Source organism: Bemisia tabaci, chromosome 3, assembly GCF_918797505.1.
Source record: "Bemisia tabaci chromosome 3, PGI_BMITA_v3".
NCBI lineage: Eukaryota > Metazoa > Arthropoda > Insecta > Hemiptera > Aleyrodidae > Bemisia > Bemisia tabaci.
Window position 1 is genome coordinate 25,899,265 of NC_092795.1, and position 224,016 is coordinate 26,123,280.

At 38.8% G+C, this 224,016-nt stretch overlaps 8 protein-coding genes across 13 annotated transcripts; 3 read left to right on the plus strand and 5 right to left on the minus strand.

The window, feature by feature from the left end:
• Positions 1 to 2,576: 2,576 nt before the first annotated feature.
• LOC109031150 (uncharacterized) lies at positions 2,577 to 8,871 on the minus strand. Its single transcript, XM_019042500.2, has 2 exons — positions 8,421 to 8,871; positions 2,577 to 4,672 (listed from the first exon to the last, which is right to left on the minus strand). Exons 1-2 carry the CDS (start codon positions 8,466 to 8,468, stop codon positions 2,735 to 2,737), a joined length of 1,986 nt encoding a protein of 661 aa, XP_018898045.2. The 5' UTR covers positions 8,469 to 8,871; the 3' UTR covers positions 2,577 to 2,734.
• A 55,596-nt stretch (positions 8,872 to 64,467) lies between these two features.
• Positions 64,468 to 72,844, minus strand: MED17 (mediator complex subunit 17). The gene is made up of 10 exons (XM_019042377.2): positions 72,632 to 72,844; positions 71,914 to 72,099; positions 71,284 to 71,419; positions 70,178 to 70,358; positions 69,385 to 69,582; positions 67,728 to 67,930; positions 66,877 to 67,145; positions 65,938 to 66,247; positions 65,352 to 65,500; positions 64,468 to 64,864 (listed from the first exon to the last, which is right to left on the minus strand). The coding sequence occupies exons 1-10, from the start codon at positions 72,718 to 72,720 to the stop codon at positions 64,651 to 64,653; spliced, it is 1,935 nt and encodes a 644-aa protein (XP_018897922.2). The 5' UTR covers positions 72,721 to 72,844; the 3' UTR covers positions 64,468 to 64,650.
• A 260-nt stretch (positions 72,845 to 73,104) lies between these two features.
• On the plus strand, positions 73,105 to 81,195 carry cni (protein cornichon). The gene is made up of 5 exons (XM_019042380.2): positions 73,105 to 73,330; positions 74,337 to 74,405; positions 75,384 to 75,496; positions 76,721 to 76,864; positions 77,613 to 81,195. Exons 1-5 carry the CDS (start codon positions 73,250 to 73,252, stop codon positions 77,650 to 77,652), a joined length of 447 nt encoding a protein of 148 aa, XP_018897925.1. The 5' UTR covers positions 73,105 to 73,249; the 3' UTR covers positions 77,653 to 81,195.
• Positions 81,196 to 87,094: 5,899 nt separating this feature from the next.
• Positions 87,095 to 95,405, minus strand: LOC109031070 (uncharacterized). Its single transcript, XM_019042378.2, has 9 exons — positions 95,265 to 95,405; positions 94,891 to 95,060; positions 94,537 to 94,762; positions 91,675 to 91,815; positions 91,240 to 91,372; positions 90,320 to 90,470; positions 89,191 to 89,374; positions 88,379 to 88,495; positions 87,095 to 87,383 (listed from the first exon to the last, which is right to left on the minus strand). The coding sequence occupies exons 2-9, from the start codon at positions 95,041 to 95,043 to the stop codon at positions 87,196 to 87,198; spliced, it is 1,293 nt and encodes a 430-aa protein (XP_018897923.2). The 5' UTR covers positions 95,044 to 95,060; positions 95,265 to 95,405; the 3' UTR covers positions 87,095 to 87,195.
• Positions 95,406 to 95,561: 156 nt separating this feature from the next.
• mRpS28 (mitochondrial ribosomal protein S28) lies at positions 95,562 to 98,791 on the plus strand. The gene is made up of 3 exons (XM_019042383.2): positions 95,562 to 96,101; positions 97,608 to 97,729; positions 98,535 to 98,791. Exons 1-3 carry the CDS (start codon positions 95,811 to 95,813, stop codon positions 98,692 to 98,694), a joined length of 573 nt encoding a protein of 190 aa, XP_018897928.2. The 5' UTR covers positions 95,562 to 95,810; the 3' UTR covers positions 98,695 to 98,791.
• Positions 98,792 to 99,240: 449 nt separating this feature from the next.
• Positions 99,241 to 115,935, minus strand: hpo (serine/threonine-protein kinase hippo). 3 transcript variants are annotated; one of them, XM_019042382.2, is made up of 11 exons: positions 115,740 to 115,935; positions 112,022 to 112,283; positions 111,057 to 111,284; positions 110,719 to 110,824; positions 110,195 to 110,407; positions 109,287 to 109,405; positions 108,099 to 108,249; positions 106,375 to 106,463; positions 105,852 to 105,953; positions 105,195 to 105,341; positions 99,241 to 103,959 (listed from the first exon to the last, which is right to left on the minus strand). In XM_019042382.2, the coding sequence occupies exons 1-11, from the start codon at positions 115,784 to 115,786 to the stop codon at positions 103,801 to 103,803; spliced, it is 1,623 nt and encodes a 540-aa protein (XP_018897927.1). In that variant the 5' UTR covers positions 115,787 to 115,935; the 3' UTR covers positions 99,241 to 103,800. The 3 variants fall into 3 exon arrangements, with proteins under 3 accessions (XP_018897927.1, XP_072154175.1, XP_018897926.1); XM_072298074.1 differs by lacking the exon at positions 115,740 to 115,935 and adding an exon at positions 115,058 to 115,427; XM_019042381.2 differs by lacking the exon at positions 115,740 to 115,935 and adding an exon at positions 112,708 to 113,165.
• Positions 115,936 to 116,197: 262 nt separating this feature from the next.
• LOC109031107 (E3 ubiquitin-protein ligase RNF19A) lies at positions 116,198 to 211,096 on the plus strand. Of its 4 annotated transcripts, XM_019042442.2 has the most exons (14): positions 116,198 to 116,549; positions 148,090 to 148,174; positions 176,204 to 176,384; positions 176,753 to 176,867; positions 178,121 to 178,320; positions 181,151 to 181,295; positions 183,090 to 183,226; positions 185,968 to 186,065; positions 200,750 to 200,945; positions 202,259 to 202,376; positions 203,234 to 203,336; positions 203,747 to 203,856; positions 205,001 to 205,147; positions 206,344 to 211,096. In XM_019042442.2, exons 2-13 carry the CDS (start codon positions 148,157 to 148,159, stop codon positions 205,110 to 205,112), a joined length of 1,533 nt encoding a protein of 510 aa, XP_018897987.2. In that variant the 5' UTR covers positions 116,198 to 116,549; positions 148,090 to 148,156; the 3' UTR covers positions 205,113 to 205,147; positions 206,344 to 211,096. The 4 variants fall into 4 exon arrangements, with proteins under 4 accessions (XP_018897987.2, XP_072154178.1, XP_072154176.1 ...); XM_072298077.1 differs by lacking the exons at positions 116,198 to 116,549; positions 148,090 to 148,174 and adding an exon at positions 174,680 to 175,250 and having other exon boundaries at positions 200,750 to 200,882; XM_072298075.1 differs by lacking the exons at positions 116,198 to 116,549; positions 148,090 to 148,174 and adding an exon at positions 174,682 to 175,250.
• LOC109031108 (uncharacterized) lies at positions 187,708 to 199,373 on the minus strand. The gene is made up of 3 exons (XM_019042443.2): positions 199,214 to 199,373; positions 189,449 to 189,817; positions 187,708 to 188,851 (listed from the first exon to the last, which is right to left on the minus strand). The coding sequence occupies exons 2-3, from the start codon at positions 189,806 to 189,808 to the stop codon at positions 187,913 to 187,915; spliced, it is 1,299 nt and encodes a 432-aa protein (XP_018897988.2). The 5' UTR covers positions 189,809 to 189,817; positions 199,214 to 199,373; the 3' UTR covers positions 187,708 to 187,912.
• Positions 211,097 to 224,016: the final 12,920 nt, after the last annotated feature.

Below are 224,016 nucleotides of genomic sequence, written 5' to 3' on the forward strand. Positions count from 1 at the left end.
TGACAATATTCATGCATAATTTCCCTTGAAATTTGCAGGTATTCTAGATTAAATTGCATGCAAAATTGTCTGAAAATTTTGGAAAATGATGATACACCGGAAAAAAAATACATTGGATCTAGAGTCCAGACTTTTAGAAACATCGACAAAAAGAAATATTCTAGATTCAATCAGATTTAAGCTTAAATCAAGAACCAAGCCTCTTAATTTGAGCGTATTTCCTTTTGATTTAAGTTTAAATCTGATTGAATCAAGAGTCCTTTTTCTTGTCAATGTTTTCAAGAGTCTGGACTCTAGATACAATGTGTTTTTTTTTTCAGTGTAGCAATTTTCCCAGTGAATTCGGTTTTTATCGGAGGAGACTTGGCAACGCCCTATGGCTCATACGGCATTCTTCCTTAGCACGGCAGTGCATAAGAGGTATACTGCCGTGGTAAAGAATAACGACGTATGAATATTCGAGAGTTGCCTAATTCCCCCAGTATTCCTTTATTATTTAGGAAAGTTATGCATATTTTTCCTTTAAACTTTCAGATATTTTAGATTAAATTGCGTAAAAAATTGGGTGAAAATTTGCGAAACAAATAATTGCAATTTTCTCAGTAAATTCGGTTTTTACTGGAGGAAATTTGGCAACGTCTTAGCACGGCAGTATAATAAGTCCGTTTGCGCTGGTTAAAAAATTGTATTTTGATGGCTAAAACTTTGAGGAGGAACGAAAACTAATGAGATCAGTCCCTAAGAGAAGTTCAGATCCAGAGAAAACGATTTATAGTAATTTTTGTTTTTGAATTAGCTCGTTTATTCAACTGATACTTCCTTCACAAGAGACGTTGAATAAGACGTGACGTTGCATCGAGTTTTTTTAAAACGCACTAAGTTTGAACCAGATATCATAGGTTTAAATTTATATCCTCCATAAGATTTAATGTTAAAGACCAAATTAAACGATTACTAAACGCCATGCACATGCCACGCTTTATTGCGATCGCCAAGATACCAGCTGCTCGATACGTGTATCGAGTCCCGATGCTTGCTGGGTTCGTTTTTTTGGCGGGAACGTATGAATTTTTGCATCTGATAGATAATTTTTGAGAGCATTTACATGGTTGGTAATTGTTTTTTAATCAATGCCGTCATTGGAGGAACCCATCATGTTTTTTCCTGTGTCGATAAAGGTCTTTAATTTTTACGCATCTATTAGTTAGCTTCGAGCAAATCACCATTTGAAAAGAACCGTCTGTTTACATCTGCAATTCATGAAACCCTGTATGTTTTATATTTGAGATTCTGATTGGTTATAAAGCCAATGTGACGACTGCGCACAACTTTCGTATCGTATGAATCTGCATATGCTCCGTCATCGGTTCGCAACCCATGTTTCGCCATGAGGAAAATTTAGGTTAGGAGGAAGATTTTTGGCTTCAATGGCATTTTCATTGGATTTTTACGGCGATTGCAGATAATAATAGTTTTATTTCAGTTTATTCTCCAGGCGCGCTCTTCCAACACTCGTTATTGGATTTCCCTGCTTATTTTTACATTTAAAACACTTTTCCCGGCTTTGACTCTTTAGCAGGAGAAAATGTATGACTTGATTAATTTAAAAACTATTCGTAACTCGTTGGTTTCCAAAATTCGACTCGGTGCGTTTTTGCTAAACTCTGTCTAATCACGTGATAATAAGCTAAAGCATGGTCTTTTCATCTTCAAAGCCCTGGAATCAGCTTGACTGAACTAGAGAAAATAACATTTGCGTGTTTTCGAGAAAAATATCTTAAAAGTTTAAACAATGAAATTAAACCTTGCTATCGTTGAAAAATGTATAATCTATTGGAGGTTTTATTCCTGACGGCATCATTGATTTTCTTGTTTTGTGGAAAATATTACATGAAAAAAATTCTGTTGAAAACCACCTAAATTTCAATGTTTTTCTTCAAAAACATTTCATTCTCCTTCTCCATGCATCGGAGGCGTCCTTTAAATAAGGAAATAATAAAATTAGTATTTCACACATAATTTATTTCCACAATTTGCAGCTCGATTCGATGTATAAACAAGAGGGAAACAAGTCCAAATCGTCGCTATGCAGGGGGAGGGGTGTTTTGCCATTGCTACGGGGAAAGAGACATACATTCTTCATAAGTCACCTTCAACATCTCGAGTATGCAATCCCGCACTGCGGCCATGCACGAATAGTTATCTCTCGACTCCAAGGCGCTAGCACAAAAATGATTACTCCACAGCTAGTCATTAGATTTTGATCAACAACGTTCGTGCACCTTAATGTCAACTGAGTGATGATATGGCGGGTGCATGGGAGAATCTAATTTCCAATTTAGTGGCAGTAATGGAAGGCTACACGCTAATGGCTGATATAATACTAGAACGGCCCTCATCCGGCTGAGTAAAAAAATGAAGATTTAAGCCCATAGTATCGTAAAGAAAGGCTTAGATAAAAAAAAAAAAAAAAACACGAAAATGTGGCCTGAACTGTAAGGAACAGGATAGTAGAATAGTGCTGGGTCCACACTATTCTGCGAGGAAATCATAAGGCCAAAAGTAAAAGAATGGAATGACGTTAAGTAAGTAAAAAATATAATAAAGTAACAAAAAATAAAATAAAGTATAGAATTAAAAAAGATAAAATGAAGTAAAGTAATAAAATAAAAAAGTAAACAAACAAAAGTGAACAATACTTCCAAATCTAGTACTTATACGGTACCAAATCGTTTTAATTAAACTTTTTTATCGTTTTCAGCGTTTTTCTAATAGGGTCCTTAGATATTTTCACGTGCTTTTCATGTTCTAAACTCGTGTCATCCCAAAAATAATTAAATTTACATTTAATTTCATCGCAGCTGAGAATTGCTGCCACATAAATGATCTCCTTGCAGGTTTTACGTGTGAGTCCTTTAGACTTGAAGGCTTTGAAATCTGCTGGAATTAAAATCTCACCGCCGACCGCAACCTTTTGAGCGGATACAATTTTGATTACAAACGCAATGGTTCGATCTCCCTCCTGAACGGCGAAGACCAAATTTAAATTCGGCTGGTTGGTCTCATCGAAGCTCAAATCCCGGCTTGTTCTCACGTAAGGGACACGGAATTTCGACGGCGGGTTTAACAAATTCACTCTGACAGAGTGTGCCAGTGCGCTTTCGGCAGCGCCACTATTTTGCTCAGCTGACACGAGCAACGTTACCAAAACCCGAGCAAATCTCTCCATGGTCGCTTCCGACCCATTTAAAGCTGTCATGGCATCGAATAATTCCTGTCTGTACCTAGAGTCAGCGTTGAGAGGTATTTGATCCGCAAGAGCCTCGTAGAATATTTTCGACATGTACCCTCTCACCTCCAAATTAGGGATCTTGAACACCGGTACCGATCCGCAAACGAAACCTTTGAAAGTCAGGTAGCCGAGATCGACTAAAAAGGCAATGAAAGTGTCTAGGATGTCGTCAGAACACTGGTTAAAAGCTGACGGTGGACTTCTGAGGTTTTGCAGATGCTTTAAGCGCGCAACATGTTCCAGCGGAAAATCCCCTCTCTCGTGAGCTTTGGAAAGTGGAAATTCTCCCCGCTCAAAAGCCTCGATGAGTACTGGCCCGAAGCAGTCCGGCGAGAATGCAGCTTTGAAAGTCTCCAAGGATCCAAGTTCCAGCCAATAGGGTTTGAGTTCTTTTGACGCGCTGAACAAGAAGCTGAGCACCGAGTACGGGTTGTACGTACTGTTTTCCCCGAAACCTCCGTACCAAGCCGTAATACCGTCCATATGCTCTTCCATATTCCGTATAATCGACAATTTTCTCACCTCGGGCTCCGTAAACCCATTGAAGTAGGCAGGAAACTGATTTTTACTGAAAAGTCGTGGGTTCTTCGTGTCCAGCGGGATGATGCTTGTGAGGAGCGTTTGTCGCTTCCGAAGAGTGTTCCCGGGTTTTTCCGGCTTCGAGCAGACATCGAAAAGGCTATCGAAGAAACCCCCCAGTTTCTCTATCACTTGGTCGTCGTACCTTTTCGGGTCGAAAATAATCTGACGCAATGCTGCGTCCACGTTGTCCGCCAACACGAAGGCGTCACGCTCATAATGCGCGAGTAAAATTTTTTTCAGGAACGAGATGCCCTCGCTGAAAGAGTGTGATCCCAGGTCTGATTTGGAATCAAGGAATTTAGCCACGAGTTCTTTGTCCTCAGAAGATATTTTTGACGAATTGGAGAGGTAAAAGTGGCTTTTAAAAGCTTCCCTCAATGTCCCGTTCATGAGATGTCGTGTATACTTGATTTCCTCGTAAGGCCCAGTATTTTCCGCGGCCAGGTCCAACCATATCACGGGGTGCTCCCCGAAGTTTTTGGTGAAAAATTGGATGGAATTCTTGTATACCAGTGGGTATTCACCCGTACTACGAATAGTATGACCGAAAACTTTGTAATTCCTATGTCGACGCTTGTCGTTGATCATTGTCCCATTAGGCCGAACATCGATTCCCAAGAATCGTCTGATCATGTCTAGATTGGTTGTTTTTCCGAATGATCGTCGCCCGGTCTGTAACGTGTTGGGAGAATAGACATCCTCCAAAAATGCCTCCGTTAGGAGCGACTTGTCGACGAAAAGCTCTGTATTCCGCAACACATCGTAAGTCTCGTAGGTTACTTTTATGGTTTCCAACGCCTTTAGACAGAATAAAAACAATATTTATCAGCAAATGCAAAAATATCAGTATCGCGGAATATGATTTTTTCAATGAAAGATGAAAGTTTGACACTTTGCTGGGAAACGGACTTTTGTCAAGTAAAAAAAATGGGTCTGGTAAGATATAGTTTCAAAATATTGATGTATATGCAATGTTTATTACAGGTTCTAAAGGACAAGCATCAGAAATCCAGTATCCATTTCTTATTTTTATCCTTCGCGGTTTTACTATTACTCCATACATTTTTCCTTTTTCCCATTTTTTATTCCGTATAAACCTCTATTTAGTACCTATAACGAACTTATGCCAGATTTCCAGTCAAATCGTCCTTTTTTGCATGGTGCTAATAATTGAAGGGGTGTGAGTCAGAGAAGCTTAAAAATGTTACAGAATCTCATTCGAAAGCTCTTTTTTTATTCATTGATAGGTGGATGATTTACATGGAAAATTTCAAGAAAATGTCATCAAATCACAAAGAAAATCCATGAAAAATGTATAGAAAAATAATTATGACTGTTCTTAAGTGAAGGAATTAATTGTCAAATAAAACTTCGCAACGTTGCACTGCAAGTGAGGGACCTTTCATGAAATACTTAACATCCTAAGGGGGGGAGGGGAGGGGAGTCGAGAAGAGCGTTACGACATTTTGCTCTAACATGTTAACGATTGGGACCTACGTCACAAAAGCGGCACGATGGGGGAAGGGTAGTTGCAAAATACGAAATCAGACATAGCAAACTCTACAGACAGAGGCAAGCCAGACATAGTCAAACATAGCCAAACATAAAAATAATCACAGTTTGAAAATTTCACGAAATTTTACATCACACATATATGTATGATGGTGGCGAAATTAAAAGACCTCATACATGATAAGAGAGATCGTTGCACCTATGGGGCTGCACACACGTTCAAAGTGAAGCTTCAGAGTGGCGGCTGTATACTGTTTAGCCAAGTGTAGCCATCGATTACCTGCAAAGGAGAGCGGCTCGCTCTATTTTGACGCGTCGATGCGCAACACTTGACTAAACAGCCAACACTTTGAAGCTTCACTTTGAACGTGTGTCCAGCCCTTATGAAATCTGTAACTTTTTTTATTCATAAAGAAATTCATGTGGTGGTGTATTGACCGGCACACTGACTCACAATCAGCTGATTTGCGTGTTTACAGATAAGTGCAACGATCTTTCTTATCATCTATGACGTCTTTCGATATCGCCACATATGTAAATGCGCGATTTAAAATTTCGTAAAAATTTCAAATTGTGATTATGTTTATATGTTCAAGTTTTATAGTAATGCTCTGATAATGGCGTAAGCGGGAAGGTACTTCAATAATTATGGTATTATCCACAACGCCTTTGCTCTATTTATCACATTCTATTCTAGTCAGTTAACTGGCTTTGTCCATTACAATGGACATTACATTTCGGATGTTCAAAACTCGCGCCAATTCAATGCGAGAACTCTAATTTGACGTGTATGCTTCATATGCATCCAGTGGAGGGCCTTGACAAGTGCATTCCTCTGTCAGAGTTTTTTAGAACTTATGTATATGATCCTTAAATGTGGGCGATTTTCAATTCTTTCCTAGCGACGGAAGGGTCGATATATATGTTTATATTGATACATAGAGTATCGCTGAAAAAAATAATATACTGTTTTAGCATCTAGGATGTCAAAAATGTGCCTGGTGAGCCCAAGATGCTACCTTTACTGCCCTCGCAGTTAATTATCATCATCATTAATATAAACTTCGAAGGATTCTGCCTTTTTCTATTTCACTCGAGGGGAAGTGTCCCCTCCCCGCCTCTCTTCCCCACCCGGTGACTGACGCTGCGCTGTGCTGAACGGTTCAGCCTGAACCTTTCCCCTATGTCTGACCGTTCCCCTTTCCTCTGTCAATCGAACCATGCCACCGCTTACGCATTGTCGCTCGCCCACCCAGGTACCAGGGTACATACCTAGCGGCCAGCGGTCAGTTGATGACAAATCTCGCTCATGCTCCCACGCAACGCATAGATTACGCCAGCAAATTATTTTCCGAATGATTAGAATTTCTTCGATAGTAATTTTCTTTATTTATTTGACTGTACTTTTTCTCTGCTTTACTGTGTTTTCCTTGGTTCTCTGCTGTGTTTTTCTTAAACCTCCTCGGTGTTTTTTTATCTTGCTCATGCTCACACGCAGCTGAGCTCAGATTACCCTAGTGGAGTCATTTTCTTTGTTATTTTTCTATATATTTTTCTCTGTTATACTGTGCTTTTCTTGAATTTCTTCTGCGTTTTTCTGTCTTTTCTTTTCCTTTCTGTTCTAATATTTCTTTTCCTATCCTTTGTTCTCTGAGGATATTTTTGATAAAATAAGCATGAATCCAGCTTCAATGATGACGTATTGCAGGACGTGTCGTCTGGCGACACAATAAATTCGCTGTTTAACATTGTGCGTCATAAGACGAACTTTCGACCTGTCAATGTAAATTTAATGGGTTTTGTGGGATTTCTTAGGCCCAGCTCAATTGAATAACGGCAAATCAAATTTTGAGTAGCAGGCCCACCGGGAATATAAATGAAATTTCCCGCTGGGTAACTTTTTATTATTTTAACAACACTGTAAAAAAGGGAAATTTATATTAATACTTATCATTTAAGGAAGCGCAACTAAAATTTCAGTAATATTTTTCAGAAAAGTAAAAAAAAAAGTGGCTAAAGATGGTTCCTCACTTACTCGTGGTGTTGGCTGTTTCTGCTAAGTGGGAACCGTCCATTTCAAGATACAGTCTATCTCTTGCCCCGTCATTGTTATTCTACAAGTTAATTGTGGAGTGAAAATTTAATAATGTTTTTTATGAAATCTTCTTAATAAAGTGATAAAAAATTCGCAACCACTACAAAATCGGCTCGCGAAGCGAGCCGAATGTCACTCGCGTAGCGAGTGACCGGGGGTCCAGGGGGCGCAGCCCCCCGGCTAGACGTGACGGGCGCGCGAAGCGCGCCCAGAACGGCTAGTACATCCTATGAATGCAAATTCAACTGCGTGGACAATCAAGGTAGCATCTTAGGACCACCAGACACATTTTTGACATCCTAGCTGCAGAAACAGCATGCCATTTTTTTCAGTGACATAGAGTCGTAATGTAAATGGGACAGCTGGCGCCATGTTCTGTTCTGCTCGACGAGTTCCGAGCCCGGTGTGCGCCGAGCTTCGGTCACTTTTTCGATACATGTTCGATCCAAAATGACGGTGTGGAATACGTAGTGATTCCTATCTTCTTTGTTTACATCGGTTGGCCGGGTACCCGTGTATCGCCAACAATCGATTATGTATCGAAAAAGTGACCCGGCGTCACACTGGAGTCTCGGAATTCGGGACCTGGAAAATGCTTAAAAGTGGCGCCAGCTCATCCACTTACATTACGACTCTATGTACTCTATGTGTTGATATTGCTAGAATCTAGAGGTTAATAAAATACGAGGCAGATAGTTTGGAGGCGATAAAAACAAAATAGGGACATTTTTTCCTAGTTACGCCCTTCCAGCAGACTTTTCATTCCGTAATAGCGACACGTGGGTGGGAACATTACTTTATCATTGTGCTTCTCACCCATTTTACTCTAGGGAATTCATCTCTTCACATTCTGTATCTCTCGTCGTGACATAGAACCGATTAAAAATGACAGTTTTAAAGGTTTGGCCGAACTTTGAGCATGGGCTATTGACCACTTACCAAACATTTTGTAGCGGCTAGAACGAAGATCACTACACGTGGGAACATTTCAAAACACGTAATCTAAGTAGAACTAACTCAGTCACTTGTGATGTAGAACTGAGGAAATTTAAAAAGTGTTTCCCTGCCTGGGAAAGATGATAAGCGCACCAATCAGCATAAAAAAAAATTTAATTATCCCACCATATTGCGGCGCGTGATAACAAATGTTTAGTTTTAACAAGACAGCCATGAACTTTGGATTCGGATGTTTTATTGAGAAACAAAGTAATATAAAGATTCCGCACTAATTGCCCTTTTTAATTACACCCGTCGTCAACTATAGAGTGCATTACCTACTATGTATATTTTAATCAGATGAAGACAAATAGGGGTCAAAGAATGTGAGCAAGGGCGTAGCGAGAGTAGATATTATTATGCTCAGTCTACTCGTTCTTTTCAATTTAGCGCGATCCTGATGATCCAATTTGACTTTCCACCGACTGACTGCGCAAAAAGAGATGACGTGAATGAAGACGTTTGGTTGACGATGGGGAGGGGGGGGGGGGGGCTGAAGGGTCGTACACAGAAATTCCCTTCAATCGACTTCGATTTATTGTAAAAGGAGAATTTACAGGTGTCTGAAATTTTGTGAATTTCGTGTTTAAAATGAAACTGCTGGCAAAACTGAGTACGAGGATATCCTTGGTTTCTAAATTAAACAATTATTTGAGAAAATGTGACAAAGTAACTTGTTCTATTAAAATACATGTGTTTAAATGGAAAAGTGCAGCCAGATGACGTCACAAGGCCGCATATTTTCTCATTTCTAGATCTATTTTTCTCCAATTTCCCATGTCAGAAAAAAAGTATGAAAAATACTACAAATTCAGCTCATTAGGCTCTCTCAAATGAAGCTATAAAATTTTTGTGTGCAAATTCTCAAATGTAGCAATTATAATATCGATTTGTGCCGTTTGTTTCCCTGTGCCAAAGGGTGATTTTGTAGTTGAGCCAGAAATATGTGGTTCTTGATTACAAATTACAGTCCCCTCTCTCCCTATGAAAGAACTTCAGGTATGCCACGGTTGAAAATAAGCATCCTGAAACAGTAACACAGCACAGTGAATAAATGTAACGTTTTTAATAAACATTTTCGTCCTTATTTTTTCCATCACTTCCTTCTTGCGTTTGTCGCCAACTATTTTAATCGTGGCTCAGTGATGGCAATGTGACGTGACGAATTTGTTCGCTGCGAACTCTTACGTGCGCTTTTATGCGTAAGCAATACTGCCGTGCTAAGGAAAAACGCCGTATGAACATTTGAGAGTTGCCAAATTTCCTCTGGTTAAATGATTATTTTTGAGGAAAGGCATGCATATTTTTCCCTGAAATTTTCAGACACTTAAGGTAAAATTGCGAAGAGCGTTATCTGAAAAATTGGAAGAAAAATATTCATAAAGTCACCAGGAAATTCGAGTTTTTTCAAAGGAAATTTGACAACGCCTGAGGGCTCATTTGACGTTCTTCCTCAGCACGGCAGAATAGAGCCCAGCCTTATCAGTGCATATAAGCAAGAGGAACTCACAGTGGACCTCAAAATCATGAGCATCCTAGAAACTCGCCAAAGTTAAGGAATGTCTGGCAGTTACATTCCCAGGGACTTATTGTTTTTAATTAATGGTTGTCGTCATTACACAATTACTACAGGTCTCCTTGTTCTCCTTTTTCATTCCAACTTTAGTTTCCGCCGCATTCGAACGAGAAACGCAAAATAAAACCAGTTGACTCGACTATTCAGGAGATAAAACTGAGGAATGTCTTGGACTAAATTTCCGAACACACCTTCAAAATATAGAATGGTTAAACTGCAGTTTTTATCCTCTTCGTGCAATTGAGCTCAGTTGTAAGGAGAGTTCTATATCTGTTTTTTGTTTAGGTGAGCCCGTTTTATTTACAATTAGATTAAATCATGAGGACCCGCAAAGCGGCCCTTGGAGAGCGCCAAGCGCCTTTCAAAGATTGGGCCACGTAGCGGCGAGGGGGGGGGGGGGGGGAACCCCCGATTTGGTGTCATTCTTTAGTTCATTCTTAAATCGGAGCTTCATTCATCCAATGAGATAGAAGCTCGTGTTTTAACGCTGTTTCACTCGTAAGTTTTCTCGGGAGCCAAGCGCAATTCAACACTCGTCAAAGGGGTGTATGCTGTGTTGCGGTTTCATGCGACACGTTCCATCCGAACGAATTTAAAAATTCGTATTTTAGTCTCGAAGCGACAACAGTGGACCGGGGGTTGTTGAGAGGAGCGATCGAATCGTTCGATTGGCGCCGCATCAGTGAACAGGAGGGTCCGGAATCTAACTTTTCAAAGCCCCGGAAACGACGCAACATCTGATTATATTTCAGCTAGATGAGGAACAAAATATCGGATGTATTCATGCCACGGGTTTTATGAAGACTGTTGAAGCCGTAGTTCTCAATCATTGGCGTATTCAGGACGATGCGCTGGAGATCCAGGAGGAAACTCTTCTGTTTCCGGCAATTCCTATAGCTGAAATTAGCCGCTAACACACGTACACTCTGAATGTACATTCTGGCCTATTGCGCATGCGCGGGCATCGAGAATGTTCCTCATTTTGTTCTTTTGAACAATTATAAGTTACAGGAATGAGTAAAAGATCGTCGCGGGTATCTTCTTCTTCTCGTCAAACTGTACATTCTTTTCCAAGAGAATGATGAGTGTACATTCGCGATGCACGCGCATGCGCAGTAGGCCAGAATGTACATTCGGAGTGTACGTGTGTTAGCGGCTATTCACTTTCACGAAAAAATTCGATGGCGCCAAGAGCGCCGTTCGGGGAGCGGAGGGGAAAATTCCCCCTTTGAATTTTAAAGTTGATCTCTTTCGAGAGGCAATTCGTCGCTTTCCAGATGAGGGAACTCATTTATTAAGTTGCAGAATCTCCTTTCATAAGTCACTTCACGAAAGTACTAGAGCGATTCCTCTCCGAACTTTCGTTGAATTATGACAGTCATTCGTGGAAAAATTTGAAATTTGAAATAAAAAATTCCCGATTACATGATTAAGGACGCAATAAATAAAGTGTTAAAAAAATCGCATTTTGAAGCAACTGAAAAGGGAGGCTCAAGCTCAGTAGTGCGTGGATATACCTAATCCATGCATTTTCCGCAGAAACGTCTCTGCCGGTGGATCTGCAATCTGCAATACACATTCAGTGAAAGTACTGTTCCGTGTCTCAAACCGGGTAGAAAAATTGTGTAAAATTTACGCTTATTCCCTTTGCTATGCATGAGTACTTCAATCCACATTTTGAACACAAGGTACCTCATTTAAAAATGTTAACTCTTTTAAAAGAATACTCCTGATTTCCTTGTTTAAACTATGAGGAGATTTTTCGGTGCTTTTTTCGAAAAACTAGAGAATTTTAAGTCCTTTAAATTCACCACCCCTATGACTACGTGAATTGGTTAGACAGCTAACTGATGAACATCTCTGTGTGAGGTGCCATTTTTTCATAGCCTGAAACACATTGGTAAGAAAAAAATTCGTGCAGTATTTCGGCGATGTGAATATTAACGGATTAAAGATTATACTCAACCGACGAGCTCCATTTGGTGCTATTTAAAATTCTTCTCCGCATATTTCTCTCAACCCACGGATGGGCGAATTAGGGAGTTCATAAAATGAATGAGATACTTATTCCAAATTTCGCTAATGACCGAATTCTTCAGCTAAGGTTTTTTTCTTGTAATGTCTGATTGCAAGTATTTTTAGCCCAAACTAAGGGGGCCGATAAATCAGTGAGAAACAGTTACCGCAATGTTTTTTGCCGTGATTTCTCCATTGTTAAGAAGTCTACGTTTTTTAGAGGAAGTACTAACGACACTGGAATTTTTCTTGGCTTATTTCGTGTGGCCCAATGAAAATTTTGCACACAAGAGATGCACATAAATTATTGCACTTTTTAAGACGTGCTCTCGAATTTTTCAAACGAATTTAACTTTCCTTGAAAAGGGGGAAAAGAAAAACAAGCTGGTATCTGCGACAGGGCTGGATTAAGGGGATTGCCACATGGGCCGCGGCCCATGGCGGCAAATCTAGGGGGCGGCAAATTTTGCAATTTTTTTAAACGTAGGTATAAGAAAAATCGAATTTAGAAAATAAATGACAACCGAGAAAAGGCAACAAAATCTCTCATTTCCTGAGAGTATTGTAATTTCTAATTTTGTCGTCTTTCAGTGATACAAGAGACAGCACCTTTAATTAGTCGAGTTAAGAGAGAAACCAAACACGCAATTTGGCCTGGAACGGCGCGCCTCAGAGAGAAATGATGACGAGGACTTGAGATGGAAAGGAGAAGTCCTCGGCGCGGCGGTCGGTAAGTAACACATATTAGCGCCTACAAGACTGCACGAATACCTCACGCACTGCATCAAACACAGTGCGGTCATTGCAGTCAGCGTGAAACGGATAGCGCCAACAAGAATGCATGAATACTTCACGCATTGCGCAAAGTTCCGTGAACTTCTGCTAGTAGTGTTGACAGGGCTTTTCCAAAAAATGTGTTCAACACGAGTAAACGCGTCTTCTGCATCCTTCCCCCGCTGGCACGTTCACTTGATGGTTTTTATTGATGTTTCAAAACGAATGAGAAGGGGGCGGCAAAATACAGGCGGCCCATGGGCGGCAAGTAGGTAAATCCTGCCCTGGACGAAACGATTGCCATAAGAAGGTTAGGAGGCGATCATGAATTTGGGGCCTCTTCTGCCGTTTGAAGTTTCTGTAATAGGAAGAGGTCTGGGGGATCTTCCCCAAAAAGGGAGGGGGTTCGAAGGCCCTCCCCCCCCGAAAGTTATAAAAACGAAGCTCCTTCGAAACGCAATTTCAAGCATTTTTGGAGTCGATTTCTTAAATACTTACGCTTCAGAACAAACCTTTTCGAGGAACTTTTCGACGGAAAATTTTTCGAACATTAAGTACCCCCAGAGTTCAATGATTGGTTGTCTTCGTGATAAATAAGTATCTTCTTTTCTTCATTTTACTGGTGAAGTTGCAAGGGGAAGAAATCTCGTTATCATCTTCGGATTATAGTATCCTATATAGAAGGGAGAAGTTTTATTTTCCTTGTCAAACAGTCAAAAAGAGTTACAAAACATAAAGCACAAATGCTATGCTAAATGGTCTCCGTGGCGACCACTTTTTCTCTTCATCTTAACCTAATATATATGAAAAAGGAAGTCCTGCTTGTATGATTCTTCCAGTCATAATTTATCCTTAAAAAGGTATTATTAATAAAAATGTGTTGATTTATCTATAATATTGTTGACCTTTTTTCTGAGCTCAACAAAGTGGTGACCCCGACGTGATTCTTTTCTCAAAATCTAGAAAAGAACTAATTATACTGTTGTGTGAAGTTATGAGTCTATCTCTGGTTATGGCTTTTGCTGATATCAGAGACTCAGTTGTTGGTTATGGCTTTTGCTAATACCACCTTGGATTTTGGTTATGGCTTTTGCTAATACCATGGATTTTGAACGGTTATGGCTTTTGCTGATACCGGATGGATCGTTTTAAAGGTTATGGCTTTTGCTGATACCTCGGATCCTTTGAGGATTTCACAGTGTTGATATCCTCTAGACTGGCCAGTCAAAACTTTTGTTGTATGGCTTTTGCTGACACAACTATTGGCTGCACTGCATGCCTTTTCTTTTGTTGTATGGCTTTTGCTGACACAACTATTGGCTGCACTGCATGCCTTTTCTTCTGTTGTATGGCTTTTGCTGACACAACTATTGGCTGCACTGCATGCCTTTTCTTTTGTTGTATGGCTTTTGCTGACACAACTATTGGCTGCACTGCATGCCTTTTCTGTCGTTGGTATGGCTTTTGCTGATCCAATTACTGGCTGCATTGCATGCCATATATTGCTCGAATGAAGCAGAAACCTCAAAAAAAGAAGCTACAGAGGAGTTGAAAATGCGAAAGGAAAACATGGAATATCAACTGCCCAGAATTGTGAACTCTATGGAAACAACTTCCGAAACAAGCTCACCTGAGATAAGTAAAATAAAAGCCCAGTATACCAGTTGTACCAACTTGATTTTTAAATATTTAAAAGTAACAGGTGCATTTAAAGCACCTAGAGAGAAATTTGTTGAATCCTAAGGAGATAAATTCCTGACTCAACGATAACTCTGCATTGGGTTATAATGTGGCCTGACAAATTTTTGTATCATTTTCAATTTGCTCATGAAAAGAAGAGAGAATGCAGGTACGTGGCTTGGGTTGCGATGTGTCGATTTTTCTGCCATTTGGACCTATGGTACAGGGTCGATTATTAAGGTGTTCGCTGCGAGCACCCTGTTTGTCGATCCTTTTCCATGGGTTTGAGTTTCATAACGATCGATGTATCGCGGGGCACGCCACGCCACTGAGAGAATGAGCATAATGGAGAAATGAAACAAGTTTAACATACATGGATTTGTATGTAACTTATCATTGTCACGGATTAATTATCATGAACTTTGATGTATTAACACACATGGTTAAAATAATGTAAAAAACCAAATTAAAAGATCTTCTAAAGATTAGATCTTCCAAACTTTACTGGGGGATATAAGAGTGGCAGAGCTCCTAGAGAAACAGAGCGCTTCGACAGTATTCAAAATTAAATGAATTTGATACGGTGCATTTTATTATTATATTATTATTGTTATATTGTCTTATGAGTGTTGACCTATGGCTCAGCGAACGGTTTGTGCCTAGAAAACGGTTTTCAGAACCGTGCGCCCAATAACAGTTTCCTTGAACTGTCCCAATAACAGTTTAGATTTTCAGACTGCCAACATAACGTTAGTATAACGTTGAATCGGGTTGGCGACTTGATTTTTAGCTAAGTGAAAGTTATATCATACGTTTTCATTGCATTGTTGCCAAAGTCGCAACACAAAAAGCAAGTTTAACATATATGACTTTAACTTACTGCTGTACAATTTATTACTCTCTTACTAACTTATTACTGTTGTGGGTTAATTATTATTCATTTGATTTATAATTTGGTGCGGAAGGTGATTTATGATTTGGTGAAATGTATGATGTATTGAATAGAGATGAAAGGTTTGGGGAATTCGTTGTGAGAAAAAGCGAAGACATTTAAAGAAATATTTAAAGATTAAATGTAAAGCTGAAAGACTTTGGAAGACTAATAAATACGTCGTTTCAAAAAAAATCGTTTTACGTTGACGATTTTTTGGGGGGAGCGGATACGGTAGAAGAAGCAAGACAAGTTAAGAAAGAAGTTGAGGCAGTCACATCCTCAAATAATTTCCTTTTGAGAAAATGGGCGTCTAATGACTCTGGGCTGGTGAAATGAGGAGATGAAAGAGAAGTGTTGACAAATGAGTCTGAGTTCAGTGGTTTACATAATAAGAATGCAAATCCTTATTGATCGAATGTTGAAAAATGATGAATGTTCGAATTGAGTAAAGTTCAAAAAGTATTAAACATCCCGTATTGGCGATCAGCAGTATTGAAAGCGATTCTTACCCATAGTCTGAATTTCTAGCTGTGGAGATAAGTGACATCTCTGGATGAGAAGGAACGTGAATAAGATTTTACACTCACAAATTAGTGTAGAAGCAAGACGGACTAAGTTATCCGATTTTATCAGACATACCATTATGATCTCAAATTAATATCAATGTGCAAGATAGATAGTTCGTTTTTCTGTTCCTGTTGTTATCTGGTTTCAGGTAACCTACTATCGACTAACAGCAAAAAATAATGGAACTAAACCGAGCCTATCCATATCCTCTGCTGTCCCGTCTGTCATATATTCTCCTGTCCATCTTGTGTTGTCCTGCATATCCTACATCCTATGAATGAAATCCTGTATGAAACCCTGACTGAATGTTCATCGCCTACTCTACGGTATTCTAACCGCCACCACTCTCCGTTGATGTACAAATTAACAGGAATATGAGAGACGACGATGAAAAGAAACGCAAAAGAAGAAAATAATAAAAAAGAAGAAGAAGGCATTCAAGTTTATTTTCCTGTATCTCTAAACCGTCTAGAATAACGAGCAACAACTTTGTTTCGCCGGGAATGATTATTCAAGAAGAATAAATAATCATCACCTGTGATCGCTTAGGTGCCCAAATCAAATGATTAGAGTATAATTCAATTAAATGCTGCTCTCTTTGAGCGATTCTTCCTGCACTCTAGAACACAAACATTTAAAGTCAAAAAAAAAAAAATCATTATGGAAGAAAACAACATCTTGGCTGAGGCACTTGATGACGTCATTCTTCAAAGTACCAACTTGTTCGAAAGAGCCCAAATGGCGGAAGCAGCTCTTGACTGAGTTGGAGATAATATTAACAGCGTACAAGATACATGTCGACCGTAGAAGACATCGTTGGTTCGTTGGTTATAAGGAACAGAAGCAAGCTTTCCTCAACTTCAAACAATCTCTTGCTAAACGTGAGACAGAACAAGATCCGAGAAAGAATAATGAAGCATGAAGTCTAAAAGGAACAACTGATCATGAATCCACCCAAATTCTACAAAGAACTGACAAATCTTAACAATCAAAAACCACGCGAAAACGCGACGGCCTCTGTGTAAAGCTACATTACAGAATGCAACTCACATATACCCAACTAGTTGGTGAGCAATGTAACCAAAGCAATCGAAACAATGAATGACAATCAAGGAAAACTTCGGAGAAGGCGACAACAATCATTCAGTCAATGCTTATCCGAATCGAACAAATCAGAAATCGATCATTCATGCACTGTACTCTTTTTTACCTTGCCTAGGTTTTTATCCAATGGTTTCTCATATGGTTAAGGTTTTTAATGAGGCAATGCTTCCTGATGATAATGAAGTTCATAAAGAGAAAATGATCCCGAAGTCCAATTCAAGGTCTCATTTTACTTGAAGTATTGAGAAGAATACAACAAATAATGCGTTCCAAATTCATTGAATTTAAATGTCAACATGACATCTGGAATTTGTCTACTTTTTAATGGAATTTCAATTTGACCCTAAAGAACTTCATTGCGTAACGGCAGCGCTTCTGACTCCTCTCGAAAGTGCCTGCAAGTTCCTGCAGACAAGAAGAATCACTACGGCGTTTACCCTAGCGTCGTGGCTTCAAGATCACAGCCAAGTGAAAAGTACACATAAGTTCACACATAATTACGAAGAAATAATATATTTGGAACTATGTGTCGTTCCTACTTTTGAGGATACCTCAAAGGGGGGAGTGTGTTGAAGCATATGCTATGCTAAATGGTCTCCGTGGCGACCACTTTTTCTCTTCATCTTAACCTAATATATATGAAAAAGGAAGTCCTGCTTGTATGATTCTTCCAGTCATAATTTATCCTTAAAAAGGTATTATTAATAAAAATGTGTTGATTTATCTATAATATTGTTGACCTTTTTTCTGAGCTCAACAGGTACCAACATCGTCAATAATTGTTGAGAAAAAATAAAATAAAAATGAGAAAAGTTAAGAAAAATTGTCGAAAACTTTGGGGAGTGGCCGCTCCATTCCTCCCCTTACACGCACGCCGCACCGTCACTGTTTATACTATGTTTGAGGCCCTGGCACCCCGGCCACTAAAATTTCTCATTTTGAGACTGTGTATAGGAGTGTAGAGCCCATGCTCCCGGCTTTTTTATGGCTTATTAGGCGCGTAAATAAATTTGATTAATCCAATTTTGATTCTCAAAGCAAGACCCCTTCATTCTTTCTCATGTCCCATTATTTTAAATTCTCATACATTATAATTTGAAGGTATTGGAAGCCCGCCCGATGCTTTGGAGACCCCTAGGTCCCTGTTAACATCACTGGATGTTTTAACTGTGAGTCCTCAGGGACTTAAATGTCAAATCAGCCAGCCCTGCTTTATCAGTGTCAGTGGGGGATGAAGACACTCCTCTCACATTGTTTCTCACTCGTTCAAACTAGTTCGCCTTCAATATCTCGATAGGCAATGTGAGCGGCTTAGGAGCAGTTATAGTTGCTCGCAGCATTTTGACCACGTTCACTTCATTTATTTAGAGGTGCATAGTGTTCACTTCCATTGTTTCTCACTCGCTGAGAGCGCAATGATAGGAAAAAGAAACAGTAGTACATATCCAATTTCATAGTTATTGATAAAAATTATTCAACGTTCCTAAAAATGATGTGACATTGTGTGTTTAAACTTAAAAAAAAACGACCAAAGCGTCTCGGAATGGGTAGCCGCAGGTATTGAGCTGCGTCACCCGTCTCAACACTGCGCGTTGTCATAAAAATGTATGTGTCAGTCGTCGACGGAATTGTTCGTCAGTGTTCGGAGTTGAGGTAATGGAAAATTCTTGTTTTCTTTGTTTTTCCGTGAATAGGTCAGAGGCAGAGGCAAGCTCGGTCAATGTTGGTCTCTTTTCCTTGACTGGGTCAGGAAAGTATGGTTGATTTATGCTACTCGCAAAGGAAAAAATAAACTTAATCGCATTTCTTGGCTTTGCCAGCATATGAGTGCGCCTTAATTTCCGCGTGAACCCTAGTCGACTTGAAACTATAAGCACACGAAGGATCATCTTACAGGACGATTTTGCCTTTCTGCCATTGAAGTGACGAGTAATGGAACGAGGAAAATCGCCTCTCGGAGCCGTAGCTTGCTAACTGCCTTTGAACGCGAGATGAAATTACAACTGATACCAAAGTTCACTTGATTTTATTCCTTTTTTCCGCTAGTTTTGCGAATACTTATAGAGATTCCAGGAGTGAATGAACCTATTTATTTGATTTTTCAGTCAAGATTTTTCTTTTCTCTACTTTTTTTTACGACAAAGCTGTTTTAGGAATTCCTGCGGACGCTTTGAATGTTCTCCGTTTATGCATTTTGACATGATGTCAAATGACCTGCTCTTTTTTCCTCTTTTCAATTTTGTAGCTCTCGAGTTGTGATTCAATGCGTTTTTCATCGCAATAAAGGCTGTCACCTTGTCTCGAGTATTGTAAATTTTATAGGAGCATTTCCTGCTGACATTCTTTGCAGAGAGAGTAGTGTGGAAAAACGTCAGGATTTTAGACCCCTTTTTTACGGAATCCTGCCTTTCCTCGAAGGTCAATGATAGGTAACTAAAGTAAAACATTGTTGGTCAATATAAAGTGATAATTAAGTTGACAAATTTGAGGGCGTAATTTTATACTTATATGAGGCACCTAGGATTAAAACTCAAAAACACTCATTTTAATTGATCATAAAACGAGTAGGTAAGTTATTCTATTTGCTTACGTTCTCAAGAATTTTTTACTTGTTAGCGAGAAAATGAGGCGCGACAGTATTTTACGCACATGGTGTTAATACCCGGGTAAAAATTGGCGATAGGAGCTGCGTTTCAAAATACCATAGGAGTTCTCATAGCCGACTGAAGAAGGCGATAGAAAATCATATAGTTGGCTGTAGAAAGTGGCAAAAATCATAAGGCCGGGCTACACGAAGCGATAAAAAATTATACAGCCGGGCCATAGTTCCTAGCGCCGGGCTTTACACTTTATCGTCTGGCTGTTGCTTTTTCGCCATCATGAGGATAATCCATACAGAGTGTGCAAACATTTCAAAGTCATGAGTTGAAAAACGCTGACTCCTTGTGATTGGAGCCTAACACAAAGCGGAGCGGCGGCGCACTGGCGCCTACAAACCTAACAGGGATACTTCACGCATTGCGTAATGCGTGAAGTATCCCTGTTAGGTTTGTAGGCGCCAATGCGCGTTTCGCGCTGGCTGCCCGCCAGCCGCGCCGCGCCGCAGCGTACCACGGCGCTTGAAGCGACTATTTCACACCAGAGGTATTGCACAGTATCATACGAAACTGAAGGCGCTCCAACATATTAGGAATGGCAGGCATCCCTCAAAAGTACGGAGCTTTCCTCGCAAATTAAATCAAGATACTACGGCCAAAAAAGAGAGCGGTAGTCCAAAAACTCACTAAGTCCTAGCATCCGTAATTAGTAACGTTTAGCATACACTTTATCGCCATGCTGTTGCTCAATCGCCATCGGCCATTAGAGGCTATAAGAAATTGTGTTGCCGGCTATAGAAGCTATTGGAAATCTTACAGCCGGCTATAGGTCTATGGTATTTTGGAACACAGATTCTACTGCCAATTTTTACCAGGGTATTGATAACATTCTTTTAAAAAATGAAAACATCTGCTAGATTTTCACGCCGGAATGGCGATTGCAGTTTTTGCTCATCGTCGCTCGGGGCACAAAGAGAGCCTTGAGTAAAACGGTCAATCTTCTTCAGTTGACAACTAGTAATGTTAGTGGGAGGGCTGGCGCCACTTTTAAGCATTTTCCAGGTCCCGGATTCCGAGACTTCTGTGTGACGCCGGGTCACATTTTCGATACACAATCGATTGTTTGCGATACACGGGTACCGGGCCATACGATGTAAACAAAGATGATAGGAATTACCACGTATTCCACACCGCCCTTTTTGATCGAACATGTATCGAAAAAGTGACCGAAGCTCGGCGCACACCGGGCTCGGAACTCGTCGAGCAGAACATGGCGCCAGCTCTCCCATTTACATTACGACTCTATGCACTATGGTTGACAACGACAGAGCCGACCTTTAGTCCAACGGATCGGAGTTCAAACTATCCGTTCACCAAACTATCCGGTCCATATAAAATTTGCTCCATCCAAGAAGCCAAGAAGTTCCAACAATTTTTGGTTGGTTTTTCCTCTGCTCATCGCTTTATGTTTACCTTACGGTCAGGAACATACAAATATACTCCGCGCTTAGAATCGGACGCAGTACGGCTCAAAGTATATCTTTCTCTGCTGAGCAGACAGATGAAGCCCCCCCCCCCCCCCCCCCCGGGCCAAAACACCCTCCGGATTAGCTGGTGCTGTGTAATATTCTGTTATGCTAAGGAAAAACACCGTGTGAACATTCGATAGCCGCCAAATTTTTCCGGATAGAACATGTATTTTTGAGGGGAGTTATGCCTATTTTCTCTTGAAGTTTTCAGATATGTTAGATTACATTGCGAACAAAATTGTCCGAAAAATTGAAAGAGAAATATTCACAATTTTTCCAGTAAATTTGTTTTGTGTCGGAGTAAATATGGCAACGTCTGAAGGCTCATACGGCGTTCTTCCTTAGCAACGCAGTATTGACGCGATGCACGCGAAACTCCTGGAAAGCTGAACAGTGTTAGATTGAGAATTAGTGCTAATGATGAGTAAGACTTCACTTCAATACAACTGCGTTTTCATGAAATAAGACCGCGCATTTGTGTTGGCTTTGAAAGTGATCAATCGCTCCCTTGTGTGTTCTCTTTCACTGACAGCTGCGTATCATCCGATCGACAGCCAAGTTGAGAGTTCAAAGAATGAAACCTGTCTCCAAGATCCGTTGCTCAAATCACTGCCAAGAGTGGAATACGATTTATTCCACTTGATTTTTAGTCGGATTTACTACGCACATTGTAAGATAATTTGCAGCTGTATGTACACTCTCAAGTAAAAGCCTAGCAAAACTGAACATATTTTGAAAATATTGTAAGGTTGCTGTAGTGATAAAAACTTTTTTTTTAAAAAAAAAAAAAAAAAAAAAATACTGTTGACAAAAGATCAAAATATCTTAGGCAATAATGCAATTGTTATGAAATATTAGAGTAGTTTTTTGAAATATTACTGTATGAGTAGTTTTAAAATATTGCTCGAGAAGTTTGCGTAAACATTTTCAAAATAGTCATTTGTATTTTTAATGTTTTCAAATATTTCAAAATATGGCATTCAATTCTTATACCAATTGTATCGAGTAATGTTTATTATTGACGAAAATGTTAAGCCGAAATAAAACTAATGATTTTCGAAATTATAAAAAAATATATGATTTGCATTTTGAAGAATAGCTATACTTAGTTTATCCTCATATTTAGAATTCGGTATTTGAATCATGCGCTTCATTTATTACAATTTTTATACTTACTCTTAAAATTGCATTTTTATGTTATTACTCATCTACTAATTAAGCTGATGAGAAAATTTTAAAGCAATTTTAGTCACGATACTAGCCGTTTTGGGCGCGCTTTGCGCGTCCGTCACGGCTGGCCATGGGGCTGCGCCCTCTGGACCCCCGGTTACTCGCTATGCGATTTGACTCAATGAACGAAATTTGACAGACGAAATAATTAATAGACTTTTTCCCTCGTTAGGCACTCATACATACCCACTTTGGAAGACCATAAGTTTTTTTTTCTGGAAAACATTGCCGCTTTACGACTAAATGAAAAAATTCCTACCATTTATCTTATAGGCCTCGAAAAAACCAAGCTACAGCTCACCATTTTCCTTTATCCAACCAAACCAAGTGAATTTTTACGGGAAAAAGTTGAAAAGGACTACTCAGGTACTATTTTTTGTGTGAATGTGACAGTTTTTTACGGTTTCATATGATTTGGCGTGTACCTTTTCATATAAGGACTAAGTACATTTTGCAATTGCCTACCACCATTCCCGGCTTATCAAAAGAAAACTAGTGGCGAGCATGGCCGGATTCACCTACCTGCCCTGCCGCCCATGGGCCGCCTGTATTTTTCCGCCCCTTTCTCATTCGTTTTGAAACTCGATAAAAACGATCTAATGAACGTGTCAGCGGGGAGGAGTGCGTAAGACGCATTTACTCGTGTTGAACACATTTTTTGGGAAAGCCCTGTCAACACTACTAGCAAAAGTTCACGGAACTTTGCGCTTAAGTTAAGTTCCGTAAACCTATATCTGTGTGGACAAGGCCTTCCATTCATAAGACACGAACGAAAAAATTATGAAGGAACAAACATAAATGTGGATCAATGATTTTAACTTCCGCCGCCGCGCCGCGCAGACCGCACCGTGTTATTGGCGCAATGCGTGAAGTGTTCACGCAGTTTTGTAGGCGCTATGCATTTCACGCTGACCGCACTGTGTTTGGCGCAATGCTTGAAGTATTCATGCACTCTTGTAGGCGCTATCCGTTTCACGCCGACCGCCATGACCGCACTGTGTTTGATGCAATGCGTGAAGTATTCGTGCAGTCTTGTAGGCACTAATATGTATCACATGCCGATCGCCGTGCCGAGGGCTTCTCCTTTTCATCTCAAGTCCTCGTTATCATTTCTCTCTAAGTCGCGCCGTTCCAGGCCAAATTGCGTGTTTGGTTTCTCCCTTAACTCGACTTATTGAAGGTGCTGTCTCTTGTATCACTAAGAGACGACAAAATTAAAAATTACTTTACTCTCAGGATATGAGAGATTTTGTCACCTTTTCTCGTTTGTAATTTTGTTTTTATAAATTCGATTGTTTTTTTATTCCTACACTTTAAAAAATTTCAAATTTTTGCCGCCCCTTAGATTTGTCGCCATGGGCCGTGGCCAATTTGGCCACCCCCTTAATCCGGCCATGTACGTGAACATACTCGCCACTGGCGAGTATGTTGTCATTATGAGAAGCTAGAAATCGTAGGTTATTTATTGCAAAGACAGTCCATTTGTTCAAAATGCCACGTCATAATCATAATTCTGAGTGGGGTTTTTTTGACGTGGTATATGGATACTTTCATTCTCATATTTTCCACTGGAAAGATTCACACCGATGAAAAACGACTGCGATTGAGAATTCTATGAGAAATACTTATCGTCCGATAAGTTGTTTTTCCCCTCCATTCTTAAAATGTTCTTCGTGTTCTCTCTTACTTAAATCCTCCGCTGCTGTATCTTACATGGGGCATCTTGAAGCAAAAGGAGCCAAGTCCTCTTTGCTGATGAGGCATACAGCGCTAGTATTCTTACGTAATCCGCGGTTCGTCAGTAAAAATTGCTCCCGTCGCCTCCAGATATAATACTTCACATCGACTCTTCAGCTCCAAAGGCGACAGAATCTCCTATTGGCTTAGAGGCACAGCCGAATAGAGTGCTCTCCGAGTGGCTGGCCCGGCGCGGCAACCCTGCCGATGGGAAGCTAACATGGAACATCGAAGAAGGAAACAATACAGAAGGATTAATGGGATCGTTAAAAGTACGGCATATCCTTGAAAACAAATAGCTCGGAATAATACTTATGACTGGATATGATGCAGTAGGCCACCAGGTGTGCCTCGTTCCGACAGACTGCGTGGCTTCGGTCGTCCACAAACACTCACACACACCTTCGCAGACCCCGCGCCCGGCCACGCACACTCTCTCACGACAACAAACGAATACCTTATGAACGTGAACCCTCTAACCCTGCCCTCCCCCCCCCCTTCCGCCCCCCTTCGATCACGACTCCTGAGTCCTGACCACCGCCGAGTCTGTCGGCTCATTATTGAAACTCTCCGCGCTTATAAATAGATTTGTATTACATCAGTGTGTTCAGAGAGAAAAGCTATGTTTGACCTGACGTATTCTCAAGTCTGCACTTTTTGATATCGATAGCGATACTTTGCCGAGCTCAGCAACCGCATCTGTTCATCTAACGGCCCCGACGAGGAAAAAACTGGTAAGAGTTGAGGTGGTTCCATTGCACTGCTGAGCTGAGAGTAGTCGCGCTCAGAAGAAACTTCGGTTACATGTAGACCAGTGGCGTGGCGTGCTTTGCGATATACCGATTCATCGGTCATTTAAACATGTGGAAAAGGATCGATAAACAGAGTGTTCGCAGCGAACGCCTTAATAATCGATTCTTTACCATAGGTTTAAATGTATCGCAATTCACGCCACGCCACTGATATAGACACTGAACTTCGGTTCGCACAAAACTTTGAAGTTTTCGATCCACGGGACTATAAGTTTTGGTCACAAGAATCGACCATAGCCGAAGTTTTCGAGGAAGAATACGAGTCCTGAAAGAAAAGAATACTTCGGTTACTTGAACCGTAGTTCGATTTCTACGACCAAACAGAAGCCCCGGAAACTTCAGTGCTCCGGATGAACTGAAGTTCCTCTAAAAAAGGGTTCTGTGAAGATACTGGTGATCTCATTCTAAATTATCAATTGAACGAACCAGTTTTGCTGAAAATTCACTAATTGTATGCCAGTTGCAGCTTCCAGCAGGGCCGGATTCACGTACTTGCCGCCCGTGGGCTGCCTGTATTTTGCCACCCCCTTCTCATTCGTTTTGAAACATCAATAATAACCACCAAGTGAACGTGCAGCGGGGAGGGGTGCATAAGACACGTTTACTCGTGTTGGACACATTTTTTGCGAAGCCCTGTTAACATTACCAGCAAAAGTTCACGGAACTTTGTGCGAAAGTTAAGTTCCGTGAACCTATTTCTGTGTGATCAAGGCCTTCCATTTTTAAGAAATGAACGAAAAAAATTATGAAAGAACAAACTGACCGCAATGTGTTTGATGCAATGCGTGAAGCATTCTTACAATCAAATAGGCGCTGTGCGTTTCACACCGACCTCTTTTGAACGCACTGTGTTTGACGCAATGCGTGCAGTATTCATGCAGTCTTGTAGGCGCTATGCGTTTCATGCCGACCGCCGCGCCGCTCCGTTCCAGGTTGAATTGCGTGTTTGGTTTCTCTCTTAACTCGGCTAATTTGGTGTTGTCTCTTGTATCACCGAAAGACGACAAAATTAGAAATTACTACACTTTTACCCTCAGGAAATGAGAGATTCTGTCGCCTTTTCTCGTTTGTAATTTATTTTTTGAAGCCGATTTTTTTCTCTCCTTTTTTGATACCAACATTAAAAAAATTGCAAAATTTGCCGCCATGGGCCGCGGCCCATTTGGCCATCCCCTTAATCCAGCCCTGGCTTCCAGAGAAGCGAAAAATGAAAGGATCTGTTTAAACGTAAGTTTTTCTGTTCTCGATGGACAAAGATATGGTATCGTCCTCTGAAAAAAACTAATTACGTCATCCATCAACGTATTGCATCATATGGCTGCTCTCACAGTATAGTCTTAGTAATCAACAGTCAACATCAATGACACATTTAAAGTCAAGTACACGTTCTTTTTGCATGAGGAGCGATATAATTGGCTTGAAAGGGTCGGGAAAGGTTGAGATTTTGCTTTTAATATGTTCTCAGCGTCCTACGTAAAATCAACATGAGTAAAAATGTACATGTTGTTTAACATCTGATCATGTAAGTGATCCATTCGGGGGTCTATGATGGTTTTAAATATAACTATTGACCTTACTAAGCTCTCTCGAATCCTTACCGCCAAAAAATATACGTTGCTATACGAAAAAGAATGGAGAGCGAAGTAGGCATCGGAAGATAAAAATGAGAATTTTAAGCACGGTCATTTGAGTTGTAAGCGGAGATTTGATAATAAACTCTATAATTTTCTCCTTTACAGTACTTTTTTGAACTGTGTCTCGAGTTCAAAGAGTTTGCCTTTAAAAAGTACCCTAAATGCGACTACGATCCGAAGAGATAGAATTTTCAGAACAATTATGAGGGGCGGGGGGCCTCTTCCTATCAAGGGTTGTGCTACACCGCGGGACCCCCCGGTGTTTGGTCATATAGCCCCCTGCTCTTCCCACGAGGAAATCCAGAGTACGCCAGTAAGTCTACCGAAGCAATTGCAAAGGGTTGCGACTGCCTGTCGCGGCGGGGGAACGGAGGGACGAGGTCCGGCCAGGCTGAGGCTGAGGCCCACCCAATAACCTGATGGTCTCGGTAATCTTCCTTCTTGAGGTCCTGGCTCCTTCGCCGCAGGTACCCAACGCCATTCTCACGTGAGCCGTGGGAAACTCGGAGTTTTACGGACAGCAGGGCTCATCTCAGAGTCCCGGTGCGCGGTGAGCGCGATGCGCGATGCCACTGACTGGTGGATGGTGGAAACCCGGCATAGCACACCTGTCTCAGTTTCGTGACCGGGGCATCACGGCATCACTTGACTCGCTTGTTGATTGCTGGACCGCGCCGAGGGGTCGGAGGGGGAGGGGGGCGATCACACGGGTGGCCCAGCAGCGCTCATCCTTAACTTGTTGTGGATAAAATAATCCAACCTCTCGACTGACTTGTCCATAAAGACTAACTAGACCAAACATATTTCTCTCCTCCTCTACCATTCTTTATGTTTCATTGTTGCTTATTTATTCCTCCGTCCTTTTGTTTTTTTTTGTTCGGGTCGCGCACTCATGCCCGTCGTGCAGCTTAAAGAGCGCGCTGGGGGACTGAAAAAAAAGAGGGGGAAGTTATAAAGGGGGACCGGTTACCTCAGAAGCTGCGACCACGTGCAACAACCAACTTGATTATTTTGTCACGTTAAGTGGATCACTCGGTAATTGCGAGACGACTAGTATGAGCGGCGAGACGGCTGACATTCGGCGTTATTGGAAATGTTACCATTAGAAAGGCACCGTGAGCTGATGAAGAGATTACTATAATGCGAAAAGGACAAATGTATAATAATCGAGACCTCTGCAGCGTCAGCAAATGAAATGGCGTCCCGTGAATTCACGATCGGCATGTAAGCGGACAAGAGGAAGAGAGGCTGCTGAAGAAGATGCTTGATTATGGGATCCACCTAGGAGGAAACGTAAGAGACACCCAGTGAAGAAGTGGTGACAGGGGGTTTGAAATAAAATGAGGGAGTGTCATCTACCTGAACAGGGGCAGTCAGGGCAAGGGTGCTAGAATGCTCCGGTACCCTAGAAATTCTGATGATTGGCTGAGGCAGGATTCCCGGCAGGCTTCCCCCAGAGGCCCTCAAAACTTGAAAAACCCACATAAGGGAAGACTTAAGGGTAGTTTGGGGGGCCCTCACCCGAGATGGGACCGCGAAAATATCTGGCCCAGCACCCCAAGGATTTCTAAGCTAGACCGACCCTGTCACCGAAGTGCCGTGAGAGAACAGGGTACAGTGGCGGTTCGGCGTCGTCGCAGAGTGCCAGAGAGCTCTGTGCAAGCTACTTTTATGCATGTAAATAACGGGTCTGAATTTGGACTTATTTCTGCTGAAAGACTGAACTGGAACATATTATTGAGTAAAATACTGTCTAACCTGTGCTTAAGCACCTTAGTTTTGATGATGGACAAAATGCCATTGAATTTGTTTTTTAAGGATCAGATCAATCCATGATCTTGCCATAATTAAAATAAAAATTGAATTCTAATGACAACGTAATTATATCTCACACTAAACTTCAATGGGCAGTTCGTTCAGTATCGTTGGTATCCACTCTGATTCGTCCGCCAAGTTGAGATCATCATTAAGTTCTCATCCATTTAAAAATTTGAAAATGGAAGCTCTGAAACATATCTTTGCCCATTCAAAAAGTTCGCGTGGGAGAACAAGGATATCCGTCTCTATAGCATATGACACTAATTAATTAAGAGCTAGGTTGAATAGTTTACAGTGCATACTTTACAAAAGACAAATGCGTAACCGCAAACTCCGGGAAAACCGGGTTTAAAATTTCGAGAAATACATTGAACCCCATGGCCCATAAAACTTCATTGCTGTGTCAAAAAACTAAAAACGACAGTTCAAAACTACCGCTGTAGATACAAATAAATCCTCGACCTTCTCTGTTCTTAAAATACCGTCCACTCAATTTTTTCAAAAATGTTGCTCGTTATGTTACCCACCAACCGACCCCTTAAGATCTGTCACTGCGGATTGCTGTTAAAAATCTCCGCTCACAAGAATTTTTCTTCTTTTTTATCGCGACCAGCTCCAGGTGTTTCATTGACCTCGCAACAATAATTTGAGAAAAACGACCGTTAAGAGACTTCGTACACTTTATGATGAATTCTATGATAAGAAGTGAATCAAGATTTTTCATTAAATCATCTTCAACAAAATATTGCGTCGTTAAAAAATCTCCAAATTTATCAAATTGAATACATTTTCGGCAGAGTTTCCACATGAAAACTGAAAAAAGTTCCCGTTAACGATAACGAGAGCATACAATTGATTGGATTCTTAAAATAATTCAAATTAACGTGAAGTGTACAAGTAACTGCGCGAAGGTTACAAGAAGAGGGGAAAAAGTTTACTCGAATATCTATTTTAAAAATTCACTAAAATAAACCGAATCCGCATGAATGACATTTTGTTCCGTAGCGTAATTTAAGGGAAAATGCAGATAAGGCAAGAGCAAAATGGTTTAAATGCATCAAAGGTGAAATTTCAAGAACAAGTTACTCAGTTTGCGACGCTACAAATTTCCCAATAATTAGACGTATTTATGTTAAAAGGAGGTATGTTGCACGCAAATTCTACGCACTTAGTTCCTTTTAGCAAAAATACACCCACTTGATCTTCTAAATGGAAAAGTACTAAAGTCAGTTTCTTAAAAAAAATTCTTTATGTGTACAGAATATTCTTTAATTATTTCAAGCAATAGTATTGATGTGTTCTTTGATAAAATAAAATGAGAGTGGAGATTTAAAACTCCGAAATTAAAATACTCGTTTTTGCATTTCCGTCGATATGGATCATTTTTTTTTTTTAGAAATTTTAGCTCCTTGAATGTGCAATAAGACCAAGTTTCTTCCAACTCCATTAGAATTACTATATTCTCGCAGACTACCTTATTCATTTTCTTTAATATCAGTTCATTCTAGCGTTCTGTATGTATGTATGAGCCGCTTTTACGGCGCGCTAGGGCGCTCTGCGACGCCTATTCTCCACAGGAATCTGTCATGGTAGAGATCCTCCGGAAGGTGGCATCTCTCCATCTCTTCATGGATGCCCTCTACCCACCGTTTGGCTGGACGCCCTCTCCGTCGCCTACCTGGGGGGACCCACTCCAACACCTTCTTCGGCAACCTGGTATCAGCCATTCTCTGCACATGCCCATACCATACCAATTGCTTGGTCATGATATCGTGCACAATCGTCCCCTCAACGCCCATTCTAGCGTTCTACTGGGCCAATTTTCATGATTTTTGCGGCTATCGATACGTGATATTCCCGAAATTTGCCCGATCTTTCCGGATCTTGGAAATTTAACTCACGGAGACTCGCGTAGTGGACTTTCGAGGGCTCGAAGAACCCTTTAGAAGTTGAGCTATGTAGGGGCCAGGGGTCGTAGGTACCCTTCAGTTTTTTACTAATCTATTCAGATCGGGGATCTTCCTTACATGGAGGACGCTACAAACAGAGGAGATGAGAATATCACAGGCAGAAGGGAAGTATCACACCCATGATGATTAGGTAATAAAACAGCTGAAACCATTAAATCTCATCAAGACGTCCTGATAATGCATGTCCTGAAGAACATGATGATTGTTGCAGCCACACCTGCAAAACGCGCGAACAAGTAGCCCATAGATTCACATTAATGAGCCAATCAAAGAGATGACAAAAAAATTTACGGGCGTCTATAAGCCATCCAGAACCCATACATGGTGAACTGCAAAATTTCGGCTTTGGCTGGGATTCGAGCCACGAACCTCGGAGAAATCAAGAGTTCCGTAGACTGTCAATTCAGCATGACCGCCGATGAAACTCACTTCCATTTCCTTTTCCTCTTGCAAATGGAGTCATTAGCGAGACAGTTCAGCGACCCTGAAGCCGCCCGAACACTCGGAACACCTTAATATCCCCATTAAACTCGACAACGCAGCTCGCAGCAAAACGGCGGGTTCAACTGCAAAAGGTGGTGAGCGTGGGGGAGAGGGGGTCAGCACGGCAGGTGCGCGGGGAGCAATGCTAACGGAAAACCGCGTAACTCCGAGGATACTCTCGCGCGCATGCGCGGTTTTTGCTCGCCACGGCAGAATGCCAAGCCGCGAGATGAGCGTGCAACTCCGGTGCAGCTCCTCATCGCAAAATAAATAAGAAGCGAGTTAGTTGATAGCAAAAATGTAGTTGAAGAATTCCGGGATAAACTGATATTACTGAAGATGTTTAGCGGACAACCGGAGTCCCCCTCTCCCCCCGGTCGAGCCCCCTCCCCCTCCCCCGCGCCCCTGTCAAGACATGCTCATTAAAGAAATCACAAGATTGTTGTAGCGAGATGGTCAGTTGGCTCTCCGCCAAATGGTCAAAACTATAACCTTGCAAGGAAATTAGTATACACAGAGGATTGTCATATTTCGCGAAAATATCCGAGCGAGACGTCGAAAGCTGTGTATCCAGCGAAAGATTTGACACCGCTGAGGTCAGTTATTTATGTTCTTCCATCTTTTTCTATATTTTCCTTTTTTTGTTTTTTTTTTCAACAAATGATCGACGCTCTCTGTCGGTGCCGCGGAACAAAAGGAAAATGTTACACCCGCAAAAAAAGAACCGAAAATGACTCATTAAGACGCACTGAGTTTCCATGACTCGCGAGGGACGGTCCGTTCCCTTGTTTTTATGCCTCTAACGTTTCCAGGCTTGCAGTGTCCGGGAGCATAGGACTTTTAAATCAAAATGTAAATTTCGTCAAATGTTAAAAATACCTTTCCTTTGGACGCCAATGGAAAACAGAATAATAATTGGAGTTAATTTTGCGATACGGAACGACTATTTCCGGCTCATTAATAAATACATTTATTTATTTAGAAAGACTATATTGCCTCTAAAATTAGCCACAAATATGGGTTACTTATATAGCAAACTTTAATCGACCTAGCAACGATGAAACTAAGAATCCCTGTGTCTCCATTTGGACTGCATTTTGCAATTTGGAACTATACATTCTGGCTCTTCTGGAAAAACAAGTATGTGCATTGGGAAAATAATGGCATACATACGTTGTTTTTAACCGGGCGAAAATTTACAGTTACAAATTGCATAATGTAGTCCATTTAAGATAACGCTTTATTTTCGCGAATGTTCAAAACAAAAAATTAAAACAGTGCGTTTCAATTTGTGAAATGTCTTTTCGTAATCCTTGCCTATTGCAAGTGCTCTGTGAATTCATGCGGCCATCGATATATTGAAGAAAAGAAGCTATTTCTTGTACCAGTGAGATCTGCATATCTATCAGGCCGATCATCACCCCCCCCCCCCCAACAAAAAAAATCGAGTATAAAAGTGCATCATGAGATTCTGCCAAATTCGATCAGATCTTAGATCACAGCAGGTGGACGCCGCTGCTTATTGGACGTCAACGTTGTTATTTTAAACAATCAAATCATCATTCGGAAAACTGACAATGTCGCCATGAAAATCAGTGATAATTACTTCATCCTCACAATGGGCAACGCTTGAATTAAGTCACGGTGCAACAGAAACAATCAAACCGCCCCTACTTAATGTCGAATGCGACGAACACTTTTACTTTAACTCCTGGAGTCCTGGATGCAACTATTCGATCTCCGTGCATGTCCGTGTTGCATACGCACGAATTTTAAGGCGTTTTGACAGTCCAGGCACTCTCCGCTTCACCCGCGGCGCGGCGCGAACGCAACACCGGGCTTGACTGCGAGGATCCGAAATGGCAGAACGCTTCTAACTCCTCGTTTATACGACAAAAATGACTCCTAGGTACGAACAGTTGCCTGCAGGCATAGAATTTGAGTACTTTCTGTGCTTCAGTTTTGATACCGTGATGTGCTGAGCATGATTTGCAGAGAGATTATCATCCCTTAGAGATGTCTTCGAAGTATGCTGCCGTGCTAAGGAAGGACGCCGTAAAAACATTCGAGAGTTGCCAAATTTCCCTTGATAAAACTTGTATCTTTGACGACATTCATGCACCTTTTTCTTTGAAATCTTCAGATGTTTTAGATTAAATTCCATACGCAAGTTGTCTGAAAATCTTGGAAAAAAATATCCACAATTTTCCCTGCAAATTCGGTATTTATCAAAGGAAATTTGGCAACGTCTGATGGCTCATTTCGCGTTCTTACTTAGAACGGTAGTATGAATGGATTGCATTTTGCAAAAAGGAACCAAGAGCATTATCCAATGTTGCTAGGATTGAAAAACTTAAATTCTTTGCAAAAAATTACAGAATTCATGATACAAATTAAATTTACAAACGTGATTTTTGTCTTGAATTCATAATTTATAGAGAGTGAAGATAAAACTTTTTCAAACGATCAGTTTCTATTCGCAAGGTAAAAAAAGTTGCACAATCTTAGCGACACTGGAATGCTTGTGGTTCCTTTGTACAAAATGCAATCCGAATGAAGAATTAAAGGCACTTTAGCATTCTAGATCCTCGCAGTAAAGCCCACCGCACAATGAAACGAATTTTTCAGTGTAGCTGGACATGAAATTTTCAACTGAAACTGCAAATTTTTATGTTCATTTTTCTTAATTTAAGTTTTCTGGGATGCTTCATGAATAAAAATCTTGCGAAAAAATCAATGAAATCGTTCCTATAACCTCTATGCTCCGTATTAAATCGATATTTGCTGTTAATGTTCTCACATCTTGTATGAATCCTTTCATTGCCTCGCTCCACTGTGTACCGCTGGTGAGGCGGTTAGTGTCACAAGTCCGAGCGCCTTCAGATCCGTGCCTATGCAACACAGACATCCATGAAGCCGGTATAGTTGCATCAAAGCGCCGTAATGAAATCCGTTTGGTATCCAACGCATGCGGCACTAACTGAAGCTTTGATTGTTTCTCTTACATCTGAACTTAATTTCAGCTGCAGCGTAACCTACTGTGCCTATTGTGAATCATTACTGATTTGTACCGCGGCGCTGTCAATTTTCTGATAACCGCATTCTCTATTATTTAAACGTACTACAACTAAGCCGGCCCTCGAAATCGCAATAAAAGTTTATTTTTTTGTTTTGTCTGCTTTTGCGTTTGGGAATCCTAATTTTGATTCTTATCGGCGTTTTCAAAGAACAATCGTGATGAACCGCACGGAATTTGGAACAAAAACGATGATCATTCGTCTTTCGAGAAAATGAATTGCGACATAACATTACAAGCCTAAATACACTCATACGTTTTCTTAGGTGCGATATTCAAACTATATAGCGCATAAAATCTGGTACATTTATTGTGAAAATTATATTATGCTCAGCTCTTTCCTGCCTGGAAACAATATTAGTTTAGGTATATCCTCTCGGAGAATTACGGTAAATGGGCAACTGAACAAGATCGATCTAGAGCAAGAGCACGTCACATATTTCCTGTTCAAAATCTTATTACCCAGAAAACGATCTACACAACGGAAAGTTCGGAAGGCAAATCCTGAACAAGCATTTTCAACTCGGATTAAATGGTCGGCAGATCATACAAAAGGCGTGTTTTGTACCTTTGCCATTTAAGCAATGTTTATTGTAAACACCTACGGCTTGTTCATGAGATTTTTTCCCAGACTTCTTGCTGCCTGATTTGTTTTCCCCGTGAAATTTTGAAGAGGCAACATAATACTTGGTGCTATAACTCATACATTGTCTACCTGGCTCATTCTGAAACAAGAAAACAGACGATTTCTGTTTAGTCATTGGTCAATCAGGGCCCGTTAATGCAATTAGGTTATGTATGTCAAGCACGTAGGAGGGAGAAAGAGTAAAAAACAAGACTCTCTGACAAACCTGAAAAGTTTAATTTTTTACTGGAATATGACAATGTAATTTCTTTTTTTTAATTTTTTCTGATTTCCCGGTGTAATTGAAAGGGGTATGGTCGTCGAAATTTTCTGTTCGAAACGCCCAGTGGCGAGGCGTGAATGATCAATTATGGATATCTCCCCTTTTGAAGCTGTGGTATAGAATTGATTTGTGCGTGAGTTAATAATTTTTTTATTTATTCGTGTTTGTTGCGAACACTCTGTTAATCGATCCTTTTCTGTAGGTTCAAATGGTAGATCAATCGATATATTGCAAAACACGCCATACCATCGGAAACGCCCGACGGTTCACGGGGATATTTGCGAGTGAAATGTGCAACTTTGAAGTATGAATATTTTTCCGTCTCGGCAACGACGAACTTTATGTCAAAATTTTAAAAGATATTAACGTAAGAAAATGAAGATGAACCTGGGACCAGTCCATCAGACGAAATTTAATCGGGCTATAATATAAGTCGTTTTTTTTCTGAAAGCCTGTTCCTCATCGACACTATTTCCCTCCTCATCAGAGCTGTGTAGGGACCGAAAAAATTGTTAACACAGAATAAACGTTTCAACTACGTCTACTTTTTGCTTGAATCAAAAGGAAATCCGCCTAAATCAAGAGGCTCGGCTCTTTGATTCAAGGAAAAATCGGATTGAATCAAGAGTATTTTTTCTTGTAATTGTTATTCAGAGTCTGGACTCTAGATACACGCGACTTTTAATTCCAGTGCACGATCAATTGTAAGAGCCAGGATTGGTCTTCTCCGTGATACATCGATATTCGAATGGACAACTGAAGGTGATGAGCTACGGCAGTGCGGCGTGGCGTGAATTGCGATGTATCGATTGCTCAGCCATTTAAACCTATGGTAAAGAATCGATTATTAAGGTGTTCGCTGCGAACACCCTGTCTATCGATCCTTTTCTACAGTTTTGAATGACGTAACGATCGATATATCGCAATTCATGCCACGCCACTGAGCTACGGCTATCTAGTTCCGTTCCCTCGACTTCTGCGAAAGGCACAAGTGACAACCCTGTTTCCTACATTGATAAATCGTCGGGTAGACGTTTCAAGAAACCCGTCCTCGGGAATATGACGTACTTCGCTTAGTTTTATTTTATTTCACTTTCAGGGAAAAAGCAGCGACAAAAATGTGCACTCTCAAGTTCGCGGTACTGCAAGTAAACCACCCGAGGGGCTCATCGCCTCGTTGTCAAATTGAACAGCGATAATTGTACAGGCAAGAACTTGCTCCTCAATGTAACAAACTTGGATTGCATTTTGCAAAAAGGAACCACTAGCATTACAATGTTGCTAAGATTGTGCAACTTCTTTTGTCTTAGAGGAAAAACCCGACTATCCCTTAATAGTTTCTACATAACTCGCTAAAAACTGTAAATTCAAGACAAAAATTACCATCTAAATTTCATAGTTTTTCACTATTTCCGCTATTTTGTTGCAAACGATGAAGTTGCACAATCTTAGCATCATTGCAATTCTAGTGGTTCCTTTTTGCAAAATGCAATCCACTTGTTCTTGACCGGTATTTTTTTATGACATCTGGACCAAAAGTAAAATTAAAGGAACTCGTGACAGGCTGTTTAACCGATCCATGAATTTTTGAAAACTATCCACTGATCTTTTGTTGTATGTGCCACAGGCAATTGGATTGCATTTTGCAAAAAGGAACCAGGAGCATTACAATATTGCTAAGATTGTGCAGCTCCTTTTGTCTTGGAAGATATACCAGATTATCTGTAAACAGTTTCTATTTAACTCGCTAAAAACTGTAAATTTAGGACAAAAATTACCATGCTTTCATATTTTTTCAGGATGTAAATCGTTATATCGCAGTGGGTAAAGTTGCACAATCTTAGCAACATTGCAATGCTCCTGGTTCCTTTTTGCAAAATGCAATCGAATCAGCAATCGCCGACATTATACAGGCTACTGGTGATAAATGGGAAAGTACAAAATTCAGAAATGAAGAAACAAGAAGAGAGAGTGCTAATTATTTGGCCTCGAATTTTTAAAAAAAGTTTTTTTCTTCCGTAAAAACATGGAAGTAACTAACACGCTTGGGTGAATGCGAGGCAAGATCAGTGATCTCAGTTGGGTTAGGGTCGAACAGGCAACTAAACTAACTGCGTGACAAAACGGTGGGTATCACGGCTGAATGAAGGCGCTCTAAGCCGATTGAGCTTTTAACGGCCATCACCATCAAATCTTCATCATGCAACTGCGTATTATTTGCGATTCATCGAAGCAATGCATCAACCCCTTGCACTTAGTCGGCATTGCAAATTGCTTGCGACACATATTGATTTTACGCAAAAAAGGAAGCCACCTCATCTAGTGACAGGTTCAAAGAAGCAGGAGGACGCAATAGGTCAGTTGTGCTGGTCACAGAATTGTGTTTTGATGCATGATTCTTGTAGATTAGCGAAAAAAAAATAAGATCTGTCCAAACCGCAACTTTCAGCGTTTAATATTAACAGAGATATCGCCCTTTGAAAAGTCTGGTTTTAACGTCATCCATCGCAGTAGTGACACCCTTGGTTTCTTCCACCTTGCTTTCATCCGAGTTTAACGTTAAACAACCAGTGCAAAGTTGTGTCACACCGACTGATAAAAGCAAGGTGGAAGAAATCAAGGGTGTCACTACCGCGGTGGATGACGTCAAAATGAAAAAACTCGAATTTACAAAGGGCAATATCTCAGTTGATATTGAACGTTGAAAGTTGCGGTTTAGACAGATATTATTTTTCGCTGATCTACAAGAATCAAGCATCAAAACACGATTTCGTAACCAGCGCAACTGACCCATTCATACTGCTTGTAGATTCTCTTTTAAGGACATCAGAGCTGAGATTTTGAATCACCGCTAACCAGATAGTGAGATTTGCAGTTTTACCTCCGTTAACGTGATGTCGCGGCATTTTGCTAGTCGCGGCCGGCGAAAATTGAACGACATCAGCTCAGCTTGAAGTTTCGGGAAAACACCGGCGTGGCATTGTGCGCCAACAAAATAATGTTCGTTTCAAGCTTAAGGCGGCCGGGCCGTTCCGAGCGACGGCTGCCGCGCTGCATCCCGCATCGTGCCGAGTAGACAGCTTGGCTTCAGCCGGGAGTCTGAAGGTACGCTTACACAGGGAGCGTGCGACGCCAAGTTGTCGCGGCTTCACCGCTTACCAGAGTTCTTGCATGCTACGGGAATCGGTGATTTAAGCACTTAATTTAAAATTGTACACGCAAAATTAAACACATTGGTATTATTGGTTCCCTCTGAAACGCGGAAAAGCGCGGAAAATCTCTCGAGATTGAAGCCGTAATGGAGGAGATCCCCTACGTTCTGAGAAAGTTCGTCTCTAATAATGCCATGCTGAGGAAAAACGCCGTATAAGCTTTTAGGCGTTGCCAAATTTCCTTTGATGAATCACGAATTTATGGGAATATTTATGGACATGTCCTCCCCGATTTTTAGAGAATTTCATTCATAATTTGATCCGTATAGTTTAAAAATTACAAGGAAAAATATTAATAATATTCCTCAAATATGAACATTTTATCGGAGGAAATTTGGCAACTCTCGAATATTCATACGGCGTTTTTTCTTAGCACGGCAGAACCAGTCAAAACATTTTCAGAGCTACTTTTTGTGTGCGGATTCCGAAGCTGTTAGCCGTGTGACCATAGCAGCCCGGCTAGTGTACTGAAGTCGAGAGAGTTAATATAAGTTAAGATTCGGACAGCAGAGTATCTGAATCCATTCCTAATGGGTTGACCTATATATCAAGTTTCTTGTGGCAGTTGGCAGTCTAGGATGAAAAAAAAATATAATATATTTCATACAGGTGATTCAAAATAATAGGAAATATGTTTTCTTTCCCTGCGTCACCGATGAGATTTTGCTGAAGTTGCATAGTTTAACGTAATCCTTCGATTGTAAAGCCGATTTTGTACATTCGTTCGTCCTTGTGTGGATTCACCTCAGAGTCATTCTACCGTGTTAAAGAAAAACGCCTTATGAACTACCAGGTGTTGCCAAATGTCCTTTTTATAAAACAAGAATTTCCTGGTAAACTTACAAATATTTCCTTTCAAATTTAACCAGACAATATTATTCGCAACTTAATCTAAAGTTCCTGAAATACACCCAAAAATGAACATTTTATCGAAAGAAATTTGGCAACTCTCGAATGTTCATACGGCGTTCTTGCACTCGGTGGCGCGCCTTTTATTCGCCGCGCGCGCAGTCGACATCGCGTCGCACGCTCTCTATGCAAACGTGGCTTCATAAGGTGAACGCTACGCCCGTCGAAGGCTGAAACGCGACTCACGATTCCCCTATGGCTGCAACAGCCACATCCTCGTCTTATAGTCCTCCTATCGCAGCCCCAATCGCAAAGGCGTGTTTGCAAAAATTGCGCTTTTGCGAGAGGTTTCAACAAGAGATCGCGATTTTGAACCGTGCCGATTTCAAAGTTCTAACATTTCTACTCCTTTTTCATTTTTAAAAGGCTAACGAACTGACTTTACACCTAAAATATTTCCCAACAAATACACTTAAGTGTTATGAGGATCGGAGCACAAACTAACCCAAAGTTGCTGATGATTTCGGTACAACTAATAATGAAAAACCCGGGAAATCCGTACTGAGTATACGTACAAATTGAATTGTCCTCTAGTGAAGATTTTTCTGACCAATAGTTCACCGAAAAAAAGTTCCGTCTTGCGAACCGAAAATTCGGTGTTCCATATCACTTCATTACTTCGGTTTGTCGGACCGAACTTTCGTTTGTGTAACCTAACTTCGGCGGTAAAGTGTACTCATGAGCGAAGTTCGGTGATGAACCTAACGTTCGGTTACACGAATTGAAAGTTCGGTGCTATTTTCAGGGAAGCTCAACAAGTTAAAACACGATCCTGCGCAGAAAAACAGCTCGTCAACAGAATTTCAGTTTAATTTGCCCGATAAACTTCTCGATTCATGTAACTCGGCTTTTTTGTTACACGAACCGAACTTCGGTTCAGAACGGGGTCTACGAGACACTGAAAGAGATAAACGCGATCCCATGGTTTCAAATGCAATTGCAATTTATTGCAATCTGCGCTACTAGTGGGAAAATTGTAGTAGAGCAAGTAATAACAATCGGCAATGACGAGGAGTAACGTTATTAAACCGCTACAACTATGAATAAACCTAGTGATCGTGACCTAGGTGCAACGAGCAACTATTACTGCTCCGAAGCCGCTCACATTGCCTATCGAGACATTGAAGGCGAACCGGTGGGAATGAATGAAAAACAACGTGAGTGGTGAGTGGAGAGTTAACCTGCCAATGCCACGAATGATGTCTCAAGGCTCGCTAATTTGAAAGGTTGTTGTAACTGGTAGCAGGTGCTGCAAAAAATGTGTGCGACGTCTTGTGAGTCTTTTTGACTGTTTGACAGGGAAAATAGATCTTCTCTCTTTTCTAAGAATAAGCTAATCCGAGAATGATAACGAGATTTTTTACCCTCGGAACCTCAACCGTGGTAGGAGGAAAAGGTGATACTTTATCATGGAAGCAACCAATAATTTAGTTTAAGGGGTACCTAATTTTTGATTACTTTCCGGGGAAGGACCCCGAACCCCCCTCTTCTTCTAGGGGGAAATCTCTTGGACGAGTCGTGAAGGAGCCCCCAAATCCTGATTGCCACCCAACTTTTTCGATGCCAGTCCGCCCCGCATTTTGAGACTCATCAAAGTTTTCGGTGTTTTCGATTTTCTACCGAAAACTTTGGCATTCCAGATCATCCCATGTATCCAGTTTGTCAAACCGAACTTTCATTTTGTGTAATCGAACGCTCCGTTTGTCAAACGAAAATTCTTTCATCAGTTCAATTTCAGCTCGACTGCACAAACTGAAAGTTCGGTTTGACAAACCGAATATTTGGCATTTTGTGAAACACCGAATCCTCAGTTCACAGTTCATACAATCATCTTTTTTTTGGGTCAGTGATGAATCGAGGTAAAGTTGTTCTAACCGAAGTATTTTTCTCCGTGTGTAGCATACGTTTACTTGAGCACATCTCGATGAACTAGTGAGCAAAGTCCTCGTTACCAGGAAAAAACAGGAGAAAAAAAAAGTGCTGGAAACGGGCGTAGGGTACCGATACTCTTTCCATAGGTAGCTACTCAAATGTCTGCGGGTTGCGTCGAATGGGTTGCGGTTTCGGTGGCAAAACTACTGAGCAAAACGTCCGCTCCCCCAGACAGAGTGTCGCTGGCTCCCTTCACTGAAGCGTGCTCGAATTGGTCGGACTTCGAACCTTCATTTCCGTGTTTTGCACCACCGCGCACGGGTCCACTGTTGCCATTTTCGCGTGCATCCCCAGTAAAAAAGATCATGTTGATACCATGTTGAGATTATGTTGTTACCAACTGGGTCCCATGTGTTGGCACCATGTTTATGCATGAAAAATGCATAAACATGGTAATCAATAGCAATAGAGAAGGAGAGGTAGAATAATATATACATAAAGTAATATAGTTATTAATATTTAAGTGCTAACATAAAACAGCACTTAAATATATTAAATCAATAAATAAAGGAAAGATATATATTAATCATTAGCAATAGAGAAGGAAAGGTAGAGGTATTTTAACACCAATATGTTATAAAAATAATATCTTCTTGGTGTCAACTTGGTATCAACATCTACCAATTTGCAGTCTCAATGTAGTTCCATATCGGTGCCATACTGATCATTGTCGGTCACTTCGACCAATTTGGTACCATGTTGATACCATAGTCGGCATCAACAAGGTATCATTTCCCACTCATATGAACGTGATTGCTTCCAGCAGAGTTGGCTAAAACATTTAGAATCACAAGGATTAGCAATGAATAAAAGACCGTTGCCTGAGAGACTCTGTATGATTGCGGGGAACCTAACCTAAGCCAGATGAGGATACATTAGAGATAAAAAAATTGAGAAATTGGAGAGGAAGTAAAGGAAGAAATAGAGGAGGAAACGAGAGAAAAGGAGGAAAATGAAAAGGAAAAAAGCAGAGGTAAAATGAAAGAAAGATGAAGAGAAAGAGAGGGAAGAAGAAGAAATAACAGGATAAAAAGAAATGAAAAGAGGAAAATAATTTGATAATTGAGGGACTTGGAGGACAAGTCGTATAAGTGCAGTTTTTGCTATTTCAAACATGTATTTAAAGTTTCCAATTCACACGGAGCCTCATGCCAGAGAGAAAGTTCAAACTCACTCTTTGATGCTCAAAAATTGGAATTTGAGAATGAATTTTTCACGGAGCACATTTTAAGACTAATTTCAGTCAAATTAATTAATATCTGAATTTTTCAAGAACTGTCTTGTTTTCCTAGCCCCTCAATTAATTTTACCTATTTTCACAAAAGCTGCGATTCGAAAACATGAAGTTGAGATGTCGATAACCATTTTTCCGGACAATTTTACAATTTTTTTATCAAAACACCACTCTGTGAACCTAGCGATGGCCCAGTACCTGATTTTTAAAGGTAGAGCAATATGCAAAAACTGAATTTTATTCACGAGTGGGCAACATTGCACCGGTCGCGGTCGGCACCACGGAGCGTTGCACTCGCAGAGGGGAGGTCACCGAAGAGGTTGCAATAGGCATTTTGCAACACAGGAGATCTGTGGGCTCGGGCGGCAGGAAACCTAAGTCTAGGATACATGATCAAATTTCGAGAAAATTCCCATCAAAACGAGCCGTAGTCATGTGGAAGGAGCAAGACCAAAAATTCTTACCCACTTCAAGATGAGATTGAAGTGCAATTTTCAAGGCATGTTCCCAAAAGTCAATACAAAGTGATACACGTTGACAGGGTTGCACGTACGATGAATTGAAAAATATGAAATATTGAAAATTTCCGTGAAATATTTCATGAAATTTCACAGAATTGTGAAAAATATTAGACATATTTTCAGGGGCTGGGTATGCAACACGCACTAAAAAACACCAAAAAGTCCAAACCAGCCGCCTTTCATTTAATTTTGCATTCAATTTAGAGGAATATTTTGCATACTAGGGAGCCTACCCCCTGGTTGCTGCGCGCCCCCAAAGGCCGCTTCACGGCCGGCAAAATCGTCGAAATCGCCCGTTGGCAGTTAATGAGGAAATAATTTAATTGAATAACAAAACCATGTTTCAAAGAAAAATTTCAACACAACACCAAACCACCAACCAAACACTATTCTCAATGACTTTCTCCTTACTCTGAATTTCGATTCATTTTTTTCAAGTCGACCTTGACAGGGTCACATATGTTTCAGGGCCGGATTCATCTACTCGCCGCCCATGGGCCGCCTATATTTTGCCGCCCCCTCCTCATTCGTTTTGAAACTCGATAAAAACCATCAAATGATCGTGCCAGCGGGGAAGGGGTGCATAAGACGCATTTACTCGTGTTGAACACATTTTTTGGGAAAGCCCTGTCAACACTACTAGCAAAAGTTCACGAAACTTAGTGCGAAAGTTAAGTTCCGTAAACCTATCTCTGTGTGGACAAGGCCTTCCATGCATAAGAAATGAACGAAAAAATTATGAAAGAACAAACATAAATGTGGTCCAATGATTTTAACTTCCGCCGCCGCGCCGCGCAGACCGCATCGTGTTGTACGCAATGTGTGAAGTATTCACGCAGTCTTGTAGGCGCTATGCGTTTCACGCTGACCGCACTGTGTTTGGCGCAATGCGTGAAGTATTCATGCATTCTTGTAGGCACTATCCGTTTTACGCTGACCGCAATGACCGCACTGTGTTTGATGCAATGCGTGAAGTATTCGTGCAGTCTTGTAGGCGTCAATATGTGTTACATGCCGATCGCCGCGCCGAGGGCTTCTCCTTTTCATCTCAAGTCCTCGTTATCATTTCTCTCTAAGTCGCGTCCTGTTCTAGGCCGCGGCCCATGTGGCCACCCCCTTCATCCGGCCCTGATATGTTTCGCTATGCAAATCGTGTTCTACTTGAAATTTTAATTAAACATGGCTCAGAATGCTTCACTTTGTACCTTGTCTAGTGGTCCATTGTTCAATGCATTATACTTACAATTAGAGCGGAGGAATTTTCAGGAGGCCGGAACTGGAAAATTTGGTAACACACAACACACACATGCAACATTTTGGTAACTTCTCTTTCGGGTAACATGGTGGACGGTGGTTGCCAGAGGGTTTGCAAGTGATTTCGCAAAGGCGGCAGTCGGGGTCCGGTCCATGTGCTCAGGTCCCAAGGTCAGACCGGTCCATTGGGAACACTGATCAGTGAACATTGCTGCACAGCAACGGTGCACACCGCGCCAACTTAATTACACGATCTTGATCCTGAGACCATTCGAAGCGTTTATTTTCGAAAGGACTCAAGCGCCCGGAACTTGTGAGCTCCGGGAGCGGCGATCTTCAAGGAAACCCAAGGCCGGAAAGTGCCGGTCCCTCCGGGGCTTTCGGAAGCGAACGGTTCAATTTAAAATGCGCTGGCGGCTGCAGCTCAACTTTCTCTCAATTTAAATCGTCTATATTATTGTAGCTCTAAAAGCATCTTTTATTCCGAACACGGCCTGACGCGATCGGAGGATATTCTGGACACCCGTTAATCCGTTATGGCTCTCAGCTCTCGGATTCTGCATCTCATGAATCGACTCCCCTCGGCGAATATTTTTTTTGTTTCTCATTCCGCGCGCGCACATAATTTTATTGTGTCTCGCCGGTTTGAGCGCTGGAATTCGGTCGACTAACACACAAACGAAGGAATAACAACTTGGTTCGCCGCGGTTGATTTCGATTCATATCTGCCGCGTTTATCCACGCGGATATCCATCAAATCAACTTTGCGACTCGAGGGGAAACTAGTGTACTCTCTGTTGATTCATCTCCTTGTTCAGAGCTAGATTGAATTCGTTTTGAGACAATGTATTCTAGAGATCTCGTACCAACGATCTGCACAATCTATCTGATTAAGTTAGGCGGAAGTTGAATCCGAAGGTCAATACGCAATTTTTCGTCATATGATGATCAATATGCAATTTGTTGAGCATAAAATACAGCGAATCATGATTGGTGACTCTCGGTGTGAGCACTAGAGACAAGAGACCCTCCACTAGTATAGCCCTGGATATAGACGATCAAATTCCCGAACCAATTCCGATCAAAGTAGCATCAAAGTGTCGGGAGTCATCAGTCTTATAGACTCATTAATTTGCTTCATTTTAAAATGAGCACTTGACAGAAATGTTTCCGGCGGCAGGAAATGATGAATGGTGGCACTCCGTTCTGATCTTACTTTGAACGAAAGAGTGCGGCCCGTCAAAATCTGATGGTAGATGGTGACCACCAGTCATCAGCATGTCTACTTTGATCGTCTATCCGGGGCTTATCATGGCAATGATGAGAGCTTTTACTTTCGGGGCTTCACCATTCAATTGTTAACCTACCTATATGATTGATGGTTAAGAACGTGTCGGCAGTTTCGTTTTGCAAATAAGCCGAAGTTTGGGGAACTTGTTTGGCTCATGACATCATCCGAAGCTCATCATCCACCATGTAGGTAGATCAACAGCCGAAATAAGAGTGGTGCCAGTTGCTCCCTCATAATTGTCCATAAGGTTTTGTTGAGTCCCCGAGAGTAAAAGCTTCCACCATCCACCTGTCGCCAAGAGGCCAGTGGAGGGTCACTTGTCTGAGGTGAGCACTGTCTGGGCGATCTTTTTGCTTAGGTTAGTTTTGCTGAGCCAACGATGGCTCAACTCTTTGGTCGTCAATAATCATTATAAAAGGTGCGTTTGAGCGCTGACTTCCAAAAGTAACTTTCGCGCTGTAGAAAAGATAGCAGTGCGGGGTCTAGGGTGTCCCTCATTTTTCAGTTTTGCGATATACAAGTTGTTCAACCCCTAAAAAGTTGCTTTCCCAAGGGAAAACATTTTAAGAACATTTTAATCCGTGCCTCTAAGACACGGGCCAAACTAGGCCAATAAAATTTCAAGTTCAATAGCCGAGCTTCTACAAGCACTAATTTTAAGGACTTTATTTTTCAAAATTCTCAGGGAGGGAAGACTTTCCAAACGACTATCCCTCCAGCCTTCCTACAGATCCTCCACCGCTTGTCCCTCAATCTCAAAAAAATAGCGTGTTGTGCAAGCGGCCGTACATGGTCGGATGCGCCACTGGAAAAATAATTGGAATGGGAATGGTACGAGCGAGATCGAACATGACGATAGCGAGGGAGAAAAAAGCGACTCTCGGGGCCATAAATTAAAAGCGCTCGAACCGGCGGCGCACGTGAAGAAAATCTACGACTTCATTTATTTTCTCCAACATTAATATTCAATTTACAAGTTTTCCGCTGCGTGCTTTACAGATGGGCTCGTGGGAGGTACGGAGGCTCCGCTCGGACACAATAGGAGTTCCGTGAACCGGTTCGCTTTTTTCCGATTTTTTCACGGAAACAATGAGGATTTATCGACGCCGCGCCATCGCGATCGTCGCACGAGTGCCGAGCGTGTCCGCCGCGCATTTCTGCGTAAGTGGACGGCGACGTGCGGCCGGCCGACGCACAGGGGATCGAGTCGATCGAAGAGGTCGGACAAGATTTTTCTCGCTAAAATTGAAAATTTTGATGTTTATTATCTCGAATATTAAATTTTGAAAGGGTGTCTGGATGAGAAAATTTTACGAGGAAATCGATAGAATCCTTTTTAAAACCTCGACGTTTTGTATTGACGGAGTTATAGGCTTTTAAAGTTTCCACATTTTGTCCGACCTCTCCAGTTGACTTGTTCCGTTGTGCGGCGCGGCGCAGGGGGACTTGGGTTTCACTCCTCCCTGGTGATCTCTTCATTTCGACGATCCGCGCTCCCGATTGGAACTGGAGTAGAGTATCATAGGGGAAGAATGGAGCACTTGTATGCCACAGGGATACGCAATTTGAGCACTTTTACCAATGTAAAATTTTACGAGAAACACGATGGTGCGACTGGTTTCTCTAAATTGAAGTACCAGGCTAAAAAAAACTGTCAAACTCTGTACACTTAGAGTCCCTTTATACTGAGAGTCAAGACAATGTGAATCCATTTCTGATTGGTTCCCGTATTTCAGGCCTTCACAGTGTCACAAACGGGAATAAAGATTACATTTTCACCGATTGCAAAGATTATAATCTGGAATCGACCAGGGAATTACGGGTTCGGCATGGAACAAACGGAATGAGAGAGGGAACGGAGAAAGGAATTTGAGAATGGGCCGATCAAAGATCACAAAAAACGTTCAATTTCTGTAATCTTTATTCCCGTTTGTGACTCCATGAGGGGGTGTTGTCTTGACTCTCAGTATAAAGGGACTCTAGAGTAGAGTATCATAGGGGAAAGAATGGAGCACTTGTATGCCACAGGGATTTGCGATTTGAGCACTTTTACCAATGTAAAATTTTACGAGGAACACGATGGTGCGACTGGTTTCTCTAAATTAAACTCCTAGGCTAAAAAAAAGAACTGTCAAACTCTGTACACCAAGAGGGACAGAATACATCATTGTATTTAATGTATAAATCTTTAGGCTTACAATGTAAGTACTCTTTTTTTGTCAACGTCACATTCTAACCTTTCAATGTCATTAGTTTCTTTATGAGAAGAATACGTATTGTTGTGGAAAGGGTAAAATCACTAGTAACACGTTTAAAGAGTACCAGTATTCTGATACCACTATTCAAACTCTTGAGAGCGCATATTGCCTACCCTCCCAAATGAAGGAAAACTGAATGCAGGAAGCTGCACCACAAACAAAATTTCCGGTCCGTTGTTCTAATACGTCACCCATCCTCAGTTCAACTAGGACAGGTATGCGAATCACTAGTGGATCATTATGCCGACTAGAATCGATGATCGATAACTGACGCGACGCGACCTGCTGCTCCGCAACAGTATCCGGATCCAATTTAATGTTATATCCATCTATAATTAATACATCTGGCTCACAGTTGGCGTCCCCAATAGCATGGATAAAGAGAATAAATATTCAATGGCAATAGATAAATAAAATAGATGGATAAATAATTAGAAGATAAATGTTTATTCGCTTGGTTCATGCCTATTGGTCAACAGGTTGAGAGAATCCGCGACACGGTCCAATCAGCGTCCACCAAGAACCGCCACCTGCCACCATTTTACCTGCCACTCTCTTCTGCTCTCCTAATACTCGTGCCATGAATTTCGAAATGCACGCAACTTATCCGCACCGATGCTGTCCAAATAGTTTGCCGAGGCCCTAGGAAAAACCCTTATTACAAGCCCATACCCTATTTCGCGAAAGCTGTGGGCAAACTTCAGATTTCGCCCACAAAATCGAGTGTATGTAACCCGACCCACCGTGGAGTTAAAATAGTTTATGAGAAGAATAAGTTCGATACCTTTATATTTACAGCATGACTGTAGCCATTAAACTTGTGCCTTTTGAGGCATAGGTAAGCTAGTCGAGAGAATTGGGGAGACATTTTAAACAAGTATTTTGGTGATGAATGAAATCCATACTGTGTAGTATTCAAGTTGGATTAAAGATTGCAAAGTATAATTAATTCATTTCCATGAATCATTAATTTTTTTCAGTTTTGAATATTATGGGGCACTAATTGAAGATAAATACCTAGCAACTCTCATTTAATTGTGTATACGCACTTACCAGTAGCGCAGCAGCTGTAAATCAGGCTACAGATTAATGATTCCATCAGATATGATTTTGATACACGCAACGAGTGAAAGTTAGACATTCAAGAATAAATTCTACAGGAATGACAAGGCAAGAGTTATTTAAAAATTACTTATTTTCAGGATTTAATTTTAATCTTGAGGGTAGACTCATTCTTGAGAGAGCCACTCATAGATTTAATGCTGGGAGAGGCGAGGGAAGGGGTGCTGTAGTTTGTATCGGCGTTCGAGGCGTGACAGCGAAGCGGTTGACGCGAAAGTCACACTTTCTTTCCTGTGCATTATTCTTTTTTATAGAAGTGTTAATATTCGAGCCGCGTTAGTCTACAAAAATAAAACGGAGGAGGTGACACCTCAACGTTCATCGGGTTTCGGTGATTTTAACAACTATCGGCTGGAAATAATCTCCAGGCAGTTCAGGTAGGTCGGGTGGGTCTTCTGAATCCGCTTCATTAAATTTTTGAAATTTATGGTCCTCTACGAAGCGGTTTTTTGAGAGTGCAGAGCGTCCTCTGAGGATAATGAGAATTTTGGCGTTGCGGCCATGGGGCGTGCCCCTCGATAATGACCATATCGCAGACAATCGACCGGTAATTTGCAAGCGGTTTGCGAGTTGCCTGGGCAGATCGCAACAGTTAACATCGGAAAAATGAAGGTCTCCGTGATGAAGGACTTCGAAAGCAAGATACTGGCTAAAAACGCCTTCATTTCCCCGTGATACCCAACACTTTATCACGCAGTTAGTTTGGTTGCCGATCCGACTCAAACCCAACTAAGGGCACTGATTACGCTGCATACATGTACGTGACCGTTGAGCGAGAGCTAAGATTTTAAACATATTCGTTGCCCGCTGAGGGTGACGCGGCGATGCGAATCACCTTATCAGTGGCTTCAAGCAGGTCTAAACTCATTGCACACGGTAACGTGGCAAAATTCACGTCACTCGTGACGTAATCCGTGACGCACTGTGGCTCAAAATTTGCAGCCAGTCGACGCGGGAGCAGAGCGAGGTTTTTACCCCGTATCGACTCAAACCTGAGCAACGAACCGCGGTAGTTAACTCCTAAATTGTGTTCTAGGACATTCCTCGCGATTCAACAAATTATGACATGGAACACCGACGAGACTGGTGAGTTGATGAGCGTTGAGCATTCGGAGCCGGAAACGGCGTCCGGCGTTGGCGTGATTCTCATCGCCCCCCTCCCCCCCTTACCCCCCTGCCCCCCTCGCCCGGGCCACATGCTAATTGAAGAACCTTGTCGCCGTGCGGGCTACTCATCCTCGGACAGGACCCCCCCCCCCCTTTCACAAACAGCGAGTCGAAGGAATGGGTCCTCGATCTCTGGAATGTCTTACTGACGTCATTCTCAAACTTTTGTCCGTTTGCCTTCTCGTTCTCGAATGACGATCGCTCACTCCTCGAGATCCGTCCAATCGATAGAATCAGCTTTTGGATCAATTTTTCGTCTCTGTAGCCAGTGTCACACGATCAAATCGAGCCATCAAATTGGCAAGGTCCGAAACTCTCTTAAAATACTAACTTGTCTTAATTCATTGATTAAAGTAGCGTAATCAACTTCTTTATCTACTTTCGTGACCTGCTAGACAACTGAATTGGCGAGTTGACTAGTATTGTTGGGATCCGTTGTTGAACCTGTCACTGCGGCAACAGAGCTCTTGGGATAGAGCTTTGATATCCTCGATTATTAATTACGTCACTCTTATAGGTCTCGAGAATCTCTTCTTGCTCACCTCTTTGATAACCTTACCTTAACCTTTTTAAGTCTGTATAAGCCAAACCTTACGAAACAAAAATTAGCCGTCTTGCAATTTTTTTCTCCGCAATGACCCATGGTGCCAGCAGACTGATTATTGAAAATGATAGACAAAGAAGACAAAAATTATATGAAGGGATCCTATCAGTGGAAACAGGTGGTTGCAGTGGACGAAGGAGGTAGGTAATAGGTTAACTAAAGTCGTCGAATTTTAACTATTTGAACAAATTCTGCGAGTCTTTCTGGGTGATTATTGAAAATGTCACGAAGGACGCAGGTTTCGTACAAGGAATTTTCCTGCTCAGAAACTTCAAAGCTCATTTTTTCAAAACTTAATACTTTTACTCACTGCTCCCTTCGGAAGCACGTCGGTGTGCCCTGTACCTCATCGAATGGTCTGTTGAAGAGCCGCCAACAGAATAGCCACTTCCCAAGTGGCATTTTTCAATGTAAAAGTTGCAACAAGTTGAAACAATGTCGGTATCAGTTGCAACAAAGTTGCAACTTTCGGTCAATTTTTGGTCGATAAGTGCCGATTTTCGGCGATCTGATCGGAAGACAAAGTTGCAACCTGCTGAGATTGAAAATTGCTGAACCAAAGTTGTTTAAAATCTAAAGATAGGCAACCAGCAATACTTTGAAGTTGAAACATGTTTCAACTTAATTGCAACTAGCTCCAACAAAGATAGCTCCTTTCGGGGGAGAGAGTAGGCAATCTGCACATCAATCTATTAGTTGCAAGAATCAATCGATTTTGTTGCAAGTTGTTGCAACCTCTGCTACTTGGGTTGTGATACACTACTAAAGAAAACCGCTGCATTTTTCCCATTCCTCGCTCTCTCAATAGACGCACCCTTGGTCTTTTTAATTTTCGTTTTTCACAATGAATTTCCAGCTACAGCGACGGGTGAATTGGAAAAAATAGATCGGGATTTCACGTTCGCGTCATTGACTCGGGTTCCATTGTGGACTTTAATTGGCGGCAGCCGGCGGCGGTTCCCCTGAATCCCCGCTCGGCGCTGGCGAGTGGGCGAGAGACCAAAGACCTCAAAACGTCGGGAAAAAGAGCTTTCAGCGAAACGGCTGGACACACGCTGGTGAGAACGTCGGGCGGCCACTCCGCCGTGCTCAGGAAAAACGCCGTATGAACAGTCGGGTGTTGTCGGATCCCCTTTGATAAAATACGGGTTTTTCGAACCTCGGTGACTTCACTGAAAAAAAATTCTCGGCATTTTTACCTAGATCTGTTGATACCTTTACCATCTCACTGTTTTACCAATTATTGGTAATTTTACAAAGACAGACTGGTAAACTTACCTATAAAAACCGGTATTTTTACTGTTTTTTTCGAGTAAGAATACCACTTTTATTGGTAATCAAATCCCGGTAACTTTGCCATTTTATCGCGGTAATTCTACCACAGTCTATAAAAAATACTGGCGTTTCTACCGAGGTCTAGTAAAATTACCGAGAAAGTTCAATAATTTTACCGAGATTTCTCCGTAAAATTACCAATTCCATAGATGATAATTTTACCAACAAAAAACTGGGATCAAATAGAACCCTGAATTCTTGGTAATTTTACCCTTTTCTTAGTAAGGACACCAAGCTTTTTTTTTCAGTGTCGTTTTCTCTACAGGGTGTTTCAAACCACCCGTGCGAGGCTCTTTTCTCGGTTATTTTAGGTCGCACGAGGTCAGAGCCCGCGGGATGGATCAGGGAATCAACCCCAAGAATTCCGAATTTTACGGTCCCGAAGCCCCCCCCCCCCCTCAGCTCCCTTTAGAAGGTAAACGGGGGGGGGGGGGAGGCTTAATGTTAAAAGTCGGAGCTTCCTTCTAAATCGCAAATTGATTGCATCCATAAATTCAAGAGTATAACTTTAAACCTTAATTGAGCCTCAAAAGTTCAAATTGACCGTTCCATCGCCCAAAAGTTACCCCCTTTAAAGAGGGTCCGATATGCCTCCTCCAAAGATTGCTCTTCAGTCACAAAATTGTGGTAAACTCACTACTGGGTAGAGGTGGAATCGTTGGTAATAGGCAACAAGGAATTAGAATTTCGTGGACTCCAAGCTCCCCTGACCTCCAATTGGAAGTTGAGGGGGGGGGGGGGGGGAGCTACGCCTGAAATTCGGATTGTCAACATAAATAAATTTCCTTCGGATAAACCTCCTTGAATGCCACCGTTTTCCTAAGAATCTATTTCAATTTTGCGATAAAAGAACAATTTTTGGAGGAGTTGCAGTCCCCCTTATTACTCTTGAGGCGTTGAATGAGCCAATTTAAACTCTTGAGGGGTCGATTAGGGTTTAAATATGTTGTACTCTTCAATTTGGATGCAATCAATTCACGTTTCGGAAGAGAGCCCCGACTTTTTTGTATTGAGCCATGATTACCCCCTGAAGAAGGCTAGGGGAGCTTCAGGACCATAAAATTCGGATTCCTTGGGATAGATTACCTATTTATCCCCGCCATGACAGTCTGACTTCATGGGACCGAAAACAACTGCGAAAAAAGCCCGGAACGGAGCGTATAATGTTGATTCTCATAATGCGCGCGACAAGTGGACTACCCGCTAATTTGAAAATTGGCGCGTCAATTTGTATATTTTGCCGAGCGCGCCACTGAAATTGGCGGGAACCAACGGGAGTGCGAGTTGCAGCTTGTTTACATTGAATTTGCGTAATTTTGATAACAAGTTGTGAACGAACGTTGGTCTACATCTTCTTAAGAGTGTTGTGAACAAGATCTTTTGAATGTTTAAAGTTACTGAAGTAGTAAGTTAAGTTTCTTTTATTGTACAGTGCGAAGTAGTTCATGGATTAACCTATTTAAACCGCACCCCTCCAAAGAATACCTATTCAATTCGATGTTCCCTCGCTCAATCTCTTCTGACGCCTCCATGAGGTGTGTGCTCTCAGAGCATCCGTAAGTTAAGTTCCCACTAATACTTCAAGTTATACTTCTTCCGAGTTAAAAAAAAAAAAAAAAAAAAAAAAAAAAAAAAAAAAAAGACGATAGTGATATTCTCAGTATTCAATGTTAAAATAATGTCTTTCCAGGGGAACTTTGGCAACATTCAAGGGCTCATACGCCGTTTCTTCCTCAACACAACATCATTTCAATGAAACGCGGCACCACAAAGGAACCCCACTAATCCGATCACAAAGATGGCCCAAAACAAGTCGCGAAGAAAACAATTAGGCTCAATTTTTTCAAACACTTCGCCGCGGCTGCTCTTGATTACCTGCGGTCACTCTTGTAATTGAACCGTTTGGTTTCCCACCCGCTCAGTCTCTGCAATCTCATGAGCCGCGGTTGAAATGTTAAAGAAGGCCTTCAGAGCTCATGAAGTCCGGGTTCTTACGAGGGTTGGCGATCGAGCGGTTTAATTGGACTGAGACTCATCCGCGTTTCATGGATTTCCATTCATTCTCGCCGGCCGATCCCATGATTGTATTTTATATTGCCGGCTTACCGCGACAAGCTCGAAAAACTTTCCTGTCCAAAAAATGCACGATGAAAACCGAATCGGAAATATCAAACGATCCAAGTAGCCTTGACTGTTAGGTTTATAATTTTAAAAAAATATTAAAATATACAAGTTAAGAGACTCTTTTCTTTGTTACGTGGACTTTCTTGTGTGATATTTGCATAACGTATAAGGAAAAGTTATAAAAAAGTGGCATCAAAATTTTGTCCTTAACAACATTACAGTGCCAACAAGAGACAACAACATTAAGACTCAGTAGCATGCATTTGAAAGGATTTGAAAGCATTGACTTTTAGGTTCATAATTTTAAAAAAAATATTAAAATATACAAGTTTAGAGACTCTTTTTTTCTTTTTTGCGTCGACTTCTTTGTGTGAAAACGTTTAAGAAAAAGTTAAGAAAAAATGACGTCAAAATTTCGGCACTAACAACATTACAGGAACAACAACAGACAACAACATGAAGTCTCAGTAGCACGCATTTGAACTTGCTACCGCTTTGTAGATGTTGTAGAAGTTCACTATCGTGAACCACAATAAAAACTAGTAAATTGCCGATGCTTCATTTGGAACAATGCTCACATAACTTCACCTGAAACACCACCACCAGAAAAGCACGGGTGGAAATTGCTCAGTAACGGAGCATTAGATTTTGACTGGATCTCTTAAGTAATAATACCAAAAACTCTTGACTTGAAATTTTCGATTAAAACTACAAATAATGTTAACTTTTTCATACATTATAAATTGTATGGGGTGCTTCTTGATGGAAATTTACGAGAAAATCAGTAAAATCACTTTAAAAACCTCTACATTCCTTATTAACATCCATATTAGCTTTGAATGTTTTCATATTTGTATGACACCTCTCATTACTCGCGCCCAGTGAGCGCCGTTGGTGAGGCGATTGGTGTTTGAAGTCAAAACGCCTTCAGTTTCGTGCGTATGCAACAAAGACATCCATGGAGCCCGAATAATTGTATCCAGGCGCTATAAAAGGAAATCGTTCGTATACGTCGCATCAAACACTATCTGAAGCTTTGATTGTTTCTCTTACACCTTACGTCAAATTCAGCGTCTCCTGTTGTGTCGATGAAGTAAACAATTACTTATTTTTATTGCGACATTGTCAGTTTTCCGAGAAAAGCATTATTTGAATGTATTACGACGTCACCGGCCCTCGAATTCGAAATCGCAAAAAATTAGGTGTTTGAGCTTTGATCATGTAGAGTCTCCTTTAACCTGCTTTAATGAGTCATCTTTTGTTATGATTTTGTCCCCCCCCCCCCCTTTGGGATAGCAAATTTTGACTCTTAAGAGCGAAATTTTCAAAGAATAATTTTGATGAAGCGCACGGAATTCGGAACAAGACAGATTCGTCCTAAAAAAAAAGAAAAAAATAAAGGAAGAAAAAAAAATGTAACAGGAAATCTGTAACATCACGGGCCTACACGATTAAGATTTCCTAGGTGCAATGGCGAAACTATATTGTGCGACAAAGTCTGGTAAATATATGAGTGGATATTATGTTATGTTCTGCTCTTTCCCTCCTGAAATATGGACTTCGTATAGTTGTAAGTTATTTTGTGTCCAGAATGTCACTTCTGAAGGAGACACAGGTATCGGTGCGTTTTTAGAGGACATTTTAGATTGCCGAACTTAGCAGACTTTGGAGGCCTCTACCGTCAATATGACCGATGGAAAGTTATAATAAAAACTATTATCAAATCCCCACAATATAGTATACTCGTATAACACATTTCTGGTCCTAAACATTCAGAATTCGAGAGTCACCCTTGTTTGACTTTCTACCCATATCGTCACACCGTGTGGCGTGCGGTACATCGCATCGATCTGTCTCTCGACGGATTTTGACTTTTTTGCCAAAAAAAAAGGACGGTAACTTCTGCGCATGCGCCTACAAAAACATTCTCCGTCAAAAAATTTTACAAAATTCAGAGAAAAGGGACGCAGAATTTTTCTTGAAAAAAAAAAAAAAAGTTGCATCACCGCAGAGATCAATAATAATTATTACTGTATGCGACTTTTTTTTTCAAGAAAGCCTCTGCTTTCATTTTTCTAAATTTTGCCAATGACTTGGTTGAGAATGATTCTACATAAGCCAGTGTTCGAAACTCGCAGGCGCCAACGCTCCAAATGCGCCTAAAAAATCGGCCATGGCGCCTAAAAAATGAAGGCCCTGCGCCAACGTGGCCCCTAAAAATTGCCCCCTAAAAATTTGAATTTTCATATGAGGTGATTATTCGAAATTTTAAACACTACAAGTAAAAAATTTTTCTATTCTTCACGATTTCATCCTTTGTGCTTTTGTCTTCCCTAAGTTACGGTTACTTACTAGTTAGTTCTGTTACGAAAACATCTTGCATCTAACTTTTCACTAAATGCACCGTAATATATAGGCAAAAAGTCAATTTGGCCCCTAAAAAATCTTCAATGGCGCCTAAAAATCGGGCTTGATGCGCCACTTGACTCCTAAAACTCAAAGGTGAGTTTCGAACACTGCTACAGGCTCATGCTCAGGGGCTATTTTCCTTTTTTTGGCTAGGAAGTCAAAATCTGTCGAGATTTTTTACTGAATCAATATCGATGCGATGTATCGCATGCCAGTTTGACCACGCCAAATACCCGGGACGAATCGCGTTTAGTCTCCGCAACCATAGAATGAAGATACGTCTGAGGGGTGATGGATCTTAGCAACTGTAGCAACACCTATTGACGCTCATCAAGTCTTAGATTTCCACTCCCTCGACCTAAAACAAAAGACGCACCAATATCAATGCCCAAGAGGAGTAACAACACTCAATGGAACGGGAGAGAGTAACACGCCGCAGCGCGTCCAACGCCTTGTCCGAGGTGTGTTTTTCACGAGTTTTGATAACGCTTAGGACACGCCCTCCCCTCCCCCGCGGATTTTTCATTCATCCGATCCCGGGGCCCGTTCCAAGGAACCGCCATTCATGCTCGCGAAAATCATCGTTTCATTCACAAGATCTCCGCCGGTGCGTAGGCCTGGCGCCACTCAGCGCCACATATCGCCTCTCGTCAATGATAGTCGCTATTGTTGCCCGAAGAAGTGAATGGGCGAGGACCCCCTCTTCGGAGCCGCGGAAATTCCGGATCACCCAGAACCCTGCCCTCCTCGGCGAGAACCGCGTAAGGCACGCTCGAACCCCTTCACGGATAAGTGGTGTTTGCTCGGCAGCTACCCTTTGTTCGGCGGAATACCTGAGGAGCAAAAAATGACGCCAGTTTCCACGCGAGGCCCCCTCGTCAGATTTGCAGAGCTGATAAGGGACCTTGTCTGGTCCTTTGCGCACAGGGCTCACGAGCAGATCTAATCTCGCGCGGCACTGTGATGTGTGGACTATATGCTGTTATGCTAGGGAAAAACACCGTATGAACATTCAACGTTGCCGAATTTCTCCCGATGAAATGTTTATGGATAAGAAAAGTTACGATGGCCTGGTTACACGCTCAAAATCCCGTCAAATTCCGATCAAAATTATGACCAAGATGGCGGTCGATATTTATCTAAATTGATGAGTAAAATTAATTAAAACAGCGTGTTGATTGAAATAGGCATGAAATGAGCATGGTTGTGTGGAAATCAGATGAAGGATGAACCCCACAGCTCCATCATCTACCATCAAATTTTTGCAGGCCGCAGAAATTTGATGGTAGATGGTGCGCACCAGTCACCATTTGATCGGAAATTGATGGGAATTTGAGCGTGTAACCAGCACACAAGGTGATAAAATGGCGTAAGGTCCTGATTATTTTATGGCGGAAGCGAGGCCAAAAGATTCCAAAAATGTTCGATAAGAGTCAAAAAAAGCTCGGATGAGTATCACGTCATGCTTGATATTCGAATTCGTCTGCCTAAGCTGAATTCTCTCCCCCTCAGTCTTGCGCCGTTACTTATTAGAGCTCGAATTTTCACTCCAATTGAAAATTTTTAGAATTTTTTGGCCTTGCTTCCCGCAAAATAGTGTGGATGTACTCGTTGTGAATTTTACCGTCTTGTTACTCACGGTTCCAGCAGCATTTTTAGTGGTTTTCCGCCTTGTAAAAGCTACAAATATTCTTCCTTTATATGTTTATTTTTACTACTTCAAATAGCCCACAAGGGCTAATCCTGCGCTTTAGTCCCGTCCCCCCTCCGTCCCCCCTCCGCCCCCCCCCTCCGCCCCCGTCCCCCCTCCGTCCTTACCGAACAACTTACCAGTCTATTGCAACCAAGGTTTGAGACCATCAAACTCAGGCCTCCCGGCCTGGCCGGGAATCGAACCCGGGGCCTCCCAATCACAGAGCTAGAGCTACAACCACTACACCACAGGAGGCCGACAATTGTCTGAGACGCTGGATTAAATTGCTAGTCAAATTTTCCGGAAAATTCAAGGAAAAATTCTCACAATTTCGCTAGCAAATTCTTATTTCATCGAGTGATATTTGGCAACGACTAACACGGCAGTATGGGTGCGGAGCATCATCAAGGAACCGTACTACCGTGCTAATAAAGAACACCCTATGAACCTCTGGATATTGTCAAATTTCACACGCTGAAGTAAAAATTTTCCAGAAAACTTGAAAATATTTTCCCCTTAATTTGTCGGAGTATTTTCCTCGCAATTTTGGCTGAAGTATGTGAAAGTTTCGAGGAGAAATATTCATAACTTTCATCGAAAATAAATATTTCATTGGAGACAATCTGGCATCATTCAAATGTTATTGTATGGCGTTCTGCAGAATGAGCCGAGACCGAAAGACACTTCCGCTCTTGCTGGGGTGGGATCCCAGGAGAAAGTGATCGTGGTGTGACAGATCGGGATCGATGCGGCAAATAGGCGCCAACCCACATTCTTTAAAGAAAAATTGAGTTATGGGTGATGGAATTCCGACGAGCATAAGGATGCGTCATTCATCTCAGCAATAGAGGAAACATAGAAATCCTCTCCCTCGCTCTAAAATAAAAAATAAGTAAAAGTCCTCAACCATCTCGTAGGTGCTTGACGCATAACACCGATCAAAGCAACGTGCAAAAAACGATGATACGCAGTTCCACAGGAAGTGACGTCATCAACCCTTTCTCCGAGGTCAATATATCAGTAAAAGTGAATCTAACGTAGCCCAAAATAAATACACTGAAAACACATCCGGGGAAAGAAAGCTTACACATTCAACATTAAAACCGAGACGTTTTAATTAACTGTACTAAGGTAGCATAATAAATTGCTTTATAATTAAAAGCTTGAATGAAGGAAATAATGTGAAACAAAATTTTTAAACTAAAATGGTAAAAATTAGTATTTAAGTGAAAAATCTTAAATTAAATCAAAAGACAAGAAGACCCTTTAGAACTTTACAGGTTAACCTACCTAACCCTATTTGGCTAATTTGTTAAATTGGGGGGATTTTTAAATAAATAAATCTTTAAATATAATAAGATGATCTAACTCAAATTAAATTATCCAAGTATGAAATTAAACAAGTTACCTAAGTTATATATTAATATATATTAGCATATCCAATGCCTTATTAAGCTTAGCCTGTGGTCAATATTTACCGAGGTCAATATGTATCGAGGTCAATATAAATATCGGTCATATTCGACACAAAGACTAAGATTGCTATTTGTTTGTTGCTAATTTTTAAACACCCTCTATCAAGACAGAATTCAGTGGCAGGCGGAACTGATCCATTATATTATACACTTTTTAAAATTTGAAATTAATTATAGTACCTGCGGCTATTGCTATTTTGATAAATTCAGGGATAGAGAACTTAAGGTGAATCTTGTAAATGAAATATCTGTACCTCTGCATGGAAGGGTTTGTAGAACCACGTCTTTCAGACGGAAACCATTATATTTTTGGCTCATAATGCGAAAGCACTAGCGCACATTGAGAAACTACTTACTTGTGTCTATATGCTGTACCTAAAATGAGTGAGTAAGTATGCTCAGTGAAAACTGTGGTGCAGTTCTTGTACTTTTTCTCAACTCTCAAAGTCTTAAGTCTATAAATTACTTAAAGCAGGCTCGGACTGGCCATAAGGCCAATCTAGCTGCCATTGCATTGGCAGATACGCCCCCTTGGCGCGCCGAAAACGCGCCCCTCTGGCAGATAGCAAAATAAGAAGCAAAAAATCACGACCGAGAATATACGCGGAAAATGTCTTAAATGAGCAGAAGAAGAGAGAGTTAGGATTAAAGAAATGTGCTTTTCCGCATGATTGTGGTGAACAGAGGTTCAAGAACTACCTTTTGTAGCGTAAACACTTTTCTGTGAAATTTTCACCTTTTTGTTGACGTACAAGCACTTTATCATACCCCTCCTTCATTCATTAAGTATGTGTAACTTTCCTAGAGGCAATGGTCGGTTCGATTTTTAGACATACGCGCCCTTTATAGACCTCTTGAGAGACCTTTAAATATTCTTCCTTTTCAAAATGACTATTGATTTGGACATATCATAGCATATCTCGGGCAAACTTAACCTTAATTTACCTAGAAATTCAAAAATAAGAGACATCTAAAGTGTAAACGCGATACAACTATTCGCGCAACATGGATGTCCACATTGCATGTGAAAAATGTAAGACGCGATGGCGTGAGTCCTGAAATCACAATGCTCTGCTCTATGCTACTAGTTCGATGCATCATTACAAATAAGACAAACGCAAACAAACACAATATGGAAATAAAGCGAGGGAAAGGATGAGCGTTAACGACGGCGCAGAGATACAACTATTCGTACTTGATGGACGTCCGTGCTGCATCTAAAAAATTGAAGGCGCGATGACGCGAAGCGAGAGCTCTCAATGCTCTGCTACATGCTGTCAATGAGGTGTCGCTCAGATATAGGAGAAAAGTTTAAAAAAGAGGCTCGAATACGTCTTTCCTGTCTTCGGCTGTGTTGATACTCGTTCTTTCTTCTTTTTTTAGGTTCTTTTCCAATTCTTTCTTAGGATGGATTTGCAGACCCACGTCTTAAGCTAGTGTAAACTGCAGCACTGGCTCGGTTCTTTTGGAAATAATGGTGCTTGGATGCGTCTAGTGGTTTTAATTTTTTATAATTTTTTTAATTTCAGAAGTCTGTCGGTTACTTCAATACGTTCAATTTTGCAATTTTTACTCTGTACGAATAATAAACTTTGAACCTGAATATAGCGTGAACATAAGTGCTGCTTTGCCAAAATTCTCTGAGCATCTCTCCACGGACGGGATGCCCTACCAGGAAATATCACATTACGCCCCTTTAACCAGCCGAGGTGCGAGCCAGTCCGTCCCTGACTTAAGGCTCCAAGGGGTAAAGGGGTAGGTGGATCTTCATAATTTTGTGACAGAACGTTACAAGGGGGGGGGGGGGAGGGACAAGCCCAGCGTTACGTGAGTATGGTATAGGTACCGGATGTCAATTTCTTCATTTTTTCTTTGTTTCTCATTTTCATTTTAAGTTTTATAGGTATGCTGGTTTTGTTTGTCTGATTCTTTCTAGTTTCTTGAAAGACAACGCCTGATGAACAGAAACTATTCCTTGCCTCTTTTCTCATTAAGCAAATGAGAAACTTTATCTAAAAATTCCCGGTTAAATAAACCGACTAAACGTTGTTCGAAGAATCTCACTTTAAAATATCTCCAAATACCGCATTTTGAGTTTTATTTTGTCGGGTCAAAAGGTATGATAGAACCCGGCGTGAAATCCACGCCTTGAGCATTTTTTAAATAGCCCCAACAGGTAGGAAATACGGAGAAAAAGCCTGTCAACACTAAGAGCAAAAGTTCACGGAACTTGGCGCGAAAGTTAAGTTCCGTAAACCTATCTCTGCGTGGACAAGGCTTACCATTTACACGAAATGAACGAATTTATAATGAAAGAACAAACATCAATGTAGTTTAATAATCTTAACTTTCGCCGCCGCCGTGCCGCGCTGACCGCACTGACGTTTGACGCAATGCGTGAAGTATTCATGCAGTCTTGTAGGCGCTATGCGTTTCACGCCGACCGCTGCTCACCGCATTGTGCTTGACGCAATGCGTGAAGTATTCATGCAGTCCTGTAGGCGCTATGCGTTTCACGTCGCCCGCTGCTGACCGCAGCGACCGCACTGTCTTTGACGCAATGCATGAAGTATTCATGCAGTCTTGTAGGCGCTAATATGGGTTACATGCCGACCGCCGTGCCGCGCCGAGGGTTTCTCCTTTTCATCTGCGCCGTTCTAGGCCAAATTCCGTGTTCGGTTTCTCTCTTAGTCTTAACTCGACTAATTAAAGGTGCCGTCTACTGTATACCAGAAAGACGACAAAATTAGAGATATACTCTCAGGAGATGAGAGATTTTGTCACCTTTTTCTCGTTAGTAATTTTTTTTTCTAAATCCGATTTTTCTTTATAGCTGCATTTGAAAAAATTGCAAAATTTGCCGTCATGGGCCGCGGCCCATGTGGCCACCCTCTAAATCTGACCCTTAAGCAGGTTACCTTCTTAAATGACAATCCTAATACTTCTAATAACAAAGGTAAATTTCCTTCTCCCAGTGTACGAGTCGCCTTCCAATACAAGCGTATGCTACACCGATTACACCTCTTGTCCTCATTATATCATTCGTTACTTGCTGACATCTCTGCCGTGCTAAGGGAGAACGCCTTATGATCCTTCGTGCGTTGCCAAATTTCTTTCCGTAAAATGCGATTCTTATTAAAAACTAATGAAAATTTTCCGTTCACTTTTCCAGATTATTTCTTTCATAGAAAAATTCGAGTAGGAATATTCATAATTTGTCTCAAAAATTAATATTTTAGAGGGGGAAATTTTGCAACTCTCGGATGTTCATACGATGTTTTCCCTAAGCACGCGGCAGATTTGACGTGCACCGACCTGCTACCTGCTACTTCCTCAAATAGACCTATGGCCTGAGGCTACCTTACTCACCACGACTGTGGCCTTTGGTAGAGCAATTCTGCAGTGCTAAGGAAGAACGCCGTGTGAATATTCGAGAGTTGCCAAAGTGCCTTTCATAAAGTGCTCATTTTTGAGGAAAGTTGTGATATTTTTCCTTGTTGAAATTAACGGGAATTGTGGGTGAAATTGCGAGCAAAACTATCTGAAAAATTGGAAGGAAAATATTCATTAAGTTACCAGGAATGTCTTATTTTACCGAAGGAGATTTGGCAGCGCCTGAAGGTTCATAAGGCGTTTTTCCTTAGCATGGCAGAATCAGTGTGTGCTTTGCATTTACAGATTACTTACGTTTGAAAAAGTTTTCTTAAAGTTGAAAGACTCAGCGCAAAAGCGTCAAAAGCGCATAGGTAACTTCCCAACCACGTGCGTCGATGAGCGCGATTGGCGTGGGTTATGAGGGTGAGAATAGGGAGGGGGGGTGGGGGGAGATGAAAATTTTGTCATATTTTTTTACCTACATTTTTGCTCACAACGTTTTTAGACGAAAACGTATAATATCTTAGAAGAATGAGGGTTTGCTTGTTTCTTTTTAATTGGTCCTACGGAAAAAAAAAATGAAGCGAGCTGTCCATAAACACTCGCTATACAGGTACTCAGTCGCTGTTGAGGCCCATCTGAATTTTTTTTATACCTTCTTCGGGAGGCCTCTGCCCATACCAACTGAGTGTTTTCAATTTGAAACCATGGGACCCCTTTTTACTTTCTCTAGTGTCTCGCAGACCCCGTTGATAAATCTGAATGTGGCAGTTTTGATTCCGTAGGGCTTTCTGTTGCTTTTGAGCTACCAAGGATACAGCTGATACTTTTTCAAATTTTATTTTGCAGTCTTCAGGGGCCCTTTCATCACTTCTGAAACTTTTAAAGTATCCCTGTGTATGGGCCGGGGTGGCTACCACCACCTAGAAATTTGAGATTTAGGGGCTCCTTTGGGTTTCTTAAACACACATTTTTAGAACTTTGGGACCTTAAGGAGACTAAAGAGGAGTTTATACAGATTTTATTTTAAAATTCAGAGAAATATCGGTGGCTACAGTGCAATATCACTTGTCTCCCTTCACGATATTGTAGATTTACGTTCATACTTTATTTTTGTCTTGGATATTTGGTTACGTGTATCTAACCAATACAATATTTTCCCTAACAAATGCCCAGATCACTCTTTCAATAGGAGATCCTAGATTTGACTTCGGGCCAGATGACTTGAATTTCATGGTCTCCTAACAAGGGTTACGAACTAGAAGCGGTGGTGAGGAACATAGACAAGGGGGATTGTAAGCTTGGAATCAGACTACAAGGACTATCTGAGTAAAAAAATAAAGGGGAGAAAGACAAAAGTTCGCCATTTTACAAATTTTTATCTAGGGCTAAAAACATGAGAAAATCAATACAAACGAAATTAAATCATGATGGGGGGGGGGGGGTGTGGATTACTGTATCAGTCAAGCTAAAGTCTCCTTAATTTGATGAGTTTTTAATGGCAAGGGATTTTGGCAAAAATTAAGGTCCGTATACGGTTCCTTTTGCTTTGAGCTTAAAATAACTTTTACAAAGCTTTTACATCAAGACTTAGAGACAGGAAAAGGATACTTCTTAAAGGACACTCAAATTAAAAAGATAAACAATTTGTATTTTTTTTATTATGATACAAAATTACATTGAGAAAGAGCCATTTAATTGCAACCTGAGAACATTTACAAAATATATTATTTACATTTAAATTACACATATGATACAAATGATTTTAGTATAAAATTTGCTAAAGCTTTTTAGTAAGTAGGGAAAAAGTTGATTAGGAGTTGCTAGTTAAACTAGCCATGAGTAGTTCCATTTTGTTCAGGAAATTTTTCCCTTCCATTTTGTCCCAACGAACCTCTTTGAAAGGCCCACCTAAGTTTTCCCATTTCCGCTCTTTGACTAGCTGTCCACTGAAGAAATCTTTTCGCGGCGAGTGAGCGATGAAAACTTGAGGTCCCGCTTGTGGTGCACAACGAATGGCAATAATCCTAGAAAACAACCAAATCAAAAGTAAGAGTCTTATCCATTCATTTTAAAACCCTATTTCTAAGAAGAGAACTGTTGACACTGGTAGATATATTAATGAAATTTCTGCCATTTAACAGTGGAAGAGATGAACGCAATTGACAGTTTGCCATTCACTGCGTAAAATAATATGCAATTGCCCTTCTGTATAGGAAGACCACTTCAATAATTAGCCAACTCAATCACTGACACAGCCAATTTCAGTCTTCAATAAACTGACTTTGTATTAGATAGATACCATTTTTTAGCCCAACATTTCGGAGCAGTGAGGATATTGGTTTTTTCACTTTTAGACAAGGTACCTTGGGGCTGTATTTTGGAGAAAAATCCTTGCAACCGCTACTTGAACCACTTCTTTAATGGCTATATTTAAAAGCGGCTTTTTATTGAGGTCATACACTGCTATATACCTATTCCGTTTTTGCAGATGAAGAGAGAATGATAAATTACCTGTCACCCATTGGAGAGGCTAGGATGCAAGAACTGGCGTTGCCTAGGGGTTCGACAGGTCCAATTCCTAAATGGGGGCTGTTCGCAAGGTGCTGCCATCCCATACACCTCCCAAGAGCTTGTACAGAATTTATTTGGTGTTGATGAATCTGTGGAAGTATAGATGAAGTGAAACACAAATAGAACTAAGTGGAAAAAAAAAGAAAAAACAGGAGGACATACGGAAAGTTCCCAAAGCCAAAATTGTTTAGCCCAGTGTAGCTCAGGAAAAGAATAAGTTGAGCTCATTCGAACAGGGGCAATGACAGCTCTACAATCAAATTAAAGTATTCTCATGAGAAAAAGTAGACTATACCCAACCACTCAAAAAAGGTGTGACATTCTATGCAAGTATATTTGGCAAATGATTTAAATTTTTGTTCCATTATTTCCCCAAAACAATTTCATTCAGAGTTCAAAATTGATTCATTTTTGACATTATTACTCAACAAAAACTAGAAAGCTGACTGTAATTATAAGCAAGTGGATTTATATCAATGGAACAATGTTCATTAGACCATATAAACATCCCAGTTACTAGACATACCTGGCAGAAAATCAGGTCCCGCAACTCTTGTGGCTCGTAGGATAAATGCATCACTTTCCCATCTCTGCAAACACACTTCATGGATTTTTGACCAACGTGAACAATGAGAGAGGATTTGCCAATGACTTCATATCCATGAGTGATGATGGTGATTTTCACACAAGACTGGGTTGGAGAATTTAATGCATTCCAGTGCGAGACAATGAGAGGGTCTTTTACCTCTTTCGCAATTGTATCTAATACATATTCTGCTCGCAGTCTCATGAAGAAATGTTGAGTCTGCTCGATCATTTCTTCAAGCATGGTTTTGCTGTGAACATTTCCAAAAATCATCGAAATCAATTCAATAAATTTCCTTCAGCTATTTTCAAAACATTTCATTGAGACATGAAATGTTTCATCATTAAAACATACGAATGATAATTCTAACAACTACGATCAAGTTAATTTTTTATTTAATTCTTTTTTTATCAGCAGTAAATGAATTGATATTGGATATTTCCTCTGATAGATTAATATACAAAGCACCTGTTGGAAAGAGTTATTTTTAGTCTTTCCAATAAATCCAACCACTCCCCTGTTGAAAAGAAGGGCAGATATCGATTGTGAAACTGGGAAACCTAGGTGCCTCATTATGACAATTCAAAATTTCCACTTCCTTTCCTTTATTAAATAAAAAATGACAAAAACTTATGGATAGTTTTGCACTAAGTGTTTGAAGAGGATACACAGATGAAGAAAACAGAATCATTTAAAATTTCACAAATAACGAGTGGCTTTTAACGGTTCTTTCACTGAAGAAAAATATGAAAGGAAATTTGCACTAAGGCAATCTAAGCTGCATTTTGTTTTGAAAATTTACAATAAATGCATTGATATTATCTTAGCAAGAATCCTTAGGAACCGTAATAAAACAAAACTAAGCTCTCAAGTGCTAACCTTTTAGTCATCTCTAACAGCTGGTACCGGTCCGCAGCAGTTGGTCCTGCCAATGCTCTCCTCTTGCTGGGTCCCAGGGGCCCGCTGGAGGGATGCGGGAACGGATGATGAGTATTTTTGTGGTGCACCTCTCTAAGAAGTTGATGAAGAGAATGTTCCAGCACATGATCATGATCACCTTTCGGCGGAGGAGGGGCGATTCCTCTTTTGGATTCTCCACCGCCTCCACTATGACACAATCCGATGATCAGCTGAATACCCGGAAGGACCTTGGAAACAAAAAGAAGTCTGTCAACAAAGATCCAGAGGACTTGCCACCTAGTATCCTAACTTTGCTGAAGACGATATTGATGGCAAATGCAAAGAACGTGTAACTTGATTGTAACACTTAGGAATCTCCGTTTGATATTCTTCAAGGGAAACTAATCAAAATGTTACTTCGCAATTTTTTGTGATTTTCTTATAGTGAGAGATAAATTTTTCAGCAATTACGATGGAAACTGTTGATTAGTTGTTTTTTAAAGAAAAGAAACATAAGCGGAGACTTACAATGTCCCAGTCTGAAGTAAGGTTTTTGGTCTAGAGATTACTAAGAAGTTAGGTCGAAACCCTATCCACCACCCTGGCTCTATTTTGCTCCTCAAACTAAGTTAAGTTGGAGTTGGTCAGAATCAATTTCCTGGGAATTTTTTTGTCATCAGGTGGGAACTTCAAGGAAAAACTTTGCTACTGCTTGTTTTTTTTCATCCTTTCCCTTGTATGTCAGCACAATGGCTGTGCGTTGTCCTTCAGGTAGTGTGTTCTGGTGATAACTGAAAAGATATTCACAAAACCAAGTTAGGTAAACTTACAGTGGCCATGATTTGATTTCCAACAACCATATGTGGAATGGGACCCTGGAGTTGAACGGCTTCTTTGGCTAATTGATTAAAAAGTTCTTTACAGAACAATACATTCTGAGCTGCTTCAAGTTTTTGCTGCCAATGAACATCTGGATTTGCACTTGGTGCAGACGAGCCCAGAAGATTAGCAGATACACTTAAATCTTCTTGATCTGTAATTTTGAAATTTATCAAGATAATTACAATCAGATTAGGTCTTATGTATGTGGATTAAGTTACGTCATTCTGCTCATAAAGGAAATGCTATTCGTCTAAAGATTCTTATTCCTCCTTCCTTTAGCTTTGAATGATGCTTGACTCATTGACAAAATGCTTTGAGCAAAATATTTTCCTACACATAATAAAATAACAGCTTGATCCGGGGAAAAGCTGCAATAAAATACAAGAGATTTAAAAAACCAGCAATGTTTAGAAATAATTACGATCTCATTTTCAGCTGGAGAAAAAGCGAACAATGGATCACCAATTCATTGTTATTGTGAGACTGAAACTCAAGTCTATGAGTCTGTCAAAAGAGTCTCGGTCTCTAAATAACAGAGAATCGACGACTCATTTTTCGCCTTTTCTCAGGTTGACAATGAGATTGTAATTATTTCGAAACGCCTCAGTTTTTTTGTCTTTCGTTTTTTATTGCAGCCTTTCTTTAGACTAAGTCATTATTTATTATATTTCTTAGCTCATTAATTTGTTCTTTAATTTTCTAAACTTCAAGGCCTTTTGATGCAGACCAATTGAAGAAAAAAAGCATAAGATAAAAGTTTGAACTGAATGTTTTATAGGTTTCAAGGTGCTCCTCCCCTCCAGTGAGAGAGAGAAAAAACCAAACACCTATATATTAGACAACCAAACTGTTGCCATGACTGGGTTTGTGCGCTTCACGTCGTTGAGACATCATCAATTTTTTGGCAAATGTGCGGTAGAGTTCACTTGGAAACTGAAATTCTCATTATGGAGGGAAAAAACTCATGTGAGCAAAAGTTCTGGTGCAACACTAGTTGTCACCAATCAGAAAGGCTGTAGCAGAAGCATTTTGGTTCGACTTAGACAGGCTATCAGTGAAGCATAGCCCACTAATTTTCTGTTTCCAAGCTTGGAGAGGTTGTAAAAACCAGTCCAAGATTCGGGTTTGTGGCCACGACAACAAGCGCACCTACTGCCATCTACTAAGCGAATTATTCAAACAGCGTTAAAAGTTGTAACTACAACTGCAAAAAACAGCGTACCTCTTCGTGGGCAATTAAGCTTGCATGATTTTTTCCTCTCTAAAATGAGAATTTCAGTTTTTCCGCTTGAAATGAATTCTAGCACAATTGGGCCAAAAAACTAACGGTGTCTAACCAAAATATTCTTCCCATGAGATACTCACCCGACAGGAAATATTTTACTAACTTACAAGGAGTGATAATGGCATTAAAGAGAATGATTATGAAAAAACATAATTGTTGGTGGGTCTGGGACACTCAATCAATGATGTATTTATTACAGTGAAGAGTTGTGAAGTTCCTTCATGCTAGGAGAGGAGTGATTTTCTGTGAGGAAGGAGACCTCAAAGCAAGTATATCACTATATAATGTTTGGAGATTAAAACCCATGAAAGTAAGATTACCTTTTCGACATAATACCATAATATATGCCACTCCCTGTAATTCTGATGGAACTGTGACTCTGAGGGCTGAAGGTGGTTTTGGTGGCATTGGTGGCCCAAGTCCAGGTGATGGAGGAGGACTGGAGGCTTGCGATGTTGAGGCATCATCTTCTGCTTTTGTTACTTCAAACATACCCATCTGAGAAAATTTTGATCCCGCTGAAAATGAATACATAGAAATGAAATTATGATTACCTAATTTCATAAATTTTGTTTCGCAAAAACTGCAGTCAAATGATAGGGAGATGGATAGTGTTTTTCTTTTAGATGTTTCCACAGTCCTGGGAAAATATTCTAAATTTTCTAAACCATCAGGTTTGAGAAACTGATTGAATATTGAAGCGATACTTGAACCTTTAAATTTAAGTTGAAAATTTCAGAGAAAAGATTGAGGCCCTCCAAATTTTTTCTACCTTTCTAAATTTTAATTGCAATTAAAGACCCTATGTTCCTATATTTTTTGGGTTTTTGGAAGAGACATGATAATGCTTTGTTCACTGATGAGGAGCTCCACACATATAGTTTTGAGAAGACAAAGGGAAGAGCAAACTGAATGGGAGATACAGAAAATGAGTCTCGTTAGTTCTTGTAAGTTCTCATCATGATGATTCATCTGTTTGATTACGGTCAATTCTTTTGTTAGATCATTGAATTTTGATTGGGTGAAGAATCGGCAATCTGATGTCTAAAAGAAGAACCTAATCGTATAAATCCGCCATGAGAAAGAAAATGAAAAAAAATGATTAGTACTGACCAGTTCTGTAACTAAGATCTCCAATTATAGCATTGGAAACTTTCTTCAATCGCCAATTTTGTCTCAGTCGTAATAACTCTATGTGGAAATCTGGGGTTGTCCTGTTACGAGCCATTTCTGTTTGAGAGGTTCTCAATCTTTCAGCGGCACTGAGTAGGACAGACGCTGCTCCTGATAAAGCCTGGAACCATGACAAATAATCAAAAATTAAAAACCACTGCTTTAGGATTAGATATACTTTTGCTCTGGAGCTTCTGAAACAGTAGCAGAGCTAAGCATCAAAAAAATTATTTCTCGGAAATGAAAAATTTAAATGTTCCAGTTAAGAATTATTAAATTTTCAATGAAATTAAAAAATTAAAGTACTCAAATGACATTAAATAATGTCAAGTCATCTGAGAAAACCAAAGAGTGAAATTGAGTATTTTATTCTTTCAACAGATCATTTTTAAATTTGTCTTGTTGGACGCTCAGACGCCGAAAAACAATACAAAAGACCGGATTTATGAAAAGGGACCTTACCTTTCAGAGGAAAATTTTCCTTTAACTTTTAGTAAACATTTAAACTGTTTTTCAACAACATAAGAAAAGTTTTTGAGGGACTTCAGGATTTTTAGGTGAAAAAGAGACGTATAAATGTTAAATGGATATTGACAGGCCAACTATTAAAATATTGTGTTCGTCAACCGAACAAGACAAAACTTAGGTGGAATAGAGTTATATGATTGTTCGATTCCCTTGTTCGTACTCGTCTACCTACTACACTTTTGTTTACCTACATTGAGATAGAATTGATAAACTACAGGCATCACCTTGGTGACTGACGGACAGTTGATTATTTAGCCCGATAAAGGTACGAAAAATGCCATAGACGAGCCTTGAGGAGTTACTTGACCGATCACAGGATTTTATTCTACCTCAATTTTGTCTTTTCTAGTCGACACAATTACAAAGTTTCAATCATCCACCCGATACCTTTAAATTGACCTAGTTGTGCAAATACCATGAATATTATCGGCAAACGCACAGAAAAAGGGTAAAATTATCAGGATAGGGATACATCTTTTTTCTGTGCCTTTGTTGTCAAAATTAAAATGAAACCTTACTTTTTTCCTTGCATAGATTTGAGCCATTGGTTTCTGTTCTGGAACTTCTTGAGGTACTGGATCCAGGACCATATAGCGTTTTTCTTTGGCGATGGTCAACACATCTTGTAAAACACACAACTCTGTAAGTGAATTCCTGATTCAGGAAAAAAAGAAAAAGAAATTACAGGGAAACTTATAACATCTATACTGAAGTTAAAGACATAAAAAGCCACAGATCCTGCAATCTGTTATTTAATCATAGAGAATTAAAAATTAATTGATGTGAAATGAAAATGTAGCCCCCCCGTATTCTGCACTTTTTGCTGTTAGTTATAATTGTAAAGTACCCATTTTGTACCATTGAAAAAACTGAATAAAAATTGTATCTACATCTATCTTTGATCAGTGGATTGTAGATAAAACCAAATGTATGAATGAGAAGTGATCAGAGAACTTTTTGCACCCCTGCATAGTTGCCAAATTTAGATATTCATACTGATGTAAAATGAGAAAAAGTTGTCTTTCACCAGGAGCTTAGAAGTGGATACAAATAAATTCATTGCTTTACAGCATCTTGACTAAAAATAGACGTTTTCCCTTAGGACCAATGATGGATTAATTCCTGGCTCAGTACAGTGCAAGCCTTACCTTAATTTACTTCTCACAGAGTCCCAGAGACACTGAGGAGCTTGAAAAGCGGCTGAATCTTTAGACTGTGCATCGTCATCAGGTTTGTCTGTTTCCATTGGTTCACTTTTGAAAGTGTCAGGACTAACACGAGCAAAATCAATTTTTTGCGCCATTTTTGCCAGATTCTCTGACATTGAGAGAGGCCTGAAAAGTTAGAATGGAAAGTTGAGTTGGAGGGATACAGATTCGAAGCAATAGGGATGGAATGAAAAGTAAGAACTCCTTCTGATGGAGTGTATACCGAGTAAAGTGGCCATTCAAGATATACAAAGTATCTGGCACCTAGATTTATACACCTAGTTTCATTGAGAAGTTAAAAGAACAGAACATCTGTCACCTAGAGGAAACTTGGCGACTGATGTGACGTAAAATCTGCAGGCAACTAGGAAATGTACATTTCATATTGATGTTGAAAGAAGGCAGAAGCTCTGATTCCTTCCGGTGAAAATATGCAAAACAGATAATGCGAGCAAATCAGGATCACTCCTGTTCTTGGAACTTTCGCAAAAAGTCAATTGATAGGTGTAACACAGGTAGCCCCGGAAATACGTATCAACAGTTGCGTAGTTTAAATTGGCTGTGGGTAGTCATTTCTCATCCAGTAGATTAGAGTCATACGAATGGTAAGAACTGACAAGAGTTCCGATTAATTTAATGATGCCATGTCAGTACTTACGCCTGGTATATTTCTTGTCCATCGTAGGTGATTTCTTGAATTTGGCTTTCGATTGGGGCCTCCACAGAAATATTAACACTGTAGGCCATTTTTATGCTCAAGAATTATTATAAGGGCGGCAAGAAGAATAATTTAACGAACGAAGCCAACCGGCACAAACCGCACAAACATTATTCTATTTTGAAGTTTCAGCCATTATCAATAAATTTTGTTGTTAGCGTTGAATGATGAAAAATAACTTTGAGCTTTACTTTTGCCAAGTTGTGCAAGCTGTGTATTTATTAAAACTTATATCTATAGCTTTTTGCCCTTAAAATGAAAATCGATTTGTATTTTTATCATTTCTCATGTCTGGTATTTCGAGAGATGTTAATCCTTCACGCTTTGTGGGGTTAAATACATTTTTAACTCCATGCGAGTTTTTAATTTGTATTCTTTGAAATCTGTCAACGGCGCTTTGTATCTAAACAAAACGCTTTTCAGGTTAGGTTATTTTCTACTTTTCACTGCTCTTCGTGGTTCTTTCATAGACTTATTTCTCTGCTTAATATGTTATTAGTTTAAAAATTTGTCCTTGTTCGCGTAATTATTCCTTCAGAATTTTTTGTATCTTAAACCATGGCTTTTAGCTTTGCAGCGCTAACATATATTATAGCTTTAATCATAGATGCGTTCCTAATTTTCTTCGCCATATTTCATGTAAGTGTTCATCGGTTTCTGTCTCGCTTGTTTCTTTCCATGTATTTAATGTCCTCTAGATTTAAAGTTTTGAATAATCCGAGCATTTTCTTGCTTCTATTTTCATCCATTTGAAATAGGTTTCTCCTCCTTTACCAACCGATCAAGTTTTTTTAGTGGAGACTGAAAGACCCTAGTCATGTTTATTCAGCAGCCAAACCAGAGCTCTGCCTAGTCATAAATACCTAATGAATCACCTTTCTCGTTGTTAGAAACACATTCTGCAAGAATTCTGGAACAAAGCTACCCACCTAAAAATGTTAATGTCAGTGAGACTTAAAGGCAAAGCAGCCTAGCCAAGAGCGCTGACTGCTAAGCCAGTTGAATTAAGCAGTTTAAGGTGGCTTCAGATGTCAATTCAAACATATCTAAAATGAATTGGGGGTCAAGGCTGGGTGTTATATATTTTTATTGAGTGAATGCAGCCCAATTTTAGCGCCCCTTGAAAGTGACTACATTTTTGTTAACTCATTGCTGCTGAGAAGGCAAGTGCTCTCTAATCTTTTGCTGGTTTCCCTCCAGTCTCTTTTTTGATCCGTGGAACAGTTCTCTTAATTGATGAAGGCAAAATTTGGGATCCCTTAAAATGCTCCAACAACAGTCTGGGTGTCATAGACTCCTGTCTAGTCCAGGGTAGTTCAGGGAGGTAGAGATGCAGTAAATTCATGATCATGAGTCTGTTCAGAGGCGTAAAACTATGGAAATTTTAAGGTCTTAAGTAAAAAATAAAACAAAGAAAACAAAAGAAGAAGGTCCTCTTTTTGAAAGTGGAGGAAACTATTGTAAGTTGAGAAAAATGTGGAAAGCTAGCAGGCAGGCGCATGAAAACATGGAAACCTGCAAGATTCTGCATTCCTGGTAGATATGAAGGTTTAAATTGTTGGTAATGCACATTGGATAGTACTACAATTATATAATTTATCCTTTCACTTGATTTCTGTACTTACCTTTTTGAATTTTTTGTCAGGTCATTGCATTTGATGAGTTGAAGACGGATTACAAACACCCGATCGAACAATGCAACAGTTTAAATCCAGTAAGTATTAAAAATGAAGCTTCCAACTGAATTTCATGTTGTTTCGATGGTAAAACCAAAGAAGCACACAACTCAGCTGAAGAGTTTCAAAATTTCATCCCCTACGTTCTTTGTTTTATGAAAGAGTATTACGGGCCATTTTTATATGAAATCTGTCAGGAAATCTTCTTGTGTGAGCAAAAAAAAAAGTATACAAAATTTTGTGTTGTAATAAAGAGTAAGGAGTCATTCTTTTCAAAAGTACATAAAATGTGGCAAGCAATCTGCAACATAGCAAACTGAGATTTTATGTGATCACATATGTGATTTGGGAGTTGATTGATATGACGGAAAATGATAGTCGGTTTGTTTCTTTTGTGGAAAGATTCTTGACTGAAACATTTAAAAAATACCTTATCCCTCAAGACTTGAATTTTGGACAAGGATAATTAAGACACTGCATTCAGAGGATGGAGAGAGGATTATTTTTAACGCTAAACTAAGCCAAAAAGCTATACAATCAAGGGAGGTATACGACTTGAATATGCAATCTAGGAACTCCACCTTCCAAAAGGAAAGTGTATCAATATTAATCAAATTCAACTCAGGAGCGCCATTTCAGATTATTGCAGGGCCGGGCAAAAAAGTGACTAGGTTTTTTTTTTTTTTTTTTTTTTTTTTTTTTGTTGTTAAAGCTGATAAGTTCTGTTTCACCTAAGATGAAGGAAACAAAATGCATCCATCTAACATGCTATATGCAATGACAACTAATGTGGTTTATGGTGCATCACATTTCTCGTTAATTCTTATTGAAATTGAAACTAAGCAGGCGTTAAAAATGTTATTCTTTCACTGAATTTATCCTCATGGGACACAAAACTACTTTTCAAGAGTCGACTTTAACTGCATATATCTCATTGCCCTAATTTTTCTTGTTGGCAACTGATTTTATTGACAATCTTGTTTAAGAATTGCGTTAATTCTCTGTTTATTTTTCAGTTGGTGCTCCCTGAGTATATTCTTCATTTATTTTTCAACATACTATTTCTGTTTGCGGGGCAATGGTTATCCCTCATGTTCAATCTTCCACTGATTGCTTACCATATCAATAGGTTGGTGAAGTTTTATTCATTTACATTGACTTATTTTTCAACTTAAAAATAAAGTCACAAAGGTGGAATAAACAATCCTACTACTAAGCTGATTATGGACACTATAGACACCATTAGACCTGCATATTTATTGATAATATTAAACTGTGATGCGCTTTTCTCAGCCAGGAATATTTTCAGAAAAACATGGCCAATCCAACATCTGAATGTTACATCTGAATTTTACATAGTGAAAATTTGTCTAAGATATAAACTTACAGGCGTCAAAAGTATAATTTATGAGATATCATGTTCAACAAGTGATGGCATTAGATACTGGTATTATGTGGCATAACTCGCTTGACTGGCGTTTGCTTACACTTTTTGACTCCTGGTTCAAACTTGCTCTTCAAAGATCCCCCGAATTTCTCACCATATATTAGGAAGACAAGGCGCACACTGCACAGTCTCTTGTATTCGATGTATTTGTTTCATACATTTCCCACATCCTCCAAAAAGTGTCAGTACAATGACTCATGCTCCCTTGACATGAGGGCGTAACTACTTCATGAGACAAACTCTGTTGCCCATATGACTGCAAGTTGTCCAGCAGCCCGATTGTTGAAATTTATACTGGCACGACAAGAATTGAAAATCGATATATTACACAGCCCAGATAGGGCTATGTCTTATCTTATCTTGCCGACATAGCCAGTTAAAGTTTCAACAATCAGGCTGCAGGGCTCTCATTGAAATGGAGGTGCACTCTTACTTTAGAGGAGTGACGCACTTTCAGTACTGCCCATCAGTTTGGGATAATTCTTGTCGTGTTGGCACATTGTGAAAACTTCGTAGGAATACATCAATAGATAAGTCCTGCCCTTTGTAAAAGGCTGGGACTAACCTCCTGTCCACCAAAAATAAATTGATAGCGTGTGGTTATTTCAGAAATATTGTCGGCCTCCTGTGGTGCAGTGCTTGTAGTGCTTGCTCTATGATCTGGAGGCCCCGAATTCGATTGCTGGCAGGTGACCTGAGTTTGATGGCCTCACACACCAAGCAAGGTTCTTAAGCAAGGTTGGATACCCCCATGTTGTCTCTCCTCTGAAGAGAACCCTTAATTATGCTAACGCAGACCGATCAAATTCTTCAATTCCAAATATCACTCATGTTTCCAGATATCATACATAATATTGAAAGGTTTTACTTTTGCTCTCGATTTTTCAAATTTCTCTTTCTCCCCAGGTACCGTACGAGACCAGTCATGTCTGGTCCAGGTCTCTATGATCCAACAAGCATTATGAATGCTGACATTCTTGCTCGATGTCAGAGAGAGGGATGGACAAAGTTAGCATTCTATTTGATAACGTTTTTCTACTATCTCTATGGGTAAGTATTGATACTACATATTTTTCACGGGTTAAACTGATAGTTTAACACGTTAACCATAAAGATGGCTTTTGCTTAGGTTCTCTTTTGCACCATGAGTGAATTACTAGTTAATGAGACTGATGTAGAATCTGAATTCTGCTTTTTCAAACCTTCATTGCATCAAACCTGGTGTGCATGGCTAAAATTTTGTTTTACTCAACGCCACCGCAATCAACCAGCCCTGGATGAACACATAGACTTAGAGTTTGGCATCATTACTGTATCATCATGTTTAAAGGCAGCTTTTGTAAAGTCTCAATTTTGAATAAGAAAATTTTTCCCAGCAAAGAAATTGTATGCTTGCTAAACCTATCTCCCTCACCTTTGAAATCATTTAAAGTATTGCATTGTATTTCATTCAACTAATAAACACTACGTGCAGCTTTCTCAATTGAGGCGCCGAGTGCAAGAAGAGTACTTCTTGCCTGCTAAGTTTCAGACCCTCTGTTGCAAATTTATATCTCAGAGAAGAATCTACTGTGTGATTTTTCTGAAATTTTATTCCGTAAAACATTGCAAAATCATTAAGAACATTCAGGAAAAATATAAAAAATGCATGCACTAATTTTTTCCTTATAATGTATGAAATATTAGCGGAAATTCTGAATACCGTAACCGAGAAGCGCTGCTCTCGCATCCAATGCTATAATTAATGAATTCCCCGCTTTTTTCGTATCAAATTTAATTTCTCAATTTTTCTTCACAGGTTGATTTATTCTCTCATCACTGTCTCAGAAAAAGTTTAGACAAAAGAACAGCACAAGTTTTGTCAAGCACAGCGTGTCAAAGGCTGAATCATCTGACTGGGGGAACATATTTTGTTGTGTAAGCAAATTGTAATTGTTTCGTAGTTACTTGCCTCTTTTAACCCTCTATGGCATAAATTAATTTTGGATCTCAGATTCTAGGGGACACTAATCTGTTTTGTAGCTCGCATGAAAAACATAGAGCACCAAATTTTTTTTCAAAATTTTAAATTTTAAGGAATCTGTTATTCAAAAAAAGAAAAAAACGAATGAAAATTTGGAAAATTATGCCACAGAGAGAAGATTCCATCTTTTAAAACCCCAAAAATATGCTGTTACGAATTTGTAACGCTATGCCATAGGGGGTTAACTTAACTGAATCACCAAAGTTTCCACCAAAAATCCTCTCTCAAAGTTTGTTGGTACATTCTGACAATTCGCATTGTCAAATGAGGTCTGTAAAGGTTTTTTCGGGAAATTGAATGAAAGCAGAGCTTTCGGAAGTCAGTCAACTCTTTCAATCAGGGAATTTTAATTAATTTGTTCACTAAGTAGTCGATAGTTGATAAGTATGTTGGCAGCTGGGAAGGTTTAGTCCTACTATTTTAGGAATAGGTAATGAATCATAATTTTTTCCCCATAAAATGGAAGGCTTATGTTCACAATCAAGTTTTTTTATTTAAAGTATTTTTCAGTCAAGGAGTCTTGAGCATAGTCCCTTGGAAAGTTTTGTGTGAGTAGGAACTATGATTTTCTTTAATTGAAATCTTTTTTTATAAGCTCAGAATTCAGGGTACTTTTATGAGAAGATAGATAATTTATCTTATGGCCCAGAGATGTTTTTTGCCATGTGCCGCACTGTAGGTAGTGATATAATTTTTGGTGTTTTTCATTAGAATCAACCATTAGAATTTCAATCACAAACATTCAACAATTTCATCAGAAACATTTCAAAACCCCTGTTAACTTATGGACTGCATTTTGAATAATGCACACGAATTGATGAACATATCATCTTCTCTCAGATGGAGAAATGTATCTCCATTCCATGGTGGCAAAATCTGCTTGCAAAATTCTTTTCCCACACTCAAATGATTGTGCGGTTTCTGTCTAAAATTATGCTGATTTTTCATTAAAAAATCTGTGAAATTTTCATAAAAAAATGTCGAATAGTTTATGAGAATAAATAAAAATTGTGAGATAATATTTGGCAACTTTGAGATGTAGTTCTTGTCCTTCGTTCGGGAAATGACGATGGATCACTGTAGCCCATTTTGCCCTCTTTTTTCCTCCACTGTTCTTGTTGAATTAGTTTCTGCTTTTGACAGTATGCTCTGAGTATGGCACTCTGTATGTATTCTGTCCGTTCAATATTTTCATTTATCATCCTCAAATCCGTACTGTAACACATATGACTGATTTATGCACCTTTGCCTCATTTTTTTTCCTGATTTTGATTCAAAACATTTATTCCTCAACATCAAATAATCAAACTTACTGTTTAACAAGTCACTCTCCAACCAACTTTCTCCTAAACTTCTTGGCTCTCTTGTCAGCGGGCATAGCTTTTTTGAAAAAAACCACTGAAAATCAAGTTCTAAGTATGCACAGGAGTCTAAATTTGCCGTTCCTCTTTTTGTCTTTCTCAAATTAGTTTATTTTGTAGAGTGGCCAATTTCTGTTCTGAACCACCGATGTTTTCTTATTCTATTTTTAAATCTGAAGGAGAGAATGATAGGAATTAGGAAAATAGTTGAATGGACGTATTTATGCTAAAAGAAACGAGGTGAAAATGAATTAAATCAAAAGGAACTATGTGCACAGGGTTTGCATGCTACAGATTTCCTTTTGATTTTATTGATTCTCAATGAGTTGCTCCTAGCATCAATGAGTTCAAATAAAAAAAAAGCTGTTGAATTTCAGTATTTGTCCTGTTTAATTATTATTTTTGAGTCCATTGGTGAGGACTTAAAATGGGTGGTTAATTGTTTTTCAGTTTATCGGGTGCACTTAAAGTCACCTTTTTTTGTGTGTGCAAAAAGCAATGCCCAACTTTTTGGAAGACTCATTCACCAAAACTAAAAGACATTTTACTGGAAAGAGGAGATGCTTTCTCTAACCCCAATATGCTTGTACTTAACTGGAAATCTGTAAAGCCTCACTCAATTTAGCCAATAATTTTAAGGTAACGGTTTCTTCTGTACAGTTAAATCAAGCCTTTTTTTGGTTTTTCATAATTGTATAATTTTTTATAAATAGGGAGTAACGTAACGATCAAATAATAAAACCAAAAGAAATCATGTTAATATTCTTTTGCCTTTTTTAATTTTTGGTATTAATTTGTATTTATTGTTTACAAAGGGAACTTCAATTGCTTATCTAGTTTTTCAGACTCGCTTTTATGAAACATGAGTTTAGTCTTTTGAAGGTTATGTGGATGAAAGTTGTAAATATGTCAGTTGCAAAAAATTAAGACTGATCAGTTTGAACACATAGTATGATAAAGTTTAGCTGCTGAAGAAATTTTTTAACCCACCTGGTAGAGAGGCATCACAATTTGTCTTTCTCCTTCTCAGTATCTTCCTCACTGTTTAAGGGCAGCGCATGAGGTATTATTGTTCCAACATCAAATAATCTTACATTAGCTTCAAAATTAAGTCATTTCAATATTTATAAATGTTGAGGAAAAACTCGAGCAAAAATGTTCCAGCAAGTATGCACTTGAGGCAAAAAAATCGTGTCTGGTGGACAAGGTTTTGTCATTGGTCATTCTCTTGACAGATTCTATTTTGGGCCAGCTCTTATAGAATGTATGCCTTCTCTTCGTCTTTAGACCTGTGATGATCTGCCTAACTCTAGTACTGCTGGCAGTGGTATTGAAAGATCTTGTGTAACAGCGATCAATTATAGTGCGGCACTTACTTAAGATTTAAGATGCGAGGAACATAAATTAGCAGTCTTTTATTTTACCTATTTGTGAGAGTATAATACATTTACTTAAAAAACTATGCATCATGTATAATATGTTTCGATGTTGAACGTACAAATAGATCACATGAGTAAGCAAAGCAAGCTCCCTCAAAATAGCAAATCAAGAACTTGTAATGCTCCTAACAGAGTTCTAACTTCTTTATTTGAATTCAGTGAATGTTTTGACTGCAACACTTTTTAAAGATGGAATATTGTATTGAGGTCTTCTATTTGCTGTAATTTTTGCTGCATTGATATTCTGGTCAATTAGTTAAGTGGATAATTTTGGATTCTTTCTTGCATTGATCGCACGCAGTAAACTGGAATTTTTAGATTTTTGAAGATAATGTTTAAGCTTTATTGCCATGCCCTCCTTTTTTCTCTGTAAGTAGATAACGTAATTTTTGTATATGTTTTTCTATAATTAAACAATGTATTTTGCCATGCTGTCACATGTTAAAAAAAGCTCAAAAGATATGATTTCATAGCTAATGATAGTTAGATTATTTGTTATTGTTTTTCTCTCACTTTTTCTTTTTTGGTATTTTAATAAAACAACTTTTAAATCTTGTATCCTTATTATTGATCATTTTACTATTCATACTTTGTGCAGAAATCATTTTCTAAAATAACAATTCCATGAATTGGGGAAGAATTGGTCATTCTCTAGAATGAGTATGACTGAAATATGAATGAACTAATTTAAACTTGCCACCTTTGAATCAGGGAAAGAAGTTTTAATTTGTGACAAACTTTTGAGGCACGAGATGCCATCAGAGTGATTAATTTAAGTCGAGATACGCATTTTTGCAGTTTCACCTAAGTATATGGCCTAAATTTTACAATTTGGAACTACAAGTTCCAGCTCATCTGTAAAAACACTTATGTCCACAGGGAAACTAATGGTACATGCATTGTTTCATAACTGAGCCAGATATTGTAGTTTCTAATTGCAAAATATAGTCTGTATATATGTTTCATTCATTTGATAAAAGGCTTGAAAAGAATCTGCATAATTGAGTAAGTGTAAAATTTCTTGGATAAGATTTTATTTTGAATTTTGTATGGCTTATACAAAAGTCAATATTTTCATCATGAAAATCAAGCTGACAGATCGATGGTTACAGTCTAAATGTTCGCAAACCAATTTGACTCAAACTATAAATCATTCAATTTAGGAAAACACCGTTACTGTTATCCTAAATGCTACTTTTAAAATAAGTTACAAAAAAATAAAATGATTCAACTCAAAGGGAAGTACCAAACGTATGCACATGATTGTGCACCAATCCATGAAATTTAACAATTTAAATAACGCACTGATGAAAAGAAGATAAAACATGGACATAAACAGTGTGTGCATCATAAAAGTATAAGATTCAAATATCATGCTGATGAAAAATCTGACGATTTAATTGATGCAATCAGTAAGTTCGGTGTGACTACACTACACAATTTTCAATATCATTCAGCGGAGGGAAAATAACATATAAGAATCAAAAAAATCTTATTTTTCCCTTCAGGAAAGATAGAGGAAGGTCATGAAAACATATTCCAATTTTTGATGATTTGAAGAGCACCCTTTTACATTAACAGTTTACATTAAGTGACAAAAAGTCATGAAGAGTCACGATGCTGTTTCGTTGAGACGAATAGACAGGATCTAGTTCACCCCTGATTCTACATTACTTTTAATTAATAAGACAAAGAATCGAGGCGTCAATGAAGAGCACAGCAACTTAGGTGATTATTTGTATAAAGATAACTGAAGATAACAGATACTGAAAACTGGACTGTCTGGAACATTATGAGGTTCCTTCTCTAATTCTGCCAGGCTAAAGAAAAACACCATATGTACCTTCAGGCGTTGCCAGATGTCCTTTGATAAAACACGAATTTCCTGGTAAACCTATGAATATGTATATTCCTCCCAATTTTTCAGATAAGTTTGTTCACCACTTCATCTAAAGCGTCTGAAAATTACAAGGAAAAATATTTATGACTTTCCTCAAAAATAAACATTTTATCGAAGGAAATCTGAAAACTCTAGAGTGTTCTTTCTTAGCACAGCAGAATTTTACTGGTTATTTTTCGAATTTAGGAGAGGGGACTCAACGCAGTTACAGTGTTGCAAAACTCGTGCAACGTTGTTCTATCTCAAAGATTTCTACAAGCCAAAATTTTCTTGGTTTTTCTGCCAAAAAATGGTCAATTTTTAGAGAAAACCATTCTGTAAAAGTCATCAAAAGTACATGCATTCAATTTTTTTTAAAAGCAAAGAAAACGTTGCACGATTTGGGCAACACTATAATGACATTGGCTCCCTTCTGCTAAATTAGATCCAAATAAGGGTTGATAACAGACCTGTTTAGGAAATAAAGCACCAAAAATCACTTGCATACAAATAAAAGGGCGTAAAAAATCAAAGTAGAATTTACAATAATAAGATAGAGCTTCATGTATCCTGTTACACATAGCAAAGACTCATGCTGCACATTGAAAATAATAATTGAAAATCTACGGAGAAAATTAGAGTTCATGGTAGAAGTGGTAGAAACTCAGCTTTTGATTTAAAGGATTTTAATGGGCAAATGTATGCTACCAAGGTTCCACTATGCACATCTTCAGATCTGTGAGCATGTTATTCAGAAGAACTGCCTCGAAACTGTCTTAAAAAGTTTTCAGCCGCAGCGCAGATGAAATCAAGCATCTGATAAATGAATCTCTACAATAAGTTTTAGTACTTCCTCTCAGAGTGTCTGAAAAATTAAAATATAGAGCTGATTTGAAGACTGAGAAGGTTCATTTAAAGAATAAGTCTTTCGAGGATTTATTATAATCATTAGATTTTGAAATATTGTAAGGTTTGTAAATCTTAAAAATAAAAACAATCCAATTCTAAGCATATTATTTGAAATAATGTGTCCAAATAAAAGAAGCTTATTAGAAAAAAAAAATCGATGAATGAAGCTGGTTCGTTTTGTGAAATTTAGGAACACTGAATTTGGCATTGGAAGTAGGTACTGGTATTTTTAAGGGCTAAAATTAAGTTAATTTGGAAACAATTTGCTTACGTTATCGAATTTATGAAAAATAAAAAAACAATCTCTTATGGAGATCAGATTTGAGACTGGTGGATTTGGTATACAGGTCTTTTCAAAACCTAAAGCTACAATAATATGGAAGAAATGTGATCAAATCACTGTAAAATACGTTTCTTTAAAAAAATACAAATATAAAAAACAAATTGTTGCATTTTTTTAGAATAATTTCATGGCATATCAGAACTGTTGCAGGTTCACGATGGTAGCCTTTAAGATTTGATTTGATCATCAAAAACAATTTATACTTTGAATTCCCTTCCATAAGAATGAGATAGAAAAACGCAATAGTGAAGAGGAGTGAGGGTCCTGTCACACCTCAGAATAACATAAAAAAAGGAATAGAAAATCTTGAAAATATACTAGATAAACTCCATTACACATGACTTCTTCTCAACTGTGGATAAATACCTGAATTTAGTCATTATTCTTTAGGAAAAATTGGAGTTACAATCTTACTCACATGGTCTGAGATATAACATTGTAAAACTCTCATGAGTCATCATTCAATAAAGTTGAGAACTCGCTTACTTACAAAAAATTACTCAGTCCTAGTTTACCATGAGAACACTTTGTACATATAAACTTTCTGTTAACATTACCTGAGCAAACAATGAAAAAATAGCTTCAACAAAAATTTAAAAGAATGCTACAAAAATAATGCACAGCAAGGCCTAATAAAGTCATACTTAATGGGCGACAAGACAAGGTCTAAGCCAGAAATATACCTCATGTGTCTATTTGTGTAAAATCTTATGTCAAAAATAATTCACTCAACGGGAAGTTTTGGACTCAACTCCTGAGCAACATATTAACAAGTCCTTTCAACACAGATAAAATGGAAGTTAGATTATACGAATTACATCATTTGTATTTTTCCATTTAACCAATGTTAACTGTGAACATTCATATCTTGTTTAGGAGTTGATTTTCAAGTTTTCTGTTGAGTGATTTGTTTTTTTCCAGCAAGTTTAAAGAGAATATAAGTTTCATAGTGCTCAAATTTAAATTTTGTCTAGGGGCCCTTTCGAGATCTTACATTCAACATAGTTGACTATCACTAACAAATGCTAAAATTTGTCTCATTCTTCTCTCTCTTTTTTTTAAATAGGTAAGGTAATAAATTTGGTTCAAATGTGAAAAAAGTTTTTGAAGAAGCTAAGTGAAATGGTTTTTATTTATCCTACGAAGTGAAACCAGTCAACGAGTGAGAAAGTTTGAGGCCTTAACTGCTCATGAAAGAGGGAAATATCGCAGTCTCTTGTTACCGATCTGATCTTTCTCTCCTTCAACCACAGATTTTCAAAAGTCTATCCAAAGTTTTCAAGATTCCAGTTGAACACTTAAGTTTGATGTTTACTTGACATTCTTGTCCTAAGGAATCTAACAGTCAAAGATAAAATGGTTAAAATGTTGTGGATTTATGAGCATCAAGGCCTTGAGAATTTGAACCTTATACTAACGAGGACAACATCCAAATAGTGCCCAATGAAATACAGGACGATGGGTGAGTATAAATTAGTTACCAGTCTTAATTAAGGCATTAGAACAAAAATTGTTTTATCCCAATTTCTTTCCCTTTCTAATTTTCCATATATATGCCAGGAGAAATATTTAAGTATTAAGTATAAAGTATGAAAAATAAAGATATTATCGTCAGCTTCTGACCAAAGTATCACAAGCGACATTAATGCTTGGACGCTATGTTGCAGGAAATCTCAATAATGTTTTGATTTCTTATTTAACCCAATTTTGCATATGCATACTTTCATGAAAATTTCAAGGATTTAGAAATGACCCAAGAAATATTAGGTAACATTTTTAAGTGATTTTGTCCATTAGTTTTTCCATAAAAAAATTGGCTGAGTTTGATAAGTTTGGCAACATAGTGACTGAGCACAAATGGCACTTGTGGTACCTCGGCTAGAGGTTTTCAAACAAATTATTGCTGGTAACTATTATGCCGTTTTAAACCGATTCAGTTAAGCTCTTTGATAGTGGCAAAGCTATCAGAAACGGGCGGCCTCATCTGAGTTGCAAGTGCTCTTATTTGTTGCAATTGTTGCAAAATTGTGTGCCACGTGTCAGGTTTTTGGATTCCACAGCACGTTAATTAGATGTACATGTGGCAACAGCTTATTTTCGCCACCTCTGAAAACTCAAATCACAGGGATTTTTGAATGCTAAAATACTTCATTGAGCAAAAAGTCTTTTGGATTAGTTGTCTTCGAAAATATACAGTATTCTCGCATTGTAAAAATACAAAAACAAAAAAAATTAATAGAGATCATTACTTTCAAAAAAAGCAAATTGGTGGTAAAACTACCAAATCATCCACTTCAATTAATGATGTTGCGGATTTTCTATTTTCCAGATATACATGAATTTGCTTACTTTCTTGGAGGAAAACTCATCATTAGAACATACAATTTTAAGTGATTCTTTTACTCCTCCAAGAATATACTCTGAAAATTTTGGGCGAAAATATCCAGGAATATTTTGTAAAACGAAAATTAAGAAACAATAGAAATTTTGAAACACTGCAATCAAAATCCGCATTTTTGTAATTTTACCATAGGAATGTGATTCTACCACTTCATTCTCAAACCGGAATGCGAATCACTATAAAGGTCACTGATGACCCGAGTAAAAAGAAAAATGATGTTGCGAAGTCGAGAAGAAATCCTTGTATTGTCTTGATGAACTTGACAACATTTCATTTCATTCAAGACCAACAACTAGTGCTGGGAATGACCACTGTGCACTTTTTGAAGAGTGATGACACTTTCTATAAAAAACACTTCAAATTTACAAAGGAAGGAACCCTCCCACTCTTCTTTGATACAAAATTATGTGTAATCTATGAACAGAAGGAAACAATTTGGCTTCGAAGTATTGTTAGATTCTAGAAATTGTTTAAATTGATTTAGGACGTAAGGTTACAGTGCAACACAATGTAACATAAAAACAATGCAACATAGATAACTAAAAATGAGCAAAGAGATGGACTAAAAAGCTCATAAAAAACGTGCAAAAATACACGATTCAATTTTTACAAGAATAGAAGAATACTTGGAAAGGGTTTCTCACTTTAAATATTTCAAGAATTTGTTTCAAGAGAACTCACCTCCTAGAATTAATGATTTTTTTAATGGGATATTCAATCACTTTACAGTAAGACCTCGAATTATCGGATCGCAATTTAACGGATCGATCCTCCGGTCCCTTCAGCAGGACCCACTAGCACGATTTAGTGGATTCCACGATTTAACGGATTCGGCCTCCGGTCCTGTGAAATCCGATAAATCGAGGTCTTACTGTAATTGCTACAGCATTTGCACCAACAGCAGCTAGGATTAGGGTTTTGAAATGGTTTTCATGCAACATGGTGGCTACTGACAGTGATTTTAAAGATATTTCAAGGCCTTAAATTTTTAAGGCTTAAAAAGAAGCCTGGGAAACATAAAAATACTTAGACGTTGGCTGTGATCCGATAAAGACAAGATCGAGTTGCCACTGCAAGACCAGGAGTACAATTTTTTTGGTAACTACGAATGGCAATAATTGCAGAGTCGTCCACATCAATTCGGTGAATGGGGCTATTAAAGTCAAATTGGAGAAGATCTTCCAGTTTTTGAATTTGATACAGGAATAAATATCCTAGAATAAAAAAATAAAAAGTTTATGATTCAAAATCTAAAACCGAGGAACTTCGGAAAAATTTATTTTTCTGAGGATTTCCGATAACCACATTGTGCAAAACATGCATGACCATGGTCCAAATACCTCACCGCACAAAAAGCTCTAAAACATTGTTTTTAATAAGACACTTATTCAAATTCAACTGAAAGATGCATTTAAGTATGATCTTCAGTACAGAACATGATAAATAATTATAAAAACGCAGAAAGGGGTACTTACAAATAGACTGCATTTTGCAATTTGGAACTATAAGTTCTGGCTCTACTAGAAAAAAACTGATGTGCATAGGGAAACTAATGGCACATACGTTGTTTTTAAACCGGGCTAGAATTTACGGTTCCAAATTGCAAAATGCAGTCCAAATATAACCTGCAGCAGCTAAAAATACTGCAACACTATTCCATCTTTCTTTCCATTCGATTTTTTATTTTCATTCTTTCTCAGAAAAAGTGCTTCAATACCAGAAGAAAAGCTGATTACTTTCAGGTTTTTTTTTTTTTTCGATGAGTTTTCAGTACCTATGATGAGCTGTTGTCATTCTGAAAATGTTAGGTTTTTTTTTTTTTTTTTTTTTAAATTTGAAAAAAGCTATATGAAAACAAAAAAAAATAGATAAATAAAAATATAAACTAGATGAGTAACAAAGTTATTATTTTGGAAAGCAGTATGCTACTACACATATTCAAATGTAAAAATCTTAGTAGGTGAAGATCCATTCTAGTCTGAGAAGACTCAACACCTAGATCTGCTTACATTTGTGAAACATCAAGAAAACCTCGACTATATAGGAGCTGATTGGTCTTACCCTCTTTAAATGCTTCATACAATCAGAAACCGTTATGATCAGAATAGATCCCAAAATTGAGAAGGATTATTGATTATCTTCTAAGGCATTAAGAGACTTAAAGAATGCAACCAACAAAAAAGCGCAAAAAAAGGATGTAAACTCTTACCGACATCTGTTCCCAAAATGAGGAAATTTTGAAATAACTCAATGGATGTAATGACTTTTTCTTTCAAATACACATAGATGCTTGAATTTCTCAAATTCATGTAAAGCCTATTGCACACTAAAAAATGAGAAAAGAAAAAAAAATGTCATACATTAATATACAGACCCATTAATAACAGGAAAGGAGAAACATCATTATCATAGCTTTCCACAGTTACTCTTAGTCCTGAAAAATGACTCCTAAGTTATTATGCCTATACTGAGGACACTAGACTTTGCACTGGATGCTTTGTCCGTCTTATCTTACCAGTCGGCAAGCAACAGGGAAGAGAAACTCTCCTTAATCACTGACATTTCTATTGGATAATTTCTTTAAAATATTGATAATTCACTTTTTAGCTCTGCTTGTCTGGAAATTGACACAAAGGAAGTTCGATTTTACGAGCTCTACTTGTTCAGATCAACCTTTCAAATAATATCAAAAATTTAGCCAGCCCTATTTATCTTAGTTTTCCATGAATTAAGATAAGGGATGAAGCATGTAAAAAGGATGAAAGGCAAAATGCTCTACTCTGAGATGCAATTTTCGATGAGGCTTGTGAATTTAGCCTCTTTCCTCCGATGAAATTTTTTTTTCCCCAGCCAGAGGCTTGTGCCACTGCTAAAGTAAACAGTTTATTTTTGACTGAAATGATGCCCTTAATAATTTTATTAAAAGAGGCCTAAACCTATTTTTTTAAGACCTTTTTACTACGAAGAAACGAACATGAAAATTTGTATCTATGATAATTAACAATAAAAAATTATACGTACTACTGATGGCAAAGAACATTCCGCATTTCCAGGTTTTCAACTTAAATGCCATTGCGCGCAGACAGCCACAAGCACAATCAATTGGCCGTGACTTCATGTCTGCAGAGCAACAAGAGGAGACTCTCTCCAACTTAAAGTTTAATGCTGCCATGACAAGAGGTGAACTCTTAACAAAGTATGAAATCTAAAAGAAAAAATACCATTTTTGTAATTGAAAAAAGAGGGTACCTTCAATGTCTGGAGGACGAGGTTTCAAGAGTTCAAACATAATAAATTCTTTAAAAGCATCTGTCTATCATGAAATTTCACCATATATTTTACGGATGGCAATAAGTGACTCCATTGTCATTCTATTCCTAACCTGCTCATATTTCCAATGAAGACTGTTTTGTAATGCAGATCGCACAATATCCTGTGCTACCTTTTTCATGATCCACAAACTGCAAAACACAGCATAAATACTGCTGACAGAGTAAATTAAGTGAACTACGTACCAAAATAGACTTGTCCTGAGACTATAAGGACAAAAATCTCGATTGCCATAGTCAAAAAATTTCGATTCTATTTCATTTCTAAGAAGGGATTCACTTAGAGTTTTCATACAAACTTTTCAGAGAATGTTCTTAAAAGGGCAAAGAAAATTCACAGAAAATTTTGCGCAATGATGATCATCAGTCATCTCTCAAAAAAGTAAAATGTAAAAGGATACCTACAAAACAGCATTCTGAGTTACACATTGCAGGGTTTCAGCGTTGATAGATCAATGATATATTTTCTGAGGATTTTCGAAGATTTCCGAAGATCTTTGGAAGGATATTTCCGGGAGTCTACAGATTTGACATGAAAAAATTCCCTGACTTTTCAAGATTTTCTCTGGATAAAATAATCAAACTGACTTTCTACATCGAAAATTTGTACACAAAGGACTTGCCAATGTCATGTGAATTGATAGCAAATGAGTTGTTCTCTAAAATTGAATCAAGATTTGCTCTTAAAAATTACAGTACCAGTCTCAGTTATTTTCTGACAGTCTTTGAATGTTCATAGTCTGTATTTAGTGCTGGGCCTAGAGGGAGAATAATCTGCTGAAACAGTCCGCTAATGAAATGAAAAAGAATTCTAGAAGTACCGTGTTATTATATAGACAAATGCCTTTTGAATTGTCGCAATCAGATGGAACTGAGTAAACGTCTTCACCCGACAGCAGTATTAAGTCTCCACTTGGAAAATAGTTATTATATTCGGATTCTTTGAGGTGGAGAGTGGCATTTTTGCAGTACCTGGAATGAGTTAAAACCTTCAATGAATCATTTTATTGGTAGTATAAGTCTGATGAGAAATGTTGCTTCAAAGGACATCACTTTGTACAGAAAAAACAACCTTTATAATAATTAATTGATCAATTGAGGCTTTTGACAGAAAATACTCTCCAATATTGTAAAAAATAAATAGGCATGGTTCGTTTTGAAAAGTTTTGATTTTTCTGAGGACCACCAGCAATTTCTTTTGATAAAATAGTCGGGGAAAATCTCTAGATTGAAAAAGTGAAGACCGCAAAATTGTAAGTGAGGTCGGTTTTTTTTTTTTTTCATTTTCGAGTTTTTCGATTTTTAAGGGTGAAGTATAGGCAGAGGCCAATGCTTGACCACCAAAATCCATCACTCCCTAGTCAAATTGAGTTCAAAGTCTATGGATGTTGGTCCTTGACATGTAAAAGAGCGTCATCAAAGTTTCAAACCCTCCCTTGAAGAATTGCGCCCCCTCACGTGGTGTTACCATAATGATGTAGCTGATGGGGCAATGTAGATTTTGAGTTGCGATTATCTAAAAAATCATGAAAAAACTTGCTATTTTACTCGGTGTGAATCATTTTAAATTTACGTTACTGTAAGCAAGCGAGGTTGCCATATTTTCATTTTTTGAAATTGTGGTTACATTTTTGTGGAGTATTCAATGAAAAATCTCAAAGTTGAGTGACCCCCCTTACAAAAAAACATAAAAAAATAAAATGGAAAAGGAAGATAAAAAAAGGACTTTTAGGTAACTCACTTTGTCAACACCTTCTCCCGCACAGGGTTATAACTGCGAGAGTGATGATATCTCTTTCTTAGGTCAATTACATTATGAAATCGAGGCTTCAAATATAAATCCAATTTGTCATGAAGGCATCCCTTTAATATTTCTAGAGAGACAAAGAAAGAGAACCATGGATTAACTCTATAGGAATGAATAAACTAAACTGAACTGGAGAAATGTCACTGATATATAAATATAAAATTTTATTTGATGTTCATACCAAATCGTTTCTTCATTTCAGCGCTGGGACTTAAGTTTGAAAGAGAAGAAAACATGTTTGCTTGGATGAAAACCTGCTTTTGATTATTTCTTTCTAAACGCCTTGAAAAATATGCAAAACTTCATAAAGAGAGAAAATACTTTACCAACAACAGTGAGATTGAGTGATAGAATATGATCTCAATTTACCATTGTCATGCGTAGGAGCACCAGGTTGTGTGAATAGTTCCATGGAGTCAACAGCAATTCCATGGAAAATGACGGTTGATTCACCTGACGTCAAGTTATAAGATTGAACACCTTGTGCATGACCGACAAAAGCAACATCACCTGAAAGAGACATATATCTTGATAAGTGAGTATTTTTGAAATCGGTGGATGTTCAGAGTTATTTTAATTTTTTTCTCTTTTTTGAATAATAAAATTATCCTTCAGGGAGGGGACGAAGGGGACGAGCAGTGAAAGGGTGGCAACAGGGGGTTTTAGAAGAAATTAGGGAGTGCCAACTCCCTGAAGGGCTTTGAGAGGATAGGGGACTTTGGTGGCTAGGTGTTGCAGAGCGCCAGAGCACGCTATAAGAGCGGCTTTTTTAGATATAAATTATCCTTTAATCTAAGCGCGTACACTCGTATTTTCTTGCCCATCTTGCCAAAGAATGCGATTATGACCAGATAGTTGGGTAGCGTAACTTTGCCAGTGCTGTCCTAAGACAATTAGGCTGCGACAAGTTAAGCCATGCGATCACTATGTGATTGTTATGGTCACATTTTCATTTTCCTGGCTTCTCCATATTTGTACTATGATTACTGTTTTATTGATGTGCAGATTAGTTTTAGGACAGCGCTTATTCATGTTAGAAATTTAGTAAAAAAAAAAAAAAAAAATTATTCTTTCCTTTGCATTCTTTTTGTCAAATTTATTACCTGAGCTCAAAAGTCTTGTGAAACTGTGATTGCATTTTAAAATTCTATGAAAATGAAAGTGATTCGAAATGCAAAGATAATCAATAAAAAGTATTGACAAAGAAACAGTAGGAACACATGTATTGTTTCTGAGGGTTTCAAATAGTTCATCTATTTTATTTCATCAAAAAAGAGCAAACAAACATTGTTGCTTGAAATGTTCATAGATTATTCTTCACATACCTAGATAGGACAAATTGAGGAAGTTTTCAAGAAATAATGTAATGCAGCTCTTTCCATTTAGAAGATAAAGAATAACAGGAAGTTTGCCCTCTGCCACATTGCAAACCAAAATACAAACTCCTGGAGTTTCAGCATCAATGTAGTACATACATTATTAGGAACAATATTCAAATGAATAGGTGTATTACTCACACATGTTTTTGGATGATGATATCAAATTCAGTGCTGTCCACCAAAATCATAATTTTTATTTTTTGTCTGGTAAGCCTTTAATAAACTTGTGGCAGTGTTGAGGAATACAACCCGAAGAGCATCATTTGATGCTTTTTCGGGTCATTCTTTTGGTCAAACGTTGGCCTCTGTTCCGTCAGTTTGACGACTCTGAGGAATATAAAGTCCAGTGGAGTCCCAACTTGTGTTTTGTTCATTTTTTAAAGAATTAAATTCCGGAGATAGGGCCACATAGGTATTTCAACAAATGGAGATGTTGCATGTGTGAGAAATTTGCAATTTAAATAATGAACCTTATGTAAAAGTCCGCAAGAAACAAGATAGTGCCCAGCCAAGTCAAATTTAAAAAAGATAGAAGTCATACAAATGAAAATATTACGAAGCATTTCAAAAGCCAGATGGTATGAGAGGAACGCGGATATTCGCGCCGACCTCAACATTGATTCTGTAGAGGACTACATAACAAAAATGTACAACTCTTACGAAACTAGGCTGCATAGGCATCCCAACCCAGAAGCGCTTGCGCTTCTGGAAAAGGACCAATGCACCCGAAGATTAAAACGTCGCAAACCCCACGAGCTTGGAATTCAGGGGTTCTCAAAATTATCCTTCTTTTAAACTGACGGGCCTCCTTGTGCTCTTCGAACGCAATCAGGGGCTCTTGGGCATTTGACCGGGTTCGGTCACCCGCATTCCATGTCAAAGCAAAAAGACATTTTTACTTTGAAGCAAAATTGTTTTATTTTTCCCTCCTCATTTTTCAGAGGTTGTATTTCTCTCCATATAAATTAAAAAAAATGTGTGTAACCTAGTATAAGTTTATCTTATAAGTTAACTGGTTTTCCTTAAAAACAACTCCCAAGCTCAAAAAAATCTCTCAAAGGTTAGGGCGTAATGGAGGGGATATTCCATGCTATCCTGAGAGTCTACCTCTACATCAAGGCTAACTCTCTATGCAAAGATAGGGAGCAAATACATTGACAGGGCTGCCACTTCGTTTGGGGACTCTAAAACTGAAAACATGGCAACCCTACCACATTATTAGCTCCCTATCTTTGCATGGAGAGTTTGTCTTGATGTAGAGGTGGACTCTCAGGATAGCGTTGGTTATCCCTTCCATTACAGCCTCAACTTTAAGAGCGTTTTTTAAAGCTTGAGAGTTGATTTCAGAGAAAATCCATCGTGTTTCTCGCAAACTTTCACAAAAGAATCAAAAGTCAAATCGCAAATTCCTCAGACATGCAACATCTCCATTCTGTTTAGTTTCCTCCTAACTTATTAACATAATAAATTATTTCTACCTATAGTTTAATTATACTTTCTTTTAACTTTCATCTACGCTCTCAGTTTGCCTTGTTTGTCTTTACATTTTCTTTTTGGAGCCTTAAAATTCAATTCGGATTCTTTCATACAATGCCAATCTGAGTTACTTAGTTCTTTTGGGGGTTACTTTATTCCCCTTTGCTTAAAATCAGTATTTGTCCTTTTTTTTTTCTTTTCTTTTGTTTTGATAAATATGTAACATATTTCACTGAAGGTACCTTTTCGCATATGAAGCAGTTACAGTTTACATCTTTCCACATGTATATTTTTAAAATAAACAAACATCTATCTAACGTATACTTAGTTTAGCAATAAAAAGCTGTTAAAAAAAAGTCACGGATCAATCTCTTACCCGATACTTCAACACAATTGATGCTGTAAGGTGGTTCTTCCATTCTCTGCACTTCACTTGATTTACCCAGGTTAGTGAAAAATTTATTCCACTTTACCCATGTCTCAAATACGGTTGGCCAGTTGACGTTATCTGTGAACCAATATTTTGGATACATTTGAAGAAGCAGTTCCTCACGTAAACACTCTGGAATCTCACTCATACATCTTTGCTGCCAGTTAATTCTCTGAAAAAAAAAATACTTTGATTCAGATATCGACTTCTGATGAAATACAAATTCTACAAGAAGTTATAGAAATTTTGAGGAGAAAAGGAAACTTATAGTTAGTAGCAATATAAAACATGAATGCATACCGTATCAATAATTCTAGCACATATATTGTCCCCTGCCTTAGCTTCCAAGAGAGTCGCTCCATCACATTTTGATAGAATTACTTCAGTAACTTCGGTGGGGAACCTAGGGATATAGCATGAGGAGGTATCACTTCCGACTTCAGAATCTGGCATTTTAGATACCCTGTGAACTGAGATAAGATTGGATTAAATAAAATAACAAATAAATAAGAGTCAGTTGGATCTGATTACTCTGAAATTTTGTTCCTTTGACGCAAATCATACTTTCATTCTCACTTCAAACTTCCCATTATCTGCGCACAAAAAACCGTCTTTCACATCTAGGTACGCAAAAAAATACTTAATGTGTCAATGAAGATAGAAATGATACTTACGATAATTAATAGATAAGTAATTTTCTTGTAAGGACCTCACAAGTCCAATGACTCAAATTTTTTTCCCCATATGATTTGGAATTGGAATTCCTTTGGTAGAAGGTAAACAAATGATAATGAATAAAATGTTATCATGAAAAGGAAGGTAAAGAAAGCATTGGATTCGCATCCTGATACGTCATTAAAATAAACAAATTTCCCCCACCCCCTTAGGCCCTGCCATAAGCTCATTACTTGCTAATATACAAGATGACGTAATGACATGGATCACCGGTCTGAAGTCTCAGTCACCGAGTATAATTTCCGAATTTTCTTCTAACCTCAATCATCCGAGCGTGCAAGTCTCAGCGTAGCGCATCGCCGAGTTTATCTTATCACTCTCTAAATATTTCTACTTTTTACTTTTTTCTTTTCTAAAAGCGTGTTCTCCTTATTCAGTTCTACCATTCTCAAGCCTTGATTCGAACATCATCATATGGATAGTAACATTGCTGTGCAACCTGTATCACTATGATTTGCTCCCGGTAGTAAAGTAATCCAGGCATCATGAGCCAATTTCTTATTACTAGGTACTCTCTCAGCAAGTTTTTTTCACTCGAATCTGCTGTTCACCCCAAATTTTTGCAAAAAACTGAACGCAAACCCGTGCAGCTCCTTAAACACTACTCGAGTGAAAGTGGGAATGAACCTGTAGCAGCCTCCGGTGACTCAGATCAATCTGCAAAGCCGAAAGGTTCCTTTGCCGATGCATTCAAAAGATATACTGCGCCGCCCACAGTAAAGCCTCCTCAAGAAGACGCCTTCGCCACGTTGTTGCGCAACTCCAAATTTATTGATGTAAGTTTCATTCTGTCTTAGCAGGAACCAACTGTTTTACAGCACCTTTCTCTTTATGATGGATCATGGAACTGACATAGAATAATGATGCTTCGCAATCAGAAGCGAAACTCCCGTAAGAACGCACCGAAGCAAACCCTGTACTTGCTTACTATGATGCCGCGCTGTGCGTTCTTGAAATGAGAGGGGCAGGACTTTTAAATTTCAAACAGAACCGGCAACCCTGATGGCCCCGGCACGCAATTGTCAAATGTAAACAGTACTGTACTGAATATTCTTCTTCTTTGCTTTAACTTCCCTATCCCAGTTTTGCTTCTGATTGCAAAGCATCATTATTCTACGGAACTGAGGCCTCTTCTATAACCAATGGAGGGGCTTGGAGGACAAGGCGCAGAAGTGCAGTTTTTACTCATTTGAGAGATGCAAGGTTGAAGTTTCGAAATTACATGGATCCTTGTGGGGGAGAGAAAGTTCAAACTGACTTTTTGATGCTTAAAAATTGGAATTCAGGAGCAAACTTTTCACAGAGGATGTATTCAGACTGGTTTTACTTGAAATCATTACTATCTTAAATTTTTCAACAACTACTGCACTTATGCGCCTTGTCCTTTAAGCCTCTAAATTGCTCTGAACAGGAAGCTTGATCCTGAATCATTAGTAATAAACCAAAAATTGGAGCGGAGGTATAGTAGAAACTTAACTGCGATATCATGGTTATCTCTATATTCATGATATAGTTATTTTATCATGACTTGATTACAATTTGATCGATTGAAAAATCTCTCAAATGTAACTTCTAGGAGTAAATAGGAAGGAATTCTCTTTGTTCTCTATCCAAAATTCAAAATATACTCGTGATCTATTCAGGGTTGCCAACATTCTGGAAAACCGGGAAAGTCAGGGAAGTTAGCTGCGACCAGGAGAAGTCAGGGAATTCACACACAAAAACAGTTGTGTCAGCATTTAGCAGAAGTGATTGTAATTTATAGGAAAAACATTAAAGTGGAAGTTATATTTGATCGCCAGGGTAAGATGGGGAATTCAAAAATAGAAATTTTGGATTCAGAGAAAATAAAAAATTGTCAGGGACTTTGAAGATGAACAATTTATGGCAACCCTGTATGTTAATGTAATTTTTTATGTTTTCAATGACTTTCTCTGCAATGGCGTTTTTCATTTTTCATTTTCAGATAACAAGTAACGAAACTGCTTTGCAAATGGAAATATGCGGATTTGTGATTTTTGTCTCAGATTTACAAATTATTTCACATTTTCCGAACAGTTACTCCAAATTTCTCCATAGAGGCAAGGAAATAAGTGCACATATATTGTGCTAAATTTTAACCATTGTTACCAAGTCCAAGAGGCTAAGATTCTTGGCTAGAAACTAGGTTCTGGTTCTCACTGCCACAAGACAATGCCATTAATGCTCTTAAGTGAAAATGTCCCTGGCTGTTTGCAAAGATGAATTCTGTTCTTAAAAACTGCTTGATTATTTTGTTTCAGTTAGGTGATCCTAAAGGAAAAAAAGTAATCGGAAAAATATTCCACGTTGTCGGAGATGATTTGTACATTGATTTTGGATGGAAATTTCATTGTGTTTGCACCAGGCCAGCAACTAATGGAAGGTAAATGATTCTCTCTCTTGAACTTTTACTTACTACTTGGACTACCCTACTACTACTAACCACCTACTCAAATGGTACTACAGACCCTTGAAGGCGTTGGCCCCTTCAACAACTTCTTGCCACTCAATCCTTTAAAGTAAAGCTCCCAAGTTTATTTTGCAAGAGCAGCAATAACTTATAACAATTTTGTGGTGAAAAAATGCACTTTCTCTCCCCACATTGCAAGATCCTAACCGTGCATTCAGATAATTAATTCAGAACTTTGCTGATTTCCAAACGGTAAAAATCTCTTCAGCCTTAGAAACTGTACAAATAACTTGCTCAGGTAGCATGTAATGTCATCGTATCACAAGTAATTTTACTTTTAAGTGAGGAATAGCAACCTCACATGATGGAAGAATTCCTTTTGCATAATAAAAAAACAGAGAAGCAATTTTTGGGTGCAATGATTAACAACCCATCCTTCCAAACAACGAACTCCTTGGATGACCCAAACGATTACCAAACTACTTTTGGAGTATTTTATTTATGGAAATAAATTTATTATAACCCAGGAAGAATTTACAGAAAATTTCAAGGCATAATGCTGTTTGGTTCTCCATTTAGAAAATTTAACTTGAGAGGAAATCAGGAAGGCTCAATGCAATGACGCTTATTCTGGTTGGATCTGCCCAACTGATCTTTGAAAAAAAAAATGATGTCATCATGATGAGATGAGAATATGGCGTTCTCACTGTCATCTGATAAGTTTGTAATTTTTTAAGTCTTCACAAGTCTGATTATTTATTTTACTTTATATTTTCAGCGCATATGTAAGAGGCACAGAGGTTCTCCTCAGGCTTAAAGACCTAGAGCTGTCCACGAGATTCCTTGGAGCAGATAAAGACTTAACTATCTTGGAAGCAGATGCAATTTTAGTAGGTTTAGTTTCCACTCCAGTCAAAAATGTTACTACTGATGCATAATTGTTTATTTCTCCCAATCATCTTTGTACAGTTTGTTGTTTTCAATTTTTTTCAGATCAAAGTATCTTTTTAAATATACATTATTATATTAATGCTAGTTACCTAAAGTATTTTTATTTCTTAATGGGGCCAAAATCATTATAAACATTTATTAATAGACCCTTGGCGAATAAATTTTTTAATTTGAAACGGGGTGACGAGTTCTTGAAAAGTCACGGATAACCCGGAAGTCAAGGAATTTTGCCCAACCCTGAAAAGCCAGGGAGTGTCGGTGCTTAACCTTGAAATTGTTTCTACACAGCAATGCTTGAATGCCACAATACAAGTAGAATCAAGTTCATAAACGTATTCCTTACGCTTTTTTTCTCCTGTAGAGAACTTCCTTCAAGTTCTCCTATAAACTTTTGCGAAGCTCAGAAAATACAAATTAACAGATTCTGCAGCATGGATCTCTCAAATACTTACTGTTCCTACCAAAGACTTCGGAAATCCTTTTTGATATTGGAATCTATGAACCACCCATGGGGAAAAAACCAGGACAAAAAATGATTAACAAAACATGTTGTTTATTTAGTAACACTGCATCTTGAAGCACTTGATGATCCCAACAAACAACTCTGTAATTACAAATAAATATAGAAAATAAATATAAATTTTATTTGATTTCTATGATGAATTACAAAATGGGGCTGCGGAAAATTAAAAATTTTCGATGTGATAACTAAAATAAGTAAGTATTTGCATTTATTATTAGTAATTATTACTTTAAATCATATTAGAGCACTCAGTCAGGTAAGGGTTTTTTAAGTTTTAAAGTTAAGGACCTAATGCTCTGTAGAATGCTTGCGCTAAAAAATAAGACAAGCACAAACTTTCGTCAAAAGCAGGTGGACTCATTTTTTGGACCAATGCATAATAAACGACCGATTCCTCTGCAGGTGTATCACTGAGAGCAGAGCCAACTGTACACTTTGAGTTCTGATTTAAGATATCAGGAGATTGAAAAATTTTGATTTACACAGTTTTGATTTTCACAGACATTTTGAGCAGCACCTAAAACAACCTTGATAAATTAAGCCCACGTGGGAGATTTAAGCTATCTTGGGACAAGGAGCATCTATGAAAGGATTTTGGTAGGATATACTAAAGTTATGACTATAAACCACGAACTAATTCTACAAAATGGAAGCTCCAATACAAGTAAACAGACTTGACATTAGGGTCAACACTCTGAAAATTGCTGAACTACCGTTAATGATGGCCATGACAATGGCACGTAAGAACTACTGAAGACAGTTGGGAGTAAGTGATACAAAGGAACTTGAAATTTTGTTATCAACCCTTCTCAAAGGGGAGAAAACCCATTGAATCTGTAATTTACTAGCAGAGTCGATGAATAAGTCATTCAGCTAACAAGGTCATCTCCTGATCAGGTCAAACGAAACATTTGACTTTGTCCAAATTCATAGTTCTACTGTTTGATAACACTACTTTTAGGATTTCATATACAATTGATGTATGCTGTAAGATGAGCGACCACTCAATGCCGTGAATTGTCTGATAACACAAGAAATTCTGAATATTACAGCTCTTAAATCAAGTAATAGGCTGACCTGCGTCTTCTAAACTTGTTTGGATTAAACTGTGAAGACACAGCGTACAAAAATTGAATCATATGAAAAATTTCGGTTCAGAAAAATTGTACACAACTTGGAAAAATATCTGGCAAATATTAGTTTAATGCACTGTCAGTTGCGCCCTATCAAGAGAAATATTCATGACACAGATGAAAGTAAATGATAATTTTCTAAGAAACGCAAACAAAGATTAACTATACCTGGATTGAATCATTCCTTATAGAAAAGAACTGAATCGTAGGACAAATATTTTCAGTCTTGAAATGAGTTTCCCTCTGTGATGGTGGATGGGAGGGGGGGGGGGGGGGGCTAAAAAGGAAAAATTATTGATGTGCTACATAACATCGGTTCCTTCTCAGGAATATAAAGACTATCAGATCTGAGGAAGAAATCCATAATTACATAAGAGGGCCACTAGGACAGTGTTTGTTTCTAATTTTCAAAGGAATTTGTTTGCTGACAAGGAAAAATATCATACATCCATCCCGCTTGACATTTTCTCTTGAATTATCCTCCTTAAAAATTCCTAAACAAGGAAATTGACCAAGGAAATCACTTGACATTTTTAGAGTTTTTCTTAGGAAACACCACCGGTGCTTTATCCCAAAATAAATAAAGAGAAAAGGAAAGTTATAATCGCCTTCCATGATCTACTTATACATTTTTAACAGTTGACAGATGAATGGAGATCCAGGAATATTCCCATCTTGACAGCTTGCTACATCAGTCAAAAACTTATTGTTGCTCATAGAACAAAATAATATTCGATTTTTTACTGTAAAAGGATTAATTGGTGCTGGATTAAGGGTATGGGCTCTTAAAATAAGAAAACTCTGAGGAAAAAAAAGGACAGCTGGTAAAGTAAGAAGAAAGTTAGATTACTGAGGCGAAAATAAAAAAAGTAATAGGGGTGCACTGAAACATATCCTTACAGGCCTATCAGGCCCTGAGATTAGTTACAGTTAACAAAATCACTGATAGTAGTATTGGGAATCTATGATGAAAGTACTCAAGAACAACATAAGCTACTGACCTAGGTATTACTAGAATAATGTATGAATAATTCTATGGGTGATGATATTAGGTAAACTTGCGATGCATGGTAAAAATGATGAAATCACACCAGAAAGTTACTTGTTCAACTTCACCATTCATTTTGAGGCAAACAAGAACACATTATATTCTGTCAGATTTGACTAGAGCTAATGGGTCAATTGAGCATCTCACTTAATCATGTTTGAAAGATAGCAGCTTTTAGGTAAGTAGAAAATAATATTTGTAGGATACATTGGAACACTAAGTTCCACATTGATTGGTACGATGCCCTTCAATATAACATGGTTAATATATTCCACGTCCAAAGTGCCTACCATGGTTGTTTCGGCTGTAGATAACGATGGAAATTCCAAACCAATCAGATGTAGGTGCGAGGAGCAACCGTTACAAATGTGTGCATCAGTAATTTATGAGTTGAAGATGGTAGAAACGAAGCAGCAAACTACAAAGGCCGGTACAATCAAGCAACCTTTTTTTTTGAGGGCTGATATTTTTGTTACTATTGGACACAGAAATTTGGCTCTCGAACAGATTTCATTATTTTACACCAGGACTTATATGTGATAACATGATTCAATCACCAAAACACACTCTGTGCCTGGCTTCACCAACCCAAATCTCAAGAATTTCAAATAATAATGATGTTTAAAAGCTCATGAGAATACTTATGTTTGATTTTGTAAAAAAGAATGAAAATGAACAGCTCTTTACTGTGACAAAATCAGGCTAGTATTGTATCATATGCACTAACAATTGACAGCAATGCTATCTGTTGGCAATACTCATATTATCAAGATTTGTTCAAAAGTCTAAGAAAAGGGAGAACTTGGTTAAAAATCAAATTTCACCAGCTTCTTTAGTTATGGCACGATGATGGATACAATCACTGCGCATGAAAAAATAGGGGATTCAAATGGTATAGTGAAAACAAATAGAGATTATGTACAAAAAAGGCAAACAAAACATAAAAAACAAACAGGGAGTTATTTGACAACCACCGATTTTATAACACCTCTTTTATAAAAATTCTGGTTGGGCAGCCTCTTGCGCTGGGCAAAAATCTGAGCTAACTAAGTGATGGCTTAGAAAATAATGTGTGCTGTCCTGAACTTCCCGAAAGTTGAAAGAACTTATTCCTACTCCTGAATGAAAACACTGACTCCGTGCCATTTCCCACAAGACATGCTTCAGAAATTGAGAAAATAATAGTACCAGACCGTAGCGATTAGAAGTTAAACAATGGAATTCGATCATTTTTACAAACAAGATTGAACATTTTTAAACATTTGTTGTTTATTTCTGTCTGACTGTCAAAGAAAAACTATCTTTCCCCAACGTATCTATGTGATTTTGAATTGATGCGTCAATTGCTCATTTCCCAGTGTAGAAGGGCCTTTTGGCATTAAAAATTGAGATGATGGTTCTGCCCAAGGTAATTTATTTTTGCTTAAGTGAATAAACTCCAGGGAAGTTGAAAAGTTTTTTTTCCACACCTCATCACTCAAACTGTTCAGTTTTGGGAAGGGATCCACAAGTTTTTTAGCCGTTGTTTTTTATTCTTGATGACAGGAATTCAGGTTGATATTGTAAGTGATTCAACAATCCAAGATGAGAAAAGTCTAGCACAGGGTTTAGGCCCAAAAAAAGCTTACCAGCCAGGCAACATATTCTCCCTTCCCCATTGAATAATCAAAGGGTTTAGACATTCTTTGGATAAGTAATATTTTGAGAAAAGAAACATAAAGCATCTCTGTTATAAAGAAACCACTACATTTCAATTGAGGTAGGTAACATATAAAATGATAATCTTGAATTATGTCTGAGCAGAGACACGAGCTCATGGGATTGCCACCGCAAGGGATGTAGAGAAGTCCTCGAATGTTTCATGCTCTTTTCAAGAATCAAACATTTCTAGATACTGTTACCATGAGGCAGCACCATTTACATTGATCCTTTTCATTGTTTCGATGGTGCGATTTATAATTGTGATGAATTTTATCCGTCATTTGAGAGTTTCCTGAATATCTAAGAAGAATTTAATAGATTTTATTGGTATTTTTAAACCTTTAGTCTTTTCAATGACAAATGACTTGACCACTCATTTGGGTGACAAACCATACTAGCCTCTTTCCTTTCAGAATGAGTTTTATTATTTTACAGCTTCAAGCCATTGAATTGTATTAAAAAATATCTAAAGTATGCTGAACAAAAGCAGTCTATTCCCTCTGGGATCACATTTCTTTCGAACTGAGAGGAATTTTAAAAGTCCATATCCCAGTCTTAAAATATTTTTGCCACTAGTTTAAGTCATCCATACCTAGAAACCAAAGCAGAGCTCATGGTTTTGTCTCAGGGATTCTAGGATGACCATCTGTACAAGACAAAAATGAATCGTCCAAAACGAATATACCGTTCAGAAGTTTTGCTGGCGTTTTTTCTTTTGATCCATGGCATCCAGAATCGGTTGTCTTTTTGTTTGATAGCGTCTACGCAGTTCATCAATCTCTCGCTCCATTTCTGCATCCAAACTGGACATTCTTTGTTGAAGATCATCATAACTCAGGAATTTTAGCTGTAAAAAAATAATTTAAAATTGATGAGATGAATGCATGTTTTCAAAACTAGAAATCAATATTAAATTTTGATTCACCTGCATGAAAGACTGGACAGAAAACATTTTTACAGAAGGGTGAGATTGCCAGCTAAAAAAAAGATAAATTGAGATGAATGAAAAAAGAAAAAAAAAAAAAAAAAAAAAACATGATTAAATTTTAATTTACCTCTTTTGATCTCACAAAGAGGGTATTTTGATACACTGGACGATCCTGAAGGAATGGACCATTAGATAAGGTACAAATTTAAGCATGATGATCCATGTTTTCTCATAAAACTTCACGTAGAACACGAATTGTGCAAGGAAAATTATTGACAGTAACTTGTAATTCATATATTAAAGTTCCCTGATGCATAAATTCTAACTTCCCACTCATACAAAAAACCATAATCTATTTGCTTTAAATCAGACTCTGAACATCAATTTAACAGTCTCTGCGGTATGAAAATATGAAAATCTCAATCTCAGTGCTATAACTTACTGTTAGCTTACAATGGCTTAGGGGCTTTTAAATGTTTACAAACTTTAAAAACATGCGGCAGAGAAGGAACACTGCTCCGTTGGGAGGCCGGCCAAAGCCACTGTAGTGCAAAATTTGATTCGTGTAGACTCTGGTTCATCTTGTAAGCAGGGAAATCAAATTTTTTGTCATCTATGCGTAATTAAAATGTCAAAATCTTGATTAGAAATTTTTGTTTCACGAATCGTGTTTTACTTGAAATTTTGCAATGGAAACAAATATCACAACGCTGAAATTCTTTCATTGTCTTGTAATCCTTCAGGGTGGCTAGCAAAATTTCATTCTATCATTCCCTGACTTTTCACTGACTTTCAATGAAATTCCCTGACTTTATTACAATAACGTAAGAGCACTTAATTAATGTGGTCAAAACATTGGCAAAACAACGCGATCAGCTGGTCTGCCACTGACCCAATTTTTACATGGAACCTGGCTCACAAAAATTCCGTGACATTTCCCTGATATTTCCTGGTTAAGTAGCATTCCCTGACTTTTTGCAGTTTTCCTGGATAGTAGCAACCCTGTCCATTAAATTTTTGTAGATACACTTGCGAATATATCATTAGTAGATTTAGCTTTGTAGCTGGTAGCATTAGAAAACTACAAAGTGGTTACTAAATCTGAAGAGCCGAGACCTTGATTGAAAGAAGAAAGAGAAATAAAAAATACTTACAAATTCGAAATCACCATCAACGAAAACATTTTGAAATTTTGGTTGGTTTTCAGGAGGAAGTGGAGGGGGAAGATGGTGAGCTGACCTCAACATTTGGCTGCCAGCTGTTTGGCCAGATATTGCTACTAATACTCTTTGTTTTTCTTCCTACAAACAAAAATTTAAAAAAAAAAAATTGTGACTAAAAAAAATACAGAACAACAAAGTAAGAGTTTTTCACATTATATGCTCATGCTATGAATCTATTTCCTGTGTTATATTGGGTTGACAAGCAAGCACTTACACAATCATTTATCACAAGATAACGCAAAATTTCAGTAACCTGATGTGCCTATATAAAACCTTTTTCATCTACATAAAAACAAATGCAAAAACAGGGAAATACAGCTAAAAATTAAAATGTTAAAAACAACCCTGGACGTTTTGGAGCCATTTAGGCCCTTTTCAACTGGCAAAAGAATCTTGAACCAGCACGTTGTTCAACACTGGAAAATGGTTCATTCCTGTAGTCGATACTAAAATATAAGAACCCTAGTATCGATTGTGGAGCTTATCAAATTATTATTAATTTTACATTACATTATTATTGAAATGAAATGATGAAATAGGGAGAATGACTGAATGTAGTGCACTTGGATGAGCACAAAAAGAAGTTACCTGACTTTGCTGATGCGGGGCTACATTTGTATTATTTACATCATTGATTAGTTGTTGCTTCAGACTTATTGGACTCGTTAAGGTATCCATGGCACCATTATCCTGTAAAAAAGAAAAAAAAAACGATAGGACTTATCTGCAATGTTTTGACAAATAATTCAGGATAGTTTTTAAACGAAACTAAAGTCCGTGGATTGGAAAGGTCTGAAACAGCTCTGGGCCTCCGCAATTCTGGAACCATACTCTGGTTTTGTAAAAGAGTGAACCACTTATCAATCTGTCTACCCGCTTTTGCAATGAGAGTGGGACACAAAATAATCGATTCATGGTCACACCAGAGCATGAGACGACCTTCCTTAATTGCAGCTATTCTAAAAAATAGAGCTGAACTTAATCCAATTTTCTTATGCGTACATGAATATGAAAAATTTATTTGAATATTCTAGTGATTTTTTTTTTCTGTGAGAAAGATATAGCAGCGCTAAACCAGTGGAAAAGTATTAAAATTAAAGAAGTTACTTACATTAATTGTCTTAGATTCTTTTTTGTCAAAATGGTCTAAAAACAGAGGTCTATATTTTTTCCCAGATTCGCCAGGTCCCGTGTCATGCCCTGAAAAACAAAGCAGGGAATATTTAGTTGCTGAACGTAGAAGGTGTAAAGCTTTCAATTTCACACTGTTAGGTACGACCACTCTTCAAGGTATGTGTTTAGATGCACTTGACATTGCAAGCTAATTTTAAATCCAACTCTAGAAGAGGCAGAAATGTTTTTTTGAAAGGCATTAAATGTAAAATGTTGTTTCCAAAACAAAGTTTGATTAACATTTTTCCACATTGTTTCGAATCAATGATAATACTTGCTGTTTCAAATAAATGTTTTCAAATGATGTTTCCAATAAGTGTGCCTAAACTTTGTATCCTGAATGTTACAGCCATGACATATGTATTGAAAATATTTTACATTTGGAGACATTCTAATGACAAAACAGGGTGGCGTTGATAAGAGTTCCAAAAGTTTACTCCAATTTGAAAAACCATATCATGTTTTTTTTCGTCTAAAAAAAAATCAAATCCTTTCGCCAGACATTTTAATTTGATTCAGAGCACTGGCACTGACAACTGCAGCCAGAGACTGATTCATGTACTGCTAATGCACTTTCCCTCAAGCTTCATAATATGTGCCATAAATCCTCATTTCAAACGTAAAAACAGATAGCTCTCTTTCTGACTGCAGTTAGACAGTGCAAGTCGGCAATCACATAACTCTTTTGCGGTGTCTGAAAATCTCCGCACCTGTGTTATTTTTATAAAGGAGAGCAAATTGACATCATTCCTTGAAGTTTTGGCAGAAATTTCTTCGCACGGAGAAGAAAAATCATGACAGTTTAAAGAATTGCCATTGAGTAGTTTTCCGGTTAAAAATTAAAGTATGACAAGAATTCTGCGACGTCGCAAACCGAGTTATGTGATTGCCGACCTACACCGCCGAGTTGCTTTTTTCAATTGCTAACTCAATGTACCACTCAGATAATTACTTTTTTTAACATGCATGATGAAAACATGAGACCGTTTTTTTGATGAAAACGTTAGGTAAAGAAAATTTGTAAACGGTCTCTTATTTTGTATTAGGCTGGGACATGCAAAAACGAACTTTGTTTCCATAAAAACACTAATTTGTTTAAAATTTATATTGTATCAGAAAATAGGCTGAGACACTTGCAACTTATTCATTAGGATACTAAACAGTGTTTTTGTTCGTAAATTTGTTATCACAAAAATTTAATTAAGGAAATTCAAATTGTTCAATCCTTCTGGATTAAAATTAATCTCCTAGGAATGAGTCCCTGAACACTACAATCCTTTGTAGACACATATATAAAAATAAGTACACCAGAGCTGAAGGTGCCAGCCTACACTTTTTAAAAAATCAAGCTCTTGGTGTCTCAAGAGTTCTCCAAAAATAGTTCCATAGCTGAGAAAAATTTTCTAGCATCATTCAGCGCCGCTTCTGAGATATGAACTTCAAAAATTGCAATTATACTACAATACACGGTGCTGAATGGTATTCCCTAGAAATCTTGATAACTAAAAGGATATTGGGCACCTTTTTGCTAAAAGGCATTGACATAAATATCAGGAAAGAACTGCAACTCAAAGTTATTTGAAAAAAGAAGGAATACAAAAGACTTTTAAATAAATGATTGTAGGGCTGATTTTGAGTAAAATAGAAATATTGCATACTTACTTTTCATTGTTGATTCATCATCAGTATCGCTATTGATGACCATCGTTCCTAACTCTTCAGCTAGCGTGCTCCCTTTGACTAATGTTCCGCCTTTTTCGTTGATGAGCGTTCCTGAGTCAGGCACTAAAGTTTTACTATCCGTATCATCTTCCTGCATTACAAAGTAATAAAAATAATGTAAATACTCCACAGTGGTAACTGAGAGCTTCTTGCTTGCTGGGCATTGGATTGGATACTTCAAGTTTATTTTTATACATACAGTAAACACCAAAAAAAAGAGAAAAAAAAAGAAGAAAAAATTCTGGCTTTCAAAAATCAAAGAGCATATACGTACATATCTGTAAAAACAAGCATGTGTACTTTTGGTATGGGTTTTGCTATAAAAAAAAAAAAAAAAAAAAAAAAAAAAAAAAAAAAAACACATTAAATGAGATAAAAGCTTCCTTTAGCGAGTTTCTTGAAATTAGAACAACTTCTTGCTTTTCTCAGATTACTTTAATCTGATTTATATTTTCCCAATTTATAAAAAAAATATAAATCAGACAAAATCTCCTTTAGGCAAATTTCCTAAGCTCGGCACACTGGGTCTCCAGACAAGGTATGAATTAAAGCACCGCGCCACATATTTCCTCTTCAAAATTGCGCAGGAAAAACGAATCACACAATATGAAGTCTGGAAATAACTCTTGAGCAAGATATAAGTGTTTACAATTAACATTGGTTAAATGGCAGAAATACAAAAACCTCATTTGTATAACCTAACTTCCATTTGATCTGTGTTAAAAATACTTATTAGTATCTCAATCAGAAGTTGATTTTCTTAACTTCCTGACATGCGAATTGTTTTCTCCATACAATTTTGAGAAGAAAACAAGATACGTTCATTTCTGGTTCATACCATGTCTAGAGGCCAATTTTGATTTTTTTTAGACTATCTTTTTTCATATCACAACTCTCTTATATCCCTAAATTAACTGTAATCCTCCATATCTGCCGACCTATAACTGTAACTTGGAGTTTGAAATGTCTTCCTGAGCCTACTCAACAAAAAAGAAAATTAACAATAATCAGCTAGATACCTAAGTTGAAGAGTTATCCATATTTGTTATTATAGATCATTCAAAAAATTTAGAGGTTACATTTTGAAATCAAGCTAAAACATAGGTATCATTAAGAATCAAAACTTACCTCTACAAGATTGCTTTTACCCTGCATTGCTGCAACATTATTCCTAAGGCTTTGATTCTCCCGAATTTCTCTTGCTTCTTGAATCATTGTACTCAAAATAGTTGATGCTTTGGCATTACCTGCAATAAAATAGGCATAAAAATTTTACTCTTAGACATAATAAAAAAATAAAGCTAACAATACTCACCTTCGAACAGGGTTTTCGTAACATCTTCATTTCCCAATTCCTAGACTTCTCCCTGACCCCAAAATTTATAAAATCCCTGACTTTGCCCAGGCCTTCGAAAAAAACTTTACTAAGCTTTTTCCATTAATTATGCTGACTTAAGTAAAAATTAGAACACAATCTCAACTTTAGATTCAAATTATGGTGAAAGAACGATCAGATGGCACCAGTTGAAGTTGCTGAGCTGACACCCTACTCATAAAATTCCCTGACTTTTTCATGTTGCCACATATTATCTGACTTACAAGGTTTTCCAGATCGCTAAAAACCCTGTGATTGTGAATAAATCATTGATCATTTGCCATGAGTGAAGCTGTCTGGAACAAGAATGAGAGTTTGAAAGATTTGTTGCTACGCAACAATATCATTATAAAGAACGCATTTTCTATGTTCACCCGAGGTGTTTTTACACCTTCAAAAATTTTAATGTATAATGGTACACGGAAAAGGAGAATCATGTGATTGACATAGTTTCGGATAAAATTTTAATTAAAACTAAGGACTAAAAATCATTCATTGAAGACCAGCATATTCATTGCGCTACTCTACGATGGAGGCATTGTCTGCAGGTCCTCCGAGGAATCAATCTTGGAGTACTAGTTACATACATACATAACCAGGCAAGAAGTGATAGAGTCATTGCAGTTAGGGGGATCCATGGTTTTAAGCGTTTATTTCTTACCGATGAATTCATGCTGTAACATTTGACTGGCGGTAGCTCTCTCCTCAGGATTCTTTATTAGGCACTGACTGACAAAATCAATGAATTCTGGGCTCCATTGGTCTGGCTCGCGAAATGATGGGGGAGGTTTTGTAGGTATCATGAAGATAGCCCGCATTGGATGGATGTCACCATATGGTGGCTTGCCTTCTGCCATTTCTAAAGCTGTTATACCTGGAACAAAAAGAGGAAAAAAAAAATTGATGATGTTTGCAACTGCATTGTTTCCACTTGATTGCAATTCATATAAAAGAAAAGATATCCATAGATAAAGAATATACACGGATGGAGATTTGACGCAAAAGATGATTGAATTTAAGATTTATAAAAGATTCTCACTTTTGTAAATTTTACCTCGATTTACATAATTGTACTTAGGATATCTTGGGATGCGCTTTTTTGACAGTCATGGAGGCTGAAAGTGAAATGTATCTTTCATTCAATTTTCTGAGATGTTACTGATAAGTTGGAGGTCTTTCACTCACCTAAACTCCACATATCTGCTACACAGTCATACCCAATTTCTTGAATGACTTCAGGAGCCATCCAAAATGGAGTTCCTATGACAGTATTCCGTTTCGCCATGGTATCCTAAAAAAGGAGAAAAATGAAGAGTAAAGCACTGATATTCATTTTAATGTTTATTAAGTATCAAAGGATAAAAACCTTATCTGTAATATGTATATATAACAACTGCAAGAGTTAATTTGCAGATTCTTAGAGGATAGGTAGTAAAACTAAAGCAGTATAGAATATTTCGTTCATGGTCAAAGGTAACCTAATTTGAATACAGGTTGATAACAAGCAAAAAAATATTTCATACCGTAAGCTGTCCAGCTACACCAAAGTCAGCTAGTTTTGCATGCCCTTCAGAGTTCAGGAGAATGTTGCCAGCTTTGATGTCTCTGTGGATTTTCCGTCGTAAATGCAGGTACTCTAAGCCTTTTAGTGTATCTGATAGAATTGTCGCAATTTCGTCCTCAGACAGCGTTTTTTTACGTAGCCGCATTATGTCTGATACTGAACCAGCACCACAATACTCCATTACAATCTAAAACATGATGAGAACAAGAGAGGCGATCAGTAAAAAATCAAAATAGACTTACTTAAGAGGGTAAATTTTGTACTAGAGAAGTAAAACTCAGCTCTTTGTTTGAGCAATACATTCTTAAAAACTCCATTTCTGCAGAGTCTGAAGAACATCTGAAATTCACACCCATCTATGAGAGCTAAATTCTTTGAAGAACTCTTGTTCTTTGTGACAGTTAATTAGTAAGCTTATTATAAGCAGAGAAAGTAAGGGAATTCAAATAAGATTTTAAACATGAATATTTGTCTTATCTCTTCTTTTGTAAATCTCTCTGAAGTTCAGGTGAATCATCCTTACTTATCAATAGGTCTGTTATTTTTCACAGGGATGTAAAAAATTCCTTACTTCCAAACATTATACGCCATCTGGAATTTTTCCCTTTCTCACTTTTGGAAAGATTTCCTTACTGTCCCAAATTTTCCAGAGAGGTGACTTTCCTCTGTCCTAATTTGTTTGTTGTTTTCCACTTTTAAAAATTTCCTCAAGAAACTAATTTTTCAGGGTAGAAGGATTATTAGTATCAATTCATAAAAATCATTGTGCACAGCTTTCAAAAAGCCAAAAATTTGGATCCTAAGTTCCGCATGGAAACAGTCTTTCCTGAGGTACAGGTTTTCTGTGTTTTGCAAATACAGGAAAGCGAATTGATTTTTGATCTAAATAAACAAATCAAAGAAAAAACTTCAGGAGGCACTCACCCATAGATCAGTGTTTTTAAAATAAGAGCCATAATATTTTACTACATAAGGACTATCACATTGCTGCATTATTGAGATCTCCTTGATTATTTCCTGCAAGTCGGTGTCAACAGGTACTTGCTTGATTGCAAGGACCTGCCCCGATTCTTTGTGAAGAGCTTTGTAGACACTTCCATAGGATCCTTCCCCGAGCTTGCAAATGATATCAAATACCTCTTCTGGCTGTCGAGTCAAGCTCTCTTCCGACAGCTTCTTCAACTCACTGCAAAAGAACAGGGAAAACAAAGTCAATAGATTGAAAAAAAAGTACATCGCAAATCATACAAATTTGAAGATGATGGTTGAGGATGGTTCAGATTTTAATCAAAATCATTGGACGACGGATAAAGCTTTAAATTTTATGTTGTGAGCAGAGTGCTTTGGTTTTTTATTTAATTGCATTTAAAATTGTTTCTATTCGGATGTTTATTTTCTCGACAACGCAAGGGCAAAATCATCATTTATGCACAGGTTTCATGAGACGTGGCCAGCGTAAAAATGACTGATATATTTTTACATGAAAGTAAATTAGAACTACAAAAATTTCGTTTTGTTTCTTCACCTGGAGCTTGTCCTTCAAATCTAAAAAAAAGATGGCTAAAATCATAATAAAAAAAAATAAGAAACTAGCAAAGAAAATTACGTACCCTGGATTATCAATATCATCAGTACTAAGTGGATTTGAAACAACTTTAGCTCGTCGAGCTTTACAAGTTGCACAATCCGGCAGGGGAACTTCAGAGTTGAAAACAAGTCCCTTTTTGAACACCAGTGTGCAACTGCCATCCATCATTTACACTTTGTTACACAAGATTTGGAGAAAATACTAATACATCCTTGTTACACTTTAATTGACTTTGGAAGCAATACTTCTTCAGAAAGAAAAGTCATTTTGAGAAAGAAAAAGAAAGCTTTCAAGAATATTGTATTTTAACACATGGACAGCCTGGACAAATGTCAAAAGATGGGCACCTTTATTTTCACATGAGCTGTGTACCAGATGTAGTACTAAAAAATATACTTTTTTCAATAACTATTAAACTTGAATTTTTAGAAAATCTTAGATTAAGTGTTTGAATGCAGTATTATCATCATGGGCACACTTTGTTTGTTTCATTTATGATTAAACACTAAAAATGGTGTGATAGTTTGGCATTTCGGAATAGGTAAATACTCCGTATAGTAAAAGAAAGACTGATTAGAGACAAAGATGGAAAATATAAAAATAACTCAGGGTTGTCAAATTTAGGGGACATGGACTAGGTCTCAGAGGAACATCTGTTTCTTCACCACTACTTTGACAACACTAAAATAGACGCCACATGAAGATACTACACATTTACTGGCCAGACTCCAAGAAATGAGCTATGAAGATTCTCCTTCTCTCTTCCAGTGACGAAGAGGGCGAGAAGGGGGGGGGGGGAGGGCTGACTAGAGGAGTTTGGCAAATCAAGAAATTTGCCAGTCAAAAGATACAGTAATTTTAAAAATTTTCAAGAAATTAATCTTCTTTTCAATGTGGCTTACGAAAGAAGATCAAGAGGAAGGGGGAAGATTCTGGCAATTCCTCACTTTCCTTGTCCTTAACTATTTTGTGCCTATTTTTTATATTCTTGAAAATTGATTAAATTTCCTGATAGATTCTTTATATAAATTTCGAGAATTATTTTCAGTAAGGATCTCCTAAAGATACCAGTGTGGACCTTGTCTCTTTTCTGCCGTGCCAAGGAAAAACGTTGTATGAGCATTTGGATGTTGCCAAATTTCCTGTTGGGCAATAGTTATTCTTGAAGAAAGTTTTGAATGTGTTTTTTATTGAAATTTTCAGACACTTTAGATCAAATTACAAACAAGATTCTCTGCAAAATCGGAAAAAAAATATTTTTCAGAAGAAATTTGGCACCATTTGAAATCTCATACAGCATTCTTTCTGATGCAGCAATCAGATGCTGAATGTGGGAGCTGAATGTGGCTTGAATGTGGAAGTCATCAGCCCGATGCCTGAATTTAGCGTGTGTCGCGCAAAATTCAGCAACAATTCTCATCGACCATCGGATGATGTCGGATTTGTCTGAACTATTCGAATAGATTTGCTACACATCTGGACGAAAATAACTCGAATCTGCAAAATTTCAGCTGTTGAGCCATAACTGTTGACTTCCATATTCAGCTGCCAAATTCAGCGTGTGATTCTGCCATCGGTAAGGCAGAATTGACTTCAGATTTCTGACAAAAACTCAAGGGCAGACATCTGTAAGCAAAAGCTTCCTGCTTAAATTTCGATTCTCCTTTTACCCATGACATGTCTTTCTGATCTTTAAAAAGGCATATTCATCTTTATAGATCTCTAGATGTGATAGTGATAAAGTTATACGATGAATGACCATTAAATGAATCTGAAATAAGGAACACTTTTTGCCAAATTGAAGAGTTGGATGCAAAAATGACACCTCTCTGTTAAAGTGTTTTGGAATCGCCACCAACATTTCTTTTTTTGTGAACACACAGAGTTACATGACACCGACCTTACAAAATCTGTGGTTCTTCAGTGTACCTATCCATACTTTTTCTGTGAAGTAGGTATTCTGATCTTAGCACTCACAGCGAGACATTTGCTTCGTCTGAACTGACAACCTTAAAACTTTTAGTTTCTATCTGTTCAGGGTACGACTTTTCCTCATATTACATGATTCTCTTTCTATTTTCCACAATCCAGCCCTTTTAGATTTGCTTTGATAAGTCCTGTCTACGAAGAGATAATTTCAATATTTGGCCTGCAGATTCAGGTGAGTCATTTTTATACATTTAAGTACAAGCTGACACAAGCAGCTGAATAATTGACAGTCATATAAAACTGTAGGGCCAACTATTCTGGGGAGGTCATACTATCAAGCAAGTGTTCAAACGAGCACTCACATTTAGTGGTGAATGTGTCCTGGATAAAATATTTAATAACTCGCTTATGCACACATTGAAATTGGATGCATCCTTACTCACAATCACAGTTCGGCAATTCAAAAGACATCCTGGATAAACAGCACCATTATCGTCTCTTTGTGCTTGAGAAGTGGAAGGGCCGAGCGAACACTGGTAGTTAGTTTCAATGACGCATTTCACATTGAAATAATGTACCAATTTGTTATTCTAATTAATTAATCACCACCAAATCCCTAAGCAAAATGTGCGATGGATCCTTGGACAAAATTTAGGAAAAGATATCCATGAACACAAGACTGATAAAATCCGGTGCAACAGAGTATAAGATCTTCAACTGAAGTGCCCCATTCGTATCAGAAGCTTCGGTCCTACAAGTGCTGATAGACGAAGCGAAGGCCCACAACCGGTGATGTTCATTGAAGTCACTGATTGCTTACTGATTTCAAGATAGTATGAAGAGCAAAGCACTAAGTCATTGTAAATAGAATGAAAGCCTCTGTATGTGCGAAGCATCGTGAAAGTAGGCTACTCTCAAGAGGCACTGAGCTCATCTGGCGCTTCGGGTCAGGATTACATACTGCCCAAGTAATAAGGATAAAAGAGGATTAGTTATATTAAAAATGACCAATTGAATATGAGTTTGAAAGAAACATATACTCATTTCAGGAAATGAGCTAAAACTGAGACCTTGGATAAAGCTAAGACTGAGGTTAACAAGATAGTTAATTTCTCGAGGACAAACCTTTTGGAAGACATGGTAGATGAGTCGGCTGCCTCTAAAAATACCATAAATGAGCTGTTAACTACAATTACAGTTGAGAAAACGATAGTTTAAACCAATTGCATTGATTGTAAAACTTAATCATTATCAATGCAGGTAGTCAGCACTATCCGAAAGCGGTTCAGTGTGCACTTTACAAAATAATGACTGCGGTTATCGAAAATCCATCAATCATCCTATCCTTATCACACTCATCCTCCTATGTAGCTGTTGACTGGCGTCGTTCGGCAGGGCTTTTGCGGTAGCGCGTAATCACGGCAAAAAGCAAAATCTTGCATCCAAACAAAGCATAAAGTGATAAGCGCTTTATGGAGGACTTATGGCAAGCTGTGTTTTTGTGCGCTCTCTAGCGGAAAGTAGGAAGAAACTGAACCATGACGTATTGTTTTCGTCATACGCCGTGCACAGATTCTCTTATCAGCTGCGTTTTTCAATCAGTTCGAAATTAAGACGGGCTAGGTTTGGGCCGCTCCGAGAAGTTCGCGGAGCTTTCGGTGAATTTTTCGCAATTTTATCGGGTGCAAGTTTGGGCGCAGTGCTTCCGTCTCTTCTCCTTCTCAAAGTGCATCGTAAATTTTTCGCGTCAGTGCTTATCAGCTGATCGTTTTTGAAGTGCTTGCTCACGGATATCTCTTGTTACACTTTTGAATTGTTCTACTCTAGCTCGAGCTCGAGGAGTGATCAGGAAATTGTTTGGTGTGCAGATTTGCTGTGTTTCAAAGGAAAATTTCACCTGCGCTCACTGGATCTTGAACTTGCGCCTTATTTCAGGTTGGTAGATTCCGGTTATCCAATGTTTCATCTGGGCAGTGGCTACGTATGCGTGCGTGCATGTATGTAAGACTATCTTTGTCAATGACCTTTGATAACAGTATTGTGTGTAAAGTGGATGTAGGTCACTTCTGTATTTAGGTTAGGAAAGTATTATTGTTTATCTGTCTTTCGATTTTCTAACTGCACCTAATGCAGTTTACCTTGGATCAGCTTTTATCGTTGAAAGATTTAATACCTAGGTATTCATCTGAATCATTATTTGCTGCCAGACTGACTTATCAAAGACTGCTAAGTTGTCAAACAGATTAAGCGGCTGTCTAAGTGTTTTTTCTTTTTTCTTCGCAACAACTGTGACTACTCAGGTACTTACCTCTACCAGATTTTTTTCTTCCGGCAGCCAGTGTCAAGCCTGCAGCTTGCTGTGAGGATGATTCATTTTGCTCTCTGTGATATTTTAGCTTCTCATGTCAAACATCGCCATGATAATTCACCTCCTGAATCATAAAGTTTACTTCCTCTCCTCTCAAACACCTCTGTTCCTGTCAATCAGGGTTGGTTCTAAGTAGCTAGGAACAAAGGTAACTAAAATGTGTCCCACTCTCGCCTGTGCAATAATTTATCCAATATCAAGGCTAATACCCAGTAATTTTTACCACTGTTGATGGTAATGATACAATTACCAGCATAATTCCTCATATCTCTGTTTAAAAAAATAAACTGATATTCTATATTCCATTTGTAATGAGATTTCAGTCGCATGAGCATTGCTGAAGGTATTTGGCAAGAAATAAAAAATTTTAAGATTTTTGCGGATAAGTTTGCCCTTCTTGCACTGAATTGCCCCGTACTTACCTACTTTCATCTTTAACAATATCATGACAGTCAACTGCACGTTTGATGATAACACAATGAATCATAGTTTGTGCCCTTACTTAGTCATGGTTTTTATCATTAGGAAGCACCCTGCGTCAAAAGAGATGGCTTGGAACTCATGCTTTTTTTCCAGTGCATGAGGCAGATCTTCAAATAATTACACAAACATGTTTAAGGAGAAATTTTTCTGGAATTGGAATGCAGCAAACAGAAAGAAACCAAGCCACATTAGCTGTTGCCAAATTGAAATGGGCTATTCAAATTTTTATGTGAAAAAGGTTGTGCGGATTTTTGTGCAAATTTCTGTGAAATTTCTCCATAGTACGAAGCAAATTCCTTTAAATTTTTAAAGGAATCCACACAAAAATTCTCTGGTAAAAAATTAAATTCCTTCGTAAAATTTGGCAACAGCTGATGCGGCTTGGTTCCTTTCTGTTAAACGTGGTCCAATTGTACGGTTGCATCATGCGTCCACCCTTTAAGAATAATTTAGGTCGAAAACCTAATTTCTGATTCGTTTATCACCACATCCTTCTTCAAATAATGCGTTCCACCGCAAAACCATAAATTTTCGAAATTTTCATCAAGAAAAAAGAAAAAGAAAAAAACCGTTCATTAATTTTTTATCTCAGACTTTTCACAATTTTTTTCTTTTTGTGCATCCGAAGGAACTACCTACTAGGTCCAGAATTTATTAGCGTCACTATTCAATCACAAACGTCGGGGGTTGCACACTTCTGGCGATTTTAACACACGTGCCAGGGTCACGCACTTAATGTCAACTTGTGGGAAGGGGGGGGGGGGATTTAGTATCTTAACAGTCTTCCTTCGCTCTTACAAGAAGCCACTTGTCACGTGTTTTATCACCGTAGTGCTCTTGTAGCAAAAGGATTCATGTTTCACTTGGCTGCTCAAAAGTCCGACCCTCCACTGGTTGTAATGGTTATGATAATTGGTGCAATTTCATGATTTTTATCTTTATTGCCCTCTACAAGAAAATAATCCACCATTGAACGTGTCCTCCAGAAAACATGATGAGCGCAGCTAAACTAGTATCTGAGCTATATCGGTGCATGTGCACCTTTGTGAGGCGAGTCTACATCGAAAGTTAACTAACACCGAGTCACCGGAAAATTTTTCCCGAAATACCTAAGCACTGATCTGTCTTTTTAAGTTTTATCCCAAGCCAGAGCGATTACTCCTGGAAGCGCTCGTCTCAGTCAAACTCCTCATTAACTCCTCTCGAAAAATCCCGCTCATGTATCCAAAACCAAAGCTGAAAGTGTCCGCACGCGAAGTATTGCATTTGCTTTCATCGTATCGAACGGGTTTTTCGCGTTGAGAAACTTCCAACTTTATTAGGTATAAGATTTCCACAAGAGATTTGCAAGGAACTATCGTCGGCTCATATGTGCTTTCACGTCCGCGCAATCACCCCAATTCTAAGTAAAAACTCATGAAAGAAAGCAGTATGAATTTCTGTAAAATCCTATTCCATTTTCTCAAAAATTGGATTACATTTTGCAATTAGGAGCCACTATTTTTTGCTCATTTCAGAAACAACATACATGCCATTTGTTTCCCTATGCAGAAAAGGTGCTTTTATAGAAAAGCGACAGATAGTGGTACCTTATTGCAAAATGTAATCCTTCGAATCCCTGCTCACCCCAATGAGACGCGGCAGTAACTGCACCAGGGGTTTTAAGCTCGCTCATTCGTGTCGCTCGTCAGTGGTCAGTGGTCGGACCAGACAGCTGCCCGACGAGCTTTTTAGAGCACTTAGCTTTCCCACCTTGCAGCGAGCATGTCAATCGCGAATTTTCGCAGTTCCCGAGGCCGATGTTTCAGTCGGCCGCACAGTGGATCGAGTCAATTAGAGAGGTCGGATTTGAACTTTTTGACTAAAACTGCAGATTTTCATGTTTATTTCGTCACATTTTAAATTTCAGGGGGGCTTCTGGTAGAAAATGTCTCGAGAAAACCAACGTAACCATTTTAGAACCTCAAAGTTTTGTATAAACGGAGTTTAAGTTTTTTCTTCTTCTCTGTTGCTAATGGTTGTAAAATATCTTATTTACATCCATTTATTTAATATATTTACTTAAGTACTGTTTATGAGTACAGCACTTGAATATTATCAACTATATTCTTAATTTCTTAATATATCTTATTCTACCTCTTCTTCTCTATTGGTAATGATTAATATAATATTATTCTGCCTCTTCTTCTCTATTGAACTATATATCCTGGTAAAAATTGGCGATAAGAGCTGCGTTTCAAAATACCATAGGAATTCTTATAGCCGGCTGAAGAAGGCCACAGAAAATTATAGAGCTGGCTGTAGAATGCGGAGAAAATCATACGGCCGGGCTGTACGAAGCGATAAAAAATTGTGCAGCCGGGCTATAGTTCCTATAGCCGGGCTTTACACTATATCGCCTGGCTGTTGCTTTTTCGTCATCGATTAGAAAAGGCTATGAGAAATTGTGTAGAAATTCGTGTGCTTTGGAAATCATTAAGGTTGATACGGAACCACCTTAATATTTACAAAACACACGTTATATTTTCCTTTAATACATATTTTGTTTCATCAATTAAAACAAGAATAATCCATTCAGGATGTGCAAACATTTCAAAATCATGAGTTGAATAACGCTGACTCCGCCAGATTAAATATTAGAGCCTAACACAAAGCGGAGCGGCGACGCACTGGCGCCTACAAACCTAACAGGGATACTTCACGCATTGCGCAACGCGTGAAGTATCCCTGTTAGGTTTGTAGGCGCCAATGCGCGTTTCGCGCTGGCTGCCCGCCTGCCGCACCGCAGCTTGCCACGGCGCTTGAAGCAACTATTTCACACCAGAGGTATTGCACAGTATCATACGAAACTGAAGGCGCTCTAATATATTAGGGATGGCAGGCATCCATCAAAAGTACGGAGCTTTCCTCGCAAAATAAATCAAGATACTACGGCCCAAAAAGAGAGCAGTGGTCCAAAAACTCACTAAGTCCTAGCATCCGTAATTAGTGACCTTTAGCATACTTTTTATCGCCTGGCTGTGAGTTGCTTAATCGCCATCGCCTATAAAAGGCTATAAGAAATTGTGTAGGCTATAGAAGCTATTGGAAATCTTACAGCCGGCCGTAGGTCTATGGTATTTTGGAACACAGATTCTACTGCCAATTTTTACCAGGGTATGTAAGCGTTTGAAGTTTCCAAATTTTGTCAGACTTCTCCTAGTGACTCGACCCATTGTGGGCCGGTGCGGTGGAACCTCGGAACGCATCGTTGCAAGGTCTATCTAATAGAAGACTTTGGCGGTTAGAGCTCAGCGATATCGGGAGCTACGTCGTCAGTCTGTTTCCACGAAAAAACCTAGGCCTAGTTTTGGCACGTTTTCGGCACGGTTAACCGACTGAACCCCTACTCCACAACCCCCCTCCCCCCCTCCCCGCTCGTAAAAGCGTGAATGACGAACGCGAGCCTACAGATAAACTTCCAAGTTCAGCCGGCTTCCTTACGAGATATTTTATGCTTTTATTGCGCCGATAATTGTTCCTTTCCTCTCGCTTCCCTTCAATTGTCAGACAGAGACCTTCAAAACTTGGAGAAGCACGGTGGTGTTTTTCGACGGATCTGTAAGCTTTGATTCAGGATTTCACTAACACGTGCTCACATAGTCAATTTCAACAAATTTAAGACATTTTCACGAAAGCTTTTCTGAAAAAAGTGATTTTTTATGTATTCATCAGACTATTTAAGGCAGAGCAATCCAGCCTCCAGCTTATTTCATTAGCTTCCTTATGAGCACTTAGGTATTGTACTATATATATATCAAGCCGCTACCTTAGCGCACTAGAGAGCTCTGCGACTCCAAATCGCCATCGGAATCGATCCTCCCACAAATCATCGGGCAGATTACACAATCCTGCGGACCCCAGCTGGTAGCCCCTGCCTCAAAGGGGGCTTGGAGTTGGTCACTGGCTCTTAGGCGTAGGAATCACCCAAGAGAAGGGCAGACAGGGCTTTTAGCTGCAATGAAAGCAACCTGTCTAAGAGAGGCAACTACGAAATCACACTCTGGTCCTCCAGGTTGGGGGTTGAGGCATCGGGCTGACTCCTCGATACTCATAAAAAGTACATTGTCAAAAACCCCAAATCGAGCACTTATTGAACTAATGGTCAAAAATCTGCTTTTCTATGGTGATTTTTGGGCGACGTGTAAGAAAAAACCCCTCCAGAATTTTCGAGTCCTTGTTTATCCTTCAACTCCATTGTGTAAACAATGACATTGGAAATTGAGTTGGCAACGTATTAACCATATGACATCACTTTTTTAGTGAAGTTATCCTAGAAACCATCGAACTTTGTGCAGTCAAAAGCTCAGCGTATCCAAGATTGTCTCGCACGTCGGCGCCGGCGCGTGTTCATATTGTTCTGCGGTGGGTTTCCCTGAGAAAATCAAACAACTGTTTCGCTATTTCACCCGCACCTCCGTTTGCCATAGTTTATCTACCTCTGAAATATCGAGAGATATGAATGCTGCTCAATAAAATTGGTTTAGTGATAATGAAATCAATTTTTAGGTGGTATAAAGACTACATTGAAGTTCAAGAAGTCAGTAAGATTAGCATCTTTGAACCCGAAAAATTGGACTATAGTCTATCTCGCTTTTTCTATCGCTTTCTAGCGCTTTTTATAGCAAGCTAAAGAATCCCTATGGTATTTTAGAACGTAGCTCCTAAAGCAAATTTTTACCAGGCAAAATACAGTCGAGTTTTCTCAATGTAGGGCAAAGTTTAGTTTTTTTGAGACAGATTTTGTTACGATTAATTGGTCGAGTCTTGTATTTGCGTCAGTGGTCGAGTTACTGTACTTATATTCGGTCATGAAATGAAGTGAATGGTCAATTCGGTCAAGTCGCGGACTCGGCCCAGTAAGGCCAAGTTCGAGAATTGATACGAGAATTTAGGCAACCTTCAAAAACTTGGAAGTCATTACGGACGATTTCAAGATCAGTTTTCTACGTAATCAAATCAAACAAGTCAAATCAGTTGGGACCGAGAGAAATAATTTTTCAGCTCTATTCCCTTGTACCCAAGACTAATTCAAAGGCCGTATAAAGGATATGTTTAAGCCGTATTTAAGTTTGTAACTCTCCTCAAATTTAGATCTTTATCGGAGAAAATCTACGACCGGTTGAGCTCAGAACTACTCCTAACTCATTTTTTCGTTTCCAGAATGTGGCCTCGATCCATTCATACTATCAAATTCCTGAAAGCAAGAGAAAATCTAGAGCGCTCTCTCCTTGAAAATAAGTGCAGATGAATGTGAGTAAGTATAAGGCTATCCATTAGGAATCGAATTGTTGACTCTCTGAAAGTAACTTTAGCCTCGCGCGTTTACATTGAATCATAGATAACGGATGCGGGGTTCGCTCATGTTTTGTTTCGGTTTTTATTACATTTTTAGGGGCCTTGGTAAGAAACTAATGACTCATTCATGTTTCCTTATCCATGGACGGAATGCTAGAATAGAACTAGGAACTTCGTGTGAGTGGTGGTGGGGGGGGGGGGGGCTAGAAAGGCCCCTCATAAAGGGGAGTCTATCGGGGAACGAGGAGACCCTCATCCAGGAGGGGGATTGGTGGGACCCCTTTCTGTCCCGGAGAAGAGTTGGACGGGTTTTTCCTGGCAAATTTTGAAAAATTCAGCCGTCTCAGGAACATTTTTTGAGCTTTTCTTACCAAAAAATCGATCGAATTGCAACGGGCCAATAGACAAGGTACGAATTTAAACAATCTGATACATGTTTCTTAACTAGAATTTCACGTAAAACACGATTCACACAACGAAAATTACTGAAACTAACTCCTAACAAAGATATTAACGTTTTTATTTCACATATTGGTTACGAGGAATTTGAACTGCCCGCTCACAAGAAACTCAAAGCTCTACGTGAGTCAAATCGCCCACTACAACGGTTTCAGCAAGCTTCTCAACCGAGCAATGTTCATTTCCCGCCATGTATTTTTCAAACTATAAGCAATTTGCTATTGCTGAGCCAAAGTGTCAAGATTGAGGTCGCCAGATTTTTATATCGCAGAGACTGTCATGATAACGTTTAGCGCGCGATGTGAATCACGTAGAGCATTGAGTTTTCATGAGCGGGTGGTTTGAATTCAAGCATCGAGAATCATTAAATATCTTCGTAAAGAGTTAATTTCGGCAATTTTTGCTGTGCGCATCGTGTTCTATGTGAAATTTTAGTTAAGAAACATGTATCTGAATGCTGAAATTCGTACCTTGTCTAGTGGTCCATTGAAACTGAAAGATGGTAGATATGGCTTGCACCAATTTAACGAAATTCATCGCATTTCTTGGAATAGGTTGAGTATATTTCGAAGCAGCGGCAACCCCCCCCCCCCCCCCCCCCCGGTCCCAGTTCCGTCCATGATCCGTGCTAGGTTCCCTATATCGCAGCAACTCGGAAACCAAAGCTGAACTTTGTCTGAATTTCATTCAAAGAAGTCTAAAATTAAAAGCGCAACTAACGATTCTAATGACTCAATCGCCGATGACACTCGATCAATAAAACTTGAGAGAAAGAGCTTAGCGCGAGTGGCGTCTCTACGCTCTCATGCGAAGCAAAATCGCTCGTCTACTCGTGCAGATTTTTCAACGAGAGTCAAGCGGTTCTTTTCTGTTTAGTTGGAGAGCGATCCGGCGAAGTAAATAGCGAGCAACAGACTCGGTACACACCTCACGCCGTTTAATAGCTATGTTTACGAGAAAGACCGCACCGGCCAAAAATTTCAATTACCTCGAGGCTGAATTCGGGAAGAACGTGAAACCGACACCACCAAATTCGCGGAAAAACAAAGCGAGCAATCAATAAAGTAATGATGAAGCTTTTCCAGGGTTTGAGACATCTGCGAGCTAGCCAGATTTTGCATCCAGTACGTGTGCTTATGAAAAAGAACAAAAGAATATGGTGACAAGTTTTTGAAATGTACATGAATACTTGAGAAAGTCAGAGAATTTCGCTGAGGAACCTTGAAGTTCTTGCCTCTGACTGAAAAAATTTATGTTTTTCTACCGCACTTACATGCTTTATCGACAAAAATTAAAATTCCTGACCTTGAACTCCCCAATTTTGAATTTTTTCAATTTCAAGAGACTTCGCGATAAGCTCTTTTTGATGAAAGTATTTCCGTGAGAAGTTTATAGAAAAGTAGGGGGATTTTATGTTAATTAACACTTAATAGTCATGGAAAATCCAGGAAAACTAGCCACCCTGAATGTAGTCGTGTGTCGGGTAGAGACATATTTTAGGTGTTCTGTACGAAAGACCTTTCTTTGGACTACGTCTTGCAATATGAAACTACTAGTTTTGGCTCAATTAGGAAACAGCATACGTGGCATTAGTTCCCTATGTGCAGATAAGTGCTTTTATGCATTAGCAAGAAAATGTGGTCGCTCTTTGCGAAGTATAGTCCAAGTTTGCCTTGGTCCTTAACTCGGAGCTCTGAAAGTATTTCTATTTACCATCGCTACCGAGTGACATTTTCTGATACCGCCGCGGCGGCTAGCTGTGGGAGATCTAAAGACTAAACGTGAGAAAACAATAGAAGATAAGTCACAAGAAGATAAATAGACAAGAAGTCGTCATTCACCGGGGGAGTGAGAAAAGATTGCTGCCGTGCTGAGAAATAACGTCTTATGACCATTAGAATTTCGTCTCTCTCTCATGTTTGAGATAGTTATGAATGTTTCACAGAAAAAAAAAGTGTTAAGGGTTGTTCCCTAAAATTGTGGTACTACCCCAATTTGTCGGATGATATATGAGCATTTCCAATTAATTGGGTTAGCTCCGCAACTCAAGTTGGGATAGTACCGCAACATTTGGGTTAGTAACCTAATTTATCGGGGTACTCTCACAATTAATCGGAAATGCCCAAGTTTAATCTTAATACCCCTACCTCTTTTTTTCCGTCTTAGATGCATTTAAACGGAAGAAGTCTATCTGAATTGGAATTTTTTTTTAAATAAAAACAAGTAAATGTGCGGAATAGTTAAGAACTGCTAAAAAAAATTTAGATACCGAGGAATGCTCACAATCTGAAAATCTCCATCCAAAAAATTCCTTTTCACTGTTACGAATGTTAGGGTCAAATCTGGAATCTGTTCTGTTCCGGAAATGAATCGAGGGATATGATGAGGGGTAGGATTAAAGTCTTCGCCGAGTTAGCTCAGTTCTTACCGTTCTTTTGGGGGCAAGATGAACATCTATTGTTGGGGGCAATCACCATAGGGATTCTTCATTTTATTTAATCGGATCCAAATAATAATAATGACATATCCTCTTTAAGCGATATCAATGAGAATAAATCGATGCCGCTAATATCACTCCCCTCTGACGTGACACCAATAACGTCCACAGGCTCCAAAGTGAAACACATCACGGATTTCTTTCCAACAAAATTAATTTTCGGAAAATTTGGGTTTTATTAAATGACGTTGGGCAACGTTCAAATTCTCATACGGTGTTTCTCCTCATTGATGTAGGCTCAGAATCATCATCTTTCAGCTCGAACCGGTCCGCGGTCAGTCAGTCCGTCTGGCCTGGAGATTACGTCGTCGGCTGCGGATCGCCCAATTTTTCAATGACGAACGACGAACGCCAAACGGGTGAAAAAATAACAAGAGAACGGGCAGACGGGCACCAAGTGTGCGTTAATGTCGCATTTGGCATACGGAATGATTAATTTGCAAACAGACCGACAGGTAGGCCGGACAGGCGGGGAGGAGCGGTATGAGATAACGAGATTTAATCCGGTGAACAATTGCCGAATCGCATCCAACTTTCTCTGCCATCCCGACGACGAGAAAGGATCGGAACATCCTCTCACCGCGGTCGCATGCTTACACAGCTTGGTTGAAAAAAATTACACAGCCAAGGCGGGGAGATGATACTTCAATGATTCGATCGGGCTACTCCGTTGTGATTACTTTTGAGTGGTAAAGGTTGGACCAGATCAGTTGCGTATATCATTGGCGGATCCAGCAAATTGGCAACATTGTTTTTCTCCATTGAACCAATGGGAATGTATCGATTCTTGGAGGGGCCAGCAGGGTATCTTTAAGTCCGGAATTTCCGGAAAGTTCGGAAATAGTACTGATTTTTAGTAACCGAAGTTTTCGATCACAGAAACCGAACGTTGGTTCCTACGATTGACAACTCCGGTTGCTGAAACCGAAAGAACTCAGTGTTTCAATACGAACCAAAATTCAGTATACCTGTTACCAAACTTTTTATCCTTAGAGTCTACCAAAAAAGTTCAGTGTCCAATATGAACCGAAGTTCAACATCGGTTACCCAGGGTGTCTACAAGTCTGGAAATAGTACTGATTTTTTAAGGGCGGTCCGGAAGTACTGAAAAAGTGCGGAAATTCCGCAAAAAGGTCCAGTATTTTTTTTAATTTTTTGTAATTTTTTGCAATTTCAAATTTTTGAAATTTTTCTAATTTCGTCAAATGGAGGTACTGAAAAAGTACGGAATTTTTCTGTTGGAGGAGGTATACTGAATTTCCCGAGAATGTACTGAAAAAATACTGTAAAAGTACTTATTTTTGACCAGCCTGTTTTAGTAGACACCCTGTTACCGAACCTTTTTCCTCGGGTAATCAACAACCTACCAATCGGATCCTTCCATTCGCGATGCTTCACAGAATCAGGCCGCTGGATCTGAAAATGTACGGAATTTCTCTGTCGGAGGAGGTACTGAATTTCCCGAGAATGTACTGAAAAAGTACTGTAAAAGTACTTATTTTTGACCAGCCTGTTTTAGTAAACACCCTGTTATCGAACCTTTTTTCTCGGGTAATCAATAACCCACCAATCGGATCCCTCCATTCGCGATGTTTCACAGAATCAGGCCGCTGGATCGTGCGGACGGCACTTCACGCCCGTGGAACCCGTCAACAAGACCCGGCTCTCAGACGCGTTTCTTCATCGCAAGAAGTTCTCTATAAATAGACGCAATGAAGTAGACGTTATCAAAGTTTATTTACTCCGAGGAGTTTTAGGTAAATAGCTCGATCAAAGAACGGGGGTTCGCGCGAATCCAAGCGACCATTGTCACAGCCGCGGCATCTCGCTCGGCGTTGCGCACTAAAATGTGTGCGTGCTTTTAATGGTTCAAACTTCGCGAAACTGGGTTACGCTAACCTTCCCGGGCGTACGTCACGCAGTGACAAAATCGTAAAAGAGAGTCCCGGCCAGCATTTTACAACCGATAGCGATATTTGCGTCAGGTTTTACGTTCAGGATGACAGTGACGTAACCGGTTACTTTGCGGCCGACGACGGACAATGTCAAATGTTTATTCTCCGACTTCACTGTTAAAAAAACGGAGTGAGACTCAGCACAAGCGCGAGTAAGAACGGGCCCTCACTTCGCCGGACCGAGGAGTCACTCCGACGGAGAATCGGCTGGACGGATTTTGGGTGCCGTACGCATAGAAATCACTCCGACGCCGGACGGATTCCCGGGAGCCGCAAATTTAGGGGTTCGCAGCTAGGGGATGGTGGAAAGGGGTTAATTGTGGAAATAATGTTTGAAACCATGAAAAATAAAAATAATGAAACTATTGGTACGTGATTTAACCGATTTTGAAGGTTAGAAATTTTCTATCTACCTTGGGAATTGAACCCGGGACCTACCTAATACTAACCGACGACCCTACCGATTGAGCTATAGCGAACGATGCATGTAAGTGACGCAAAAACGGTATTTAACGTCGATTTGAACGGGCCGCTAAGATATTTTCAATCTACCTGGATTTGTCCGTGTATTTAGTTTACTTTACTATATTTTTTAACTATATTTTATCGTTTTACTTTGTTTTATTTCCTTGTTGTCTCTATTTTTTCTTCACTCTATTTTATTTTTTCAAGCACTTCATTTTTTTTTCTTTAATTATTTACTTCTCATTCCTTTACTTTGTTTTATATTTACTGTGATTTCTTTTAATACTTCATCATAATTTTTGGACTTCACTTTACTCTTAAAATTCATTCTATTCTTTAACATCATTTAGTTGTTTCCCTTATTTTATTTTTTTCTTCATCTCCTTGCTCCCTCTAATTATTTACTTCAATTTAGTCTTTGACTTCATTTTATCATATATTTGATTTACTTTATTTTATTTCTTTTCTATTGTCTCTGTTATACCATAATTTCGACTATTCTATTATTTCCACTATTCTATTATTTTTTCTATTTTTTTCTCTTTAAATTTTTCATTTTCATTCTGAGAGTGGTAGGCTTAAAGGGGAGAAGAGACAGTATATAGCGCTAGTGCGAGGGAGAGAAGTGGTTTCCGCCCTCTCCAATTTAGCAAGTTCGTCTCGACATGCGAGGAGGAGGGCTGCGGGCTGATTGTTGAAATTGATAGATAAAGCTGTAGACAAAGAAGACAAAAGGGATATGGAGGAGCCCTATTGGTGGAAGCAGGTGGTCGCACACTGGTAAAAAAAACCTCTTGTATGCCGCGGTGCATTGACTTAAGAGTGCAGTTTCTTGGCGCCGGACTTAAGAGTCTTGAACTCTTGTTTCAAGCGGATTTTGCATTGATTCAATTCAAAATCCGCTTGAAACAAGAGTCCAGACTCTTAAATCCGGCGACAAGAAACTGCACTCATGAACCAAGAGGTTTTTTTTTACCAGTGCAATGGAAGAAGAAGGTAGGTAATAGACTAACTCACTGCAATCCACGAGAGACCCTATAATTTGACTGCATTTTGCAATTTGGAACTATAGATTCTGGCTCTTCTGGGAAAACACCTATGTGCATAGAGAAACTAACGGCACATACGTCGTTTTTAAACCGGGCTAGAATTTATAGTTTCAAATTGCAAAATGTAGTCCAATTAGTCCATTATTTTCTCCCTTAGTCTGTAAGAACCAACCATTTCAACCAATAGCTCCATACTCCATATGTCTTCTTTGTCTGTAGTTTTGTCTATCAATTTCAACAATCAGCCCGCTGATACTCGTGAAGTGGTAATACTGTTGATTCTTCGTTTAAATCTGTTGAAAATAATCGATTCTGAGGGAGCTATCATAACTCGACACAGATCGATTGTTCTCCATGTATTAAATCGATGGACATGTCTCAGAATCACCACTGCAAGTTCATCGGATTCTCGAGTGTCGCTGGATACATGGGGGAAGAACGATCAGTGCTCACGCCTGGAGAAGTAGGCCCTATCGCATCATTTAAATTTTGGGTAGACACCGGCGGGCTGATAATTAAACTTGATAGAAATCGATAGCCAAAGGAGACACAGAGAAAATGGAGCGATTCTATTGGTGGAAGTGGGTAGTTGCATCGTACAAAGGAGGCAAATATATTAGACTAACAAATGGCAACCCGAGAGAACTTACAGCCAATCCTTCATTTTCCTCCCTTGTCCCCATTGCATCCACCCGCGCTTCCATACCAATGGGATAGCTTCATTTCCCTTTTTTCCTCTTTGTCTGTAGCTTTGTCAATCAATGTCAATAACTTGCCCGCGCTGAGACCTGTTGAAATTGTGTGTTTGTCTTTTGGACAAGACAAGACTGATAATTGAGGAGCTTTCCGGAAGAAGGGCACATAGCAAAAAATGGCCTTTGAGAAAAATGCATTCGAAGTTTCCTTCATTATATCATGGCCACTGACTGTGACTTACGTTAGAAATCGGGAGTCCAAGCTACGATGTAAGTTATCATTAGTGACCGAAAGTAATGGTGGAAGCTTACGATGCATTTTTCTCATACGCAATTTTTTGCAATGTGCCCTTTTTCCGGAAAGCTTCTCAATTATTATTCGATGAAACGGAGCATTTAGATTGGTTGGCTTTTTCAGTCGTCTTTTTTATCGTACTCCTGTCTGCTCTGACAGGTCGGCATTATAGATAAATCCATTACACCTGAGTATTGTCCAAAAGACAAACATGAAGATTCAATAATCGAACCTACGTGCAAGGCTAAACCTACACAAAATTTAGATGATACCATTGCCTTTTTTGGACCCGGCAGCCCCAAAGTCGTTTTTTTCCGTGCAGTTACGGCTCTTTGTCCAGCTACCCTGGAAAAAAGGGTTGAATGATTTCGACTCTGCCAACTTGAATGAAAGTTGTTTAACTTTAAACTTTATTGGTATTATGCAGCAAACTGGTTGGAGTTGTAAACCAACTTATTGGAGTTTTACTTCAACTAATTGGTGCTGCACTAATTAGTTTGAGTTCAAATCCAATTACTTAGTTGAAACACAATTCCAAGAAGTTTGCTATTCCGTACCAATAAATTTGTGTACATACCTACTAATTTGATGATAGCCTGAATGGGTCGAAAAGCTTAACACAATGTAATTCCAAGTCAGTAGTTATATTATATTTAGTAGTCATATTTATATTATATTTATAACAAATACATCTACCAATGTGTTAAAAAACAATAACACTAATTTGGGTCAACCTAGTCAAAATCACCCAACCTCTTTTTTCAGTATAGAGAACGAGCTTCCAAGTTGTTCTTATGCGAGGGTCTCGAATTTTTTAGACAATGGAGAATTGGAGATCTTGCAAAGTATGAGGATTTGCGATTTACTCATTTCGTCTTGCGTAATATTTTGCGAAAGACCCGGTGGTGTCATTTGTCAAGTGCAAAATCCACTTCCAAGCTCGGGAAAATACGTTCCAAGTTATGGTTGTATCGGCAGCTGAAGAGCAAATACGCGCGTAATCGGATTATTGGGACATCAACGGCGTTTTTTAGTTTATTCTTTTATTCATTCATTTTTTATTTAACGCACATCTAGGCACACTGTCGATCCCTGTAGGGCTTCGAGTTTTTTTTTTTTTTTTTTTTTTTTTTTTTTTTTTTTTTTTTTTTTTGTAAACTCTTATTATCACTTCAATTTTAGATCGTGGACAAGAGGGTCTTTTCAACTAATACTCTTGAGGGATGCATTGATTTGAAAACTGCAAACTGAAGAACCTCTAAGAAAATCCGCACCGGGAATTCACCAAAAATATTCAGTTAAACGTTTAATCTGAGAACATGTAATTTTATTCTTCATTTATTCACTTCATTTGTGATGAACTTTCCTCGGACGAAATAATTTTTTTGGGAAACTAATTTACGATAAAGCCCGGTGCAAATATTTTGGCTTCACTGGAAAAAAAAAACACATTGGATCTGGAGTCTAGACTCTTGAAAACATTGACTAGTAAAAGGACTCTTGATTCAATCAGATTTAAGCTTAAATCAAAAGGAAATCCGCTCAAATTATGAGGCTTGGTTCTTGATTTAAGTTTAAATCTGATTGAATCAAGAGTATTTTTTCTTGTCGATGTTTTCAAGAGTCTGGGCTCTAGATCCAATGTTTTTTTTTCCAGTGTCCCATGTAGCTTAAATTACAAATCTATGGTCATAAAGGTGCATTAATATATGCGTTGGTTTTTTCATCAGTTCTGACCGATACTACTGGTCGGATATTATTTTCCTCGACGGTTTCTCTTCTTTGGCCCCCATCCAGGACTAGCCCTAGCAGGCGCACAGTGGATCCAGTCAATTAAAGGTCGGACATGAAATTTTTGACAAAAAATGCGAATTTTTATGTTTATTTCGTCAAATTTTAAATTTCAAGGGGTGCTCATACAGAAGCAAATTTCTCGAGTAAACCTTATTGGAACCACTTTTAAAGCCTCATAATTTCGTGTAAACGAAGTTATAAGCTTTTAAAGTTTCCAAAGTTTGTCTGACCTCTCCCATTGACTCGATCCACTGTGAGACGCCGCTTTAATTGCGGGGCGGGGCGTTTCTAGATGGATAGGTATACCTCTTCTTACTTCATCATGGAAAATCAATCGTAGCGATTTCGCTTATAGGAGTAATTTCCGCTTAACTTAAACACTAAACTTTCGAAGTTATCACTTTGTCCTAGTCCTAAAACGCTGCTTAATCAGGTTGTTCATTTTCCTTCGAAACATGAATGCAACACAACTTTACGTGAAAGTTCAGGTGTGCGATTTTTCGGTAGAACGATCCTTGTTTCACCGATGACTTCTGGTTTTACCCTTTCCAGTTTCTCGTTTTTTTTTTTTTTTTTTTTTTTTTTTTTTTTATTTTTATTTTTTTGCATTTTAAAGGACAGTAAACGACACTGAAAATATATTGGTCGAAACACTTTTTTAGTGTAAAGAGTTCGACTGCGATATTCGAAGAAGTTTTTCTCAGCTCAAAAAATGTCACTCTGAAGTCAAATGTCTCTTAGAAAAAAAACTTTTGGTTAATTTTTTCTGTCTTGAAAGAATATTAAAGTCATTAATAACAAAACCACACTTCCTTGATAAATAATAATTTTAAAAAAATTCATTTAAATCAAATCGATTTTCTTTCTAAAAACCATTTGCCAGCATTTACTTAATACAAATTTTTCTTTAAAAACAACGAAGTATTCTCTCTGTGGATCAAAGACTTTTTATATTTAAAATGTACTTTTTAGCTATTTTTTTCCGTATCATTGCACCATTTAATCCGCAAAACTCATAGTTCGCCATGATCATTTACCTAATCGATGTGACATATCGAGCGCCGCCAGTTCGACCACAGCCGGATCGTAGGACGCGTATCATCTCAACCGATCCGGTCGGAGTCGAAATCTGTACCCGGTACATTAGTAAAATTCGCTCATCCTCCTGCGCTTAGGCAAAACGCCGAATGGACATTCTGGCGCTGCCAAGTTTCTTATCCTAAAGAATGGACCTTTTTTTTTAAAAAAAAAAAAAAAAAAAAAAAATTACAATTTTTTCTTGGAATTTCTCAGAGCATTTCGTTCAAAATTTCAAGGACTAATGTATTTAACCTTTCCGACGATTGAATTTTACGGGGGAAATACTTTCGAATGTTCATACGACGTTTTTCCGCACAGGACGACAGATTACCACAGGGTGTCTGCAAGTCCGGAAACAGCACTGATTTTTAAGAGCAGTCCGGAAATACTGAAAAAGTGTGGAAATCCCGCCAAAAGGTCCGGAATTTATTTCATTTCTGTGTCAATCTGGTCGCAATTTTAGTAAGAAATTCAAATTTTTGAAAACTTAGGAATTTCGTCGATTGGAGGTACTGTAAAAGTACTGAATTTTTCTGTCGAGGAGGTACTGCATTTCTTGGGAATGTACTGAAAAAATACTGTCAAAGTACTGATTTTTTGCCAGCCGGTTTTAGTAGATCCACTGATCGGATCGCGGCAACATCGGCCAGAATTACGACTCGAGTCGATTAGGCTCCAAGTTTTTGACACTTTCTCCCGTGACAGCCAGACTGGCCCCCGGGGAGGAGGGGGGTCGGTTCCGCCGTCCAGGGCGGGCGGGGGGCCGGGGAGTTGCGGATGCTGCGTGTCCGTAGCGGATCTTGACGGCGCGATGAGTGATGAAGAGGACCGATGAGTGATGCACCGACGCGCCTCTATCAGCGCTCGCTGACTCTGATGGATTTTCTCATGTGATATAATACGTTTATTTTGAACCGAAACCAGGGCCAGAGGGGGATATTGCTGTGACAGTGATCACTGATCATACACCCGCTTCCGTTTGAAAGGTCCCGGCAGTAAGCTTATTTACATGTTTTGATTCGCTTTTTCTTTTCTTTTTTTTTTTTTTTTTTTTTTTTTTTTTTTAAAAAAAGAGTTAGGACTATTCTCTATTTCAAATTCAATTATTTGTACATTTTCTCCTGCCAAAAATTTAAAGATGAGAAGTGTTTTTTTTTAAATTAACAATAATGGCAAAACTGCAACCTTAACACGGAGGTTGGTACGACTTGCATGACGAGGCGTGAATTATCACGATATTTCCCCCATTTGAATCTGTGTGATAGAAGAATCGATTGTCAAGGTGTCCTTTGCGAACACCCTTTTCCAAAGGTCTCGATAGACGATCAAATTCCCAAACCAATTACCATCAAAGTGTCGGGAGTCATCAGTCTTAAACTCATTAATTTGCTTAATTTTAAAATGAAAACTTGGCAGAAAAGTTTCCTGTGGCAGGAAATGATAAATGGTGGCACTCCATTCTGATCTTACTTTGAACAAAATAGTGCGGCCCGTCAAAATTTGATGGTAGATGGTGACCATCAGTCATCGGCATGTCTACTTTGATCGGAATTGGTTCGGAATTTGATCGTCTATCCAGGGCTATAGGTTTAAGTTGTAGATCAATCGATACGTCGCAAGCACGCCAAACCACTGGTGACTTGGTGTGTTACTATTAAAATTGCTATTTTTCGGCGTTTTCCAGACGATAGCACGGAAGAGGCCGTTCATAAAATACGCATAACGCTGAAAATCGGAATTTTTTACCACTGTGACGCGAGGTTTTTGAAGGGTTTAAACCCGTCTCAAAAAAAAATTGTAAAATTTAATTCGATCCATTCCGATTAGCATTTTGTGGCGAATTATAAATGAAAAATGGCCACCCTCTGTTTATTTTTCATCTTAGTTTTTCGAAAAATCGGCGTTTTTTCTTGGCTGTTGTCGCACGGAAACGCACCGATCTGCTAGGCAGAATTTCGCTTTTTCGCAATGATATTGAATCGAAAGGAGATTTTCCTGGTGTCTTCGATGACACTTTCATTGTTAGTCTCGCCACGTACCGAACGGACAAAAAATGTCTCACAGACATGCGGAAATCATCACCATGCGTCCCCTCCTCTCGTCCGTTGCTCTTCTCCTACGTTCGCGTGCTCTCATCTTCTGCCGGAGATGGAAAGAAAAACGCCGTATAAACCCTCAGGTATTGCCAAATTTATTTGAGTAAATCACGAATCTACGGGAACGTTTATAAACATGTTTCTTTCAATTTCTCACACAATTTTGTTCACAATTACACGTAAAGTTCCTGAAAATTTCAAGGAAAATTATTCAGAGCTTTCCTCAAAAATAAACATTTTAGCGAAGGAAATTTGGCAATTCTCGAATGTTCATACGGCGTTTTTCCATAGCACGGCAGTCTTGATACTCGCCTCTGTCCGATGAATTTTAGCCACGATCCATTTTATGCGACTAATTATGTATGTCTTCCACGTACTGTTCATTCCGTCGTCTGTATCTGATCATTCATTTAAAATTATCAAGTAACCGAGTCGGTGAAGTGTAGCATTTGAGATGCCACTGAAAATTACCAAAATTGAACTTTGTTGCACTGTCAGAAATATTTTTGGCTTTCAGTAATTCTTATGTATTTTTTGTCGCCTCTTTAAGTTTTTCGCCATCGCACATGCTTAAAGAATGATGGAAACTTTTTTTTTTCGAAAAAAAGGCCTTAAATTGAAAGGAACAATTTTTGGCTAAATGTTTCAACCCTTAGACACCAAAGTTAAGTCAAATTGACCCATTGGCGGATCCAGCAAATTGGCAACATTGCCTTTTCTTCAATTAAACCAATGGAAATTTATCGATTCTTAGAGGGGATAGGTGCTCCAACAAGAATCGATTATTTAGCATAGGTTTAAATGGAGGAAATCCGGCGTTGCAAATTGCTGGATCCGCCTCTGAATTGACCCTAGGCCTGCTAAAAACACTTGCCCCACTTGTTGTATCGGACCGTTACATACGAGCTTCAGATAAAGGCCTACAAATGCATCCCAAAAAAGATTTAGACGTCAATCTAAAAAAATGAGAAAAACCGAGGGTCAAACTAACCAAAGATGGAAGAAACGTAATCAGGCCCCTTTTTAAACATAACTCCCAAATCTGAAAGACACCGTATCAGCGGCACCTTATTGATCAGAGCGTTGCGAGTTCACGCTTCGCTTCATCGCGCCTTCAATTTTGCAGATGCAACATGGACATCCGTCAAGCACGAATAGTTGTATCTCTGCGCCGTCGTCGACGCGCATCTTTTCCCTCGCTCGATTTCCATGTTGCGTTGATTCCGTTCTTCTTATTTATTGTAGTGGTGCTTCGAGCAGGACTACGCAAGTAACCTTTTTTATTTTATCTTTATAGTATCTAGTGTGTTTTATCTGAAAAAAAAAAATGTTTCTAAACAATTCGCACCTATTTGAGCATGATATCAGGTTCAACTTAACTTCAGTTTCCCTTGTCGTCAGGTCTATATCAGATACCCCTTGGCCCCCTTTTTCTCCTATGACTGCCCCTTAGTAGACAAAGATTGAATTAAAATTCTAACAATTCTCTCCTTAACTTTGGGGAATTAGAGCTTTCCTAGCGTTTGCACATGCAAAAAGAGCCACCGTCTTCTTCCGTAGTTTCGGATTTATCTGTAAAGTCTTTAATTTGACCAAATTCTCTTGTCATATTATCCGTATTCCACTTTGTTCCAATCAGCGCAACGAGGAAAGACCGTAATATTTGTGCTTTTTTCGCTGAGATCACCATCGCGCCGCGGATGAAATTGCCGGCGCTCAGCGGATCGAGTCAATGGGAGAGGCCGGAAAAGATTTAAAAACTTTAAAAGCGTTTATCTTCACTAATATGAAATGTTGATGTTTTCCAAGTAGTTTCATTGGCTTTCTCGTAAAATTTTCTTTAGAAAGCACCCCTCAAAATTAAAATTGTGGCGTGATAAATGTAAAATTTCACCATTTTTGTGAAAAATTTCATGTTCGACTTCTTCCAAAGACTCGTTCCGCTGTGCGGCGTGTCATTTTGCGAGTCGATTTACATGAGTACTGGAACAGTTGGGAAACGAAGACAATAGAGGGGATTACGATTGCGTAACCGTAAAGCTGCGAAGCTTTAGTGCCCGATCAAGGTTGTCCGTCCGATATCGCGCCCATCAAGCAGCTGACGGCAGCGCGCCCGCGCTAAGAAAGAACATCCTATGAGCCTTGAGACGGTGTCGAATTTCTTTTGATATCGGAGGAATTTTTCGGGGAAACCGGTAAATGTTTGATGAGCGGATATTCTCAAAACCTGGTAAGCGCCATCAGGTTTTCCTGAGATCGTGAAAATTTGTCTCGTATTCAACAGGAATTCAATGGCCGGAGCCCCAATAAAAAGTTTCCGAGTGGAGGGCATTCAGTTTATTTTAAAGTGATGAAGACTGACTTGGGGGGGGGGGGGGGTAAGCACAATATTAGCAACACGTGATAACGCTTTACCAGGTTTTTAGTATTTTCCTTCTTCATTTTTATTCCAATTTTTCGGAGAGTTTCGTTCACAATTTAATGGACGGTGAATATATTGTTACGAAAACTGCTCAACTCGGAAAAAATGAAAATTCTGTTCTATTGCAGAAAAGTTGTTCTTAGGGCCAGCATTTTTTACTTTTCTTTAAAAAAAAAAAAAAACTTTCTGTTTCGCATTGAAATGATATTTCCACAGTGAATATTTTCGGCCTATTCCAGTATCGTTTTCTGATTTTTTTCTTTCTTAAAGTTGGACAATTTTCGGAACAAACCATTCAAGCAAACTTTTAGAAATCTTGCATTTCACTCTGTAGACTATATTTTGCCTCTAGAAAAGAAAACTCACATGACATGAAGGACAAGTAAAATACGCTCCTTAAGAGTGGAATTCGCCTCCTAAGAGTGGGATTTACTCCGCAAAAATAATTAACCCCGCCTCATGCTCATATTGCTTGGAGTTTTGGGGGCTAAATAAGCTCTGATTGTGAGTAAATTGCAACCCGGATCCTACTTAAAATCAGTGTGTATTCCTATTAGTGTATCTGAAAGTAACGAGAAAAAATATTTCTAATACTTAGAAATAAACATTTTTTGGGGGGAAGTACGGCAACGTTCGAATGTCCGTATAGCGTTTTTCTTCGGCATGGCAGGGCGCGAGCGCTGTCGCGCTCATTCGACTTATTCGATGACGTCACAATCTCACGAATCGTTGAATTTTTCCAAACAGAGCGATGACCTCAAAACTGCGTCTTTCAAGTTTTTATCTCCCTGCCCAAGGTAAAGGTCTTGATAATCGATGAAAATATGGAAAAAGTAGGGCATTTTGGTGAAAGACTGATTTAAGACTACGCTTCTCTTGCAATGATCGATAAGTCGATTTTTGAAGTTACAACCAAACGAAGATTATGACCCGTTAAAGTATCTACAGTGCTCGAATAAAAGGCTCGGTGGGCCCCTCCAAACAAAGCAATAACTTCGATGAAGGAAGATGCACGCATAGCCAGGAAAAATTCGGGGAGAGTTACAATAATCCTTTGCGACGTTCGCTAGTACGCTGTTGTAATCAGAGACAAAGGGAGACCCTTCATTGGTATCCAGAAAATGGTGGAAACTTTCACTTTTGGACTTATACACCCCGTCAGTGCGTCAAAATGTTTCTTCGACCTTGGTTTCACCAATCAGTGATGCAAACATTATACAGGGTGATCCAAAAGTCCCTTCCACCCCCTCTAACTTTTTACCTAATTGAGATAAAAATTTGAAACTTGGAGGATATTCCTAGGTCAAAGGGAGCTACTTTTTGGCACCCCTAAAATTTTCAGGGGGGCCCCCCTTGGGGGGGCAACGGCCCCCAACTTTGAATTTTCAAATGGGAAGACCCCCTTTGTGATAGCTCGTTCGAAAGAGCATAAAAAAAGAAAACTTTTCGCGCAAACCCGAAGTCAATATCTCAAACCGTTTCAAAATGGCGGCCGGTTAAAGTTCAAAATGGCCGAAATTTCATACCGGTTATTTTTCGATGGATTTGCGCGAAAATCGGTATGGAGGGGTATTTTGACACGAGAAAAACGAATTTGACGTTAGATTTTCAAAAAAACCGAAATTTCCAAAATGGCCGCCGGTTAAAGTTTAAAATGGCCGAAAATTGTCACCTTGGTTTTTTCCTGATGGATTTGCCTAAAACTTGGAATTTGAGAGTAATTTGGCATAAGATAAACACATTTGAACTTAGATTTATGAAAAATAAATTTTTGGTCATTTTGAACTTTAACCGGCGGCCATTTTGAAAATTTTGTTTTTTTTGATAATCTAACGTCAAATTCGTTTTTCTCGTGTCAAAATACCCCTACATACCGATTTTCGCGCAAATCCATCGAAAAATAACCGGTGTGAAATTTCGGCCATTTTGAACTTTAACCGGCCGCCATTTTGAAACGGTTTGAGATATTGACTTCGGGTTTGCGCGAAAAGTTTTCTTTTTTTATGCTCTTTCGAACGAGCTATCACAAAGGGGGTCTTCCCATTTGAAAATTCAAAGTTGGGGGCCGTTGCCCCCCCAAGGGGGGCCCCCCTGAAAATTTTAGGGGGGCCGAAAAGTAGCTCCCTTTGACCTAGGAATATCCCCCAAGTTTCAAATCTTTATCTCAATTAGGTAAAAAGTTAGAGGGGGTGGAAGGGACTTTTGGATCACCCTGTAGACTGATTTGGTGATTACGTCATTCGATGAATCGATACAGTGAATGATTCAATTGTAAACTATAACATGACCTCAATCTCAAATCACTCAACCCCCTGATTGGCTGTTTCAATCTTACCACGCTTTCAAAGCGCGGCAAAACTAATCGAAAGTATTTTATCGCGATTTTTCGAATGAAGTAGCCTCTAAATCAGCCTATTGCCTTGGCTGCTCGACGTGGAAGATGGATGGATGAAACCAAGGTGGAAGAAAACACAGTATATACTACGGGGGATGAAGTTGTGTGTCATGTTTTTCACTGACAAGGGGAACTTACGGACCTGCCGCCTCCGATTGGGCTGAATTTTTTTTTACAGACTCTATGGACCAATTCTAGAGGTCAATTTGAGCCGTTTTCCCGAATGCGCAATAGGAAGGGCGTAAAAAATTCCCAAAAGTTGCGTTTTCGGCGTGTGATTTGGTCGTGCGGCGCGTGGCAACACTGAAGCAGCCTCTAGTACCGCTTTATCGGCCTGAAGGTTTCAGCGGAGTCCGGAGCCCTACTGCACACGTACTGGTTCCATGATAGTGATGTCCCGGGTTCGATCCTCGACTTTTTATTTTCCGCATGATCACGTAACATTTTATTTTTAATTCTTCATCCGCATTTATAAATCAAGCAGTTCCGATCACTATCCCCCCTCCCTCATTTTACGTACATTTTCCCCCGATATTTATTCACATTGGCCACATATAATCGTATGAAACTTCATTGATATAAATTAATGAATTAAAAAGCAAAGGGCTAAAATAATGTGTTTCTTGGTGACCCTTGCATGCACATGGGTTTGGGGTTGCTCTTCGATTTATTTACACATTACATATTTTTCCAGGAAAACATTTGAAGATAATGTAGTAACAAATAAGGTTTTCTTTTGCTTTTTAATTCATTAATTTATATCAATGAAGTTTCATACGATTATATGTGGCCAATGTGAATAAATATCGGGGGAAAATGTACGTAAAATGAGGGGGGGGGGGGGATAGTGATCGGAACTGCTTGATTTATAAATGCGGATGAAGAATTAAAAATAAAATGTTACGTGATCATGCGGAAAATAAAAAGTCGGGATCGAACCCGGGACATCACTATCATGGAACCAGTACGTGTGCAGTAGGGCTCCGGACTCCGCTGAAACCTTCAGGCCGATAAAGCGGTACTAGAGGCTGCTTCAGTGTTGCCACGCGCCGCACGACCAAATCACACGCCGAAAACGCAACTTTTGGGAATTTTTTACGCCCTTCCTATTGCGCATTCGGGAAAACGGCTCAAATTGACCTCTAGAATTCGTCCATAGAGTCTGTAAAAAAAAATTCAGCCCAATCGGAGGCGGCAGGTCCGTAAGTTCCCCTTGTGAGTGATAGGTCAATTAATATTGGATGTTAAAACTAGGCTTTTTGACTTATTTTATGATTTTTTGCTAATTAATAAGCTTGAACCATCAAAATGCGACTCTGCGACGAGCGCAACTGACTCAGTTTGACCATTCTAAACCAATACCGAGAGTCTCCGAGCCGAGTCAAACCAACGATCATATCTCGCAGCATCGTGCGAAGCTTCAACGTCAGCCTGTATTGGAGATTGGAGTTGTCAACAATGGCTTATCATAAAAATCGACACAATTCTGCGATTTCCCCTCCCCCCCCCCCCGTTTTCTCTCCGGCCTTGGGGCAGAAAGGAAAGCTTATCACTTAAAAATTAATTGGACGCTCACGACTCACTTTCCGAGAAAAAACCTCAACCTCGGGGTATCAGCGAACTTCCCAGTGTCCCGTGTCTGCTGCCACAACATTCACGGTCATATTGATTATGACATTTGAAGTTCACGACAATGACGCAGCCTTTGCGAGTGTGGTCGGTAAATATAAATTATTTTGGTCTTACGTCACGCTGGTATCAAATATCCGATAGGTATCGCTTACTTTTCATTGATAGCACTTAAAGAGGTTTTGTTTTGATTCAACTCGTCAGGTCGATTGTATCGGATTGGATTAGAACAAATGCATAGCTTCTTTTAATGATTTCAATGAGGATAAATCGACACCTGTTGAATAGTCGATATCCGTTGTGGCGTAAGACTACTAGCGGCTGTAATTCATAGGTTCCATGGCTGGAAAATAGAGAAAACTAGGTGGAAATGTGGAAAAGATGTAGGGATTAAAGTTGGGGTGAATGTGAAGGGGGGGGGTGAAAATCTAGGGGGAAAATAGAGAAATTTCAAAGGATATTCATCACGCTGGGAATTTTTTCCTGTTCCTGTTCGATGTCTCTCTATCTTTTTTAAATATTTGTCGGAACGAAATTTTCAGAACTCGATGATTTTGCAATTGAAAACTAAGGACTTGATAGAATAGGTAATTTAAACCATGGAAATAAGGAGAGACGGTTTTATTCTCGTTGTTTTATTCTGCAACTTCGCTGATGGACGCGTCGTTTTTTATGACGCTTGGATGCAACTATTTTTACTTGACGGATAGACAAAAAATGAAGGAGCAGTATGTTCCCTCACACGGTGTATTAGTCAGGAGCACAAGGTGTGACTCTTTTGATAACGTCTGACAAGGGGAGGCTACCGATTGTCCACCTCAGATCGGGTTCAAATTTGGCAGAGAGGTAGAATAGGTTAATATAAGAAACCGTGTTTTTTTTTAGGTGCCAATGCCCAGCCGTTTTTGAGTTATGAATTTTTGAAGTTGCCGTTTTTTTCGTGTCAGCGACGCGCTCAAGTCGAGCCTACTGTGCGGGCATCTTTTAATGCGATCCGAGTGTCCAGACGTTCAGGTGAGACAGTTGCCCAAACGGTAGCGCGCTCGCGTACGGTGCTGCAGGTTCGGGGTTCGATGCTACCTCCGTCAATAACAATTTTGCAATTGATTATTTTGTTTTTTAATCGCTTCATCACAACAAATTGTAAGTCACTTTGTAGACGTTATGATTCTAATTAAATTTTATGTATTTTTTATTTTTTTAATGAGTGTGTAACAAAAAAGGAAAAAAATATAATCAGCACCACAACGTCTACAAGGTGACTTACAATTTGCTGTGATGAAGCGATTAAAAAACAAAATAATCAATTGCAAGAATATATTGCACGGCGGTAGTATCGAACCCTGAACCTGCAGCACCGTAGGCGAGCGCGCTACCGCTTCGGCAACTGACTCACTTGACCGTCGGGACACTCGGATCGCATTAAAAGATGCGCGCACAGTAGGCTCGACTTGAGCGCGTCGCTGACACGAAAAAACGGCAACTTCAAAAATTCATAACTCAAAAACGGCTGGGCATTGGCACCTAAAAAAAAATACGGTTTCTTATATTAACCTATTCTACCTCTCTGCCAAATTTGAACCCGATCTGAGGTGGACAATCGGTAGCCTCCCCTTGTGAGAGATGCAACTATGTATCCAGCATGAATGACGCTTTGATGTTTCTCAATCCAATAATTGAGATCTCAATTACGGAATATCTTTATTTACAGTAAATTCGTGCACCAAAATTATTGGACTTATATCGTCGCCCCCACGACGAAGAGGCGTATCAAGATTTTGACTAGAATATTTTTGTTGAGAATCTTTTGACATTTGCCGTCTATACACCCCCAGACAATTTAGATCTTTTCCCAGAAAATCCTGTCAGACCAAAATTATGAGGCGAAAAGCCATCGACATCCATGAATCCCGACTGACAATACGAATCGTGTTTACCGAAACACCCGACAAATTAGGTTTCCTGAGTCCTGACGAATAACAAAAAAGAGCTCTTTAGGCTGTTGCATTAAAACACGCCGACAAATAATAAAAAAATACCGCCAGCTTGATCTAAAATCTGTAGCAGGGATAACAAAATGCAGAAACAATAACTAAGAAACACACCCGATCAATGAGTGACGGGCATATTGTGTCTCGCGAACGGAAAGGGTCTGATTTTCGAGGACGTATCATTGAGTAGAAGTCAGGTAGCGGACACCGCGAAGCGGCGTATTATATGATGCGCCCGTTTGCCGAATTCAGAAAAGGTCTTTCTTATGATACGCCTTTTTGTTTTTCCTTAATAACTCAGTTAATATTGAGAGTTGAGCTCTCAAAGAAGGCTCGATGGAAGAAGGAACTTGAGGTGCAGAAGAATCCATTCATAACTCAAAATGGCCAATTTTGATGATACGCCCCTTCGTCGTGAGGGCGACGAAATGAACAAAAATGAATCGCATTGAGTCATGTATGAGTATTCTCATTTTATTCGAGATTATTGGATTTTGTTCCACCGCGGAGTGTATGGACTTAGCATTATCTAAACATCTATGTCCGTTAAAATTGATCCGTTTAGTTAGGATCGCTTACAGCACTGGAAAAAAACCCAGTCCTCCGCTTTTTGACGTTTCGCTTGCTGATAATGCTTGTTTGCTGTACGGAATAAATTAGAGGTTAGCTGTGAATTGCACTTGCGGTCGACGAAGATAGGTTTTGACGGGGGAAAATTTCCTGACCCATGAGTTTAGATTGATTCAGGCCGACATTGCCGTTTCGACGCAACAGCATTTGCAGTGCATAGCAAAGTCCCTTGAAAGAATACTCGTCTCCGAATCACGAATCCATTTTAGAAGAAATAATGTCAAGAAAGTGTTTTTAAAATCTCTTACATAACGTGTGAATATTTGTTTTTGTCTTTCTTTCTCCTTACATATGTATCAACTTCGTAGGTGCCTGTGCATACTGAAGAAATTTATGTTTCAAATTTTCTGATGAAGATATCACGTTTTATTTTACCTGTTGAAATGTTAAGAGTGATTCGCCCTGCAGGTTCTTTGACATTGGCGAACCGGTGTGCAATATATTGCATAGATTTAGTAAAACATCCCCGCAGCTTTTGACTTTATAGCCAATGAAAGAACGAAAGTCCTTGTGCATAAGCCTAATAATCATTCTCAATAAATTTAAAAAAAAAAAAAAAAAAAAAAAAAAAAAAAAAAAAAAAATGGGGAAAAGAAAACAAGAATTTTCTTGGGGAGAACAACGTTCGTATCGATACGGGGGTCCATAATCGTATCGATTACAACGTTTTTTTCTAAGACAAATCCTGCTTTTATTTCTCAAAATTTTGCACGTATTTTTTTGTTGAAAATGATTATTTAGGTTCATGCGCAGGGGCTATCGTCCTTTTTTGGGCTAAAAAGTCCATACATATCGAAATTTACGACTTATAGTCGATGCAATATGTCGCACACCACTTCGACTTTACCAAGAGATAGGGACGAATCTCCTTATGCACAACTCTATATTCTCAATCCATGAGAGTTTTTGTAGCATCCTTTAAAAATTGTGACCGAACTAATCGTCAGTTCGTTCATATTGTTAAAGTTTATTTAGATTTCGCAACTGTGCAACGAATAATGTGTGCTTGTATGAGACTGACGGCGGGTCAAGAACCGCTCTTGATGGAGTGTCTTGACGTCACGGGCTTTGTCCGACCTATCAGGTGCGTTTAGTGGTGGAGTACGAGTAAGCACCTCAATTAGATTCATTTCAGCAAGAACGTCTCATCTGCTGTAGTTTTCTCTGCGTGGATAGGCCCTTTTTCCCGAAACGCAGCCAATTTAGGCCCTAGCAACCGTATCCGTGTACGAAAAACTCGCAAATATAATAAATCTAGTTGTTAACTTCTAGTCAGTCTAGTTGCAAAACTAATGAATACTAAAACATAAGATGGTAGTCTGAATCCCGATTGCACTCATTCTACTACTCCGTAACCAGAACTAAAATTATGGTGCAAATTACCGACCACTTTCAATTTACCTTCCACGAAACAAACAATCAGAAGTGTACTCAAGTACTTGGAGGAATAAGCTAGGTATTAATGTTTGATCCAACAGATACGAGGTCTGTTAGATTAGAAACCGGATTTTGGTCATAACTAGCCCACAATGCGTCCAAATTACGTTTTCTTGAGCTTTTCTGATAGCTGGAAATATACTTAAGAACGCTACGTTCATAAGTTTGAAAAATCCTAATGAGCTTCGTTGGTATGTGGCTTGAAGTAAGGCAACCTCAAGGGTGTTTTGCGATTTTTATGTTTCACCGAACTTGTCTCTCTTTTTTCGGTCTTGCACTACATTTTTCAACCCACAAGGACGATTGGAGTTTTGTCTCCATATCGTAGCCGTACACTAAAATATTGTCACCGAAAATTATCCTATCCAAAAATGTAGGATCACTGTTAGAACGTTCAAGCAGCTAAAGGGAAATTGACATTTGGTTGGATTTTCGTTCAACGGACAACAATCAAGGGGCAAGTGTACCTGAAACTCGATGCGTGTCTACATATTCTATCAAAATTGTATGTACAGAGCCTTCAGAAATATTACTCTGTTCAACAAGCTCGAAACGACCGTTTTCGAGCACTTTTGCCCGCATTTCTTCCACGTGACAAATGTCAGTTGCCGTTGAGGGTCGATTCCCATGCTCCTCATCTTTGACAAACTCCTGACCAGTTTTGAATCGTTTAACTCATTCAAAACAGTGGGAACATCCCATACAATGATCATGGTAAACTTTACTTAGCGTATACCAAAAGTTTTGGTACAAGGTATACCGAGTTTAAAACAAAATTTAATGTTGAATCTTTGTTCTATCAGTGATCGCATGATGAAAATCGCAAAACGCACCTGACTTACTCGTATTCAAGATGACACAGAATAAACACTGATCAAAATAAACAAAATCTGTGAACGTAGCGTTCTTAAGTATATTTCCAGCTATCAGAAGAGCTCAAGAAAACGTAATTTGGACGCATTGTGGGGTAGTTATGACCAAAATCCGGTTTCTAATCTAACAGACCTCGTAGAAGAGGAAGTCATACGCATCAACATGTATTACGTTTGACTTAAGCGGGAATTTAATGCTTCAAAATGTTTTCTACTGACAGGTTTTCGATCGCATCCATACCAAATAGTAAGTTGAAACGTAGTACGGACATTCAGGGCCGGATTTACTTACTTGCCACCCATGGGCCGCCTTTATTTTGCCGCCCCATTCTCATTCGTTTTGAAACATCATTAAAAACCATCAAGTCAACGTGCCGGAGGGGAAGGGGTGCATAAAACGCGTTCACTCATGTTGGACACATTTTTTTGCGAAAGCCCTGTCAACACTACTCGCCAAAGTTCACGGAGCTTGGCGCGAAAGTTAAGTTCCGTAAACCTATCTCTGTGTGGACAAGGCCTTCCATTTATATGTAATGAACGAAACAATTATGAAAGAACAAACATAAATATGGTTTAATACTTTTAATCTCCGCCGCCGCGCGGCGCTGACCGCACTGTGCTTGGCGCAATGCGTGAAGTATTCCTACAGTCTTATGCGCTATGCGTTTCACGCTGACGGCGACGACCGCTGCTGTACGGACTGTGTTTGACGCAATGCGTGAAGTATTCATGCAGTCTTGTAGGCGCTATGCGTTTCAGGCCGCCCGCTGCTGACCGCAGCGACCGCACTGTCTATGACGCAATGCGTGAAGTATTTATGCAGTCTTGTAGGCGCTAATATGTGTTACATGCCAACCGCCGCGCCGAGGGTTTCTCCTTTTCATCTCAAGTTCTCGTCATTATTGCTCTCTGCGCCGTGCCGCTCCAGGCCAAATTCCGTGTTCGGTTTCTCTCTTATACTCTTAACTCGACTGAATAAAGGTGCTGTCTATTGTATCACAGAAAGACGACAAAATTAGAGATATATTTTCAGAAAATGAGAGATTTTGTCACCTTTTCTCTTTTGTAATTTTTTTTCTGAATTCGAGTTTTCTTTATAGCTACATTTAAAAAAATTGCAAAATTTGCCGCCATGGGCCGCGGCCCATGTGGCCACCCCCTAAATCCGGTCCTGCGGACATTTAAGGAATATAATGATACCAATCCTGTCATTGGTAAGTATGGTCATGGAACATCGGTTAAATCTACAGAAAAATTATTGAAAAAACTGCTGAACATTTCAAACAGATATGTCTCGAAATTTTCCTCGTGAAGTGTTGCCAGTTCGGACAACGCCTTATTGTCGAATTTTTGATTTTTTCTCAGGAAGCCAAAGGAAACCACGTAAAAAAATGTCTACAGACAATGCCGCTACTTTTTTTCCGTCCATCCAATCACAATTCTCAATTTCACATTTTTGTATCCCATCCCTGAAAAATACGAGTAAATTATTTTCACTCTTAATTGGTTTTCTTTTCTGTCCACAGGCGATTAATGGTCAACTGATGATGGGCAAGAGATAGTACATTCCTTATCCTCCGTTGACTCGATCCAATGCCAGCCATGTTGAAAGTAAGTGTAACAAATGATTATTTTCGAAAAAATGATTTTCGAAAAAAAGAAGAAAAAATTGACAGCGTACAGGTCACGGCCAAAGACAAAATTAGCCACATTTTGCAATCGGGAAACACCATCTCCAGCTCATTTTACAAACGATGCATTTGCCATCAATTTTACGTTGCGGGTTGCTGATTTCATGTATGAGCCAGAAATAGTAGTTTCTAGTAAATTGCTAAAAGTTCAAATATCCGATGAAGACCCCGCACAAACAGCTGATCCATGACGTATAAGTTACACTCTCGAAGATCAACTGGATTGCATTTTGCAAAAAGGAACCACTAGCATTGCAATGATGCCAAGATTGTGCAACTTCATCCTTTGCAATAAAATTGCGGAAATTGTGAAAAACTATGAAATTTAGATGGTAATTTTTGTCTTAAATTTACAGTTTTTAGCGAGTAAAATAGAAACTATTAATGGATAATCGGGTTTTTTCCTCCAAGACAAAAGAAGTTGCACAATCTTAGCAACATTGCAATGCTAGTGGTTCCTTTTTGCAAAATGCAATCCAACTCTACTTTCTACTCATTCCAGTGGCGTGGCGTGCTTTGCGATATATCGATAGATCTGTCCTTTAAACCTATGGAAAAGGATCGATAGACAGGGTGTTCGTAGCGAACACCTCAATAATCGATTCTTTACCATAGCTTCAAATGGAGAAATGTCGATAATCGATCATTCACGCCACGCCACTGACTCATTCCCACCTCCACCAAGTCCGAACATTGACTAATCCGCCAGCCACGTTTTGTTAAATCTTTGAGAAACGAGACATAGTTCGCCAAACACGTAGGTACCCGCCCCTATACCTTTCCATGCTCCCGATGACTACTCAGGGTGTCTACAAGTCCGGTGAAATTCCGGAAATAGTACTGATTTTTTAAGAGCGGACCGGAAATACTGAAAAAGTGCGGGAATTTTGCAAATCGTTCCAGAATTTTTACAATTTTTTGTCATTTTTGTCGCAATCCGAGCGGGAAATTCAAATTTTTGAAATTTCGTCTATTGGAGGTACTGAAAACGTACTGAATTTTTCTGCTGGGGAGGTACTGAATTTCTTGGAAATGTACTAACAAAGCACTGTACAAGTACTGATTTTTGGCCAGCATATTTTAGTAGACACCCTGCTACTCCTCTTTTTCCCGCAATTGCTTCATGCGATACTAGGGGGCCGTTCCTAAAATCCATAACGTTCCGATGAGAAGGGAGGTCTGAGCCTCCATCACGGGTGCGTTACAGAAGGGAAGAGAAAGTCTAGGGATGCGTTACGTAACGCTGAAATTGGCACTGTGTGCCATAGTTTCGAAATAGAATGTGAAAAATCGACGCGAGGTGACAATTTTTCATCCAAAATTCATCACAGGGCTCCGCAATTTGAGGGGAGAGAAGGGCGTTACGAACATTTTTACGCGACGCTGCGTTACGGGTACGTCGGATGGGACAGTGAAGAAATCAAATTTTCAGCGTTACGCATTTTTTATAAAAATGACTCCTTATTTAAAAAACATGCCGAGAATTTCGGTCGCCGTCACTTAATTTATGTTCTCGCGGTTTGAGTATCATGATGGACGCTTTAGCAACTTTTTTACTTCCTTCACTGAGAAACCGGCTTAAATTTTAGGCGGGGGACTTAGGAATTCCAATTTTCGAAAGTGGGCGCTTTACTCCGTGACGCAAACAGCGCCGCACAGTGGATCGAGCCAACAGGAGAGGTCGGACAAAATTTGGAAACTTTAATCGTTCATAACTCCATTTACACAGAATTTTGAGGTTTCAAAGATGGTTCCATTGGTTTCCTCTCGAAATTTTCTTTGAAAAGCAATCCTCATTTAAAATTTAACAAAAGAAACATAGAAATTTTCAGTTTTAGTCAAAAATTTTATGTCCGACCTCTCTAATTGACTCGATCCGCTGTTCGCCGTCGCGAAATAATTCCTTGATCTTTAAGTCAGTACGGGGCTAGCTGTATCCATTGGCCCACCTTTTTTCGCGAGGAGACGAAATGTTAAAACCACTTCCATGGCTACGGAATGCCACGATTCAACGGACCATGGGTAAAAATGAACCGATGCACATTATTTTAGAATTGAAACAGAGAGGTTTGAGTTTAAATATTATTTTGTGAGAATATAGTGTCGATCTTCCGCCTTAAAGCGTCGTATCGGCTTCTAGATTCTCTGGGATCATATACAAGTATATTCATATTGCCAAAGGAATCCAGAAAACACTACTTACATCCTCTAAGTATTTTATAAGTATTTTTTTGTTAGCTTCAGTGCCGGAAAGTTTTCACGGGAAAGGGAGGACGATCATTGAAATTATTCTAATTGTAGAGAGGGCGGTTTGGAGGTCAGACGATCCGAAAAATCGCGTAAAATCGATGCTGTGGTAGTATCGGACGTTAATGACTCACGCGTGCAAAAAATTAATAATTGCGGATGGCAAGGGTAATTATATTTGGGAGAACTACAACCCCCCCCCCCCCCCCCCAATTTTTGCGAGAACGATCACGCAAAAGAAAATTGTAATTACTATTGCGCTCCGCGATTTTGCGAGCGGGTTTTTTCGCCAGCGATTCGAGCTTTTTTGCGGATTTTGCGGATAAATTCAGAATATCTCGATCAACCAACTTAAATCCCAAAGAGAAGTGTTTTCTAAACACATTAAAATCGATTTCACAGCTATATCAATGAAAATTACCCTTGACTAAAAGAATATGTTGAAACTTTCCAAATCTTCTGAAAGGCTTGATTTCTCACCTGAAAGAACATTCTATCTCCTCGCACATTTAAAGCTCGTTAAAATATTCGTTAATTTTCAGTCAGCTCGAACTTTGTTTCTCAGCGGTTTGTTATAATGCGCTGAAATATTGGTTAGGCTTTAATCAACGTGTAACATCATTGTACAACGTTCCCGCTGGACTTAGGTGGTTCTAACTTAACGAGGTAGACGATTCGTCCGTTTGCCCGGTAGGTATTTCTGTGGCGTGGCGTGCTTTGCGATTTATCGATAGATCTGCCATTTAAACCTATGGAAAAGGATCGATAAACAGGGTGTTGGCAGCGAACACCTTGATAATCGATTCATTACCGTAGCTTAAAATGGAGAAATATCGATAATCGACCATTCACGCCACGCCCTTGAGGTATTTCTGTTTCAAGTATTCTACAATTGGAACGTGATTCTTAAAGTATTTAAAAATATTCAATCGTCTCCTCGTGTATATAGCGTGTTTGTGAGAGAATAAAAAAATCTTAACGGGAAGTTTCATTTTAAAGTCTAAAAATATCTGTTGTGAATTAGCAAGTAGATATTTTCTACTTTAAAAACGTGTTGTATGCAAAAAGAAGAAGAAAATGAAAAGGAAAAGAAAAATCAAACGAGGAAATGACAGTTGTCACGATTACATAAGACAATCTATAAGTAAAATGCAATCGAAATCATTCATACATCCTAGCAAACGATCATTGGCGGATCCAGCAAATTGGCAACAATGTTTCTTCTCCATTTAAACCTATGGAAGTGTATCGATTCTTGAAGGGGCCAGGTGCTCCGACAAGTATCGATTATTTAACATGGGTTTAAATGGAGGACATCCTGTATTGCCAAATTGCTCGATCCGCCCCTGCAAACGCTACTGATTTTGCTCCTCCATAATGATATTTTATAGTCAGCTTATCAACATATCTCATACATTTTTTTCATGAGTAGACTTTCAATAAAATCTGCGTATTCAAACGTAAATCTAGTAGTTTTATATTCAACAATGCAACATCGACTCATCGTTTGAGCTATTTACCACAGTAGGAAATTTTCCTTTGTACGAGAACCCTATATTTACTACTGCAACTAAATTTCTACTAGTCGTGGCAAAAAATTTTGGTCGCAGCTACAACGGTAGATCTTGTCATGAATGGGATTTTTCCCCATGAGTAACTCTCTTTGACGTTGAAAGTAAGGTGCTCAGTAGAAATCTTCATTGCCGCAATGTTCGATACAGAATGTCTTCGTTGTGTAAAAAAAGTGCCCTTGAGGAGGAACTCTCTTTTTGGTTTTGTTTAGAAACACCAATACCTCTGTATATATAATGTCCCAAACCTAACCAGAAATAAGGATTTCGCTAAAATTACTTAGAAATGTCGAAAATCTGCAAGGACAAGGATGCATGTGGGAACATGGAAATGCATATCAATGCATTTTATTTGCATACACGCAACAGGAATGCATATTGATAGTATCACCTCCCTACATAGTGCCATTCTAAGTAGAATGGCACCCATCGTTGGAAGCTATGCAAATATTGAACATGACGCAGAGGTGGACCGGAAAAGTCAGGGAATGTCGATTTTTGAGTTCAGCCACCACCCAGAATAAATCAACAGAACTCTCATACACCGCAGGATTCTTTTTGACCGTACAGTTTAAAATTTCAAATTTTTCGCAATGATTAAAATCTCGAGCCGGTTCCGCGTCGGCCGAGCTCACGATGCACCGCTGACGGTGATGGACGTTGACGTGTGTAAGTGCAAAAATTCAACTTGATGCCCACGTCCGGACGTGGGGCCACTGGACGCGTCCAGTGGCTCGTTTTGCGATGAATCGATTGATCTGTCATTTAAACCATACACTGAAAAAAAAAATCTCGGTGTATTTATTAAGGAAAGGATAAAATTACCAAGAATTCAAGGTTCTATTTGATCCCAGTTTTTTCTTGGTAAAATTACCATTTATGGAATTGGTAATTTACCGAGAAATCTCGGTAAAATAATTGAACTTTCTCGGTAATTTTACTAGACCTTGGTAAAACTGCCAATATTTTTTATCGACTGTGGTAGAATTACCGAGATAAAATGGTAAAGTTACCGGGAATTGATCACCAATAAAAATGGTATTCTTACCTGAAAAAAAAAAAAAAAAAACAGTAAAAATACCGGTTTTTAGGCAAGCTTGCCAGTCTGTCTTGGTAAAATTACCAATAACCGGTAAAAAAAAGTGAGATGGTAAAGGTACCAACGGACCATGGTAAAAACGCTGAGAATTTTTTTTCAGTGTACATAGAAAAGAATCGACCTTTACTTAGGGTGATCTGATCGAACGCCTTAAGAATCGATATTTTATACCATAGTTTCATATGAGAGAGTATCGATAGTCGATTATTCACGCCTTGCCACTGCGCATGTTACACGGTTTACTTTCGTTACATCGGTGAATTTAAACTTCTTGAAGAGGAGTCGTAACTTCTTGAACTTCGTTTCCGGGTCGAGCGCAGCGCTCATCACGTAACCGGCGAATCGCAAGGTTTTCCCGGGTCACGGGGCTTGCCCGTCGCGGTTCTATCGTTGCACTGGTCTGCACTGCCGGCGTGCTAAGGAAAAACGCCGTATGAACTTTCAGGCGTTGCCAAATTTCCTTTGATAAAACAAGAATTTTCTAGTAAATCTAAAAAGATTTTTCTCCCAATTTTTCAGATAATTTTGTTCCCAATTTTGTCTAAATTTCCTGAAAATTTCAAGGAAACATATTCATAACTTTCCTCAAAATTTTACATTTTATCGAAGAAAATTTGGCAACTCTCGAATGTTCATACGGCGTTTTTCCTTAGCACGGCAGTGCAGGCGCGGGGGCGAAAATAGAATATGTATCTTCGTTTTCAAAACACGTGGGAAACGCAAATTACTTTTTTTTTCCTGTACCTGAAATGGAGTATATTTTTCAAAAAGGGAATTATTTGAACTATTTCTATTTCTAGTTCATTTTAAAAACAACGTATGGTCCATTAGGTACTCACAGATAGGAATCTTTGCGAGAGGGCTATACTGCCGTGCTAAGGAAAAACGCCATATGAACCTTCAGGCGTTGCCAAATTTCCTTTGATAAAACACAAATTTCCTAGTAAACTTATGAATATTTGTCTTCCAATTTTTCAGCTAATTTTGCTCGCAATTTCACCTAAAGCTCCTGAAATTGTCAAAGAAAAATATTCACAACTTTTCTTAAAAATGAACATTTTATCGAAGGAAATTTGGCAACTCTCGGATGTTCATACGGCGTTCTTCCTTAGCACTGCAGCATAGGCGTTATATGCTTTACGCGTTACTCTTATGATTTTATTCGATAGTGTAAGATTTATTTGCTTTTGTCGATAGCTGCTGCATCTGCACCTTCGCAGTGGAGAAACAATTAATGATCTCCAGGAGTTGCAAATTGCGGTCTGTTATCCGGTGAGAACGTCTCTCCAATGTAACTCAATACTGAGATCGTGCTGCCTTTTAATTGCAAAGAACCTACAACCTGCCTACTCGAATTCTCATAGTCAAAATCAGCGAAAATACGAATAGAAGAATATTGAGAGTTTTGAACCGGTAAAATCCCCTTAATTAATGGTTTTCTGGAGCAAAGTGCATTTCACCAACGAACCAAAATGAAAACTCCTACCGAATCCAATCGTATGGGGGTTGTTGCACATTTGTAATTTTTTTTTTTTTTTTTTTTTTTTTTTTTTTTTTTTTTTTTTTTTTTTTTTTTTTTTTTTTTAATTCATATTTTGATAGGACGTATAAAAAAGTAGGATGCCTATAGAAAACAACTATAAAGTCAATCCTTGGATCTTACAACAACCTTATCAATAATCCTAAACCCTGCCAATCCTAAGAATAATGAGAGCTTTGAGCCGGTAAAATCCCTGAAAATGATGTCTGGAAACTGTTCTGCGCTCTTTAAAATGTGCACGCGTTGCCCAAATGAACGAACATTAACCATCATTTTATTTTCATAAATTCCAATCTAATCAACAAGTATGAAAAAATGCCGAGAATTCGATTATTTTGATGCTACTTTTACCTTATTTTGAGTCGATATCATTTGTTCGATCAGATTTGTTTATTCATAAGCCAGGCCGGGAGAAAGTTTATTTCTGTTTATTGATGTGAAAATAAGCACGGGAATGGGGACACGAAAATTGTTTGTCTGATGTTTATTTGGGATGTGCAACTTCCATTATCTCCCTAATTGGCTTCGTCGTGAATTTATTTGAAGTCTATCAGCTCTCGCGGATACAAAGGACACCGACAAATTTGTTTAACCACACAGTTTGAACTGTCTCCCATAATGAACAGTGATATGAGCTTTACCAATTTTTGACGCTTCTCGAAACTCGCATCATCTTGAAGTTGCGTATCCTTGAAAATTCGCAGTGACTCATTTCTCTGATCTCAGAGTTGATCCATCCAGTAGTGATTCATATAGGCCGCGCTAAGCAGAAAGGAGCCAAGCCACATCAGCTATTGTCAAATTTAAGCGGGCAATTTAATTTTTTACGTGAAAACAGTTCAGCGGATTTTTGTGCAAGTTTCAGTGATTTTTCCGAATAGTATGAAGCACTTAAAATTATCAAGGAATTTGCACAAACGTTCTCTTGTAAAAAATTAAATTCCTCGGTTAAATTTGGCAACAGCTGATGTGGCGTGGTTCCTTTCTGCTAAACGTGGTCCATATAAAAGTTGGCAACTCAGAACTTCGTTCATTTACTTAAAAGTGTATTTATTAATCGATGTTCCATCCAGACTCGATATTTACAGGGGGTTTACCTGGAGAAAAAACGATTTTATCAACTTCCTAGAATCGTCTTAGGATCCACCCTTGAACAGTATAAATTCAACCAACCAGAGTTAAAATAATTGTAAATTAATCGCGTAAATCGTTAATAAACTAAATTGTGTCAATGAAACGCCAGGGTGTCTACAAGTCCGGAATTTCCGGTAAGTCCGGAAGTGGTACAGATATTCTAAGGGGGGTCCGGAGGTACTGAAAAAGTGCGGAAATTCCACAAAAGGTCCGGAATTTTTTTCATTTTTTCGTCATTTGAGCGAGAAATTCAAATTTTTGAAATTTTTCGAATTTCGTCAAATGGAGGTACTGAAAAAGTACCGAATCATTCTATTGAGGAGGTACTGAATTCTTTGGGAATGTACTGAAAAAGTACTGTAAAAGTACTGATTTTGGCCGGCCTGTTTTAGTAGACACCCTGGACGCTTAAAAAACATTTTTTATGCAGAAACGTGTTATCGTTGTCCATCGAGCGACGTGTGCAACCCATCGCCCATCGCATTAGCATCACTAATAACTCAACTGACACAAATCTTTTTTCGCTTTGCTTCGAGTTTGCAAACTTCGAAAACTTTCGCTTAGGACTCCCCCTCGCTCTCTCGCACCGCTCATCACCAGACGATTTTTATCGCGGAACGGCATTCAGTTCTGCATGAAGACGAACTATTCCGAGCGGATTTTCCTCGCGAACTTTCCCTATCAGGCACGGGCACGCGTGCGTTGATTTTATCAGTTTTTGCGAACATTCCGATTTCTGTGTAACGGCGACTGGATGTTTTAATTACTTCGGGACGCACCACGACACAAATTAGCCCCGAGTGTGGAGTTCGGAGTTTTCCCGTCGGGTCACGTAACTTTCGTGCCCTTTTGTTGTGATTAGTTGTTGCTTTTGTTAGGAAAATTCTCAATTCGAGTTTGGAGCGCCGCCTCCGCAGGGCGTTGGGTGGCCGATCTGGTCGCCTCTGTATATGAAGTTAGTAATGTCGTCCATTGTCTATTCAGGACGCACGACCAGCCAGTGTGCGAAGGCCACAGTAGGATGATGGCTCTTTGGCTCTTTTTGTGGCGTGATTTTTGAGACCGCAGTCCATTCAATAACCTGAAATTACAATGAGTCATACGCATCCCCGAATTTTTGTTCACTAACCACGTGACGTCATATCCTCTCCCTCGCGACCTTCCGCTCCTAATTCGTCACCCACCTCAATTCCAAACGATTCCAGTTGATGCTCCTATAAAACTTCAGTTAAACCTAGAGTACCTGTATAGCGAGAGTATGGACAGATGTGAAACTCCGAAAATACATCAGGCCTCCACCTGCGAATAAAGTTAGGGCCCAGAAATGCAGCCAACCTATGAATTTCAAGTATCCAGAGCGATTTACTAATACTATTGTTACGAACCGTCGTTTATAAAGCACGTGTTTGACTCAGTTTTTGCATAAATTTACTCAATTTCGCGGAAGAACGCTCTTTTCTGTACATTCTTGGCTATCTTGGTTAGAAGTGGAATCTGCAGACTGGCAGTGAAATTTTGTGCGTTAGAAGTTGGATAGAAGGGTGGCTGCACTTTTGGGCCCTAAGCCCTCCATGAAGCGATCTGTCCATACTCTCGCTATATAGGTACTCTAGTTAAACCCAGTGGTGATTCCTGAAAGCTATGTATTTTAAACAATCGATTGTAAGTAAGGCAGCCTGTCTCATCCAAAACGATTTAACCATTGGATTTAAATGGTGTATAGTAACAGTGTTGCCAACTTCCTGAAATCGCCACTGATAAGAACATCTGCCAACTGTGGCTCATAAAGAAATGTCTTTTATGTTTTGCTCTATTCCTAAACTAGCAGAAAATATTACCTATGCACGTTTATGTTTAGGTTACCTGGTACCTTAGTCCCCTTCATCCCGTACTAAAACAAAACGTTGACTACTTTTGAAGAAAAAAAACTCAAGCTCAACCTTTTACAACAGTTTTTCCCGATCTTTTCTTCGTTTTTCAACCAAATATTTGCATCCGGTAAAATCTCAAGCGACTAATCTGGTGTCGATAATAAGCGTTGTTAATGTTTCATGCTTGCAGAAATTATCCGTCATCGCTGCATTATATTTTTTGACTACTCATTTCCCTGCATGCGGTTCGAATGTCAGGGTCTATCTTCGAATACTCATCACCAGTAAACCCGTGTCATGCCCTAGACGCCCCTCAAATGTTCAGCGTGACTTTTGCCCATGAGTTTACCGCACTTCCGTGAGGTCTGATGAAGCTGGAGCTATGAGGTGACAGACTACTTGCCTCCATATGAATAATTCTTAACCTTATCTTTTCGCTTCCTCAGTGAAAAGTATATGAAAAAAAAATTCCACTTCCACGCAAGGTTTGAAATTGCCGGACTATAATGCAGCTTTACGCTCAATGTTGACGTTACACAATGCACTAAAGCGCTCGCAACTTATTTTTCTCTAGAGTTGTTCACGAAAATTTTACAATAATTTTCGAACCAATTCTTTCGCAAGTAGACAATTTTTTCAAGTTTCCGACTACTTCGACAATTTTTCCTCCGTGGGAAGGTGCCTCAACCCGTTGACGACCACATGTATCGAATTACTTTCATTGGTCCTCCATCAATAGAAGATACATAGTCATTATTGTTCGGATCCGATGTAGTGCAACAGAAAGGACGTTTAGTGATAACGACACGGAAACAATGTCTATATAGCGCACATCGCTGTTAGGGCGAGGAAAGCAAAAACGCCTTCAATATTTTGTACATGCAACACGGACAGTCATCGAGTTCGAATAGTTGCATCACGATAAGGCGTTCATGAACATCGTGCCGCGTCCGTCGCATCGCATATCGCATCTGTCGAAGCTCTGATTTCTAATATAAAGTGTTCTGCATTTTTTTTTTTAATCTTGATGTTTTTTTGTTTGTTTACTAATCGCGTGCAAGTACGTTTTTTTATGATGTTATTTTTCACTGCTCCAATTTTTGAGGATAGTTGCAGTTACGATGAATCGCGTCTGCATCGGAAGTAAATAAACCTCGAGATATCGAATACATTTAAAATGCTGGTCTACTTTGAATGTGTACCTTAAACTGAGGAACATCTTTTTAGAACATCTTTGTGGAATACTTTAAATATCCTTTCGCTTACATCAAAATTATTTCTCTGCGTTTATTATGATGTTCTCAGAGACATTAAATGTCGAAAAGCATGAGACATCTTATCAGTCTTAAGTTGTATGCTTTATATAGAGATTTTAAGTTATCGCATACCTACGTTGCAAACCAAAAAACTCCCATTTAAATTTGGCATTCTGTCTTCTCGGCAAACTTTTACTCGATTTAAAACTCTACTTCTGAGAAAAGTTTCCGTTAAACTGGGTTCGAACTCAGGTGGAACGATGATGTGCCTGTCTTTTGTCAAGGTCGCATTTCGATGATCGATGCAAGTGCTGCACTGTTTAATAAAAAATGCAAAATTCATTCGGGGAATGTGCGTCAAGTTTGACGTAATGTTATAGTCTCGGAGGAGTTTTTATAAGCACGTACGTCTTTTTAAGACCTCATGAATGAACGCAAATATCATCACGATGATCCTTTCTCCCTCCATAGATGAGTGTTGCATGACCTCTAAATCGCTTCACATCACGTACGTCAAGCTCCGCCTCGAATGCCGAAATTTTTGCATTTTTTGACCGCGCAACGTTTCCGCATTCAGAGGCGGATCCAGCAATTTGGCAACACCGGATTCCCTTCATTTAAACCTATGTTAAATAATCGATTCTTGTCGGAGCACCTGGCCCCTCCAAGAATCGATACATTTCCACATGTTTAAATGGAGAAAAACAATGTTGCCAATTTTCTGGATCCGCCAATGGCATTCGTAGCTTTTTAACGTTGGTTGAGTCCTCTCAATTTGTGGAGATAACTTGTACCTTCGGATCCTCGGGTGCTCTGTATATTCCACACTCTCTTTTTATCTGCACCGTATAAGGACGTTCTGATAATATTTTACTCATCAGATGTTAACGTATATTTTTCTCTTTGATAGATTTGTCTAGTTTTTTTAATAACATTCTTGGTATGGAAACTAGATTCTCATTTTGAAAACGAGAACGACAACATTATTAGTATTATCTTAGCCTAAAATTTTGTATTTAAAAATATCGACACGCGTTACGTCGGCTGGGTCACGCGCCGAAAATATTCACTGGAAAAAAAAACATATTGGATCTAGAGTCCAGACTCTTAACAACATCGACAAGAAAAAGTACTCTCGATCAATCAGAATCTAGCTTAAATCAAGAACCAAGCCTTTTAATTTAAGAGGATTTCGTTTTGATTCAAGCAAAACTCCGATTGAATCAAGAGTATTTTTTCTTGTCAATGTTTTCAAGAGTCTGGACTCTAGATCCAATGTGTTTTTTTTTTCCAGTGTTCATCCGGGAAGGGCAGGATTTTCATTTTTTTCTCGTTTTTCTCAAAAGTTTTTTTTTCTCCCGGCTTGGATTTGTTACGTAACGCTCGGCTTAACCCCTCTCCCCCCTTATAACGCACCGTAACGCTGACTCAAACCCCCCTCCCCTCTAAGTGCGTTATGTAATATTTAAACGGCCTTTTACCCATTTTCTTGTAATAGTTTTTCATTGAATAATTTGGGCTGATTTTGCGTATTGATCGTTTCAAAAATTTCGGATCCTCTCTGCTAAACTCGATCCGGTTGAGCATTCCGATCACGGTGTCATCGGTAGACTGGAGAAGTAGATTCAGGTCGATATGTTTGCTAAAAACCCTAGATCCACGCACGATATTGGCTGCCTGAAAAACCATCACAGGAGCCAACCGACGCAGCCCGTCGTGCCTCTTCCGCGTGTTGGCCGCCCGCTACCTCCGCCGCACAATGAAGCGCATCTTCGGGAGAGCTCGGAAATGAAATTTCTCACCAAAGCTGCGAATTTCGGTGTTTATTATGTCACTCTATATACATTTATAGGGTTGCCTCGTGTTAGAAATGTCACAAGAAAACTAATGGAGCCTTTTGTAAATCAGGGTGTCTACAAGTCCGGAATTTCCGGTAAGTCCGCATTGGAAAAAAAAAAAAAAACACATTGGATCTAGAGTCCAGACTCTTAAAAACATCGACAAGAAAAAATACTCTGGATTCAATCAGATTTAAGCTTAAATCAAGAACGAAGCCTCTTAATTTGAGCGGATTTCCTTTTGATTCAAGCTTAAATCTGATTGAATCAAGAGTCCTTTTCCTTGTCAATGTTTTCAAGAGTCTTGACTATAGATCCAATGTGTTTTTTGTTCCAGTGCGGGAAAAGTACTGATTTTTTAAGGGCGGCCCGGAAGTACTAAAAAAGTGCGGGAATTCTTCAAGAGGGTCCGGAATTTTTTCATTTTTTAGACTTTTTTGTCGAAATTTGAGCGAGGAATTCAAATTTTTGAATTTTTTCGAATTTTGCCGAATAGAGGTACTGAAAAAGTACACTGACTTTTCCGTTGAGGAGGCACTGAATTTCTCGGAATTGTACTGAAATACTACCGTAAAAGTACTGGTTTTTGGCCAGCCCGTTTTAGGAGACACCCTGTAAATACTTGTGCGTTTTATATTAATGAAGATATGAGCTTTCAAAGTTTCCTTATCGTGTGTTTCTATTTTCATCGAATCGCTCCACTGTGCGCCATCGTGAAAATAAACGCGGGTTCTCATACCTGGCTGGCGATCGTCCAACCCGCCGGGCGTGGGGAAGTGAAGTGTTGTCCACACCAACAAATCAAGAGTGGAAACTCAAAACTAAAAACAAGTCTACCACCCCCCCCCCCTCCTCCCTCCAGGTATATCCACGGTGAAAAGTTCCGTGCAGCCTAAGCTACTTATTAAATAGGTATTTTGTTCAATTCTCAGGCAAATAGTCAAAGTTCGACGACATACCAAGTCTTCCGTGTTAGCGAAAAAGATGACCAGATTTTTCTACTCCTCCAATTGGAAAATTAATAAAATTACCAAATTACTTAAGTTTGACCATTCAAATTCGTCCCATCAATTTTTCCGTCAAAGTGTTTCATGAAAGCTAGTTTTGACTTGCATGTTCGCCTAGCATTAAAAATTCGATAAAATATCACGAATTGATCGATCAGAGTATCATTTACTTTTATATTTGTACCCTTCCTTGCTCAAAAATCAGGAAAAGTCTCAGTATCACAGCCCTGGTAAAAATTGGCGATAGGAGCTGCGTTTCAAAATACCATAGGAGTTCTCATAGCCGACTAAAGAAGGCTATTGAAAATAATATAGCTGGCTGTAGAACGCGGAGCAAATCATATAGCCGGGCTATACGAAGCTATACGAAAGTATACAGTCGGGCTATAGTTCCTTTCGCCGGGCTTTACACTTCATCGCCATTGGCTATAAAAGGCTATAAGAAATTGTGAAGAAATTCGTGTGCTTTGGAAATCATTAAGTTTGATATGGAACTACCTTAATATTTACAGAACACACATTATATTTTCCTTTAAAACATATTTTTTTTCATCAATTAAAATGAGAATAGTCCATACAGAGTGTGCAAACATTTCAAAATCATGAGTTGAAAAACGCTGACTCCGCGAGATTAAATATTAGAGCCTAACACAAGCGGAGCGGCGACGCACTGGCGCCTACAAACCTAACAGGGATACTTCACGCATTGCGCAAAAGCGCATTGACGCCTACAAACCTAACAGGGATACTTCACGCATTGCGTGAACGCGCATTAATGCCTACAAACCTAACAGGGATACTTCACGCATTGCGCAATGCGTGAGGTATCCCTTTTAGGTTTTTAGGCGCTAATGCGCGATGATATTCATACAATTTTCAGAAAATTCGAATTTTTTGAGAAGAATTTTGGAAATGGTAGGATGTTCTTATGGCGTTTTGATCCAGGACGGCTAAGCTATTGTCATATGTTTGTCAAATGTCGCTAATTTTCCTTCAAGAAGACATTAATATACGAGAATAGTTGCGAATCCTTTTCCTTGAAATTTTCGTGTGTGCTACATCGATTCACGGAGAAAACACTTCCAAGGGATAATATTCATAAAATTTTCAGAAAATTCGAATTTCTTGAGAAGAATTTTGGAAATGGTAGGATGTTCATATGGCGTTTTGCTTTAGGACGGCTTAGCTATTGTCATATGTCTGTCAAATGTCGCTAAATTTCCTTCAAGAAGACATTCATTTCCGAGAATAGTTGCGAATCCTTTTCCTTGAAATTTTCGTGTGTGCTTCATCGATTCACGGAGAAAACACTTCCAAGGGATAATATTCATAAAATTTCCAGAAAATTCGAATTTCTTGAGAAGAAGAATTTTGGAAATGGTAGGATGTCCATATGACGTTTTGATCCAGGACGGCTAAGCTATTGTCATATGTTTGTCAAATGTCGCTAAATTTCCTTCAAGAAGACATCAATATCCGAGAGTAGTTGCGAATCCTTTTCCTTGAAATTTTCATGTATGCTAGATCGATTCACGGAGAAAACACTCCGAAACTTCCAAGGGATAATATTCATAAAATTTCCAGAAAATTCGAATTTCTTGAGAAGAAGAATTTTGGAAATGGTAGGATGTCCATATGACGTTTTGATCCAGGACGGCTAAGCTATTGTCATATGTTTGTCAAATGTCGCTAAATTTCCTTCAAGAAGACATCAATATCCGAGAGTAGTTGCGAATCCTTTTCCTTGAAATTTTCATGTATGCTAGATCGATTCATGGAGAAAACACTCCGAAACTTCCAAGGGATAATATTCATAAAATTTTCAGAAAATTCGAATTTTGTAAGAAGAATTTTGGAAATGGTTGGATGTCCATATGACATTTTGCTTTAGGACGGCTAAGCTATTGTCATACGTTTGACGTTGTCTTTGTAGGTTCGAATGATGTACTCGCAGCGGCGGTGGGATCACACAAGCGGAAGCTGTGCGGTCGGTTGATTGGAGGAAAAGAGAAGAAGAAAAAAACTGTAACGTCACGACGACAATCGATCCGTTTGACGATGGGACCCGAGCCGCGGCTTATTTACCGCAAAAACACCTCAAATTGTCGCCCATCTGACATAAGGACGTAACTACACTGGGCGATGAACCCTGTCGTCCGTTTAATTCAATGCTTTCCCGGGCTCACCTTAAATGAAGTTACGCCCTCACGTCAGCCAAGCAACGAAATGTCCGAGTTTTCCGCCGATAAACTGCGGTTTTTTTCATGCGCTATTGCAAAATCCCTCGGTTTCCGATTTTTATCCGAGGCGCGGCTTGCAGTCGCAGGATTTCCAGTGCCGTGCATTTGTCGGAGATAAATAGTAAAATTGGACTTTTAATCAAACGCCGAGGCTGATCAGGGTGTCAGTTCGATCCGGATCCGGAGTCCGGAATTTCTGGAAAGTACGGAAATAATACTGATATTTTAAGGGCGGTTCTGGAAAGTACTGAGGAAGTGCGGAAATACCCCCGAAAGGTCCGGAATTTTTGTCATTTTGTCGCAATTTGAGCGAGAAATTCAAACTTTTTGAAATCTCTCGAATTTTGTCAAATGGAGGTACTGAAAAAGTACTGACTTTTTCTGTTGAGGAGGTACTGAATTTCTTGGGAGTATACGAAAAAAAAACTGTAAAAGTACTGATTTTTGGTCATTCTGTTTTAGTTGACATCCTGCTGAAAATCTGCTGAAACTTTAGAATTTTTCTAAAGTTGACGAAGTTGTGTAAGTTTTTGAGGAAGTGCCCTCACATTTTCAATCTTTTGAAAACGAAAAGCTCGCCAAGTCTAAGAATTTTCCCTGTATTTTCTCTCCAAACACCGACTCCTTGTTTATCATAATCCTCTAATTTTGAAAGTAAGGAAATTTCGTCGAACCCCAGGATTAGAGAATGTCAGGAAATTCACAGATTCAAGAGTTTTTGTCGCAGCAGATAAAGGAACATTTTTGTGAGGATATGTCAGGGCGTTTGGAGATCCAAATATTGGCCGCTCAGCATAGATGAGAGGATGGAGAGGGTGAGAAAAAGGAGAGAGAGAAAAACAAATTCCCCCTCGCAAATTGCAAATTTACCAAGAGAACCTTGGGCATTACTGACTAAAAATTTCATCGACTTTTCTTCCAATCTCATGAAAAAATTAAGCAAATTTTTAACAAAAATTGCACATGTATATTTTTGTTGAAAATTGATTTGTTTGAAGCAATTTTGCAATCTTGGAATGGAGTTAGGTTCCTTCGTCCGAGAAATGACGAATTATCACTAACACAGGACCCAGGTTCAATATTTTATTGATTTTTCTTCTAATCTCACGAAAAATTCAGACAAATTTTTGACAAAAATTGCACGTGTATATTTTTGTTTAAAATTGAATTGTTCGAGCCAATTTTGCAATCTTGGAATGAAGTTACGTTTTTTCGTCCGGGAAATGACGAATTATCACCAACGCAGGACGCAAGTCTTCACAGACAAGCTGATGTCTCATCATGAGGACCTGGGCTGCGATAGTCTGTATGAGCATGAGACGTGGGATGAGTCTTTCATACATGACTAATTCAGTGAGTGGGTTTTTACGATCGTACGATTTGGTGACTGCGCCCAAGTGCAAACTCGCTGACCTCCGAAACTGACCCGAGTCCACTCGGTCCAGCCACAGGGCATGCCCAATTCTGCCGTGCTAAGGAAAAGCACCTTACGAACATTCGAAAGTTGTCAAATTTCCTCCGATAAAATGTTTTCTTTTTGAGGGAAGCTATGAATATTTTTCCTTGTAATTTTCAGGAACTTTAGTTGAAATTGCGATCAAAATATCTGAAATATTTACAAATTACCCCAAAAGTTCGTGATTTACCGAAAGAAATTTGGCAACGTCTGAAGGTTCATACGGCGTTTTTCCTTAGCACGGCAGAATCCTGCTCAGGAAAAGTACCTTACGAACATTAGACGTTGCCGAAATACCACCGGTAAAATATCTCATTTTTGAAAAAGTTCTGAATATTTATCTCCGAAATTTTCAGATACTTCGGATTGGATTCCGAAAATAATTCTCAGAAAAATTAAACGAAAAATGTTCAAAAATTATTTTGAAAATCATTGCTTATTGTAAGCAATTTTGCAACGTTTGACTGTCTATATGACGTTCTTCCTCAACACGGCGGAATTGGCGAGCTCGTGATTGGGAATAGCTTTTTCAACACTCTAACTCGACAGGCACCAACAACGGTTTCCTCGAGTTCCTGGTTGGGCTCTGCGTTTCGCGCCGTCCAAGTCCTACGCGCGATTTAGCCTTTGTACTCTTGCAATTTGGCAACTCTGTTTTTCCTCTATTTGAATCAATGATGAAGAATCAGTTATTTTCATAAATGAAGTCTAATGTCGCCAACTTTCGTCGCCAACTTCAAAATAGCAGTTGAGCCTTTGCAACGGAGTGCTGATTCTTGATCTTAGGCGGTGATCGGATTTGAAAAACCGCAATTATTCGAAAACCGCGTATAATTCGAAACTGAGAGACAAGGCTTGAAAAATCAAAGAAGTATGAAAATTTGAATTTTGACCGTCTGCCAGAAAAGGGACTTAGAACTGCAGTCTTTCCATAAACAACGCCTTTCCTCAGAGGGGTTCATACAGGTATACATTATGCTGATGCATTTTTACACAAATTCTCAACAGTTTTCCGTGCAATCATCTTATTATCTAACGTTACCCTGTAAATTAATGCAATTCGTTTCGTTTTAGTTTTAAACCATGTATATCGATACAAGGAAATACTTGTAGTTACGTTATATTTAAATAGGTAAAATTCCTTCCAAAAAAAAAGAAGCAGTTTTCCGGGCATGGTCCTTTCAATCCGTCCTGTCAATGTGTATTTCTTTCTTAACCAAAAATCAAATTTTAAAAAATTAAAATTGAAATTTTATTGCTTATAATAAAGTCTGTGAAACTTATTTATCGCCACGTGTGAAGTTTTAGAAAAAACACGATCCAGTCAGTGTTTGAAGCATATTGCTTTAATTTATTCCTTGCCCACTGGTCCATTCAACACATGGAAGGGGGTTTTGCCCGTTACAGGACGCATGCGTGGTGCGGAGGGGGAGAGAGAGAGAGAGAGAGAGAGAGCTTCTCGGAGAAAGTTACATTTCTTGTATCGCGGTTCAAAAAAAAAACGGGTAACTAGCTCTTGGATTCACAGCGATTAAACCGAAGTGACGCGGTTTTCACCCGACCTGTTTTGCACATGCGCCCGGCCTGCGTCCTTTGCGATTGCTGCCGTTACGTCTTGTGACGTGTGACGTCTGCGCAACGTCGCGTTTTCATCTAGGTCTTCACGTTGCAGTAATAACAGGATCAAATGTACGATCTTAGTTTCGCCAATGAAGAAAAAGCACCTATCAGAGTCAATGTAATCTAGCAAATTCCTGCGGAGAACATGGGAGGAATAAGAACACACCGTTAATCCACGGTTACGTGGTCGTAAATTCTGGGTTTTCAGCAACCAAGAAAATAGGGAAACTCGGGAAACATAGGGAATTCAATTTTTAGGGAAAAACTGCGGAAATGCAAGGGATTGCGAGGGAAAAAATCGAACAATCACAGGAAGTGTTGGTACTTTATAGTGTTGACGATAACTTGGCAGGGTTTTTTTTTGAGGGCAATAGTATCTCGAAACTACTTTTAAAATTATTTCGAACGTTCGCCATGCCAATATGTGTGTAAATTGTTTTCGAAATATTCTCACAAACTTTCCAGCAGTATGTTTTAATAATATTTCAAAAATAATTTAATGCAAGTATTTACAAAATTATCGTACAACTTCTTAAAAATTCCATCAGGTATTACAGGTAATTCATTTAAGAGTTACTAAACTGTCAAAAAAAAAAAATCATCGCTCGAAATATTGTCGAATTTAGCATGAAAGCAAACCTCACATTATTTTCTAAATAATTTACATCAATTTTAGAATTTTTGTCGGTTTTTTTTGAGCAAATGAAGTATAGCCATGAAAAATAAGGAAGACGAAATGTCCCGGATTTCTTGTCTTCTTTTTTTCCTGAGAGCGGGGGTTTCTTTAGGGTGACAGTGGGTTGTGTAACACTAAAAGTACAAGGCATCATGTAGAGCAAAATCCAAAAATGTCCCTAATCTGGAAGTCAAACAGGTCCTTAATTTAATCATCTGACCGGCCAAGTAAATACGACTGCATTTGAAAACATTCACATAATAACTTCTTCTTTCGTGATACTTTTTAATGATGATGTTGTGAAATGGAAGTAATAATCCGTTATACGCCATTTTTGTGATGAATTTTGTTGATTCGTCTAATTAAAATGAATTTACCGACGCGGTATGTCCTCACATCAAGTTGCATGATCAAGGGGGGAAAAAGAAAAAAAAAACGCCCAGCTTTATGCTGAAAAATGCCGTCAAAAAATGTTGCAGCAATTTATGGTTCTCCTGGAGCTCATGTATTGTTACTGTTATGCTGAAAAACTCGAGGTAGATTGCGATTGTGCAGTCATTCGAATTTCGTGGCTGCGTCGTTTTTGTCGCGATGCACGCCTGACTGTCGAATTTTTGAAATTTTGAAATTCGTCACGTAAAGGTACTGGAAAATCACTGAATTTTTCAATCGAGGAGGTCCTGAATTTCTTGGAAAAGCACTAAAAAAAGTGCTGTTAAAGTGCTGATTTTTTGCCAGCCAGTTTTAGTAGACACCCTGATGAGTCTGAAGGGTCATTCTCGACCGAAAAAATCACCAAATCCGGAGGTACGAAATTAGATCTCTTCTTGGGAAAAAGTTTCACTCAATACAGTAATCGACCCGCATATCGAATGCTACCTCTTTGCTGAAAAGAATCCCGCCTTCACTTCTCAGAATTTTGCATTCTTTTAAGTCAAGAAGGGTCCTTTAGACCAAGCTCATCCTCCTTTTAACGGCTAAAAAATCAAAATTAGAGTACCCTTATAGGGAGAGTATGGACAACTCGATTTATGGCTCTTGGGGCCCAAAAGGGCGACAACGTGAAAAATGAGTCACTAGAAAAATGCCGCTGCCAACCTTTGCATTTGAAAGATTAATCAATAGGGCCGACAGCGCATTGTAAGCAAGCGTTTTTAAGGATTAAGACCTTGAAACTCAGAAAATGTATGCGAAATCAAAATGTTATTTGTTCTTTTGTAATTTTTGATCAGTCTGCTTGCTCCAGGAGTTTGAATTAGTACCACTAGATAAGTCGAGTTCATAGGTTGGCTGCCTTTTTGGGCCCCAAGAGCTACATGACCTGATCAAACCTAACCTTCAAATTTTCCAGGTGTCCATACTCTCCCTGTAAAGGTACTCTAGTCGAAATCCCTTCAAGAACCCGAGATGAATCACCTAGAATCAAAATCAGGCGTCAAGAGCCCGCGAAAGGCGATATTTCCCAATTGGAAATGTTACCTTGGTACAAGCTTAGTATGACATTTTTTCACATTTGAATTTAGTTGCCAAGCTTATCTTACTAATGTTCCCACAATGTTAGCAGGACATTTATTTTACCTCTGGGACAAGCTTGAGCCCAAAGATTGTGCCAAGGTTAGGTTTGTAAGACTGCTCCAAGCCTATCCTGACAATATTGCCACAATATTGGTGGGACATTATTTTACTTCCGAGACAAACTTGGATATTCAATATTGTGACAACGTTATGTTAATAATATTGCTTCAAGCTTGTTCAGCGGATATTGTGATCATGATGTTGCCGTAGACTTGTTGTAAAAATATTGCCACTGTATTGGCAGGACATTTATTTTACCTCTGAGACAAGCTTGGATTTCCAATCTTACTTCTAAGGCAAGGTAGGCGATGGTACGCCGTATTACCGACCGTCCTAGCGGAAGAAATTTCATAGCGTCGCAATGCCTAATGTAGGCATACGGAACATTGGAGTGCCGAGGAACCTTCCTAAGTCAGATACTCTCTTGGCTGCTTGCACTGGTTGGAGTATTCAACACAGATCCCACTTGAAACGGGCACTGCCCAGGCGAAACGAGAACCAGCCCCATTGACGGGGCGGCCGCGCGCGGACCGTTGCCAAAAAGCTCCATTTGAGCCCTTGGCCTAAGAATATCGGTAAGATGGGTTAGACGCCTATGGATCATGTGCCTATTACGTCAAAAAGCGAAAGGTCGCGGTTTTTGACCTTTAATTTGCCCTAAAGGGACCGCAACGGCAGATCCGCGGCGAGCGCGCCCTGGTGGCGGAAATAGCAAACGCGGTCGAATTGTGCTCGCCGCACACAATATTGTGTTAATCTTATGACAATATTAGAAACAGAAGCCTAAAATGTTTATTTTCTTAATCTTGTGACAATGTTAAAGTGCGAATATTACCACAATGTTGTAAAAATAATGTTAGCATAATATCAATTCAGCAGTTTTAGATATCCAATATTGTGTCAATATTATGACAATATTACGAACAGAAGCCTGTTATGTTTGTTGTTCTAACGTTAATTGAATGTTAACATAATAACAATACCGCAGTATCACAGAGATAACATCGTCTCGATATTATTTTAGCAATTTTGTTTTCCTAATATTGTGTCAATATTGTGTCAATATTATAAGCAGAAGCCCATGTTCAGTATTTTTTTTAATAATGTGCCAATGTTAAAACTAACATATTACTGAAATATTGAAAACATAACTCTACGACAGTATTAGTTTACCAATATTGTATAACCAATATTGTGACAACATTGTGACAATCTTGGAATCACCGAGCACCACCTGACCTTGGATTTCTAATGTTGCTAATATTGGTGCAATATTAAAATACTAAGGTTATATATCCAGTATTGATGGTATATTGTACCAAGATTCTCAGGCCAACCTTACTGTTGAAATATGCTCACCATCTCGCTAAGGTTGCCACAATATTATTCCGATCTGCCCAAGGTCAAATTTCCGATTGGGTTTGTGGAAGTCGCGAGGACCGAATCGATACATCACTCTGACTCCGTCTCCTCGGGGCGGAAGGAACCTCGGGGAGGGGGGCTGTTGTCCGTCACGCCGGGTCTGCGACGCGACGTGTCGCGCGAGTCCGAAATGAAACTAATTAATAAGGTTAAAGAGAAGAAAGAAAGGAACGGCCGCGCGCTGTGGCGGCGGTAAATCTTGATCCGCTAAGTGAGCGGGTACTGGGCCAAGGTGAGGTGGCCGGCGAGCGAGCGGCGACACGACCTGAAACCAAGAGAGGAAGACGCCGAGAGCACGGCCGCCCCGCGCGCCGGATCAATGCAACCCGCACAGCGGTCGTGTATAGAATAGGGTATACGCACACTGACGATGCGGAAGGGTGAGTGCGACCCGGGCGAGGGAAGGTTCTTTTAACGTGGGTCGCCGTGGGCGGAGATGGAAAGCGTCGAGGGAGACGTTCGCGTGAAATGAGCAGGGTGTCTGCAGCACGGAAAACCCATACAAATACTTCGCCCTAAATTATGGAAATCCGCGATTTTTGCGGTAAACCTTTAGAAAGAGCCTTTGAGGAATGCAATTTTTATTCATGAAATTTAGTACCGTTGGCGGATCCAGGAATTTGGCAACGTTGTTTTCCCTCATTTAAACATATGGAAATGTATCGATTCTACGAGGGACCAGGTGCCCCGACAAGAATCGATTATTCAACACATGTTTAGAAGGAAGAAAGACAGTGTTGGCAAATTGCTGAATCCGCCTCTGCTGTACTTACATCACGTACCGGCGAATTCAAAAATAGATTCTGCTTCTTTCAGGTCATTCCTCTAGAAACCCCAAATTCCAGTCTCCATATCCAGTTTGCTCGATTTTTGTGTAACACGACTCTCTCATGAAAGAACGTAACTGTATCTGAATCTTGCCAAATTTCCTACCGCAAATTGCATTTTTACCGGAAAATCCTGGACGTTTTTACCCGATTTGACTAATTTTCCTTTCGGCCTCATGCAAAAATCGGAATGAATTTGGACAACAAATGCACGGTTACGTTTTCGTAAAAGGCCTGGATACACGCTCAACTTTCCATCAATTTCCGATCAAATGGTGACTGGTGCGCACCATCTACCATCAAATTTTTGCGGCCTGCAAAAATTTGACCGCCATTTTTTCATCATTTTGATCAGAAATTGACGGAAATTTGAGCGTGTATCCAGGCCTAAAAACATCGAATTGTTTGAGTCAATCTGCCAACTTTGGAATGGAGTTGCTTCTCTTCGTGCGAAGAACGTTGAATAGTGTAAAAATGGTGTTTCAGAAATTTTTTCTCAAAAAAAAAAAAAAATTGAAATTTTGAAATTTGAAATCTTCTATTTTTTTCTCGATCAGGAACAAACCCCTATTTCCGGATAAAATTGGGCTAGAATCCTGATAATGATACATAGTGCAGTACTTGAGAAGGCATGGAATCTAATTGTAAGGAGAGTCGGTACCGGAGCTGGGTTGGCGCGGCATGGCATAGCAGGATCCCGGTTCTGGGTGAAGAGCGTTGCGCTAACCTTGACTCACTGAGCCACTGCCATGCCATGCCGCCTCGGCCGCCGCCGTCCTAAGTCCAAACTTCTACTCAAGCCCCGATTGTGACACCGTATCTGGGCCAGTTCAGCTCCGCTATCAGTCTCTTCTTACCGAGCTTTCGCTCAAGAGATGGAAAGTGAAATTTCCTCCAGCTCCAATATGAATATCACCAAAAAACTCGGCCTCAACATCGCTGCCCAGTTTTTACGTAGGTACGGCTGATAGTCGTGGCGAGGATGTTGGCTTCCTTATTCTCGAGCACCTGTACCCTGGTAAAAATTGGCGATAGGAGCTGCGTTTCAAAATACCATAGGAGTTCTTAAAGCCGACTAAAGAAGGCCATTGAAAATCATATAGCTGGCTGTAGAGATCGGAGCAAATCATATAGTCGGGCTATACGAAGCTATAAAAAAGTATACAGTCGGGGTAAAGTTCCCATCGCCGGGCTTTACACTTTGTCACCATTGGCTATAAAAGGCTATAAGAAATTGTGTAGAAATTCGTGTGCTTTGGAAATCATTAAGTTTGATACGGAATTAAGTACCTTAATATTTAGAAAACACACATTATATTTTCCTTTTAAACATATTTTTATTCATCAATTAAAATGAAAATAATCCATACAGAGTGTGCAAGCATTTCAAAATCATGAGTTGAAAAACGCTGACTCCGCGAGATTAAATATTAGAGCCTAACACAAAGCGGAGCGGCGACGCACTGGCGCCTACAAACCTAACGGGGATACTTCACGCATTGCGCAATGCTTGAAGTATCCCTGTTAGGTTTGTAGGCGCCAATGCGCGTTTCGCGCTCTCTGCCCGCCCGCCGCCGTGTGCCTTCAGACGCCGTGTGCCAGTTACGTTTTTCTGCAAGTTAGTACACTGTCAAGTGTCAATTGCAGTCTAGGGTAAATTTCATTCTGGAGTTTATTTCGCCCCCCCTCACCCCCGCCAAAAAAACTCGAGGGACAAGAGTTGGGAGCAGAAACTGCTCTTTTTGCGGAGTGAATCCCCTCTCTCTCAGGGCGGAATCAACCATTATTATTTTGGAGTTATGGAGTTACGGAGTGCGGAGTACAGGTCTTTGGGGCGGACTTCGCTTCTTATTTATATCGCTCGGGGTTTTTTTTTTTTTTTTTTTTTTTTTTTTTTTTTTTTTTTTGAATAAAATGTGGGCTACAGGGTGAAATGCACTTCGGATTTCTGAAAGTACAGGCACATGTCTAGCGATTTTTTCGGGATTTCCCCATAAAAACATTTGCGAGAAAATCTGCGAAAATCAATTGTAGGTATGAATCATTCATCGTCCTTCCGGTAGCCCAAACGCGCAGGTAAACAAAACCGTCCGTCAAATTATTCGCGAATTTGGAGCGACAGATAACATGAATAATGGCGTGTGATTTGTAAGGGGAGTCCGAAATAGTTTAAGAGGCGTAGGTCTAGGTCAGCACACGTATGCCAGCTCATCAGCTAATTCATGTTCATTTGTCTTTTTTCTCCTTCCAAAATTATTACCGTTAATGGATATCGATGGCTGCCTGTCAGAAATTCTGGAGTAAGATGCGAGGCCGAATTATACGCATCCGCCTTCGCATTTCAATAACAAAAAACAGTTGTATTAAAATCGCAAATCATTTCGTTTTATTCGCAATGTCGTAAATTGTACCATTCACTTTTTTACCACTTCCAAGGAAAATTGGAAAGGAAATGAATTTCAAAGGAAATTATGTCTTGGACTTTTCACTGATTTTCCTATGTCATGCTCATGTACGTAAGTGCAGAGAATTCTATGAAAATCTCGAACAAAAACTTTAATTTGGTTTTTTTTTTTTTTTTTTTTTTTTTTTTTTTTTTTTTTTTGAGTAAAACAATTTCTGAGATTTTAAGCCAAACAAACCCAGATAGATTCGTGTCATGCGACTTTTACATCGATTTGTCTATTTTTTGTTTTTACGATACCTATTCGTTTTATTTACTTAGATCAGACCATAAATAATCTTGACACGGGATTGATTGCATCTGAAATAGATCTGAAATATCGAATATCGTGCAGCATCTACACTTCAATCTTCTTAATGGACCACTTTGTTGGAATGCGGGTTTCGGAAAACTCAAAAATAGTGAACACGAACAACTAAGTAGTGAATTCTCTTCGGAAAATATACTAAAAATGACCGGGAAAGGGGAGGGCGGAAACCAGGTGGGAATTCGAGACAAAAACGGATGTAAAGGAAACCAAATGAAAACGGAAACGGGCTGACGTTCCGCCTACTCTAGTTCCGCCGTCGGTTGTTGTGACTTGTGAACCGTAACAAAGCAGAGGAACGTGGCAACGGAATCCCCTTCCAAAACAAAAATAATCGACTGTTCGGGAAATTTTGATAAGTTGAATTTAGTTGATAAAGTACAATCCTCTCGTGATTAATTTCCCTCGTGATAGCATTTTACCTGTTTTTAATTATATTCGACCGGCAGTGGAACTCTATTAAACCGCTGATCAGCTTAAACGTGGTTGAAGCCTCTCCCAAGTGCAGTTTACACCCCGTTGTGCACCCTAGTTCCTTGGCTCAGGGTTGGTTGAGAAATGCTGATGATTCACCAATTATTGTGTCACTCCAGTCTCCTCTAGTCGCAATTTTTTCACTCCTATCTATGAAGACTTCCCTAGAGTCATGTCCCTCCTGTTAATTGTCTGTTTTATCGAGGTCTAGTGCCAGCAACTGTGCACAACTGGTAGTGAAAGTTAGGCCCCTGTAAGTTTCCTCATAGTGTTGCGGTTTGATTCATTCAATCAATTTCAATCGTTTCCATGCCATCCAGCAAAGAAAAAAAACTGGGCAAGGTCCTAAAACCTCCTGATTCTGCACATAATGTGAGTTGTCACCTTTTATCATATCACAGATCAATGCAAGGCCAAACAAGACCTTTAAATCGGTACTCTCCAAGTTTGAGCGTACTTTCCAATACCAAAAGCACTCACTTACTCCACTTTGTATTTGATAAACAACACTCAAATTTCTAAAATGTGGAAGTACTGGTCTTAAATCCTTATAGGATGTCTCGTGAACCTTACTCTAGACTGTAAGAATCTTTAAAATTTGAATCAATTCCGTCAACTGCGAAACTGTGAAACTCTCTACACCAGCTCTTGGCATTCACGCCAGTGCCTGGGAAATTTGCTGTAAGAGTGCTTCTTTTGAATGTTGTTGACTTTGACTCTCAATGATAATTTATTGGGCAATAAAATGCACCCGTTAAATAGAGCCTCTGCAGTGTTTGTTAAAGCAACAGTTGTTTTATTATCAGCCATTAAATCTTGATCAGATCAAATTTTATCCTGAGTGTTATTTTAGCTCATTTAATAACTTGTTTAAGGGTGTTGATAGGGATTAATCGGCGAATGACTTTTTTCTAATATTGATGTCTGAGCTCTAGCACTCTTGCAACATCACATCACTTTCACCAGTTTTACTGTCCACCTATTGTTAGTAGCCTTGATTTTCATCCTGAGCTGACACAGCTCCTTTCATTTGGCTTGACATTTGATCAAGTGATGCATCTTATCATGTGCTATAAATGATTTTTTTCTTATCTAACTGTCCCATACTTCAGCTAAGTTTTTGTTTGACTGGGTGCAGTGCCATCTATTTCTTTTGCAATGTTCTGGGAAAATTTCTAGTCTCCTTCGGTAAATTTTGCTGTATCATATTGGCTTTGTTTTTTCATTAGGTGCCTTTTCTAAATTAAGTATTTAATAATTTGAAATTGAAGATACTTGATGGAATACCCATTATTAATAATTATGTATTGTTGTCAATGTTTCAGTCGAACAAAATGCAGTGTCCACTATGTTTGGACGAAATGGCGCCAGAATGTTTCCCCAAATTATCTACCTGTTCTCATTGGTGCTGCCTCGATTGCTTGCAGCACTATCTGCGCATTGAAATCACTGAATCCAGAATCATTATCACATGTCCGGAGTGCTCAGAACCTATGCATCCAAATGGTAAGACAAATTTTTTCCTCGCATCTAAGCCAGCTGAGTTTTGATCTCTCAGATTTTTTGTCAATCTCTTTGAGTACATGTTGATTTAGACCGACTGTAACAAAATTGCACCTAATCATATCAAGTTTGAATTGAAAAAGCAGGTTGAAGTTTTACTTCTACATAAGACTCAATATTGAGGACACAGTTCAACCACTAGTGTCATACAATTTCACTGTCGATATGCTGCCTATCTTATTTATGGCACGATGATATACCATGGTTTAAAGTTCAGCCTATCTGTCTGAATAAGCTCTGTAAAACCTAGTTTATAAGAAGACAGGTTTACTGTTACGTTTTTGACTGTGCAGCTTCTTGAATTTTTTCAGATATTCGAATGATTTTGAACGAGCCAGCGCTATATGAAAAATATGAAGATTTTATGGTGAGAAGAGTTTTGGCTGTCGATCCAGACACAAGATGGTGCCCTGCTCCAGACTGTTGGTAAATAATTTTTGCTTTAATTTGTCATTACCCAGATGAAGGAACGTAACTCAATTTCAAGGTCCTAAAATTGTCTCAAATAATAATTTGATCTTTTACAAGGATACCACTAGGAAATTGTTGTCCCTGATTTTTAGGCGTGGACAGAAGAAAAATTAGTGGAATTTTCATTTAAAATGCCCATTTGTTATCTAGTCAAAAGACAATTTCGCATGAGGAATGACTAATTTTGTCCGAGTTTCCAGTCTCAATGCTTTGTAGGTTATGGAAGTATTTTAAAGATAAAACCGCAAACTATGTTGTAAAACAAGGCCTTCCAAAGTTTGCATAAGTAATGTTTTGATCTCACAACCAGCTCAATGGCTCAATTCTTGCATCTTGGCAAATACATAGATGGCAGGTTTAAATCCGCACATAACCTATTGTTATCAAGGCTAAATTTAATGTTGTATATTATTACCTAAAAAATATCCTACTCCTTAGATTGTATTCTTTGAGAGGAAAATTCGACGAGATTATTATGTAAAATGATCAAAGTTCAACAAATACGCACCAAGTTGCATCAAGTTTGAACCAAGAAAAAGAGTTGTAAAGTTTTATTCTTCCACAAGACTTGATGTCAAAGGCAAGTAGTTAAATAACTATTCCCTAGTTCACAATATATTTCTAGAATTTGAATTTTTCATGGAAGAAAATTTATATCTAAGTAGGTGATTGAATTCAAAACTACTCCCAACTCCTTCTCTCCCAAATTGGGTCTTGGTGTTTCTGAGAAACTAGTTCCAAGTGAGCCACCACCAATTCATGGGGATAAAACTGATGAATTTAAATTCTTTGTTTATTTATTTTTTTATTTAGTAGAAGTGTATCTTTTTTAATCCTTTCATAAAATGTTATGCTTCTGGATAGGGGAGAGAAAGTGGAAGAGGGAATTTCTCTTTTGAACAAAGGTACAAGCAGCCTCAAAGACGGAAGGCCAACTGCAAATTTGAACATGGACTTCTCAACCATAAGGCAATTGCTGAATTATTGTGCTACCACTGAAGGTGATGCACAGGCCTGACCATCATTCCTCATACTATGGATAATCATTGGAGGCATTTGACTATAAATAACTGTTAATTTCTGCAGATTGCATAAAAATTGGAGGCAGCAACTATCGGAGCCTCTCCTCGAGAAATGTATCGCTTTATTACCTCTAAAATCATGAAGTGTTGTAGGCCATCAATAATTGTTTACTATTTATTTTTTAGCTATGCAGTCGTTGCAAATGGTTGTGCCAGCTGTCCCAAGCTGAAGTGTGGAAGAGAAGGATGCAATGCCTATTTTTGTTACCACTGCAAGGCTCTGTGGCACCCAAATCAAACGTGTACAGCAGCCAGAGCAAAACGAGCCTCTAGTCTTAACTCATCATCCATACTCCTAAGTTTAGAAGCACAGTTAACACAGTTCCGTAAGTATTGTCCAATTTTTATCTCCGCTCCGAAATCATCCTGTGAATAGAAGCTACAAGAACTTACACTAATAAAATTTGTGTATTTACTGTGTATCACATAAATGTGCCAAGGCATACCAGTTTCAAGAAGCCGGCAGAAATCAATAATAGGAGCTCTTGCTTCTTTCATGGTGTCTATAGGTCTGGAAAAACAAGGAGTAGTCAGGGAAATCAGGGAAAAATAAAAGAGTTTAATTTTTAATATGAAACTGAAGTTTAAAAAAATCTTGAAATCTGAAATATGCGAATACTGCCTACACAGTCAAACTTACTCTCAATCTGGTATGTTGGAGTTTTTTTAGCCAACATGCGCCAAATTTAGCATAGAGTTGATACCTCACTACAGAGGAAACAAGCAGGAAGCTCCAACGCATTCGCGTCGGAGAGCGGCTCTGGCGACAGTAGTTGTAGTCAAGAATGAGGGCCTAGACACATTTTGTCACTGATGTACAATCCGACAACTGTCGATTCATGTTTTGTAACTTAGCAGATTTACATAGCCGGTGTATAAATGTGTATTGGCCCTTGATATGCAGAATGCATGGCACTATCACTTGTTGTATACTTTTAATTTTGAAGGCTCTTTGGAGGTCCGCATCCTAAAAAATTTCTCCCACAGTATTTTTTTTAACTTGTCGTTGTGATTGGGCGCCAATTTCTTTCAATTGAGTGATCATCTTCTTTTTTTGTCAAATAACTAGTTTGTGCAACAATAAGACTGAAACTGACTGTAACTGAAATTTTGTCTTTTTAGATATTTGGTTATTTTGTATTTATTAGATTGTATATTTTCACAGCCCTGTGATAAGAAACTTTGGAATGCATGGTTGATAAGTCGTTTAGCGAGGCTGCAAAAAATTTGCATTTTTATATCTGAAATTGTAGGTAATGGTTTTGAATATCGAATTGCGATATATTACACGGTTAAGATAGGGCTATATGTCTTGTCGTAAGCGGCGACATAGAGTCGATGTCATTTCAATAATCGCCCCGATGGCCACGGTAGTTGTGTGCCGTCTGCCCACGTAGCAAATGGGAGGCGAAAATGGAAGTCATCCGTGCATCGATGAGTGTTGAACGTGAAAATTGCGCGGGCCGCGCAAATTTCGCGATCATCGATGTGTCGGGGCTGAGCATCCATCATTTTCTATCTTGTTTTGAAGCTATGTGAGTTGTGATAAAGTACATAATTTTTTTGTATTATATTACTGTATAAATAGTGTAAAATTTGTACAGAACTTTGTACAAAATAGTTTCTTGTAAAAAGTGTGGACTACTGCCACGTCGTTTCCATACAAACTCCCAATACGCCGCAAGTACCACAAATGCCCATGTTAACCAAATCACCTCATCATCCATTTTTTAAGGACACAATTTTTAATTCAAATCAACTTACTTTATCAAAACTCCAATCGTTTATCAAATAACATATATCGAGTCATTTTAACAAAATCAAAGACGGCATAATATCATTTATCACACAGCCAAAAACCTAACCTAGAAACCACGAATTTTACAAACTCAAATTGGAGAACACTCATTGGTCCAATAATAAAAATTGATTTGCCGCCTTTTTTCTTTGCAAGCAAAACGTGTGAACATGTCTGAAAATGGGATCGGGCGTCAACACTCAACGATGCACTGATGACTTCCATTTTCGCCTCCCATTTGCTACGTGGGCAGACGGCATTAGACGTTTACGGTTTCCTTGGTAACCTTTGTTTGCTATCAGCTGATATCGAGTAATATGACTAGGAAGCTCCAACCCAGTGGTTGGAGCTTCCTTAACCGCGAAAACTTTAAAATTCAAATTTTCAAATTTTGAACGTTAATTACATTTTTTCCATCACGAGATTAAAGCACAGACAAGTTTTGAATTATTGACTGTATCACCATGATTCCAAAAATACACTACACAACATAGCATTGGCTAACAATAAAACAATATGCAATAAAATAAAGTCATGACAAGGAACATAGCCGAAAATGGCGCCGATTCCCATTAACCAACGCGCGGTCTCTCCAATGTAACATGGTCCAATGATACTCCCCAGCTGGGACCGTCCGGAATAGCAGCTCTAGTGCAAGCACCAGAGCCGCTAAAAAGCTCACACACAAGCACAATTTGTCCTCAGAGTGATATGCTGTTTGGTGCAACACTAGAAACAACCATTCAGGAAAGCAACTGCGGATGCATTTTTGCCTTGTTGGGCCAATCCTCAGTGCAGCGCAGCCTCCTGAATTTTCTACAACCAAGCTCGAAGAGGTTGTGAAAACCAGCCTGAGACTTGGGCAAGCGGTTGCTGGCGGCAAGTCTTGGGCTGGTTTTCACGACCTCTCCGAACTTGATAGTAGAATATTCAGGAGGCTTCGCTGCACTGAGGATTGGCCCAACAAGGCGGAAACGCGTCCGCAGTTGCCTTCCTGAATGGTTGTTACCAGTGTTGCACCAAGCAGCATATCTCTTTGAGGGAAAATTGTGCTTATGTGTGAGCTTGTTTCCTCTGTAGTGAGATATCAGCTCTATGCTGAATTTAACGCACATTGGCGTTGGCACTGTATATCTACAAGTGCTTCTGTGTACACTATATTTTTTTTGCAAATAATATAAAAAAGTAAAAGTTCCCATTTTATCGTGGGACATTACTACGCATGTAGATGTATTCTCATCGATTATAATATTGAATAGGCCATATTCTTCTATTCTTCTAATTTTTAATTTTTTCTACTGTGATAATTGTTCTTTTCTTTGCCAGTTCTGTGAGTAATGTGGTCTCTACTTTTACAGGTGAGGATGTGAAAGTCTGCCCACGTTGTCAGGTCTTAATAGTTAAAATGGATGATGGTTCTTGTAATCATATGACTTGCTCAGTATGCGGTGCAGAGTTTTGTTGGTTGTGTTTGAAAGAAATCGGTGATCTCCACTATCTTAGGTAAGTGGACCACAAAGGTTGGATGCATATATGGTCAGTAGGTCACCAAACAATGTCTACTACTTTATGACCACTGTTAAAGCATTCAAAAAAGTACATTCATGTGATAAATGGCAAATTGTATAAAACTGCACATGAAAGTATTGTAAGTAAAAGGCAACTTTTTCATGGTTTACTCCTGAAATGTTTTGTTTTATTGGATAGTAAGTAATGTTCATTGTTTCTTGAAAGAACATTTCAGCCTTTTGTGTGTTCTAGAACTGTCTAATTAATTTAAATTAGGATAGTGCAAAAAATTCAGCTCAGTCCTCAGTTTTTTTTTTCTCTTGATCTGCATTACTGATCGTTTTAATGCATCTTTGTCTACCTTTCAAGATGAACCTTTAACCAGTAGGTAATAAGCAACCCAAGGTGTCTCATTAAAAGAGATATCTTACGTTTTGAGACTTTTTAATATGTTGACATACTTTTGTAGATGTTTTGACAGTTGAAGAAATTAAGCAGGCATTTTTTTTGTAAACCCTCAAACTGTGGACGGTATATTCTCCCCCCCCCCTCTCCACTAAATTAATTTGAGGTTTTCGGTGTTGCCCCCCCTCCCCCCCCTTATTCTTTACTGAAATGAGTATTCATTTTCAAGAAGTGTTCTCCATTATTTTGATCAGTATCTTGCAGTAGCATTGCCAAACTTGAATTACTAAAAGCAACTTGAACAGATGATTAGATATGGTATACAGATTTTGGCAGGGAAGGAGCAGCTAAAACTGTAGTAATTCTCAACATAATGACTTTCAGCAGACCAGCAAAAATCGTTGCTACATTGAGGCTGTCAAATTATCAAAATATGTATAAGCATGTGGCTATTGCCATTTTAAATGAACTCCGGCTGTTATTGCAGAGTTATGCAACTTACCGAGGGCAAGCGCAGCTGTTTTGCAGTCTACTGTTGCTTAATTTGACGTGGGTATTAATGAAGAAAAGCCGTTTGGTATTTTAGTCCAGACAAATTGGTTCAAAAAGTTTTTAACACAATAAAAATTCATGAGCATTGCATAATAGGCTGCAAAACTCAGGCGTGTGGGCTTGCTCAGCAAGTTAGCAGTAGCAAGAGCGAAACAGCATCCAGGTGAATGTTGAGGCACATCTGAGACAAAGTCCACTTATGGCTAACACATGTCCAAACATCGGCTAAACTTGTTTAGCAAACAGTCAAGGAAACTAATGTAACTAGTCAGTTTGAACTGATATGGCAAAAATTGCGGGACTGCTATGATCAACAAACGATTTTGTTTGTCTGAACCTAGTCTGATGCATCTGATCTTGACTCAGCGTTATTAGATCTGAAAGTTCAACCCCAAAGACTTGGCCACTACAAAGCAGCCATTGACAGATTGATTGCTACAACTGAATCTATCACCCGTGCACCTTCTGCATTCGTGCACCTTGCATAATTGTCAAAAACTTAATCAAATGCTACATAAACGTCCAGGAATCAGAATGAATTTTTGACAAATACAACTGCAAGTAACAAGCCTTTGGGTGAGCCTTGTTATCCGCTATTGTAGCTTTTAAAACTTTATGTCTTGTTACCGGCTGCTCGGGAATTAGAATGGCAGAGTAGCGGAAATGTTCAGCTCAGGCAGGTGCCGGAATCTGTATAACCTTTTAGAGGCTTCTTAATCAACCCTACGTTCAATTCCTTGGGACGAATTGTATAGCTTATGCATTTGCCGGTCAAGAATGACTCTTATTCTTCTGAACTTTAATTTATTAGCTTCTACTAATCTGTTTCAGTCCATCTGGTTGTACATTCTGGGGCAAAAAACCTTGGTCTCGAAAGAAAAAATTGCTGTGGCAGTTAGGAACCCTAATTGGTGCTCCTGTTGGAATAGCATTAATAGCTGGAATAGCAGTGCCTGCAATAATTATTGGTAAGAAATTATAATGATTTTTATTACATGTAATGAAAAAAACCCATTCTGTTAAAAAACCACTGTGGCAAAAATTTCATCGTCCCATCATCGCATCACACAGAACCGTATCAAGTCCTAAGTTTAACATATAAGAAGGATGTTCAAAAGTTATTTACAAGCAAAGAGCAAAGTTTAAGGTTTAGATCTTTCTTCAATCACATCTTCAGTCTTTTTACAGAAGTTATAGCCAGCATATGATGCTGGAATTCAACATTAAAAATTTTCAAACTCAAGTCTCCAGAATATGAAAGCCATTAAATTGACCGGATTAACCAGACATAGTCCATTTCACGAAACCTTAGACTTTTTATTCGGCATTGAAATCTGTAAATGGCAACGCAACATTCTTGGCCTGGGGTGACTGGACCGTTTGCCAGACACACTTTTTTGTTCAGCGACCTTAGGCCGGCAACCTGTCCATTGTGAGGGTAGGAACAATGGGTACCCTTCATCCCTCCTTAATGAGCTCTAGTATTCGGACCGAAATTTTTTTTCTCGCTGGAAAACTAATCTTTTGGCGTGAAAATTTAGCTCTAGCGTGGAATTATGATAAAGACACACTTAAATTCCGTCCAAGAATCTTAATTTTGAGCTGATATACGGCATTTGCTACCACAAGTCAGCTCAAAATTTAGAAACTTGGACGGAATTTTAGTGCGTTATAATCATAATTCCACGCTAGAGCTAAATTTTCAAGCCAAAAGATTAATTTTTCAGGAAGAAAAAAAATTTCGGTCCGAATACTGGAGCTCATTAAGGAGGGATGAAGGGTACCTGTTGTTCCTACCCTCACAATGGACGGGTTGTCGGCCTATGGTCGCTGAACAAAAAAGTGTGTCTGGCAAACGGTCCGGTCACCCCAGGCCAAGAATGTTGCGTTGCCATTTACAGATTTCAATGCCGAATAAAAAGTCTAAGGTTTCGTGAAATGGACTATGTCTGGTTAATCCGGTCAATTTAATGGCTTTCATATTCTGGAGACTTGAGTTTGAAAATTTTTAATGTTGAATTCCAGCATCATATGCTGGCTGTAACTTCTGTAAAAAGACTGAAGATGTGATTGAAGAAAGATCTAAACCTTAAACTTTGCTCTTTGCTTGTAAATAACTTTTGAACATCCTTCTTATATGTTAAACTTAGGACTTGATATGGTTTTGTGTGATGCGATGATGGGAGGATGAAATTTTTGCCACAGATTAAGGGTGCCCATTGTTCCTATCCTCACCATGGATGGGTTGCCGGCCTATGGTCGCTGAACAAAAGTGTGTGTCCAGCAAGCGGTCCGGTCACCCGAGTCCGAGACTGATGCGATGCCATTTACGGATTTTAATGCCGAATAAAAAGTCTCAGGTTTCGTGAAATGGACTATAACAACATCACAGTTGCCTAATTTTCTCTGATGTTTAATTTCTTTAAACGGAAATCAAAGCAGCATTAAAATTTGCGATTTTATGATTATGTCCTTCATATCCATGGTCAAATCATGGAAGGTTTAAAGGCATTAAGTAATTTCATCTCTGTAAAGAAAATGAAACATCAGAGAAAATTATGTGATGTCAAATGTATTCAGGCTGTAAATTCACTTAATTTTTTAGGTGTAGTTTATCGAATAATTTGTGGAGATGTGAGAGGAAAGAAACTTGCAGAAAGAGGCCCTTACTTGCTATTCATAATCAAGGACTCTTCCTCATTAACTTTGTAGTATGCGATGCCCATATGATGCTTCTTATAATTATTAATTCCCTCGACCATTTCCCCAGTGATGATGTTTTTGCCTGCTTCATGATAAGTTGGCCAAATTCAATAACTTCAGACACATTTAAATGCCCTTTAAACTCATTCAATAATGCTGAAAACATCTTAGAAATTAGCTAGTCGAAGAAGCAAGCATTTGAGCATTTTGGTAGTGAACAGAAATAATGAGCCCAGGACAACTCATTGAGGCTAATTCTAACAGGGTGTCTAACGTCAATAAGAACCATAATATATCAGGAAAATCTGCCATGGATCAGGAAATTCTGAGCTTATCGAGCATTTGTCAATTTCATGCAGGTTAGCACATGCAGGAGTCAAACATTTGATTCAGTTCAGTAAATAAATTGGTTTGTAAAATCAAGCGAGTGTCAATTTATTCGCCTAAATAATAAGAAAATTACTTTTAAAATATTGGGAACTTATCAAGAAAATTCAAAATGAGATTTTAGAAGACATCTCGTCCAAGTTCTACTTTTCATAGGTCAGACAGATGTTTAGTCACTGAACTATTTGCCGTGGGACAGCTTCTTGAGTTGACAACTTTTTGCAGGAGTATTCATTGCCATTAGAGAATTGAAGTTAGAGGGGTCAAAAAAAGTTCTGTATAAATAGTCACTCTATGTTTTCAGAAGCTCCATGGGGTGCAAAAACTTCTCGACCATGCTATTGGGTGGGTCGCAATGGGTTGTATGCAAAAATGGCAAGATGCCCTGAAAACAGCGTCTTGAAATGGGAAAGCCGGCAAAATCTCGATTATTTTTGCAAAGGCGGTAAAAATCATATGTTTTCTGCAAAATTGTTGCATAAATGACATGCTTAGTGCAAAATTAAGGCAATTTATTTGTACTGAGCCAAAGCAGTCTTTTTAATAGTTCTTTTAAATATTCGTTTCTTTATTTTTGATCACAAAAACTGAACATTGTATGCATTTTTTTTTTTGACAGGTATTCCTGTTTTAGTTGGTCGTAAATTATATGTGAAATATGCGTGGAGTAGTAGACTTCATAGAACTGCTGCCATTATGACTGGAGTGATCACAGCGGTAAGTTTTTTTTCTTTTTTGCATGTACTTTATCTCTTATAGACCATTTCACAGAGCGAAAAAAATTGTGTTCCCTCATCAAAAATTTATCCAAACTGCATTGGTCAAATTGAAATTTTCCCCGATTCATCTCATGACCAAGAGATGAATGTGTTTGTTTACATTCTTATTATTAAGTCTGAGGGAGTGGGTAACTGAAATCACACAATTGCTTCGGTGACCCTCTTCAGCCATTCTTTTATGGGAAGTTCCCATGTCGCCTCCTTCCAACCCAAAATGTGTTGGTGCAATCTCTCATCCAGTATTCTTTGCACATACTCTTACTGAACTAACTGTCTGGACCTAACATCGTGCGCCTTGTTACTTTTAACCTCCATTATCTCATGAATTCTTTTATACAAACATGGTCCTTTCTTCTCAAAATATCAGCAGCTGGCCACTAAGAGTCCATTTTAGTTGCCAGCAACATATATTCAAAGGCCCTCTTCACCACATTACGGAACGGTGCTTTTCATGATAGCCTTTTAAATTCGGCGCAAGTTTTCCTTTGAAGTGCCTTGATCCCAGAGAGCCCAATTCTGCATCGGCAATCAGTCCAACTCTATTTTCATATTTCTCCTTGTGTGTTGCAAGTCTCACAGTGCTAATTTTAAGTCTGTCAGAGTATTATGGAGGCTCTTAGTTTTGTTATTTTTTTTATAACAAGGAAAAAACAATTACGACCAATTGCTTACCTTTTCCTTGTATTGTCTGTGCAAGACACATGAGTCTTGCATTGAGTTTCAATAAAATTAGTAACATTAGCTCAGAAGAAGCAGTAAGGAAGCAATAATCGAAAAAGAATTACTACATTTGCACAGACATTTGATTCTTGTATCAGCTTAGTGAAATTTGCAATTTATACACATCAGAGCGATAAGGGAGAGAAAGTCTCGAACGTGTAATTCAGGATAATTTTTAGAATGGTTTCTATGATTCTTATTCCAAAATGATTGTCTGCAAAAGGTTTGATTCATTGTTTCCAATCCTGATACACTTTTACACTGAGGAAAATCGAGACTTTATCTGGATATTGTCGCAGTCTCTCAGGCTTAGCAGTCTTTTTCTTTTCTAGAGGATCGTTGAAAATCTTATCAGTACATAACTAATTGATTAAATTATCGATACACGTAAATTTGTATGAAAATGAATCCGTTTCATTCAGTTAGAACTGCCTTGTAAGATGAGAATGTAAATAACTTCAATGTTCAACATGGATAAAAAGTACGAAAAAAAAAACCACAGCATAATGATCAAATTCACTGGAGCGCACATATTTTAGAGGAAATTAATGTTCAATTATATTAATGCACAGCATTCTTGGAAATCTCATTTTCTTCTTTTTATTATACTAGGACAAAGTGACAAACAAATATTGCAAACCTAGCATTTTAAATACTCCTATCGCCTGCAATTGCCTGAAAATAGTTATAATGTATTGTGAATTTCATTGAGCTCAAGTGCTCAGCTGGGAGTAATCTAAATCATTCGTATTTGTTGCCTGCAAACAGAGCTGGATTTTCGCTATCAGTTCAATGTCAGGTTAGCCTAGAAGGGCTTGGGAAGGGTTAAGAAAAAAGAAGAAAAAAACCTTTATCTCTGATATGTTGTATGAAATGCATTTTATTTACACTATTGAATTAAGTCAGAGTATGACCATGTTTTACAAGAAAAAAGTTATAGTATTTGAAGTAAAGCTAATCAGGAATCTGAACCAGAACCAAAATCAAATGCGCTTTGGGAAGAAAAGAAGTCTCAGAAAAATAGTCTATAAAATAAAGTAAGTAAATAGACCAATCAGTCGTGATTTAAGGAGTATCCTTCACCTCAGATGTGATCCAGTCCTTCTTCTCAGGATCCCAGTCAGGGAATAGTTGTTCTAAATTGAAAACTCCTCCGTCGTACAAATCTTGTAGCAAATCTAGCACCCTTTGCTCAGTCATTGAGTTGCCCATCGCTAGATCCACAGACCCTATGCACAAGATTATCGCCAACAATTGTGACTTCTTGTAATCTTCTGCAAGATTCTCCTTTGTGTAGTTGAGGCTATCTTGAACATTGACCCCTAACGTCAATGTATATCGCATGAAATGCTCCCAGTAAACGTCCAGAAGATGCATTGATTTGGTCCGCCGCAACTCTGTCGGTAAAGAGCTAATGATCAGGAGCGCTATGTCTGTCGTTGGCCGTGAGCATGTCACCATCTGCCAATCCAGGATGCAGCACTCATTTCCTTCATTGAACATCAGGTTGTTGCACCAAAAATCTGTGTGGGTTATAAGTTTCATCGGCTCACTGGGTGTTAGTAATTTGGCAATAACATCTATTAGTTTTGGGTGGATCTCTTTGAGACATTTCATAGCAGGGATTTGGTCAGCGCGGTCTTTTAAAAAGTCAGAGAGGAGGAATAGTCCTCGTTCTACAAGTTGTTGATAGGCATCGGAGGCTTGAGCAACAGAAGTCTGGAAGAGGAAGGGGTACTTTTCATTGAGATCGATGTCTTCTTTGAGGCGCATGGCAAGGGAGACCGCATGTAGTCGTGAGATTGCGTCTAGCGCAGCCTCTGCTTGAAGAAGAGTGAGACCGCCCATGAAGTCAGCACGGGCATAGCCATCTGCCCGAACATCTGCCAAGACAAGTTGCGAGCGCTGGTGGCTGGCGTGGTAGCAGAATGGAATTAAGAGATCTATCGGAGGGATGTTAGGTGGGAGAAGGTCTTTTTGGAATTCCATCAAGTCAGGAACAACCTGAAACAAAAAAACAATATTATCTGTGATGGATCAATTTTAGTTAAATCCAAAGAAAGTGAATGTTCCTGGAATTCTTCAAGTCTTGGTTCTTGTAAATCATGATAGTTTTCAAGAAATGATTTTGAATAGTCTTCAAGTTCAAATATGAAGCATGACAGAAAGTTTGCAATGTCCTAAGTCAAGATGAATGTCTGAGACTATTTTCATCATGACACCATGATTGTATTTTTATTCCTTGAATCCAAGTATTGGACAGTTCAACCAGAAGAAATGGTTGATTTTTCGATTCTTTAACAGAAGTCACACCTTTATATTCAAAATCTCAAACAGGAATTTAGGCGTGAAGACTTACTTATCGCAGCACTGATATTTCAAGGAAATAGGTAAATCTGTCATACAAGTTGACAGGTAGTTTTATCCTCAAGACACTTTCAGAAAGCTTCATTAAATATTTGTCAAAGCTTTCAGCCTACACCCAGTCTTATCAGTGTACCTTCTCTTATGATTGAAGTTTCTGTCGAGCAGATTGGATACCACCTTTGATAGAACACCTAAAAAAGAAATCAAAGCTTCAAGCATTTATAAACTACTCACCTTGGTGTAAAATTTAATCTCTCTTAGATCAAATTGAGCCTCAACAGCAAAATGCCGGACAACTGGATCCATCGGTAGAAGTTTGACGATAAGACAGACTGTTCTATCCTCTCGCTCTCTAGGCACATAGTAGGTCACTGACACTGTTCTTATATCACTCAGCGTCTCTCTCCAGGGTTTTACCGTGAATTCTCGTATCGTTACTGTGTGTTGATGGTGTGATGATAGGATTTTCTCTAACCACAGCTTGTCGACTGGTCCAGCATTTAACTGTGTATTTTCATCTTCATCTTCTGGTGTCGAATTAACTTCGCCATTCTCAGGAGCCGCCTGCAGTTCTCCATTCTCGACATCTGACATATTTGTACCCTGTTAACATGGAAGAAAGTTCCTTAGATATACTTGTCATGTCAAGTCAGACACTTTTCATTTGCTGTCAAATTCAAAACAGCCACCTTAGATAGTAAATCAACAATATTAATTCGTTTTTTCTGGAATATTTTAATTCGTTAGAAATCTGTTGTTGGCATTCAACTCTTCCGTGAAAATTTTATTGGTTCTCCGGACAAATGTTCGAATAGGTACTTTAAAAGGATTAGAGCCAGAGAGGGCTCACAATTAGTTACTTTCCAGTGTCGCAAAATTTCAATTAATTATTTATCTCTTCATTCGTTATCGAGCGAATGTTTGTAGAAAAAGTTCCAGGAAATTCTAGTCTGCGAAATTATTCGCTGAAAATGTTCAAAAGAACCGTTCAAAAGAACCGTTCAAAACCGTTATTGAACAGATAAGAACATTTTCAAGGGAAACTTCACAACGTTACAATGCAATTAAGCCCCTCTTTCCCGAATCCCTTCAATGTTGGTAGTTTTTCACCGTAGAGAAATGAGCAACCGTCAAGTTCCCATTTTATATTTGTAAGTTCCCTCGTGAATTTTTCGTTCCTGCAACAATTCGATCTCTCTCCCTTCCAGTCTCATCACAAATTCCACGTCTCTGTCAAGAGTCATCCTGCGGAACGGCGACGCTCTGACGTGAGAAGCAAAAACGACCTATCTCCTCAGGATTTCCATCGGGGTTAGGCGGTTTTTCCTCGGGAGGCACCGGTGTCAGCTCTCGCTGAAAATCATCCCTTTTCCATATGTCTAGACGTGAAATACGCAAAATTAATCACCAAGTCTGGCAACCTCTTTGGGAGGGCAGTGCTAGCCACCGGCTCGTGAAATGTCCAGCGTCCGTGACGCGCTTCAATTGAGCTGACCTTCACGCGCAGCGCCGATCGCTCGAATCGATGTCCGATACTTTTCGCCGGTTTCTCGCGGCAACGATCGAACTTCGATTTATTTTACGTTCGGCCATAAGACACCCTAACAAAGTATCGATCAAGCGAGCGGTGTTGCCTGTCGCCGGTGAAATTCGGCTACTTTACGTTGCTTCTTATGGGGGAGTAGGAGGGTTTTCTCCGTGAACTAGTCGGCGTTGCGGAGGTAGCGATGACTCAGGATGATGGGTAGGGTAATACACCGGTGTTCCGCCGCTACGCCCGGAAAAGCGACCGGGGACAGACAAAGGAGCGACTCTGTCCGCCCGAGGTTTACGGTTAAGTATGCATGCTTGTGCGGACGGAATGGACCGCCGGACATGGTCAGCACCGAGGCACTAATACGCATGTTTTCTTATCAACAGTCTGGCTACAGTCGAGGAAAATTGGGGGAATTCAGGGAAAACTGGCCAGAGAATACCTAGAAAAAATGATGGGGGGGGGGGGGGGGAGAGAAAGTCCCAAAAGTCGGTGGAAATTTTTGGCCACAGAAGTGACAACAGTTTCCACGAAGCTTCAGCCTTTCTTCTGGCAGGATATGAAATCAGGCAGGGGAAAAGTGCAGCCACAGAAGTGAAAAAATGTTCCTCAGAGCTTCAGCCTTTCGCCTGGCAGGATCGGAAATCAGTCGGGGAAAAGTGCAGTTACAGAAGTGACAAAATTTTCCCCAGAGCTTCAACCTTTCTTCTAGGAGGATCGAAAAATCTAAAATTCAACACTAATCGCTCCGTATTCTCTCATGGAACAGGAATTATTTTTGAAATTGACTGGGGAAATATCCCGAATCTCCGACTCAAATCCCGAATTAGTGAATGATACACATTTTTAGTGGAAAGTCTCCAGGAATTACGATTTTTACAGTGCTAATTTCATACTGCCGTAGTTCCGATTTGGTTTAACGTTTTTGGGCGTTTGTTGTCCCAAAATGTTTGTCATTCACTCCTCTAGGGGTAGGAGAACTTCTCTATCACGCTACTGGCGCACAGTGGATCGAGTCAATTAGCGAGGTCGGACATGAAATTTTTGACTTAAACTGCAAATTTTGATATTTATTTCCTCGGATTTTAAATTATAAGGGGTGCTTCTGCAAGGAAATTGCACGAGGAAACCAATGAAACTACTTTCAGAACCTCAAATTTTCGTAAAAACGGAGTTATAAGCTTTTAAAGTTTCCAAATTTTGTCCGACCTCTCCCGTAGACTCGATCCACTGTGCGGCGAGTCGCGATTTAGTGCGGGTAAAACTGCAAAGGCCCCATAATCCAGTTTCCAGAAAGAGAAAGCCGATGTGCGTAAGCGTAGAAATGGTGTAATTTCCGTTGAATTCCGGAGGAAATCCCGCGTTTCTTGCAAAACTGCGGTGAAAATCGCGTATTTTCCGTAAAATCAACAAGTAGGTAAGTAAAGAGCCAAAGGAGATCATCAACTCGACATTTTTTAGGAGACAGAGGGTTTCAAAATGGGAAGGCCAGGTTGGAAAGTGGAAAGCCGGGGAAATCTCTGCATACCTTTCCTTCTCTGTTCTCAGACATTAATGACTGGATTTTAAGTTTTCAAGGGCTCATGTTCTTCCTCGCGCGAGCGGTCAAATATTCCGGAATATCTGGAATAATCAATATTGTTTTTCTCTCATGCTCGATTTAGTGTAAATTATCAATATTTCGCGGGAGTGAACTCAACGGCACCCCCCCCCCCCCCCTCCCCTTAGGGTGTACGCTGACGGTACATCCGGCGGCAATAATAGAAGTTGCCCGGCGGGAGAGCTGGTGTCGGCATCGAAATGCATGCACGTATGCTCTTACCGCGGTAATTTGCTCTTGTCCTTTGTAACCGGGCAATGACGGTGTTCTCCTCCCCCCCCCCCCTCCCTCCCTTACTCGGGCCACCGGGTCGTCGCTCGTTCAGTTGACGTCATCCTCCTGTAACGGTGCACCAGCGGAATGACGTCGAGAGACGAATTTTAAATTGGACGCGTTTACAGGAGAAAAAGACACCGACGGTGAAACGGGTCGCCGTGGATCGTATTCGATAGTGATTCGATGAATCGTTTGGTTCAAAACAATAGAGCATAACCTCAAACCAAAATTTTAAGATTTTTGCCAGAAAAGCTGAAAATAAGAAATTTCGTAGCAATTTCATTACTCTTGGTCAATTAGTACTCATACGAATCAAAAATTTATCACTAAAAACTCGCTCCGTCAGGTTTCTCAATTGACCCTTGAGGCTATGTTTATGTTTTGAACCAATCGATATCGATACAATCTCACCCGTTTGATATATCGAATACTATCTATAACAGGGTGCCTGCCGCAGGGATAAATGCGCCCACAGCGGAATAGCATGGAAATTGCAAGTTTGGTATGGGAGCACGGAAAACGTACGGGTTTTTTGTGAAGGTACGGAAGTACGAATTGTTCATGATGAGCTTAAAAAAATGAAAGAAAGAAAAAGAAAAAACACCCATGGTGTCCAGATCTGGAAAACCGGGCAGTGCAAGGCTTGCATTAGAGAACAAAAATTATTCGGGCAAGTCGAATAATTCGGCAGGAAAATCATTATTTAAATCAGGAATCCTTTCTCTTTGAGTTCCATGACCTGAATTTTTTAAATTTGGTGGCCCATGTTGACGGAAAAAGTTCGGATGTATTAAAAAAAGGCGGAATTTCAATGGTCGATGTAGAATTACACGGAACCTCCAATTATTCGAGCTTCGAATAATTCGAACGAATTTAGGGCAGGGCAGATTCTGAGGTATTTCTGGAGAAGTGAAATGAAAGTATCGACGTAGTTAAGATATTTACATGAAGTGTTGCCTCTCTCGTTCAATCTTTATCGTGATAGCTCAACTGCGGGCTGATTTTTTCAATTAACAGACAAAAGGACTCACGAACCAGACAAATGGAAAATGGAACAATCCTATTGGCTGGGGGTGGTCCTTGCAGACTAAAGGGGAACATGACGGACTAACTGGAGGGTCTCTACTTTTTGGTTGCAGCTATTGTCTGTTGCAACCTGTTTCCAGCACTAGTTTCGCTCAATATTGTATATTTGTCTCCTTTGTCTACCATTTTGTCTATTAATTTCAATAATCAGCCCGTGGGATAGCTCTTACTTGCGGTCTTTTCGATATATTTTGCCTCCGATCGAAGTCGCTCTCGGTGACTCTCGATTGGTTGTTCTCCTTACGAAAGAACTAAACCCCATTTCAACGTTGCCAAATTTCCCCTTGCAAATGACATTAAACAGGAGGATCTTGATCATTTCTAATTGAAAATGTCACTGATTTTTCCTCGGATTTCGTGCAAAAATCAGAAAAATTGCGGATAAAAATTGCATACAGGTACATTTAGGTTAAATAAATTAATCGTTTGAGTCAATTTGGCAACCTTGGAATGAAGTTACGTTTCTTCGCCGGGGTGACGACGAACTGCAGCACAATGGAAAGCCGTGGTGGCGTCTTTTGCAGGGCGCCCACGCCCAATTATCCCGCGGGGAGGAAATTGAGACGTTGACTGGAACCGTAGCGAGACGGAAATAATCGAAGGGCTTTACATAAAACTCTCATCAATCATGTCCGAAGTTGGCGGGGGAGCCGCAGATGAAGGGTCGAGGAAGCGCACAAGTGCGTTTCATTAAACGCCCGGCTCCAAGTCCGAAAAGCCCATGCGGTGCACGGCAAGGAGGCTAAAAACGTCACGAGGCTGTCTACTCGTCGAGCGTCGGCTGTAGACGTTTAAAGTTTTTCGTTTCAAATGTGATGGATTCGGATAAAATAGCCCTAAATGGGGAGGGGGGGGGGGCGGAAAGCAAAAGCAGATGACTGCGTTTCAGTCGGATCGCATTTGGCAAAAAGGGACCAGCGTGATTACAGTGTTGTAAAAATTTTGCCTCTTCATAATTATTTTAAAAATCCCGCAGAATAGCAAAGAATTTTTCCTTCCCACCGAAAAATTGTTAATTTTAATGAAAAATAATTGTGTGAATTTGAATGCTGTACTTATATCAAGTATTTTTAAAAGAAAAGAAGAAGTTGCGTGATTTTGGAAACACTGTAATCACGCTGGTTCTTTTTTGCTAAATCAGTTCATTGGGTTGAATTGTAACTATGTATCCTTCAGCGTAGAGAACCCCCTCAAAATCCCTATAAAATTGAACGTTTGATTGCATTTTTGGGGATTCAAAAATCGCGGTTTTGGAGGGAAGAGGGTGGGGGGCACCAACGAAGTTTCTCGGCGTTCTTTAGATCTTTAGCAATGATTCGAAACCAAAATTAAACGAACTTCGAACTCCGTATCATCTTTTTACACGGCTGTGCTGTGGAATTTAGCGCTGCACGCCGTACTTTTGAATCTTGAAATGTTGCGAGAATCTCCTGGTAAACTTATGAATATATTTTTCTTCGACTTTCAGATAATTTTGTTCAAAATTTAACCCGAAGTTTCTGAAAATTTCAAGGAAATACTCATAACTTTCCTCTAAAGTAAGTATTTTATTGGAGAAATTTAGTGATTCAATGTTCCTACAGCGCTCTTCCCCAGCACGGCAGTATAGCAATTATATTGAAATCGCGTATATCATACTTCAGGAATTGGTTTTTGACCTGACCGTCCTATACGCTGGCCTTCCTTCATTTTTCTTTTCGCTTTTGGGATAAAGTACGGGTAAAAAATGCACTGAATCCTCTGGCTTATCGTTGAAATCTATTCGAAAGGCATGAATACCAAGTCAATCATCTATGTATCGATTTTCGGTGGTGTCGCCCCTTGGCAACTCGTAGGGTCAACTGAAGTTTTTGCCTTGGGATCTCCGTTAATCCGCGTGCTTTAGCGAAAAAACGCGATTCTAATTAACTGAAAAACGCGGAGGAGGGCGGACATTGCTTGGCATCCAGTGGCGTGGCGTGGCGTGCTTTGCGATAAATCGATTGATCTGCCATTTAAACCAATTGAAAAGGATCGATAAATAGGGTGTTCGCAACGAACACACCTTGATAATCGATTCTTTAACACAGCTTCAAATGGGGAAATATCGATAATCGATCATTCACTACTCGTCACTTTTGGCATCAGGTAACCGACTGCACGAAGCCGAGCAGAATTCGACACCCAACGAATGCAATTTACGATTGACTGCAATACTTGCTGTTTCGCTCTGCCTCGTGTGGCTTTATTCGTGTTATTTCGTACGGTTCGAAAACGCCGGCCACTCGATGCTTAAAGAATAATTGATGCTCTTTTCTGCCGTGCGCTTTCGCATTTTGAGGAGGAGGGTGAGAGAAAAGAGAAATAAAAAATGTGCAGCTTTCATATTTTAGGTGTAGGGTTTGGTGAGGCATTCATCAAGGGAATTTAGTCATGATTTTCAGGGCTCAGAATTCCTAAAAGATGGCAAGATCCTGAAAGGTCAGGAGAAATCTCATGAAGGCACATTTTGCTCAACCGCGATATCGGCACAGAAAGTCAAAACTACGTTTTTTTTTTGTTTTTGTTCTTAAAGAAAAAATCAAAAAAAAAAAAAAAAAAAAAAAAAAAAAAAAAATCTTGAGTGGTTCGGTTATTGTGCTCCAAATCGGCGATAGGGAACGTAAAGCGTTTGAATGAAGGCGCACTTCGAGCAACTATTTTAACCTAACGGTACCCCGAATTGCATACGCTTGAAAATGAAGGCATTTTGAAAAGAAATGTCACCGCTCACCGCAAGCAATCGTAAAGTTTTTCGTCTTTATCTGCTTCACGTAAAACCTTTATTTGTAGAAGATACTCATCTTGCCATGGTTACGTCACAACATAAACATGGGCTTTCCTCCGCTCCTCTCTTCCTCTCTTTCTCTTCTCCCCTCTCTCCCCCTCCCATACGAAATGTAAAAGAAAACGGCGCGCGTTGAGTTCAATGTGACACTGATGCCTCCAAATCTGTGGGCTACCATATTGTATCTTCGAAACAAGGTGCAGTCCTCTCAGCGACCTAGAAAGTCTTCAACGCAGTTGATGCCCATTCCGTTGAAAAATGAGAAAGAAGCTGTTGTCTCTCATTTATTTCGCATCCTTAGAAAATGAACAGTAAAAAAATAGGTGTAACTTTGGTGAAGGAGTGGTACAAAGACGACTGGTAATCTATCAAAAATGGCTCTACTGAGGGAAAGCATACTTGCTGCGGAATTTCTCGAAGATTTATGATGTTCCTCGCTAAAGCGGTCCCAATGAGCCCTGCCTATTTTGCCTCACTGCTTGCGGTTATCTTGAGAATAGATCATTGCACGATCTAAGTAGTAAGTGCGTCGAAATTATATTGAGTTTCAATCTTGATCGGAGCGAAAGTTCTTCCGCGCTATAAGGGAAAACGCCGTATGGGCATGGGAAAGTCCCCGAACTTCCACCGACAAAACGTTTATTTTTTTTAAGAAGTTGTAAAGATTTTCTCTTTAAATTATCAGATATACCTACCCAGAAAAAATTGCCGATGAAATCGTTGAAAAATTGCAAAGAAAAACGCTCATAAGTTTTCGAGAAAATCCGTAATTTACTGTAAGAAATTTGGCAACAGATTAAACGTTCTGGAAGCCGATCTAGCAAGGATTTGCGATTACCGGTTCAATGAATCTACTTTTTCGTGGGGAGGAAATTGAATCTAATTCAACGTAAAATGAATCATCGAAGATGATTCATAAATAGTATTCACTAAAAGTGATATGAACGTAAAATGAATCATCGAAGATAATAAATTATATTCAATTTCAATAATAGTGATACGAACGTAGAATGAATCATCAAAGATTATAAATAATAGTGATTTTTTATATAAAGTTATTCAAAAACTGTCATGTCAATCGAAATCAGGGAAAATGTTGCAGTACTCAAATCAGACATTCCATCAATTACCAAGGCAGTTGGTCGAAGTTTTGAAGACAGGCTAAGTTTCGCATGTTTATAGCCGCGGTTTCTGAGCTTTTCAAACGTGAGCAAAGTTCAAAACAAGACTTGTGCCAAAATTATGTTCCTCGCCAACTTAATTTGTTGAAATTAGCAGCACTAAGTATTTTACAAAATAGGTACCCCCAAATATTGTGATCCGTGTTAATGAAAGCGAAAAGAATCACATCATAATGGCCCCTAAATGATAACAGCTTACAGGAGCTTTTTACCCACGTAATCAACGTAGTGATTTGCCAGAAAATTTGCCGAAGATACTTGATTGGACGATTAACCTGCGACGTCAACACATAGGATAAGTCACTCTTAGAGATTAAAAGTTTTCTCACGAAGAAGAATATTTAAGTCATATTGAGGACTTGATGCGACAAGAGATAATAACTCGACTTTTAAGGATTAAGAAGAACAATTACTTAGTTTTCATTCATCAAAAGTTTGAATCGGACACCAGTGGACGACCGTATATTATCGGACTAACGGGTCAAGAGCCTGGCAGTAATAACCCTGGAAATATTTTTTAATCGTAAAATCGTTAGAAAATGCGAACAGTTTTAAACTCAAAATGCTGTCTTTATTTATTCTGGATCAGCAACTGAAATGACCCAACCGTGAAAGATGGCGAAACCGAAAAATTGGAAAATGTTCTTAAATTCTGCAATTAGTTAGCCCTCTGAATAATCATTTTGTTAATGAACTCATCGAAGATACATAAAAATACAGCATAGGATAACATGAAAGACTCTTAAGCGGTTTAATACGACACAAATGAATCTTGTCAGGGCCCAATATAACAATCAAAAAGCAAGCAATAGTTTTTGACTCAATTTTAAAATGGTTCAAGCGTTCAAAAAATTTCAATTTTTTTTTATTAAAAAATTTTTGAAGTTCGTGCATCAGCCTCAAATTTTCCTATCAAGTGTTGATTTAAATTTGCAAAAAAAGCGCAAAGTCGTTAAAATTTCTATCAATCGTTCATTTATTGCAGAAATCTCAATCGGTTCCACAAATTCGTAGAAAAAAATGCAACATCGTCAAATTTTTATCAAGTTTTTTTTCAAAATAGTGAGAAAGCGCGAAAATATCAAAAATTGTATCGACCATCCATTTACTTCAGAGAGGTTCTTTCGGTTTTGAAGATTAGTAGAAATAAGTGCAAAATCGTCATATTTTTATCAAGATCTCTGTCAAACTGGCACTAAGTGCAAAATCGTCATATTTTTATCAAGATCTCTATTAAACTGGCAATAAGTGCAAAATTGTCATATTTTTATCAAGATCTCTATTAACCCGTCAAAAAGTTCAAAATCGTAAAAAAAATCGTAACAACTGTTCGTTTAATGCAAAAAAGTCTCCATCAGTCATGAAAATTTTCTGGAAGAAAGTGCAACATCGTCGAATTCTCTTTTTCACCGAACTTTAATTAATGCAGACAGAATAGCACAACAGTAGAGGAAAGGAAAGCGGAATCCCGGAAAATTTTGGTAAAATTTGGGTAAAATCTCACTGAAACACCTACCCTGTCGTTGACCCCGCGCCGAGTTCACCGCTGTGCGTTATCAGTTATCACTGCGCGACCGTCGGGACGATCCGAAGGAAGAAGCGTAGTCAACTCGGCCCAGCGTAGCCCTGCAGACGTCTGCGACCAACTGAACCCATGTCCTACTCCAGTCTGGCCCCCGCTCGCTCGGCTGGATCCGATCAATAATCGGCCTCCGCCGCCCCCCTGCGCCCCCCCTCCGCCCGTCGCGCCCCTCCCGCAGAATCCCGGGTCCCGGCAGCCGCCCCCCTCTTCCTCCGGGATCGCACGCATTTCCGAGGGCGCCGTCCTGCAGCCCCCCCCTCCCCGCCCCCACCACCCCCCTTGACTTGCTGCGGTGGGAGCAATGCAAGTCGGGATTGGGGAAACGCTTGCGAAAAATTCTGTTTTTTTTTTTTTTTTTTTTTTTTTTTTTTTTTTTTGCGGGAGAGGAAAGATCAATTTCTTGAGCAAATTTGAAGTATATTTGTAGAGAGGGTGGGAGTAGTAATTTGATGGTAAATTCGAAAAATACGTGTCTCTACCTTAGCATTTCAAGATCTTTAAATGCGTATCTCTCTTGTAGCATTTCAAAATCCTAAACTAATTTTTTCAAAGTACATCTAACTAAAATATCTCTTTGCATTTTTTCTGAATTTTTGAATGCGCGAAGAAAATTCACGAAAAACTGATGTTTGGTTTACTTTGAGAACAATTACTTGCAAGCGGAGTTGGGTAATGTCAAATTTTTTAACGGCAATCATTAAGTATATTAATGAGGAAGTGCTTGAGTTAAGGTTATTACCTAGGTCCTGAAATCCAGGAATGTAAAAGATTGCCTGTGCAACTCTTCATAGCTGTAAAAACAGTTCCATGCTCATCTTGTTGGATCGTGATATATTCGGCTTATTTTCAGGGGTTTTTAAGAAGGAATGGAAAGGACATAAGCTTATTAAGAGCTCTACGTATTTGATTAGTTTTAACTGACATTTGCAATGGAAGGATCTCACTCGAATTTTCTCAATCTATGATGGTTAAGCTAGACCTACCATACAAACTGATAATCGGCGAAGTTCCATATCTGGCGGGGCCTGTCTTTTGACTGGAGTGCAGAAAAAATTTGTCTGAGAAGGCAAAAGAACTGCTTTGAAAAGGTGGGAGAGGTCTGAGAAGTTTAAACGTGTGAATTTTCAATCAGAAAGAAGATTGGAGTCTCTCTAGGATATTGATAATTCTTTAAAGGAAGTTACTTTTTTACTCTATTGTGTTGGAACAGAAACTTTCCTTTTGACGGAATGCTGAGGTGATAATTTTTCCTAATGTTTCAAGGATCTTGAGAATAGTTTTTGCAATAACTTTTAACTATTTGCGAGAAACTTGAATAAAAATGATATTTCTATGTGCAGACTGGGAAATGAAAATAATCTGCGTCAAATTTTCAGAAAAGTAGATGTTCTCTACTATTTACACAGTCTTTATCTCGAAATTCAATTATAGCAGACGAAGTCATTAATTTTTCTATTATTTTTGTTTCAGATCCTGATTGCTCCAATTCTAGCTGGTCTGGCGGTCGGAGTAGGTGTTCCTGTGTTGTTGTTTTATGTCTATGGTGTAATTCCTGTCTCACTTTGTCGCAATGGAGGCTGTGGAATCACCACCTCTGCATCAGGTGTGCGAATTGACTTTAACGAAGAGAACGAATATGTTCCTCGTAGCATAGGTAGCAAAAATGGTACGTCATTTAGTGACCCCTTCCAGTGAATGCCTTATTGCATAATAAACTCACTAATGACATTTTGCTTGGAATGGTTTTGGATTTTATTCCTTTTTTGAGACTTTGCATGAAGCCTTTATATATTTCGAGTGTTCACACAATCACCGTAGGGATGAAAAATAAATTATACCCTCTCTGGAAAGGACCAGACATTCAATAATAACTTCTTTTAATAAAATCAGAAAATTGGGATTTTTTTTTTTTTTTTTAGAAGTTCCTCATTATAGTTTAAAGATACATTCATACAGTTGATGATTCTTAATTTTATATTTTATCCTAATTGTCTAATCTTAGTCTATATCTATAATATGGAGACCCCGGAACCGCCTGTTGGCATTACGTCGGGGTAGAAAATTGGGATTGAGAATCTGTAAATGACAACTTATTACAGTCCCTTTAACCAAACTTAGCCGCTTAACCGCTCAAAAAAGGATTCCAAGTAAACAGCCTGATCTGAGACTGCTGTGTTGCTATCGCCAGAGTTTTAGCTTGATTCTACTGCCTACCCTGAGTTAGAAAGAATGTTAGTCTCGCCTCTTCTAAAAGCTGAGTGAGAGGAAAATTGTGTTCTCCTACCGTTTTTTGAAGTATAGTGCAAAGCCTTCTCTTTGTAAGTTTATTATGATTTAACAGAAGAGAATCAGTGAAATGCAATTTTTTCTTTCTTCTTATCAGAATGCATTACTTCAAGAAGGAGGAAAAAAATCCTAAATCCTATCACCATCAAACTTCAGTTTCTCAATGCATGTTAAGTTTCTCAGTATATGTTCAGTGTCTCAATGGTATGACACAGTAATTTTGAGAGCATAAATAATGAATGCCCCTTTTCTTCTAAGAAAACATTTTGTCTGAGAGAAAATTTCAAAAACATGGAATGGACTCGCGAAGTTTTTGCTTAAGACAGTAGAGTATTTGCATGAATCAATTTTTCTCGTAACTCATCTTTTCAGGAACTCTAATTAGACGGTGAAAAATGTTCCTGCCAAGAGAAGCCTCATGGAATTTTTTGCAGTAGAAATGCATTCTTTAAACCCATGTAGTAAAGAAATTGAATGAATATTTCTTCTATTATTGAGTGAAAGGATTTTCTTAAATTTTCAGAGCTTTACCTCTCTTATTTTTAGCCCTCTATTCTTTATCTCTATTAGCTTGTCAGGTAAATTGATACCCCAGTTTTAGAGATAACTTTAGTATTAGAACTTAGGAATTAAAATTTCTCTTTGATTTTCTGTTTGTGCCTCCGTGTTCTAATATTGAAAATCTTTTTCCAGAAAGTCCAGTTAGAAAAAGTCAATCGGATTCTGTGTTTGAGTCATCTGAAACCGGCAAAAGCCCATCACATTCGAACAAAAAACGTAAAGGATCAAGCGATAAACCAGTCAAATCTAGGTGAGTGTGCAAATTTCGTATTTTAATAAACTTCAGAGATTGTAAAGAGCGAATTCCCCTTCATAATTTCTTTTCTTCTTGTATGAAAGCTCATACATCGATCCTTTTGTTATTCATAAAGATAGAAGGTAGGTTAGAAGCTCCATAGCTATTTCAGTAACAATTTTGAAACCCTTGTGGAGCATCCAATTGCTGTACAAGAAAATATTATGATATCATTGTTACTTTGTGCAAGAAAAGTGTGCAATCAAATGAGGCTTATTCATCAATATTTAGTAAAATTGAAAAAAATGGAATGTCATGCATTGTTGAGCTACCATGTATTCCACCAGAGCATTTGTAAATTATATTTTTAGTTTGTTATGAAGAAATTGGTATATAAAACTTCACTCTCAGAAAAGTTAAAAGCATATTCAAGTCCTTAGAAATTGTGTGAGAATTAACTCACAAGCTATGTATTACCATGGGCCTCAACTACAATCAGCCTTACTGCACTTAAATTTGCCTAATTTCCTTTCATGTTTCATTTTCTAAACCTAAGTTATTTCATGAGTATTATTTTGTATGCAAATTAATGGATGCTAACTTTTGTTGTAATCTCCGTTGCCAACACTGTTCTGATAATAGAAGACGACGATCATGTTTGTGTAATACTCTCAACATATTTTCCAATGCTCCTTTGTGTATTATTCAGTAATTTTTTAGCAGTTTATTTTGAAACCTATAAAAGAGATTTTCTGTACTATTCTTAAGTATTCTTCAATTGAGGTCCAGATATACATGTAGGAATGAAAAAATTCAACCCTTTTTTCTTTATCTTTTATTCAGAATTTTTCTCTCTTTTTTTTTTTTGGCAGTGCTAAAACCAAGGTAGAAATCCAAAAGCAGAAAACCAAGGGGATAAACCTTTTACCTGAAAGCAGTCCTACATCATCTAAAACACCTTCCACAAGTGCAGATGTAAGTACTTGACAAATGTCCAGAATATTAAGCGTTGAATAAAGTTTCAAGCTCTATGCATAGTTGGTCGTGTTTGATATTTTCAGTTCACGAACTTTGCCTCTCACTGTTTCACTGAATGTCACGCACTATTTCTCAATAATTTCGTTTATTAATAGTGAAACTCCATACATTTTTGTCTTTCATATTAATTTATTTCTTTCTCCCTTCTCTAATATTTTGCTGATGAATTTGAAACACAAAATCCAAAGTAAAAAATGTAGAGTTATTCATCATAATAATTTTAATATTTGTGTTCCGAAACTATCAAAACTTTACAAAAACAACTTTTTATTCAACTTCATTTAGATTTGTGTCGAAAAATTTGTTGATCCTGTTGTTATTCATGTGTTTTCATCTCTCTTCTGCAGCTGGAAGCTGGAGCCAATGATGACTCTTTACAGAAGATGAGAGTCGAAGAGAGTGCAACTGTTGCCGAGGGACAATGTCGGACCAAACCAGAAACCTCAGTTCCTTTCCGGTAAGTAGTTTGCCACACTTGTTGCATGCAGAAAACATTTAATCAGGGAATATATCTCATAAAGGCATGGAAGGTTGTGAAAGTTTCAGCTTTTCCCTTCAAAATGTCAAACATTGCTCAAAATTTTTAGACATTTTCTCTATATGTACCATGGTCATTTTTTAGGGGCTCCTCTAATTTTTCCTCGTATTTTTGAGGTGACCGAAAGCATTTGTAGGTCCAGCAAGTTGGCAAGGTTGTGTTCTCTTCAATTAAACAGCTATAGAAATGAAACAATAGCAGGGGGCCAGGTGCTCCAACAAGAATACATTTTTCAGCACAGGTTTAAATAGAGAAGAGGCTGTGCTGCCAACCTGCTGAATCCGCCTCTGACTAAATAGTGAAATTTGGAATCTCCTCTTTAATAACCTGGAAAAATTTGCTGCGCCAGTTTGTTATCCGTCTCAATCTCCCTTCCTTAAACCCAGTCCATTTTACCAAGCTCAAACAATCACCAATGTTTGTAGGAGTCTGTCATACCAATGTGTTTTAAATGCTGCTAGCATAAAAAAATGGGAAGGCTTTAAAAGTTGAGAAAGCCAGCTCATAATAGCGTCAAAATTCCGTGCATTTTCGAAAATTGTGAAAATTTGTTGAGAAAGAACAAAAAAAGATCATAGCTTTGAAAGTTTTGGGGGAAAAAGGATTTTTAAAATAGGAAGGCCAGTTCAAAAAAAGGGAAGGCCAAGAACTTTCTGGCCCTGTTTCAAACGAAAAATGAATCATGATCATTGAATTTAACACGAAAGAGAATTTGTGACTCATTAATTAAAACAAATCAACTACCTGAATAATTTTTTTTCCCCGAAAAGAGGCTATTGTCTTCTCTTTAATTTCATGGTGACAGTGGCATTGTTTAGTTTCATGTATGCGTCATTGTCTGAATGAAAGCACAAAGAGCCGCTAGACTAGACTTCAGTCTAAAGCACCCTTCCGTATGTTTCCACTTCAAAAATCTATGTTGAAAGCAATGCATGCAACAGGAATTTCAAAATCAACTTCATAGCATGATTTTATCATGTACATTTACACTGATGAAATGGGAGCCAAATGATACAACGATTTGCAGTTTGCTGATTTTTAGTGATCTTCTGTTGTGTTGCAGAAATGGTCGACCTCTCTCCTCTATCACTTTTCTAAGAAACCTATTTTTCCGCAAGTCACGCTCAAAAAACCCTCCTACTGATTCTACCTCGCAAGATTTGGTGTCCGTCTGAGCAGATGAGTCATCTTCTTATCCTGCCAACTTTCGGTACGTATCACTAAAATGTTGTAATCATCTCTTTAAGGGATGAGATGGATCTCAACTGTAAAGTCTCACATTTATTTTTTGAAAGAAAATACTGCCACATCTGTGGCCCTTGCTACCATATTTACCTGCGTATTGTACGTACCCCAAATTTAAAGGTACTTCGAAAAAGAAAAAAAAATTCTTTTTGAAACGGCCAATAGTTTTGGCCTGTTGAATAACTTTGAGTTTTAAACCCGTACTAAACTATCTTGGCATTGCATAAAAGAAAGAATATTAGAAAAAATAAGCAAGAAAGATTTACGATCAAAGGGAATTGATGTCATGCTGTGGTACAACAAGCAGTGAATCAGAGAACAAGTGGAAAGGAGTGCACGGGGGAGTATGTCTGGTATGCCACAGAGTAGGGGCAAGTGACATCTCACGTTCTCGGCAACGGCAACCGCCCTCCAGCAAGGATCGGTTTGAACTTTGTTGCAGGTTGCAGGGCAATATGCAAGTACTATACGTACCCTTGAGTCGAGAGCTGGAATTTTCCAAAAAAGGTGCGTACGATATGAGGGTTCATACGGTATGCAGGATGCAAGAATGTAGCATGGCTGGTTCAATAAGTAAATCAATTATTATATAAGTTTCATATGTGTTAATAAGTACGTAAGTATAGACTTTTTCCCAAATAATTTCTGAAGGTGCCCCCAGATCATTTTCTCTTTTCCAATTTTATGCTGCCTAAAATTGCTGTGCTAGTTATGTGAAACAATTTTTTATAACTGTGTCTGTCTCGGAGACCAACATTGAAGAGTAAGTTATTTGCAGGGTTTCCAGCAGCCTAGGAAGTCGGGGAATTTTGCGAGTTTGTGTATCGGCTTAACAACATAATTAAAAGGAAAGAAATCTAAGTGTAAGTCCTGTTCCAAGGTCAGGAAAAAAAAGCATAAACAGTCAGAGAATTGGAAATTTCACATAATCATAGAAACCTTACATGTGCACACTGCGTATATTTCTTCTTGACTTGAGCTTATCTCAACAATTAATAAAGAAACAAGATTCAATAGTTAAAAAGAAAAAAAAAAAGATTATGCTCACACAGATTAGCAAGTCTCCTAACTAGACCTTCCTCTGTTTCAGAGGATACATAATTTTAATTTATTTACTCTTTCACCCTCATTACTAAATACATTTTTGTCCTTAATTTTCAGTTTTAGAAGGAGTCTGGATTTTCTCCGGTCCGGAATGCTGTTTTGGGAAAGCATATACCAAGAGCACATGGAGCATAACATCCATAAACCTGGAGCTTACCAATCTTACGAAAAAGTTTTGTCAACAACTGTTTGGAACGTTATGATCACTCAAATCTAACAAGAATGAAAGCATCTAAAAAAATGTGAAGTATACTTTGTCAAGAATTAGAACAATTCAAGCTGTTTCTTTAATCATCTTTCTAGAATTTTTTTTTTTTTAGTCCAGTCTGTAAACTGTACATGTATGTATCGTAAGTCACGCTAAGCAGTCTTTTTAACTGTCCTATCAATTAAAGTTTGTAACAATCGGTTTCCTTGCGTTGTGGGATCCGTCCTTGGTGGATGATTTTTGCGTTTATTCATAATTCATTCTGTAAATGTTTTCGCCGCAAGTATGTTGTCAAACTTGTTCAAACTCAACCAATGATGAAAAAGTTTTGGCAATATTTTGACTTTTTTTGTGAGAAAACCGAGAACATATTGTTAACACATTAAAATGATTTTCCCAACTTAATATTGAGGGAGTTATGAGGATCATTGGTGGTATACATGGCAAGTTAACAGCCTTACAGAGGAACGATCTTCTTCATCTCATAGCAAAAACTAGACAGCTTCAAAAAAAATCATGAATAATTGTAACTCATTTATTTAGTCTTTTTTTTTTTTTTTTTTTTTTGCATTGCTTTTCACACCTCATACAGAGTAACTTTGCTTTAATTCAAAATTCATTTTCTTACAAACTTCGTTAGACATCTGTGAATCAATTTTATATAAGTTCCTGAATCAGACTCATAGCAGTGAGCACACGATTTAAAGGGAAATAGTAAATATTAGAGTTCAGTCCAAAAGTATTGCACAACACTGCAGGTATTCAACATTACAGAATACAAAATGAAAAATAAGGTAAAACAAGGCCAAAATATATAAACATTAAAAAGAAGGACGTTTTGAGCCGATACAGACTCCTTTTTAACTTCAAGATACAATCAAAATAATTAAAAAATTGAGTGGTGACCTAATCCCAGTTGCTTTAAGGTTACCCTCTCCTGTCCTACTTTTTTACTGTTTAATTATCTTAACCTTGTTTTACCCATTTTCAATTTTTATTTTGTCTTGTTTGTATATTTGTGCCATGTTCTATGTGCTCTATCCTTAAAAGCATCCGTGTATATAGAATGGCATGTGTGTCTTTTCCAAAATGAGTGAAAATAATTGGTGCATTTCTGCTGAACTTGCCCGATGGTTGTCTTTTTGATGTGTCTTTACTCTAAGAGGAATAAAAGTGGACTGTAACCTCAATTTTCTTTACTGAAAAAACGGGTTTCAAACTTTGACATTCAGTGTTTCTGGCAAGAATTGGCTGTGTGACCACCAATTTTTGCTGATTACTTTGCACGCCAATGCGACTCTAATGACAGCCGTTTTATCAGTATATGCATCAACAACTGATAATGTTGAGGACTTAGAACTATTTTTTCAAATCAATTCATGGGTTTCATGGAAACATGTAATGATGAAGCACCTTGACTAGGAATGCCTAAGCATCCTTTGTAATCAGTCAGTCAGTCAAGATTTTTTTTCTCAAAACTTTGATGACCAGACTCTCATGATACTTTCAGGTTCCCTCGCTTTACAGTGGTCCGAGAGTGTTGTATTAATCATCGTCTCTGGACAGCTCAATTTACATATCTTCAAACGCTTTCGGTTTTCACCTCTTAATGTAATTTTCATTCATAAATTGAGACAGGCTTAAAGTCTCAGATCAGTTATCTTTCGTTTACAAATTAATCTCATAGTATTAAGCAAATCATAAGAATCAATTTGTTTTAGTTTTTTTTTCTCTCCTTTTGTAACTTTTCAATAACAAGACTATGTTTTTGGAATAATTTGAGATTATTATATTGTCCTTGTTCTTCAAAATTCTACTCCATAATCATAATATGTAGTTTTTATCTATATCCATTGCATTTAAAATCAGTATTAATTTATGTGACTTCTATAATTTTATTTTGGTTTTGTAGTGTATTTTGAGTTCTCTTGAAGCAAAATTTGAATTTTCGAATTAGGGCTCATGTCCATCTGAGACTCCACATAAAGTTCACGTGTGATTGTTATGACTTTCTCAGACAATGCTGAAAACTAGTGCTACAAGTGGGCACAAATGAAACGAATCAATACTCTTTATTGAGACAGTTTCATGACTTCAAAACACACCTAATCCTCTAAATTTCATTCAACTCAGTAATCCTCTTCAGCACGTTTTTATGTTACTACAGTCTTTTAAACCTATCATTCTTCATACATTGTCTTATTGCTAAAGTTTACCTTTGACATTAATTATTTTTTCAACGTGCTCAAATTCAAGGGAACTTTACCGAAAGCGCAGGAATTAATGTATGAAATTGGCGTTTAGAAATCAGACAGGAATTCGTGATTTACAATTTTGTTAAAACTCAAGGAGTCTTTGAATTTGGATTTTTCTAAACTCGGACTGATTTTTGAACAAAAAAAAAGAGTGAAACTTTTGATCCTATTTTTGTACTATGAGCTTTATTAATCGGAAATCTTTTTTATACGCCACATTTTTTGCTGTAAACGAAACGCACATTAATGAAATGCCCTCTATCCATGTCTGTTGACTGATCAGGCATTCTAAAAAAATGGTTTCATTTTTTTCTTATAAACTTTCTCCTTTGCCCAGAGCTCTGTTCATCTTTTGAAACCCAGCATTTCTAGCAGCTCTGGAGTTCCGGTGAAAGCAAACGAAAAAAGGACTGAATCGCTCAACGCCTGTATATTTTATTAATTTATTGTAAATGCTTTTTCGTCCAATGTAATATTTAACCGTGTACTATTTTATTTACGTATATCAATGTGTACACTGTGTGTCTATCTGTAAATTTTAATCGGCAGGCACAAATGATGTATCTTTAAGGAGACTGGAAGATTTTCTGCTCCAATCCTCTAGATCCCTTTTTCGTCCACCCTCATTTGGTTGTATAACTCATCAAACTTTTTCCTTTTTGTCTTTTTAGTCTTTTTTCATTAAATACATTTTTAGCCTGTAAAGATGCATGCATATTTTAACCTTCTAGTATTGAGAAATCAAGACGTAGGAATTCTCTGAATAATATTTGAACCAGGCCTTTTCTAAAACTCTGATCAGAAGGGTCAGTTGCAGCATGAATTATATTTTAATCACACGTGGGTAATTTTATTTGTCCCATTAGTGCATGATAATTTCTTCTACCTCAATCTTGTCAACTCCTCTGTAGGAGCAATGCATGAAAAATCCATCACCGATCAATGCGATCGTGCCTGAAAAAGTCATGATGTGTACTAGCCTAGTCGATAGCATCAACCACCCTATTTTTTAAGGACCATCGATTTTGAATGCATATAATCGCCATATGAATCGATTATTATTTTGTGCTTGTACATTAGATTCAGTTCTCAAAATAAGATTGCTTCATACATGCAACTGATCCACTGTATCAGCTTGTTTTACAATGGTGAGTGATTTAAAATTTTGAAACAAATAAAAAAAATAGAGAGCTAGCTTGAGATTTTTCTCATATAATTGCTGTTTAAGTTAGTTGCAGCTGCTTTTGCTTCGTTAATGTCAAAAATAAACATTAAAAAAGAAACATCAACTTTTTTTGCGCTTCAAGTAAGATGGGGAAGTTAAATTAGCTTTAAAATCTTCCAGTTGATTGTTTCGTCATTTTTTATTTTTTCTTGTTAACTCGGTGCTACCAATAAATCTCTACTCGTGTTAGCATCGGTTCCATGCATTTTTACGTGAAAAAATCAGGTTGTAACCTCTTGATGTAACTGACTGATCAAAAAATTTAAAATGTCTAAGTTCGACAGTTTTATTTTTGTTTAAGTTTTAAGTTTCTATCTTAATCCTCTGAGTTTACTCCTTATGCTTTTCTTTCCCCTATCACTTGTTATAAATGTTACATGTATTTCAGTTAAACATAGAACTGTGGAATCTGAACGCAATTCAGTTTTAAATATTTTCTTCCAGCATCTATCATTCTCCCCATAGTAGTATATAATTTACAGAAAACTGATGTCAGGTGAAATTTTCCCCTAAATTTTTATACACATTTCTTCTGTTTCTCATTTACCCGAAAGAGTGAAAATCATTCAGTTGATCACTTCTGAACTTTATTTTGATTCCATAGCTCATTTTTTTGTAGAGCATAGTCCCAGTAAAAACTAATGTCAATTCAGAAAAAAAAAACTTTCAACTCTTATGAACTAACCATGCTCTAAAAACTTTCTTACTCGTAAAATATTGTTCTTAGGAAGCAATTTACTTTTCAATTCTTGGAAGAACTTGCATTGATTTGAAATGTTTCTAGAAATCTCTTTGTAAGGGTATCTTTCATGAAAGTTTCCTCCCATTTTTCTTTTTATCATGTCCTTCATCATAATTTGTTCCTCCAAATTTGCTGCAGATGTTTTTTACGATGTGCTGCTCTCAAGTCCCTCTGAATCAATACTTTCTCATCGTTTGTCCTCATTTCTTATGTTCTGTATTAAAATGACTCCAACCCCTCATATTTGAAAAGGAGTTTGGCCAAATTCACAGTTGTCTCGCCCCCCCCCCCCCTTTTTTTTAAAAATCGTAAAACATTTTCTAACTTCACTTGTATATCTTGTTTTTGTATCAATAAATCGTATGTGATTATATTTTCGATTTACAGACTATTATTTTTTTCCAATGGCGAAATGATCAAATTAATCCCCCCTGCCTGCTCGTGGTAGAATAGGTACTTATAATCAGATCTATGAAAAGGGACCTCATCATTCAGGTGAAAAGGATGTGTCCTATTAAGGAGGGTATTTTGGCCCTAACTTTGGTCCAAAATTGAAATAGCTTAGAATAATGTCATTTATGGTCAAATTAACTCTTAATCATCTACCCTGTGAGAATTTGTCCTTACTTGAGGTGTTTTTGAAAGGTTTTTGCCTGATTTACCAGCGCTAAGTAGTGAAGTTTTGCAGTTCTCTTGAATAATCGCTCATTTTCGGTCCTAAATTATTTTATCCACATTGATGGAAAACAATATATAATTAATGTATGATACAAGTTTTACATATATATCCAAGTAAATTACAAGAGAAAATATGTATGAAGATAAGATGATAAATACGAGGAAGATCATGTGTTCAATCGCCGATCAATTGTCTATCGAGCAATCTACGGCATGAATCATCTCCATTTTATTTGTATATCTATTATTAATTCACTTATTTCTTTTCTTCAACTTGATTATATATTCAAAGGCCCTACTTTCGTGCAACGACGACGTACAAATGCAACGAGTGACACATTTTGTTATCACAAACGGGAAAAATTGCAGGCGTTCCGGCTTTTTGAATGGCTAGGTCTGGATTCGTGTTCTTGGGATGTCCGTGTTGCATACCAAACGAATTGCAGGCGCTCTGGCTTTCTTTAGCAGATCGCACGACTGCGGTTGTTAGTTCTGAAGGGTTTTCCACGTTGAATTTACAGTCGTGTTTACCACGAAGTCCTCGGTGTTCGAAAGCGCTGTGTGGCATAACAGTAACGTTGTCATATGGTTGAAATTTTCCACCAAAAACATTTCCACAAAGGCATCGCGGACACGTAATTTACTGCCGATAATGTTTCCGCATATTGCACCGTGTTGCAAAGTCATAGTGCCACACGACTTATCAGGCCCGGATTTACACATTTGCCGCTGGGAGAAACGGGAAAATTGCTGTCGTTCCTAACTTGCGTGGAACGTGAATAAGTCGAGGGGGGGGGGGGGGGGGGGGGTTGGCAGAAGAATGAGCTCCGGAAAGTTTGAAAATTACTACTACCCACCAACGCAAAATTAGAAAGCCCTTTTCAACAGAAAAAATGTTTTAAAAAAGTAAAGAAGTTTGAAAAATGCACTAATAGAATGTAATTTGCCGGCGCCTCATCAAAAGTTCACATGGAATACCTACTGTCAGTTAAAAAATATTCTGGCTTAAAATTTCTTCACCATACTTATGAGTGTGAAGTTGCTATTTTTGAAGAAGCGGGTTACTTTGTTCCTGCGAAAAATAGTTTTTCATAACCCGCCATACAATGCTCTGGTTTTTAGCCATCATGATTTTCAAATTTTGAAGATTTGACTGGAATGATTTCCCCTACTACTAAGTTTCACAAAAACCGACAGGAGCCGAGATAGCATTTTAGGCCACGACCACCATCTTGGGTTTACGAATTTTGGAAATTTGACTAGAAATTTGAGTTTTCCGTCGAAAAATACCACGTGATACCGAGTTTCACCGAACTCGAACGAACAGAAACTGAGATAGCATATTAGGCCACGTCCGCAATTTTGGAATTGAGAACTTTCAAAAATTGACTAAAAATTCGAGTTTCCCGTCGGAAAGTACCCCTGCTCCCTGCTCCCACGGTTCACAAAGCTCTATAAAGAACAGAAACCGAGATAGAATTTTAGGTCACATCCAACAACTTGGAGTTGAGAATTTTAAAAAATTGACTAAAAATCCGAGTTTTCCGTGGAAAAACACCATATATATTACCGCGTTTCACAAGACTCGAACAAACAGAAACCGAGATAGCATTTTAGCCCACGTCCGCCATCTTCGATTTGAGAATTTTAAAAAATGGACTAAAAAGTCGAGTTTCCCGTCGAAAAATACCTTCTGACGCCGAATTTCAGAAAAACCTATCGAACAGGAGCCAAGATAGCATTTTAAGCCACTTCAGTCATTGCGGATTTTTGAATTTTGAATATTTTGAATTTTGACAAATTTTGAGTTGAAACGCGTAATACTCAAAATCGAAGCTCAGATTCGGATTCCTCGTAAAAAATCGATGCGATTTCATGTATCATACCCTGACATCGATTTTCGCAAAAATCCATCGAACAGGAGCCGAGATAGCATTTTTGGCCACGTCCGTCATTTCAGATTTTTGAAGTTGGAAAATGTGACTTAAAACGCGTGACACTCAAAATCGAAGCTCAGATTCGGATTCCTCGTTAAAAATCGATTCAATTTCATGTATCATACCCGAGCATAGCGTGGAGGAAAGAGACGTAACGTAGGCATACTGATTCGAGCATATGAATGCAACGTGGCAACATGGGTAGTGCTCAGTGGGTCAGCGGAGGAGGAAGAATAAGAATTTATCGTGAGAAATTCCTCGGGACGAAACCGAATGCTATAAGCGCCGGCGCCTCCCCGTTCGGTTTCGCTCGGGCGACCCGCGCGGCGGCGTAGTTCAAACGGGCAGTACGACAGAATCTATACGCGTCGTTAAACCTTTTTCCTTCACGCTATTCTAACATATGATACATGAAATCTCTTCAATTTTTCACGAGGAATCCGAATCTGAGCTTAGATTTTGGACATTACGCGTTTTAATCTATTTAAAATCGTAGGAGAAATTACAGAATTGTCCTTGAAAATTGATCACACATTAGTGTTTTTATACGTCACTGAACCTCTTTCCTTCACGCTATTCCAACATATGATGCATGAAATCTCATCAATTTTTCACGAGAAATCCGAATCTGAGCTTAGATTTTGGATATTACGCGTTTTAATCTATAAAATCGTAGGAGAAATTACAGAATTATCCTTGAAAATTGATTACACGTTAGTGTTTTTTTACCCCGTTTTTCTTCCGCGTTCACGTAATGAAATTAGACCAACAGTTGACTCATCGACTAGTCTAGCCTAATCCCCCAGAATCGGTCTGAAGGGCGAACGATTTTACCAGACAGGATGTGCGATCCTAGTTTCCGGGCAATTGCGATTTGATGGAAGCTGCGATGAAGAGGAACGGAAGATATGCGAAACTCGGGTGGATATTAAGTGAAAAACCAGGAAGGGTAAAGCCTTTCTTTCCGAAAAATTTGTGTTCGGGCCAACTTATGTGGTCACTGGAGCATTGTATAGGAGGTTGCGGGAAACTATTTTTTTGCAGCAACAACCAATTGGATTGCATTTTGCAAAAATGAACTAAGAGCATTTCAATTTTGCTGGGATTGTGCAACTTTGGTACAACAACCGAGGTACATTCTTTGTTAAAGTAAACTTTACGGCGGTAATTTTCGTCTTGAATTCATAGTTTATTGGGAGTAGAGGCGAAACTAGTTTAAATGATCGTTTATGTTTGCAAGGTAAAAAAAGTTGCAGAATCTTAGCGACATTGGAATACTCTTGGTTCCTTTTCGCGAGATACAATCGAAGTATTAAAATAGTTTTAATCACAATCTTGGCTTTTATAAGTATGATTTCAAGGTGAGCTTTTCTCTTGATAATAGATGTATAAATGTTAGTTTTATTTCAAAATTAAGTTTTTAATTTAGTCAAAGGCGACAAGTTTTCTTGGATTCAAAAATTCCCCGAGTTTTCAGATGTTGAAAAAAAAATCCCTGTTTTTATTTTCAGTGTTTTTTTTGGCATGGTTTCCGATAAAAACTCTAATCACGGATAGTTCTTAAAGCGGCCAGGATCCAGGGCGGGTGGCCATGTGGGCCGCGGCCCATGGCGGCAAATTTTGCAATTTTTTTAAATATTGGCTGAGGAAAAAATCGGATTCAGAAAAAAAAATTACAATCGAGAAAAGGCGAAAACATCTCTCATTTTCTGAGAGTATAGAAATGTCTAATTTTTTCGTCTTTCGGTGATTCAAAAGACAGCACCTTTAATTAGTCGAGTTAAGAGAGAAACCAAACACGCAGTTTGGCCTAGAGTGGCGCGGCGCAGAGAGCAATAATGGCGAGGACTTGAGATGAAAAGGAGTAGCCCTCGGTGCGGCGGTTGGCATGTAACACATATTAGCGCCTACAAGACTGCATGAATACTTCACGCATTGCGTCAAATACAGTGCGGTCAGCGTGAAACGCATAGCGCCTACAAGGCTGCATGAATACTTCGCGCATTGTGTCAAACACAGTGCGGTCAGCGAGGCGCGGCGCGGCGGCGGACGTTAAAATAATTATTCAACCACAATTATGTTTGTTCTTTCATAATTTTCTCGTTCATTTCTCAAAAATGGAAGGCCTTGACCACACAGAGATAGGTTTACGAAACTTAACTTTCGCGCAAAGTTCCTTGAACTTTTGCTAGTAGTGTTGACAGTACAGGGTTTTCGCAAAAAATGTTTCCGACACGTGTGAACGAGTCTTAATGCATGAGACGCCGTCTTATGCACCCCTCCTCCTCTGGCACGTTCACTTTATAGTTTTTATTGCTGTTTCAAAACGAATGAGAAGGGGGCGGCCCATGGGCGCGCAAGTGGGTAAATCCGGCCCTGAGCGGATCGCAAATTGCGAAATCCAACGGTCGTGTTTTGCGGGGCTGACATCCTCAATGCTTTCGCGGAAATGTTTGCGGCAGATGGTTTGAGGAAATTTTCACTGATTTTGGCACTCTCCCGTGACCACGGTGCAAAACGACTAATTCGAAGTTCGGAATCCGAGAGTTTAACCGTTAACACGGTTGTAAATGCATCACAGACAACTCTTGAAACCAACGGTCGCATTCATACGTTGTCCGTAAGAACGTCAGAGCGCCTGCAATTCGTTGTGTATGCAACACGTGCACCCAGAGGACACGAATAGTTGCATCCAAACTTAGCCATTGAGAAAGCTGGAGCGCCTTCAATCTTTTCCGCTTGTGATAACAAAATGTCACTATGTGTTGCATATTGCATTCGTGAGTCGTCGTTGCACGGAAATAGGGCGCTTAGAGTATTTAATCAAATGGAAACAGGAGAGTTTTAAAGTTTTTTCCTCCTCTCACTTATTCCACGAGTGTGATCACAAAGAAACTACAGAGCAGAGGAAGATTAAACGCTCCAAAAAATATAATACAGAAGGTAAAAAGGTGGCAGAAGGTAAGTCGAGAAACCTCGGCTCACAAAATGAGTGAATAAAAGAGAAGGAGGCCGAGAAAAAATAAAAACAGAGGAAGGGCACAGAGAAAATTTCTCAAGGAAAGAAAGGAAATAGAAAATAAGAGGACACACAAAGAATTAAGGCGCAGAGGAATTTACAGCCACCTCCCAAGGAGGAATGAGGGAGGGAATAGAACGGTGGCAGCATAGACGAGAAAAGTAAGTGTTGGGACGGATGAAACACGACGAAAGATAGGAAGGTTCATTGAAACTAAATTTTAAATTAGAGTTTTAGAAAGTTGGGAGTATGCTAATGGTAGCTCTTTTCCTCACTTCCATTTTATCAGTAAATTATTTTTGGAGAAGGTAAAAAATGAATCAGTGAGAACGAAAACACACCAACTCGGAAAAACGAAGAGAATCAAGACACACACGAAACCAAACAGTAAATGAAGAAATTAGTCTAAAAAAGAGATTTTTGGTGCCGAAATACAAGCTTTTAAGGGCACTTTAAAGGTCCAAGTTGGAACAGATGCGCTAACTTCAATGACTTTTATACAAATTGACCGTCTCTTATGAAAATTGAGCAATTTCGAGTTACCTAGTTGGTGTGTTTTCGAACTCACTGATTCAAATATGAACTTATTATTTTACAAATAGTCCTCTGCGATCACTGATGTTGAGATGTTATAGTCCTAAGCTGGAAGAGATGAATTGACTTATTCAACAGCTCCTTTTTTAAATTTTATTTTTCAAGAGTGTACTTACCAGGTAGGTGCAATACTTACGGTTGTATTTCACTGCCGGGATTCTCTCTACGACGCCATATGAAACTCTCATTTTACTATTCAAACATTTTGTAAGTAATTCTGCAAGCGTTGATTATTTTTGTATGGAATGTCAAAAGTGTAGGCATGACCGTAAATTTGTAACATTCATTCCGACGAGAAGTCTTTTTTAGGTACTCTAACAGTGACCTACTCTCGTAAGCAAGGAAAACGTGCTTTAAATTTTCCCGCAATTGCTTTCTTGCTGTGTTTATTTACTTTTTGAGAGATTAAACAAGTTTTATTTGCGTCGTTCCGATTCCATTAACATTTTTGAAACAACATTTTTTTGAAAATTGACAGCTCCAAAAATCCAAAATGCACTCGGAGATTTTTTCACGCAAAATTTAGTTGTATGCTAACTAGCAATTATCATCGAACAGTGGCGTGGCGTGAATAATCGATTATCGATATCTCGCCAATTGAAGCTATGGTAAAGAATCGATTACTAAGGTGTTCGCTGCGAACACCCTGATAATCGATCTTTTTCCATCGGTTTAAATGGCATAACAATTGATTTATCGCAATGCACGCCACGCCACTGCATCGAAATACATCCAACTGCCTCCTATCGTACTGTGTAATGAAGCTAAAAAATGTACCGGTTTGAGGCTAGTTTCTATCGTGCAGATTTCTAGTGAGGGAAGGGCAGATGAAAAAATGCGACAAAAATACCCACAAACGATCCGCAAGGAGTGAGTCTATGGCAGGGCAGGTGTGGACTTGAAATCGCGAAAAATCAAAATCTTGGCTGATCCTAACTGCACTAGTTGAAATGCACTAGTTGCATTAGTTGTCCTAGTTTGAAATTTTCATGGTATATGCAAGTTTTCCACTGATTTTGATCAGTTTTTTTTTTATTTATTTGTCCATTGAATTGGTGTTGATCGGTTCACGTTTTTATTTTTCGCTCGATTCATGTCGATCGAATACATGGGTGAGTTCAAATAAGCGTCTAATCTGGTGTCCCCAGCTGTTTTAATCGTCATAATCTGAGAAACATGGGCAAATCAAATTTTTTTTTTCTCATTTTCCACACTATTGTTGACTATTACATGCTATTTCCCACTTTATTTGGACTGGAATAAAAATTTAGGAAAACTTTGAATGTGCAAATTGTCTACATTTGTCCCAAATTTGCGTGTCCCCCGTGCCTGGTTCTTGACTTTAAATCGACGTTGCAGCATAACTAGAGTGATTATTTAAGAAAACTTTATCGGTGATGATAGGTAATGCTTTTGAATTTGAGAAAAAAAATATGTCAATTTATTTTTTGCTCCATCGATAACTTTTTCACGCGCTAGAATCATTGTCCCGAGCAACAGTCAGCAACAGTCAGGAGAGACATGGCAACGATGTAATAAGCTCTAAATGATTGCCGTAACGTTGAGGTTTTTCCAAAAACGACTTTTTTTGTTTTGATTGAATAGTTCACACGTCGTAGATGGCAAAAATTCTGAAATTCGCAAATTTTTGTGCAAGATTAACGCCATTAATGATGCCAAACAGAATGCTATCCACGATAACTAACAGGGCGTCAAGCATACACACACACACACTAATATCAGCTCGTAAAATACTTTCGAAGTGTGGGTTAGGGAAAATTTTCTCTTATTCCGATACTCTAGGATGTGCTACTAAATATTCCGTGAAAAAAAACACCAAAATTGTCTTTATTGTCAGAGATAAGCTTAAAGAACAGCTTATTCCATCCTGTCCCGTTCCATCCTGTCCCATATGTTTCCATCCTGTCCCATGTCCCAGTTCAGTGGGACAGAGTGGAAAACTGTTACAACTGAGACTTGCTTATTTAAGCCCTGTAGGCGCTCTTTCGTACCGATTTAAGTGAAACTCAGCAACCGGGGGTATTTTTCAATGGGGAACTCGAATTTTTAGTCGAATTTTGAAAATTCGAAAATCCAAGATGGCGGACATTGCCTAAAATGCTATTGCAGCGCCTAATCAACTGAGGCTTGTTTGTTATAGCCCTGTAGGCGCTCTTTTCGACCGATTTAAGTGAAACTTGGTACACGAGGGTATTCTTCAATGGGAAACTTGGATTTTTAGTCGAATTTTCGAAATTCGAAAATCCAAGATGGCGGACATGACCTAAAATGCTATCTCGGCGCCTAATCAATCGATTTACGCGAAACTTGGTACCCAGGGGTATTTTTGAATAGGAAACTTGAATTTTTAGTCGAATTTTCAAAATTCGAAAATCCAAGATGGCGGACGTTGCCTAAAATGCTATCTCAGTAACTAGTTAATTGATTTTAATGAAACTGGACCGGAAAACCTTGGCATTAGGAAAAGAAAGGAAATTTTAATAGGGGTGCAATACATGGTTTCTTATGTATCTTAGGCTACGAAATCGAAAAATTCCTAGGTTTTTTCCATCGTGCACAGATTTTCCCGGAAGATTGACTCTGCTGGAAAAGCTAGATTTTTAAGGAAAATTCCGATTTCTCCGGAAAAATTCCGAACTTTCCCGGGATAAGTCGCACTGATACAGGTAAATGGAGGTGATCTTCGGAATCAGCGCCAAAAATCTACACCGAAACGGTTGGCAAATCTTCGGAAAATCAAAAAAAAAAACAAAACAAAAAAAAAAAAAAAAAAACCGTTGACCAGCGTAATTGAAATGTTAATGCAATTCCTCGAACTTTTCCTGGCTTTACCTCCACTTCAGCGGGTATACACGCCCACTTGAAGTTTTAAAATTCGATGTTTTCGATCAATTTTGTATTGCAATATTCCAAGAAATAAAAGCTTCTTCTCGTGTTAAAGGAAAACAGTAGGCATTTTGATAAACAGGCGGAACTGTCTAATTGATAAGCAGAATAAGCTCCAGATATCTTTCATGACGGATGAATTTTGTTGGTTCTGTAAGATATGAAAGGGTTACATGTTTTTAATTATGCTTTAATTTAGTGCTCGACGATGCTTTTATAACAATTGCGTTCAATTTTCAATTAAAAGTATTATATGTCACTTTTGAGATGAAAATTTGGGAAATCAGGCAAAATTAGAGCAAATTTTGGGAAGTGATACACGTGACGGTGGAAATTCGGGTTTAAGCATAACTATTAAGCTCGACGAGCTATATTTCCTAAGTCTACACCTAATGAGAGTCAAAATAAAGTTTGGTTTGCCCAAAAATTCACAAAAAAATTTTGGGAGGAAATTGAACCTGGAATTTGACCCTTATTTGAATTCACCCACATACCCTTTCGTCATATGCAGACTACCTATCATACTCTTTTTTTTTTAACTGAACAATGCGCCTTCAGCTGCGTCTTCAGCAATTGTTGTTGCGAATAAGTTGTGCGTAGTGATTTTAGGTTATCACATACTCGACTGTCTGAAGGCATTTCATGTGTGCACGTAGCGCTATCTGTCGAAGAACGAACAAAGTAGGAAGCGAGCGATTCATTCAATCTCACCTCTGTCTTTCTCAAACACGTTGCGCTACGTGCATACATAAAACGCCTTCAGAAAGTCGAGTATGTAATGAGCTAAAATCACCACGCACAACATATTCGCAACAACAATTGCTGCAGACGCAGCAGAAGGCGAATTGTTCAGTTAAAAAAAAGAGTATGATAGGTAGTCTGCATGTAACGAGCGAGAGGGTATATATTCGATCTATATGAATCAAGCGAAAAATAAAAACGTGAACCTATCAACACCGATTCAATGGAAAAATAAATGAAAAGACGGATCAAAATCAGTGCAAAACTTGCATATACCATGAAAATTTCCAACTGCGATATCTCAAAGTTAGGATTATATAAGATTTTTATTTTTCACGATTTTAGGTCCACACTTGCCATAGGCTCACCTCCTGCAAACCGTTTTTGGTTACATTTTTATAGTTTTTTTTTTTGCTTCAAAACCACTGTGAGGCCAGGCCAGGTCCACCCTGGTCTTTAAAGAGCTACCCATGTATTCCTATGAACTTCTCATTTTGCTTCTTCGTTTCTGAAAAGTTTTATGGGGGCTTGGAACGAAAAAGAAAGAATATCTACCCTGGGAGCCATCCCTAAATTACGTATAACGCTTAAGGAGAGGGGGGGGGGGTCAAGGAGAGCGTTACGCCATTTTGTTTTTGTGTCAAAGAGTGGGCGCACCTACGCTACGTCACAAAAACATTACCAGGGTGGAAGGGGGGGGGGGGGGTCAAAAATGCCGAAAAAGTGCGCTACGTAACTCATGGACGGCCCCCAGCCCCAAAATCCTGAACCTCCATTTGCTCTACTACTGTACTGTCGTGCTAAGGAAAAACGTCGCATGAACATTCGAGAGTTGCCAAATTTTCATTGATGAAACATGTATTTTTGACGACATTCATGCCTATTTTTTTTTTTTTTTTGAAATTTTCAGATATTTTAGATTAAACTGCGTACAAAATAGTCTGAAAATTTTGAGAAAAAATATTCACAATTTTCCCAGTAAATTCAGTTTTTATCGAAGGAAACTTGGCTACGCCTGAATGCTCATACGGCGTTTTTCCTTAGCATGGCAGTAGAACGTAGATGACGCTCGTCAAGAATCCTCATGCCTTTCGGTGGGCTTAAAAATCCCTAGTTGGCGCACAGAGACCCGCCGGTCCGACCCTCCCTCCCTTTCCCTCTCCCGTTCTCATCTACCATCCCTCATGCTTATGCATTCGACACCACGGATTGTTGAACTTTAATACTTCCCCAGCGAGGAGTACGAACCACGGGTACATCGATAAATCGCGAAAAGCTTAAATTCCCGCCTCCCGCTCCGCTTTAACCTTCCTAAGCCTCGTCTTTCATCTCCGCGGCAAGCGACCGGCACGTAATGATTACCTGTAACCAGGGTTGCCTAACCTCAAGGGTCGGCCGAGGCTTCTCCGTGGGGATGAATTCTCTCCGGAGCCGGCAAGCTCGTCGTCTCACGCTCCAGCCGCAGCTCGCTCTTTTCAAGTCGCATTTTTTATTTAATCCTACACGAACTGCATTTAGAGCGAAGGGAGAGCAAAGACCAGATGAGATTGAAATGGAACGATTGTACCCGGTAGACTGGAGGGAATATACCCGGTAGCAATGACTCCCGGGAAAAAATAAATGAGCGGGGGAGAAACTTGTTGGAAAACGATCCCATAAGAATTGAAATCGGCTGAGTTTGAAATATTCGAGAGGCTTGGAGGACAAGACGCATAAGTGCAGCTTTTGAAACATTGCAATTAATTAATGCAATAAGCTTAATGCAATTCGAATAAAAAAAAAAGAAAAATATTTCTTATCGCGAAAGGCTTGTCCTGATTGTACTAATAAGAATTGAATCTCCTAAAAAAATTTTGAACTTGCTTTTTTGGGAATTTTTTAGTTTTGATTTGCACTTCCACCCTTTTAACACATGGACTTCCTCCCTTTTCGCAACTGGGGAAAAATGATCGTATAAAACACTAAGTCCAAGACTTCTGTCCTTTTCGCATGTCACCAATATTCCCCTATTAATGATTGAAAGTAAAACTGGCCTTGATGCATATGCTGTGAAAAATTACCACCAGAATTTCAATTTTTAAGCATCAAAAAGTCAGTTTAAACGTTCTCTCCGCCACAAGGATCGATGTAATTTCGAAACCTCAAACACGTATTTCTCGAAATAGCAAAAACTGTAATCGTGCGCTTTGTCATCCAAGCCCCTCATTTGAATCGAGACATGCGAAAAGGGCGGAGGTGACAATTTTTCAGGAGAAGCAAAAAACTTCCTGTAGGACAAACAATTCGAATGAAAAAAAAAAAGGAAAAATATTTCCTATCGCGGAAGGCTTGTCCTGATTGTACTAGTAAGAATTGAATCTCCTAAAAAAATCTTGAACCTGCTTCTTTGGGAATTTTTTCGTTTTGATTTGGACTTCCGCCCTTTTAACACATGGACCTCTGCCCTTTCTGCAACTGGGGAAAAATTGATCGTAAAAAAAAAACCACTAAGTCCAAGACTTCCGTCCTTTTCGCATGTCACCATTATTTCCCTTCCCTATTAATCAACGTTAAAATGATGGACTTCCGCCGTTCTTCGCAGAGTCGATGTATCAGTGGCGTGGCGTGAATTGCGATATATCGATTGTCATGCCATTTAAAACTATAGAAAAGGATCGATAAATAGGGTGTCCGCAGCGAACACCTCAAAAATCGATTCTTTTCCATAGGTTTGAATGGCATAACAATCGATAAATCGCAATTCACGCCACGCCACTGCGATGTATATGTATACATTAGAGGAGTGCAACAATGCAAAAAAGTCGATTTTGAAACATTTGGACTTCCGCCCTTTTTGTAAGTCTCGATTCATTTGTGATTGATCCTTGCGGAAAACACAAGTAGCTTTCAAATGATGTATTTGACGGAGGGGTTAATCTGGTGATTGGGTATGCAACAATATTCTATGCAGAGTCCACGCCAAGTAAGTTTAGGCACGCATTTCTGAACTGCGACAAAAGATTGTCGGGCGTCACTTTTACATGTAGGTAAAGTAAATGGAAAAATCAAGATGGCGGATCTTCTGCCGCAGTCTAAAAGCGCGTGAACTTATCTGCTTTCTGCGCATGGACTTTCGTAAGATGAAAAAAAAAGGAGTAAAAAATCTAAGGAAATATGATCATTAGTTTTCCCTTGATAGAGTAAAATGTTATTAAGAACCGATAAGAGGGAGAATCGAGGTCCGTATTTTTCGCATTTTATCATTGATTTTAGGACGGTTTCCAGTGGAAGAACAACCAAACATGTTTGAATTGATCCTTAAAATCGGCATTTTTTATTACTAACAGGCGAAATTCGTAATTTGGCAACACCAAAAACTAAACCGAAGGGGATGTGTGACGTGTGTGCCTGTGCCTCTGCTCTTCCCGGGGTGAGAACCCTTCGA

Excerpts from the sequence above, each read along its gene's own strand:
- LOC109031070 (XM_019042378.2), bottom strand. The coding sequence starts at position 95,043 with ATGCCAGATTCTGAAGTCGGAAGTGATACCTCCTCATGCTATATCCCT. Across the intron at positions 91,816-94,536 it reads CAATTGTGTTGAAGTATCGG|GTGATGTTGCTTTTGTCGGT; the intron begins GTAAGAGATTGA and ends TGTCTCTTTCAG. Across the intron at positions 91,373-91,674 it reads TGCTCCTACGCATGACAATG|AAATATTAAAGGGATGCCTT; the intron begins GTAAATTGAGAT and ends TTGTCTCTCTAG.
- MED17 (XM_019042377.2), bottom strand. The coding sequence starts at position 72,720 with ATGGCCTACAGTGTTAATATTTCTGTGGAGGCCCCAATCGAAAGCCAA. Across the intron at positions 71,420-71,913 it reads TCTGTGAGAAGTAAATTAAG|GAATTCACTTACAGAGTTGT; the intron begins GTAAGGCTTGCA and ends TTCCTGAATCAG. Across the intron at positions 65,501-65,937 it reads GGGACCTGATTTTCTGCCAG|ATTCATCAACACCAAATAAA; the intron begins GTATGTCTAGTA and ends ATACTTCCACAG.
- hpo (XM_019042381.2), bottom strand. The coding sequence starts at position 112,853 with ATGATGGATGGCAGTTGCACACTGGTGTTCAAAAAGGGACTTGTTTTC. Across the intron at positions 106,464-108,098 it reads TGATGAATCAACAATGAAAA|GGCATGACACGGGACCTGGC; the intron begins GTAAGTATGCAA and ends TTTGTTTTTCAG. Across the intron at positions 105,954-106,374 it reads AAGAATCTAAGACAATTAAT|GATAATGGTGCCATGGATAC; the intron begins GTAAGTAACTTC and ends TCTTTTTTACAG.
- cni (XM_019042380.2), top strand. The coding sequence starts at position 73,250 with ATGGCTTTTAGCTTTGCAGCGCTAACATATATTATAGCTTTAATCATA. Across the intron at positions 73,331-74,336 it reads TTTTCTTCGCCATATTTCAT|GTCATTGCATTTGATGAGTT; the intron begins GTAAGTGTTCAT and ends ATTTTTTGTCAG. Across the intron at positions 75,497-76,720 it reads ATTGCTTACCATATCAATAG|GTACCGTACGAGACCAGTCA; the intron begins GTTGGTGAAGTT and ends CTTTCTCCCCAG.
- mRpS28 (XM_019042383.2), top strand. The coding sequence starts at position 95,811 with ATGAGCCAATTTCTTATTACTAGGTACTCTCTCAGCAAGTTTTTTTCA. Across the intron at positions 96,102-97,607 it reads GCAACTCCAAATTTATTGAT|TTAGGTGATCCTAAAGGAAA; the intron begins GTAAGTTTCATT and ends ATTTTGTTTCAG. Across the intron at positions 97,730-98,534 it reads AGGCCAGCAACTAATGGAAG|CGCATATGTAAGAGGCACAG; the intron begins GTAAATGATTCT and ends TTATATTTTCAG.
- LOC109031107 (XM_072298075.1), top strand. The coding sequence starts at position 175,188 with ATGCCATCCAGCAAAGAAAAAAAACTGGGCAAGGTCCTAAAACCTCCT. Across the intron at positions 176,385-176,752 it reads AGAACCTATGCATCCAAATG|ATATTCGAATGATTTTGAAC; the intron begins GTAAGACAAATT and ends GAATTTTTTCAG. Across the intron at positions 203,857-205,000 it reads GAAACCTCAGTTCCTTTCCG|AAATGGTCGACCTCTCTCCT; the intron begins GTAAGTAGTTTG and ends GTTGTGTTGCAG.
- LOC109031150 (XM_019042500.2), bottom strand. The coding sequence starts at position 8,468 with ATGTTCCCACGTGTAGTGATCTTCGTTCTAGCCGCTACAAAATGTTTG. Across the intron at positions 4,673-8,420 it reads TAGCCGCTACAAAATGTTTG|GCGTTGGAAACCATAAAAGT; the intron begins GTAAGTGGTCAA and ends TTCTGTCTAAAG.
- LOC109031108 (XM_019042443.2), bottom strand. The coding sequence starts at position 189,808 with ATGTCAGATGTCGAGAATGGAGAACTGCAGGCGGCTCCTGAGAATGGC. Across the intron at positions 188,852-189,448 it reads AGATTAAATTTTACACCAAG|GTTGTTCCTGACTTGATGGA; the intron begins GTGAGTAGTTTA and ends TTTTTGTTTCAG.